Genomic DNA, 288,358 nt, shown 5'->3' with positions numbered 1-288,358 from the left:
AGCTCCTTTACCATTTAACTGGCTAATATTTTTTTTTCAAACACCTCAACATTTCAGCCTGCAGGAAGATTGAACTCCTGCAGCTACAGCGGTGGAGTTAAGGGGGAGACTGGAAGTGAAGCAACAGGTAGACAGGGGCTGGCCAGGCACTGTGAGCCCAGCACCTTCCAGCAGCCGCCAGTGGGTGTTTTTGACAGGTCACATCGATTCAGGGATAGCCCAGCCAGGCGTGGTTGCATCTGCAACATAAGGTACTTAGGGCCGGATTAACAATGGGGCTGACGGAGCTACAGCTCCAGGCCCCCAATCAAAATAGTCCCACCAACAGCTGTGCTCCTGCTGTTAACAGGAAAACTATTTTTCCTGCTACAGCAGCCTGCGGCCTTCCAATGGCCGTCCAAGGCCCCACCCCCAACAGATGCGACCCGCACCACCCTCCTGGCCGTGTCATCATGCGGATCAAACAAGACATACGGCGGAACAGTGGAGGCTTCACTAGCCCTCACTGTGCCGCATATGCAGTGAGTCAGTGATGCGGCGCCTCTTCTGCACCACGTGACATCGTGATGACGCAAAGGTGCCGCCCTGCCACCACCGCCGCACAGCGTGCCCTGAGAAGAAAAACAGCAGCCTGAGACAGCTACATGAAGGCGGCCCTACTACAGGGTGACTGATGCTGACTCATGAGGTGAGGCATCAGTCCTGCTGGCTGCCAGCCTGCCTGCTGTGTGATAAGTTGAGAATAATGCACTGCAGGCTGAGGCACAGATATATATATATATATATATTAGGGGTGTGCACCGGCCACTTTTCGTGTTTTGGTTTTGGATCTGGATCTTTCTTCGTGTTTTGGATCTGGATTGGTTTTGCCAGAACCACCCTTCTGTGTTTTGGGTTCTGGGTTTTGTGTTTTGGATCTGTATTTTTTTGGAAAAAAAGCATAAAAACAGCTAAGATCATAGAATGTGTTGTTTTTTCTGCTCCTATGCTATTATTAACCTCAATAACCTTAATTTCCACTCATTTCCAGTCTATTCTGAACACCTCACATCTCACAATAGTGTTTTTATGTCCAAAAGGTTTCACCGAGGTAGCTGGATGACTATGCTAAGCGAATCGAGTGAACGGCACAAACACGTGGCCCATCTAGGAGTAACACTGCAGTGGCAGACAGGATGGCAGTTTGGAAAACTAGGCCCCAAACAGTACATAATGCAAAGAAAAAAAAGAGGTGCAAGAAGGAATTGTGCTTGGGTATGTTGTATAAACAGGACATGCACACTTTAACAAACCAATCATTTCAGTGCCAGGGTCTGCCACACGACTGTGGCTGAAATGATTGGTTCGTTTGGGCCCCCACAAAACAAGCTGGCAATTAATCTGTCCCTGCACAAACTGGCTCTACGGAGGCAAGATGTCGTCCTCATCCTCCTCATCCACCAATTCCTCACCCTCTTCAGTGTTGTGTACATCCTCATCCTCACAGATTATTAACTCGCCCCCGCTGAAATCCACCACCACAGGTCCCTCTGTATGTTCTGGAGGCTGGTCTCCCTGAAAGAGTTGGTAATTCATTTTTATGAACATCATCTTCTCCACATTTTGTGGAAGCAGCCTCCTACGCCTTTCGCTGACAAGGTTCCCGGCTGCACTAAACACTCTTTCGGAGTACACACTGGAGGGGGGGCAACTCAGGTAAAATAGAGCCAGTTTGTACAGGGGCCTCCAAATTGCCTCTTTTTCCTGCCAGTACAGGTACGGACTGTCTGACATGCCTACTTGGATGCTGTCACCGATGTAATCCTCCACCATTCTGTCAATGGTGACAGTATCATATGCAGTGGCAGTAGACATGTCAGAAATTGTTGCCAGGTCCTTCAGTCCGGACCAGATGTCCAAACTTGGTCCTGCCTGCCCTGCATCACCGCCAGCGGGTTGCTTAGGATACCTAAGTTTTTTCCTGGCAGCCCCAGTTGTGGGAGAAAATGAAGGAGCTGTTGACGTGTCACGTTCCGCTTCAGCTGACAGTGTTTTCACCAGCAGGTCTTTGCACCTCTGCAGACTTGTGTCGGCCGGAAAGAGAGACACCACATAGGCTTTAAACCTAGGATCGAGCACGGTGACCAAAATGTAGTGGTCTGATTTCAACAGATTGACCACCCTGGAATCCTGGCAAAGCGAATGAAGGGCTTCATCCACAAGTCCCACATGCCGAGCGGAATCGCTCCGTCTTAGCTCCTCCTTCACTTTCTCCAGCTGCTTCTGCAAAAACCTGATGAGGGGAATGACCTGACTCAAGCTGGCAGTGTCTGAACTGACTTCACGTGTGGCAAGTTCGAAGGGTTGGAGAACCTTGCACTACACGGAAATCATTCTCCACTGCGCTTGAATCAGGTGCATACCCACTCCTTTGCCTATGTCATAGGTGGATGTATAGGCTTGAAAGGCCTTTTGCTGCTCTTCCATCCTCTGAAGCATATAGAGGGTTGAGTTCCACAGCGACACAACCTCTTGCTTCAGGTGATGGCGGGGCAGGTTCAAGAGTGTTTGCTGGCGCTCCAGTCTACGGCATGCAGGCGCTGAATGGCGAAAGTGGCCAGAAATTTTTCGGGCCACCCAAAGCGTCTCCTGCACGCCCCTGTCGCTTTTCAGAAAATTCTGCACCACCAAGTTTATTGTGTGAGCAAAACATGGGACATGCTGGAATTTGCCCAGATGTAATGCCCGCACAATATTGGTGGCGTTGTCAGATATCACAAATCCCAGGAGAGTCTAAGTGGGGTAAGCCGCAGGGCAATGATTTCCCTCAGTTTCTTTAAGAGGTTGTCGGCGGTGTGCCTCTTACTGAAACCGGTGATACAAAGCGTAGCCTGCCTTGGAACGAGCTGGCGTTTCTGAGATGCTGCTACTGGTGACGCTGCTGTTGTTGCTGCGTAAGGTGATACATCTACCCAGTGGGCTGTCACAGTCATATAGTCCTTAGTCTGCCCTGTTCCACTTGTCCACATGTCCGTGGTTAAGTGGACATTGGGTACAACCGCATTCTTCAGGACACTGAGGACACTTTTTCCGACGTTTCTGTACAGTCTCGGTATCGCCTGCCTAGTGAAGTGGAATCTAGACGGGATTTGGAACCGGGGACACACTACCTCCATCAATTGTCTAAATCCCACTGCACTAATGGCGGATACCGGACGCACGTCTAACACCAACATAGCAGTCAAGGCCTCAGTTATACGTTTTGCTTCAGGATGACTGCTGTCGTACTTCATCCTCCTCGTTAAGGACTGTTGGAGGGTCAATTGTTTAGTAAAAGTAGTGGTGTTCCTACTTCCTCTCCTGGATGATGAACGACTCCCAGCAGCAGCAACAGCAGCAGCGGCAGCAGTAGGCGTAGCAATGCAGGATCCTCCGGAGGAATCCTGTATAGGAGAGTCAGTCATGCCAGAGACATGGCCTGCAGGACTACTTCCGATCCTGACTAAGGAGGAAATTGACGAGGAGGGAGTTGACGGTGTGGTTTGCAGGCGCTTGGATACAACAGGACAACAGGATTTAGGTGTCCCTGGGCTGCTTACGGTCTTAGCCAAAGTTTCTGAACTTGACAGTAACTTTTTATGAATGCACTGCAGGTGCCGTATAAGGGAGGATGTTCCTAGGTGGTTAACGTCCCTACCCCTACTTATTTCACCTTTACATATGGTACATATGGCAAGACAGTTGTTGTCCGGATTTGGATAGAAATATTGCCAGACAAAAAAGGTGGAATGTTTGGTCTTCTGCCCAGGCATGACCGTGATGGGCTTTTTCATCCCACGGACAACAACTGTTTCCCCCGGAGCCTGATTTAAACAAACCACATCACCATCAGAATCCTCCTCGCCAACTTCCTCCTCAGCGCCAGCTACACCATTATCCTCATCCTGTTGTACTTCAACAGTGACATCTTCAATTTGCATATCAGCAAGTGGACTGTGGGTGCTCCTTTCAGCACTTGCAGGGGGCGTGCAAATGGTGGAAAGAGCCACCTATTCCTGTCCAGTGCTGGGAAGGTCAGGCATCGCAACCGCCACCACACTTGGACTCTCCTTGGGGATTTGTGATATCTTCTTAGAACGCACAGTTCTTCGCTGTGCTTTTGCAAGCTTAACTCGTTTGATTTTTTTAGCGGAAGGAGGGCTTCCATCGTCATGTGAAGCTGAACCACTAGTCATGAACATAGGGAAAGACCTTAGCCGTTCCTTGCCACTCCGTGTCATAAATGGCATATTGGCAAGTTTACGTTTCTCTTCAAATGATTTAAATATTTTTTTTAAGGTCATTTTCCTGAACTTTGTCATTTGGGATTGTATGTGCCCTCTACTATGACATTGGGCATCGGCCTTGGCAGACGACGTTGATGACATGTTATCGTCTATGTCATGACTAGTGGCAGCAGCTTCAGCACTAGGAGGAAGTGGTTCTTGATCTTTCCCTATTTTATTTTTATCGGAGAAAGTTTGGTCCTCCATTTATGTTATATTGATTTGATATATACGTGCGGCTAAGGCGCACACAAACACAGAAAATATTTTTTTATTTTTGCTGGAGAGTAGTGCACTTTGTGGGTTACACCACCCTTTAAGAAATGAGCCAGCCGGCTCTTTACTTATGGGACACAGGCACACGCTTGGCACTGCTCCTTTGTTGATGCACGTGCAGCCACAGTGCACACAATTCACAAACACAGAAAATATTTTTTTATTTTGTTTGGAGTGTACTTTGGGGGATATAGCACCCTGTAACGGACAAGCCAGTCAGCCCTTTACTAATGGGACACAGGCGCAAGCTTGGTGCTGCTCCTTTGTTGATGCACGTGCAGCCACAGTGCACACAATTCACAAACACAGAAAATATTTTTTATTTTGTTTGGAGTGCACTTTGGGGGTTACAGCACCCTTTAACGGTCAAGCCAGCCGGCCCTTTACTTATGACACAGGCGAACGCTTGGCACTACTTTGTTGATGCACGTGCGGCTACTGTGCACACAATTCACAAACACAGAAAAAATATATATTTTTATGCACTTGGGGGGAGCACCCCTGATGGACAGAGCACCCCCTGGACAACACTACAGCACCCCTTTAGGACTGGGATACTGCACAGGACTTTGGAGAGGACACAGCCCCTATGGACAACTGACTGCACAACACAGTCCAGCCAGCCCCTATGGACTTTGGAGGAGTGAACACAGCCCCTATGGACAACAGCAGCACAGCGCAGCACAGCGCAGCACAGCACAGCACAGCACAACACTGTACTACACTACACTACAATACACAGCCAGCCAGCCCTAACTCCCACCCTCCCTCTTCACTGTCCACAGCCGAGTGAGAAAATGGCGCCGACGGGGGTACCTTATATAGGGTCCAAAACCCGCAAGACCCGGAAGGTGGGATGATGACGTTTTGCCTCGATTTCAGGCGGGAAAAGTCGAGCCTGACTCGGATCGGCGGGGCTCGGATTTCAGAAATCCGAACCCGCTCACCCCTAATATATATATATATATATATATATATGTGTCTGTTCTGTATATTTTTAATATACACACATAGTTATGACTTACATACAAATATTAATTCATAAATATATTCACAAATATACACACACACAAACACACAATATATGTATACACTTCTGTGTGTGTATATATATGTGTGTGTGTGTGTGTGTGTTCTGTAAATTTTTTATATATACATATATTGTTCTAATTTACATACAAATATTAATTCATAAATATATTCACATATATACACACAATAAATATATATATATATATATATATATATACATACACACAATATAAATATATATATATACTTGTGTATATATTATATATATATATATATATATATAAAATGTGTTTGTATTTATCTATCTATCTATCTATCTATCTATCTATCTATCGTATCTAGGCCCTCATTCAGAGCCGTTCGCTATTTGCGGTAGTTCGTTCAAAAACAAGGGGTGGCTATTCAAATGATCCGTTCGCAAATTGCAGTCTGTTCACGCCTCTAAGTCTGAACGAGCGAGCAAAACATACGCTCGTTTATTTGTTAAAAACGCCCCCTGGCCGCTCGCACCATACGTCATGTCCGCTATTTATTAGATTAATCGAGTACATCGACCAGCGTATGAACTGCTCGCTATTCTTGTGGTTGGTGTTTGCTACCACAAATTTGCGAGCAGTTCTGGCTATAAAATAACCCAGTGACGTGGTCAATGACGCTGCTGTATTAATTATGCACACCCATAATACGCCCGTTTTGACCTTTAAGCACGCCTGCGTTCGGATCTCCACTCCCCATTTTCAAGCACCTTCCCCTGTTACCACCCACATACGCCTCATTCTGTCACTCAAAATAGCAGGCACTCGCTATATAGCGTACAAACGATTTTTGGCCGCACTGACTGGTTCGCGCATGCGTACTAAAAACCGTACGCATGCGCAGATGTGCAAACATCGCTCGGAACGAGCGTACTGCCGCTAACGAGCGGCTCTGAATGAGGGCCCTAATGTAGAAAGAGCCCACACTCACTTGCAAAAATCCAACTTTCTAGGGTGCTACATAAAGGTGCCCATACATCTGCGACGGACCGTCACGATGCAGGGAAGCGATCGGAAATTTCCGATCACCCATCATCGATGTTCAGCGATCCATCGCCGGATCGCTGACATTTGACATGTTAAATGTCGCCGATTTGAGGATCGTGATCATTTTTTGATTGCTATTGTCAGATTGGGAAAATCCAACATGTTGGATTTCTGCGATCCTGCGATGCCGGGTTGCAGCAACGCGGGATCGCACAATCCATCGCTGATGTATTGGGCCCATAAGAAAATCACATACTGTATTCCAGAGCCGTAACTTCAACCATATGCACATAGAATATGAGCACTCTCCTTGTAAAGTTAAAAAAATAGTGGTTCATGTTCATTTATTTACCACCCATAACAGCATATACACTGAAACCAGATTGTGGTATACATCCATAGCACATCAGTGCAATTCAAATAGAAAATACAATAGGTAAGTCAACATTTTGGTCATCGCTGTGACCATTTTTAAGACTACCAGCCATCTTGTACAATCGCTCCCAACAGAATCATACATCATGAAGTATGATTCTGTTGGGAGCGTTTGTACTAGATGATTGTAAGTCACAAAAATGGTCACAGTGAAGACCAAAACGTCGACTTGCCTATTGGGTTTTCTATTTGAAATGCACACATTCTATGTGTGTGTGTGTGTCTGTATGTATATATTTATATATATATACAGTTAGGTGCATAAATATTGGGACATTGACACAATTTTCATATTTTGGCCTCTATTCACCACCACAATGGCTTTGAAATGAAACAAACAAAATGTGCTTTAACTGCAGACTTTCAGATTTAATGTGAGGGTAATTACATCCAAATCAGGTGAACGGTGCAGGAATTACAACGGTTTCTATATGTGCCTCCCACTTTTTAAGGGGCCAAAAGTAATGGGACAAACTAAACAATCCTAAATCTAACTTTCACTTTTTAATACTTTGTTGCAAATCCTTTGCAGGCAATTAAAGCCTGAAGTCTGGAACGCATAGACATCACCAGACGCTGGGTTTCATCCCTGGTGATGGTCTGCCAGGCCTCTACTGCAAATGTCTTCAGTTCCTGCTTGTTCATGGGGCATTTTCCCTTCAGTTTTGTCTTCATCAAGTTGAAATGCATGCTCAATCGGATTCAGGTCAGGGGATTGACTTGGCCATTGCATAACATTCCACTTTTTAGCCTTAAAAAACTCTTTGGTTGCTTTTGCAGTATGCTTCGGGTCATTGTCCATCTGCACTGTGAAGCGCTGTCCAATTAGTTCTGAAGCATCTGACTGAATATGAGCATATAATATTGTCCGAAATACTTCAGAATTCATTCTGCTGCTTTTGTCAGCAATCACATCATCAATAAATACAAGGGAACCAGTTCCATTGACAGCCATACATGCCCACGCCATGATACTACCACCACCATTCTTCACTGATGAGGTATGTTTTGGATCATGAGCAGTTTCTTTCCTTCTCCATACTCTTCTCTTCCCATCACTCTGGTACAAGTTGATCTTTGTCTCATCTGTCCATAGGATGTTGTTCCAGAACTGTAATGGCTTTTTTAGATGTTGTTTGGCAAACTCTAATCTGGTCTTCCTGTTTTTGAGGCTCACCAATGGTTTACATCTTGTGGTGTACCCTCTATATTCACTCTTGTGAAGTATTCTCTTGATTGTTGACTTTGACACATATACACCTACCTCCTGGAGAGTGTTCTTGATTTGGCCAACTGTTGTGAAGGGGTTTTTCTTCACCAGGGAAATAATTCTTCTGTCATCCACCACAGTTGTTTTCCGTGGTCTTTTGGGTCTTTTGGTGTTGCTGAGCTCTCCGGTGCGTTCTTTGGAACATTCTTAAAAAGAAACAGATGATTTTGCCACACCTAATGTTTTTGCTATCTCTCTGATGGGTTTGTTTTGATATATCAGCCTAATGTTGGCTTGTTTCACTGATAGTGACAGCTCTTTGGATCTCATGTTGAGAGTCGACAGCAACTGATTCCAAATGCAAATGTCACACCTAGAATCAACTCCAGACCTTTCACCTGCTTAATTGATAATGAAATAACGAGGGAATAGCCCACACCTGTCCATGAAATAGCTTTTGAGTTGATAGTCCCATTACTTTTGGCCTCTTAAAAAGTGGGAGGCACATATAGAAACCGTTGTAATTCCTACACCGTTCATCTGATTTGGATGTAATTACCCTCAAATTAAATCTGAAAGTCTGTAGATAAAGCACATTTTGTTTGTTTCATTTCAAAGCCATTGTGGTGGTGAATAGAGGCCAAAATATGAAAATTCTGTCAATGTCCCAATATTTATGCACCTGACTGTATATATATATGTATGTATATATATATATATATATATATATATATATATATATACATACACACACACATATATATGTGTGTGTGTGTTTATTCTTTCATGGGTGGTGTGTTTTCTGGTTCACTTTCCAAAAGCTAAGTTTGTGGCTCCATGTTTATATAGCGTTCCCGCTAGGCTGCATTAGCAGGGCACCGCGCCCTGCCAGATTTCAAAATATACGTTCTGGTCCTTTTGGCTGCACCCCACTAAAACAGCCTGCCAGGTGCCATCCTCACCAGTGAGCAGCAGTGTCCCGCAGGTGGGAAAAACAGCGATGCAGTGGTCACCGCTAGTCAATGGATGCTGGGGCCCCATGTGGTCTTATTCTGCCACTGTGTCCATTTCCCATAACATTGTGCCACCATGTCCCACTACAATTAAATTATCCTGGTGGTCCCCACATACCCAGTCTGCCAATTTTCATAACTGTAACAAAATAGAATTAAAGCACTTTATAAATAAAAATAGTTGCATTTTGTTAATAATCCATAGTTTGTGGGGTTTTTTTGCACATATTCAGTGGTCAATAATATAACAGATGGTGTTTGCTTCATATAAGCAAAAAGGGGAAAGATATTGAGGTGGTTGATGGTAGACGTCCATGGTGCTAAGCCACTGCACAGACCACACCCCCTTTATAGACCACACCCACACATCAGTAGTCACACACCCGCCATGCTGGTAACACTTCCTGCGGAAGCACACAATAGGCCCTTCATAAAGGTCAGCTCCAGGCCCATGTGGACCTTAATCTGGTACTGAAGGTACTGGGGAGGGGTTTCTGGGTACCCAGACTCTCCACCACTGGGTGTGCCATGTTCAGAGCATTACTTTGCATAAAAATAGGCCCACTTTGTTAGAACATATTAAAAATCATGTATTTGGCAAAATAGAAGTAATATAAATGAGCTTTCAACATCTCATTTGCAAAGAGTAAAATGGAGCTGGTTAGATGTATTTACAATGATAAATACAGCAGATACTGTAAACTCTTCCCCTAAGTGTGTACTGTTTTCTGAATAACATAATTTCTGATGAAATATGTATTTGTGCGGCATTAGTAATAATTAATTATTTTGGGGAATAGTTAAACCATGTCTGGTAGTGTAGATTATCTTCAAAAAATCAGCTTCATTATGGGCTCCTCATAAATACTGTTATAAAAACAAAAAACAAAATAAACATAGGCCCTCATTCAGACCCGCTCGCAAGATGCGATCGCTTGCTGGCAAAAAAGGGGCCGCATATTTAAATGAAGCACTCGCACTGCGTCGCATAAGGACGCCCACTATCTTTTAGCGAGCTACGGCAAAGTGCGCTCGCAAATGTCTGAAGACGCCCCCTTGCCACTGTCGAAGCCGGATGATTGGCTGAGACCAGATCTTGAATTAATATCTGAAGACACCATGTTTGCATTGTCTTCACAACGCCATCTGGCGTAGTCAGTATAATATCATTGTGTACGGCGCTATTTTGCGTTGTGTACAGCTATGCGAGTGGCCAGGAGGCCGCTCCATTTTAAGGTAGGAGGGCACTGATTCAGAGCGAGTGCTCTGGTCAGAGCGTCCGGCTCTGAATCAGGCCCTTAGTTCAGACAGAAGTAATACCAGTTACTGAATAAAGGTATATATATATATATATATATATATATATATATTAATATATGTATATGACACTGATACACATTTGCACACATACATATATATATATATATACATACACTTAAACAATCGCATGTGTATCCACAATGCGTGCACACATATACACAGTTGCTATTGTAAATATAAACACACACACAGCGGCATGTTTGCGCTGTACACAACCCCTGCACACAGGGCACCTTTTACGCTGCGTGTAGATGCACAACGCATACTTACATATAATCATAACTATACACTCACTCATAAAAGGTTCCTTTACATTAAACGTAATATTAGAGGTTTTAGTAGCATATAATTATGTTGTGAAATGTATGTATATGATATTTAAGGTATACAACATGGTAGACATGGCATGTTTGTACTATACTGACACACTGTTTATTTCCAGATATTTGAGTCTATCAACGAGGGAGTCGCATCTTGCGTTTGATGGTTATGGATCATAGGAAATTATTGGTTAGAATGTATACTCTGTATGTAGTGTCTTAAACCAATTAAAGAAAGACAATGTAATTTCAAGAGACTGTGGAGAATTGGGACATACCCCTAGTGTACTGTCCTATGAACTATAGCGTACTACAAAGACCAAGAGCAAGAACCAATGGAATTAAGTTTGTCTGTCTACATTGTTGTTATCATGATCTGTTAGGGTATATAGCCTGTGTCCCAGTCCCAGTCAGTAGCCATTCTCTTTGGATGACCACAGGCTTCTGGACTGATGACTGTTTGCTGGGACCGGTGCGCATGCGTATGTATTGGGCTGTATCGTATATTCTGTATTTAATTGTCTTTGCGCTAATTGTGCTAGATCAAAGCGTGTACCTTTCTTTTTTTATTGCAATAAGAATTTTTGTGCTTTGGAACCACAATTATTGTCTGGACAGCGATTATTTCTCTCTAGCAATTAAGGGGTATTCATGCCACTCGCAACACACGTCATCTCCGGAAATTAAGGATTAATCAGGACCATCATGAGCCATCGGAGGTGCTCGCAGCCCTTGGGGTTGCCTTAGCCTGCCGCAAGCACAGCGATCAGCGCTGGCTGAATACATGCAGGTGATGTGTACAATGACGCTATCTTATAATTATGCACACCCTTTAAACGCCGTTTTGGCACATCCACTCCCCCGTTTACAAGCACCTTCCCCTGTTACCACCCACAAACGGCACTATCTGTCGCCTTAGCGAGCGGGTCTGAATCAGGTCCATTGTGTACAGTACACTGAATTGCCTTTTTCTGAAAATGAATTTAAATATTTTTTTTTTCTTCACCTAGGAATATCTCATATCTTGTCCTTCATATAATCTACATTCATTGAGAAGAAGGAAAAGAGAGGAAAGACACAGGTTTTCTTATACTGTACATCACCGCAAATTGTGCCACTTTTCAGGTGAATCTGACCTTCAAATCACCGGATGTATGAACCAATGTAGGGTGCAATTTTTTCAAAATAAAAACATGGCCAATGTAAGGGTGATTTGGAGGCTGAGAAGCTGCAGGGACCAGGGCCGGATTAAGGCCCACATGGGCCTGGAGCTGAAAATGTTCAAAGACCTATACTGAGAATAGGAAGAGCTGTGATCGGTGGCGTGTGAGTGTGTTCAGAGTCACCTTAGTGTGTACACCCCCTACACTATGAACACTATCTACAAAGAATTAGAAATATTGCATAATTTTTTTTTTGTGGGGCGGGGGGGACTAGTAAAACTATTTAAATAAATGCAGCTGGTAATCATGCTGTCATGTTGATGGGCCTATTTTTATGTGGAGGCCTGGAGCTATAGCTCCATCCGCCCCATTGTTAATCTGGCCCTGGCAGGGACTGGCGGCCAGTTTAAAACATCACAGGTGGCTTGTCCTATTCCACTGTTTTTTTAAAACAAATAAATAAATGATTTTCTTTAAAGAAAGTGTGTATCAACACAAAGCCTAGGCTGATAGTAGCAAAATCAGGGGGACAATTCCCTCACCCATATTTCAAAAGTCCATGTACTGTAGTCAACCAAAATCCATATTTCATTGTGTTCATCAGCCTCTCTGCACATTGTTTCTTATAATAGGAGACATAAATAACATGTGAGAGCATTTATTATTTTTAGAATTTAGTTTCAAATGGCCACTGGGTGGCAGCACAATGCCTTAAAATTTATCATGATGTTACTGTTCTAAGACCTTAATCCAGTGGTTCCCAAACTGTCTTGCAGAGGTGCCTCAGGTTAGTGGTCCAGCACCAAATCATATTATTTACGGTCAATGTAATGTAAATATGTGGACAAACAGAAGTGCAAACTGTACACCACCACATAACTGACCCTAAGAATGACAGGTCAGCACAATTTACTTCACTTTACTAATTTTTATCTTAATTTATCAATTTTGGCTTAGGGGTGCCGCGGAGACAATGCTGATACTCTAGGGTGCCGTGATTCAAAAAAGTTTGGGAACCACTGCCTTATTCAAAGAAGCAGAGGATATAATATGGGTTTTTCACCTTTGCATCTTGACAGTACGTCACCTGTCCTAAGATGTTTCCACAAAACTAGTCACGCTAGAGGCGGAAAAATCCACTGAGGGGGTAAAGATTCATGTTAAAGGTCAACAAAATGCCACTTTAAAAGCACGCCTTTTATTGAATGCAGATTTTTAGCCATTTCTTGGTGCACCTCTCACAAATCCCCCCCCCCCCCCCCGCGGCAGGAGCGTACTCTTCAGTCCTGTGGGCACCATGCCCCACTCTTAGTTTTGCTCTGCGTTGGCCTCACTTCTGTTCTGACCACTACACATTCTGTAGCAGCCACTGGGTTATGGGTGCACTTTCACCCAAACCCGAGCTGCGGCAGCCACGTACCCGCTCTCCTATTGGTCAGCGCTTGCCAGCTAAGAGATGGCATTCTTGGCTATTGTCAGGGAAATCTGCTGGTCACTGGTGATGTGCCTCCCCCTCTCTTCCCTGCTGCCGGATGACGAGTGGGGCAGGTCAGACGATGAGTGGGGGCGGCACTGACGAAGGAAAGGGCCGGAGGAGTGAGACCGGACTCCCCCTGTACCAAGTGCTTAGGGCCCCATGAAGGCCTAATCCATCCCTGATTGTGAGTTCATTCTCACAGATAGTCACAAGTTGGGGGCAGCTAGAGGGCCGCGAGCTATGGGCACCCACCAGTGATGCCCGTAGCTCTTTGTGGGGTTTTTTGGTGAAGACCGGGGTGACTCTGCTCCTTGACACTGCCAGCATTAACCCTCTGTGGCTGATCCAAGTCTAATTATTCTTGTTCTGACAATTACTATTAGTGTAGTTTTGAATGTATCACATAGGATATATAAAACCACCATAACTATTTTCAAACTTCAATTAATCCTTAGAATACTGATAGTAAAAACAACTAATTCAACCCCCAATATCCCCCCACCATCCTTCCTCTGTATCTGTGTATATAGAGACCCCTATAACCAGGTACTATCACCCCTCCTATCTGTCCTTAAGTGGTTTTAATCAGTACAGGTTCTTGCATTACTGTCTACATATTAGAATGTGCACTCTTATAGGTAATAAGTCCTGGATAAATTGACTTAATGTGTCAGTATTAGTGATGTTAAGTACCCACCTGGACATGGTGGATAGGCACCCATTTGTGGCCAAACGTGCTAACAACCTCATTTATAATCCAGGTTGATTGTAGAGTTTGTATTAATTGTTTGACTATCAGTATTCTTCTTAGTGCTTAGAGTGTGCATTTTCTTTTTCCTGCATGGAACTACACTTCTCAGCATGGCAGCACCTGTAATTATGTTTAAAATAAATTAGGGTGTGCAGTCCAGTCCCCTCCCACTTTGTGTTTAGAAAGTAACTTGAAGGTAAAGACTCCTTCTGCCAGGTACTAGCACTCCTTCCATCAACTCTTCTGTGATTTTAATCACTATAAATTCCTGAATTGTTGTCTACATATTACGCGATTTTACACTATTGTATTGTGGCTGGGGGGCACAATCACAGTGCCCCCGCCAGCGCCATCTGTTAGTTGCGTGCTCACTGCTGCCTCTGTTTACTTCTGGCCAAAAGCCGCAGGGCACCAGGATCCATCGGCTCTCCATGGAGGTGCGACCTCTATCATGCGCCTTCTCGAATGCGTGGCTCACCGTCTTACAATGGCCTCTCCTTCACCCTGCAATTTTCGTGCTCCAGGCACCCTCCACCTTTCCCCCCAGCACTGCCCACTGTCACACTGGCTCTCTACCTCCTCACATGTAAAAAGGGCACTGCAGCCATAGAGCCAGCCTCACGGCCATGCTTCTTATGTGACTACTCCTCTGCCAGCATTATTCTCTACACCTCTATTGATACAGGTAAACATAGCAAGGGAAACTGTATCTTTGTATTAGGCACATGGAATAAACTACTACAGCATATAATATCTCAAAACAAATTAATGGGTGTTCTCAGCAAAATGTTTATTATGCTGTACGTTTAAGCATTAATTTATACTCCTTAATTCACTATGTTTCACAAATACCTTTGATTACAAACACTAGGGGCGGGATGCACTATCATCAATAATGCGGTCAAAGCCCCAAAAATGCAGTTTTTGGGGGTTTGACCGAATTTTTGATATGCATCAAGTTTTGGTAAGCAAAGCTTTCCGTAGCTTGGCCCCAATGGGTAGCGCCATCTAGTAGCCTATGGGCTTCTTTCAGCAAAATGCTGTGAGAGAGATCCAATAAGATCCCTCCTAGCACCCCGGCGGAGCGTGCGTCGTTCTGAGCATGCGCAGAAGCACTTCTGGGTCATGAACCTGAAATTCCCTCTCTCACAAAAGACGGCTCTTGTCTCGGGAGAGATGTCCTTTGAGATTTTCTTCATACATACCTGCGTTATTAACGTCGACATGCATGCAATGAGTTGCGGGATGCATCCCGCCCCATATAAGGGTAACAATGTCTACAGATTTATGTATTTTCACTGTCCAGTGCTAAGAGACGCCCACTGAAAGCATCTCACATCCACCACTCATGCTCAAAAGTGGAAACACAGGAAACATTGAATGCAGATCCGGCGGTTATCAGCACAGTACGGCTTTCATATATTCACTGGCTAACAAATGCTAAAACTACATAAATATCAGCATTGCGTGTGGATCTGAATCAAGCCCTTAGACAGGACAATCCTGGCTTTTTGGGGACTGCACTGCTGTTCAGGATGTGGCAATGCAGGATTTTTTTTTAGGAAAGGGAGGTTTGGGGCAATCTAGAACTACAGAAGTGCTAGACACATTTCTGAGGGACATGATACTGACCCAAATTAAGCAGGACTATGCAACCTTTTTGACAGGACACAACAATGTTTAGAGGTATGCAAGTTCAATATTTTAGAAGGAGTGCACTCCTGCGTTGCCTCACTCCAGCATACTATAGGTGGAACTGAGCCAGCAGTCACTAGGACCAGCCTCTAACATACGCTACTGTGTATGCGTGGCATCTCTCCTCATCTATACTCTCCAGCGTCCATAAGGACAGGATGAAGTACAGAGGCTCCCACCAAAATACATGCCAATAGCAATAACCACAAGTAGGGCAGGACTGGCCATCTGGCAATTCTGGCAAATGCCAGAAGGGCCGATGGCCAGATAGGCCATTCTGGATGTCCGTAGGAACGCCCGACAGCACTACCTCCTGAGCGGCACTGCACTATGTTGCTCAGTCATTGTGGAATGACGTTATGACACAGCTGTGGCAGGGGAAATCTCAGAGGAAGGCCGGTAGCAGGGGAAATCTCAGAGGAAGGCCGGAGTCCAGGCACCTTCTGTGGCCTGGCTGCAAGGCTGCCCGGCAGTACTGTACTCAGATGATGGAGGTTCACACTGGCACCAGAAGCTGAGGACGAGGCGCTATTGGCATGGTCATGAGACCGGCGGCGCGCGTAGGAGGCGGGGCAGCAAGCAGCACTCAGATCGGAAGCAGTCTCCCTAGGGAGAGCTGAGTTGACGGGGTGTGGTCACTACTGTTTTGGCAAAATGTTCTGGAGACATTACTGTTTGGGCATAATGTTATGGGGCATTATTTTTTTGGCATAATGTTATGGGGGCATTACTGTTTGGGCATAAACAATATGTCCACAGAGAGTGCCACAGCCTTTAGGTACACTGTGGGCAGCAATTTTTGGAATCGGTATGTTATACCGCCAGACCTAAGCCCGGCGATCCCAACAGGGTAAGTATTAACCCTATCCCTACCCCTCTCCTCCCCCTAACCCTAACTCTCCCTTAGTGGTGCCTAACCCTAACTCTCCCCCTACTGCCTAAGGCTAACCTCCCCCAGAGGTGCCTAAACCTAACCCCCTCCTCCCCGTACCCTAAATCTAACCCTCCCGGGGGGGGGGGGTGCCTAACCCTAACCTCCCCCCGGGGGTGCCTGACGCTAACTCCCACTTCGAAACCTTTAACCGCTTAACTGGCTAATGTTTTTACAAAAAACACTTCAGAAATTCTCATATTTTTAATGATTGAATCAGGTCAAGATCTATGTATAACTTATCCAACACAATTTTACTAAAAAAAAAAAAAAAAAAAAATTTTTTTAAACACATAAATATCAATTTTTTCACATATCGGTCATTGATATATTGGACCAACAATGAACAGACCATCGCAAGATTGCGATTTTGCAGTTTCCCATCACCTGCTTCTCTGAGCAGCCGCCAGCTGCTGGATTTTCCTGGTGGCTGCTTCTCTCTGCAGCCTTAGGGTGGGGGTCTTGCTCTGCTGCCCAATCATCAGTGATTGGCAGCACAGCAGACACTGGGGGAGAGCTAAAGGAGGCAGAGGGGATGGGAGGTCTCTCTGCCATTGGGGCTGCTGGAAGATATTCTTCTGGCAGCCCCCAGTGCATGTTTCTGTCTGGTTCATTTTTTGCGAATATGGGCCCAATTCTGCAAGGAATGCAGTTGCTTATAAGCATGCAATCGGCCAATTAATTTGCACTGCATACGCATCGCAGTGCGCTTATGTGAACCAGATGCTGCGATTGGGACTGCGATCGCAGAGGCTACGCAGACCCATGGCAGAGTGATTGACAGGAAGTGCCGTTTGTGGGTGGTGACAGGGGGGTGGTCGTGTGAACGCAGGAGTGCCACTGCGTTTCAAAGCCATTGCATGGGTGTATATAAATTAGCCACTGCGATACCAGATGCCTCCTGAGGTCTCATAGTGTGCGCAATTCCTGAGTGAAGTCTGACCTGCATTAACTGTGCATATTGGTCCGATATTACCGATTGTTTTGCTATGTTGGCCAAGTATGAGGATGTGAGTAAGGGGAAGTGGGCGTCTTTATGTCAGGCTGCGATAGCAATGCGAATACAAACATTTACATATCATCACTGATATTAGCAACTGCGTTGCGTGCATATAAGCAGAAAAGCGATCCATAGTGAATCAGGCCCTATGTCAGGTAATGCACAGCCTGGCATGGTTGCAAATGATGCGACCACACCAGGCAAGTAGTTAAAGGTTAAGAAGAATATAGCATTTTTTAATGCACTTGATACAAAAAGGTGAAAAGATGACATGATCTAAATGTAAACCAATGAACTGACACAGTATTCATAATTTTCAGAATTTTGATTGTTGAAGTACAATGTGTTTTTTGAAACATTTACAGTCACTCACTATTATAATATTCAAATCGGGTCATATTGACCCGAACAGTACATTAGTACTAACTACTCATAACTTGGGGAAAAAAAATGTTTTTTTTTTGGATTATAACAACTATTTGGCAAAAAAAATAAAAATCATAAAATATGGAAGTCATAATTACATAAATAACGAACTGATTTTGTTTCGGGTGAAATAGACCCGAACAGAACAGCAGGCTTAAAAGTGAGAAAAAGCTCTAATGTTTTCATAATCAAAAACTGTGCCTACTTAGGTTCAATTATGTTGAGTTGAACACAGTTGGTCCTCCATTCAGCCATGCCGCTTCTGATCGGCAGCCATTGGGATAGGGGTCAACACATGGGTAAAAAAAATTGGGAGAGGAACATATGGGTAAAGGGGACTGAGCCAGAAATGGGGAGGAGACAACATAGATATAGGGAGGAGGCAGAAGAAAGATGGCAAAGGGCAGAGCCACAGATGTGGTGACATAGCCATAGATATGAGGGAAGGGGCAGAGCCACAGATATGGGGAAGTGGTAGAGGCAGGAATGGTAAAGAGCTTAAGAAGGAAAGCGTATACAGTGGGGTCCTAAATTGGGGTCCAGCGCTCCTACAGTGCTGTACCTTCATCATAATCTGGCCCTGCTGCAGGTTGCTATGCTCCCTATGGTGAACTGATCCTGATTCATAGAATCAGACTCAGTTGCAATCATGGGTGCCACAGCCCCCCCCCCTGCCATCTTGCTGAGCCCCAGACAGGTGTACCACCCACGTCCATTATTAACAATAAGGCAGATGGAGCTACAGCTCCAGGCCTCCACATAAAAATATGCCCATCATCAGCATGCCTAGATGGCCAGTCAGCCATAAAGATATTTTTTTCTAGTTTTATGTAGCCCTTGAACATTTTCAGCCCCAGGCCCATGTGGCTCTTAATCCAGCCCTGTATATAACAAATATTGGCCTGTCACTCTTAAGCCGCGTATCCACTTGCAGTACACAGTATAAATGATTGATTGAACGATTATGACATCGTAATCTTTCAATCGCTGAGTAATCGTGCATAAATCAGGCAGTTTAATGTCAGAAAAGACCACTGATGTTCACTCCCGCTGGTTGTTTCCGACATCAATCATCGTCTGAACATGCTGGTCAATCTGCTGATAATGACAGATTGGCCATGTTCAGACATGAGGGTGGGTGCCTGCACTGAACGACATCGTTCGGTGTAGGCACTACAGGGAATGAGAAATGACTGTATGATTATGATGTTGTAATCGTACTGTCGTTCTACTATCTGCAAGTGGATATGCGGCTTAACCCCTTTAGACTTCTCCCTCCTAAATCTAGAACAGACTCTTGATACAATCCTACTGGAGATCTGGTCACACCCAATATATGCCTATACACCTGTTCAATTTTGCAGTACATCTCAGATATACATTTGCTAAAACACTCCCCTTAAAAGATTGTGCCATCATATACACTCTTCAAACTTTTGGCAGCCCAGCTGCCATTCACAGGAATGAATTGGGTGAAAAAAATTGATAACATGTGGATGAATTGGGAGAAAATTCTCCCTGAAATCTAACTTCTTTGCTCTCCATTGATAACATTGAATCAAAGTAAAGAAAATATATATAAAAAGTGGATGGGGGGGGGGGGGGGAAAGAAAACTCGGCCCAAATGTAAAATGACATAGGAGAAAAGAGTAGAGAGGTATAGGGGCCTATTTACTAACACTCCACATACCGTGGAGTTAATGCCACTCCTGCTTCGCCTGCTAGTGCTGTGTAGCAGGATATGGCTGCCGCAGCTGTTACTACAAATAGACCCGCCAAGGAGAGTGACCGCTAAGTCACCCCCCTCTGCGGTAGCAGCTGGGACCCCTTTCCCCTGACAGCCTGTGTGTGACTCACCATCTCCTGGCCAGCAGCTGCAGCAGTGACTTTTTTTATTCTTAAAACTTTATAACAAACTTTCAATGACAACAAGGACTTCCTGCTTCTCCAATGAGGAGAAGCAGATACCGGCAGCTACAGGAGGCGATGTCAGCGTTGGAGAAGACACCAGACGGTAAGTGCCCTCTCCTCTTAGTAATACCTGGGACATTTAGTGCTGCCATAGGTGTCTATGGCAGCGCTAAGTGACCCAGGTGCAGTGCGTTGTTGTAGCCTGCACTGCTGGCAGACATTGGGGGAGGAGCTGGGGACAGAGCCACACGATTGCATCATTGTGGCTCCGCCCCCTCTTTACAATGCCGACAATATTGGCATTGTGAAGCAGGGGGCGGGGCCAGGATGACGCGATTCAGCGCAAATCGTGTCACTGGCCTCCCCCCGCTGCGGGGTTTCTATGAGATAGTGGGGGGGGCAGGCGGCAGCCGGGAGGGGGGTCGGGAGCGGCACCCGATATTCGGGAGGCTCCCGACCAAATCGGGAGGGTAGGCAAGCCTGACCTTAATTGCACATTTGCAAACTGCAGTACAATAGATGGATTTGATGACTTCTTAAAAATCTGCAAATGTTTTTCCCAATTATTTTTTAATTACTTTAAAAGGCAAATATAAAATATACAAACATAGAAATACAAATACCTCCACCATAAGAAACACAAATACTTCCCCCATACACAATGTTATGCATACAGATGAGCTGGGTTTGCAAGGTTAGAAAGAAAAGTGTGTGGGGGGTTCTTACAGTATATAAATATATATTATGCTATAAAAAAATAACCAATCCATTCTAAATATATTACAATGAATGAGTAATACCTATAAATAAGTGCACATTCAAAGGAAGAAGAAAAGACCAAAACCAATAATTTCTCAATTTTATTATTTCCGATCATGTTATATATATGTGTCAGTTAGGGCCTAGAGCTTATGGGCTCTATTTATTAACATTATTTTTACTAAAATAAAGTGAAAAAGGATGTTTTCACATTATTTTAGTGTCACATAAAGTTACCACAGGGCAATTGGAGTAGAATTCGTAAAATTCTACTCCAACCCCTAAGTATCACTTATCTTTAGTAAACAGATCGCATTTCCCATAATTGTAATGGGAAATGTGATCTGACCAAAGTTACTAAAAATAAAATGTGAATAAATATCGGGGAAAGCCCTGTGATAATAACGCCACCTGGAGGTGGTGTTATCCAGGGTCTCCCCGGTTACCGGACTCATGCTCCGCTCTGATGGGGAGAGCAGAGCCTTGAGGCGGCCCCAGTAATCAGCTGTGTGGTCTAAACAGACCACACGCTGATTCACTGTAAAAAAAAGTTAAGAAAGAACAAACTTACCTGACTCCGGGAACCGGAGTTCGGGGGTCCGGTGAGCTGGTCTCCCATGCTGCACTGCAGCCCGGTCCCAGAGCAGTATGGGATGTCAGCTGACCGGAGCCCGGATCATGTAGGTAAGTGTAATTAAGGGAGAGGGGGATCGCGGGGTGGGGAGGGGGGTCCGCAGGGACGGGGCTTGGTGATGGAGGTGTGGCTTAGCGCCAGGGGGGTAGCAGCGACGGCCGGTCAGCGCATGCACGGGGCACTTGTCACTGTATTTGTTTGCAAAAATACCGTGACTAGTGTGCGGAGGGGATTCGCAAGGACAGAGCTTTCTCGCAATTTGTAGTAAATCCCTGTGATATTGCCTGAATTCGCAATGCGAATTCAGTCGGTAATATCACACTTCAATCTGCATTACCAATGCGGATAGTAGTAAATAGAGCCCTATGTAAGCTACAGCCATCTCCAGCTGCTGCCTGCATGCACTGTGAGATCACAATTCAGGTCACAGAAGTATATAAAGGATGTAAAGAATACCAAGCAGCTGGCAGTGACATTTTGTCCTACATAGATACTCTCTGAGTGGAATCAGTATGTTTGACCACCAGACGTGAGCCCGGTAGTTCAAATCCCGACGCCAGCAGCCCGATGGAGGAGATCCCAGCAGTGGAGGTAAGTTTACTATTCCTAACCCCCCCCCCCCTACCGCCCCTTAGTGCCTAACCCTAACCTCTCCCCATTGGTGCCTAAACCTAACCCCCCTCCCTGCACCCTAAAATTACCCTCCCGGAGGGGTGCCTAACCCTATCCTCCCCCTTTAGTGCCTAAACCGAAACCTCCCTTGCTCTGGCCTAACCCAAACCCTCACCGGGGGGATGCCTAAACCTAACCCCCCCCATACCCGGCTACGTGGATACTTACCCTCAGCGTTGGACGATCGGTCCGGCGTCCTGTCGGAATACTGGCGTCGGGATTTTTTTGGGACAAATATACTTTTAGGGATAGTTTATGAACTATGGAGACAATTTTTTTTTATCAAGGGTGTCACCCTCGGAGAAGGTGACACCAAAATGCCGGCTCCTCTGCAGTGACAAGAGCCTGGTGCTGCAGTGTGTCATTCTCCTGCAGCACCTGACCTGACTCCTGTCAAGGAGAGGAGCCGACAGTGCTGGCAGCCCAGTCTCCAGGAGCAGCAAAGCATCTCGGGCGATGCTGGGCTGACCCCGCAGTGAAGTCATCAGGATCCTCCGCAAGGCTGCACCCCTTTATTTTAGGCCACGGTTTTCTTTGCCCCCCCATACACACATTTGACTCATCCGCTGCGTGCGCCCTTGTATAGGTAAGTGTCGCAAGATCAGGACTTGTGGTGGTGATCAAAAAAAAGGCACTTGTTAAAAGTCCCTGACTAGTTTCTTCCCAAATGGGATTTCCTCAGAGGGAAATCCCATTTGGGAAAAAACTAGTCATGGACTCTAACTAGTGCCTTTTTTTTGATCACCACCACAGGTCCTGGTCTTGCGACACTTACCTCTACAAGTGCGCACACAGTGGATGAGACAAAGTCTGCCGTTTGGCTAACTGCACGGAGCAGGGCTGGACAGAGCCTGACCCACAGAGACATCTCTATCTGCCAACACGCTGCTGCGAGACACCACAGGCAGCAGCACAGCAGACACCATCCAAAAGTTTGTCCATTGCGTCATCTGCCGCAGTACTGTGTAGAGATTGCTCCTCGCTTGATTCACAGAACAACACAGACCTGCCAGTCCATCACCGTAAAATAGCGTAGACGGCAGCACAGAGGACGCAATTTGGTGGCTGAGCATTAGTGCGTCACCAACCGCAGTCTAGCACGAAGAAAGTGCATGTTCCTTTGCCACGAGAAGGACGGAGCTGACAGACCGCCCCGCTATAATCTGGCGACTGAGCAATAGTGCGGCATCTACCGCATATCAGCACAAGAAAAGTGCATGTCCTATTGTTACGAGACGGACGGAGTTTGCAGACTGTTACGTTGTCTCTATTATGAGGTATGAATCGCAGACCTGGCTCTGAAACAGATGGAGCATGAGGTGCGTTGGTGAGTGAGGACACATTGCACACATTACACTCACTGTGGGACATTAACTCCATAAACCTGCACTGAAATTGCTAGTGGAAAATTGTTCTAAATTCCTAAAAACACATTTCTGGACAGTGGTCATCAGTGTTCAGCAGGACACAGTCTGAGAATTCTGCTTTAAATTTGTTATATAATCTACCCGGATAAGACAATTTCTTTGAAAGTCACCTTACGTTCTATTGTGGAACTTTTAACAGATTTCAGGCTTGTATGCATGGATCCATAACAATCTCTGCCCATACATTTAGCACCTATAACCATAGCTGCTACATTAGGTGTATATGGTGATCCAGATTTATGTCACTAATTATAATTTATTTCAGTGTTTATTGGCTATTTTTTGATGTTTAGTGTTTTTAGACACATTTTTTGATATGTATATGTACATTTGTTACATTGGCTAATGATGTCTGCTTCATATTATTACATTTGTATTTTTATTCAAGTATCTTTCATGATTTATTATTTAACATTAATATTTTTTATTTCTGGCACAATTTTTGTATTGCATTCTATTTTTCATTTTTACTATTTTATTTTTAATGTAGACTATAGGTGGTACACAGCGCTGTTGTTGACTGTTTTTTTTGTTTCCTTACTCCATTATGCCTTATATTTATTTTTATTGTGGCTTGGTCCTATCTGCCTACCATCCCTATATAGTTATTCCTGTTTTGGGCCTGATACTCTCCCTATCCCCCTCATTCCCCTAATATGTTTATGTATTTGTGTCTATACCTCTGTAATCTTTTCTCCTATGTATTTTTAAATTTTTGGCCAGTTTTTCTTTACCCCTCCACCTTTTATATCTATTTATTTTACTTTGATTTAATGTTATCAATGGAGAGCAAAGGATTTCATAGTCAGAGAGAACTAACTTGGTATTGTCTCCCGATTCATCCCTGTTTTATAAATTTTTCACCCAATGCATCCCTCCATTTCATCCCTGTGAGTGGCAGGTGATCTGCCAAAAATTGGAAGAGTGTATATAGTGACACAATCCTTTTAGCAGATTGTTTTGGCAAACATATATATCTGAGATCTACTGCAAAATTGGACAGGTGTGTAGGCATATATTGGGTGTTATATCTGTAACTAAATCTCCAGTACGATTGTGTCAAGAGTCTGTTCTAGAGTTAAACCCTGGAGGATTGGACAAGTGTGTACCCATCTTAAATCATGTAGCGTCACATTAGATTAATTATTTGCTGTATCCATTGATTCTAAATATAGAAGCTGCAGATAAAACGGAGGGAGGTGTCTAAAAGGTTAAGGGTGACAGGCCAATAGTTGTTATATAGTTCTTACCTCAAGATGTTATTCAGATTTGATTTCGGAAGCTATTGTTGTTTAGAACGTTATTGGAAGATGTAGACAAAAGTCCTTCTTGGTTTTCTTCCAAAGTTGCTTAAAAAAGCAGCAACTACTTAGATAGTATCAATGTAGGACAAAATGTCACCACAAAATGGCTGCCAGCAGCTTGGCATCCTTTACATACTTCTGTGACCTGCATTGTGACATCACAATGCATGCAGGCAGCAGCTGGAGATGGCTGTATATTACATAAGCTCTGGGCCCTACCTGCCACATTTATATAACATGATTAGAATTGAGAAATGGAGAAATGATTGGTTTTGATATTTTTGTTATTCTTTTGAATGTGCACTTATTTGTACTAGGTTACTCTCATTCAGTAGCGTCACATTAGATTAATTATTTGCTTTATCCAATATTTCTAATTATTGAAGCTACAGATAGAACTGAGTGGGGGTGTCTAAAGGGGTAAGTGTGAAAGGTCAATAGTTCTTATATAGGGCTCTATTTACTACAATCCGCATTTGAAATGCAGAAGGTAGTGTGATATTTTCACCTAAATTTGCATTCCGAATTTAGGAAATATCACAGGGATTTATGAAAAATCCCCTGCAGGGACAGAGCTTGCAATAAAGCTCTGTCTCTGCGAATCCCCTTCGTACACTTATCACTGTATTTATTGTGAAAAATACAGTGAATAGGTGTCCGTGCATGCGCCTCCTGTCACCACTGCCGCTGCTGCTCCCTCATCCCCCTTGGCATATGTCCACTGCTTGTAGCCCACCCCAAATGTACCACCTCTGAAATCTCAAACCAACCCCTCCCGCTTCTGCCCGCCGCCTCTGACTCCCCTCCCCTCCTCTACCCTTGTGGCTGCTACTCCTGGTTTGCACTTACCTGTACCTAGGGACGTAGGGAGGGTGGTTCCACCGGAGTGCAAGCTCCAGGCGCCTTAGTTGCCAAAGGCAGGGGCGGATTTAGACTCTTGCTTTGGGGGGACGGTGTTTATATATATATATATATATATATAGCGTTCCCGCTAGGCTGTTTTAGCGGGGCGCGGCGCCCTGCCCTCCTTCTGGATGCGCCCGGCATCTATTCTTCCTTTCTGCAGCGCTTGGGGGCTGCCCGGCGTGTCCGTAAGTGCCGGGCATGCCCCCAAGTAAGACGAAAAGGGGAGCCGTCTTATAGACACGCCCCTTTTTCATGACCACACCCCCTTTTCAGGCACGGGCGCGCCAAAGGCGCACGCACAAGGTTGCCCTCCCTAGCGCCGGCGCCCTGCCTGCCGCCGGAGCTAGGGAGAACACTATATATATATGTATATATATATATATATATCAGTGGCGTAACTACAGCCCCCGCAGACCCAGCGGTGGCTTGGGGGCGCGGGGGCTTGTGGGGCACTGTGGCTGCAGATTCCATGCGGACTAGCTATCCGCATGAAATCTGCAGAAAAAGGCCCTCCAAAAATGTCCGCCGCCTCGGAGGAGACAGATGCCAGAGGTCCTACTGGACCTCTAGCATCTGTTAGTCACCCAGGCACGACGCTAGTGCGGACAGTACATAAGTGCCGTCTGCACTACACTATTAGTATAACAAACACACAGCTGCCGACGCCGGCTGCTGTGTGTTTGTTTTAGCAGCCGATGAGAGTCAAACAGACTCTCATCGGCTGCTGCGCCCACTGCCGGAGCTGGGCATCTTCTGGCTCCCGCAGTGGCTGATGGAAGAGCAGCTCTCCCATCATGCAGAGTGGGCCGGCCCGGGAGGACGCCAGACGGAGGAGCTGATGCCGGAGTGGGGATCAAGGTAAGTGGAGGTCTTTTTTTTTGCGTGTGTCCGGCTGGCTGGGGGGGGGTTAACTACTGGTACATTCTGGGGGAGCGACTACTACTAGGGGGCATTGCTGGGGGGGTTACTACTACTGGTACTGCTGGGGGGGACTACTACTGGGGGCATTGCTGGGGGGGTTACTACTACTAGTACTGCTGGGGGGGACTACTACTGGGGGGCATTGCTGGGGGGGTTACTACTACTGGTACTGCTGGGGGGGACTACTGTGGGCATTGCTGGGGGGGATTACTACTACTGGTACTGCTAGGGGGACTACTGGGGGCATTGCTGGGGGGGTTACTACTACTAGTACTGCTGGGGGGGACTACTGGGGGGCATTGCTGGGGGGTTACTACTACTGGTACTGCTGGGGGGATTACTACTGGGGGCACTGCTGGGTGGGACTACTATTGGGGGAACTGCTGGGTGGGACTGCTACTAGGGGTACTGCTGGGGGGACTACTACTGGGTGCACTGCTGGGGGGGACTGTTCCTGGGGGCATTGCTGGGGGGCTACTACTGGGGGAATTGCTGGGGGGAGGGGACTACTACTGGGGGCATTGCTGGGGGGCTACTACTGGGGGTACTGCACTGGTGGGACTACTACTGGGGGCACTGCACTGGTGGGACTACTACTGGGGGAATTATATAATTGGCACTGCATTGGGGGACCAATACCTGGGGCACTGCATAGGGGGGCCACTACGGGGGCACTGTATAAGACCCCTGACAATGAGCAGGTAATTTAAAAGTAATTAGAAGCCTTACTGTTGGGTATAAAATGGTGTCAGGGGGCAAATATGTAAGTGGCACTTTGGTAATAGGCATTACAGTGTGCGGCATAATGTGTAATGGGCATTATGGTGTGTAGAATAATGTGTAAGGGGCATTACGGTGTGTGGTATAAAGTGTAAGGGGCATTACTACAAGGAGGAAAAATACTGCAAACTGTCTAGGGGGGTGGGGCACATTTTTAACTTTTGCACTGGGAGCCAAATTGCGTATAAATGGGCTTGTAATTATTTTACCAAAATGCAATGAGGGGTGGGGGGGAGGGCGTCAGAAATATTTTTGGCAGGGGGGAGCAAAATTTATAGTTACGCCACTGATATATATATATATAATATATATGTATACATGTGTATATTTTAAATATATATATATACACGAACACGTGTGTATATAATTTATATATATATTGTAACAGGACTGGATTAGGGGTCCCTCTCCTGGGGTAGATGGACTCCCTCTTCACACACACAGGTGCTGGAAAATAGTGCACTAGTGTCTGGGGTCTCGTGCTAACTGGTCGGCGCCAGTCTTTATTGTGCAAAGTAAAAGAAAAACAAAACATAAAATAAACGCTAGCCCGTCTGGGCGCTAACTAGACAAGCGGTTCCCTCTCTACAGAAACAGTGGGGCATATTGCCTCCACCATCAACACCAGCGCATGCACAGAATTTCACAGTTAGTTTTCACCAAGTGTCTCTGAGCCAGCCAGTCTGCTTGCTCCCCCAGGTATGAGACACACAGCTACAACTGAACAGAGCTTATCACCACCAGTTTCAGGTGCAAGCCCTAATGAACCTGCTAACAGGCCAAAACCAAAACCTGGAGTGGGTTGTGGATGGAACCCACCCTCTCCTCACACCCACACCCCCAGGTCCCAAACCGGCTATTCAAAAAGCCGAAACGCAAGCTTGCTTCACTGCAAACTTTCTCCTGGGGGTTTTAAAACACATATGTCAGAAACCTAGGGCAAACGTATCTATCACTGACCACTTTACCAGTGATCCTATCACAATATATATATATATATTATGATAGGATCACTGGTAAAGTGGTCTGTGGCAGATACATTTGTCCCAGATTCCTGTCCTTATGTGTTTAAAATCCCCTGGAGAAAATCTGCAGTGTAGCAGGCTTGAGTTTCGGCTTTTTGAAAAGCCGGTTTGGGACCTGGGGGTTGTGGGTGAGAGGAGAGGGAGGGCTCCACCCACGGCCACTCCAGGTTTTGGTTCTCGCAGCCTGGTAACAGGATTGTTAGTTTTCCACCTGAGAGTGGCCAATATAAGCCTAGTGTGTTTAGGGCTGATTGTCTCACCTGGGAGAGCAGACAGGGAGTTTGCTCAGAGACACTTGGAAAACCTATCTGTGAGTACTGTGCTGTGCTTTGTTGCTGGTGAGGGCATTAGGCCCTGCCAGGTTCTGGTAGTGAGGGAACTACCTGTGAAGTTAGTGCCCCGACAGGGCTAGGATTTACGTTTATGTTTTCTTTGTGTTATTTCTGACATTGTACAATAAAGAATGGCGCCGACCAGCTTGTACTTGCATCCAGACTGGTGTGCTGCTTCCCTGCTGCTGTGTGTGTGTGTGTAAGGAAGGAGTCCTCTACCCAGGAGAGGGACCCCCTAACCTAACTGTGTCACAATATGGTGGAGAATGCGGGCACCCGCACACACTGAAGTTGCAGCAAGAGGAAAACTTTCCGTTTAAAAATTAAAGGGACAGACACCCAATTTGTGAGTGTGGAAATAACACTGTGTCCTTGGAGTCCCATAGAGGAGGCGTCAGCCAATGCTCAGAGAGGCAAGGTTCAGCTTCCAACCTACACCCCAGGACAAAATGGAGGACATTATTAAGGCCTTGCTTCAAGCTACAGCAGCTCAGTAGGAGACAAACAAAATTCAGCAGGAATCTAACAGACTTCAACAGGTCGCCATTGAGGAAACCCGCCAGGCCTTAAGAGAGGTGGTACAGCACCTGGTCGCCCGGCCCAGGGATGTTAATACTGGTCCTCCCACCACCACTCACTCCGTACGAGCCAGTCACTTCCTCCAAAAGATGACTTCGGGCGATGATGTGGAGGCCTATCTCGCCGCATTTGAAAGAACAGCCGAAAGGGAGAGTTGGCCCCAGGAGCAGTGGGCAAGTCTGGTGGCACCTTTTTTGTCTGGGGAGCCACAAAAGGCCTATTTCGACTTATGCCTGGCTGATGCCAAGGACTATAAAAAACTAAAACAGGAGATCCTAACTCGCTTGGGAGTCACCACCTTTGTTCGTGCCTAACGGGTCCACCGCTGGGAGTTCCATATGGACAAGCCTCCACGTTCACAGATGCATGACCTCGTCCATCTGTCCTCAAAATGGCTACAGCCTGAGACGCTGACGGGACCACAGATCGTGGAAAGGGTCGTGATGGACCGGTACCTGCGATCGTTACCTGCGACTCTGCGCAAGTGGGTGAGCCATGCAGACCCTAAGACCGCGGACCAGTTGGTCGAGCTAGTGGAGAGGTACGTGGCAGCTGAGGAGTATGCCCCACCAAGCCCCGATGGTGCACCGGCGAACTCCCACAGACACTGGTAAGACTGTTCCAGGGGAGAAGGGTGCTGGGCGGTGGGATGTACCTAAGACTGAGGGTGTAGAACCTGGAGACAGGCCTGCCAGGCCAGGAAGGTTCTTGCCCCGTAAACGACTAGACATTAAGATGATTCAGTGTTTCCGGTGTGGTGACTTCGGCCATATTTCCGCTAATTGTTCACTTACAACTGAACCTATGCAATGTGATACTGCTCATGTCTACCGCAGGGGGTCTTTCTTTGCACAGACAGCCTGTACGGCTGACCAGCAGGCTGAGACTGATAAGCACATGTGTGTACTCACTGTAGATGGCAACCGAGTAGAGGCACTGTTAGACTCTGGTAGCTTGGTGACACTTATAAAAGCTGAGCTGGTGAACCCCTTGAGGCATAAGGGGAAAACTGTTGATGTGACCTGCATACATGGGGATAATCGATATTATGTTACTGCCGAGGTGAACATCGAGACACCATGTGGCTCTGCTATAGTTTCTGTGGGTTTGGTGCCTGGTCTGATGTACGATGCAATATTGGGGAGAGACTTTGCTCACTTCTGGAAATTGTGGGAAAGCCGTTTTGTTCCAGAAGTGAACAACCCCGGTCCACTTGAGAAGGTTGTCGATATAGTGGAGGAGGAGGTTTCTTCTGAGTCAGAGTTATTCCCTTTTTCTACTATGATTGGCGAACTAGAGAATGCGGAGCGTGACGGTGGCCCGCCAACTGATGTGCCTCCCATTGAGGTGGGAAGTGTTGTTGGGCCAGTTGATCGTCTGCCTGATTTAGAGGTCAGAAGAGAGGTCTTTGCCGTGGAGCAGTTGAAAGACCCTACTTTGGTAAAAGCCAGGGAGAATGTAAAGGTAGTTGATGGTAAACCCGTAGACCCTGATAGTCCTTTGTCCTATCCCCACATGGCAATGTGTCAGGATTTATCCTGCCCTGAGTGTCAGTATCATGCTCCCAGGCCACGTTCTAAGGGTCCACTAGTTCCATTGCCTATTATAGAGGTGCCGATAGTGAGAGAGCACCTGAAACAGGCTCAACAGGCACAGCAGAGGGTATACAACCGCAATGCTCGGTTACGCAGCTTTGCTCCTGGGGACAGAGTGTTAGTGTTGGTTCCCACTGTGAAAAATAAACTTTTGGCTAAATGGCAAGGGCCCTTTGAAATCTTAGAAAGAGTGGGACAGGTCAATTACAAAGTTTACCAGCCGGGGAAAAGAAAGCCGGAACAGATATACCATATAAATCTGTTAAAGCCCTGGAAAGATAGAACGGTACTGTCGGCCGTCCGAGCCCCTCCAGTAAGTCCAGGGCCCTTAGTTCCCGAAGTGACAGTGGCAAAAACCCTGTCGGCAATTCAACAATGAGAGGTCAAGGAGTTTCTGGTTAGAAATAGGGTGCTGTTCTCTGACGTACCTGGGAAAACCTTGGTCGTTAAACATGACATCATCACTGACCCAGGGGTTAAAATTAATCTAAAGCCCTATAGGTTACCAGAAGCACCAAGAGCATCGGTGTCGAAAGAAATTAAAAATATGCTAGAGTTAGGGGTTATTGAAGTATCACATAGTGAATGGTCAAGTCCCATTGTGTTGATTCCAAAGCCCAACGGGAGTGTGCGTTTCTGCAATGACTTCCGAAAGTTGAACAGTGTTTCAAAATTCGATGCCTACACGGTGCCACAGTGGAGAAGGAGGCGTTGGCCATAAAGTGGGCGTTACAAACGTTTAAATTTTCGGTGGAACACAGGCCAGGGGGCCTGTTGTCTAAAGCAGACGCGTTGTCACGCGTTCATTGTTTGGGGGCTTAAGTTGTTCCGCCCCATAGGTCGAAACAAAGGGGGGGGATATGTGATAGGATCACTGGTAAAGTGGTCTGTGGCAGGTACATTTGTCCCAGATTCCTGTCATTATGTGTTTAAAATCCCCAGGAGAAAGTCTGCAGTGTAGCAGGCTTGAGTTTCGGCTTTTTGAAAAGCTGGTTTGGGACCTGGGGGTTGTGGGTGAGAGGAGAGGGAGGGCTCCACCCATGGCCACTCCAGGTTTTGGTTCTCGCAGCCTGGTAACAGGATTGTTAGTTTTCCACCTGAGAGTGGCCAATATAAGCCTAGTGTGTTTAGGGCTGATTGTCTCACCTGGGAGAGCAGACAGGGAGTTTGCTCAGAGACACTTGGAAAACCTATCTGTGAGTACTGTGCTGTGCTTTGTTGCTGGCGAGGGCATTAGGCCCTGCCAGGTTCTGGTAGTGAGGGAACTACCTGTGAAGTTAGTGCCCCGACAGGGCTAGGATTTACGTTTATGTTTTCTTTGTGTTATTTCTGACATTGTACAATAAAGAATGGCGCCGACCAGCTTGTACTTGCATCCAGACTGGTGTGCTGCTTCCCTGCTGCTGTGTGTGTGTGTGTGTGTGTGTGTGTAAGGAAGGAGTCCTCTACCCAGGAGAGGGACCCCCTAACCTAACTGTGTCACAATATATATATATATATATATATATATATATATACATAGTATATGTGCAAACATATAAAAAAAATTATATATACTGTATATATATTTTGTTTGTATATTATTTATGTCATTTTAATTCTTTCTCATTTCATTAACACTTATTGATTTATACTTACACATCTTTTCTTTATACTTCACTATCACCTTTTTCCCTTTTTCGTGTGATGCCCTGGGGATGTCAATGTCCCAATATTTATGGACCTGACTGTATATATATAAATAGCAGTTATATTATAAAGCACACATTCTTTCGGGAGGGGGGGAGCATCATAGCACGCTCGTGCTCCGGGCGCCCTGGCCACATGCTACACCTCTGCCTGTACCAGGGACCAAGCAGTGATCTTCTCTGTCCGGCCGATCAGCTGAAGCTACAGTCAACTGAGATGCAGGAAACTTTACTGCATCTCAGCTGACAGCAGTCATCAGCTGATTGGCCAGTCAGAGGATCACGGATCACCGTCCTGGCACAGATAAGTGTGAATCAGGGGCAAGGGGGGCTGGGACAGCAGCCACTGGGGGTTCAACGGCGGAGGCGTGTGTGTGTGGGGGGGTTAGCACATTCGGGCAGCAGCAGTGGGTGGATTTAGGGGCAGTAAATAGCGGGGGTTACAGTATGTAAGCCATTGTTGGTTTTTTTTGCAGTGCTCAGCTTGTGCTGTAATCTGATCACTGTGGCCGGCTCCCGGCTCTGCTCTGCCTGCGGAGCAGGAGTCGGGGAACTGGGGGTAAAGCCCTGATAACGCCATCTCCAGGTGCCGTTAGTATCACAGAGCTTTCCCACATATTTTTTTACAATTTATTTTTAGTAACTACCAAACAGATTGAATTTCCCAGTACAAGAATGGGAAATGCGATCTGTTTACTAAAATATGTAAATTGAAGGGATTGGAGTAGTTTTTCAAGAAAACTACTCCAATTGCCTTTTAAAAAATGTATGTGATACTGAAAATAATGTGAAAAGGGTGTGAAAACATCCAATTTCACATTATTTTAGTCAAAATAATGTTAATAAACAGGCCCCTTAGTCATTACCTTCACATGTTATTCAGATTTGATTTCTAAAGCCTTGGCTGTTTCGGACCTTATTGGAAGATATAGTCCAAAGTCTTTTTTGGCAGACTACCACCTATATCCCCCTTCGTTTCACACCACTTTTCTTGGGCTTACGCAACCACAAGAATCACACAGGGTTGTAACTAGGGGTGTTTTTGAGCAGTGCCACAGCACAGAGCACAGGGCCCTGTGGGCGGCACAAACTCTGCCCCATGGTCCATGCACTTGACTAGCAGGATACTAATTACCTGGGCCTGGAGTTGTTAGAGGGTCCCCCTCCCTTCTTCCTGTCAGCAGCCTAGCACACGCTGCTGTGTGCTGGGCTGCAGTGTGAGACCAGGAAGACTGCTGCAGCTGAGCAGCAGCAGTAGCAGCAGCAGTCTCCTCTATTCTGCCTGCGAGAGGGAGCGATCACACTGATCACACTCCTCCCTGGATTTGCGCAGGACTGTGGGGCTCACAGTGGCCCCCTTGCTTCGCGGCACTGCAAATAGCAATTTTTATTTGTATTTTATTTTTCTAAGGTGGCGTGGCCACTCTTCCCACAATTAGGCTATGCCCCCAATAGTAATGAGGTCAGCTATCTAGGGCCCTGCCTGTATGCCCCCTCTCTGCCCAGACCCAACCCCTTCTCCCTGGTGGCTCTCCTCCTTTCCCTGCTTGCTCCTTCCTCCTCCCCAATGTACACACACAAGACAAGCAACAAAAGAGCTCCGCCTTCAGCAGCCAGAGCCGTGGCCATCCATCCTTCCTCGACACTCACACCCAGACACCGCTGTCCTACTTTTCATACAGCCTGCTGGAGCCATGAGCTGGTACAAGGACCTGTGGGTAAGTCTGTCCTCATCCTATGCACACCAAAGCTGTACGGGTGCAATGCTCAGAGAGGGGTATGGTATTATGTACCATAGTGGCTGTGCTGGTGACCCGACCAGGTGTACCCCCTCCCAGGAGGTGGCTGGGATAGTGGAGTGCTGTTTGTGTGCCTATGGACATGTGTTGTGTAGTGTGCATTATAGTGTAGTGTGCTGTGTAGTGTATCTGCGCTGGCTTCACCCTTACCTGAGGCATTTGAAGAGCAAGCGGACGCTGGAACCTCCCTCAAAGCCTGTGCCAAGGTGAGGGGACCAAAACTCCCTGCCATATGCCTCTCAGACCCTAGCGCCACGTCTAGAGGACACATATACTGTATTCCTGGGAACAGCTTTCAGTCACTGGCCCCATCTCACCCATGTATTAGAATACTATGTCTCATTTATTTCCTAAACTCATAGAACCATTGTCTCCAGATTGTTTAGTTAACATTTTTATATATATATATATACAGTGTATGTGGGCAGCACAGACGGTGTAATGGTTAGCATTACTGCCTCACAGCACTGAGGTCATGGGCTTGCGTGGGTTTTCTCCGGGTACTCCGGTTTCCTCCCACACTCCAAAAATATACTGGTAGGTTAATTGACTCCCCACAAAATTGACCATAGTGTGTATGTGCGTGAGGATGTGGTAGGGAATATAGATTGTTAGCTCCACTGGGGCAGGGACAGATGTGAATGGTAGGATATTCTCTGTAAAGCGCTGCGGAATATGTGTGCGCTATATAAATAACTGGTTCTAAATATATATATATATGTATATATATATATATCTATATATATATATAGGAAAAGAGACAGCGGCACTAATGGGACCTCCAAAAGAAGTCTCATAACATAGCAGTGTGGTTGATTCGACGTTTCAGTCATTGAAGACTTTTATCAAGAATCATATATATAAACACACACACACTTGGTGAGGAGTTTAGAAGATAAATATTTAACAGAATTTGAATATTTGAATATTTTTTTAGCATTTTATTTGTGCCTGTTTAATAAATAATAATGTATTAAGTCCAGGGCTGCAGAGAGCCTTGCCGGGCCCAGGTACTGGCAAGGGGAGCGTGACCTAATGTAAGGAGGTGTGGCCACGCTTCTTATCAAAAGAACAAAAAAAACCTCATCTGCAGGGTCACCCACAGGGCGATCTGGTTGGGGCACAATTAGTGCCATCTCTCTTCCCCCTCCTATCGGGTACATGAAGAGAAGACTATTACTGCACTCAGCGACAGCAGCAGTCTCCCTCTACTCACTGTGTTGCTGCCGCTGACAGGACTAGGATGGGAGGGGGAGTGGCGGTCCCAGGCCCCGGTAATCAGTACCCTCTCCCCCCCATCTAAGTGCCCTTTATTAATCCACAAAATTAGGAAAAACCAGGATGGAACAGGTAGGAACAGGGAAGTCCACAAATTCAGATTAGAAACACTGGTCGGGTGCAGGAACCCAGTTGCACAGCCCACTGTGGTCCCCAGCACAATGTGTTTTAAATTCTGCTATAGCATACCTTTAAGGGGGGCAAGGCATGCATGCCCCCAAGTGATGAAAGTGGGGGCGTGCCATGAAATCTTGCCCCTTTTAAACAAGACCACACCCCTTTTTTTTACCCAATCATCTTCGGTGCACTCTTAATGTCTTGGTTTGTAAAAATAAGGGGGGGAGGGGAGCAAAAATTTTCTTTCTGGCACAAGACACCAAAATGTCTAATTACGGCTCTGGAACCACAGACATGTGGAAGTGTAAAAATAACTCTGGTCTTCACATTTCTTCTTTGTACTCTAATCTTCACAATCCAGCCACATCTATGATGAAACTCTCTTTTATTTGATCTCTGGTTCCCATCCACAAGAGTGGTACTCCGTCTGTTGGCTTATCTCTGGGCTGATTAGGAATAAAGCTATACAAATCTCCATCTCACACCTCCTGCCAGCCAGTGGCTCCGGGATGCTTGAAGATAATGAGAGCCCACAATGGATTTAAATGCCACAATGGATTTCAGCAAAGGAACCTAATCATTGGAACTATAATTGCAGATCGGATTTGGGGATAAATGAAGGGATTATTGAACAATTGCTGCCTATTGTATGTTTATATCTGTAAAGAGGTTAGGTACAGTAATGAGCTGAGACAGAAATGTTCAACATTTACAGATGTGCCCACATACATTTTATTTCCTTGTGTGGTAAGGTGGGTACACACCTGACAGATATATCTGCAGATGATGGTCGTTCATACACACTGAACGGCCATCATCTGCGGGTCCCGGTGACTAGGGGGCATGTCCCGGCGGGAGGGGCGCGTGTCCCGCCCCCTCCTCGCAGCTGCCGCTCTGTGTGTATGGGCGGTCTGCAGGCCGCTCGTACGCACCTGCCGATGGACAGATATGTCTACAGACATATCTGTCCATCGGCTGTGCAGCACAGCCAATGCAATATGTCGTTGAACGCCGACGTTCACTGACATATCGTGGGTACACACTGCCCGACGGGCAGTGGCTGATCAATTGATCGGTAAATGTATCTGTCAGTGTGTGCCCAGCTTTGAACAGGCCTTCTAGTCGCGCCATGCCGTGGTGTGACTCGGAAGCGCCGAACGTCGTTTCTTGTGACTTTTTACCTTCAAATGCATTTTATTCGCAAAGTGATGCTTCTGCTGATTACAGTGATATGTGACATGCCTACTGTATATTCTGTGTGCTACTGCGGGTTTATAAGCATGCACAATGCTACGTTACAGTGTTACAGCCGCGACTTGTAGCACACGGCAGTGAGATGTATGTGGATTGTGGACACATCTGTATATAACACAAAGTGGAAAATGTAAAAAAATATTTTTAATATTGTTTATTGCATCAACATTAAATATTGGTATCTGTAGCAAGAAATTGTGCACTACTTTATTCATTTCAAATAATTTTTTCATTGACCCAAAACCTGCACCATCTAATTTTAAGCCCAGCCCTGTCCCATTCATTTTCAGGGCATTGGAGGTCTCCGGTACGGGAGGTCCACATTCTTGCTTAAAGCTATTCTACTATATGAAATTCAGTGTGTGCACAATTATTTGCTTTAACTGTTATACTGGAAAAACATACTTGGCCTAAAGCTGGCCATACACCAAAGATTATCTTTCCAACCATCCATCTAAGAATGAAAATTTGGTAATGTATGGCAGTAGCGGATTTACCGCTAGGCAACATAAGCAGCCGCCTAGGGCCCGGCGGGTCCCAGAGGGCCCGCCGGCAGGGCCATATAATGTATGTATAAGTAACTATATATAATACGTTACCGGCCCCGGCGGACTGTCACCACAGTGAACAGCTGCCGGGTGCTGCTTTGGCTCTCTCTCTCCTCTCCCCTGCTCTGTGTGCTGCGTGTGATGTCACACGCACAGAGAGAGAGAGAGAGAGGAGAGGAGCCGAGAAGATGCTCCAAGAAGGAGAAGGGGTGCGCGTCTAGAGAGTGGCCCATATTATATGGTAAGCCTCGCGCTTCAGCAGTCGGGGGAGGCGGGTGCCGGCCACGGGGGGTGGGGATGGGGGGGGGGCAGGTAGCTTCCAGCACTACAGACCAGTCCGGTGGTAGTGGGGGTGCCGGCTGCGCGGGGAGGGGGAGGAGATGCCTGCCACAGGGGGGTTTCTGTGTACCTACAAACCCTCCTCTGATGGACCGATGCCCTGTACACTGCCCGTCGTGGGGGTGGAGCCAATACAACAAGCCCCGCCCCATCTCCTCCCATGAATCGTGGCATTACATCGTGAGGGAGCGGGGCCTAATAGTGCAAGGTGTCCGCCCCCATTAGCACCCTACAGGAGCTTCAAAAATGTATGTACAGTGTATACAGTATGTGTATCTCTATTAGTGTAGATATGTGCTACTGCGTATGTGTTAGTAAGTGTCTACTATGTATGTATTAATATGTGTATGTGTTAGTGTACGTATATATGTACATGTGATAGTGTGTACGTATGTGTATCTTGTGTATGTGTTAGTGTTTTAATTGTTTTAATATACATATATATATATATTATATATATATATATATTTATATTTATTTCATGGTCCGGCACTCTCACTGATATAATAGCTTGACCATCAGGAACACCGAGAGGGGGGGGAGCGGGCTTGCTGAAGGGGCCCAGCGGTGGCCCAGGTCCAGCGTTACCCCCCCTCTCTCTTCACATCAGCTCAGGTAGCATGCTTTGCTGTGTGCTAGGCTGCAGTGGGAGACTGCCCACGGCTGGTGAGCAGCAGCTGTAGCAGTCTCCTATGTCTATGGGGGGGTGAGTGATCACTCAGAACGCCCCCCTCCCCCACACCTCCTGCAGTTAGGCCACGTCTCCCCTCCCCCGGGCCCGGCGCTGCTCTCTGCGCCCCTTTTGACCAGGTGCCCTCAAAATAACATACAGATCCCCAAAGGTGCGGCACCCTCTGATTATATTGCCATTATTTGGTGAGTTATTATTATTCCCTACCCCTAGCACTGCCTTTCCCAACCCCCTCCTTGCCCCCCAGTACTGCCCCAGCTGTAATCTACCATTACCCCCTCCATCCCTCACTATCCCCAGGGGTAGCTACCCCCATAACTCCCTTCCCCTAACCCCCTCCTTGCCCCCCAGTACTGCCCCAGCTGTAATCTACCATTATCCCATCCATCGCTCACTATCCCCAGGGGTAGCTACCCCCATTATTGCCTTCCCCTAACCCCCTCCTTGCCCACCAGTACTGCGCCAGCTGATATCTACTTTTGCCCCCTTCCCTACGATGAGCACTGCCTGCCCCTAGCCCCCTCCTTGCTTCCCTGCACTATAGCAACTGCTGACTGCCCTTACTGTTCTCTATCCCCAGCTCTAACTCAACTTCTCCTTGCCTTTACACCAGTCCGGGCTGCAATTAGTAGAGAGTCGCTTCTAGTGGAAGTTGCTGCTCTGCCTTTTGGGCAGCCCTACACGGCTTCTACGGGCTGCAGGCGATGCAGTCCCTAGAAGCCGGTGTTATGGCCAAGTGCGCATGCGCCTGCCAGTTCCATTGTGCAGGCGCCGGGACCTGGCCGATTGGACCAGCAACAGTGGCAGCCACCCTCATGCAAGAGGGTAGGAGCCATTGCTGCTCCCAACTGTCCTGATTTTGGCAGAATAGTCATGAACTGATAAAGTTTTAAAAAGTTGAATATAAGGGAAAAAAAATGACAAATAATGTCAGGAAACAGTTATGGATTGTCTGAGGAAGGGGGGGGGGGGCCAAATCGGTGTCTTGCTTAGGGCCTCATAAGGTCTAAATCCGCCTCTGATGTATGGTAACAAATTACAATCAACCATTTGCTCCCAAACACTGGAAAACAGATGAAAAAGGTCTTTCAGGCAAATTGGTTATATATGCATTTGATACTGAAAGGTTTACGGACACATGGCGTTTCACTCCACTTTGCATGTAAACATAATTGTGAGATGTGGAGATAGATTCAAGAAGCTCCGTAGATAAGTATCCAAATGGATTTTTAGACTCCAAGGTGTATATTATTTACTAAAGTGAGAGTTTTCAGAAATGGGGATGTTACCCATAGCAACCCATCCAATTCTACTTAACATTTAACTAGCACCTTCTAGAAAATAATAGCTAGAATCTGATTGGTTGATATGGGCAACATCTCCATTTCTAAAAACTCTCCCCAATTAAGGTTGTAGACCACTGGGTTAGATTATTGTGTTTAAAGAATTGATGGAAAACACAGGAGCAAACTAATATCAGATTAGTGGATTGGGTCACATTGAAGAGTATCAGCTGTACACAGAGCTGAAACAAAAGCTGATGTACATGGAATACATTACAGTTCTGTATGTACACAGTAAACCATGCGTATGAGGTTCTACAAATTTAGCAGCATTATTTCTTCATATAGCAGTCATTATTTTACTTACACTCTAACCCTATTTCAGTACTTGTATAAACACAATTATAGAGGTCTTCATCCAAACATATATATTTAATTTGTTACTGTGTAGAGGTCAACATGTTACACTAAAACCTGGTGTTTAGTTCCCAAGTCTGAGTATTCTAGCAATCTCCTGGGGATTCTGTGTTTCTTTTTATTTTTTAAATGAAAAATTATTTTGATATATTTAGTCCTGTGGAACAGTAAATATTGAATCGACTCCCCATTTATACAAATACAATATGAAAGGCATAGTGTACACACCATAATAATTTAGGAATCATCACTTATCTCTACAGCTGTTTGCATTGCAAATATGTAATATGCATCATATTCACATGGTTGTTAGCTTCTAAACAAATGGCACCCCCGTAAACTAGACATGCTTGTTTTCAAAGGTAAACAGTCTGTGTATAACAAAAGAACAAGAGAAATGTCATGCAACTATACATGCTGTGCAAATCTTGAATCTACAGTATAGACAACAGGGAACAATTCTGTGCAATGTGTCATTAACCCACCAAACCCATATTAATAGTACATATCATGTGAGTCACCAGAAACTAGAGATGTGCGCCGTCCCCCGTGTTTTTGGTTTTGGATCTGAATCTACCCTGGTTTTGGATCTGGATTGGTTTTGCCAAAACCTCACCTCTATGTTTTGTTTTCGTGTTTTGGTTTTGGATCTGTTTTTTTTTTTTAAAAATCATAAAAACAGCTAAAATCACATAAAATGGGCCTGTTTTTGTTCCTACAGTATAATTAACCTCAGTAACATTTATTTCCAGTAATTTCCAATCAATGTTGACCACCTCACAATAGTATTTGCTTAATCTAGTTAAGGCCAAAAGGTTGCATACAGCTAGCTGGCTGACTAAGCTAAGTGACACAGTGGGCGGCACTAACATGGCAGTTCAGTTTCTAATTTCCAACACGGATACAGTGTGTTATACAGTGTGGGTTGGATAAACCAATAGTGCACTTACTGTGACAGCAGTGTCGGCAGAGCGGGGTTGCTGACGGTGTCCTCAGTACATGGAATGGCAGTGCTGCGGTACTAGCAGTTTCCTCAGTGAAGGGTACCGGTGATGTCAGCAGTGCGGGGGTGCCAGCGGTGTCTTTAGTGCAGGTTTTCTGGCTGTGTCGGCAGTGCGGGGTTGCAGCTGTGAGTTAGTGCAGGTTTGCTGGCTGTGTCGGCAGTGCAGCTGTGAGTTAGTGCAGGTTTGCTGGCTGTGTCGGCAGTGTGGGGGTGCAGCTGTGAATTAGTGCAGTTTTGCTGGCTGTGTTGGCAGTGCAGGGGTGCCAGCGGTGTCTTTAGTGCAGGTTTGCTGGCTGTGTCGGCAGTGTGGGAGTGCCAGCGGTGTCTTTAGTGCAGGTTTGCTGACTATGTCGGCAGTGCGGGGGTTGCTGGCGGTGTCCTCAGTACATGGAATGGCAGTGCTGGCAGTGTTCTCAGTGAAGGATACCGGCGGTGTCGGCAGAGCGGGGGTGCCAGCGTTGTCTTCATTGCAGGTTTGCTGACTGGGTCGGCAGTGCAGGTGTGTTCTCAATGCAGGGTGTCGGCAGAGTGGTGGTGCAAGCGGTGTCCTCAGTGCAGGTCTGCTGACTGTTTCGACAGTGCATGGGTGCTGGTGGTGTCCTCACTGTGGGAGTGTTGGCAGTGTGGGGGTCGCTGACGGTGTCCTCAGTACGTTGGGCAGCAGTGCAGGAGTGTGGGCAGCAGTGGTGTCGGCAGTGGAGGATGTTTTCAATGGGCTTAACGCTGATTGGCTGAGAGTCGTGACAGACTCCTGAGCTCCAGCTCCCCCCATGGGCACTATGGGAAAGACATCATGACATTTCTCCCATAGCTCCGAGGACCATCTGACCAGACAGCAGCGGACGCAGGAGCGGGGCTTAAGGTAAGTATTGTGTTTATATTTTTAATTTTATTTTTTTGTGTGTAAGGGGCACTACTAATGGGGGCATTACTACTGGGGGCACTACTACAGTGGCCACTACCACTGGGGGTGCTACTAATAGGGGCATTAACACTGCAGGCCCAACTAATGGTGGCATTACTACTGGGGACACTACTACACAGAGCATTACTACTGGGGATACTACTACAGAGGGCATTACTACTGGGGGCACTACTAATGGGGGCATTGCATAGAGCGCACTGCATAAGGGTCACCACTATTGGGGGCACTGCATGAGGGGCAAAACTACAGGGGGCATTGCATAAGGGGTACTACTACTGTGGACATTATGTGTATTAGGGGCACTACTACTGTGGGCATTGTTTATAAGGGGCACTAATGTGGGCATTGTGTAAAAGGGGCACTACTGTGTGTCATAACATGAATAATGGACACTAAAATGTGGTGTAATGTGAATCAGGGGCACCATATGCATAAGATTGTGCTACTGTGTGGCGCAATTTGCATTGGGGAAACTATTGCGTGACCATGCCCCTTTCTTTTGAGACCACACCCCTTTTTTGCGGCACGAGCCTTCGGCGCGTGCAGTCTCTTTATTGAAGAAGCACCGAGGTCGGGGGGGTGAGTTCCACCACGTCACTAGGACCACTGTCAGCACTTATGCCAATTTATACATGCCCATGAAAAGGCATTCAAATGTGCAGACACGCCTGCATTTGCAGACTACCCTCCATCACCACCCCCAAACGCTGACAACCTGTCACTCACTTAGCGATGAATTCCATTGTGCGTCCGTAGTTTCAATTCGATCGCTGTGCACACACAGTGCAGCTAATACGTACTCACAATGGCAAACAATCGCTCGATCTGCGTGCGTAATCGCCATTGCGTCCAGCTCTGAATTAGGCCCATAGTTTTCTGGAGAAGTTATAGATTTGCTTTAAATTTCTTTTTGCAAATCTAGAATTGCGGATTTATACTAATAGTAAAAGCACTAGCATAATTCAAATCAGTTTGAAACACGATTGAATCGGGGTTATTCTAGAGCCTTGAACTTGTGTGTGGTATATTCAGACCATTTAATCTAGTTTGACTCTTAGTTACAGATCATAAAGACATTCAAATCAGGTCTAAGACATTTTATACAGTTTTTATTTGTTATATTTTAACAGTTTTTTGTAATTTAGGCACCTATTTATCAATCTTTTATTTCCCATAAAATTGTAGAAACCTCAGTTTCTGCATAATTTTATGAATTGTTGCTATGTACTAATAGCCTAAACCATCTGCTCTTAGGTGTTCTTAATCATCAGCCCAGGTTCCTACATTTCTGTCTACCTATTAGAATGGGTACTATTACAGGTAAGTCCTAGATAAATTTGACATAATGTGTTAGTATTAGGAATGTTAGGGACCCATCTTATGGGGTTCACCTTGACGTGGTGGATGGGCAAACATTTTTGGCTAAACATGTACAGTACTAAGAACCTCACTTATACTCCATGTTAATTGTAGAGTTTATCAGAATTATTTTGACTATCATTCTTAGTAGCTAGAGTGTACGCCTGCATTCTATGTCCCTTGTAATGTACTACATGTCTCAGCATGGCAACACCTATTATTATGTTTAAAATTAGGGTGTGCAGTCCAAGCCCCCTCCCCCTTTCCATTGACCATTTGTGTGTCAGCCTTTTGACCATGTTGGCCTTTTGACCCTGTCCACCTAAGTCCATATCGACTTTTTGACCCTGTTTACCATCTGGTGTTGACCTATTGACTGTCTATCTAAACACTGTAGATCTTCTATCCGTATACCCTGTGCTGTTGCGCCCGAGTTGTGGAGGAAGTGTGTAGCTACTATAATGAGCCTCAATAGCTTTTAGCTACTATAATGAGCCTCAATAGCCTTTAGCTGAGTTTTCAGGACCAATCTATGCCAGAGCATTCATGTCACCCTACTCCAATTGTGAAGTGAAATTGCTCCTCTTTTTATTGTTGGAAGTGTGATTTGCTTCTGTCCAGTTCCTGTCTATTAAACAACTAAAGGTGAATTACAAACCAGAGCTAGGTGGGACCAGGGCACAGAATTCTAATTAGAAGGTGGAATTATTTATTTTATTTATTATCTGTTATTTATATAGTGCACACATATTCCACAGCTCTTTACAGAGAATATTTGGCCATTCACATCACTCCCTGCCCAGTGGCACTTACAATTTAGATTCCCTACCACACTGTTTTGCAGTCTTATACTTTTGATACAATATTCCACAGCTTGAAAACATATCTAGAAAAAAACGTATCTTTATTGTTACTGCTCTTGTAACATGTTACAATATTTTGTTTATACCCGTTCATACTTAGGGGTATATTTATGAGAGTGCAGGTTTTTAGAAGTGGAGTTGTTGCCCATAGCAACCAGATTCTAGCTATTATCTTCTAGTATTTGCTAGATAAATGTTAGTAGAATCTGATTAGTTGTTATGGGCAACATCTCCACTTCTAAAAATTTGCACTAATAATACCCCTAAGGGTTATACTCCATGAATCAATATTTGTCTATGCACCAATGTCACTGTACTTCTATAATTTCCAGACAGACAGTAGAGAACAAAACTGCACCTTCTCTCCATGGTAATCAAACAAAACTACATTTTCATAAACAAGAAAATGACTTACTAAATAAATATCAATTCTCAAAGCATGTAAATAAGCTCAACTATTGACAGACATAAAATCTCTAGAAAATTACCATTTAGAAAATGGTCAAAATGCAATAATTTGCATATACCAATAGACAACAAATTGCTGCAGTGGACTGAAGAGCACCATTATTTTCTAGCACAACTGAACTAAATTATATAGAGTTCTTTATATGATTCACTTATGATGGCCATCGTGTCCAAGTCTCTGTGATAGCTGATGCAGAATTTTCTTAATCAAAACGTGAAGTTACTTAAGTACTAGATAAATCCCAATTGTCAGGACTCCAAATGAAAACTCTCTTGTGTGTGCATGTCTGAAGGATTCAGTATCACCACAAATATATGAGTAAAGCAAACAAGGTTTATTCAGATACACAGGGTACAGTGCAGAGCCGTAAATAGGCTGGAGAACACAGATAACACAAAGTCAATGACAATCTAGTCTCGTAGACTAGTCCCGGATTAAATAAGTGTAATACTGAAGGTACATCCAGAAACAGGAGCTAGTTGTCAGGATGTCTCTGGTATAGATGCTAGAGCAATACAGGTACAGGATTTCAGATAGCACTGCAGGAACTCGTATCTGGAACCTGATGCAGGGAACTCAGAACTGGAACCTGAAACAGAAAAATCAGAACTGGAACCTGAAACAGAAAAATCAGAACTGGAACCTGATGCAGGGAAACTCAGAAATGGTATTTGACAAGGTACAAAAGACATAGGCCCTCATTCAGACCCACTCGCGAGCGGCTGTCCGCTCGCAAGTGGGTCGATGGTCTGCACTGCGCATGCGCACGATGAAGGGAGCTCCGTCGTGCGCATGCGCGAGACGCGACGAGCGAAGGACTTTCCTTCGCTTGTAATGTCTCATCAAAGGGGGCGTGCTGTCGATGGTGACTGACAGCACGCCCCCTTTGGTGGGTGTGCCGGGGGCGTGCCTGCCAGACGGAGGCGTTCCCAGGGGAACGCCTACCGTCTGAAGCCGGCCCCACTGACATCACTAGTGATGTCAGTGGGAGTGATTTTGGCTCTGATAGAGCCAAAATCACTCCAGGCCTTGCGGTTGAAAAACTCAACCGCAGGATTTTGCTCGCAGTGGCGATGGTCGCGATGGTCAAGACCATCACGACCATCATCCTGCACGCTCGTATATGCTGTGGGTGGTGACACACAGCTATACGAGCGTCCAGGAGGACGCTCCATATTAATGGAGGTGGGCCCTGATTCAGAGCGAGCGCTCTGGTCAGAGCGTCCGGCTCTGAATCAGGGCCATAGTGCAAAAACCAGAGTGAGCAGACTTACAGTATACATCTTAGGTTAACTGGGTCCACAATAAATAAAGAATGCAATAATACTAATGTCCCAGATTGCACTGGAGAATGGTAGTAATATACCGAATAACACTACGGACTGTAGATGTACAGTACAGGAATGTATTAATAGTAATGCCCCAGATTGCACTAGCAAATATATAGTTAATAGGAAAGAAAGTTACAATAATGTCCCAGATATCATTGGGGAATGCAGATGTATAGGAAAATAACTTGAATGCTGAGGTGATGCTGGGCAGGTATGCGGGAGGACAATGGGAGCCGTCTGATGGCAACACAATGAGATCAGGAGTACTAGGAGCAGATCCAGCAAGGTAAGCGAGCCTGACACAGAGAGTCTGAGACCAAAGGGTAAATTTACTAAAGTGAGAGTTTTTAGAAGAGAGTTTTAAAAGTGATGTTGCCCATAGCAACTAATCAGATTCTACTTAACATTTAACTAGCACCTTCTACTAGAAGATAATAGCTAGAATCTGATTGGTTGCTATGGGCAACATCACTTTTAAAACACGCTTCTAAAGACTCTCACTTTAGTAAATTTACCCCCAAGGCTCTGACTCAATAATTCAGGGAAGCACTGTAATGCAGGCTTCAATAAAGAAATCACAGATGCAGCCCACAGCTGCTAAAATCAGGCAATCAACCCTAGCTATAGGATCACAGACAGGCCAAAGGAGTAGGCCAGCTGGAATGTGCTGGAAGGCACCACAGGGAAAAGCAGCACCACTGCTAGGAGAGTGGTTCTGCAACAGATCATGACATCAATGATGTCCAAATGCATACTTGCCAACAATCAGTTCCCTCCTTCCCTCCTGATTGTCGGCTAACATCGGGGGGCGTGCCCGGCCATGACATCACATTTGGGGTGGAGCCGCATGATTGCATCATCGTGGCCACGCCCCCTCTTCACAATGCCGTTATTTTCGTCATTGTGAAACGGGGCGGTGCCACGATGACGCGATTCAGAGTGAATCGCGTCACCGGGCCCCCCCGCTGCGGGGGTTTTGATATTAACTCTGTGGGGGGTAGGGAGTGATGTCGGCTTCCGGGAGGCTTGCCTGCCAAATCGGGAGGGTAGGCAAGCCTGATATATATATATATATATATATATATATATTAGGGGTGAGCGCATCCGGTTTCTGAAATCCGAACCCCCCCGAGTCCCCCGATCCGAAGCCGATCCGAGTCAGGCTCGACTTTTCCCGCCTGACTCGGATCTGAAATCGAGGCAAAACGTCATTATCCCGCCTTCCGGGTCTCGCGGGTTTTGGATCCTATATAAGGTACCCGCGTCGGCGCCATTTTCTCACTCGGCTGTGGACAGTGTAGAGGGAGGGTGGGAGTTAGGGCTGGCTGGGCTGTGTAGTGTAGTGTTGTAGTGTAGTGTAGTGTAGTGCTGTGCTGCGCTGTGCTGCTGTTGTCCATAGGGGCTGTGTCCACTACTTCAAAGTCCATAGGGGCTGGCTGGACTGTGTTGTGCAGTCAGTTGTCCATAGGGGCTGTGTCCACTCCAAAGTCCTGTGCAGTGTCCCAGTCCTAAAGGGGTGCTGTAGTGTTGTCCAGGGGGTGCTCTGTCCGTCAGGGGTGCTCCCCCCAAGTGCTAAAAAAAAATAATATTTTTTCTGTGTTTGTGAATTGTGTGCACTGTGGCTGCACGTGCATCAACAAAGGAGCAGCGCCAAGCGTGCGCCTGTGTCCCATAAGTAAAGGGCCGGCTGGCTTGTTCGTTAAAGGGTGCTGTAACCCCCAAAGTACACTCCAAACAAAATAAAAAAATATTTTCTGTGTTTGTGAATTGTGTGCGCAGTAGCCGCACGTGCATCAACAAAGTAGTGCCAAGCGTGCGCCTGTGTCCCATAAACAAAGGGCCGGCTGGATTGACCGCTAAAGGGTGCTGTAACCCCCAAAGGGCACTCCAAACAAAATAAAAAAATATATTTTTTTGTGTTTGTGAATTGTGTGCGCAGTAGCCGCACATGCATCAACAAAGTAGTGCCAAGCGTGCGCCTGTGTCCCATAAGTAAAAGGCCAGCTGGATTGACCGCTAAAGGGTGCTGTAGCCCCCAAAGGGCAGTCCAAACAAAATAAAAAAAAAATTTCTGTGTTTGTGAATTGTGTGCACTGTGGCTGCACATGCATCAACAAAGGAGCAGCGCCAAGCGTGCGCCTGTGTCCCATAAGTAAAAGGCCGGCTGGCTTGTCCATTAAAGGGTGCTGTAACCCCCAAAGGGCACTCCAAACAAAATAAAAAAATATATTTTTTGTTTGTGAATTGTGTGTGCAGTAGCCGCACGTGCATCAACAAAGTAGTGCCAAGCGTGCGCCTGTGTCCCATAAGTAAAAGGCCAGTTGGCTTGTCCGTTAAAGGGTGCTGTAACCCCCAAAGGGCAGTCCAAACAAAATTAAAAAAAATTTTCTGTGTTTGTGAATTGTGTGCACTGTGGCTGCTCGTGCATCAACAAAGGAGCAGCGCCAAGCGTGCGCCTGTGTCCCATAAGTAAAGGGCCGGCTAGCTCATTTCTTAAAGGGTGGTGTAACCCACAAAGTGCACTAGTCTCCAACAAAAATAAAAAAATATTTTCTGTGTTTGTGTGCGCCTTAGCCGCACGTATATATCAATATAACATAAATGGAGGACCAAACTTTCTCCGATAAAAATAAAATAGGGAAAGATCAAGAACCACTTCCTCCTAGTGCTGAAGCTGCTGCCACTAGTCATGACATAGACGATAACATGCCATCAACGTCGTCTGCCAAGGCCGATGCCCAATGTCATAGTAGAGGGCACATACAATCCCAAATGACAAAGTTCAGGAAAATGACCTTGAAAAAAACATTTAAATCATCTGAAATCATGCCAATATGCCATTTACGACACGGAGTGGCAAGGAATGGCTAAGGTCTTTCCCTAAGTTCATGACTAGTGGTTCAGCTTCACATGACGATGGAAGCCCTCCTCCCACTAAAAAAATCAAACGAGTTAAGCTGGCAAAAGCACAGCGAAGAACTGTGCGTTCTAAGAAGATATCACAAATCCCCAAGGAGAGTCCAAGTGTGGTGGTGGTTGCGATGCCTGACCTTCCCAGCACTGGACGGGAAGAGGTGGCTCTTTCCACCATTTGCACACCCCCTGCAAGTGCTGAAAGGAGCACCCACAGTCCACTTGCTGATATGCAAATTGAAGATGTCACTGTTGAAGTACAACAGGATGAGGATACTGGTGTAGCTGGCGCTGAGGAGGAAGTTGGCGAGGAGGATTCTGATGGTGATGTGGTTTGTTTAAATCAGGCTCTGGGGGAGTCAGTTGTTGTCCGTGGGATGAAAAAGCCCATCACGGTCATGCCTGGGCAGAAGACCAAACATTCCACCTCTTTGGTCTGGCAATATTTCTATCCAAATCCGGACAACAACTGTCTTGCCATATGTAAAGGTGGAATAAGTAGGGGTAGGGACGTTAACCACCTAGGAACATCCTCCCTTATACGGCACCTGCAGCACGTTCTTAAAAAGTTACTGTCAAGTTCAGAAACTTTGGCTAAGACCGTAAGCAGTCCAGGGACACCTAAATCCCGTTGTCCTGTTGTATCCAAGCGCCTGCAAACCACACCATCAACTCCCTCCTCGTCAATTTCCTCGTTAGTCAGGATCGGAAGTAGTCCTGCAGGCCATGTCACTGGCATGACTGACTCTCCTATCCGGGATTCCTCCGGAAGATCCTGCATTGCTACGCCTCCTGCTGCCGCTGCTGCTGTTGCTGCTGCAGGAGACGCTTTGGGTGGCCCGAAAAATTTCTGGCCACTTTCGCCATTCAGCGACTGCCTGCCGAAGACTGGAGCGCCAGTAAACACTCTTGAACCTGCCCCACCATCACCTGAAGCAAGAGGTTGTGACGCGGTGGAACTCAACCCTCTATATGCTTCAGAGGATGGAGGAGCAGCAAAAGGCCATTCAAGCCTATACATCCACCTATGACATAGGCAAAGGAGGGGGTATGCACCTGACTCAAGCGCAGTGGAGAATGATTTTCGTGTTGTGCAAGGTTCTCCAGCCCTTCGAACTTGCCACACGTGAAGTCAGTTCAGACACTGCCAGCTTGAGTCAGGTCATTCCCCTCATCAGGCTTTTGCAGAAGCAGCTGGAGAAAGTGAAGGAGGAGCTAAGACGGAGCAATTCCGCTCGGCATGTGGGACTTGTGGATGAAGCCCTTCATTCGCTTTGCCCGGATTCCAGGGTGGTCAATCTGTTGAAATCAGACCACTACATTTTGGCCACCGTGCTCGATCCTAGGTTTAAAGCCTATGTGGTGTCTCTCTTTCCGGCCGACACAAGCCTGCAGAGGTGCAAAGACCTGCTGGTGAACACACTGTCAGCTGAAGCGGAACGTGACACGTCAACAGCTCCTTCTTCATTTTCTCCTGCAACTGGGGCTGCCAGGAAAAAACTTAGGTATCCTAAGCAACCCGCTGGCAGTGATGCAGGGCAGGCAGGACCAAGTTTGGACATCTGGTCCGGACTGAAGGTCCTGGCAACAATTTCTGACATGTCTACTGTCACTACATATGATACTGTCGCCATTGACAGAATGGTGGAGGATTACATCGGTGACAGCATCCAAGTAGGCATGTCAGACAGTCCATACCTGTACTGGCAGGAAAAAGAGGCAATTTGGAGGCCCCTGTACAAACTGGCTCTATTTTACCTGAGTTCCCCCCCCCCCCAGTGTGTACTCCGAAAGAGTGTTTAGTGCAGCCGGGAACCTTGTCAGAGAAAGGCGTAGGAGGTTGCTTCCACAAAATGTGGAGAAGATGATGTTCATAAAAATTAATTATCAACTCCAGAACGTACAGAGGGACCTCTGGTGGTTTATTCCAGTGGGGACGAGTTAATACTATGTGAGGATGAGGATGTACACAACACTGAAGAGGGTGAGGAATCGGTGGATGAGGAGGATGAGGACGATATCTTGCCTCCGTAGAGCCAGTTTGTGCAGGGACAGATTAATTGCCAGCTTGTTTTGTGGGGGCCCAAATGAACCAATCATTTCAGCCACAGTTGTGTGGCAGACCCTGGCGCTGAAATGATTGCTTTGTTAAAGTGTGCATGTCCTGTTTATACAACATTTATACAACATAAGGGTGGGTGGGAGGGCCCAAGGACAATTCCATCTTGCACCTCTTTTTTTTCTTTGCATTATGTACAGTTTGGGGCCTAGTTTTTCAAACTGCCATCCTGTCTGCCACTGCAGTATCACTCCTAGATGGGTCACATGTTTGTGCCGCCCACTCGTGTCGCTTAGCATAGTCATCCAGCTACCTCGGTGCAACCTTTTGGACTTAAAAACACTATTGTGAGGTGTGAGGTGTTCAGAATAGACTGGAAATTAGTGGAAATTAAGGTTATTGAGGTTAATAATAGCATAGGAGCAGAAAAACCAACACATTCTGTGATTTTAGCTGTTTTTATGCTTTTTTAAAAAAAAATACAGATCCAAAACACGAAACCCAGAACCCAAAACACGGAAGGGTGGTTTTGGCAAAATCAATCCAGATCCAAAACACGAAGAAAGATCCAGATCCAAAACCAAAACACAAACCACGAAAGGTGGCCGGTGCACACCCCTAATTTTTTTTTTTTTTGCCTGTGTACTGTATATAAATACAAATATTTAACCTTATTTATTTAGTGATATCATTTATAAAAATTTTCAGTGTGAAAATTTTATCTTTTAGGCCTTTACAGTATATGGTGTTAATTTATATGTCTAGTTTTAAAACTGCCTACAGTACATTAAAAAAATAAATAAATAAATAAATAAATAAATTTAAATCTGCAAAAATATACAGTACCTACTATGTTTAACCATTTCCACCCCAACACTTGAACTGATTATTGTAATTATGAGGACTGTATGAGCTCACTAGTGCATCTGTCAGTTATAGTTTTATCAGTTGCTCACAGGAATTCCTCCCAGGGGTATTCTGATGGAATATTATTTTTCTGTCATTTTTCTGTAATTATTTTTGGTTATTCAAAGAATTGTCATAATTACATGCTTTTCATTCATTCAGTAACAACTACAGTATATTTTTAACACCTACTGCAGAGGTGTTGTTCCTAATTAAGAGGTGCAGTTATATTTATTGTATTTTTACAATTGTGAGGATAAGCCTATTAGTGTTTCATATGTTTATTTTATGTAAATTTTTTAGTTTTAGTTTTCTGTGTATGTGATTGATTCATGTCTCATTTATATGAGAAAATTTGAATTTATGAAATACATAACATTATAATTATCTAGATTGTGGTATGCTCTTTATTAGAGACTTGTGGGTTCTGTTGTCATGACTCACTCATAGGGATGAATTTACTAAGCTGGAATGAAATCAATGCTGCATAATCAACCGTTAAATGCATATTCATCATTTACTAAATGCTAAAATCATCCGACTTTGCTCCATTCGATGACTAAAACTTGGTCAAGAACACCTGATAATCGGACGATAACATGTTTTCGATCAAATAGACCATTGATTCAACTCGGCAGCCTTTTGCCATAACATCAATAGGACCTCAACATTTACTAAGGATTCGTATTTATTATAACGGCCGATAAATAGTGCAAATCGGCTGCAAAAGACACCTAAATGATTCAAAATAGGCTAACATGTGCCCCATGCTAGGCAGGGCTGGCAACAATGATGTCTCTGAGGGTGTGTGTGTATGTTCCTTACCGACTGCAGCCACAACGATGAATGACAGGACACAGCCAACAGCAGCTACTTTCTCAGCCCCTGCAAGGGCCAGCTGCCGGCTCTCCATCCTGCCAGTTTCCAGAGGAGATTGGAGCATACTAAGGATGGGAGACATAGAAAATCCCCGGCATCAATGTCAAATCCCGGGGCGTGTCACGCTGGGACTGGAAGGTTACACTGGCGGCACTATAGCCCCATTTCAACCTTGGGGCCCCACTAAACCTTGAGGCTCGGGACAGGAGTACCCTTTGTACCCCCGTCGCCGGGCCTGATGCTATGTGCCAGAGTAACAACTGACATACACATGACACAATATGGTGTAACTGGCTCCCTGCCCATTACACACCAATGAGACACTTCCACCAGATGACTCTTTTCCGTTACATACAGCCAGTTGACACCCATATATGCCCATTTCACGGATGGAGAAAAAATCCCAAATACATCCCAGTGACACACAAAACTGTGTATATTTGTTGTGGTTTGCTAAAGCTTGGTAGATACATTCGGGCCTGTGTGCTATTCAGAATAAGACCCACATTTGGTTGTGCTAATAAAACTATATAAAAGTATAATGTAGCATAGTTGAGACCAGTGTTTCCCAAACTCATTCCTCAGGAATCACGAACAGTGCATGGTTATCCATGTTTCCTAGTTGGTACCAGGGGCGTAACTAGAACTTTGTGGGCCCCATGGCACAGTCTACAGTAGGGAGCAATGATTAGAGCAGAGCTGCCTGGCACACTGCAGGGCACCAAGCCCTTGCCACCCCCCTGCATACACGTGCAGGAAATGCCCAGGACAAACAGCACCAGACTCTGCCCAAAGTAGGCACAGGAAGGTGCCAATAGTCACTGCAGCCACTTACCTGGGTGAATCAGGCCATGGAGAACATACTGCTTCATGTGCAGACTACAAAGGGTGTAGTGTGGCCAGGGAGAGAGAAACGACAGGATCATGCCTGCTGCTGCTGGCTGCTACAGTATTACATGTCTCTGCAAACTGCAGCTCAGCCTCAGCGGCTCCATGAGCTGAACATTCAAGCAGCCCACACCCCCAGCTTGGTCTGTCTTGTGCAGGAGCTGTGTGCCCTTAGTCCAGTTCTAGGCTGGCAGCTGGCTGCACACAGGAATAATGTTCTGGACACTGCAACCCACCCCCACCACGGACTTTGTACACCATCCCCGCTACTTGCATTTTGCTGTGCTGGCTTACCTGCAGCCACACTCTCCCTGGTCTCATTAGCTGCCTAGCCAGATCCTTACACATAGCCTCTTGGGATTTGTAGTTTATCTTTAACTGCTCAGAGTCTGAGCAGTAAATGTTAAACTACAAATTCCAGGTGCCACCCTTATTCCTTCTATGCCTCGGACACGTGCATGACTACTAGGTGCTGGTGGAGTGGAGGGCCCTGGAGGCAGCCCGGGCCCCATAGTAACCACACCCATGGTTACACCACTGGTTGGTGCACAGGTGTATTCATTACTGCCAGACACATTTTAAAAGATCCACATTTGGAGCTAATGATTTCACCTGTGATTCTGTGAGGAGACCTGGAAACCATGAACTGTTAGTGCTCCCTAATGCTGTGCATACACTGCCAGATAAAATGTCTGTCAGACCGACAGACATTTTATCTGGCCGGCTGCCAGCCGCAGATGTCCGCGGCATACACTGTGAGAGAAATCTCACAGTGTATAGCCCGACATCCGCGCTCCGCCCCCGGGGGAGGAGACATTTCCCTGTTCCTTCCGTAGGCAGGAACACAGGAAATGTCTGTCTGTCGGCTGCGCTGGGCATACACTGCCCGATGCGGCCGACAGTTTCCCGGGAAATATCGCATCGGACGGGCATGCTGGACAATCCAGCATGCCCAACCGAGCATTATTTAACCCTCGGTCGCCCCCCCACGCTACAATTATCGCGGCGATCCGCCGATATCGGGCGGATCGTCCCGATAATTGCAGCGTGTATGACCAGCATAAGGAATGAGTTTATGAAACACTGGTTTAGATTAAAGCTGGGTACACAAAGATAGTGTATGCTGATCAGATAAACACTCTAGTTGCAGGAGAGTTTGAAGCCATTTATCGGCTAACGCTCCTGCATATACACTATCCAATTATGCCAATCGGCCAATCACCGGCTTGGTCTGGTAATTGGATAGTGTGTACCTGGCTTTACAGAATACTATTTTTTATCATTGGCCTACAGTTTGCTCTGATGTGTTATATCTATGAACATGTGACCAGCATGTTTTAATGCAAATCCTGAGTGCTGTTGTTATCTCCTCTGGATTTGAAAGAACCCTGATACAAACAGCAGTCGGAATATAAATAATGTCACACAGGTGTATTGCACATGATATCGGGAACAAATATCACACAGTATTGCTTTCATTTCTGAGGAATTGTTGAGAGTGTTTGTACTGGAGAAACGCTTGATGTTTCAGTCACATTTGCACCGTAATCTGGTTGTCTGCTTGCGTCTACCAGTACCTGGGGCTGGTATCGGTACGCGTATCCATATGCTCTCAGGTGGTAGGTAAAATATTCCAATGTGTGCATGAGTTCAGCATTAACATAGTGATAGGATATGGCTAGGTCTGAGCAGCACTGGGGACCCTGAAAAGTAAAATATCAAGGTGTTAATAGAGTGGAATTATCAAAAAATATTCAACATGATGGTAAATCTTTCAACTGTGACCTGTTGGTGCTTGATAATCCAAATTTCTGATGTTTTTAACAGGATTTCGCTTATTAACACTTCTCTCAATTTAACAAGAGGTTAACACCTCTGAGATTTCTCTTTTGGTAATCTATATTGTATCCCTTACCACTGTCCCTAGAGAGCTCTTTGGTGATGGTGGCAACAAAATTTCATTGGCAAATGCACTGCTGAACTTTTATGCTCACACTAATCAGGTGTCTGTATATGAAGTATATTATTGATTACTATGCTTGATTGGCAAATGCACTACTGAATTTCTATGCTCACACTAATCAAGATTGGGGCATGAGTATTTGACAAAAATTGCTATATGAACACCCATATGCTTGAAAATTCGCAGCACTGTTTATAATATATATGGTGGAAAATGAAAATGTTGTAACAGTGAAGTATATCCTACAGTATATCCTATTACATCCTGTGAAAATATAGGAGTATCTTTGCAATATTGAGAGCGCTCTCCTTGGTGCGAAATATCTTATATGTGCTACTTATTTCAGATATGTTATTGGATGTTGTTGAGACTGTATAAACACCGGCAAGTCAATATTAGCAAACTGTAATAGCTGCCAACCAGTCTATGCTAAATATTTTGTATGTTGACACAATTAAATTATTTCCTGTTATTGCAAATATGTAATTTAGTATAATGACAAACGCATTGTTTCAGAATAATTAAAGCATTGTTTCAGAGCTCATAAGATATTAATGAGGACTTACACACATATTGGGGCTGATTGTGAGATGCATGGATCTCTGTGCAAGGACACAAATGGCGAGTTCTCACATAGAGTGCAGGAGCAAATGCAAATTGCGCAACTTGGTCGGATCTGTCTCTCCATGATATAGGGCATTTTGGGTTGAGAACTGTGTGGTGACAATGCGATAAAACAAAGCCACCCTGACTTGTGTGAGTGTTATGGGAGTATCATGGACTCAGTATAAGAAGCTTGGCGTGACTGAGTCATGCATATAGGGAAGGGACGCCCCCTGTTTCTGGCAGATCTCCTGCACCTAGCATGCGGAAGGTAAAAGTGCCGATTATAATGATGACTGTTGTTGAAGCCAACGTAACATCATCAATGGGCTGCACTGGTTTCCTCTTGCAAATACACGGACCCTAGCAGTAGCTGAACAGATACACACATTATGGCATACGGTAAAATACATCAGGCTCCCGCTGCTGTTCAAATCTACAGCCACTTTGTGACGTGTGACTCAGAATCAGCCCCATTATGGGCCTTTGAAGTGGATGCTTACAATATAGGGTAACATGAGATGTGTCTATATAATATACTCCAATCTTTTACATTCTGTGCCATAACCTGTTCAATGATCAACAAAAAAAAGTGAGAATGTAACTACCCCATAATAGTGATGACCTACTCACCTCTTTGATAGGATAAAAGCAGTAGTGATTATAAGAAGAGCCCACAGGGAAGTGACCAGTCATATGATACTCGGGTGTAAATGGGTGGAAGGTCTCTCTTTTTTCACAGTCCCTGGTATCGGCAGGTATTACCCCCATCTTTTCCATACACCGACCCAGTTCCATATCTTCCACAGCTGATGTGTGAGTGCAAACCCCTTTCTGAAATCCTTCTACAAAGCGTTGCAAGGATTCCTTGTTCAGTACATAACCGGCTCCTCCACTCATGTAGCCTTGGTTGACAAAAGGTCTGAAGCGTTTGCCAAAATAGATCGGCTGGTATGGTGTGTAGTTAGAAAGCATCCACCTTAAATTGTCCACCACAACATAGGTGTCATCATCTGCCTTTAGGAACCATTCAGCCTCATGAAAATGATGTTTGTATATATACTGGAATGCTCGGATAGTCTTCCAGTAGAGCTGTTCTCTGCCTTCTGTGGTATTTAAACCAATAGTTGGGAAGCTGTCACTGGATATGGAACTCATGAATAAAATCTTATTGCAGTGACGAGTCCAAGAGTTCTTCACATGAATAGTTCTAGACGCCAAGTAAACTGGGGTCGTCATGACCCAGCATAACACTCTTACTTTGCGGGACAGCTCCTCACTCACACTGTTTTCTGCAACATTCAAAATTCATAAATTATTATGCAATCATTATAGAAACATTAGGTTTTTCCCCACATTTTAAACTAGGATCAATCAACACTTTCATTCATTCTAATTTAGAGGCTTTCACATCTCCTATGGAATCACTGACCAGGAGGCTTGGTTGCAGTGGACGACTGTACCTGGCTACAATGGGTGTGCCAGAAATGGAAGCAAGCATCATGTGAGCAGCTCATGAGTCACGTGACGCCTTCTTTGGCCTGCTACAGTCAAAACGCAAGAAATATTGTAATCAATCACCATTAAAGATAAAGAAAATCTAAACTGTTGCATTGTATTTTTGTTGATGAAGCTGATTATTGCAATATCATAGATTAAGGTATATATAGGGGAGAGATAGGCGACCCTGCACAGGAGAAAAGTAATACTGTTGAATATGAAACAATAGCTAGTGTATGCGTTAATTAATTTATTTCCTGCGTGTTGGTGGTACTCCCCTTTTTTTCTCTACACTATTATTCATTTGGTAACTGTATATGAACATAATCATTATTTTCGATTGGCAAATACACTGCTGAACTTTTATGCTTACACTAATCATGTGCCTGTATATGAAGTATATTATTGATTACTATGCTTGATTGGCAAATGCATGCAATACTTAATTTGTGTGCTCACACTAATCAACACTGGGGCATGAGTATTTGACAAAAATTGCAATATGAAAACCCATATGCTTGAAAATCTGCAGCACTGTTAATACTGTAATATATTGTGGAAAATGAAAATGTTGTAACAGTGAAGTAAATCCTATATCCTATTACATCCAGTGGATATTGAAAATATAAGAGTATCTATGCAAATCTCGGAAATCCTGAACGTCGAAAGGTAAGGCTAAACTAACCTATTCTACCCCCTAACCCTAACCCTCCTTAGGGGTGCCTAACCCTAACCTCCCCCCCAAGTGCCTAACTCTAATCCCCCCTCTAAGTGCCTAAACCTAACCCCCCTTCCCCGCTGCCTAAACCTAAGTCCCCTGTGCGGATGCCTAACCCTAACCTCCCCCCAGGGGTGCTTAACTCCCCTTCCCCTAGCCTGACCATAACCTCCAGGGGGGGTGCCTATCCCTAAGTCCCCCCCGCGCGCGGCTGTCCGCACCCAGTGCCCGGCATCCCTTCAATTGGGATGCCGGGCGCCGGTCTCCCGGCATAGGTAAAATGACAGGCATTGAGATTTCGATGCCTGTTATTTAACCCTTGCCGGGATTTAGCAGTCGGGAAGCCGGCGGTCGGCATTGCGTCCGCCGGCTTCCCGACTGTTTCCCGAAATGAACGCTAATGCAACATTATTACATCAGGCAAAATATTTCTTATACTGAACACTTGTGCTAAATTGCTTGTGTTTATACAGACTCATCAACATCCAATAACATATCTGAAATAAGTAGCACATATAACATATTTTGTACCAAGGGGAGGACATACCCAAGTCAATTTAAGGGACATACCCTCTAGTGGTTTCTCCGTAATATTGAAATTTTTAATATAGTTCTAATAAAAGTTAAAATTGGAATAACTTAAATTCATATGTAGTGTGTCCCCAAAAAGTTTTTTACTTTTTCTACGCTCTCTTGCGGGGACCCACCTGTAAGCAATATTATAGATACATACTATTTGTTGTTCCCCTCTGGGAGATCCCGGTGTGATAAGTTCAGGGTCCCAACTTGGGGAGTGTGTGGAAGGGAGGGGGCATGGCGACTAGATTTGCATCATCTCCATCCTGTCCCCCAATGCTCCAATATGTGACATCAGTTAATGATGGAGGTGGGGCTTAAACGCAATTCACCGAAAATCAGGTTATTATGTCCCTGTCCCACACACTTCATTGGGGTACTTAGCAGAATTCAGGTGGGTCGACTATTCTTCCGGGTGTCTGGGAGAACTAGCTAAATTTCTGGAGTGTCCCAGACACTGTGGGTGATTGGGTTAGTGTGAGCAATATAAGAAAAGGAAAAATTTGCAAAACTACATGTAATAGGGAGATGTCCAGTCTTCAATATACTATAATACCAATACCTTATTATTTATGCAGCCAGATTAATGGTGGAGAGTCCTTGATGTCTTCTACATGAAAGATCCAATGTTACACAGGTACAATTTAGAAAGCGTGCAGGAGAAAAGAGAATAAAAAACATATGGTATCTTAATGTATGTATTAGCCTGCGAGATGCATGCACAGGCGCCATTACTGAGAGTTAGCCCATATTTTTTAAGTGCAAGTGATCAGTGTGATCGCTTCCCGCCACAGGCATAGGAGAGGAGACTGCTGCCCCTGGTTTCCCACTGCAGCCCAGCACACAGCAGCATGTGCTGAGCTGCTTACAGGTAAGAGGGAGGGGGGGGGGGGGATAGCGGCGGTGGACTCAGGTCCCCAACTCCGGGCCCAGGTAATTAGTACCCACTCCCCCCTCTCGCCACCCTTAACTGCAATCCATACAGCACTCCCATATATCTGCCCCATATCTGTTAACTAAGTATTCACTTTCAAGTTTAAATAGCTACTCAGGGGTTGCAAGTAAAAAAGCTGCATTAAAACTTATTGAAAGTTAACACATATGCTTGTATTGCTAATTTAGTAGCAAAAAAATTGTGCCTGCCTGTGTTAACTTATAAAACGGGTAAACACTGCTAATTGGATATGCCCCTTAATTTCCATTGAATTTTTGACTTTTGGAGGTTGTCTACACGCTAGTCTGCACTAGCAGAAAATATTATATATGGATGAATAGGCATTGTGTGATTATTCACTTTAAATCTTAGGAGCAAAGAGCATATGAAACTGCAAACCCAACTCTTATGTATAGTAGGCACCTAGGACCTCATTCAGAGTCGGTCGTTGCGGCCGCACGGTCGTACGCAACCGATGTTTGCTATACTGCGTATGTGTAAAGTTCGCAATGCGCGTGCGCAAACTAGCCGCTACGATCAGAAATTTCTCTCTCCTTGAACACAGCCAGGTCGGTAGTTTGAGTGACAGAATGAGGCGTTTGTGTGTGGTAACAGGGGAAGGTGCTTGAAAACGGGGGAGCGGAGATTCGAACGCAGGCATGCCTAATTATGCAAAGAGTGTTTTATGGGAGTGCATATGGTTTATGGGAGTGCATAATTAAAAAAGTAGCATCATGGCACATGTGACATGGGAGGTTTTTACACGGACATGATCGTAGAGCTTAAGAGAGGGTATGGTCAACCTTAAGCTCTACGACCAGTTTCGATGGTTCCCGATGGTCTCGATTAATCCTTATATGCCCGGAGATGACGTGCAATGCGTACGAGAAGGGGGCGTATTTTTTTTAATTCCGACCGCTTCCTCCCCTTGGTCGGCCAGCTACCGATCCAAACTTAGGGACGCAACTTGCGAGGGAATCATTTTAATATCCGGCCCCTTTTCCCGTACGACCGTGCGGCCGCTTCGACCGACTCTGAATGAGGTCCCTAATTCAAACAATTTAAATAAACTAACATCCTAGAGAGCCGATGGGCACGCGACACAAGATGCCAGAATGTGCTCCCAGAGTAGGGGAGAGCTGTCCCTATAAAGCAGTGGTCAGGGAACAGGGGTAAATTACCCCACATGGGGTAAAAATGAAAATTCTGGGGGTCATGGACGGACAGCCGGGCATGCATATGAATCATTCTATAATATAGAATGATTCATATACATGCCCGGCTGTACCGCAGGGAGGCTCTAAGCCGGACGCCTGCTGAGATGTTATTACCAGTGTCACCCGGCCCCTTCCCTGCAGCGCCACGTTAGCTGGAGGCTGGAGTTCTCTTCTGAATTCCAGCATCCGCCTCTCTCCATGCGCATTATGGGAGAGACGTCATGACGTCTCTCCCATAGTTCCAAGGAGCTGCCAGGCGTACAGGACGGCGGCGAATGCAGGAGTGGGGATTAAGGTAAGTGAGTTTTTTGGGGGTTTCTTGTACAAGCGGTACTACAGGGGCATTATATGGGGGCACTACTACAGGGGTATTATATGGGGGCACTACTATATGATTTCCTTTCAAATCAAGGGGGTAACGTCGGCATATCTAAATATATTTTGGTGTAAAAGGTAAAAAGTTCCCTGACCCCTGCTATAGAGGACCAACTATAAACAATGTGGGGGAGATGCTGAAGCGGCATGTGCGGTCGGCGGGAAGGAACCCCGCATGTGAACGCGGAAGTTATAAGGAGGACTAGCGGGGGCCGTTGGTGTGTTCAGCTTAAACCAGTGTAGCGGAGCTCCTGTGTTAAGCGTCCCGTACCTCAGGGACAGCGGTGAAAGATTTTACTTTCCGGAGCACACTGAGAGTACTGTGAGGAGCCACCGCTACTGTGAGTAGTGTGCCGGAAGTGGTTTAAGTGAAGGAGTCCCTTGCCCTGTGTCTCTCCTACCTCGGGGGAGTGGGGATTCCGACTGCACTGCAGTGGTGAGGGGGCGCAGTCTTGTGCTCTGGAAAGATGGGACAGAGGCAAAGAAGTGGAGCTTCCTACCTGTAACATCCCTGCGATTGGAGCCGTCAGGGCAAAATGAGGGAGTGTAATCAGGCGGAGCTTCCTCTGGTGACTGTCCTCCACGTCACGCAATCAGCAGTATCGGTAGAACTCAGAGGTGAGAAGTATAGTGTCGAGCTGGGGCAGACTGGAGAAGACCAGGGTCAGCCTTCCTGCCAGATCTCCTACGCCGAGTACGATAGTCCAGAAATAGACATCGGGGTATTACTCTGCTAGAGACCGGTAAGGCAGATATACACCCCTCAGTGACTAGGACTAACAGAGGATTTGGTGAGGAAAACAGCAGTTATAGGGCTCTGCATTCACTACTGATAACATCGCTACAGCCTAGAATGTCAGCTACCAAGAGCCACAGTGGTAGGAGAGACTGGCATTGAGCAGAGGGACTGGTTAAATCAGTGGCGTAACTCCCGAAGACAATGGAGTCATTTGCTGCCTGGCGCCAGCCCTGAAGGGGGCACCTGGCTCCATTGTCCCCCGGCCGCTCCGGGCACTGCATGGAGAAGGTGCACCGCTGATTGGTGCTCCACCTCCATTGGCGTAACTACGGGAAGTGCAGGGGGTGCACCTTCATATGCCGGGCGCCCGCTGAATGTGTTACCAGCGGGCGACTGGCTCCTCCTGATAACATCGCTACAGCCTAGATTCTCAGCTACCGAGAGCCACAGTGGTAAGAGAGACTGGCATTGGGCAGAGGGACTGGTTAAATCAGTGGCGGAACTCCCGGAGACAATGGAGTCATTTGCCGATAAAAGCTAGCTCATTTGGAGGAGCCAGAATAGACAGAGAGGAGCTGCCTATAAATAACCTCTACTAGGAGATACCAAAGTCGCCCTTTATACCTCTATAATATCTTACAGCTGTCAGGGCAAGGGAGGGAGAAATAAATACAGCAACAGGGATGAAAGAGGAGTAAGTGGAAACACTTAATGAGCTTTCAGTTGCTAAGTTTAACAACAGTTGAGTACATGAAGGAGAAATAAAAACTAGAGAAATAAAATATTGTCACTTCATCGAAAGCACACTCTAATCTATTTGGCAGTACTGCTAGGATTTTAATAACAGCGTCTACCATATTTAACCCGGGCATCGTCTATAACTTTTGCGCAAACTCATACCACCACTTACATGCAGTGAAAGGGTTGTAACTATTTTTTTGTGCACAAACTAGCAGGGAATAATTGATTTTTATGGTATTGATGGACTCTTATAGTTACTTTGTTGCTTGTATCTATGCCTTTAATCCATTTCCCCACAGTTTGAAGAAGGGTCACTGCCCACTGTTCCTGAGTTCCAGCTTAATAAAATTGACCTAAGGATCCAAGTGTATCTCTTACTCATATTGTATGTGCATAGCATCATATTGAGAATTGTTGAATTGTATTTGTTCTTTTATGGAAACTATGGAACTTTGTAAGATTGTTATTTGTGAATAAACCTATACTATCATTCAATGTAAAGTGGTGAATATCTTTGCCTGTATCCAGCTTACAACCTTGGTGAAGCATCAAAGAAGATCCTGAAGAGCATTGCCTGGTAAGAGACTATAATATTGCACCACATGCAGAACTGTCCGTATAGTGGGTGTTACATTAATACAGTAGGATACTGAGAAAATCATTCTTATTGATGATTAATAACAGGTACATTAAAACTATATATTAAAACGAGATCAGAACGGCGCTGTCTTATAGCAGCTGGTTCAATTGGAGGATGTCATAAAAACATCTAATTTGACGGCAGATAAGAACCAATTGGCCCATCTAGTCTGCCCCATTTCACCCTCCCAATATGCAAAATAATTGTAGAAATAGAAAATGAACAGCGCTAATATGTCTGAAAAAATTATTACATCATATGAGAAGTAAATAACATATTGTTCTAAAGTAACTAAGTGATAAATACATGTAATAATAACAGTTTAAAACATAGAATGAAACCTAAGACTCTTATACTGCTTGGTTAAGAAATTTAAAAAATGCTATTGCTGCATTTTATAAATTTTAAAAAGCAAATATACATTGGTGGGGTAATAAATGATAAGTCCCAGAAATGATTGGCCTCAATGATGTGATCCGGTTTAATATCCAGCTAGTAATGATTTACCAGACTTGCTTCTTATGAAGATCACGTCCCGATGGCATGCAGGAATAATGCGGCAATGGTGTGTGAAAAGGCTGAACAGAGAGAACTGGAAGGTGGATGTCGCTGGCCCAGGAGGTCATCAAATGAGGTCCAAATAAAGGCAGTAAACAGTGTCCTTGGGGAGCTAGACGTGTTTCCCTGTGGAATAGCCCACAGCTTCCTCATACCCTTATGTAAATTGAAATGATTAGCAGCTGTAGCTTATTTAGAACATAATCAACCAAGCTGTAGAAATACATGTAACTCAGATTTTGAAGGTGTTTGAGACTACCTCATGGTATTTACACAGACAGTTATCTTGATACAGAAATTCTTATGTATAGTATTACCTTTTGATCAATTGTAAACCTGGATGTTCCTATATATAGTATGTGTGCTCAGGGGACATGCTCTGTACATCATCCTGATATTGACCACGTATTCTCTCGTCATTGATTCTACTGCAACGCTGCCTTTCTCTTTTTCTTCCTCCACCTCCCCTCCTATTTTCTAATATTTGTATTTTTTGCTGTTATCTTTGTGTTTTGATCCAGATATCCATATGTATTGCTTTACTTTTCTTTGGCTATTATAATATTGTTCATGGGCTATTTTTGTAGTGTTATACAATTGTTATTCAAACTGGGACTATAGTTCTACTTCCCTCATGTATGTTTAGCGGCTGAATCTACACACCAGTTTGCTTTTTCCATGTTACCTTTATATAACTATTGCACATTGTGATTTACTGTTATTGATATCTGCCTGTAACATTTTCTAATTTTTTATGTCACTTGATTTTTGAAAATCCAAAATAAACAGATCTTTAAAATAAAAAAAGAAATACATGTAAATCATTTCATAAATACATTTACTAGACATATAAACATTTGTATTGTTCCAGTAATATTAATAATGTGAACAGAAAGGAAAATTTGATCGTATAGAAGTATACCCGATTGAGCTGTTACGTGTTCTAAACACGGACCACGTGATCAGGTGAAGATCAATAGGATCAATGATATCGCTGTATTTAGCTGTAATAGCGGGTCGGGCTGTACTAGCGGGTCACGTGTTGTAGAAAAGGACCGCGTAATCGGGTCAAGCTGTACTAGCTGGTCACGTGTTGTAAACCTGGACCATGTAAGCAAATAGGGACCAATAGGATCAGAGACATCGCAGTGTCTCAGACTTAGGGCCGTATTCAATTAGACGCGAAAAGCCGAGATTGGTGAAAAAGTATCGCCGATTGCGACTTTTCGCCTGTCGGAAACTTATCTCCGTATTCAGGGCCTGATTCAGAGCCGCTCGCGAGCGCTGAGCGCTTCCAAGCGGGTCGATGTTGCCCAAGTGCGCATGCGCACGACGGAGGCGGCTCCATCGTGCGCATGCGTGAGACCCCAATAACGATGGCCAAGCCGTTGTTATGGGTCTCGTACCAAAGGGGGCGTGCTGTCGATGTTGATTGACAGCACGCCCCCTTTGGTGGGCGTGGCTGCCCAGACGGAGGCATTCCCATGGGAACGCCTACCGTCTGGGGCCAGCCCCGCTGACATCACTAGTGATGTCAGTGGGAGTGCTTTTGGCTCTGATAGCACTCCAGGGCTTGCGGCAGCGAGACCCTACCGCAGGGTCTTGTCGCAAGCACGATGGTCGCGATGGTCTTGACCATCGCGACCATCATTTTGGCCGCTTGCTATAGCTGTGGGTGGTCACCCACAGCTATGCGAGCGGCCAGGAGGCCTCTCCAAATAGTAAGAGGGCCGGCCCTGATTCAGAGCGAGTGCTCTGTCAGAGTGTCCGGCTCTGAATCGGGGCCTCAATCCCAAATACTTTTAGTGTACGCGGAAAGTCAATGCAATGTAATAGGCGAACAGTATTCGCCTCTGAATAGCAGGAGAAAAGAAGTGAAGTTTTTTTATTTTGGGGTGCAAAGGTGGGGAAACATTCAGAACCCTTGGGACAGCCCCCCAAAGGATAACTACGTCAAAAACAACCCTAAAAAAAGTGAGGAACACCTCAAAAAAGTACTCTCATTTTGGAGACAAAAAAGTAGAAAGTGGGGGTACAAGTGTAAAAATATTGAAATAGACATTTTGGGGTCTGCAAGGATGGGCCAGGTGTTTTTAGGATTGCAGGTGTTTGCAACAGGTGCGTTTTTCACATTTTTTAAAAGTACACTTTTGCGACTTTAAAATATGCTAGCACCCATTTTCAAGTACCCCAAATTTGACAGGACTACTTAATTTCACCAAAAAATACTGCTTAATGCCATTCTTAACCACTTGTGCAAAGACGCAAATAAGATGCTATTGACACAACTTTAGTACCCCAAATCGCTTTATTAGGGCTATTCGGGCACATCTGCATTGAGCCCCAATGTTAGTGCATCTTTTTGGGGGGTTCAGGATGATTTCCCAAATTCTGACAGCACTTTCCGCCTGTTTCACATTCGCCGGGCCCCACATTCTCGTCTTTTGGAATTGAACGCGCGAACAGTTGGGGCGAACACGAAAGGTTTTCACGTTGGCGAAAAGTACGCATGCAAAACTAATTGAATACTGCCCTAAGTAGCAGATAATGTAGAACATACAGAGAGTAAAGATGATGTCAACTTCAATTTGATATGTTGGTGGACATCACGTGGTCTTAGTAATAATCAAGCTGGATTGTATCGTAGTATCAGGTCACATGATGTAAACATGCTTTTACCTAGTAAGAGAGTGGGGTAAGTATATCGCACCAGAAAGTGAGTTATACCCTCCTTCGGAGATGGCTGACATCTGTTTGGAATGAGGATTGATGTACATAGATCCCATTGGGATAAATATATAGTAGCAATGTCAATATATGTGGATCCACATTCTATAAAGATTTTTAAACATTAATTATAATGGAGGTGTTGGATGTTAATGAATAATAATACCTTATTCAAGGTCATACATGTCAGTATAAAAGATGTTTAATGAATTACAACAACAGATTATACACATACATCACAATAAATCATTACATATGTTAATAACTAAAAATAAAAACATTTATGCATTAACCTTAATATATATATATATATATATATATATATATATATATATATATATATATATATAAAATATATGTTTATGATTGAAATATCACACATAGAGATATATGGCAGACCCAGGCGAAGGGATATGACAAACTTTAACAGACTTTAAAAAGAAAGAAACCAATCTCTAACCTCTCTAGAGGAGAGAAGAGAGCATAAAAATGACTGACTAAGGATACTTCAATTATTATCAAGGAGGCAGATAATGGTGGTGGGCTAGTTATTCAAAACAGAGCTGATTATTTGAAAGAAGCATCTAATCAATTACACAACTATTTTCTTTTTTCTGACACTTTTTATCTTCAAGTCATGGGGATGGCCATGGGAACAGGTTTGCGCCTGGTTTGGCTGTTACCATTGACAATCTGTTATTTATTTGGGATGGAGATCTTTCCTCTGCTTCACATTTTGTTTCTTCACTTAATCACAATTCCTTTAACCTTTCTTTCACTTCCCAATACCACCCTGACAGAATTGATTTCCTGGATATAATCCTCGAGGCAAAGAATAATACTATTCATTCTTCTAATTATACTAATTCAGTGAGCACCCAATCCTATCTCCATTTTCAAAGTACCCTCCATCACTTTGGAAGGTTAGTATTCCAAAGGGTCAACTAATGAGATTACGCAGGATTTGTTCAACTCTAGACACTTTTTACATGCAAGCAAATGATATGTTATTCAGAGGGGCTATCCAGAATACATTTTACAAAAGGCTCTCCATGAAGTTTCACTCATGGACAGATCCAATCTTCTCATAAATAAAAAAGAGAATTTAGAACAAGAACAGAAAAAACAAATAAACAGGGATATCGCATTAATTTGCAAATACAATTCCTGTCATAAAGAAGTTAGGGATATTATTCATAAGAACTACCATATCCTTCAACACGATAATCTTTTAAGAGACATCTTGCCCCCTAGACCAAAGATAATCTTTAGAAAAAGCAAATCACTAAAATTGATCCTAGCACCTAGTCATCTTAAATCATGTGATGACTCAAAACAAGATAATACAACAAGGAGTGTTGAACAATGGTTACCATATAGACCCCCCGGTTTCCACAACTGTGAGAATACCAGATGAAAAATGTGTTCTTATACTGTATATCTAAGAAAACCATCTCCATAGCTATAAATGGGGATAATGACCTTTTTGTACTATTACTAATTTTTTTAATTGTGACTCTATATTTGTCATCTATTTGATCACCTGTGTATGCGGCCTCCATTATGTGGGCCGCACCACCAGACCCTTAAAAAGACGTTTTATGCAACACCGTCGTAACATCATCAACAAAGTCACCACTTATAGTTTGTCATCACATTATTTAAAGATACACAATTATGTGTGTGTATGTGTGTTATACATAATACCATTGCAATTGAGTTATTATTAATATTAATAATCACATAACTAAAATAACAGAACCCGCAATCTCTGAATATTATAGACCCGCAATCTCTGAATATTATAGGTCTTGAAATTATCTATGCGACCCCAAGGGGTGGAGATAGGTTTAAATACCATTTGCCATCAGGCGGTCTTCTGGATGTTTAAACTGAACTCTTTGCATCCAGAGGGCCTCAATTAGATAATAGAACTGAATTCCTATAACTTTGATGCTCATAGATTTGGGGAGATAGGGTCCCCATCACCTAATCTTGATTAATCAAACAAGTTATATACCACCCATGCCCAATTGCTCACTGTTATACTTACTATCAGATATTTTGTTTATGTCCCTGGTTTGATTAATGTGGACACCTATGTTTGCTATTTGAGTTTCCATAATGTTTTCTCATATTTTGGCTCTGTACTTTGTTCATTAGTACTTTCTCTGAACACTAATTTTGATGTTACTATGTTATAGCCCTTTGACTGGGTCTGCCATATATCTCTATGTGTGTGATACTGTATTTCAAACATAAACATATATTATATATATTATAAGGTTCATGTGTAAATATATTTGTATTATTAGTTATTAACATATGTAATGATTTATTATGATTTATATGTATAATCTGTTGTTATGACTCATTGAACATCTTTTATAGCTATATGTATGACCTTGAATAAGGTATTATTATTCATTAACGTCCAACACCTCCATCGATTATAATTAATGTACTGTATAAAAATCTTAATAGAATGTGGATCCACATATATTGACATTGTTACTATCCCCCAACGGGATCTGTGAACATCAATCCTCATTCCAAACAGAAGTCAGCCATCTCCAAAAGAGGGTATAACTCTCTTTCCGGGGCTATATACTTACCCCACTCTCTTACTAAGTAAAAACAGAAATAACAAATCAGGAGTAACTTACTTATACCCTTGATTAAATGTTTGCAATACCATTTATTATCTTTTTTTGCATCCGATCCTCTGATCAAATCCCAAATGAGTGGAATTATGATATTTATTGCTATATGCTGGCCTACGCGATCTATGTTTACATCATGTGACCTGATGCTACGATACAATCCAGCTTGATGATTACTAAGACCACGTGATGTCCACCAACATATCTAATTGAAGTTGACATCATCTTTACTCCCTGTATGTTCTACATTATCTGCTACTAAGTCTGAGACACTGTGATGTCTCTGATCCTATTGGTCCCTATTTGATCACATTGTCCGCAGTTACAACATGTCACCCACTAGTACAGCCCGACCCGCTATTACAGCTAAATACAGTGATATCATTGATCCTATTGATCTTCACCTGATCACGTGGTACAGCTCAATTGGGTATGCTTCTATACGATCAAATTCTCCTTTCTGTTCACATTAATAATATTACTTGAACAATAAGAATGTTTACAGTATATGTCTAGTAAATGTATTTATGAAATTATTTACATGTATTTCTATACGGCTTGGTTGATTATGTTCTGAGTAAGCTACAGCTGCTAATCATTTCAGTTTACATAAGGGTATAAAAAAAAACCTCCACGGACTCTGGGGATATGCTACTGAGGAAGCTGTGGGCTATTCCACAGGGAAACGCGTCTAGCTCCCCAAGGACACTGTTTACTGCCTTTATTTGGACCTCATTTGATGACCTCCTGGGCCAGCGCCATCCACCTTCCAGTTCTCTCTGTTCAGCTTTTTCACACACCATTGCAGCATTATTCCTGCATGCCATCGGGACGTGATCTTCACAAGAAGCAAGTCTGGTAAATAATTACTAGCTGGATATTAAACCGGATCACATCATTGAGGCCAATAACTGTCTACCACTAAAGTTATTATGTATGTTTTTAAAGAGACTTTTTAACAGACTCTCACCTTACCAATTATCATTTACTGATGGTTTTTATGTATCATCACTGGGACTTATCAATTATTACCCCACCAATGTATGTTTGTTTTTTAATGTTTATGAAATGCAGCAATAAATAGCTTTTTTTAAAATTTCTTAACCAAGCAGTATAAGAGTCATAGGTTTCATTCTATGTTTTAAACTGTTAGGCATTATCAATTGTCTGTATACTGTATTTATTTTTATTACATGTATTTATCACTAAGTTACTTTAGAACAATATGTTATTTACTTCTCATATGGTGTAATAATTTTTTCAGACATATTAGCGCTGTTCATTTTCTAGTTCTACAATTAAAACTATATGAGTTTAAATTATTATATTTGAGAATTACAATCATCACTATATATGAATACAGACGTGGGATAATTTGCTTGCAACGCTAAATTCTGTTATTTTATTTATATGATTATTAATATTAATAATAACTCATTTGCAATGGTATTATGTATAACACACATACACACACATAACTACTTGTTAGTATGATTAGTGCCTTGATGTTGTAGAGAATAAAAAAAACTCCTCCCCTCATTAACCATATAAGTGTTTATAGATTATATATATATATATATATATATATATAATCAGGCTTAATCCACGGCACTCAACCATCTGGGGTGCCCTTGGTATGTGACCACACCAGCTACATAAAAAATATCATACAAACTCGGAACTCACTTGCTTTTCAAACAGCATCTCCTTTCAGTACAGGGAATGTTGGTTCCAAAATATTGCAATCATTTGTTAAGCTGACCACCACTTCACGGTCATTCCCATCTGGCCAGTCTCTACACTGATTCCCAGATAAATGATTTTGATCTGCCACCTTTGGCTCAAGCTTGCATACATTTTAAACATGAATATGGGTCCTGGCTTAAAGAGACAGGACCACACCCAGGGATATCATTTAATAAGCACCTGGAGATAGACAAAAAAATTTGAGTGCTGTGGATTAAGCCTGTCATTTATTTAAATTTTGTGGTCACACTTGCTAGGGCATCCTGTTTTTCAAATGTAAGACAATCTTTTTTTTGTCTATCTCCAGGTGCTTATTAACTGATATCCCTGGGTGTGGTCATGTCTCTTTAAGCCAGGACCCATATTCATGTTTAAAATGTATGCAAGCTTCAGCCAAAGGTACGGAGGAGAGGTTGGAGAAACGCAGGTGTGCCTGTCTGTTTGAACACCGTTTCCTGTGCGTGCATACATTAGCCACTGCGACAGCATATGCAGCTTGAATACTCACTGTACTCATGAGAGTTGCAATTTCTGAGACAGGTCAGATCTGCTGTAATTCTGTGTGAGGGGGAGATGTTACTCGATGTTACTGATGTATATGCAGGACTGCAATGTATTACGGATGTGAGAAAGCTGTAGTGGGCATCTATGCTGGCTGAACAGTTGCAAACATTAGCATATTTACGCAGCAGCACTGCGTGCATAATTGCAGCTGCGATCCAAAATGGATCCATAATGGATCAGTCCCTGTGTCTTTATATACATGATCAGATAAATCCTTATGAGAAGCCAATGCCACAAATAAATTTAGAACTGAAAATGACAATCTCATACATACTATACCTTGTCTAGGAACACGAGCTGTAGTCAATTTTAAGGGAGTTGTAGGGTGCAGTTGCAGAGGTTGGTATAAGTGCAATTCATCATCAACCAAGTAGAGTGTCAGGAAGAAACCCACAATGAAGCCAAAACTGTATTGTAACCATGATATATGGCCCCCAACACATGTCATCGTTCAGTTCTGTAAGACAAATACAAAATAATATATGTAAACAGATCATTTCAGAAGTTCATTATGTTTAGACAGCAAGAATTGTAGGTCAAGTGATCAATGTAACAGGAAAGGGTAATATCATACAACCACTTCTCATACCTGGATCACATTTGTGCTGGACATTGATTCTATTTTTCTTTTAGGGAAGGTCTGTGTGTGTGTGCGCAGTGCCGCAACTAGGGGGGGCTAGAAGGGTACGTGCCCTGGGCGAAGAATATGAGGGCTCACGTACCGCTGAGGGGGACCGTGTGGAAGCAGGTGTGGATTTGAAGCTGCACACCCGCACCTGCAGCCAACCGCATGCAGCACGGAGAGACACAGCACCCTCTGCCGTCATTCATGTGGCCGCTTGTGGCGCCAGTCACAAGACATTTGGAGCTCGCGGACTGGCAGCCAATAAGCAGTGGCTGCTGGTTTGCGAGCTCCAATTGGCTCGCGACCGGTTCCACATTAGAATGACAGCAGCAGGTGCGGTGTCTCTCTCAAGGAAAGTCTGCAGGTGGCAGGCTGCTGGGTGGGCATGTGACTTCAAATCCACATCCGCTGGGACTGCTGTGGGAGGAGGGGAACCAGGTGAGTGGGGGTGGGGGGCAATAATGGTGTAAGGGGCATTACTGTGTGTGGCAGAATGTATTAGGCTCATTGCTGTGTGGCATAATATATAAGGGCCATTACTGTGTGTTGGATAATGTATAAGGGGCATTACTGTGTGGCATAATGTATAAGGGGCAATTCTATGTGTGGCATTATGTATAAGGGGCATTGCTGTGTGTGACATATTGGGTAAGGGGAATTACTGTATGTGGCATAATGGGGGGTCAGACCCTGGTGTGTGTGTGTGATACTTGCCCCTAAACTGAGGGCTTAGCCAGGAGTTAGGTTTATTGTGTTTGCCCAGCCATACTCACAGTTACATGCACTAAATATCCAGGATGGAGCGGAGCATACAGAGGACCAGTCAGTCATGTGAGTGGGTAGTGGTGTAGCTATGTGGCGGTATATGCAGGATATAATAAAATATGTGGAACATGTCTGTGTCTTGCTGTGATGCTCTTACACAGTAAGAAGATGGCACAGTGAATTCGCAGAAGACCAAGTGGCGCCCATTGTGGTAAAGGAAAATGTTTCAGTTGAGGAGCATTCATGGAGACAGTGCAGTAGAACACTCCATATTTCAACACCCACCCTCAATGCAAGCTTTCTCCATGTTACACAAACATTTTAACTTATAGCTTTGTTGAAGCAACCTGGAGAATAAATTTGAGGGGTAAACAAGCAAGAGCATGTCAACATTTCAGGTAAAATCTAGTCAACATTTCTTCAGAAACATGACCAATGACTTTAACGGAATACCCTTGGTAAACACGTTAGCAGGATTCTTCTCACTAGTTACAGTATGTGAACCACAGCAACAGATCCTTTTCCCACCAGCTCACAAATAAAGTGGTCTGATCTCAATGTGTTTGTATCTCTTTTGATGCTTAGTGCTGTACGATAGATCAGTTGCATCTCTATTGTCACACTCAAGGATGATTGTGTCCTTGTTTATAAGACTCATTCTCTCAAAGGGGCTTTAATGTGTAGAGTTTCCTTGCCTATTTTGGATTTCATTTCTTGACTTTGCCTTTTGGATATTTTAGAATTCACAGATGTGATATTTGCAAACTCCTCATAATATTTTTTGGGTGGTTGTGCTGCTGGCAAATATAATAAGACATGCAAATCCACATGCAAATCCAATTCCAGCTTTGTTTTAAGTGGCGCTGTCTCTCGGAATATAACAACTCTTGACTTGATACGCTTTTTAGTCTTTGGATTCCACAGTCTGTATCTTTTACTCACTTGGCAATATCCAAGCATGATACTTTACATGGATTTGAGATCCAGCCCATGTCTTATTTCTTTGGGAATGTGTACAAAGACTCTGAGATTATTGATATGTGGCATTCTTCTAGACCATGCCTCTATTGGTGTCTTGCCTTTTAGGGCAGCTGTGGGAGCATGATTCTACATATAGACTGCCATAGACACTGCTTCTGCCCAAGACCACTTATTTAGGCTGGCATATTTAAACATAGATTGGGCTTTCTCCGCTATTGGATGATTTACACGCTCACACCATATTGGGTTGGGGTGTTGATGTTCAATGCCATGCTTCTTTATAAAGGTTCCCACATCTTTGGTTAGATATTTTCTTCCATTGCCAGACCTCGAGACCTTTAATTTGTAAAAAGTTTGAGTTTCCACTAATTTCTTGCAGTCTGTAATCTTGTTCATCGCTTCATTCTTTCCTTTGATTAAATAAATGTGTGTCATTCTCATGAAATCATTGAGGAATGTTATGATGTATGAATTTTGCTTCCATTGTACCACACACATCTGTATGCTCCAATTTCAGAGGTGCTTCAGCTCTGCTTGCTGATTTCAGGAAAGATCAAATGATTTGCTTGCCTGCTATCAGGGCCGGTGCTAGGCTTCTCTGCATTCTGCGCTGCCCTGTGCTGTATCACAGCGTCCTTTCTCTCCCCCTGAATGTATCCCCGATAATGCCGGTAGGAGGATGGGGGTGGGATTTTATAGCATCAGCCGATAGTGACAGAGTTCAGGAAGAGAGCAGGGCAGCACCCTTTAGGTTATGCTGCTCCAGGCAACAGCCCTGCTAGCATGTGCCTAGAACCACCACTGCCTGATATACAGCTTTCACACATTGGCTTTTCTGTATCAGTCAAGGATATTTATGTAACCATCCCACCAATCTATGTACACTGTCATATCCAAGGTGACCTAACCTTCTGTGTCAGTGTTCCATAGACTGAGCCAAAAGTCATCATCGCAAAACACTCTTCTGTGTCAAGAACATATAGTTGTTGGCAATGGGATGTAGTCAATATACCGACGGCCGGGAAGCCGTCTGACTAAATCCTGGCATCGAAATCCCAACAGACAGCTTCCCGAATGAAGGAGTAACACATTCCCTTCCATAACCTCTGTAGTAAAACATTCCCCTCCCTCACCTCTGTAACACATTACTGATGCTCACCCCTGTAGTAACACATTCTCCTCCCTCACTCATGTTGTAATATGTTCCCTTCCCTCACCCCATAGTAACACATTTGACATTTCCCTCCCTCACCTGTGTAGTAACACATTCCCCTCCCTCATCTGTGTAGTAACACATTCCCCTCCCAAACCTGTGTGGTAACACATTCCCTTTCCTCACTATTGAAATAGGGGAGCCACACCAACTGACAGTGATGTTTGGCAGCACTTGGGTATACAGTTGGTGTTTGAATAGTGAACTGCAGCCTCGATGAGTCAGTTAGTTAGGACACTGCACAGGGGGAGGAAACATTTTAGTCCTTTCAACCCCTTAGGAGTCGAATTTTGAAAAATCCCTGCTTAGTGGATACCTTTATCAAGGATGGCATATGCTCCCCGATTTTCATATTTTTAGGTCCAGGGGTTTGGGCTTTGGTCGAAGAATATATAAACTTTGTTGAAAAGAGACCAGCACATCACCAATTTGTTGCAAATAATAGCTGTGTATTTCACTTTAATAAAGTGCTCATCGAATTTAGCAGCAAATAAAATGCATTATTGATGTAAACAGGCATGATACTTATCAATGTCCAATGTATCCATATGAAACAGAGTTATGGCTCAATGGGCGTTTTGGTGATCACAACCACCTTTCTCTAGGACCCAAATCTTACTGCACATAAGCTCCTAAATGAGGAAAAGATGGTGTCCACTAGAATAATCAGCAAAAATCTTACCTTAAACCTTACCTCACACCTAGGTGCACAAACCAGAGTGTACTTTCTAAATGGCAGGTAGCAAACATCCTCACTGTAGTTTCTTACTGCTATGACTCCGAGCTGGCTGGGTGTGCATCCCCTGTGCATGAGATATGTTCAGTATCCTAGCACAGGGGATGCTGGTGCTTAGAATACCAGCGCGGGAATACTGACATCTGTCAGAATACCGGCACCTCGACGGTAAGTCGTGGGGTTGAGGGGCAGGTTAGGGGTTAGGCACTATGGATAGGGTTACTGTTAGGCACTAGGGGGGAGGGTTAGGTTTAGAGTGCGGAGAGAGGGAGGTTAGGTTTAGGCACTGCGGGGAGGTTAGGTTCAGGCACTGGGGAGGGAGGGTTAGGATTAGGAATGGGGGAAGGTTAGGATACCTAACCCTGTCGGGATGCTGGTGTCGGGTTTTTGTCCACCAGGATCCTGAGCACCAGCATCTCATACTCATCCCACATACACACCTACCAGCAGAGCACTATCCCACAGTACAACCAACCATGACATCACTTCTGCTCCAGCACTACAGGATTCACCCAACCGTAATGTCAGAACGTGCTGGAGAGTCAGAGGAGATCTGTTCTGCATATGTGTAGAATTTCCTCTTCAAAAACACAGTGGGGCGGTACGGTTGCACATTGTCAGCTGAAGCACAGTTGGCTGCATTAGCATCCCAGACGACCACGTCAGTTAAGTGGATAACATACATGACCATGGATAATAAAAAAGCAGCCCCTTAAAAATATTTAACTACTTAACAATGGACCACATATGACCAATGGATTAAACTTAGCCAATATGGACTGCATTTGACCAGTAGAATAAACTTAACCAATATATCCGTTCTTCAAAGGATGGAAAATAATTTTTTTATGATGGAAATATGTTGAAAACGTTTTTAAACATTCAAGACCAAGATCCAGAATAAAGCAGCCCCTTAAGATAATTTTAACCTACTAACAGTGGACTGCATTTGGTCAGTGAATTAAACTTAGCCAATATAGCTGTTCTTCAAATGATGGAGAAAAAAGTCTCAATGGCAGTGTTTTATTACAAAAATGCATGAAAGTTCAATTCTTCATTAAGGCCACACGGACTCAAAGTATTGAAGTTCTAATGAACACATATTGTCTCTGTAATAATTTTTTTGTTGATCCACACCTCTTCTCATCGGTTTGATCTGATCGATAGGCACAAAGCGAAAGTCCTTCATTCTCGCAAAAATGCCTCACAACGGGTGGTGTGCTCTGGTCAATGTTGTTACCAGCTCCTTTTTTCTGGAGGAATGATGCATCGCTATCCATTCCTTAAGATCCTTTTTGTCTTGCCTATATACAACAGTTTGCAAGGGCAGACAATCAAGTAAACAACAAACTTACTCTCGCAGGACATGCAGTGTTTTAAACGATGTATCATGCCTGTTGGATGCACAAAGGAATCGCCCAAAAGAATATGGCGCCAATTAATACACCTGCTGCACTCGATGGAGCCGTTCTTTGATGAAAGACAGTTACCACTGTTTACGCGTGGACTAACATCTGCGTAGACAATCTGGTCCTTGAGATTTCTACTCCGCTTATATGCAAAAAGAGGATTCTCCTGGCATTCAATGCAAATTACTGGGTCAGTCTTTAAGATATGTCAGTGCCTAAGGATTGACTTTCGCATGAAATGTGATGAAATTGTTGTGGGAAATCTTAATAGATTCATACTAATGTCTCTGGATTTAGACTGTAACAATTCCTCTCTCAAGAGAATAAGGCATTTTTGCAAAGCTTCCTCAATCTCATCATTTTTATAACCACAATCAAGAAAACTGTCCCCCATTTTTTTCAGGGCTCCAGGTAAGGCAGCCTTATTTGATGTTATTCTGGCCACTCTTCAAATTTGGGAAAAGGGCAAACCCTTTTTGAGGGGATTGGGGTGGAAGCTATCTGCCTGCAATAGTGTGTTTTTATCTGTTGGCTTTTTAAAAACATTTTCTACAAATGCATTGGTAATGGTAACATCTAAAAAGTTAATTTTAGAACAGCTGCTAGTGCCAGTAATACTAATGGTGCTGGTCAATGAATTAAAGTGTGAGACAAAGTCCTGCAGACTCATCTCATCACCAATCCACAAAAAGAAAATATTGTTGATAAAACATGAATAAAATGCAATCCTTGATGGAAAATCATGCATATACAGGTTGACGTATGATGGGGCCGTATTAGACCCCATCGCTATCCCCTGTAGCTGCAGGATAAAATAGTTTTCAATGGGAAATAATTTGTATGTAAGATAATGTGTATCAACAGCAAGAAATACTCCACTGGAGGACCAACATAGTGAACATTTTCAGAAATAGCTTTTTTGATGGCCTGTCTTCCATCCTTATTATTAATGCTAGTGTACAAACTAATAATATCCAATGTAAAAATTAGACAAGAAGGTGGCAGACAACCAAAACATTTTAGTATTAACAAAAAGTTAGTAGTATCTTTCAGCACTGTTTTGGTACTCAGCACCACAGGCTGTAAAAAAAAGTCAACAAACTGAGAAGAGGTCTGACATAAAGACCCCCAGGAAGAAATAATCGGTCTCCCCGAGGTTTAGTCAGAGACTTGTGCACTTTGGGAAGGATGTATAGTAATGGGGTAATAGGGTAATCCTGCACGAGGAAGATGACAGTATTCTCATCCAACCAACCTTTGATAAAACCAAGATCAATAAAAGCAAACATTTCTCTTTTATATCTCTGATGGTATCAAATACCATTTTTTTGTAACACACAGGATCCATCAATTGTCTGTACACCTTGGCAATATAGTCATCCCTATTCATCACTACAATGCCCCCACCTTTATCGGTAGGGTGAATGATAATAATTTGTTAGCTCTCAAGCCCTTAATAGCTACTTTCTCCTCCTTGGTGGCATTAGAAAAGGATATTTTTGTTTCTTCATATAAGGGACAGTGGGCCTGATTCAGCTTGGATCGCAGTTGCTAATATGAATGCAATCGTTGGTTGTTGCATTCTGCGCAAGTGCATGCATCGCAGTGCATGTGCAGTGCAGGTGCGCTAAATAGCTATTGCGATCGGGACTGCGATTGCAGAGTCTACGCAGACCCATGGCAGAGTGATTGACAGGAAGTGCCATTTGGGGGTGGTAATGGGGGGGGTGTCAGCCAAATGCAGGTGTGCCAGTGCGTTCACATGCCATTGCAAGGGCATGCATAAATTATCCACTGCGATACCATATGCACCCTAAGTTCACATAGCGATGGTGATGGTGCTACTCGACTGTACCGATGGTTTTGCTACAGTATGTTGACAAAGTATATGGATGTGGGCAAGGGGAAGTGGGCATCCTAATGTTAGGCTGCACTTGCAAACATTTACATATTCCACAAAATTATGGGCGCTGTAGCTAAAGGTGAGAAATGGATGTGTGCATATAGAACAGCTCAACCAAAGGAGAGGTGGCTAACCTCAAAATAATGTGGAACAAAAAAACAGGACAATGGGAGCGCAATATATCAAAGAACATTAAACTACTGGTAATAAATTAAGACTCTAAACCATGTGTGGAACAAAACATTGAAAAGGCTATATATCTAATAAAAAGCATGTTTAATAAAGATAATATATTTAAATTGTATTGTGAAACATAACAATATAAAATGTGTAGATGAATCAGATGGGTTATCCACACAATAATGGGGTAGATGTATTATAGTGGCACATTAAGTGCCGCTATAACGCTTCCTGCTTCGCCTCTTTACCGAGGCGAAGCAGGAAGCACTACCGGTGAGATGTGTGAACATCTCACCGGCCGGAGAGGGGGAGCGTTAACTCCCCCCTTCGGCGCTACCCGCTACAGACCACATCGCATCAGCCTAGTGCTGATGCGATGTGTGTCAGGCCCGGCCGGCTCCACTGAGCATGCGCGAGATCTCGCAAGTATCGCGAGATCCCCGCGTGGAGCCTGGAGCCGGCAGCCGCCGCAGCAGGGACAGCGCTGTCCCTGCTGTGGGGATAGGCTAGCGCCAGGCTGTAGCTGTCGATAACGACAGCTACAGCCAGCCGAACGGTCAGACGTTATGACCGTTCGTACATAGCCCAGGCTTTCGGCGCTACTATCTTGTAAATAGCAGCGCCGATAATGACAGGGGCGCTATCAATTACCGCCCAGACCCCCGATCATACATCGGGGAGAAGCGGTACCAGCGCACATAACGTGCGCTGATACCGCTTCTGGGCTTCGTACATCTACCCCCATGTGTCACAATAGACCTCAAAGTAAAAAACTGTTGTAGATAAAATATATAGATTAAAAATTGGAAACAGATAGCAAAAAAACTTCACTACATAATGCAATGAGAAAACCTAATGAACTCCTTTGGTTGTTTGAATAACATACACGTGGTGATATGTCTGAATGTTGATTTAGGAGTTGTAACATTCAGATATAAATAGTCAGAATGAAAGTTATTAAGTATCCAAGTGGATAAACTTCCACAGTGTGGTAAGTATAGGTAGCTGATGACCTGTGAGGCAGGTAATAAATGACAGCTGAGATCAGCGTGATGATAGCCAGATGAAGTGAACGGAGGGCAGTGTCCGGATTGCCGCTCCGAAGATAGTGGCTGCCCGCTCTTCCTGAGACCAAATCCTGTATGGTATAGATGAGGCTCTGGCTGGTGAGCGCTTAGAGTCCGGGCAGTGTCACATGGGCTAGTCGGTATTAACGCGTTTCTCAGCCTTAGTGGGTCTGGCCGTTTCCTCAGAGGAAATGGCCAGACCCACTAAGGCCGAGAAACGTGTTAGTCTACCTTACTGGTAAGAAATTTCTATCACTGCATGCACTTCAGATGCAGTAAACATCCCATCGCCCAGGCGCTATTGCTACAGTGAGCTCACTTCATAGCGGGACCCACCATGGCTGCAGACCGACTAGCCCATGTGACACTGCCCGGACTCTGAGCGCTCACCAGCCAGAGCCTCATCTATACCCCACGGGACTTGGTCTCAGGAAGAGCGGGCAGCCACTATCTTCGGAGCGGCAATCCGGACACTGCCCTCCGTTCACTTCATCTGGCTATCATCACGCCGATCTCAGGTATCATTTATTACCTGCCTCCCAGGTCATCAGCTACCTATACTTACCACACTGTGGAAGTTTATCCACTTGGATATTTAATAGCTTTCATTCTATTTATATCTGAATGTTACAACTCCTAAATCAACATTCAGACATATCACCACGTGTATGTTATTCAAACAACCAAAGGAGTTCATTAGGTTTTCTCATTGCATTATGTAGTGACGTTTTTTTACTATCTGTTTCCAATTTTTAATCTATTTATTTTATCTACAACAATTGTTTACTTTGAGGTCTATTGTGACACATTATTGTGTGGATAACCCATCTGATTCATCTACACATTTTATATTGTTATGTTTCACAATACAATTTAAATATATTATCTTTATTAAACATGCTTTTTATTTGATATAATGGGGTAGATGTATGAAGCCAAGAAACGGTATCAGCGCACGTTATGTGCGCTGATACCGCTTCTCCCCGATGTATGATTGGGGTCTGGGCGGTAAATGACAGGGGCGCTATGCGCCCCTGTCATTATCGGCGCTGCTATCTACAAGATAGCAGCGCTGATAGCCTGGGCTATGTACGAACGGTCAGATCGTCTGACCGTTCGGCCGGCTGTTGATATCGACAGCTACAGTCTGGCGTTAGCCTATTCCCACAGCAGGGACAGCGCTGTCCCTACTGCGGCGGCTACCGGCTCCATGCGGGGATCTCGCGATACTTGCGAGATCCCGCGCATGCTCAGTGGAGCCGGCCGGGACAGAGACACAGCGCATCAGCACTAGGCTGATGCGCTGCTGTCTCTAGCGGGTATCGCCGGAGGGGGGAGTTAACGCTCCCCCTCTCTGGCCGATGAGATGTTTATACATTTCATCGGTAGTGCTTCCTGCTTCGCCTCGGTAAAGAGGCGAAGCGGGAAGCGTTATAGCAGCATGTTACGTGCCGCTATAATGCATCTACCCCATTGTCTTTTTAATGTTTTGTTGCACACATGGTTTAGAGTCTCAATTTATTACCAGTGGTTTAATGTTCTTTATTTGATATATTGCGCTCCCATTGTCCTGTTTTTTTATTTACATATTCCCACTGATATTAGCAACTGCGTTGGGGAGTATAAAGCAGAATAGCGATCCGTAGTGAATCAGGCCAGTGTCCTGTTTAACCAGATGCATAAATGTGTCAATAGAGGGGTTTGTAGAGGGGGGGATCAAAGGGACTCCTAACATGGAATTGCCCCTTTTTCGAAGCACCACCTTGTTGATTGTTACCACTAGACTGTCTGCAAAAAAAAATCCTTTAACTTCAATTGCCTCTGTAATCTATACAGTTCCACTTCGCAGTCAAAAGGCCTTTGTTTGTGCGTCTGCACCTAAGTAAGGCCTGTAGTCAAAACCGCAATTTCAAGTTCAGATAGATTATAATCTGATATAATAAAAACGGTTATTTTTTGTGTCCCCCTGATGTTTTGTCTCTTGGTGCTCTTGCTACAACACTTTCCCCACCTACAACACCTAGATTTTTCTTCTGTCTGGTTTTCACAGGCACACTGTCCCTTAAAGAGACACACTGTAAGATGTTGACTGATCTGAGTTTGACGTATGCGACTCAATGTCAGTGTATGACCTGTCAAATCTTCTCCAAATCCCCTGCCCACCTTTCCAGGGATGTCTCACACCCAAGGCTACACCAGCAAATCCTTATAACCTTCCTTCACCTTTTTATATTTATTCTTTTTAAAGGACAAAAGCTCTGACCAAAAATTTGAAATGTTGCTCTCTAATTTAGACAGCCACTCAGTGGAAGTGTCCGCCTTTAAAACATCAATACCAGATAACTCACATGTGGCTATTTCCCTTTCCAAATCCACAATCTCAGTGTTTACCTGTTGAATGCCCAGCACCTTTAGATCGAAACTGCATTGATTTAGAATGTGGCACCATTGCGTACAGAAATCTTTGTTATTTCTAGCAATTGCCGATTGATTTCTTATCCTAATCCCCCTTGGGATAAGTCTGATATTGGGAGAGGGTTAATCCATGTAAGTGTTACAAGTCGCCAGTAGTAGCGGTCAGTAATCTACTTCTGTGCATGGCAGTCAGTTATGTGGGCAAGGGAGGATGTGGTACCCATGGAGGGGTCATGTAGGCAGTGCAGTGTTTGGTATGGAGGGATCAGGGGAATAGTACAAACAGCAGAGAGGTAGTGTTTGGTATGGAAGGGTCAAGGGAATAGTGCAGATAGGTAGTGGTGAGTATGGAGGGGTCAGGGTGGTAGTGCAGAGAGATAATGTTTGGTAAGGAGGGGTCATGAGGGTAGTGCAGATAGGTAGTGCTTGGTAAGGAGGGGTCAGGGAGGTAGTGCAGATAGGTAGTGGTGAGTATGCAGGGGTCAGGGAGGTAGTGTAAGCATTGAGGAGTCAGGGGTCTATTTAATAAGCCTTGGATGTAGATAAAGTGAATGGAGATAAAGTTCCAACCAACCAGCTCCTAACTGTCATTTTTCAAACACAGCCTGTGACATTTCAGGTAGAAGCTGATTGGCTGTTACATTATCGTTCACTTTATCACCATTCAAGGCTTATTAAAAAGACCCCTCAGAGAGGTAGTGGTGAGCCACCTAGTAACCTTTGCAATGCTGGTCAGATGTGGGTAAATGAGACCACTACACATTTACTAACATTATGCCACACTGTAGTGCCCCCCGCATTATGCCACAGTGTAGTGCCACACATTATGCCACACTGTAGTGCCCACACATTATGCCCACTGTTGTGCCCACACATTATGCCACACAGTAATGCCCCCCACTTTATGCCACACTGTAGTGCATCCACATTATACCACACTGTAGTGCTTTCACATTATACCACACTGTAGTGCCCACACATTATGCCATACTATAGTGCCCCCCACATTATGCCACACTGTGGTGCCCATACAGTGTACTCACCAGAAGCCACAGCATCCTTAGGCAGCCGCTGAGCAGCAATCACAGCAGCAGTCACAGCCTCACAATGAGTCACACTAATGAGGCTGCGCTGCTGCTGGGCCAGAGGAGCATGTGATGGGCTCCTCCAATCAGAGCTCAGCACATGCTACTCTGAAACCTCTGCACTGCCTACTGGGATTTATTACCCAGTAGTGCAGTGCTGACTGCAGTGTGCCCCAGTCCTCTACGTGTAGCTGCTGGCCAGGTCAGTCACAGCCTTGATGACTGCCCAGCAAGCAGCAGCACTGCAGCCTGCTATAAGAATAGCATGCGTAGGCCATGCCCTCCAGCGAAAGAGGTTACAAATCACTGGGGCCCACCGGGGATTTCACCGAATCCCCAGAGGCACAGTCCAAGCCAGATTAGCACTTAACAAGCCTCATAGAAAGTGCAACATATGCATTACTATACAGTGCCAGAGATGACAGCAAGCAGTTAGATGCACAGCTCCGTTACATCCCTTATTCTGCATTTTATGGCCTTTGGTAATAATGTTTTATATGCCACAGCTATTGTGGTCATGATTCGAGCTATTGGGGGGAGGCGGATGTTCTCAGCAACTAGGAACCCCTCTATGTTTGCCTATGCCAGGGGTGACCAGACTTGGTTCTCAAGGCAGGGGTAGAACTATGGGAGACAATGGAGGTGCCTGCCTCCGTGCGCCAGCACTGAAGAGGCACCTCCTCCATTGCCCACAATACATTCACCCCACTTAAGGCTATTTTATATTAGTGTTTTTGTGCATATGTAATAAATAGATAGATAGATAGATAGATAGATATGCACCATATTTATTTTCCCTTTTTTTAGGTGGGGCACCAAATTATAACTTGCCTCCGGGCATCTGGGATGAATTTACGCCACTTTCTCAAGGATCCCTAATAGTTCATGCTTTCCAGACCACCTGTGGATCTTTTAAAATGTGTCAGTTACAGTATTAATGAATATGCCTGTGCACCAGCGAGGAGATCTGGAAAACATGTACTGATTGCAATTGCAAAGCTGCACGCAGGCAGCTTTGCAATTGTGATCCTTGCAATAATGCAAATGCAGCAGGAGGTATATGACACCCACTGCTGCATTTGCGATCCTAGCTCTGCAACGGAGGTCACAGGCTGGGATTACCATCGCGACCATTGGTGGTCAATAGTCACGATGGTAGAGGGCGCCGGGCGGCCGGACAGCTGAGTGAGCCTCAGCTTACTCAGGCTGGCCGGCTTGCAAGCCCAGAAGACTGTGGGCCTGATTCAGAGCCGGACGCTCTGACCAGAGCGCTCGCTCTGAATCAGGGCCCTCATAGCTAATATTGGAGCGGCCACAAAGATGGTCGCGATGGTCAAGACCATCGCGACCATCGGGCTTTGGACAAGACCCTTGTGGTAGGGTATCGCTGCCGCAAGCCCGGAGTGCTTTTGGCTCTATCAGAGCCAAAAACACTCTCACTGACATCACTAGTGATGTCAGTGGGGCCGGACCCAGACGGTAGGTGTTCCCATGGGAACGCCTCCGTCTGGGCAGCCATGCCCCCGGCACGCCCACCAAAGGGGGCGTGCTGTCACTCACCATCGACAGCACGCCCCCTTTGGTGCGAAACCCCGAGCGACGGCTTCCCCGTCGCTCGCCGGGTCTCACGCATGTGCACGACGTAGCAGTCTCCGTCATGCGCATGCGCATTTGGGTAACATCGACCCACTTGCGAGCGTACAGCGCTCGCGAGCGGGTCTGAATGAGACCCTGTGTACGTCCATCCACGCAGTTCCTGGGCTGGCCACTCCCGGAAAACAGAACAGACACGCCTCATTTCCGGGAACGCCAGCCGCCCCCACCCTGCCCTTAAATGCCTCTGCCTGTCATTCAGGCAGAGGCACTCAAGGGCTTGAGTGCGTTTGAGCAGGACCCATTCTGCACACAGAATGGGTCCTGCACACGCGCAGATTCCCGATAATCGGGAATCTGTGTTCAGCTTGCACTGCTGAATTGGGCTCTGAGTTTGGCTACCCCTGCCATTGACAATATTGCCTCCAACCTAACAAGTGCCTTGGGCTAAAAAAAACCTTATTAAAATATGTTCAGAGCATACAGTATTATATCTACCAGTACCCAAGATAATATTCATAACAATTAGACAAAATATCTCATACTCGCAAAAACTATTTGAAGCTTGTGCTATACTGTTCTAGCTACATATCTCATCTATTTGACTTTAGGTGATTTCTTATCTACAGCATAATTAGTCATGACTAATGTCAATGTATTCCATAATGGAACTTTATATAATATGCTACAACTCTGTCCCTACCAAACAGCAGTCATCAATAGACTTATGAATTATGCCCTACATAAATACAATCACCCTCAAGATACTGCTGAACTGTGTACAACTATGAATTGCCAGTTAGCTCTCAGAGAGTGCTCTGAATGAAATATGCACAATCTATTAGCAAAACTGACATATAGCTAAATATCAGGGGTATATTTACTAAAGGTCCATTTTAATAGTTTCAAATTGATCTAAATCAATCAACATCGATGTGTTCTTGGGGCTAAATCACACATTTACTAACAGACAATTTTTTGATTAGTTTTTTAAGTGTTAATAAATGTGTTATTTAGCCCCATAAACACATTATTGATGTAGATCGATTTGAAATTGATTCAAATTGATTGAAATCAACCATTAGTAAATTTACACTTCAATGTCCCTATACCTAGGGGTAAATTTACTAATGATCAAAGTTATGTTTTAGGTGCTAAATCACATATTTACTAACAGACAATTAAAAAAAAAAATTTAAGTGTTAGTAAATGTGTGATTAAGCCCCTGAAACAAAACATCAATGTTGATACATTTTTTAATTGATTACAATCGTTTAAAATTGACCTCTAGTAAACTTACCCCCTAGTGTAGCCAGACTATATAAAACTTGATTACTTAAAGAAAGTTTTTTTAATCATTATGAAAAACATTTTGCTCCATACATTATAAAGCAGATAGTGTATCTGAGCGATAAATAATAAAATGGCTTTGTACTTACACTCCTTATTGACAGGTGCATAGGGAAATTCTCATGCTAGAACTAGAAAACATGTACTTCAATAATTTCCCTTTGTAATTCTCCTGTTTGCCACTGATTGGCTTCAGATTGTAGGGACAATTCTCCAATCCTCCAATCATCTTTGTCAGGGACAATGATTGCTAATAAATAATTAATTGAGGAACACACACCCAGTACTTAGATGTCTGTGGGCTGTGCCTCACCCATGTGCTGATTTATATTTCTGAAAATATAAGGTAAAAGGAGTGATGCTTCTATGCACTTCTACCAAGTCAATATACATTTATTGTTATTTAACACCACATAAATTATATGCAATCCGCAGGATTCATATTATTGAGAAAAACTTGGGGTATCCATTCAATGCAAACTTTGATTAGCTCATTAAAAGCAGCATTATTTATTTGTTTGCTACATGCAGCAATATAGGGCTGTATTCAATTAGAAGCGAAAAGTCAGTTTCCGCGATACTTTTTCGCCGATGACGTCATTTTTCGTCGGTTTCAAATTATCCCCGTATTCAATTTGTCCAACTTTTCACCAGTGCAAAAAGTTTGCGCCTTGTAACCAGAGGAAACGTTTCACCAATGGATACAAAAGTGCAGAATCTGGGTTTTGGGGTGCAAAATTGCGACAACCCCCCTAAATCCTTTTTTACACCCCCCATTGACACTAACTGCATCAAAAAACACAAACCCCCCCCACAAAAGACACCCCAAAAAGCACTTTGAAAAAATAGGCTACAAAAATAAAAGTGGGGGTACAAAATAAAAAGCTAGCGAATTAGCCTTTGGGGGGGTCTGGAAGTATGGAGGAGGTTTTTTTTGGATTGCAGGTGCTTGCTGAAGGTGCGTTTTTGGCGCTTTTGCTTGACTTTGGCAACTTTTTTTCACCAAAAAATAGTGGCAAAATGCTATTCTACACCACTTGCTGAAAGACGCTAAATTGCGCTTATTGAGACCATTTAAAAACACCAAATACCTTCTGCAGGGCTAATCGGGGGTACCCATAGTGAACCCCCATGTCAGAGCATCTTTTGGGAGGTGTCAGGCTGATTTCCCCAAAAATGACAAAATTTTCGCCTGTTTGCGTTTCGCCGGGTCCCATTTTCACCGATTTGCAATTGAATACGGGGATAAGCAGAGATGCACGCAATAAGTTTTCGCCGGCAAAACCTCCGATGACGGTGAAAAGTCTGGCCTCGGACTTTTCGTTACTATTGCTAAATTTATACTAACTTTGTAATGGTAGGTCTGAATTCTACCAAAACAAATGGCTGAAGCAAATTTGTTTCAACAGGGAAAACTGGGACTTTAGTGAGAAAACCAGTACGCGTGATAATTTTTGACAGACAAACATTTGCTCTATGGACGGTATTCAATTGTTATAGCGCGCCCGATCTCCTGTCTAAAGTGACGGGAGATCGTGGCGCGCTATTCAATTGTTGCTGTTTGTCGCGCTGATCGAGCCCAAAGTGGTCAGGTTTAGCTGCGGAAAATGGCTACCCCCGACCAAAGTGCTGGACGCGATCACGAAAAGTGCTGTTTGGGCGCCCAAACAGGTCACTTTTCGCCCATTTCATCTTGCACCTCCCTGGGGTGGGGGGAGGGGGAAGTAGAAAGGGATTTTCTGTAATGTGTCATCAGTACCTTTATGGTGAAGAATCATTGTATAGTGAAAATGATTAGCATTGTTATTAGAAAACATCTTCATATAGGTAACATATTAGTTACTGTAAAATGATTAGCACTGTTATTAGAAAACATCTTCATATAGGTAACATATTAGTGTAGTTTTTATATTGCCACAAAGTTAAAGCTGTTAATGAAAGGCAACTTTGTTCAAGGAACACATCATTTAAATTTAATCAAGATGTTAACATTGGTCTAGATATTTCTTGGAATCTGTTCATTTTATTATATGTTATTTAATTTTGTTCTATTTTATTTTATTTTAGAAAGGAGAGGATAGAAAAGGGAAAAGTCTAGACTTAGTCTAGTTAAAAGTTATTATCCCTCTATAGAACCACATTCAGTTCTACAGATTAGTTCAGACCATTCGGATGTAGTGAATCTAATTTGAACATCCAAAAGATTTCTTGAGTGCATAATCGCTTGAACCTATATCCCCCTCTCTAGTCATCGGAATATGTTCTAATCCAACTAGTTTCAAACAACTCGGATCTCCTTTATGATGTTCACTATAGTGTCTGGATACACTGTGAGTAAAGCCGCACATCCACTAGCAGATATTAATGAGCGATTGCACGATTACAACATCGTAATCATGCAATAGCTCATTAATCAGGCATGAAAATGTAAAAAACGACCAGTGATGCACGCTCCCGCTGGTCGTTTCCGACATCAATCGTCGCCTGAACATGCTGGTCAATCTACCGATAAGGACAGATTGACCATGTTCAGGGATGAGGGAGGGTGCCTACACTGAACAACATTTCGTTCAGTGTAGGCGCTGCAGGGGAAGAGGAACGACTGTACGATTACGATGTTGTAATCGTACTGTCGTTCCAGTATTTGCTAGTGGATACGCACCTTAAGGTTTTTATTAAGGATGTTTCTACGGTGTTCCATAAATCTAGTCTTTATCAAGCGGGTGGTTCTCCCGATATATCATAGGTTGCACCCGCAGATAAGGAGATAGATGGTAAGATAGATTAATTCTATGATAACGCATAATATGAGTTGCGCTATAAAAATAAACAAAAATGATAATAATTTTTTGAAATGTGTCCACAAAATTGAATTGTGTGAGGTTTTCTCCCTGCTTTTATAGCGATCTGTGATTTGGAATAACGGTACGCACAGTGGAGGAATACACTCTATCTATATTATTGAGGTGACATAATAACCAAATATTGCTACACAATGGGTCTGTTTCTGAGTTGGACACTTCTGCGCCCCTTTCCCAGATGGCCTCAGAGGGATGTCGTTAATAGACCGGCAGACTACATGCCACCGGTCTATATCCCGACAACTAAAGCCCGACGGGGGACTTAAGATAACTGTCGAACTACTGACGGTAACTTAATCGCGATGCCAGGATACAGAAGAACAGGGCCGTAGCTAGGGTAGTGCGGCCAGTGCCACCGCACAGGGCACCACAGGTCAGGGGGCACTGTTTAGGCCTGTCCAATTTCTATTTATTATCATTCTCACTTGTAGTTTCCTCTTATTTCATCCCCAGCATCTCGTGGCCTCCCCTATCTCTTCCCTGGCCCTTCCCCATGAGGCCATTCCCCTTTTTTGAGTGCATTATGTCCCTTTGAAAAATGAGGGGGCGTCAATGCTTTTTCTGGCACAGTGCACCAAAAAGTCTAGTTACAGCTCTGCAGAAGAATGCCGGACCATTCGAGGGTGGGGGGGTTAGGTTTAGGGACTCCCAGGGGGACTTAGGGTTGGACACCCCCCGGGGAGGGTTAGGGTTAGGCTAGGGAGTGGGGGGGGGTTAGGTGCCACTGTGGGGAGATTAGGGTTAGGCACCCCTCTGGGAGGGTTAGGGTGCGGGAAGGGAGGGTTAGGCTTAGGCTTCCCCGGGGGGGGAACTTATGGTTAGGCACCACTCTGGGAGTCTTAGGGATAGGCACTACTAAAGGAGGGTTAGGATACTTACCAGTCCTAGTCGGGATCTTGTCTTGTCAGGCTTCTGTAGTCGGGATTTGAACCGGCGGCTAAACCGCCTGTATTTAATACCCATTCCGCCTCAGCAGCCTGCGTACTAGCTTATGTGAGTATCCTCCCGTACATGCAGAATATCTGTGCCACTGCATACGGACGCCTACTCCATCCAATGATTTCCATCTGTAACCAACATCATTCGATTCTGGACTTGTCCAAACGTCATGTTGGGTGCAAGAGATTCATCTATACAGGTGTCCCTCCTCGGCCCGCACGCTACGATCGAGCACAAAAGTCGACCTTTGCGTCCATGAGACTCCTACAACTCTCCTACGAGATTAAACAGTTCCGTGCATTCGCCAAGTCACCACCCAGAAACACCCATCTCATTGATAGTGTGGTCTGTTAAAGAATGAATCAACCAGGGGCGGATTGGGACGGAAAACCAGCCCGGGAAATTTATGGAAGCAGCCCTAATGGGGGTGTGGCTGTTGAGGATGTGGGGGTCCATCGAGGGGGCGGAAAAATGACAGTTTGGAGCTGATTGGCTGGGACTTATCTTTCTCCATTTTATATCTCTACAAGGATTAGTGAGTAGACCCCTAAGACTTTATACACCACCATCAGTTGCAGCATTGGAACTTTCAACAGTCCTATGCTAGGCGCAGATCATCCATCTAAGTATGGCCGCCAATGTGAGCAATTCGGCATCTCTATAGCCAACCCCCTGTAACCGCCTAGAAACACCCAACACATTTCTAATACACTACTCTGTGCATGCATCTCTACCTGCACTGCCACTCACTGCCACTCAGACACATGTGCAGATCAAAAACAATGCACAAGGAAAAAATAAAACACTTTGCCCCCACACAGAAAAAACCCCCACATTGAACCCTGACAGGAAAAAAAAAAAAACATCCCCCACAGGAAAAAAATAAAACACATTGGCCCCCACAGTAAAATAATAAAAACATATTGACCCCCACAGTAAAAAACATACACACGACGACACCCGGTAGAAAAAAAAAACACATAGCCTCCACGGAAAAGAATAAAACACATTGGCCCCAACATGAAAACAATTTAAAAATAAAAATACATTAGCCTCAACAAGAACAAAATTGGCCCCTACAGAAAACAAACATTGGCCCCCAGAGGTAAAAATACAAACATATTGTCCTCCACAAGAACGAAAATAGGGTGCGCAGTGTACGCCCTCACCAGAGACTAGCACCAGGCGCACAAACGTCATAAACTCTGCCACTGCTGGGGTTGGGATGGGAGTAGTAGTAGTGGGAAGCAGGATGGGAGTAGTAATAGTAGTGGGACACGTGGGGCAGGATGGGAGTGGTAGCAGTTGGAAGCAGGGGGTTGAATGGGAGTAGTAGTAGTAATGGCAGAGCAGCTGCAGGCTTGGAGTAGTAGTGTGGGGCAGACTGGGAGTAGCAGTTCAGAACTGTGTGGGATAGGAGTAATAGTGGAAAGCAGGTGGCAGGATGGGAGTGATGGTGTGTAGCAGGGAGCAGGATGGGAGTGGTGGTGTGGGGCATGGGGCAGGATGGGAGTGGTGGTGTGGAGCAGGGGGCAGGATGGGAGTAGTAGCAGTGGGAAGCAGGGGGTTGAATGGAAGTAGTAGTAGTAATGGCAGAGCAGGTGCAGGCTTGGAGTAGTAAAGTGGGACAAGCTGGGAGTAGTAGTGTGGGTCAGGCTGGGAGTAGTAGTTCAGAACAGGGTGTGGGATAGGAGTAATAGTGGAAAGCAGGGGGCAGGATGGGAGTGGTGGTGTGGAGCAGGGGGCAGGACAGGAGTGGTGGTGTGGAGCAGGGGACAGGATGGGAGTGGTGGTGTGTAGCAGGGAGCAGGATTGGAGTGGTGGTGTGTAGCAGGGAGCAGGATTGGAGTGGTGTGTAGCAGGGAACAGGATTGGAGTGGTGGTGTGTAGCAGGGAGCAGGATGGGAGTGGTGGTGTGTAGCAGGGGGCAGGATGGGAGTGGTGGTGTGGAGCAGGGGGCAGGATGGGAGTGGTGGTGTGGAGCAAGGGGCAGAATGTGAGTGGTGGTGTGGAGTAGGGGGCAGGACGGAAGTGGTGGTGTGGAGCAGGGGGCAGAACGGGAGTGGTGGTGTGGAGCAGGGGGCAGAATGGGAGTGGTGGTGTGGAGCAGGAGGCAGGATGGGAGTGGTTGTGTGGAGAAGGGGGCAGGATGGGAGTAGTAGTGTGGGGCAGGGGGCAGGATGGGAGTGGTAGTGTGGAGCAGGAGGCAGGATGGGAGTAGTAGTCTGGGGTAAGGGGCAGGATGGGAGTGGTAGTGTGGTGCAGGGGGCAGGATGGGAGTGGTAGTGTGGGGCAGGGGGTAGGATGGGAATAGTAGCAGTGGGAAGCAGGGGGTTGAATGGGAGTAGTAGTAATGGCAGAGCAGGTGCAGGCTTGGAGTAGTAGTGTGGGGCAGGCTGAGAGTAGTAGTTCAGAACAGGGTGTGGGATAGGAGTAATAATGGAAAGCAGGGGGCAGGACGGGAGTGGTGGTGTGGAGCAGGGGGCAGGACGGGAGTGGTGGTGTGGAGCAGGGGGCAGGACGGGAATGGTGGTGTGGAGCAGGGGGCAGGACGGGAGTGGTGGTGTGGGGCAGGACGGGAGTGGTGGTATGGAGCAGGGGGCAGGACGGGAGTGGTGGTGTGGAGCAGGGGGCAGAATGGGAGTGGTGGTGTGGAGCAGGAGGCAGGATGGGAGTGGTTGTGTGGAGAAGGGGGCAGGATGGGAGTGGTAGTGTGGAGCAGGAGGCAGGATGGGAGTGGTAGTGTGGGGTAAGGGGCAGGATGGGAGTGGTAGTGTGGGGCAGGGGGCAGGATGGGAGTGGTAGTGTGGGGCAGGGGGCAGGATGGGAATAGTAGCAGGGGGAAGCAGGGGGTTGAATGGGAGTAGTAGTAATGGCAGAGCAGGTGCAGGCTTGGGGTAGTAGTGTGGGGCAGGCTGAGAGTAGTAGTTCAGAACAGGGTGTGGGATAGGAGTAATAGTGGAAAGCAGGGGGCAGGACGGGAGTGGTGGTGTGGAGCAGGGGGCAGGACGGGAGTGGTTGTGTGGAGCAGGGGGCAGGACGGGAATGGTGGTGTGGAGCAGGGGGCAGGACGGGAGTGGTGGTGTGGGGCAGGACGGGAGTGGTGGTATGGAGCAGGGGGCAGGACGGGAGTAGTGGTGTGGAGCAGGGGGCAGAATGGGAGTGGTGGTGTGGAGCAGGGGGCAGAATGGGAGTGGTGGTGTGGAGCAGGAGGCAGGATGGGAGTGGTTGTGTGGAGAAGGGGGCAGGATGGGAGTAGTATTGTGGGGCAGGGGGCAGGATGGGAGTGGTAGTGTGGAGCTGGAGGCAGGATGGGAGTAGTAGTGTGGGGTAAGGGGCAGGATGGGAGTGGTAGTGTGGGGCAGGGGGCAGGATGGGAGTGGTAGTGTGGGGCAGGGGGCAGGATGGGAATAGTAGCAGTGGGAAGCAGGGGGTTGAATGGGAGTAGTAGTAATGGCAGAGCAGGTGCAGGCTTGGAGTAGTAGTAGTGTGGGGCAGGCTGAGAGTAGTAGTTCAGAACAGGGTGTGGGATAGGAGTAATAGTGGAAAGCAGGGGGCAGGACGGGAGTGGTGGTGTGGAGCAGGGAGCAGGATTGGAGTGGTGGTGTGTAGCAGGGAGCTGGATTGGAGTGGTGGTGTGTGGCAGTGAGCAGGATGGGAGTGGTGGTGTGGAGCAGGGGACAGGATGGGAGTGGTGGTGTGTAGCAGGGAGGAGAATGGGAGTGGTGGTGTGGAGCAGGAGGCAGGATGGGAGTGGTGGTGTGCAACAGGGAGCAGGATGTGAGTGGTGGTGTGTAGCAGGGACAGGATGGGAGTGGTGGTGTGTAGCAGTGAGCAGGATGGGATTGGTGGTGTGGAGCAGGGGGCAGGACGGGAGTGGTGGTGTGGAGCAGGGGGCAGGACGGGAGTGGTGGTGTGGAGCAGGGGGCAGGACGGTAGTGGTGGTGTGGGGCAGGGAGCAGGACGGGAGTGGTGGTGTGGAGCAGGGAGCAGGACGGGAGTGGTGGTGTGTAGTAGGGGGCAGGATGGGAGTGGTAGTGTGGGGTAAGGGGCAGGATGGGAGTGGTAGTGTGGGGCAGGGGGCAGGATGGGAGTGGTAGTGTGGGGCAGGATGGGAGTGGTAGTGTGGGGCAGGGGGTAGGATGGGAATGAAAGAACCTGAACAAGAATCACCTCCAGTCCAGGGTCACCTCAGCTCACCGCCGTCGTTCTCTCTCCGCGCTGACAGCCAGAGTGTGTTGGGAAAGCCGCTGCCATCTGTGTCCCAGGCCGCTTCTCTCAGTCCCAGGAACAGCTGCACTCACCCCGCCCTCTGCAGCCCCAGGGAACAGGATTAGATGGCCCAAAGAAAAAGAGAGGCCTGACGGCAGGCAACGGAGGCTGAGGGAGGGGACACTGCACATAGTGGTGCTTTTGGTTTGCACCTGTGCCTGTGTAGGAGTCTGGAGGTGGGCTGCGGAGTGGCTGGAGGGTCCCGGGCTCCGCAAAGGCTTATCGGGGGAGCTGCTGCGGCTGAGCATGCGCAGCAGCTCCCCCGTCGGGCATTTTTTATTAACCTAGTCAGTGTCACGCAGCTTCTGCACTTGCGCAGAAGCTGTGCACAGTGCAGCAGCTACCTGATCACGGCAGCGGGACGGCCGGGGTAGAGGAGACCTCGGGAGGGGGGACAAACTGTCAAAGGGTGGGCCGTGCTGCTGCGCAGTTCAGCTGCCAGATCGAGCTCCGATCGCGGCAGCGCTACAGGGGAGGGCCGGGTGGGGGGGGGTCAAGTAATTGAAGGATGTGGTGTGGGCTAGGCAGCCACCAGCCACCATAGGGACCGGCCCAGCGGGATCTGGCCTGGCATCCCTGTGGCTCAATCCACCCCTGGGATCAACCCATGCACAATGGGGTACCCCATCCTTGTGCTTAAGTCTAGTTTGGCGCACACTCGCAGTTGCCAATTTCTTTCTTTGATGTGTACACAGTATGCCGAAATCCATGACATTCATCTGCCTCTCACAATGTGCATACATCTGCCAACTTCCTGTGACCCACCCTTCTCATCTTAGGGCCTGATTAGCTACGGATCGCAATACTGCGTACACACGCAGTTCAACTGCAATAATAAGCCAAACCACTGCGATTGCAATGCAAACTCAGCACCACAGAAGGAATACCACTTTACCATAAGCACATCTGTAATACTTAGCAGAATAGCAAAACCGTCAGTACAATTGAGTACCATCGGACCCATACGCACACTTGCACAAATCCTGACCTTGCTCAGGAATTGCTAACAGCCACGCACGCTATGAGACCTCACACTGCGCAATAACTATTTTGCACACGAGCACTGCAATGCATACACATGCCCAGTACGCAGCAAAAGGCCGATTCCATTGTCTTGGTGCCACTTCATAACCTTCTGCTAACTTTAATTGGTAGTCTATAGGAGATGTATCAAACCTTCTACAGAGGACAAAGTTGCAGATAACAACTAATCATTGTCTAGCTATCATTTGCAGAAGTGTCCTCTTGCTTCTTTGCCACTCACGCTGCAAATGTGCAATTGCATCGCGCCATGCGATTAGCCACAGCTGTGTGCGCCACGATACGCCATGCGTCAAGCTGCATTCGCAGTGCACCATGCAATCCTGTGGCGTCACGGGTGCAAACACAGCATGCGTACCCGTTCGTGGGTGCACGACTTGTCGCACAAGCGTCAAAGATGCAAGAGGACATATCTGTATCTAGTAGAATCTAGAAAATGATAGCTAGAAGCTGATCTGTTGCTATTGGCAACTTAGGCCTATTTAGAAGGTTTGATACATCTTCCCCTCAATCTCTTGGTTTTAAAACAAGCTGAGAAATAATTGGAAAATATTAGCATATTTGCATCCAAAAGGCAGTCAGGAGGTTCATTATCTGGGAAGAAACGTTTTAATCTTTAACCAGTGATTGTATGAAAATCAGAAAATAAAAATCCCATGAGTGCTGTGCTGGTAATGCTCACCTGAATCCTGAATGTGGTACAAATAGTGGTGTCTTTCTAATGGTGACTACCAAACATAGGACCTGATTCAGCAAGGTTCGCAGTTGTTAATACGCATGCAATTGGCCGATTGTTGCGTTCTGTGCATGCTTATGCATCACAGTGTGCGTGCGCGATCTGACCGCTGCTATGGGGACTTTGATCGCAATGGCTACGCATACTCATCACAGAGTGATTGACAGGAAGTTCTGTTTGTGGGTGGTAAGGGGGTGGTGGTCAGCCGAACGCGGCGTGCCAGTGCATTCTCACACCTTTGCAGGGGTGTGCATAAATTATCCACTGCAATCCCATACGCAGTGTGAATTCTCATAGCGTGTGTGGTTGTTTGCAAATTCTGAGTAAGGTCAGGGCTTGTGCAAGGGTGCGTGAGGCTGCGATGGTACTCGATTGGACCGATGGTTTCTCTACTCTGCTAAACATTACGGATGTGCGTAAGGTAAAGTGGGCATCCTTATGTTGCGCTGAGTTTGCATTGCGATCACAATGGATTAGCATAGTATCGCAGTTGAACTGCATGCATACACAATATTGCAATCTGTAGTGAATCAGGCCCATAGTTCCTACTCACCCAAAATGTCCAGTTTTTTGACAGCTCTCCCAGACTCCCGATAGAGTAGGCCAGCCTCCCGGATCCACGCACTTCAATAGTGGGGTGTGATAATACAATGTGTGCATAATATCTGTCTTTATAATATTGTCTTTCGCCTGAGCACTTGGGGCCTGATTCAGAAGGGCATGCTATTACAGCCGCGACGGTGTCTTTTTTCACAACGGGACAATCTTTATGCTAATGCCGCAGGTGATTGTCTTTGTACTGAGACGTCCACCAGCTGCGGCGCTAATTTGCCTCTGTGCGTATTAATAAGATGTACCATCGGAGATTGCATCTATCCTATGGCAGGTGCAATTTCTCCATATGAACATGGTCGCTGAAGTCAGTGCTGCTGCGTCTTTAGACACAGTCACTGACCGTGACATGTCCACGTCTGGCTAGCCACCCCCTGTTAAATTGCATCTCTCTGCGTTTCTAGGTGGTAAGCATAGGGATACATGTGCAAACTGAAAGCAATGTCTGCTTGCGTGCGGTATTGAAATTGCGTGAACCTCTGAATCAGGCCCTTGATGTTCTCAGGTAAAATTCTATCATCATGTCTCAGAGTGACAATGACTGTCTGTAAGACAGCAGTTTCCAGAGTTGGTAAGTGTACATACAGACAGTCAGACACACAGCTTCATTCCTTTTGTAAGGGAGCACAGAATGCAAAGATCTCTGTGCAGCGTGTGTCAACTATACACTGTACTCATTTATAGAACACCTGCTGGACCTTGACTGCTGCCTATTCTATTTTGAACAATCAGGTGCTTTGATAACATGCATGGAAAGTGATGTCCTTCCTAAAAGAGTTCTCTATTTTAGTTCACACGGTTTTCTACTTAGATCTGGAGTCAGAGAACTGTGGGCCTGATTAAGCAAAGATCGCTATTGCAATCGCGGTAGCAATCACACACAGAGTTTTGCTGTGAAAATATGCTAATAATTGCAATCGCAAAGCACTCGCACTGACAACATGTAGTGCCCATTTCCCCTCTCACACATCCTTTCCTGCACGCAGTCTGATCTCAAGCTGCGTATGCCATGATTGCCATCGCAGTGCCTAATTTATGCATGCCCCTTCAATGGCATTCAAACAAACTGGCATGCCTGCGCCTCTTTGACCACCCCCCCGTCACCACCCCCCAAACAGTACTTCCTGTCAATCACTCTGCAATGGGTCTGTGTAGTCACCGCGATCGCAGTCCCGATCGCAGTGGGGCATTTGCGTATGTGCCTTGTGATGCTTGCATAGTATGCAACAATTGACCGCCTGCGTACGCTTTAGCAGTTGCGATCTTTGCTGAATCAGGCCCTGTGTGCATACTGTAGAATCAGTCCCTGTGTGCATACTGTATACCTTAAGGCTGTTGCTGAATCTGTTCTCACCATGCAGTATTGCTAATGTAGCCTGCCCAAGGCATTGCTATTGTTTATTTACTTGGGAAGTTTTATATATATAGGCCTAAACACAGCCACTGTTACCAGCACACAGAGGACCTCATTCAGAGCCGCTCGCAAAATGCAAGCGCTCGCTCTGAATGAGGGTGGCAGCTTCTCTGTAAAGCGCCGGCCTCCTGGCCGCTCGCTAAGCTGTGGGTGACCACCCACAGTTTAGCGAGCGGCCAGGTTGATGGTCGCGATGGTCAAGACCATCGCGACCATCGGGGCTTGCGACGAGACCCTTGTGGTTGGGTCTCATCTGCCGCAAGCCCCAGTTAGCTTTCGGCTCTAATAGAGCCAGAAGCTCACCACTGACAACACGAGTGAGGTCATTGGGGCCACCCACAAATGGCAGACGTTCCTTCGGGAATGCCTCCATTTGGCCAGCCACCCCCCCACCCCGCCTACAAAACGGTGCGAGCTGTCAATCACCATCAACAGCCGCCCCTTTTGTAGTGAGCCCCGGAGTGAGAGAATTTCTCTCTCGCTCCGGGGCTTGCACACGCGCAGTGCGGCCGCTGCGCGTGCGCAGGCCCTCAACATCGACCCACTTGCGAGCGGGTCTGAATGAGGCCCAGAGTACCTTTGCCGGTGAGTTCAGCTGCCGGCGCAGGGTACATATACAGATCTCCTCACCGCTGATATTTGCTGTATATACACTACAAGCAACACTCTTTCTATACCTTCAGTCAGTGAACTACACCGCCAGCTCCCGGCTTGTGCACGGCTGTTCTGATGGACAAATCCTGCTGCAGGTGCAGCTTCTAAACAACAACAAAAACTACTGCACCGGTTTATCTCGATAAACCCCTTTTAATATCTGATTCTTAAATTCTATAAAGGGTGTTCTACCTTCTTCCACTTAACAGAACTGGATGAGAAAAAAAGAAAGAAAGGCAGTATTGCGATGCACAGATCGAGAAGAAATTAATTTTCAAATTAACCTTTATTAGGTATTCATTAAAAATTATATCCCTTTCATAAAATAAACTGGCAAAATATTAAACAAACTATTGAAATTTTTTTTTCAAAAATATTTAATGAGTAAGATGCACTTACCCGTATTTAAATGGACTTCCTACAGATGTCAATTAGTGACAAGATTATTAAACAGATTTTTTACTCTGTATTTATATCATATTGTTACTTATTGATGATAATAAACAGGGATTCTCCTCCCCAAAAAAGCAACCTTATTGAGCTAATGTTGCACTAAATTGTTACAACTTATTGTTGCTTATTAACAGATAAATAAATATCCTGATCAAAATAACAAGGGTTTTTTTTACCCTCAAGTTGCTTATATACAGAGCTTCTGAAATCAGAATTGTGTAAATAAATACATAGGGTCCATTTGAAATGGCTTTTGGCTATGTTAATGTATTTAAATAGGACAGGTAGTAAGTGTCTCTAGGTAGTTGCTATAATATAATTCAGCTGTAGTGTACAGTAATCTCACATTCACTTTATTTGCGGGTTAAATCCTTCTTATTCTCAGAATCAGTTAATGTGATCTGAGATTAGAGGTAATTTTCTACAATAACTGCCCGTTCACACTAACAGGTTATGCGGCTGCCTTCATCACATAAATCCTCACTGACAGGCTGGTTAGATATTGCAGCCACTGCAGTGAGGTTTCACATAATACACAGACATCAGTATCTGCCCTCCGGCGCTTGCTTTATCACTGCCAGGCTGATGAGATACTACAGCCGTTACAATCACTGGCAGAGTTTGGCATCGGAGGTAAGCAGGTGAGCTCTTAGAGCAGAGTTCCGATGCGCATTTCACCTATCGCTTAAGGAGCATACACACTAGACGATATGCTCCCTTAGCGGTATCGTCTAGTGTGTCCCTGGCAGGGTGTGCTCAATGTCGTTCATGACATTGAGCACACCCGCTGAACGATATCATTAACGATATCGTTCAGCGCCGGGCCCTCTCCCCCATTCCCCAACCTGCAGCAACCTGACAATATCGTCAGGTTGGCCTGCATATTTGCCCGATGAACGATAAAGATGAACGACCTGTGGGAACACGCATCGTTCGTCGTTATCGTTCATCATTTAGGTAAAAAAATGGACGATAAAGTGAACGACTGAATGATAACGATATCGTTATCGTTCAGTCGTCCACTTTTTTTTTTTAACTTCTTTATTTAGAAAGCTTGCAAAAACAAATATGGAAGACATAAACATAAGCCTTACAAATGAGCTATTTTTTATATAAAGTTATTGGCAATAAACCAAAACACATAAGGGGATTGCTAAAAGGGGTGGGGGAGAAAAGGCGTAGGTGGGGGGGACGTGGGAAACAGGACTACCAAGAGAAATAAGATATCGTTAAGAATACCAGATATTGGACAGAAAACATTAGAAGAAGAAAGTGCCGCTCGAAGAACAAGAAAAGTATTCAGCTAGTTAGAGGAGTTTGCAACTTAGAGGTCAGAGCAGAGGGAGCAGAGCCATCCAATGTGCATGAATCATATATGGGTAGTAAGTGTGGAGATCAAAGGTGGAGCAGTGCCATCATATAAGAGCCATGGAGCCCACACTTGAGAGAACATATGACCTCTATCATGAAGATAGTAGGTGATATTTTCCATCTCTGCTATACGCCTGATTTGCAACTTTAGGGCAGAGACAGATGGTGGAAGAGGGTTTTTCCAGTTGCCAGCAATCAAACTCCTGGCAGCAACTAAAATATGGGATAACAATTTAACAGAGCGCTTATTAAAATCAGGAGGGGGGAAACTTAAAAGGAATGTCCATGGGTCCTTCGCAATTGGGTTCTCAAATATATTATTCAGAAGAGTATGGACCAAGGTCCAAAAGGGTTGGAGGATTGGGCAGGTCCACCAAATATGGGATAGGGTACCCCAAAGGCCACAGTTTCTCCAACAGAGGGGTGAAGCAGAGGGATACATATGGGAGAGCCGTACTGGGGTATAATACCAGTGCTAGTATAATTTATAAGAAGTTTCTTTAAGGTGAGTAGAGATAGAGGTTTTAGCAATTGCCAGTCTCATGTTGTCCCAAGCCTCCTCGTCAGGTGGGGGGCCAAGGTCTACTTCCCAGGAGGATTCATGGGGATTATTAGTGGAGAGAACCGCATAGACCAGGATATTGTAAATTTGAGAGATCATTCCCTTAGACATGGGGCAATGTTCACAGAGCCGTTCAAAGGGGGTGAGGTCGCAAAGAAGCAGGGCTTGTGGTAGGGAACCTAAAAAGTGCCGTATTTGGAAATATTCATGGGATTTAAGGGTTGGGCTGGACATTGGAATTGTAGGTCTGAGAAGGAGAGCCAAAGCCCCTGTGAACTAAAATCAGCAGGGAATTTAAAGGACGCCTGTATCCACGACTTCATGCGGGCCACATGCAAACCTGGGGGAAAATTGCGGTTATGCCATATGGGTGTAAGAGAAGATATAGGGGTAGTGATAGCAAATTTAGTATAAAGCCCATATCCGTAAAAGGAATTTAATTGTTGGTGGAAGTTTGGAGGAGGGAGGACGATGTTTCTTCTCTAGGTCCCACAGAGAGGATAGGTCTGGGGAGTTGATATAATTGGATTCAATATCAAGCCAGGAGGTCGCTCCATGGGAGGAGTAGGAGGAAACAATTTGAGAAAAATGTGAGGCTAGATAGTAGAGCTTAAAATCAGGGAGTCCTCTACCCCCCTTAGAAATAGATTTTTTTAGAATAGTCGAAGATAACCGAGGGGGTTTGCCATTCCAAATAAACCGGTTAATACATTTCTGAATATTGTGAAGGAGAGTAAGGGGAACTGCCACCGGGAGGGTTTGGAATAGGTTGAGCCATTTAGGGAGAACATTCATCTTGACTGCAATGATCCTGCCCAGCCATAAGAGTATAAGTCGTTTCCAGGAGGCCAGATCCGCTTGAAGCTTTATAAAAAGCTGTGGAAAGTTTCCTGATATAATAATTCGTAACGGGATGTCAGGAAGATCCCAAGATATTTGATTTTCCTATGTTGCCATTTAAAATTGTAGGAGAATTTAATGGCCTCAGCATCTCGATGAGGAATATGAAGGAGCATGGCCTCCGATTTAGAATAATTAATCTTATACCCAGAGAGTATACTATAGCGGTTTAGTAGGTGATAAAGGTTGGGTAAAGAAATCTGAGCTTGAGTGAGCATGAGCAAAATATAATCAGCAAAAAGGGCGACCTTGGAAGAGGTATTCCCAACCTGCACTCCATGGATATTAGGGTTCAGTCGGGATTAGGGATACCAGAGGTTCTATCACCAGAGCAAAGATCAAAGGGGACAAAGGACCTCATTCAGAGTCGGTCGAAACGGCCGCACGGTGGTACGCAGCCGATGTTCGCTAAACTGCGCATGCGTAAAGTTCGCAATGCGCGTTCGCAAACTAGCCGCTACGATCAGAAATTTCTCTCTCCTTGAACACAGCCAGGTCGGTAGTTTGAGTGACAGATTGAGGCGTTTGTGGGTGGTAACAGGGGAAGGTGCTTGAAAACGGGGGAGTGGAGATCCGAACGCAGGCGTGCCTAATTATGCGAACGGCGTTTAATGGGAGTGCATAATTAACAAAGTAGTGTCATGGCACACGTGACATGGGAGGTTTGTACACTGACATGATCATAGAGCTTAAGAGAGGGTATGGTCAACCTTAAGCTCTACGACCAGTTCCGATGCTTCCCGATGGTCTCGATTAATCCTTATATGCCCGGAGATGACGTGTAATGCGTACGGGAAAGGGGCATTTTTTTTGTCTTACGGCCGCATCCTCCCCTTGGTCGGCCAGCTAACGATGGAGACTGTAATGGAAGGGTTAGAGTAAAGGGCCATGACACCACTCAGGAAGTCTCCCGATATCCCAAATGATCATAGGGTTTGGGATATAAAGTTCCAGGAGATCCTATTAAATGCTTTTTCAGTATCGAGAGAAAGAATTACAGCCGGGGATCTCCTAGAGTTCACAATATGAATTAGGTCTATGGTTCTACGGGTATTATCTCGAGCTTGACGTTCTGGCACAAAGCCCACCTGATTACAGTTGACCAAGGAGGGAAGGACTTGGTTGAGTCTGTTAGCTAAAATTTTGGCATAGATTTTAACATCTATGCCATGAGAAGGGAGATAGGTCTATAACTAGCACAATTGAGCGGGTCCTTACCCTCCTTAGGTATCACAACGATCCCAGCCTCAAGCATATCCGTAGGGAAGGAGCCCCCATGTAGAAGATCATTAAAAAGGGAATGCAGGTGGGGAACTAAATGCCCCATAATTTTTTTATAATATGCAGCCGTAAAGCTGTCAGGCCCAGGGGATTTGCCAGATTTTTGCTGCTTAATTGCAATTTGATTTACTCCTCCGAGATCTCCCTACTCAAACATTCCATTGTCTCTTGAGACAACTGAGGAAGGTTAGCAGTGGAAAGAAATTCTTGGATAGCCAACTCAGTAGCTGGGACAGAAGTAGGGGGGGAGGTAGATTTTAGGTTGTATAAATTACTATAAAAGCTCTGGAATTCAGAACGGATAGCTGTAGGGTCATGAAGAAGGTGATTTGTGGAATTTTTAATCATAAGGATATTTTTATAGGTTCGTGCCACATGGGAGTCTAGATGCCAAAATCTTGTCGGCTTTACCAAATTTTTGGTAGAAGGTTTTTGGTAGAAGCTTTTTTTTTTTATCTTTATTTTTGAAGCAATAAATGATACAACAAAAAATAACAATCATAATATCAAAATACATATGACATTAAGATGACAATGATACACATATTTCAAGAACATCCAGATACTGCAATAAAATAATCATTCATATCAAATAACCATATAATATAAATATTGAAAAACAAGTTAGTCATACAGATAATGGTAATCTTATCGTTAGGGATGTATATAGTAGACATAACAAATAAATAACATCATCATCTCAAAATTTAATCAAATTAAACAAACACAAAAAAAAATGGCTGAAAAATTAGAGAATAATAGGTGGATCCCTCAAAATAGCTTTATGAACCAACCAGAGTGTGGAGGGAGAAGTCAAACAAAAGAAGTGTGGTGGTTGCTCAGATCAGCTTAATGACTTAGCACAAGTGCTTGTAAAGGGCGGGGTTTACACTGAACACAGAAAAAAAGGATTTGCCCTCCAGCACACTGTAGCAAGATCAACAAAGAATACTTAAATCCTACATAATAATAGAGATTCAAAGGTATTAGTTACATACATCTGCAAATATATGAATAAGCGCCTGGCCAATCGTCAAGGCTCTCTATTATTATGTAGGATTTAAGTATTTTTTGTTGATCTTGCTACAGTGTGCTGGAGGGCAAATCCTTTATTTCTGTGGAGGGAGAAGTGCCTGGGAGGTTGTTTAATTGAAAATAATCTGTAAGAAGGGTAGGTGAGACAGGTGACCGCATCGCGAGAATGAAGATTAGTATAATTAAAATGCCAGGTCATTGGGTGAGAATGTTCAGTAATGTAGGAGTGGTCAGCTGAAACAGGGCATGGTCAGACCAAATCAAGGGATAGATATGAACATCCGTAAGTTGGAGGGCTAGGTCATGGCTGAGCAGGATCATATCTATATGGGAATAGGAGTTGTGCACAGAAGAGAGAAAGGTATAGTCTTGAGTAAGGGGCTCTAGTACCCGCCAGGAGTCATAAAGGAGTTGGGACTTCATGAGACCAATGAGTGCTTTAGAGTTACGGAGGTCCGCCCTATCGAGTCTGTGGCCCTCTGGGTAGATCTGTCTAAAGAAGGGTTTAGAACTGCATTGAAATCACCGGATACAATAAGGGAGCCCTGTAGTTTACTAGAGAGGAGGGTATCTAGTCTAGTGAAGAAGGCAGGCTGGGCTTAGTTAGGGGCATATATGTTAACAATAGTACATTTATATAACTAATAGACCATACATATGTTCACATTAGAATAATATATTATATTTCACATTAACAATATTTCACTTACTTTTTATTAAATCTATATTAATAACTAGATATTGATACACATTAATTTTGGGTTCACCTAGATGGATAATTTATCAATATGGATTTTCTAGTTACACATGACAGTCTGAGTATAGGCATTAGATACAGTATGATCATGTAGATAATAATGTATAGTAGACACCTATGAGCAAGCATTCATTCTATTGATATTTTGATTATCATTTAAATAAAGATCATGTTAACTTATGTTGATAAATAGATGTCAACCATAGACATATGATGACATAATACATATTAGCACTTAGGTACCTCTATCTTCTCCTTCCAATGCCTCCCCTGCGTTTTTACCATAACTTTGCAATGGGAATTCCGATAACCAATAGAAACGCTGACAGGCACATCCTATTGGTTCAAAGTAATGTCAATCATGGGCTCAAATAGTAACTCCGAGGATAGCATCCGATTGGCCCAAATTAATGCCAATCTCGGGCTTCAATGGTGATTGGAGAGATTTCAGGATATAATCTGTAGTAACCTGGTGGTCGGGTTGCTCCTTTGATAAAGCTGACAATGTGAAACGCGCGTTGGATAACACAGGCATGCGATGCATAGCGTGACCTGTGCTTCTTCATTACTGTGTCTCCAGTCAATATGTGTTTGTTTATGTGGAATATGCTGTTTAATGTGGTGAAGTAAAATACACTGTGTGGTCTGATGGATGCCCCAATATATCAGAGCCCACCTAATAGATATAACAAGGCAACCAGCAGCTGGGAGTTTTGATAGAAGCTGCTGAATACTGCAGTGTGCCAGGAAGTAGCTGTATGCAAATACACTGTGGGAGATGAGAGCTCAGTAAACAGAGCGCAGTGAATACGTAATTAGGCAGCCAGAACAGGCAGGGATACATTGTTGCCAACTAGGTTATATTACACTGCTGGAACACTCACAGGAAAGTGAGTTTATTGGAGGGCACAGCAGATATAAGTGAAATACCCCTCGTTATATTAAGCAGGTAAAAGGTCTGGAGTTGATTCTAGGTGTGACATTTGCATTTGGAATCAGTTGCTGTCGACTCTCAATATGAGATCCAAAGAGCTGTCACTATCAGTGAAGCAAGCCATCATTAGGCTGAAAAATCAAAACAAACCCATCAGAGAGATAGCAAAAACATTAGGTGTGGCCAAATCAACTGTTTGGAACATTCTTAAAAAGAAAAAACGCACCGGAGAGCTCAGCAACACCGAAAGACCCGGAAGACCACGGAAAACAACTGTGGTGGATGACAGAAGAGTGTGGTGAAGTGTGTGGTGAAGTTAATACACTATGAGGGGTATTCAATATGAAACGTAAACTTCGGCGTCTATGCATGTAGAAGTTTTTGCCGTACATCGGAGCTTTTGCCGGTGAAAAAGTATTGCGCGTGGCCCCGCTTATACCCGTATTCAATATGAAATCGTCGAAAACGGCACCCGGCGAAAGTGAAATCAGCAAAAACTTTGCAGATTTTTGGGGAAATGACCCTAACACCCCCAAAAAGATGGTCTGACATGGGGGATCACTCTGGATACCCTCGATTAGCCCTGCTGAAGGGCCTGATTCAGAGCCGCTCGTAAGCGACCGCTCGTTCGTTCCGAGCGATGTTCGCACATCTGCGCATGCGTATGGGTTTTAGTACGCATGCGCGAACCAGTCAGTGCGGTCAGAAATCGTGTGCTCGCAATATAGCGAATGCCTGCTAATTTGAGTGACAGGATGAGGCGTTTGTGGGTGGTAACAGGGGAAGGTGTTTGAAAACGGGGAGTGGAGATCCGAACGCAGGCGTGCCAAACGGTCAAAACTGGCGTTTTAAGGGTGTGCATAATTAACAAAGCAGCGTCATTGACCACGTCACTTGGTTGTCTTTTAGCCTAAACTGCTCGCATGATTGCGGTAGGAAAATGCTACCACAAGAATAACGAGCAGTTCAGACGCCGTTCGATGTACTCGATTAATCTAATAAATAGCGGAGATGACGTATAGTGCGAGCGGCCAGGGGGCGTTTTTTTCAAAACAGAGGCCGCGTCAACAGACCGCAAAGAGCGAGCACTTAATTTAAATATCCGGCCCCTTTTTCAGAATGTCCGTCCGCAAATAGTGTCCGGCTCTGAATCAGACCCACAGTTACATCACACTGCTGGAACACTCACTGATAAGTGAGCTTACTGGATGGCACAGCAGATATACAGTAATTGCTATAGTCCTAAATATGAGGAAGAGATAGTTGGTCTAGCAGGATCAGTACCACACAATGTTCAAACTCACCCATGATTTATGAATGTGATCAACAGTCCATTAGCCCATAATATGATATTTACAAGATAGGAGTTAATATATTGAGCGCTGTTTGGCGCCATAATTTTCTCAAGCATTCATATGAGATGCTATGTGAGCATTAATACAGCAGCCTTCAAAGTGGGATCTGATCTATTATTAACCAACTAGGATATTGGTTGGGAGATACCCAGAGAAGAAGGGTTACTACTGAATTTATTAAATATTGATACATAGAAGGATCACTACACAATATTGAGGAGGACACATATTTTAATCTTAATTTAGTATAGTTTTTAATTTATACATTTCGCTCATTTATTTTAAAGGACAAAGTAAAAGGTATATTTTATAATTTTTGTATGGTCACTAGAGGTCACAGAGTCTGATACGATTAATCCGAGAGTGCCCCACTACAGGAATACTTTGCTTCTCTTGCTCTTTCACAGTGCACCAAAATGTCTAGTTACAGCTCTGTGGATGAGGATTGCTATGTGTGAGGGGTGATGGGTGTTGCTGGCTCATGCTGTGATCTGTGCTGCTCGGTGATGGGTGCTGTGCTGGGAGAGGTGTGCTGGGTCAGAGGTGGAACTAGCGGTGGTTCTAGGGGGCACCAGCCAAAATCTTGCCTAAGGCATCAAATTGGTGACGGTTGGCTCTACTACCCTGAACCACAAGATCCATTCTGGACATGGATGCTCAGAAACAGCTGTTGGTGCTGTGTTTTATCAGCTCAAAGGCATGAAGCACATTTTACATCCATATTGCTTATGTCTCTAACAGTCTTACAGTTTCTCAACGAATTTACTCTATCGGTGACAGGGAAATTCTTACCATCACCCTGGCATATTAAAGGAATTGAGGCAAAGGTTCTCAGCACCCAGTGACTGTATTCACAGATCACTGGAATTTGGAGTATCTAAGTTCCCCTAAAGCTGGGTACACACTGACAGATACATTGGCCGATCAATTGATCAGCCAATGTATCTGCTGCCCGTCGGGCAGTGTGTACCCACGATATGTCGGAGATATGTACTGTAGGCACTATTCCAGAGCATGTAAGCAAAATGGGATTCTGGGGGAGCAGTCAAAGAACCTAGCACTGCCCTGGACATATATGTACATATTGGTCTCCTTCTGCACTGGATAGCAGTATTAATAATTAACCCTACAGACAGTGCTTAAAGTGGCCCTGGAGAAGTGGTGGAACTCACTGCCCCCCCCTCGGTGCTTTTTCAATAAAGGGACATCTTGCCGAAAAAGTGGCGTGGTCTCAAAAGAAAGGGGGCAGGGCCACACAATAGTATTTTCCATTTCAAATTACGCCACACAGTAGCACAATCTTGATTCACATTACACAACATAGTAGTGTCCCTTATTCATATATTGGTGCATACACACGGTCAGATCTGTCAGATGAACGATGAATGATTTGAACGATTTTAGACAGTATTAAAATGAATTAAATCATCCAAATCTGACTGCATACACATCAGATGTCAGATATCGTTATCTGACATGCAGGAACTTGCATTGTTCATCGTTGCAGGCTCACATGTCAGATTTTCTTCCAGATATGAATGATTGAATGATTTTGACCATGTGTATTCACTATCTGACCGTGTGTATGCACCATATGTCCTACCTGCACTCCTGCAGCAGGAGCAAACTCTGGAGCTTCTCTCGGATAGCGTGGTGACCAGTGCTGCTCGTCTCCAGCCTCCGCTGCCAGCATCCCGAGTAGTGTGTGGCCAGGGTGCAGGAGCATGTGCGTGCTTTGGTGCCCCACCACCCTAAGTGTGCCAGGGAGGAGGCGTGTCCAGCATGCAGAGTTAAATTTAAAGGGATATAACAATAAACATTAGGGGCAGCATCGAACTGGGACATAGTGGGTTAGATATATTTCAACCCACTAAGTAATTCCACTAATAAAATCCAATTTTGTGTGTACTTAATAAAAAACATCTTACCTATATGGTGGTTTCTCTGCAATGGGGATCCTCTAAACAAATTGATCCTCCCTGGGCAGACAGTATCTTCAGTCGGTACTCATTCTTCAGTCTTCATGTAGGAAATCACATAGTCCGGAAGATGCCTGTTTGTGTAGGAATGTAACCAATGTTATCATCATACAAAAGAGCTTCAACCAGACTCATGCCCCCTGTGTCTCTCCAGCTTCCTGCCAAGAGTTTTCAGCCTCCTGCCCCTTCCCTCCATCCTCCTGCCCAATGTCACACCAGTCCCTGTCACTTCAGCCCCCATTCACACCAGGGTTGTGTATAAATCACCTTCAGTACCTGGACATGATGTGGAGTGAGGGCGGAATTGCGATTCAATGCCATTAAAAAGCTGTCACTTTAGAAAATTGTACCCTAGCAGGCTTGCTTCTCTTGCCATGCTTTAGGCATGGCAGCTCGCTCTGCTTTGCTCGCCAGAGGTTACTATTCCTGATCGATGTCCAGATGGATAGTAACTGATGACATCTGGGTACATTTACTGAAGGGGATCTATCCCAAATCGTCACACCAGCCCCGTCACACTAGCCCTTTTCCTTTTCAGTCCCCTGTCACTCCAGCCAACCCCTTCCCCTGCCCCCTCCAACTTACCTTCTTCTCTTCAGCCTGCATGCTCCTCATAGTATAATTGTTGTGCATAGTACTATATATACATATATTTTGCAACAATAAGGTTGCGTAGGTCTTGAGAGAGCTCTTTGCTTTTACCCATCATGAGATGTTTCTTCTGTGACACCTTGGTAATGAGACACCTTTTTATAGGCCATCAGTTGGGATTGAACCAGCTTATATTAATTTGCACTGACAAGGGGCAGGATTGCTTTGTAATTACTGATAGTGTCTGGCTTTCCATGCCTTTTTGCACCACCCTTTCTTCATGTGTTCAATACTTTATCCCTGTGTCATTTCACATACTACACATACCTTAATTTATGAACATCTATGGTTTGATTTCTTTGCATGTGAGGATTGCATAGGTTGTTGCTGACATTTGGTGAACGTTTCATTACAATTGCCCCATTACAAATATATTTACTGAGAAAAATGTTGATGTGTTCAATACTTATTTTACCCACTGTGTACATACTATATATATATATATATATGTATATATATATATATATGTATATATATTAGGGGTGAGCGGGTTCGGATTTCTGAAATCCGAACCCCCCGAGCCCCCCCGATCCGAGGCCGATCCGAGTCAGGCTCGACTTTTCCCACCGGACTCTGATCTGAAATCGAGGCAAAACGTCATCATCCCGCCTTCCGGGTCTCGCGGGTTTTGGATCCTATATAAGATACCCGCGTCGGCGCCATGTTCTCACTCGGCTGTGGACAGTGAAGAGGGAGGGTGGGAGTTAGGGCTGGCTGGGCTGTGTAGTGTAGTGTAGTGTAGTGCAGAGTAGTGTTGTGCTGTGCTGTGCTGCGCTGTGCTGCTGTTGTCCATAGGGGCTGTGTCCACTACTTCAAAGACCATAGGGGCTGGCTGTGTTGTGCTGTACTGCTGTTAATAGGGGCTGTGTCCACTACTTCAAAGTCCATAGGGGCTGGCTGGACTGTGTTGTGCAGTCAGTTCTCCATAGGGGCTGTGTCCACTCCAAAGTCCTGTGCAGTGTCCCAGTCCTAAAGGGGTGCTGTAGTGTTGTCCAGGGGGTGCTCTGTCCATCTGGGGTGCTCCCCCCAAGTGCTAAAAAAAAATTATTTTTTCTGTGTTTGTGAATTGTGTGCGCAGTAGCCACACGTGCATCAACATAGTAGTGCCAAGCATGCGCCTGTGTCATAAGTAAAGGGCCGGCTGGCTTGACCGTTAAAGGGTGCTGTAACCCCCAAAGTACACTACAAACCAACTAACAAAATATTTTTTCTGTGTTTGTGAATTGTGTGCGCAGTAGCCGCACGTGCATCAACAAAGTAGTGCCAAGCGTGCGCCTGTGTCATAAGTAAAGGGCCGGCTGGCTTGACCGTTAAAGGGTGCTGTAACCCCCAAAGTACACTCCAAACCAAAAAAAAAAATGTTTTCTGTGTTTGTGAATTGTGTGCGCAGTAGCCGCACGTGCATCAACAAAGTAGTGCCAAGCGTGCGCCTGTGTCATAAGTAAAGGGCCGACTGGCTTGACCGTTAAAGGGTGCTGTAACCCCCAAAGTACACTACAAACCAACTAACAAAATATTTTTTCTGTGTTTGTGAATTGTGTGCGCAGTAGCCGCACGTGCATCAACAAAGTAGTGCCAAGCGTGCGCCTGTGTCATAAGTAAAGGGCCGGCTGGCTTGACCGTTAAAGGGTGCTATAACCCCCAAAGTACACTCCAAACCAAAAAAAAAAATATTTTCTGTGTTTGTGAATTGTGTGCGCAGTAGCCGCACGTGCATCAACAAAGTAGTGCCAAGCGTGCGCCTGTGTCATAAGTAAAGGGCCGGCTGGCTTGACCGTTAAAGGGTGCTGTAACCCCCAAAGTACACTCCAGTCCAAACCAAATAAAAAAATTTTTCTGTGTTTGTGAATTGTGTGCGCAGTAGCCGCACATGCATCAACAAAGTAGTGCCAAGCGTGCGCCTGTGTCATAAGTAAAGGGCCTGCTGGCTTGACCGTTAAAGGGTGCTGTAACCCCCAAAGTACACTCCAAACCAAATAACAAAATATTTTCTGTGTTTGTGAATTGTGTGCGCAGTAGCCGCACGTGCATCAACAAAGTAGTGCCAAGCGTGCGCCTGTGTCCCATAAGTAAAGAGCCGGCTGGCTCATTTCTTAAAGGGTGGTGTAACCCACAAAGTGCACTACTCTCCAGCAAAAATAAAAAATATATTTTCTGTGTTTGTGTGCGCTTTAGCCGCACGTATATATCAATATATAACATAAATGGTTACCAAACTTTCTCTGATAAAAATAAAATAGGGAAAGATCAAGAACCACTTCCTCCTAGTGCTGTTGCTACTGCTGGGAGTTGTTCATCATCCCAGAGAGGAAGTAGGAACACCACTACTTTTACTAAACAATTGACCCTCCAACAGTCCCTAGCGATGAGGATGAAGTACGACAGCAGTCATCCTGAAGCAAAACGTATAACTGAGGCCTTGACTGCTATGTTGGTGTTAGATGTGGGTCCGGTATCCTCCATTAGTGCAGTGGGATATAGACAATTGATAGAGGTAGTGTGTCCCCGGTTCCAAATCCCGTCTAGATTCCACCTGCATCCTCAAAGCAGCAGCGACAAGCGTGCGTCTGTCTGTTAAAGGGTGGTGTAACCCTCAAAGTGCGCTCCACAAACAATTAAAAAATTCTTATTTTTTTTTCTGTCTTTGTGAAATGTGTGGGCTGTAGCCGCACCTGCATCCTTAAAGCAGCAGCGACAAGCGTGCGTCTGTCTGTTAAAGGGTGGTGTAACCCTCAAAGTGCGCTCCACAAACAATAAAAATATATATTTTTTTTCTGTCTTTGTGAATTGTGTGGGCTGTAGCCACACTTGCATCCTCAAAGCAGGAGCAGCAAGCGTGCATCTGTCTGTTAAAGGATTACATCGGTGACAACATCCAAGTAGGCATGTCAGACAGTCCTTACCTGTACTGGCAGGAAAAAGAAGCAATTTGGAGGTCCCTGTACAAACTGGCTCTCTTTTACCTGAGTTGCCCCCCCTCCAGTGTGTACTCCGAAAGAGTGTTTAGTGCAGCCGGGAACCTTGTCAGCGAAAGGCGTAGGAGGTTGCTTCCACAAAATGTGGAGAAGATGATGTTCATAAAATGAATTATCAACTCTTCCAGGGAGACCAGCCTCCTGAACGTACAGAGGGACCTGTAGTTGTGGATTCCAGCGGGGACGAGTTAATACTCTGTGAGGATGAGGATGTACACAACACTGAAGAGGGTGAGGAATCGGTGGATGAGGAGGATGAGGACGACATCTTGCCTCCGTAGAGCCAGTTTGTGCAGGGACAGATTAATTGCCAGCTTGTTTTGTGGGGGCCCAAACGAACCAATCATTTCAGCCACAGTCATGTGGCAGACCCTGGCGCTGAAATGATTGGTTTGTTAAAGTGTGCATGTCCTATTTATACAACATAAGGGTGGGTGGGAGGGCCCAAGGACAATTCCATCTTGCACCTCTTTTTTTTCTTTGCAGTATGTACTGTTTGGGGCCTAGTTTTTCAAACTGCCATCCTGTCTGCCACTGCAGTGTCACTCCTAGATGGGCCATGTGTTTGTGCCGCCCACTCGTGTCGCTTAGCATAGTCATCCAGCTACCTCGGTGCAACCTTTTGGACATAAAAACACTATTGTGAGGTGTGAGGTGTTCAGAATAGACTGGAAATGAGTGGAAATTAAGGTTATTGAGGTTAATAATAGCATAGGAGCAGAAAAACCCACACATTCTGTGATTTTAGCTGTTTTTATGCTTTTTTTAAAAAAAATACAGATCCAAAACACAAAACCCAGAACCCAAAACACGGAAGGGTGGTTTTGGCAAAACCAATCCAGATCCAAAACACGAAGAAAGATCCAGATCCAAAACCAAAACACGAAAAGTGGCCGGTGCACACCGTTAATATATATATACAGTATATATACAATTTAGTGATCGGCACTCCATATATAAAATCCAGCCACCTGGATGTTTTTTCCCCCCAAGACCCCAACCTGATGCAGGGACTCCATAGACAGTTCATCAAAACAGGCAGCACTCCATCAAGGCCTTGATGAAAGATGCTATAAAGCATCTGAAACGTTGCATGCAATGAGCAAGCTTGTGCCTGATTATTGAATCCGTGGAGTGCTGCCTGTTTTGATGAACTATATATGTATATATATATATATATATATATATATATATATATATATATATATAGATATATATATAGCAGGCAGCTACCTACCAAATATGTATATATAATATTAATATGTAATATTAATAGCAGGCAGGCACAGCTGGACACCCAGTATGCACCTCTTTTCTTTTCTTCTTTTCTTCTTTTGCATCCCAGCTCCTCTCTCCATATGTGTGACACTGACATCATACGCTAGTGCATGTGATGTCCTGACATCACACACACGAACACTGCACCCGGCAGGCTAAACAACACAGCAGAACATGGACCCGGCAGGCTGTCAGCTGTGTGACAGCTGCTACTGAAGTCCGACTTCAACCAGCGTGGCGCCCTCTGGTGACTTTGGCACCCGGAGCTAGTGCTCTGGCGAAACCGCCCTCCCTACGCCCCTGCCAGCAGAAGCTGCTGCACCACTACTGGGAGAGCTGTTGCTGGCAGTGGAGGAGGCTGGAGATGAGCATAACTGTCCCTGGACAGCAGCAGGGCTGCCAACAGAAATCTTTTGGTCTGATACACTGAATTTTCTTTGGGTCCCTCCTTCACTCCCTACTTGGTATAGGTCAGTCGGCTTGAGTATTTTCTTACCTATATGGTGGTTTCTCTGAGCAGGCAATCATACAACAGAGGTAGTAAGTTTTTTTTTTTTAATTGGTGTCTTAATGAAGATTATTGTGCCCCAGCCTTTTCGGGATCCAGTCTAAAGATCTACAGTAAAAAGGTAGACAATATCTATATAGACACCATATGTTAGACAGTCAATGGGTTGACATGTACAAATAGTCGACAGGGCCAAAAGGTCGACATGAAAATGGTCGACACATTATTTTTTCGGTTTTGTTAGGGTTAGGCACTTACCGGAGGGTTAGGCACTTACCTCAATGGTTAGGCATTTACCCCAATGGTTAGGCACATACCCCGATCGTTAGGGTTAGGCACCAGGAGGGAGGGTTAGGCACTTACCGGAGGGTTGTGGTTAGGCACTAGAAGGGATGGTTAGGGTCAGGCTCCTACTACAACGCTTAGGGTTAGGCACCAGGAGGAAGGGTTAGGCACCAAGGGGAGGGTTAGGGTGAAGGTTAGGGTTAGAAAAACAAAAAAATGTGTCGCCAAATTTTGTGTAGACCATTTTCATGTCAACCTTTTGACCATGTCGACCATTTGTACCTGTTGACCTTCTTACATGTTGACCTATAGTGAGTCGACATTTTGTCCCTGTCGACTTTTTGTCCCTGTCAACCTATTGACTGTCTAACGTCTTTTGTCTATCTAGACTTTGTCTACCTTTTTACTGTAGATATTTCGATCCACATCCACCTTTTCCTTCTAAACTTGAAAGTTGTTGAAAATTTCCAGCCTCTTCTCCACTGTGTCGCTCCAACAGTCTCTTCCCACCCCATCTTTGATTAGTCCCAGCACCCCCCCCTTGTGCTTATCCACAGCCTCAGTCTGACCCCTCCCGCACTCCAGTGTCTTTTCACACCCCAACTCACCTCCCTTTGTCTCTCCATAGCTATACAAAATAAAGAGATAGAAAATGTGCAACAGCTCCACAGTTCTCGACGAGTGACAAGATATGGATAACAACAAAGAATTCAATTTGTCTCAGGCCCCTCCAAAATTTTCTTATAAGTTAATTGGTACTATCACTCAAGATACCAAATGCAGTTACTGTGAAATTTAAATGACCTTATTCAAAGAGAAAAGTTCATCCCATCTTTCATTTCTCTCAAGGGACTGCCCCTTCAACCACTGTTCCCCAATTCTACCAGTTAATGATCTTGGTCATGAGGAATACATAATTGAACTTATTCTGTAATCCAAACTCAAATAAAAAAAACTTTACCTTTCGATAAAATGGAAAGGTTTTAAAATGGAAGTCAATTCCTGGGAATCTCTTGAACATGTTCCTGCATTTGATTTGGTCCGGCAAACAAACCTGGAGTGCATAGGAGTTGCCTAGGAAGAGGGGACGTAGTGTCAGCATCTGCTCTCCGCAAGATCATGATTGATTAATAAGATGCCTGCATAAGAAATATTGATACTGTATGTAAACAATTAAGTAACATTATATCCACATATTAGCCAACCTCATAAAGAAACACAGTATCGAGAGGGGGAGGGAGCGGGTACTAATTGCCAAAGCCCACACTCTTCAGGGGCCCAGGTCATCCTTGCGCCACCCCACTTTACTTGTCAGCGGCGGCACTCTGTGTTTCCCCAACCCAGCATATGCTGCTGTGTGCTAGGCTGCGGTGGGACAAGGGAGGCTGCTGGCAGCAGACTCCTCTGGCTGTGCAGGGGAAAATTCATCACATTGATTATATCCCACTCTCTTAGATTTGCCCCTGGCTAAGGGGCACATGGTGCCCCACTGTGGAGCACTCTGTTCGACCTCCAACATGCATGCGCAGTGGGAGCTGGGGCACACATTGGGCCTGATTCAGAGCCGCCCGCTAGCGCTGTGCATTCGCAAACGGCCCGATGGTCTGCGTATGCGCACGCCTGTTACTGCGCATGCGCCAACTACACAGTGCATTCAAAACCCTCTTGCTCGCCCAGCAAAGCCTGCCCAGTGTAGAATGACAGGAGAGGCCGTTTGTGGGTGGTAACAGGGGCAGTCCAGTAATAACGGGGGGTTGGAGATGCGAATGCAGGCATGCCTAGGTGTTTCAACGCCATTTCAGAGGCGTGCATAATTAACAGGCAGCGTCATAGTGCATGTCACTTGCCATTTTTTTTACACTGATTTCCTTGCAAAGCTTGCGGTAGGGTAAAGCAACCGCAAGCACTGCGTTTGCATCCAATGGTGCTTGATGTACCAATGTTTTAATTAGGGGTGAGCGGGTTCGGATTTCTGAAATCCGAATCCCCCCGAGCACCCCCGATCCGAGTCAGGCTAGACTTTTCCCGCCTGACTCGGATCTGAAATTGAGGCAAAACGTCATCATCCCGCCTTCCGGGTCTCGCGGGGTTTGGATTCTATATAATTTACCCGCGTCGGCGCCATTTTCTCACTCGGCTGTGGACAGTGAAGAGGGAGGGTGGGAGTTAGGGCTGGCTGGGCTGTATAGTGTAGTGCAGTGTAGTGTTGTGCTGTGCTGCCCTGCTGTTGTCCATAGGGGCTGTGTCCACCCCTCCAAAGTCCATAGGGGCTGGCTGGACTGTGTTGTGCAGTCAGTTGTCCATAGGGGCTGTGTCCACTCCAAAGTCATGTGCCGTGTCCCAGTCCTAAAGGGGTGCTGTATTGTTGTCCAGGGGGTGCTCTGTCCATCAGGGGTGCTCCCCCCAAGTGCAAAAAAAATAATATTTTTTCTGTGTTTGTGAATTGTGTGCACTGTGGCTGCACGTGCATCAACAAAGGAGCAGCGCCAAGCGTGCGCCTGTGTCCCATTGGTAAAGGGCTGGCTGGCTTGTCCGTTAAAGGGTGCTGTAACCCCCAAAGTACACTCCAAACAAAAAAAATATATATTTTCTGTGTTTGTGAATTGTGTGCACTGTGGCTGCATGTGCATCAACAAAGGAGCAGCGCCAAGCGTGCGCCTGTGTCTCATTAGTAAAGGGCCGGCTGGCTTGTCCGTTAAAGGGTGGTGTAACCCCCAAAGTACACTTCAAACAAAATAAAAAAATATTTTCTGTGTTTGTGAATTATAGTTGGATATGTTTCGGGATGCACAGCTGCGCTACACTAACATAAGGAGAGCAGCCTATGAGAATGTTCTAGGTCTACCCCAGACCTTAGTGTTAAAGCATATGAATTGTGGTGTGAATGTAGTCACTAGGCGCTACCTTTGAAACTGATAGACAAGTCTTGAAAATAAATCACTTAAAATTACATATATACCACTCCTATGTGGTTATAATTAGCATGTCAATGAACCGACCAGTGTCATAGATATCAAAACATGCACATTTTATTATAATAAAGACAATGGTAAAATAAATGAATAAAACTTTGCCAGGGTGGCTGCTTTACCAGATAATCAGTTTAAACGGGCATTGGTGTTAGTATTTTGAAGACCGGTGGTCCGGATCACCTTAGTCCTCTGCCACTGCTTTAGCCGTCCTGGTCCACAGTCCTCTTTTTCCTCCTGGTTGCCAATGCGTTTCGGGGCTCCCTTGTCCCTTTTTCAAGGCATGGAGGCTCCATTCTAAAATGTGGCTTTAAATAGCCTGATTGTTTGTCACTTCCTGTTCCTGTCTGGCCAGAAACAGGAAGTTGTGGTCCGTCAAGTTTCTACATCCTCTTTGTGAAAAAACTCATATGGTGGCTAAACGTATTAAAGTCCCAATGAGGTATATCCTCTGCTAACTCAATCCATCCTCTCAGAAGAAACCAACGATGTTGTTATAGCATGGCCCGTCCGTGACCGGAAGTGACGTCACTTTGTAGTTCTACTTTCACTGGAAGTGATGTCATTCTGTAGTTTTAGAAAAAAAAATATATATAATTTTTTTTTCCTTTTCCCTTTTCCCTCCTTTCTCTTTTTTCTTTCCTTTCCCTTTCCCCTTTTTCCCTTCTTTCCTCTCTCTCTTTCCACGGTTTCTTTTTATTCCCAGGACTTCTCTATGATGATAACTTCTGAAATAAATAATATAAACACAAAAAATCTTCCAATGAGTAGTAAATTTCTAAATGGGTTATAAAGGACTGTACTAAGTGCATTACTGAGAATATTTAAAAGTAATCATAAAATGCACTACAGATGATATTTAAAATTATTAATGGAGAGAAAAATTATTGCACATCGAATTGCTTTTCAGAAGAAAAGATGTATATTTCCCATAAATAGATAAATTGTATATTTCACATAAAAAGATAAAATATACATAAATTAATAGATACAATAAAAACTTGGAAACAGTGTACTAGAACAATTAAAAGGGTATTGGACCTGTATTTTATAAAAAAAAAAAAAATGAAAAAGATTCTTGGGGGACCTTTTTACAGGAACCACTTAAATTCAAAATCTTGGTTTAGACCATTAGGAGACAGGGTTTTTAGTCTGTATATCAACTTCATTTCTTCCATTGCTGAATTTCTTTCTACATTCCTATCTCTCCAACTTGGTCTAATATGTTTATTCCCCACAAATCTTTTTATATGTTCAGTGGAACATTGATGTGTTGTTCTAAAATGTTCCGACAAATGGTGGGTCTGTAAACCTTTTTTAATGTTCCTCAAATGTTCAGCAATTCGTGTTTTCAAGGATCTTGTTGTTCTTCCAATGTATGCCAGACCACAGTCACATTCCACTAAATACACCACGTTAGTGGTGTGGAAAGTAATGAAATCTCTTATTTTAAAATCAACAACTTTAATCCTAATTGTAGTGTATTTTGAATTCTCCATTTTTACTTGTCTACATCCTGGACAGATTCCACACCTATGAAAACCTTTGGTGCGGATGGGATTTTTTGATGCCTGTGGAAGTGTGCTTTGTACTAAGTGGTCTTTCAGGTTCCTTGCTTTTTTATAGATTAATTTTGGTTTAGATGGAATAATGTCTTTTAAAACCGGATCTTTACATAATAGATGCCAGTGCTTCTTGATGACGTTTTCAATTTTCTTATGGTGTGAATCATACTTGGTTATAAAAGCCCACTCAGAAACATTTTTGCTTTTTTCTACTTCAGATATGTTCTTAAGTGTTTCAATGAGTAGATTCCTCTCCTTCACTTTGGTTTCTTCCATTACGTTAGTAAGTTGTGTGGTATCATAACCCTTGGACAGGAAATTTTTCTTCATTTTTTCCATTTGTTCATCACATACTGAGTCTTCACTACAATTCCTTCTGACTCTTATTAGTTGACTCTTTGGTATCCCCTTAAGCCAATGTTGGTGATGTTCACTATCTCTTGGAATGTATGTATTCACATCTGTTGGTTTGTTGTATATTTTTGTTTGTATTTTATTGTCCTTAATATATATTGTCAAGTCAAGGAAATTAACCTGCTCCCTGCTGTTTTCAAATGAAAAATTAATATTAATTCGAATTTAGACTGGTTAAAAAGGTTCTCAAATCTTCTTCTGACCCTTTCCAGATCAATAAAACATCATCTATGAAACAAAGCTAGATGTAAAGGTGTTCCACTAGAGCTACGCCATTATGGATGTTACGGGCTTCCCAGTACCCCATGAATAAATTGGCGTAGCTCGGTGCAAACTTTGTTCCCATTGCTGTTCCGGTTTTCTGAATATAATACTCTCCTTCAAAGACAAAATAGTTGTTGTTTAGGATAAATCGTATAGCTTCTATGATGAATGATTTTCTGGTTGTTGAATAGTCAGTCTTTTCCAGGTACCATGCTACTGCCTCTATTCCTTTTTCATGTTCTATGCATGTGTACAGGGATGTTACATCTCCGGTTGCTAAAATTATCTCTGAGCCCCAGTTAATATTTTGTAATTTTAATAATGTGTCACCAGTGTCTTTCAGATACGAGAAGTTTGTTTTCACAATTGGTTGTAATAGTGTGTCAATTACAGCTGATAAATTTGATGTAAGACTGTTAGTTCCAGAAATTATGGGTCTTCCAGGGGGATTTACGGGATCCTTGTGTACTTTGGGTAAGACATAGATTGATGGTACCATAGTGTTATCCACTATCATATAATCAAATTCTTCTTTCGTAATGCCACCAGCTTCTAGATGGACATTGATTAATTTACCAAAATTGTTCTTAATTCTTATCGTGGGGTCTGATTTTAGTTTTTGATAAGTCTTTGAATCTGAGAGTTGGCGGTATACTTCTTTTTTGTAGTCTTCTTTATTTAATACAGCAATCCCCCCCCTTGTTGAAGGGTTTTATCACAATATCCTGGTCCTGACTTAGACTCTTGATAGCATCTCTTTCCTTTCTGGTGAGATTATGCTTAATCTTATTGTTCTTCTTTCCCCCAGCTTTCTGGATATCTTCTAATTCTCCTAAAACCAGTTTATTGAATGTGTCGATATAATTACCTTTTACGTGTGTTGGGTAAAACTGTGATTTCTTCTTCAATTTCCCTTGAGGCAGGTCTGAGGTTGATGGTTCTGTATCTCCTTCAGAATTTTCCTGCTGTTTCATCTTAAAAAGTTTTATTCATTTATTTTACCATTGTCTTTATTATAATAAAATGTGCATGTTTTGATATCTATGACACTGGTCGGTTCATTGACATGCTAATTATAACCACATAGGAGTGGTATATATGTAATTTTAAGTTATTTATTTTCAAGACTTGTCCATCAGTTTCAAAGGTAGCGACTAGTGACTACATTCACACCACAATTCATATGCTTTACCACTAAGGTCTGGGGTAGACCTAGAACGTTCTCATATGCTGCTCTCCTTATGTTAGTGCAGCGCAGCTGTGCATCCCGAAACATATCCAACTATTTGTCACTTTCTATAACCCAAATGGGAGTTATAATAAAAAAATATTTTCTGTGTTTGTGAATTGTGTGCACTGTGGCTGCATGTGCATCAACAAAGGAGCAGCGCCAAGCGTGCTCCTGTGTCCCATAAGTTTAGGGCCGGCTGGCTCATTTCTTAAAGGGTGGTGTAACCCACAAAGTGCACTAGTCTCCAACAAAAATAAAAAATTATTTTCTGTGTTTGTGTGCGCCTTAGCCGCACGTATATATCAATATAACATAAATGGAGGACCAAACTTTCTCCGAAAAAAAATAAAATAGTGAAATATCAAGAACCACTTCCTCCTAGTGCTGTTGCTGGGAGTTGTTCATCATCCCAGAGAGGAAGTAGGAACACCACTACTTTTACTAAACAATTGACCCTCCAACAGTCCTTAGCGAGGAGGATGAAGTACGACAGCAGTCATCCTGAAGCAAAACGTATAACTGAGGCCTTGACTGCTATGTTGGTCGCCCAGTGGCTTACCCCACTTAGACTCTCCTGGGGATTTGTGATATCTGACAACGCCACCAATATTGTGCGCGCATTACATCTGGGCAGAACTCATATGGTGGCTAAACGTATTAAAGTCCCAATGAGGTATATCCTCTGCTAACTCAATCCATCCTCTCAGAAGAAACCAACGATGTTGTTATAGCATGGCCCGTCCGTGACCGGAAGTGACGTCACTTTGTAGTTCTACTTTCACTGGAAGTGATGTCATTCTGTAGTTTTAGAAAAAAATATATATATAATTTTTTTTTCCTTTTCCCTTTTCCCTCCTTTCTCTTTTTTCTTTCCTTTCCCTTTCCCCTTTTTCCCTTCTTTCCTCTCTCTCTTTCCACGGTTTCTTTTTATTCCCAGGACTTCTCTATGATGATAACTTCTGAAATAAATAATATAAACACAAAAAATCTTCCAATGAGTAGTAAATTTCTAAATGGGTTATAAAGGACTGTACTAAGTGCATTACTGAGAATATTTAAAAGTAATCATAAAATGCACTACAGATGATATTTAAAATTATTAATGGAGAGAAAAATTATTGCACATCGAATTGCTTTTCAGAAGAAAAGATGTATATTTCCCATAAATAGATAAATTGTATATTTCACATAAAAAGATAAAATATACATAAATTAATAGATACAATAAAAACTTGGAAACAGTGTACTAGAACAATTAAAAGGGTATTGGACCTGTATTTTATAAAAAAAAAAAAAAAAAATGAAAAAGATTCTTGGGGGACCTTTTTACAGGAACCACTTAAATTCAAAATCTTGGTTTAGACCATTAGGAGACAGGGTTTTTAGTCTGTATATCAACTTCATTTCTTCCATTGCTGAATTTCTTTCTACATTCCTATCTCTCCAACTTGGTCTAATATGTTTATTCCCCACAAATCTTTTTATATGTTCAGGGGAACATTGATGTGTTGTTCTAAAATGTTCCGACAAATGGTGGGTCTGTAAACCTTTTTTAATGTTCCTCAAATGTTCAGCAATTCGTGTTTTCAAGGATCTTGTTGTTCTTCCAATGTATGCCAGACCACAGTCACATTCCACTAAATACACCACGTTAGTGGTGTGGAAAGTAATGAAATCTCTTATTTTAAAATCAACAACTTTAATCCTAATTGTAGTGTATTTTGAATTCTCCATTTTTACTTGTCTACATCCTGGACAGATTCCACACCTATGAAAACCTTTGGTGCGGATGGGATTTTTTGATGCCTGTGGAAGTGTGCTTTGTACTAAGTGGTCTTTCAGGTTCCTTGCTTTTTTATAGATTAATTTTGGTTTAGATGGAATAATGTCTTTTAAAACCGGATCTTTACATAATAGATGCCAGTGCTTCTTGATGACGTTTTCAATTTTCTTATGGTGTGAATCATACTTGGTTATAAAAGCCCACTCAGAAACATTTTTGCTTTTTTCTACTTCAGATATGTTCTTAAGTGTTTCAATGAGTAGATTCCTCTCCTTCACTTTGGTTTCTTCCATTACGTTAGTAAGTTGTGTGGTATCATAACCCTTGGACAGGAAATTTTTCTTCATTTTTTCCATTTGTTCATCACATACTGAGTCTTCACTACAATTCCTTCTGACTCTTATTAGTTGACTCTTTGGTATCCCCTTAAGCCAATGTTGGTGATGTTCACTATCTCTTGGAATGTATGTATTCACATCTGTTGGTTTGTTGTATATTTTTGTTTGTATTTTATTGTCCTTAATATATATTGTCAAGTCAAGGAAATTAACCTGCTCCCTGCTGTTTTCAAATGAAAAATTAATATTAATTTAATTCGAATTTAGACTGGTTAAAAAGGTTCTCAAATCTTCTTCTGACCCTTTCCAGATCAATAAAACATCATCTATGAAACAAAGCTAGATGTAAAGGTGTTCCACTAGAGCTACGCCATTATGGATGTTACGGGCTTCCCAGTACCCCATGAATAAATTGGCGTAGCTCGGTGCAAACTTTGTTCCCATTGCTGTTCCAGTTTTCTGAATATAATACTCTCCTTCAAAGACAAAATAGTTGTTGTTTAGGATAAATCGTATAGCTTCTATGATGAATGATTTTCTGGTTGTTGAATAGTCAGTCTTTTCCAGGTACCATGCTACTGCCTCTATTCCTTTTTCATGTTCTATGCATGTGTACAGGGATGTTACATCTCCGGTTGCTAAAATTATCTCTGAGCCCCAGTTAATATTTTGTAATTTTAATAATGTGTCACCAGTGTCTTTCAGATACGAGAAGTTTGTTTTCACAATTGGTTGTAATAGTGTGTCAATTACAGCTGATAAATTTGATGTAAGACTGTTAGTTCCAGAAATTATGGGTCTTCCAGGGGGATTTACGGGATCCTTGTGTACTTTGGGTAAGACATAGATTGATGGTACCATAGTGTTATCCACTATCATATAATCAAATTCTTCTTTCGTAATGCCACCAGCTTCTAGATGGACATTGATTAATTTACCAAAATTGTTCTTAATTCTTATCGTGGGGTCTGATTTTAGTTTTTGATAAGTCTTTGAATCTGAGAGTTGGCGGTATACATCTTTTTTGTAGTCTTCTTTATTTAATACAGCAATCCCCCCCCTTGTTGAAGGGTTTTATCACAATATCCTGGTCCTGACTTAGACTCTTGATAGCATCTCTTTCCTTTCTGGTGAGATTATGCTTAATCTTATTGTTCTTCTTTCCCCCAGCTTTCTGGATATCTTCTAATTCTCCTAAAACCAGTTTATTGAATGTGTCGATATAATTACCTTTTACGTGTGTTGGGTAAAACTGTGATTTCTTCTTCAATTTCCCTTGAGGCAGGTCTGAGGTTGATGGTTCTGTATCTCCTTCAGAATTTTCCTGCTGTTTCATCTTAAAAAGTTTTATTCATTTATTTTACCATTGTCTTTATTATAATAAAATGTGCATGTTTTGATATCTATGACACTGGTCGGTTCATTGACATGCTAATTATAACCACATAGGAGTGGTATATATGTAATTTTAAGTTATTTATTTTCAAGACTTGTCCATCAGTTTCAAAGGTAGCGACTAGTGACTACATTCACACCACAATTCATATGCTTTACCACTAAGGTCTGGGGTAGACCTAGAACGTTCTCATATGCTGCTCTCCTTATGTTAGTGCAGCGCAGCTGTGCATCCCGAAACATATCCAACTATTTGTCACTTTCTATAACCCAAATGGGAGTTATAATAAAAAAATATTTTCTGTGTTTGTGAATTGTGTGCACTGTGGCTGCACGTGCATCAACAAAGGAGCAGCGGCAAGCGTGCGCCTGTGTCCCATAAGTTTAGGGCCGGCTGGCTCATTTCTTAAAGGGTGGTGTAACCCACAAAGTGCACTAGTCTCCAACAAAAATAAAAAATTATTTTCTGTGTTTGTGTGCGCCTTAGCCGCACGTATATATCAATATAACATAAATGGAGGACCAAACTTTCTCCGAAAAAAAATAAAATAGTGAAATATCAAGAACCACTTCCTCCTAGTGCTGTTGCTGGGAGTTGTTCATCATCCCAGAGAGGAAGTAGGAACACCACTACTTTTACTAAACAATTGACCCTCCAACAGTCCTTAGCGAGGAGGATGAAGTACAACAGCAGTCATCCTGAAGCAAAACGTATAACTGAGGCCTTGACTGCTATGTTGGTCGCCCAGTGGCTTACCCCACTTAGACTCTCCTGGGGATTTGTGATATCTGACAACGCCACCAATATTGTGCGCGCATTACATCTGGGCAAATTCCAGCACGTCCCATGTTTTGCTCACACAATAAACTTGGTGGTGCAGAATTTTCTGAAAAGCGACAGGGGCGTGCAGGAGACGCTTTGATTGGCCCGAAAAATTTCTGGCCACTTTTGCCATTCAGCGACTGCGTGCGCCTGTGTCATAAGTAAAGGGATGGCTGGCTTGTCCGTTAAAGGGTGGTGTAACCCCCAAAGTGCGCTCCACAAAAAATAAAAAAATCTTTTTTTTCTGTCTTTGTGAAATGTATGCGCAGTAGCCGCACCTGCATCCTCAAAGCAGCAGCGACAAGTGTGCGTCTGTCTGTTAAAGGGTGGTGTAACCCCCAAAGTGCGCTCCACAAAAAATAAAAAAATCTTTTTTTTCTGTCTTTGTGAAATGTATGCACAGTAGCCGTACCTGCATCCTCAAAGCAGCAGCGACAAGCATGCGTCTGTCTGTTAAAGGGTGGTGTAACCCTCATAGTGTGCTCCACAAACAATAAAAAATTCTTATTTTTTTTCTGTCTTCGTGAATTGTGTGGGCTGTAGCCGCACCTGCATCCTCAAAGCAGCAGCGACAAGCGTGCGTCTGTCTGTTAAAGGATTACATCGGTGACAGCATCCAAGTAGGCACGTCAGACAGTCCGTACCTGTACTGGCAGGAAAAAGAGGCAATTTGGAGGCCCCTGTACAAACTGGCTCTATTTTACCTGAGTTGCCCCCCCTCCAGTGTGTACTCCAAAAGAGTGTTTAGTGCAGCCGGGAACCTTGTCAGCGAAAGGCGTAGGAGGGTGCTTCCACAAAATGTGGAGATGTTCATAAAAATGAATTATCAACTCTTCCAGGGAGACCAGCCTCCAGAACGTACAGAGGGACCTGTGGTGGTGGATTCCAGGGAGGACGAATTAATACTCTGTGAGGATGAGGATGTACACAACACTGAAGAGGATGAGGAATCGGTGAATGAGGAGGATGAGGACGACATCTTGCCTCCATAGAGCTAGTTTGTGCAAGGACAGATTATTTGCCAGCTTGTTTTGTGGGGGCCCAAACGAACCAATCATTTCAGCCACAGTTGTGTGGCAGACCCTGGCGCTGAAATGATTGCTTTGTTAAAGTGTGCATGTCCTGTTTATACAACATAAGGGTGGATGGGAGGGCCCAAGGACAATTCCATCTTGCACCTCTTTTTTTTCTTTGCATTATTACTGTTTGCGGCCTAGTTTTTCAAACTGCCATCCTGTCTGCCACTGCAGTGTCATTCCTAGATGGACCACGTGTTTGTGCCGCCCACTCGTGTCGCTTAGCATAGTCATCCAGCTACCTCGGTGCAACCTTTTGGATATAAAAACACTATTGTGAGGTGTTCAGAATAGACTGGAAATGAGTGGAAATTAAGGTTTTTGAGGTTAATAATAGCATAGGAGCAGAAAAATCAACACATTCTGTGATTTTAGCTGTTTTTATGTTTTTAAAAAAAATACAGATCCAAAACACAAAACCCAGACCAATCCAGATCCAAAACACGAAGAAAGATCCAGATCCAAAACCAAAACACGAAAAGTGGCCGGTGCACACCCCTAGTTTTAATACACTTCCTGGAGATGACGTGTGCTGGTGGGCGGCTCTAAGTATGCGATTGGGCATGCGCTCACACACAATGGGCGCTCGCTAAGACATGGTGGGTGTGCTTATGCCTTGGCCAGCGATCGCTTCCTGTGGCGCCAATTTGAAAAATTTGCATACGCATCTAGCGAGCGTACGCAGATAGCGATCGGCTCTGAATCAGGCCCATTGTCCCTTAAAGGACTCCCACTGGGAGACAGTACCTTAGCTTGTGAGCACAGAGGACCTGCAGGGAAGAAGGTAAGTTGAAATTACAATATGAGAGTGTGATGGAGCATGGGGGTTTGAATTGAAAGGGGAATAGGACTTTATCAAGGGAAATGTCTTGTATTTCAAACAGTACATACTTTTATACCCCCTTTCAATTCAAGCTCAATTTGTGGATGTAAATTGAATCTATTTTCGGTTCCACCAGAAGTGTGGTTTCAGTCAGTTGGGCAAAACCAGTCTATAAATAGCACAAGCACTAGAGTGTATATTTTACCTCTATTAGGGGTATTCAATATGGGAGCGAAAACTCAGTTTTTGCGTTAATATCGCACTTATGACGTCATTATCGCAGGTTTTAGTTTTACACTGTATTAAATTTCAAAGACTTTTCGCAGGTTCGAAAAGTCTTTGAAAAAAAACGGGGATAACTTTTCACCACTGAATAGGTGGCGAAAAAAAGTGCAGAATTGGGTTTTAGGGGTGCAGGTTTAAAAAAAATAGCCTGCACCCTTCAGAATGACCCCTTGAAACGATCTGTGTATAAAAAAAAAAAATCGGGACACCCCAAAAAAAGCACTTTGAATTTGGGGGCCAAAAAAAAAAATGTTGGGGAACAAAGTTAAAAAATAGCGAACTTGACTCTGGGGGGGTCCCCAAGTATGCCCCAGGTGTTTTTTTCATTGCAGCTCCTTGCGGCAGGTGGGTTTTTCACGATTTTTTCAAGTCTCTTTAGCAACTTTAAAATATGCTGACCCCCATTTTCAAGTACCCCAAATTTGCTGGGCAGTTATTTCCCCCCCCCAAAAAAATCTAAATGCTCTTCTGCACCACTTTCTTCAAAGTCGCATTTATGCACTTGCCGCGGCTATTAGAAACCCCGACTTCCTTCAGGACTTAAAATTGGGGGTACCCATAATGATCCCCCATCTTTAGGGGGGTCCCTAGAATATTTCCCAAAAATTCCCGTTTTTGTTATCCTGTAAAAATAATCTGTAAAAATTTACAAAAAAAATTACTTAAGGTCCCCCCTCCAAAAGCCAAACCAGCTCCAGGCTTGCAGCCAGTGGTGGTTTCTAAAAATATGGGGAACAAAAAGTGTAGGGTTCCACCGTATTTTAGAAACCAACCCAAGGCTCAAGGGACTAGTGCTGGTTTTAAATATAGGGGGCAAAAACGACGTGGGGTACCCCCTATATTTTAGACTAGCACAGACCCAACCGACCGGGGTGTAATGCCACAGCCCGGAGACCCAATCACCGGGGCTCCAGGTCCAAAGCATTACACCCCAAGTCTGTCAGTGCAAGCTGGTGATCTCGGGGGAGTCGGTTACCCCCCAAAAAAGGGTCCCCCCTCTCCCGAGCACCACAGGCTTACGCTGAAGCCTGGGGCTCATCCCCATACCCCTGGAGCGGTGGGTATGGGGGTAATAGGGGGGCCAAATAATGTAACACTATTGTAATTTACAGTGGAACTACAAGTGCCAGCATGCCTGCCATTTTGCACTTGTGGAACTACAAGTGCCAGCAGACATGCGGCACCTGTAATTTCACTGTAAAATAAATAGTTAAAAAAAGACAAAACACACACACTGTGCCCAGTATAAGTTTATTACACACACCTACCGATTCACACATACTTACGTATACCAGATGTTGGGTCCCTTTGTCAAGTAGAAATCCATGGTACCTGACCCTGCAAGAAAGATTTCATACTCACCTACATCCAGTGCTGGTCTCCGCAGTAATCCATGGGTGTTTTAAAACAAAAAAACGAGTTACCCGATCCACGGAACACAGCTATCTGTATGTGAGTCAGCCCACGTGGGAACTGTCAGTTGCCGGAGCCAATCAGCGGGCGCTCTACAGTGAGCTCTGCCGCTGATTGGCTGACGGGACTGCAATGCCCCGTGAAGTGCCGATAGCAGGCATTCGGGAGCTATCTGTATGTGTGTTGCCACACATACAGATAGCTGTGTTCCGTGGATCGGCTAAATGCATTTTTTTTCTTGAAAAATCCCATGGATTACTGCGGAGACCAGCGCTGGATGTAGGTGAGTATGAAATCTTCCTTACAGGGCCAAGTTTTAAGGATCTCTACTGGAGAAGGGGACAGAAACTTCTGGTATAGGTAAGTATGTGTGAATGGGTAGGTGTATGTAATAAACTTATACTGGGCACGGTGTGTGTGTTTTGTCTTTTTTTAACTATTTTACAGTGAAATTACAGGTGCCGCATGTCTACTGGCACTTGTAGTTCCACAAGTGCAAAATGGCGGTGGAACCCTACACTTTTTGTTCCCCATATTTTTAGAAACCACCACTGGCTGCAAGCCTGGGGCTGGTTTGGCTTTTGGAGGGGGGACCTTAAGTAATTTTTTTTCTACATTTTTACAGATTTTTTTTACAGGTTAACAAAAATGGGAATTTTCGGGAAATATTCTAGGGACCCCCCTAATGATGTTTAGACATGGGGAATCACTATGGGTACCCCCATTTTTAACTACTGAAGGAAGTCGGGGTTTCTAATAGCTGCGGCAGGAAATAACACCTGGCAAAGCTATTTAAAAACCCGACTTTCTTTTGCAGGCAAAAACAAGCTTATCCATAGTGATCCCCCATGTCTGGACATCTTTAGGGGGGTCCCAGGCATATTTCCCGAAAATTCCCGTTTTTTTCCTTAAATGGGGTCAAGGGTCATTTTTTTAAAAAAAAAACAGGGATAATTTTTCAAATCACTATAGCAAGTGAAAAAAAATGCAGAATAAGGGTTTGGGGGTGTAGGCTTATAAAAAATAGCCTGTAGTTTTGGGAATGTCCTCTTAAAAGGAAATGTTTAAAAAAAAATGTCCCCAAAAAAATCGGGACACCATTAAAAAAAAATAAAAAAAATGTTTGGGGTAAAAAAAAAAAAAAAAAGGTAAAAAAATTACCAAACTAACGAAATTATTTCTGGTGGGGTCCCTAAGTATGGGGCAGGTGTTTTATTCATTGCGCAAAGTAGCGGCAGGTGCATTTTTGCAGAATTTTTTAAAATTACCTTTAGGGACTTAAAAATATGCTAGTACCCATTTTCATGTACCCCAAATTTGATGGGACCAGTTAAAAAAACGAAAAAGAACACCTAAGTGCTCTTCTGCATCACATCTTCAATGTCGGGAAAAAAAACACCTGCGCAGCTATTTAAATTCCCCGACTTTCTTCTGCAGGCAAAAACGGGGGTACCCATAGTGATCCCCGAGGTCTGGACATCTTTAGTGGGCTCCTACAATTATTTCCAGAAAATTCCAGTTTTTTTCGCCGATCCAAGTATCGCCGGGTCCCAATTTCGACGATTTGAAATTGAATACGGGGATAAGCGGGAGCGCGCCCGATACTTATTCGCTGGCAAAACCTCCGATGTGCGGCGAAAACCTCGCTGGCGAGGTTAACGTTTCATATTGAATACCCCTCTCTATAGTGACATTATACACTGTGCTTCTGCCTGAATGCCAGAAACCAACACAGTGCACTTCTGGCTGAACCAGAAATGATCCGGAAGAGGATCCAGTCACATGTTAATTTTTCAAATTAACCTGAATTGAAAGTGGTATAAAAGTGTGTACTCTGTGAATTACAAGACATATCCAAAGGACGAAAAGTGTTAGGACACTGCATTTTTCACTGGATAACTATCCCTAATAGTATTCACCACTTCATAGGTGGAACTTGTGTGTGGTGCAAAAATATGCTCCACCCCCACTCCAGGTTCACAATATGCCACATGGCAGTGGGCGACAGGGAGAGGTAGAGGGTGACAGGGAGAGAGAGGGTGATGGGAGAGGATGACAGGGAGAGGCAGAGGGTGAAGGGGAGAAAGAGACAAGCAGTGGGTGACAGGGAGAAGCAGTGGGTGACAGTGAGAGGATGACAGGGCGCTACCGTTAGGCAACTATAGGCAGCTGCCTAAGTGTGCCGGTCCCTGGAGGGCGCTGCTGAATCTACCAAACAAAAAAGAAGGATGCCTCTGAAAGAGACATCCTTCTCTTATGGTGCGTACACACTAGACGACATGCTCCCTGAGCGATATCGTCTAGTGTGTCCCCGGCAGGGTGTGCTCAATCTCGTTCATGACATTGAGCACACCCGCTGAACGATATCATTAACGATATCGTTCAGCGCCGGGCTCTCTCCCCCATTCCATAACATGCAGCAACCTGACGACATCGTCAGGTTGGCCTGCATATTAATGGTGAGTACACACTGGGCGATATTACTGAGCGACTGCACGATTACGACATCGTAATCGTGCAATCGCTCAGTAATCGTGCACTTATATGTCGGAAACGACCAGCGATGAGCACTCCCGCTGGTCGCTTCCGACATTGTCAATCGCCTGAACATGCAGCACAATCTGACGATGTCGTCAGGTTGCTGCAGTTGGGGAATGGGGGAGAGAGCCCGGCGCTGAACGATATCGTTAATGATATCGTTCAGTGGCTGTGCTCAATGTCATGAACGACATTGAGCACAGCCTGCCGGGGACACGCTACACGATATCGCTCAGGGAGCATATCGTGTAGTGTGTACGTACCTTAACCCGATGAATGATGATGACGAACGACCCGCGGGAACGTGCGTCGTCGTTATCGTTCATTGTTTCTGTGTTAAAAATGGCCGATAAAGTGGACGACTGAACGATATCGTTATCGTTCAGTCATCCACTTTAATCGCCCAGTGTGTTCGCACCATTACATTGCATTGGTGGCGGCTGCTGGTCTGATCAGCCGCTGCCGCCGATATCTGTCCTGACAGCACCACTGTCTCTCTGTCATGGTCCCCGGGCTGTCAGCATCATAGGCCCAGATGCTGTGTGCTTAGGAGACCCGAGGAGAGGGAAGGGGTGGCCATCGCACTGCCTGTATGTTCCCTGTCAGTGACTGCAGAGAGTGCAGTGCAGGGTCGTGTCGTAGAGAAGGGTGGAGGGGAAGGATAGAGGTTTGGAGGGTCATATCAGAAGAACCTTCCTGGCTGTCATGTATCTGAATTCAGTGACATGGCACATGCAGGCAGTGTGGTGGCCACCCCTTCCCTCTCCTCTGGTCTTCTCCTAACCTGGGAGTTCTGAACCGAGCCTGTCAATCACGAATGGAGCTCCGCCCCTCCAGACTAGACGAGGAGCTGCAGTCAGATTACTTGGTGAGGAGAATTTATGTGTATCTATGCTGTGTGAATCTATGTATGTGTGCTTGTGTGTATGTATACATGCATGTGTATGTGTGCTATGTGTATCTATGTATGTGTGTATGTATGCATGTGTGCTGTGTGATTGTGTATGTATATATATATATATATATATATATATATATATATATATAGGTGTATGTATGTATGTATGTGTGTGTATATACTGTAGGTGTGTGTATATGTATGTGTATACAGCTGTGTGTCTATGTATGTATGTATGTGTGTGTATATAGGTGTGTGTGTGTATGCATGCATGTGTGTGTATATATATAGGAGTGTGTCTGTGTGTATATAGGTGTATGTATGTATGTGTGTGTATATGTGCTGTGTGTATATGTATGTATGTCTGTCTGTGTATATAGGTGTGTGTCTGTGTATGTGTGTGTGAAGGAAATGAGTACTGACAGGGTGAATGAATGCTTTAATGGGTGCTGAGATGTGTGTGACATGATAGCTTAGTGGGTGGATGGAGTTAAGTTATTAGGTGCTCAGTGGGGGTGGTAATGAGTGAATAGGTTGATGGGTGCTGTATGGGGAGATCTTTATGTGCGCTGATAGAGGGGATGAAAGTGTTGCTGGATGCTGGAAGGATGGAATGATGAGGAATAGGTTAATGGATTCTCAGTGGGGATTGGTGGGTTTATGAGGGAAGGCTTAATAGGGGGTTAATATATTCATGGATTCTTGGGGGAATGTAATGGTTGATAAAAGAGTTAATGGGCGCTAACAGGATGGGTGAATTGGTTGCTGGGGGTAAATGGGGGTTGTGAATGGGCAAATTAGTATACAACACTGTTTAATAGATTTACAGACAGGATATGTAGGTTCATGCCAGGTTGGTTCAACAGGGCACTGCCTATCTTGCAGATGCAAAAATGCACCCTGGCTCCTTTTGTAATGCCACGCTGAGCTCCAAACCAGAGTGCTTTGGATTGGAGGAAGGTAGTGCCGCGCTGCCTTCTATACTGAGACATCTCTGTTTTCTGCCTCCATGGCTATTTTGGCGTCTACGTTCCACAGCCAGCACCAATTTACAGCCTCTGTCTGCCTCTGCATCAACCTGGCCAGAGGTATAAAGATGTATTAACGTGTCATGGTATGATTATTGGATTGGAGACACTGATCTGCATTGTGGCAAAATTAAGTATTGCGGCACTCATATGTGGCATATATATGTACTGTGGCGTTTGTGTGTGGCATAATTAAATTTTGGGCACTTATGTGTGGCATTTTGTGAATGTAGCACTGATGTCTGACATAGGCATGTATTAAGGACACAGCTATGTGGCATATTATGTTTTGGGGGCACTAATGTATAGCATATTACTATCCAGAGTGTATACACAAATGTTGTCCCCAAAGTATGGTTTAAAAGCGTGTGAGTGAGGTTTTATCTAGATTGCTGGGGGGAGCACCGGCCCTGACAGGGGGAAGGAAACAGGAAGAGGTTGAGGGTGACTGAGAGTGGGTGACAGTGAGAGGGTGACAGGCAGGATGACAGTGAGAAGCAGTGGGTAATAGGGAGAGGATGACAGGGAGAGGCAGTGGGTGACAGGCAGACGAAGGGTAGAGGTAGAGGGTATGTGAATGGAATTGGTATGGAATCCCGGCTGCCGCATGGCCGGCAGTTCGAATCCCGGCAGCGGCAGCCCGACAGATCAGCAGAGCCCGGCAGCGGAAGCCCGACAGCGCTGGAAATCCCAATCGTCCCTAAGGTAAGTATAAACTAACCTAACCCTCCTAGGGGTGCCTAACCCTAACCTCCCCCCCAAGTGCCTAACCCTAAACCCCCCTCTAAGTGCCTAACCCTAACTCCCCCCCTTCCCTGCTGCCTAAACCTAAGTTCCCTGGGGGGGTGCCTAACCCTAACCTCCCCCCAGGGGGAGCCTAACCCCCCCTTCCCCTAGCCCTAAGTCCCCCCCGGATGCCCTACACCTAACCCTCCCCCCCCCCGCGTCTGTCCACTTACGGCGCCTGGCGTCGGGTAAATGACAGACGTCTAGATATAGACGCCGGTCAATTATCCCACGACGGGTTAAAGCAGCCGGGAAGCCGGCTGTCGGTATTAAGGCAGCCGGTTTCCCAACTGCATACCATGTGAAGTATATGTAGGAGGGACAAAAGTCCAGGAATGATGATGTTCGTCCATGCAAGATGACGTTTTGCCTCTTTCTGAGTTCCGTTTTTTTGGAGGGAAAAATCCGAGCTCAACGTGCAAACTCGAACCTATCCGAGCCTGCACATCCCTAATTTGTATATGTATCTGAGTGTCTGTATGTACCAATGTATATGGGTATCTGGTAACTGTATATGGTTATATGAGCGTCTATGTGTGCATGTTTGTACCTGTGTATTTGTATATGTATATTGGTGTCTGTATGTACCAATGTATATGTCTATCTAGTAACCATATATGGATATATGAGCGTCTATGTGTGCATGTTAGTACCTATGTATTTGTATATGTATATGAGTGTCTGTATGTACCAATGTATATGTCTATCTGGTAACTGTATATTGATATATGAGCGTCTATTTGTTCATGTTTGTACCTCTATAAATGGGTATATGAGTGCATGTATGTACCTATGTATATATGTGTATCTGTATATGGATATTTGGGTGTCTGTGTGTGCATGTATGTGCCTATGTATATGTGTATACAGATATATGAATGTGTGTATGTTGTAAGTATGTACAAATGTGTATCTATATGGCTGTCTGATATTCGTATACAGCTATCCATATACAGTTACCATATAGATGTATACATTGGTACATACAGACACTCATATACATATACAAATACACAGGTACAAACATGCACACATAGAGGCTCATATATCCATATACAGTTACCAGATAGATATATATATATAAAACCAAAAACCTGGCACTCACATATAGAGGGTAAAGTCATAATTGCTAGGGTACCTTTCTAAAGTATATGCAACACTCAATGCAGATAGGAAAAAAGGACGGCACTCCATAGACCGATTTTATATATCTCTATATATATATATCTAGCTGTGCACGCTGCTTTTGAGGATGTGTTTCCTAGGATGTACGGCTTTGACTGTATGCCGTTTTTCTCCTGTCTCAGAAACATTGCGAACATGACTGCTGTTCTCCATTAGCCATTACAATTGGTCTTGAGAATGGTTCTGATTAAGAACCAAAAAGTCGACCTAATCAAAGGCTGGATTTAACACATGTCAGACCTGATTAAAGGCTGGATTTAACCCATGTCAATTGACGTACAATCAATTTCTTATTATAAAAATTAAATTTGATTGGAGAGTGCCTCCTTCCAAGAAATTGGATGCCTATTGGAATCTGCATAAGGTTCTTGGTGAGCACCCCATGGTAAACAGGACGGAGATGAGGAGAGAGAGAGAGAGAACTCCCTTTTTTATTAAAAGTTTTTATTAAAACTGCCCACGCACAAATTTCCCCAGAGGAGCTATATACAATCAACTGCTCTTGGTGAAATCTTCCCCTCTTCCTTACATCCTCTTTAGTCTCCCCCTTTCTCCATTTATACTCCCTCTCCTCCTGTCTGTCTGTTTAATCCCTCTTGCACAGTCCTACCAATCCTTTCCTTTCCCTCTAATGCTAATCAATACTGGGGCAGGGACTGCTGTGTCTGATTGTATAGCTCTGCATTATATGATGTGAATTAGTGTATGGCCACACATCTAAAGATTATCTGTCCAACCAGCCAACTAGTTGATTGGTTGGAATGAAAATCTGGTAAGGAATACAATCAGCAATTTGCTCCCAAACGCTGGAAAATGGACCAAAACTGTTGTTTGAACAAATAGTTTAGATGAAACATTTAACAAACTTGTCTGAACGACCATTTTCATCTATTTTATGGCATTTAGGAGCAAATTGCTGATCATCAGTTACTCCCATACATTACCAGATTTTCATTCCAACCAATCAACAAGTTGGCTGGTTGGCTGTAAGTTGGTCTAGTGTGTGGCCAGTTTTAGACTGTACTGGGGCAGGGACTGCTGTGTCTGATTGTATAGCTCTGCGTTATATGATGGGAATTTTGGCTGTCCAAGTTGTGGCCCAGTATCGGAGTGGAGTGTTCCAGGCTTATTTGTTTTGCTTCTACGTGTCTGGTAATGATTCTCTGACTTACATTAGATAGAGTGGGTCAGCATGAAAGGCTGACACTGCACGATCTGTTGGGTCTGTTATGTCTTATTTATTATTCTGGCATCCAAGGAGGCAGGATCAGAACAACTGCGTGACCATCGGACACCTGAGTAACCCTCAGATTACTCACGGTGTTTAGCAAAATTACGCTGCCGGGGCCAGTAAAGCTGTATCCAAGGATGCAGGCATTTGGCTTTGGCACGCCCAGAAAACGGGGCCGACAACCCCCCAGCAGCAGGGCAATCATGATACGGTGTTTGGGACACAGTGAGCAATCTTGCAGAAGGAGACCTGCACATGCACAGATCTCTAATCCCGCCTACTTTGTTGTTGGCTCCGCCTACAGTTGATTTGGTACCGCCTACATGAGGCCACTTCCACAGATTTTTCCAGGGCCACTTTTAATCCCCAATCCGCCCCTGGGTGCAGGAAAGGCAAGGCTGGCTGGACTAGGGGTGGCACTAGCAGGTCAGTGAAGGCAGGCTGGCTGGACTGTGGGGGATACAGGAGAGGCTGGCTGGACTGGGAGAGGGCCAGAGGAGGTTAGAAGGAAGATCCTTTCCCCGGAGGGTGTGGGTTGATGCTTCTGATCGGGAAGGAGGGGTCCGTGCTGGACCATGGCAGAGACTGGATGTGCTACTGTCATCGCTGATCAGGACCCCTGAAGTGATTGCCGCCCACTGACTGCTGCAAATGCGGCTGTTGCTCCTGGATCACCTAGCCGCCAGAACTGCTGGGAAAAGTGCCCTGTGGTCACGGACCCGGAACGGCATTGAAATACCGGCTACTGACAGCAGATGCCCGACAGGATGAAGATCCCGACTGGTTCAGGTAAGTACGCTAACCCTCCCCTGCACCCCCCCCAACCCTCCCTTAGTGGTGCCTAACCCTAACCTCCCCCTCTAGTGCCTAACCCTAACCTGCCCCCGGGGGTGCCTAATCATAACTCCCTCTTACCACTCCCTAAACCTAACCCTCTTTGGGGGGTGCCTAACCCTAATCTCTCCCTGGGGGCTGCCTAACCCTCCCTCCTAGGGGTGCCTAACCCTAATCTCCCCCTCCAAACCTAACCCTAACCCCACTAGACTCCCTAATCCTAACCCTCCCCGCCTCGGCTAATGCTAAGGGCGCCCCGAACTTACCTTCAATTGGGCTGGCGTCCTCGGCATTCCGGCGGCGAGGTTAAGATAGGCGTCAAAATAGTTTTTTGATGCCTATCTTGAATCCCTTGACGGAATTCCGATGTCGGGATTGAGACCGGCATCCCCACGAACCTTGCTGGAAAGACCCACCGCTGGGAGGACCTGAATTGAAGCCGAACTGCCGAAGAAGGTGCTTTGTGGGGAAGTCTGCTGCTGACTGCCGATGAAGAAGAGGTCAGTGCCGAGGAGGAGGACCCCAACGGTAAACCGAAGAATGCCTTCAGCATTGCCCTACCAACAGGACCCCAGTGTGGGATGTGACCTCCTGGAATAACCAATAAATGTGTAGTGTGAGTTCTTAACATTAATTGTACACACTTTAACAATAACTAAAGGGACACCACCTTTAATAGTCACATATAAACACATTTATTTGTTACTCCTGGAATAACCAACAGAAGGAGGTCAAAGATGATCAGAGGGACCTGGAAGAAGCCTTGCCCAGTGAAGCCTCAAGGGGTGACGTGGCTGGGTGAACCAATTCGTGATACGGAGGCTGTGCAGGATTAGCCAAGTACAGCCCAAGGATCTGGAGAGGTCCCCTAGGAAGAGAAGCCGTTCCTAAGTGACTGGATTTCTATTAAAGAGAGACACGCAAGTCATCACCAGGGAGCATTTGCTGGCGATGGTGTGAGCCAGGGTCGGTGACAGTATGCAGTAAAGGGACCCAGTCTCTGCCGAGAGCCACCCGGGGACCCTCTCGCTCCGGGCCTGGTACCGGAGTCCCGGCAGTCCCCCCCCTGATGGTGGCCCTGCTTGGGCCGACCCTGATTCATCCTACCCTGAGTTAACTTCAGTGAAAACTGCCATTCCTGAGGCTTGTCATGTGATGTACCAATCCTTTGAGAATGCTTTAGCTTTGATCCAGGGGGGTGGTCTGGTTTTCTCTCGACTATTTAATCAATTTTTGTTGTTGTTGTCTTTCTTTAGTTAATTAAGTTTTAGCTGCTAATATGTAGAGGCAAGTACTGTACTATTGGATGTTCTGATGGCAACTGCCAACTCTGGGCCTGATTCAGTAAGGATCACATCTGCAATTGCAATAGCAATTACGTACGCAGCCTCACTGCGAAGATATGCTATTCCTCTGTGATCGCTATGCCGTCGCAGCACAACATAAGGGCGCCCACCTTACCTTACACACATCCGTAATACTTAGCAAGACTGCAAAACCATCGGTAACCTAGAGTACCATCGCAGCCTCATGCACACTTACACAAGGTCTGACCTTACTCAGGAATTGCTAACCTCATCGCACGCAATGCAAGCCCAAGCTGCGTATGACATTGCAGTGCCTAATTTATGCACGCCCCTGCAATTGCATTCAAACGCACTGGCATGCCTGCATTTCATTTCGCCGACCATCCCCGTCACCACCCACAAATGGCACTTCCTGTTAATCACTCTGCGATGGGTCTGCAAAGTCTCTGCGATCGCAGTCCCGAACTGTGTGCATAATTGCAGTTGCGATCCTTGCTGAATCAGGCCCTCTATTCTTTTATAAATCCAATCTCAAGACAAAGTTTAATTTTAAGCAAACAGTATAAATGCAATGAACTTGACTGCATAACACCACTGGGTGGCACTGTGAACTCATGTTACAAAGTAACATGGAATATTAAAAGTTACAGCTAAGATAACACACTGGACCTGATTCAGACCCGGTCGCTAAGTTGCGCTCGCTTGCTCTGAGCGATTTTCACACGTCTGCGCATGTGTATAATTCGCAGTGCACGTGCCCAAGCCAGATCTATTTTTGGCTGCTCGTAAGCCACTATCAGGTCGCTACTTTGAGTGACAGATAGTGCCATTTGTGGGTGGTAACTGGGGAAGGTGCTTGTAAACGGGGGGTGGTGTTGCAGACGCAGGCGTGTCAGGCCACCAAAATGCCATTTAAAGGACGTGCATAATTAGCAAAGTAGCGGCATTGGTCACGTCACCTGCATGTATTTCAGGCCGCCCTGATTGCTGTGCTTGCGGCGGGTTAAGGCAACCTCAAGGGCTGTGAGCAGCTCCAATGGCCCGCGATGGTCCCAATTAATCCTACAGTTCCCGGATAACGTTTCTTTGCGAGTGGCAAGGGGGCGTCTATATACACTTGCAAGCGCATTTTGCCGTAGCTCGCTAAAACATAGTGTGCAGCCTTACGCGATGCACTGCGAGCACTTCATTTAAATTACCGGCCCCTTTTTGCCAGCGAGCGGCCGCAACTTGCGAGCGGGTCTGAATCAGGTACCCTGTTTCTTAATTACCTCTAGCATGCCATTATGGTTAGTCCATCTCAATAAAATGTTTCCTCATGACTTTAAGAAGTTTATTTTTAATCTGTTTCTTAAATGAAAATTAAAAATGAATCAAAGATCCACTGAGACAGTAGTAAGACTTAGTGATGTGCTTGTAATTGTAAAATGCATTGGAATATGCTGGGGCTATATAACTAAAGGTTAATAAATAAATGTCAATAATGCTCTCAACATCAAAGGGTCCTTAAAAATTATTTTAAAATGATAATAACTATGATTCTTTACATCCAGTCTAGAGATGAGCGGGTTCGGATCTAAGAGATCCGAACCTACCCGAACTAAGGGAATCCGAGTCGGATCCAAGCGGGCTGGGATGTTCCCGCCTACTCAGATCTCTCAAATCGTGGCAAAACTATAGAGACGAAATCTCGCGGCTCGCGAGCTTTCGTCACTATATATAAGGGACGCGGCGAGGCGCCATTTCACTCCGGCTGTGGAGACTGAACAGGGAGGGTGGGTAGTGTAGGAATGGGGAGAGGTGCTGTGCTGTTCTGTCTGCTGTGTCCTGTTCTTTCTGCTGTGTCCTGGGCTGGTGATGCTGATCCATTCTGGGCTGGTGTTGTGTTGTGCTGTCTGCTGTGTCCATCTGGGCTGTTGCTGCTGATCCATCAAGGCTGGTGCTGTCTGCTCTGCTGTCTGCTGTGTCCATCTGGGCCCAAGTTCTGGACCCAAATAAAGTGTATTTTTTTTGTGTAATATATATTTGTCTGTGTGCGTTAGGCTTAATCGCACAAAATACAGCAAGTCAGCAACGCAAGCTAGTGCTGCCCGACTCCAGTCGTCATCAATCTGTGCTCTGCGCCCAAAGTTCTGGAGCAGAAAAAAATAAATAAAACTTGTCTTATTTTTCTAATAATTGGCTGTGCGTGTTAGGCTTAGCGCACAAGATCTAGCAAGTCGGCAACGCAAGCTAGTGCTGCCCGACTCCTGTCGTCATCAATCTGTGCTCTGGGCCCAAGTTCTGAACCCAAAAAAAAAACACACAAAAAATGGTGTCTTTTGTCTATTTATTTTCTGCGTGTCTGTGCGTGTTGGGCTTAGCCACATAAGATACAGCAACGCAACCTAGTGCTGCCTGACTCCAGTCGTCATCAATCTGTGCTCTGGGCACAATTTCTGGACCCGAAAAAAAAAATAGTGTCTTTTGTATATTTTTTTTCTGTGTGCGCACGACTGCACGTGTGTGAATTTTGTAACCGCACCTTGGCTACACTATTGGTGCTTGTGACACTGCTTCAAGACCGCAGAATATATGGAGGGCTGTCACATGACAGGAGAGCAAGGCCAAGAACCACATGTTGTAGCTGCCGCCAGCAGTCATTATGATAATGCAAGGCCATCAACTTCCTTGTCCTCTATGAAGGCCCATGCCTTCAATCCTCAAGGGTATCCCAACCATCATCTTTGCACAGTCCTCAACTGTATTAATAATTATATCAATCAGTTTTAAGCCAGAAAGCAGGATGCAACCTTTTGGCCCTTTAACTAGATGAAAAAAAAATCAATATTGTGAGCTGTGAGGTAAACAAAATTGACTGGAAACGAGTGGAAATAAATGTTATCGAGTTTATTAATACTGTAGGAACAAATAAATGCACATTTTATGTGATTTTAGCTGTTTTTTTTATTTTTTTAAGAAAAAATCCAGATCCAAAACACAAAAACAAACACGAGGTGAGGTTTTGGCAAAACCAATCCAGATCCAAAACCAAGGGAGATCCAAAACCAAAACACAGGGGTCGGCGCACATCTCTAATCCAGACCAACGTTCTGCAAATAGTTCTGGGAAACATTCAGTATTATGATTAAACCTTAATAATCAACCTTATAACTCTAAATGAAATAAAGAGGCAGACAACCACTGCTTGGTTTAAAGGTCACAGCTTTTATTGATTATGACGTAATTAGAATCTCTCAAAGGTGGCAAAGAGTGCGCTACGAGATTAGCTCTAGCCAAACTAAATATATCACCAGATAAGGGATGACTATAACGCCCCTCCTGAGGATGCAACCGCACTGCTAAGGAATCACCTCCTCTTTCCTGAACACAGTCTGAGCGCCTCCGCAGAAAGGTGCCCAGATCCTCCCACAGGAGCAGGAAATCTGACCTAATTTTGATGGGGTAAGTGCCCCACAGCGTCCTATTGTGCCACATGTGGCCGCTGAGCTGCAGCACCCTCCCGTCACAGCCAGGTTTTTAAAAAAAAAACAGAGCCTGCCACCAAAACAACAAATAACTAATCAAAGAATGAAAAAAGGTCTTTTAGGAACAGTCCTAGCCCTTCATTGACAAATGAACCCCATCAGATCTATAAAACTGCTGCAATTCCAGAACAATCAAAGGATGCCTAACCACTAAACCACCAAAACTCCTAGAAAACCGGGATACTGCTATATTAACCTTTTTCTTAGCCTTCTCCAAACCAAACAGCACGATCTCAGACCATACCAACCGCACAGCTGGCCATCTGTCCCGTAAACAACATCCGCTCTTATCTTAAGTATGAGATCAATGCCCTTCACGTGACCAACACCGTTACCTCCTAGGTGAATAACAATCCATTCCGGCTTGCCCCACTTCTGTTCTGATAAAAAAAATCAAATCCAGCAACAATGCCTAATGAAGTCCCCTGACACCAATACACCTAACTATATGACCTCCCAACAGCAAAGAGGCCCTTCTGGCCAACAGATGTCTCTCCGCACAATAAAAATAAGAGTGTTCCTAAAACCACACCTCTCTGATTGAAAAATCTTGAGCTAAACAAAACAGGACCCTACAGTCAGAATCGTCACCCAAAACCAAAAATATTTTAAAATAACGGGGAAAAGACCTAGCAATGTTTAAGTAAAATATAAGGAACAACGAACCCAAGTGAAGGAGAAAATAAAAAAAAACTCTTGTGGACCTTGGATATATAAGCCAATTGTAATTTAAAATTCTCTTCACATTCCCTATTTTTGAATGCTAATCATTTAAAAACCGGTAAGTAAACAAAGTTTTCTTGTTACGCAAGGACTTTACACGTATAACTTATCGCAACGCGCATATGCCCTGTAAGGTCCTGAATTCCATCTCCCAACTCGTATGGCTGACGGAGGCAACCCACTAGCCAAGTTGATGCGCCTATTCTGAAAGAATGTGTGCCATAGTCCTCTCGCTTTAGACCCAAATAAACCACACAATGCTGTAAAGTGGCAGGAAACGGACATTTTGTGAGTGGGAATAAATCCTCATGAACCAACCATTGCTCCCCTCCCCTGGGATGCAAAACAGAATAATCCAGAGCAAGCTGGAGAGGGCAGATATGCGCTGTTAGCATGGGCTTTTAATTTACACCGCTGTTCAGTCTTAGGCATATTTTTTTAAGATACATAATTCTATCTTTAATCATTACATTTTTAAACAATAAACCTGATTTAACTGAACTTTTGGTAGCTGCTTCCAGCTTATCAAAAGATAAGCTTCATAATTAGATGATGTTACAAAGTTAACAACTGCAAAAAGATTCTCCAACATCCCCAAATAAACTGGCTTTCTGGAGTCCGTGCTCTTATAGACTCCTTGGCCCAATCCTTAAGCTCCCTAGCGAGTACAAATGATTTTGTAGGATCATGAAGGTGCACATTTCGAAAAAAAATTAAATACCTGCCAATATGCCAGGGCGCCTTGTTACTTACCCGTGCTCCGGGTGTCTCTCCCTCTCCCGGGTCACCAGCCACACTCCTGGAATTCTGCTCCTGTACAACATACTGAGATGGCACCTTCAGTTGCTAGGAGAACCCTGCTCTGCGATGTGATACTGGATGATGTTTCCTCCTCACCTGCAGATTCCATTAATTGTTTGCCTTGTATGCATTGTTCAGCACCTTTCTTAGGCCTGCCGGTTCATAGCTGGCTTGCCGGCTATAATGTGTCTGTATGTGTCCTTCTGGTTCCTGCCAGTCGTGTTCATGCTCTTTTGTGCCTGTTCTGCCATTGCCTCATGGACTTGTCTGATACTCTCATTCCTCCATCTAGAGTTCTCATAAACTGCTATCTATGGAGTTCTCCAGGTCGTGCTGTGCTTGCAGCCTCGGCGCTCATTTGGCCATCAGAACACCATGGCTGTTATAGCTGTACCTCGGTCCGCAAGGCCGCATCACAGCCTGTTAACACTTTGGCTCTAATAGCCACGTCCCAGCTGTAATAGCCATACCCTGGCCTGCAAGTCCGTACCACAGCCTGTTTACACCTCGGCTCTCAAAGCCGCATCTTGGCTGTCATAGTCGCAACCTCGGCCCTCAAGGCCGCACCTTGGCCCTCAAGGCCGCATCTCAACCTAAACATTCATTGGCTTTCCAGCCACACCTTGGTCCTTAAGACCATACCTCTGCCCTCAAGGTATCTCAGTCTGCATATCTACCGGCTGATTGGCTGCACCTCGGCTCCCAAGACCGCATCTTAGCCTGTCTACACCTCGGCTCTCTAGCCACATCTCAGCTGTCCTAGCCACATCCCACAACATATATTCCAACTGACTTTCCAGCCACATCTCGGCTCTCATTGCCACATCTCATCTTCAAGCTCTACCTTGAAGACTGCATTGAAGATACCTCAACTTGTTCCTTCCATTACCATTCGCATAACATCCTGTGGCCTTAGGATAACTGTGTAAGCCCCTAATATCCTGAGTTTTAAGACCAGGGGACTGCCTAAGTACTGGTAAACGTGTTGTGTTCTAAGGGAACAGTGGATGGTTGCTATTGGCAGAAGACCTCACCAGAGTGGTTCTAGGGGTCTTACACAGTGATTCCTAAGAGAAAGTAACATTATAGCCAGCCAACAGTCGCATCTTACACAGTGATTCTAAGAGAAAGTAACATTATAGCCAGCCAACAGTCGCAGCTGATATGGATCCGAGCATGAATCCTGTGCAGATTCTAGCCACACAGATCCAACGCCTACCTAGAAGGTTCAGGAACTGTCCTTACAGGTTGAGGAAGTTTCCTTGTCCTCGGCACAAGCCTCAGTCAAAGAACCTAAAATAAATCTCCCGGATCATTTTTCTGGGTATCACAAGGAATTCCTGAATTTCAGAAAGAGTTGCAAACTGTACTTCATACTATGACCCCTGTTGTTTGGTACCGAAGCCCAGCATGTAGGAGTAGTCATCTCCTTGCTCCAGGGTGACTCCCAGACCTGGGCCTTTGGTTTGCCTTTGACTCACTGTGCCCTGCAATCGGTGGACAAATTTCTTAAAACCTTGGGACTCCTCTATGATGACACTGATAAAGCAGCTTTGGCTGCTGCGAATCTGCGATCCCTATGGGAGGGGGCGGAAAGCGGCAGAGGATTATTGTACTTAGTTCCGCAAATGGGCAATTGATAGTGGATGGAATGACTGAGCTCAAAGCAGCCAATTTCATCTCGGACTGTCGGTACAGGTTAAAAACATATTGGTCCAACATTCGGTGCCGAAGACCTTAGATGATCTTATGCATCTCGCCATTTGCATTGATTGCCGCCTCAGGGAACATAGACTGAAGGACCTTCTGACTTTGTTCTCTCAGACAGCAGCCTGGGAGTCCTCAGCAGCTCAAGGAGAACCCATGCAGACTGGAGCTTTCCATTTGTCCACGGAAGAGAAGCTCCGGAGGCAGTCCCTGGGTCTCTGTCTCTACTTTGGAGGTAAAGGACAGACTGCCAACTCCTGCCCATATAAGTCAGGAAAAGCCAAGGTCTAAATCTACAGGGAGAACTACACCTAGGCCTTACATCCATTTCTCCTAAAAATTCTTTCCTTGTACCTGCCCTTATCCAGGTGATAGGAAAGGAAATAGCAGTTACCGCATTTTTGGATAGTGGTGTGGCGAGAAATTTTATGGACTTTTCCTTTTTTGAAACACAAAGAATTCCATCTGAAGTCCTTATGCCCCTGATCTCCATCTATGGGCATGATGGTAGTCCACTATCTCATAGTGCTATAAGCTTCCAAACCTCATCCATCCATGTCACAGTGGTAGCTCTACATACTGAGTCCATCTCCTTTTTCCTGCTGCATTGTCCCTTGGCTCTGATTGTCCTCGGTTTGCCATGGCTCAGAAACCACAACCTCATTCTAGACTGGAACTCAGGTGAGATGGGGGTCTGACTGTATATCCATTTGTCTCTGTCTTCCAGTCCGGACAGTACAACCTATCCCATCATCTGCTCCTTTGGAATTACCTGTCTCTTATAACGTCTTTATTGATGTATTTTCCAAGAAAAAGGTGAATACTCTTCCCCGCATAGACCATATGTCTGTGCCATTAATTTAATACTTGGAGCAAAATTACCCACAGGCAGACTGTATGCTCTTTCTATTCCGAAGAATAAAGCTATGGAGGAATACATTCAAGACAGTCTAGCTAAAGGCTTTATTCGATGGTTCACTTCGACCTTGTATTGACTATCAGGGACTCAACAAGGTTACGGTCAAAAACGCTTATCCTCTGCCATTAATCTCAGTACTTTTTGACCAACGACGTGAAGCGACCATCTTTTCTAAAATTGACCTGAAAGATCATATAATTTAATCAGAATCAAAAGGGGTGATGAATGGAAGACAGTGTTCAACACTCATTCAGGATGCTACGAATATTTGGTTATGGCATTTGGGCTTTCAAATGTCCCAGCTGTCTTCCAGGATCTGATTATCGATGTCCTCCGCGAGTTTCTTGGCATATTTACTGTAGTCTAGCTGGACGACATACTGATCTATTCCCAGTCACTGGATCAACACCGTCATCATATCTGACTGGTACTACAGAAACTTTGTGAGAACCATCTATACGCAAAACTCAAAAAATGTGAATTCGAAGTTAATGAAGTCTCTTTTCTTGGTTACATCATCTCCTTTTGTGGATTTTCTATGGATCCTGGCAAGGTGAAAGCAGTTCTGGATTGGGTCCAACCTACTACTTTAAAAGCAATCCAATGCTTCCTTGGTTGAATTTGCAAACTATTATCGGGCCCTTGATGCTCTGCAGCCAATGAGACAGGGGAGAAGGCAAATCGGATGCCTGGAGTTGTTTTGGTCCCAAAGAGTAACAGACCCGTATAGAAGTGAGGTGAGCTCATTGAAACTATATTGCAGGGTTGGCCAACCAGTCAGAGTCAAAGAGCCCAAAAATATCTTTGGGTATGTCAAAGAGCCGAGATCATGCTCGCGCCGAAGGCGCACATGCAAAAAGGGGTGTGGCCTTGTGCCAGCTAGGCCACGTCCCTGGTACGATTTTTGTAGGAGTATTTAAAAGCACATGCACGCAATCACCATGGAGGTAACTATTAAAGGGAAAGAAAAAGCCAGAACAATATAAAAAAACATTGAAAAAAACAGATCCACATAAAATACACTGAAACAAGCCAAAACCACGTAAAATACAATGAAAAAGCCACATCTACAAATAATACACTGAAAAAGACAAATCCACATAAAATACAGTGAAGAAGCCACTTCCACAAAATATACATTGGAAAAAAAAAAAGAGATTCACATAATACAATCCAGCCCCTCCATGTGTAACTCCAGCGGCCCCTGATGTGTCACAATAGCAGCCTCTCCATGTGTCACTCCAGCAGTCAGTATCAGTCAGGGGAGCCAGCAGGAGAGCCGCATCAGAACAATGGAAGAGCCCATGTGGCTCAAGAGCCACAGGTTGGCCACCGCTGCTGTGCATCATTTCTGCACACTGCAATACACTAGCGCCCGGAACAATGCTCCCACGGGAAATACTGAAGTTATTAAGCAAGTGGAACAGTTATACTAAAGACTTAAAAGAAAACTCCTTCGAGTCCACCCCAATTAACAATTCTCCACTGTGAGACAGAGTTGTACATTGTGTGCAATAAGACAAAGGACTACAGGAAGCTTAACTTAACTGTGCACCAACGTAAGAATTGGCCACTTCACTACCCACAGGATGAAAGAGACTGAGCTATATTATTGAACTTTAGTTATTGAGGATATTGGGCCGGGAATAGGACTTGGTAGAGGACTAGTTAACTTGTTTAGGGTATTAATATTTAGACCGATAAGTTGTTGTTAAATGCATGTTTACAAAACTGTTTACCTGTTACCATTTATTTTTGAGCATTACTCAGTTAGTTGGAATCTCCTAAAAGCTTATTGAAGTATTCCTGTAGTGTTGCTATATTAGTTTCAATTGAAGGTTCGCTTACACCAATACGCATGTACAAATCCTGTTATGTTAAAGCTATGTCCTGGCTGACGTGTGCTCAAGTATTTCTCATGAACATTGTTTGCATTTTCTATTTGCTGTGATTGTTGTTTACCGCTAAACTATTTGTACCTGTCCTGTAAAATAAAAATAACAAAACTAGAATTCCCGGGTACTGTGTCTATAGCTGATTTAGTTGCTTAAGTTGAATTGCCTCTCTAATTTAGCTTTAAGACCAAGGGGACAAACACGAAGTAGGATTCAGAAGTAAGTGAGTGACGTTCATACGGGGGTTTTCTCCCACCATTACACGAAATACGGAATATTCCGAAATACAGAATTTTTTTGGCATGACTGAGATAATGAAACCTTTGAATATTGATGGTTCAATGTACACAAACTTTGTCTAAGGCACAAATTATTAAAAATATTGTATAAAATTACCTTCAGGCTGTGTGTATAAGGTGTATATAAAACATAAATGCATTCTGTGTGTATATTTGGGTCCTATCACAATATTTCAGTTTGGTAGGCAATTATTCCAAAATACGGAATATTCTGTTATCAAAAATACCCCTGGTCCCAAGCATTTTGGATATGGGAGACTCAACCTGTACTAATATAACCATATGTGATGATGTTGATAACTGATCAGAAGCACTATGTACAGTAGGCTGATTGCATTTTTAAATCTCCAGCTGATAAGTTATTTCATATCAAATCATGGTCATCTATTTGCCACATTTACACATACTTACCAACTCTCCCTGATTGTCAGGGAGACTTCCTAAAATAGTAGCAATCTCCCTGACTCCCTGAAGAGTCTAGCAAGCTCCCTGAGTGCACCTTACCCCCATTATGAAGCTGTTATGTATTAAAATAAACAGAAATATTTACATTCAAATTAGATCATTAGTATAATTTCCCTGCATTGGTTATAAGGCACAATGATCCCTATGGCTACATGCATTGTCTAAAAAGTATCAGTGTGTTTTTATCAACAAATAGATCTTACTAACTGCTTTGAGGCTCATATACATTTGGATGTAAGTCAATTTTATGGCACGCCTCTCAGATGTAGCAGTACATGTCCACTTTATTGCTGCAATCATAGGTGTTGCTTTCACAATCTCCCTGAAAAGCTTTTTCAAAAGTAGGCAAGTATGCATTTACATTTAGACTACTGCAGAAAAGAAGATCCCCGTGTATTTTTTAAATGGTCCAATAATTGATATGGAGATGTACAGTATATATTTAATTACAGATTTTAGAAGAAGATGCAACTTTCACAGTTATCGATAACTGTCAGGAGATTTTCTCTCATGTATATGACACTTTATTACATTACGTTTGCCTGGCATAGATATTACTGTTTTTGAGCTGTATATATCTTGAGTGATTATTTGTAGTGATCCTCAAGAACATATAAAACATTGTAATGAATTTGCGTAAAGATATAATTCTAGTCATATTTTAAACCCCCTTGTCACACAGATACTGTAGACATGACTATGATTAAACAAGCACCCGAGATGTTTGTTTTCAAAGAGAGTAAAAATGTTTGTGTGTGTGTATATTGTACATATATATATGCACTGTGTTTTGTCACTTCGTGTGACTATACACATGGACATATATATATATATATATATATATATTGTGATAGAAGCACTGATAAAGTGGTCAATGGCAGGTACCTTTGTCCTAGGTTTTTGGCCCATGTGTTCTAAAAACCCCACAGGAGAAGTCTGTTTTGTAAACAGACCAGAGTATCGGCTTTTGGAAAAGCCGGTTTGGGTCCTGGGGGTGTGGATGTGAGGAGAGGGAGGGCTCCATCCACAAGCCACTCCAGGTTTTGGGCCTTTCAGCCTGGTAGCAGGCTCATTAGAGCTTACACCTGGAACTGGCTGATTTAAGCTGTGTTCAGTTGTAGCTGAGTCTCATACCTGGGAGAGCAGGTATGAGACACTCAGAGAGTAGGTTACCTTGCTCTGAGACACTCTTGGCTGTAAACCAGAAGGTACTGTTTACAGGGATTTTGTTTAGTGTTCTGATAGTGAGGGAACTTGCTGTCTAGTTAGAACCCAGACAGGTTAGGATTTTGTTTGTTTTGTTTTATTTATGTACCTGGCACAATAAAGACTGGCTCCGACCAGCTTGTACGAGAACCCCAGAATTGTGTCCTGTTTCTCTGGCTGGCATGTGTAAAGAGGTAGTCCGTCTACCCCAGAAGGGGGACCCCTATCCTGACTGTGCCACAAAAAAAAAAAAAATATATATATATATATCCTGGAAAAGGCAGCACTCTCATCAAACTTTATCTCTGAAGATAATGCTGGGGTGTCCACCACACCAATGGAGACCTGACCGGCGCTCCACTGGTTATACAAACAAAAGAAAGAGGGGCACTCACCAGGCTCGTAAAAAAGTTAGTCTAGTTTTAATTCAAACGATATATCTTGCTCAACGTTTCGGTCACAACATGTGACCTTCCTCAGGAGAAGCAGCAACAGATAGCAAAGCACAGCAACAATAGTAAAAGATACAGAAGTATAACTTACCTGGACACAACTGCCTCTTAAATAGTGGTGTTAATTACAAAATGTAAAAACACCTCCCATCAGTCAGGATGCGTCAAAACGTCACTTCTGGTGACGGACGCTATCAAGTGTAAATAACCCAGATTAACCATCAATTAGCAAAGCTGCAAAAAACTTAATATTGGGTATAAAAGAAGATCCTCTATCATCAGAACAAATGCTGTTAGAGAGATGCAGCGGCTCCCTAGTCAGTGGCAACGCGATCAACCATATAGTCCAAATCCGGTCCACGGAGCAATGTGTATGCTCCGTCTTGAACGCTGCCATAACAACCTGTAAACACAGGCTAAAAACCCACTGAGCCAATCACAACAGGGGAGGCGGTATCAGTAGTCATAGCAACAGTGAAAGCAGCCAATCTAGTAGCGGTCAAAGCTATTCACTCCTTGGTAAACAAAATTAAATTGTAAAGCGATCAGCATACCCAATACTACTAAGTGAATGCAGGAAATCAAATAATGAATGAAAACTAAATACAGTACCGCCCATGTTAACATGACTACCGGGCGGCACTGGAAAAAAAGCTAGTATACACTCGAATATAGCCCTTCGTTAATGAGTGTTGTCATGACAACCTTTAAGCAGGGGCGCTAAGCCAATCATAGGGCAGACACCAATTATGGTAAAAATAAATAATACCATGGAAAAGTACCAACAAAGCAGCACTTGTGTCCTGGAAACAAAGGCCCTGATTCAGAGCCGTTCGTTAACAGCAGTACGCTCGTTGCATTCCGATGTTGAGTAACCGCGCATGCGTCGGTGTAACACTGCGCATGTGCGTACGGCATATTGCGAGCTTTTTTTGTCTCGTTCGTCAAATAGCGTACAGGAAGTGACATGTCAAATGTGATTGACAGAACAGGGCGTTTTTGGGCATTGCCGGGGGTGGAGATGGAAAAACGCAGGCGTGGCGAGGCGTTTTTGGGGCGTACATACATTATCAGATGTGAACGTCAAATGTGTTCGTACCAACTCATACGTCACTGGATGATCCTCTTTCCCTTCAAAATGCTCGCACAGCTTAGGGTCTGGATTACTCGACCACATTGGCGATGGCCTCCTCCGTCCCGGCACTCCACGATGTAGCATCGATTAATCACGGCTTGTCAGAAAATCAATTAGTGTTGGATTGAAAACCGGCTTGGTATGTGTTTTGAAATCAGTTTTTTGGGTTAGCACAAAACCGTACGCAGGTGGAAATCATAGCTGCTAATGTCAGGATTACACAATCAATTTGCATACATTTGTGGGGGTTTATTTTTGGGTTAACTTTTGGGTTTTGGCCTATTGTAACAATAATGTCATCATGTTTTTGTTTTTTGGGCCATTTTGCTTTTGCCTGGTGAATTTGCATCCTTATGTAAATTTTAAAACGTTCCTTAAAGAGCCCTTTTTTTTCTCATGTTAAATGTTGGTGTTGCACGTTTTTGCCTTGTGGGCCAGGATTAAATGTAAACCATTTTTACAATAATGTCAAATACAAAGTCGTACATTTTTGTCAAATTTATTGCTATACAAAAACAATTTCATGCACATATTTTACACAAACATTTTTTGCAGTGTTCATTCCAAAAAATTTAATAATTGTACAAACATAAAAGTGTTTGGAAACGTAAAGCTAAAAATTAAAAACAATTCACAAGAAAGGAGAGGGAAGTTTTGGCCAGAAAGGAATATGGGGCAAGCACAGAAGGAGTGTGGGAAAAGTAGCCAGTGCTGTCAACGTTTTTTCCCTCGTTTGGCTGGGGGAGGGAGGGCGCCAGACCGGGTCCGGGATGTCATCGGGCTGGCCCGTCCAGAGGCAGATGTTGTGGCCTCTGGACTAGGCACAGGGCTAGGCACATTTGGAGGATTGGCTGATGTTGTGCCAGAGGTGGAGGATCCTGATGTTCCGGCAGGAAGGGAGGTCGGCTCCACCATGTGCTGGCGATCGAGCTGCTCCAGGGCATTGGCGATGCGGATGTTGGCCCTGGTATTTTCTGCCAGGGCCTGACCAATGGTCACGTTGGCCGCAGCATTTTGCTCCAGGGCCTCAGCCACCCGTACCAGACTGGCGTCCATCCTCTGCAGAATCTCCGTATGTAAATCCGATTTAAAATTGAGTTCTGTGAGGAGGGACACTGCCTGCGAGGGGGATTGCCCTGGACTGGCTTCTGCAGGGTCCTCAGCCGGATGTACTGGTTCCTCCCCTGCAGAGCCAGCAGAAATTCTGCGGCCAAGGCTCCCCTCTGGAGCAGACTCATCCGCCTGTGTCTCTGTTGGAAAAATGAGAAAAGACTCACATTAGAATCTACATATTGGCACAATAACATTTCAGAGTTGGTGACATCACAATATTTACCTTGGACAACATGAGGAGCCGCAAAGTCTGGCATGTCCGTATCCATGTTGGACACGCCAAACACCTCCACAGCCTGCACACACCCCTGTGCCAGCTCTTCTAAATCATTCAACTCCAATGACACAGGGGTGGGACCCCCACCTGTCCCCCTTGCATGCCTAGCCCTGTCCGCAAGTTTTTGCTTCAGGCGATATTTGAAGTCGGCCCATCTGTGGGTGAAATTGGAACCATTATCCTTTTGTTTTAAATGGGTTTTGGTTTTAGGGGGGGTCAAGTGTTTACTTACCGCCATTTGACATCCCGGGCTAGACGGACATAATCACCCACCCTATTGACAGCAACGGCTACCTCCTCCCACATTCTCCACTTCTGGCTTGCACTCATATTCCTGTCTGCCTGTGGCAGGATGTCCACACACTTCTGAACCAAAACCTCCATCTCCTTTCTTGTGAATTGTGGCTGCCTTTTCTTTTTGCCAGCTTTGGCCGGAATACTGGGCCCAGCAGCCTCTTCCATGTCATCCTCCTCACCTATTTGTTTAAATGTTGAGAATTGTAAACTTCACAACTTGCACTATATTATGTGTCAAATTAATCATTGTTTCCAAATGCCTGAAATACTTACCGCCAGACTGTTGCCCATTGTTTCCCTGGTCTGTAGCCATGTCTTAGCTCAAAACAAGAAATACACCAGAATTTTTGGTTTGGCTAGTGACGTATTTATACATGCGTCATTATTTTTCGGCCGCATCATTGATTGTGCGTTCCTATGATCCCTCCTTAATTTGTGCGGGAAACTAAACACTATTTATGGCTTGGGGCGTCTCGAGTCGAGGTGGCGTTTGTTGATTGTTGGAGGTTACGTTGGTCGGAGTTGATTGTTGGCGGGTTTTGGAGTTGTTGTTGGTGGGAGTAGTTATTATTTGCTAAATTTTGATTTAGTTTTTCCGTTCGCATTTTTTCTTTTTTTTGGCGTTTCTTTATTTGGTAAGTTTTTGGCAGTCTAACTTTTGTTCAGTTTGTGTCTCCTTCTTTTCCTGTTTTTTTTAACGTTATTTTTTCGTAATTTCATCTTTGTTAGGTTTTTTTTTGGCTCTGCCCCAAAGACCTTTTGATCCGGAAACTTATATATTATCTATTGGTAAGTTCATTTTTTCACTTGGTTAGTAAATGTTCATGTTTGGATTTACGCAACTTTGTTGGACCTTACATTTGTAACCTTTGTTTTTCTTAGTCAGAAATGTTTCGAAAATGTTGTGTTTTTCTAGCTGCGTATTTTTGAACTTGTATTTGCGAACTAATTAGCGCATTTTTAACTGTTTCTATTGTGACTGGTATTTGCGAACTAATTAGCGCATTTTTAACTGTTTCTATTGTGACTGGTATTTGCGAACTAATTAGCGCATTTTTAACTGTTTCTATTGTGACTGGTATTTGCGAACTAATTTGCGCATTTTTAACTGTTTCTATTGTGACTGGTATTTGCAAAATAATTAGCGCATTTTTATCTGTTTCTATTGTGACTGGTATTTGCGAAATAATTAGCGCATTTTTAACTGCTTATTCAGACCCATAAAATTGTTTGTGTTTTCCCTTTAGCATTTGTTGCTTACATTTGGCCCCAATTTGACGTAGTCTGCGCAATGTCGTTTTGCTCTTTGGGCAAATGTGTGTTTCTCCCCTTTTATGTTTTGTCTTGCACCAAATTTTGAAACATAAATGCCCAGCATAAATTGTTTTATTTTTATATTGTGATTCTTTCCAGTTTGCACGTATCATGACAATACCCCGGCATGTAAGCATCAATGGATGGTATCATCAAGCTAAGATAAATTCGTATTTTTTGGGGGATTAAAAAGCCTTACATTCAAATCTTGCCATTTCAGGTTGATCTGGGTCGGATTGTTCTGGCCATGTTCCCGGAAGCCGACCAACCTCAATCTCGTCCCAGGCGTAGGCATCGTAGGTGTGCAAGGCCCCAGATATTTCGAACACGTGTCACCCTTTTTGGAATGCCCGATGATGAGGTTTTAAGATGCTACCGTCTTCCTCCCAAAATCATCATAGACACTCTCTCATTAATAGAGAGTGATCTTGAGCGGCAAAATTGACAGTCCTACAGCAATACCACCACTTACGCAATTTATGGCGGTGTTACATTTCTGTGCCTCAGGATCGTTTCAAACAACGGTGGGAATAGTGGCGGGCATCTCACAATCCTCCTTTTCCCGGATCCTGAGGGCAGTGATGGAGGCACTTTTCAAGCACCTCCATCATTTTATTCAAATGCCTTTGGATATGGGTGCCCTTAGTGTGGCCAAGGCCAATTTTTACCAAATAGCTGGCTTCCCACACATCATAGGGGTTGTGGATGGTACTCACATACCACTTCAGCCTCCAGCACGGCTGGAGGCCATATTTCGCAACCGGAAACACTATCACTCCCTGAATGTAATGGTGGTATGTGATGCCTCCCTCCAGATCCTGTCCCTGAATGCAAAATTACCAGGAAGTGCCTGCCCAAAACCACAACTGCCACTTAGTATCCTCTTCATACACACTGTGATGCCTCTTGTTCCTCAAACAGAAAGATAGGGAAAACAAGAGAGTCGCAATAGTGTGATAAAGTTTTTTGTCTCAGTGACAATTAAAAATATAAAAACGGTTATGAGGCTGCATACCAGACATCCAGGTGTATAAAAACACCATCAAGCATATATTGTAGAAATAACTGGGTACCTCCTGGGTTCAAGAATCCACCCCTGCCTTAGTCTGGATCTGCTCCTCAAACATCCACCAACGCGTTTCAGCTTAAAGAAAGCCTTTTGTCAAGGTGTAATGGGCTAGACCATATGCTCCTGCTTATATCCCCCCTCCTGAAATTTCATTGGTCCACATAGTCCATGTATGGTTAATAAGGATAGTTCTTAGTACTTAGATAAAACCAATCATACTTTTTACTGAATACATAGTTTAAAGATTACCTTTAGTATATTCCCATCTGTCTGTTGTTCTGAAATAAAAGACCAGATATGAATTTTCGCGTGCGTTCCACTGCGATGTGCTCGTGGAACGCATAAACTTCCGGGTACTTCCACAGGAAGTTGTAATATCATTCTGCACACTGAAGGTCCTCTGTGTTTAAAGGCAGTGCATTCCACCGTGCTGTCTGCATGGAATGCCCGCCCTTGTACTAACCCCTGCCGGAAGTTCTTACTTGATTCTGCCGGCTAGGGGTGTGATGCTCTGCCGTATCACCCGACTGGAGCGTACATATTTCCGGCTCTCCCTGCCGGAAGTCCTTGTTCCAGACGGAATTTGTTTAAAAGTACAGCGTTCCACTGCGATAGTCGCGTGGAACGCATAGACTTCCGGTAATCACCATCGGAAGTTAATTACATATTCGTGGTGATCTGAGGTCAGTTCATATAGAAGACTCATTAAAATAAAAGAAAGTGTTATTGCTAGTAAAAAACATCTGACATAAAATATAAACCTAAAAGAACCTAGTACCACTCCCCCTAAAAAATATGACGTAAAACCTTAAGTAAAAGACTATTTAAAAGTTATGGTAAAAGACCTTTATAAAAACCACTTAAGCTCGAAATCCATATTCATCCCTTTAGGTTGAAGGGTCCCCATTTCGTAGATAATTTTCATTTCTGTTTGTGGTAAATTGTTATCTATCTCCTTTTTTCTCCAATGTTTCTCTTCCAATTTTATACCCAACACTCTATGGACCCCATTAATAGAGCTGTTGTGGTGTTCTTTAAAATGGTGAGATACTGAATGTTTCTCGAACCCTTTTTTATGTTCCTCACGTGCTCTGACCATCTTTCTTTTAAGGAACGAGTTGTTCGTCCTATGTCCACATGTACATTCAAATAGATAAATACAATTTGTACTATTACATGTGATAAATTGTGTAATATCATATTTGACTCCTGTATGTCTAGACCTATATTGTTCTAATTTATTAGGTTGTGTTAAATGATTTTTGCACATCTGACACCTTCCACATCGATAGAAGCCTTTCGATTTTATCCTATTGGTCCTTTTTAACGGGACTGCACTTTTTACCAATTTATTTCTTAGGTTATTTGCTCTTCTATATATAAAATAGGGTTTGTCCGGAATCAGTAATTTTAAAATAGGGTCTTTTTGTAAAAGATACCAATACTTCCTTATCAGTTTTTCCACTAATTTGTATTGTCCATTAAAAGTGGTAATAAACGGTACTCTTAATTTGTTTTCATCCATATTTTTAGTTTTAGGTAATAGCAATATTTCTCTGTCGACTTCTTCCATTTCCTTAACCGGTATTTCTAATTCTTTCGTAGAATAACCTTTGGCTTCAAATTTCTTTTGCAGGACTTCTACTTGTTCAGAGAAAACTTCTCTCTCAGTACAATTTCGTCTAACTCGCCTTATTTGCCATTTTTGTATATTTTTTAGCCAAACTGGGTGGTGATTACTCTTCATATTAATATATGCATTGCTATCTGTAGGTTTACTGTAATATTTGGTGTGTATATGGTTCTCCTTGATATATATATATATATATATATATATAATAAAATCTAATAACACAATTCCTGTTTTGCTGTGATTAAATAAAAGCTGAATATTAAAATCATTCTGATTGAGTTTATCGCAGAAGTTTTTTAATTCTTCTCCCCCTTTCCAAATAAAAATATCGTCTATAAATCTGTACCATAATTTAATATTCTCTCTATGTTCATTATTTGCCCATATATGTTTTTCTTCCCATAGGCCCATGAACAGGTTGGCGTACGAGGATGCAAAACAAATCCCCATAGCGGTCCCTGTTTTTTGTTCGTAAAAAGTGCCTTTGTGCCAAAAAAATTGTTATTTAAAATAAAATAAATACTGTCCAGAATAAAATCGATTTTCCGCTTGCTAATATCACTTTGATCTAAAAAGAATTTGGTGGCTTCAATCCCCTTCGTATGTTTAATAATAGAGTAGAGACTACTTACATCTGCTGTTACTAGAATGTAGTTGTCTTGCCACTCTATATCCTTGATTTTAGTAAGGATGTCCGTGGTGTCTTTAATATGTGATTTAAATTTAATAACTTCGGATTGTAAATGATAATCTGTAAAGTGTGACAAATTAGAGGTTACTGACTCTGTGCCGGCCACTATGGGTCTTTCTGGGGGATCATCTAAACTTTTATGAATTTTTGGTAGTACGTAAAAGACTGGAAAGGCGGGATTGTCCTTGACAATATATTTGGTTTCATTTTCCGTAATAGTATTGTCTTCTTTATATCTATTTAATAGTTTTACCAGATCCTTCTCAATTCTCTCACTTGGATTTGTTTTTAGGGGTTTGTATGTGGTTCTGTCGTTTAATTGTCGTAAAATTTATTTTTCATATTTATTAGTATCCATTATAACAATGCCCCCCCCTTTATCTGCTGGTTTAATTGTAATCTCATTACTTTCAAGGTTCTTAATTGCTTCCCTTTCTTTTCTGTTCATATTACTTTTGATTTTATGCCATGTAGCTTCAATCTCATCCAGTTCTTCAAAGACAGCTTTTTGAAAGCTCTCAATAAAACATCCTCGATTGTATGTAGGATTGAAAATAGATTTTGGTTTAAATCTTTCTAATTTATTGCTTTCAATTCCTATCTGGCTATGTCAGATGTTTTTTACTAGGAATAACACTTTCTGTTGTTTTAATGAGTCTTCTATATGAACTGTATGATATTTATTTATCCTATGTATTATTTATTTCATTTTGAATGCACTTTAATATTTTGTAATTGTGGTTCCCCATATGGTCGAACTATTGTTCTATACCAGACCAGATAGTAGATACTGGATGTCAAGTATACCGTCAAATCACATGACAGGTATTGACTATAGTATATATGGGTCCAATCTGGATCCATATATTTACTATATATTATTATTTTATGACAGGGTCCAAGATACATGCGTTCCAGGGTAATTATGCCTATGGAACGCTGGAGACCTCAGACCACCATGAATATGTAATTAACTTCCGACTGTGATTACCGTAAGTCTGCGTTCCACGCGACTATCACAGTGGAACGCTGTACCTTTAAACAAATTCTGGCTGGAACAAGGACTTCCGGCAGGGAGAGCTGGAAATATGTACGCTCCAGTCGGGTGATACGGCAGAGCATCACACCCCTAGCTGGCAGAATCAAGTAAGAAATTCCGGCAGGGGTTAGTACAAGGGCGTGCGTTCCACGCAGACAGCGCGGTGGAACGCACTGCCTTTAAACACAGAGGACCTTCGGTGTGCAGAATGATATTACAACTTCAGGTGGAAGTACCCGGAAGTTTATGCGTTCCACGAGCACATCGCAGTGGAACGCATGCGAAAATTCATATCTGGTCTTTTATTTCAGAACAACAGACAGATGGGGATATACAGAAGGTAATCTTTAAACTATGTATTCAGTAAAATGTATGATTGGTTTTATCCAAGTACTAAGAACTATCCTTATTAACCATACATGGACTATATGGACCAATGAAATTTCAGGAGGGGGGATATAAGCAGGAGCATATGGTCTAGCCCATTACACCTTGATAAAGGCTTTCTTTAAGCTGAAACGCGTTGGTGGATGTTTGAGGAGGAGCAGATCCAGACTAAGGCACAGTGGGTGGATTGTTGAACCCAGGAGGTACCCAGTTATTTCTACAACATATGCTTGATGGTGTTTTTATACACCTGGATGTCTGGTACGCAGCCTCATAACCATTTTTATATTTTGAATTGTCACTGAAATACAAAACTTTATCACACTATTGCGACTCTCTTGTTTCCCCTATCTTTCTGTTTGAGGAACAAGAGACATCACAGTGTGTATGAAGAGGATAATAAGTGGCAGTTATGGTTTTGGGCAGACCAGTGTACTTTAGGAAGAAGACTTTTACCTACACCAGTTTATTGTGAAGAAACTTGCTTAATCGGCTCTACGGACCATTGTTGGTGACATTAGAGTCAATTTATTATTTATAGCATTTATCTGGAAGGAACTAATTCATGAACATTGAATTGTGGGGTGACTTTGGGTCAATTGAACAGGCCATTAACAGAACAGACTGTTAATAGAGAATAAAGTTACCTGTTTAGGGTTTTGCACAAGGTTTACCTATCTGTTCAATTTTGTCTATTTGTGGGTGTCGTTGTGGGTGTACACCTTTTACCTTTGCAGCATTTACCTCATATTCGTGAAGCACTCGGATTATTAATATTTTTTCCATTATGCACTTATTTAGAACTGCCACCCACCTCCTGCAAAAGTCAGGGTTTAGGAGGATGGGTTGTGGACCCAAATTACCTGTGGTTTTGGATGATATGGTCATTGAGGAGGTGGATTCCTTTAAATTTCTGGGAGTTCATACCTCAAAGGATCTGACCTGGTCTTTGAATTCTACATCTGTGGTAATAAAGGCACAGCAACGAATTTTTGCTGAGATTGAGGGCAGCTTGTCTGAGTACAGAGACGCTTCTAAGTTTTTATTGTTGTATAACAGAGTGTGTCCTGACTTATGGGATTATTGTATAGTTTGGGAATTGGGAATTGTACTGCTGTGGATTGGGTGCTCTTGAGCTGGTGGTCTAGACTGCAAGCAAAATAATAGGTGTAAAACTACCCCAAATTCAAGTTCTCTATGAGAGTAGAGTATTAAAGGAGACTAGAGGGATCTTAGCTGATCCTAGTCATCCCAACTATATGGTTTTTGAAAGATTACCATCAAATGTATGCATTAGGAGTGTGCGCACAAGTACAAAGAGGTTATATAATAGCTTCTTTCCGGTAGCTGTTCATCTATTGAACTGTCAAAATGTACTGACCTGAGTATTATGGAAATGTTTTACTGGTTTGGTTTATATGCTGAAGTGTTTGTAATTGACATTTCGTTGACAATCTAACATGTTTTCTTGTTGATGACAGTAAAGTGTATTGTATTGTATTTAGCCTCCCAATTGTAGGAGTATTCCTAACCCTAAAACCCCTAGAGATCAGTTTTCTTCTAAAACAGTCTGAGAGGGAGGTGCCATGTAGCAGATAGTCTGTTTCTTTCTTTCTTAATTTAAGTAACTGGTGGTATAGGTCTTCAATTCGTATGTCAGAGTCATCCTCTATGAGGTCCGCAGAAAAAAATACTATTGGCTTGTGCTTTTGTGAATCATAGTGTTTCCCCTACTGGTAGGTTTAACCCCACAAAGTCCATAGCTGAGGAGCTTGATGGTTGTGATGGATCCATAATAGTTGCACACCGATAATATGCTGTAGACAACTTCCATGTGATGGTTGGATTGGAAGGTAACTAATATGTATTGAGCGGTGCCGTAACCATTTAGAAACCTGGGCAGGTTTCATACAAATACACACTCCTGGTTTGGCACTCAATGCTCTTCCCCGCTGTATTGGCCTGCGTGCTCACACACAATAACAATATAATGTACAGGTGTATAGTCAGTTACACAAAGGGACACTCCAGGGTTTAGTTCAAAAAGTAAATTTACTTGGAATACAATTCAACATCTCGAGGCTCGTATAGCCCGGTGGTCAGGAATACACACATACAAACAGATAGAAAATAGCTTACACTACCATTCAAATGTTTGGGGTCACCCAGACAATTTCGTGTTTTACATGAAAACTGACTTTTACTTATCAAATGAGTTGCAAAATGAATAGAACATATAGTGAAGACATTGGTTAGAAATAATGATTTTTATTTTAAATAATAATTCTGTCCTTCAAACTTTGCTTTCGTCAAAGAATGCTCCTTTTGCAGCAATTACAGCATTGCAGACCTTTGGCATTCTAGCTGTTAATGTAATGTAATGTAGTGCCCCTTGTATTGGTGCCCCCTAAAGTAGTGCCCCCTGTGTTTGTGCCCCTTAAGCAGTGTCCCCTGTGTTTGTGCCACTTATGCAGTGCCCCCAGTAGTTTTGCCCTTATGCAGAGCCCCATGTAGTTTTGTCCCTTATGCAGTGCCCCCCTGTAGTTGTGCCCCTTATGCAGTGCCCTCTGTATTTGTTCCCCTTGTGCAGTGCCCCTGTATTTGTTTCCCTTATGCAGTGCCGCTATATTTTTGCCCCTTATGCAGTGCCCCCTGTATTTGTGCCCATTATGCATTATGCACCCTGTATTTGTGCCCCTCATGCAGTTCCTCTTATGCAGTGCCCCTTGTATTTGTGCCCCCTAAAGTAGTGCCCCCTCTGTTTGTGCCACTTAAGCAGTGTCCCCTGTATTTGTGCCCTTTAAGCAGTACCTACTGTATTTTGCCCCCTAAAGTAGTGCCCCTTAAGCAGTGCCCCCTGTATTTGTGCCCCCTAAAATAGTGCCCCTTCCCAGTTCAAGTGGGGGGAGCCGCATCCTAAAACCAAAAGAGCCGTATGTGGCTCAAGAGTCTCAGGTTGGCCACCCCTGACCTAGGGTATGATTATTGGTGGAAGATCCTCCCATTGGCTGTAGAGGTCTTACACAACCATACGAGAACTGTAACACAAACTCAAGGAAAGACTGGGAAGAATGGATATCAGCAATAGATAAAGAACTGGCATCTGTCACAAGCCGCCATCACAGCTTGTTACCATCATCCTCCGACTACAGGGTCTGACAACCTCCCCAGTCACCAGGCAACTTGGACCCTGAACTGGGATGGCGCCCACAGTTGCTGGGAGACCAAGATGTCGGACATCTCCGGGTGCTGCTGGGTCTGCCGTGACGTGCAGTGTCCCAGCTGTAAGCTATCAATCTGTGCACCCACAGCTCATTGGTACTGGATCTTTAATTAGTCTGTTTGTACTGGCGACACGTGTGTGAATACTGGTTCCTGTCAGTCTGTCGGTGTCTGCTGGTATCCTGCCATTTTGTGTCTTGGACTGTCCTGTCTGTGTTCATGACCGTTTTTGTGGTTTTGTATCCGGTCTCAGTCAGAGGCCTTGCCGCATCTGCAGCATTCACCTCTCGGTGATGACTACCTCAACTGTTTTACAACCATCTATGCCTTGCACTCACGTTTCTTTCGTCTGCAGCACTGCCTGTGGCCTAGCTACCTTCCCCACCTTGGTGGCAACTCGGCACCCGTGCTGCACCTAGGCCCCCAAGGCCACTACTCAGCACCAGTGCCATGCCTCAAGCCCTCAAAGTTGCACCGTGGCTCTCAAGGCTACACTTTGGCAGCAGTGCCACACCTTTGCTCTCAAGGTCGCACAGTTGCCAACAAAGTTGAACATTGGCCCTCAAGGCTGCACCTCAGCACCAGTGCTGTACCTCGGCCCTCAAGGAAGCACCATGGCACTACTGCCATGACATGGCCCTCAAGGTTGCACTGCTGCAAACAAAGTTGCACCTCTGCACTCAAGGCTGCACCTAGGCATCAGTGCCATACTTTGGCCCTCAAGGCCGCAACTTAGCAGAGTAGCGAAACCATTGGTACAATAGAGTACCATCGGTCCCATACACACCCAAGCCCTGACCTTACTCAGAAATTGCTAACAGCCATACACGCTATGAGACCACAGGCTGCGTAGCCTGTCGCAGTGGATAATTTATGCACACCCCTAAAACGGCATGCAAACGCACTGGCAAGCCTGCTTTCGGCCGACCACCACCTGTTACCACCCACAAACAGCACTTCCTTTCAATCACTCTGCGATGGGTCTGGGTAGCCGCTGCGATCACAATCCCAATTGCAGTGGCTAGTTTGCGCCTGAATACTGCGATGCCTATTCATGCGCAGTACTCAACAATTGGCCGATTGCGTATGTATTAGCAATTACAATCCAAGCTGAATCAGGCCTTAAATCACTGCAAGACAGTCAATAACAAGTGGGTCTTGTAAAAGCTAAATACAGGCAAAACTATTGCCTGTTACAAAGCCCGCCTTGTCGCTAAAGGCAGGGCTGGCCCGGGTCTAATTTTAGTAAGCATATATAGATTTTTTTTAAAACTGTCAATAATATCAGGACACCATAATCTGCTTCCACTACAGTAAAGTAATACATAATACATCCTGCTGCCCAGGATTACATGGCTGCTGACATTCCTCCTCCCTTCTGGTGCCTCATTCACACCTGGGAGGAAATTTACTAGGAATCATGTTGGGCTGCCATTACAATAGGAGTTTATCACCAAAACCATTTTCTGCAGCACATCTCAAGTTTGCTAAGAAGCTGTGCTGACAAGTCATTCAATGGTGATAATGGTCATGTTGTGTGTGCGAGTTCACTCGTATTGGCCCTGAATCGCACATGAATTCTGAAATCCATGCAGTGTGTTGAGCAAAAGCATACACAGATCAGTGATATCTGTGTATGCTTCTGCTTTTAAACAAGCCAAAACAGTCAAATTAAAGTGGCAACCCCCCTCCAGAGCATAACCAGCCCCGGGCTCTTTGAGATTTTGCTGGTTTAAAAAATAGAGAAAAAAACTGTAGGGGTCCCCTATATTTAGTGAACCAGCACCGGGCTCTTGGACCAATTGCTGGTTCTATAAATATGAGGTAAAAAGGGTGTAGGGGTATAGCGGCCTCCCGTATTTTTAGAACCAGTACTGGGCTCCACCAGCATGGGGTAATTATGCAGCCGGGGGACACATTTCACAGAGTAGCCTGGCCATAGCATTCTCCCACCGAACTAGTCAGCCCAGACCGGGGATTCCTGTGAAGGTTAGTATGTAGTGTGAGATGCAAGGGACAAGGTAAGTATGTAGTGTGAGTGTGGGTAAGTGTGAATGAATGAGTATAATAAAATACGTAAACATTCGATGTGTGTATGTCATTATTTTAATATTTCTTTTACTGGGGGACTAGTGTTACCAGCGGGCCCTTAATGCTCTGCATGCTGGTACTTGTGAACCAAAGGGGGAGGCTTGCTGGGACATATAGCACCCCTGTGAAAGACAATGGGCTTGATTCAGCAGCAATCACAAGTGCAACTATGTATACAGACCGAGCGATTGTTTGCCATTGTGTATGCATATAAGACGCACTGTGATCACACTGTGATTACGTATGACCAGAGGAATCCATTGCAGAGTGAGTGACAGGCTGTGAGTGTTTGGGGTGGTCGTAAAAATGCAGACGTGCCTGTCCGTTTAACCGCCGTTGTTTGGGCGTGCATAAAGCCATAGATTAGTCACTGCAATTGCATACGCAGCTTGAGAGCGAAGAGACTTGCAGTGTCTGCGGCAGGTTAGACCTGCAGTAAATGCTGTGTGAGTGGTGGTTGATGTGCGATGATGGTACCGATGTTTACGTAGAAGAGTGACAGTGGACGGATGTGAGAAAGCAGCAGTGGGCGTCTTTATGGCAAGCATCAGCATATTTTCGCAGCTGCATTCTGTGCAACTTTGCAGCTCGCAGTAGCGATTGCTGTTGAATCAGGCCCATCTATTATTTAACCTTATCAACCCCACATCCACCGGCCAGGGATTTGGGAGATGAGAGACCCTGGAGAGGGGACCTCTTTATTGGGTGGGTCCCCGGCCCGGGCTGACTAGTGTGGGCCAAGGGACCTCGTGAAGCATGTCTCCCAGCTGTAGCATTACAGCCCCACTAGTAAGAGTCCAGACCGGTGCAGGTTGATGGAAATACAAGGCGGACCTTACACATTTTTTCCCCCATATTTCCAAAACCAAGACTGGCTCAGGAGCCCGATGCTGGTTGTTGAAAATAGGGGGGACCCCCAAGCCATTTTCCCCCATATTTTCACAACCAGGACCAGCTCACACAGCCCGTTGCTGTTTGTGCTTTTGGGGGGGACCCCACATCAGTTTTTTTTAAAGTACACTTTTGTTACAAAAGCCTGCATGGATCTCACTGTTTTTTTTGTCTTCTTTTCATTTTGTGCATTGATATGCAAATACGAATCTTAATAAATTATTATTATTTATTAGAGATGAATGGGTCCGGTTCTCTGAGAACCCAACCCACCCTAACATAGGGGATCCGAGTCCGACTCGGGTTTTCCCTCCTAACTTCGAATCCAAACTGAGGCAAAACGTCATCATCCTGCTGTCGAATTCTCACGGGTTTTGGATTCTATAAAGGTCCCGGTGATCTGCGCCATTTTCACTCTGGCTGTGGATAGTGTACAGAGAACAGACGTGCTCTGTGCTGATCTGTCTGTTCAAAGATGCAGTGTTGTCGGGCTGGGGCTGCGGTGTAACTATTGTCCTGTCAATCAAGGGGCTGGGGCAGCTGCAGTAAATAAATTACTGCTGCTGTGTTGTCCTAAAGGGGCTGGGGCTATAGTACATAAAGGAAGGGTGTACTGCTGTGTAACTGTTGTCCTGTCAATCAAGGGGCTGCATTACATAAAGGGCTGCTGCTGTGTTGTCCATAAAGGGCCTGGGGCTGCAGTACATAAAGGGGTGCTGCTGTGTTGTCCTGTCCATCAAGGGGCTAGGGCTGCAGTAAATAAAAGGGTGCTGTGTCGTCCAGGGGTGCTCTGTCATTCCAGGGGTGCTCCTTCCCAGTGTAAAAAAAAATAAATAGTTAATTCAAACTAATAATGATCAATTCACAAAAAATAAAAGATTTTTTCTGTGTGTGTGATAGCTAAGCTATTATTATTCGGTGACACTGCGGGCCAGACTGCAGTTTATCATCCACGTAAGGTGACTCTGCAGGTGGTCCATCAGCACTCTGCAGGGTTGTTTTTTTGTCCATAAAGGGGTGCTGTGTTGTTCATCAAGGGGCTGCTACCTTGTCCAGGGGTGCTCTTCCCCAATGTAAAAATAATTAATGTTCAGTGACACTGCCAGCCAGACCGCAGTTTATCATCCACGTATTTGTGACTCTGCAGGTGGTCCGTCCGCACTCCACAGGGGTGCTTTGTTGTCCATGTAAAGGGGTGCTGTGTTGTTCATCAAGGGGCTGCTGCCTCGTTCAGGGGTGCTCTTCCCAAGTGTAAAAAAAATAATGGTTCGGTGACACTTCCGGCCAGACCGCAGTTTATCATCCACGTATTGTGACACTATAAGTCATAGCGCAGTGTGTTAATCTTATTCATAAAAAATCTTGAGCACTGTAAGTGGTAGCGCAGTGTTTTACTCAAAAAAAATCTTGTGGCACTGTAACTAGTTGTGCAGTGTGTTATTATTTTCTTATTTATAAAAAATCTTGTGACACTGTAAGTGGTAGCGCAGTGTTTTACTCAAAAAAAAATCTTGTGGCACTGTAAGTAGTTGTGCAGTGTGTTATTATTTTCTTATTTATAAAAAATCTTGTGACACTGTAACTGGTAGCACAGTGTGTTATTCATTTCTTATTCATAAAAATATTGTGACACTGTATGTGGTAGTGCAGTGTGTTATTCTTTTTTTATTCATCAAAAATATTGTGACATTGTAGGTCATTGATACCGCAGTGTAATATTTAAAATTGGTACAAATTGACATGTGTGCTGTACCCCACTTCATATGTGTTTGTTGATATGGAGAACGATCAGTTGAGAGGAGAGCAGGAACCACATACTAGGTTTGGAGCTGCTGCCAGTGCCACCAGTCATGACGATACTAGTCTGTCTACGTCATCTACTAAAGCCGATGCCCAAGGGCATACAGGGCTTAAGTCAGGGCATCTAAAATCAAAGAACCAATCTTTTACATTGGTAAAGAAAAAAACATCAAAGGGAAAGTTAGCTACAGAAAGACAAAAAATTGGCATTATGACTTTCACCACACGGTGTGGCAAGGAAAGGCTAAGGCCTTGGCCTTTATTTATGACTTGTGGTTATGCCTCTTATGATGATGATAGCCCTTCTACCTGTAGACATTTAATAAAAAAAGGAAAATAGTTAAGGTACAGGAACAAACTGTGCGCTCAGAAATGTCACAAATCCCTGAGGAGAGTCTAAGTGTGTCGGCGGGTGCCATGTGTGAGCCTGACGTTTACAAAACTGTATTCAAGGTGGAGCCTCCTTCCACCACTTGTGCATCCTCTGCAAAATGTGGGGATGAGCAGCACAAGTCACCATGCTGACATAGAAATTGAGGATGCTTCTGTGGAAGTGCACCAGGATGAGGAGGATGAGAGGCTACTCTGTGTATAACCAGTTTTACTAAGAGGCATACTACTGACAACCTCTTAGAAAAACTCAGGGAAGTCATTGCAAAATGGCTTACCCCGCTTGGACTCTCCTCAGGATTTGTGATTTCTGACAATGCCACCAATATTGTGAGAGCATTACAGCTGGGTGAATTCCAACATGTCCCATGTTTTGCTCACACAATTAACTTGGTGGTGAAAAATTTAAAAAAATGACAGTGCCATGCAAGAGATGCTCTCTGTGGCCCGCAAAATTTCTGGGCATTTTCGCCATTCAGCAGATGCATGTAGAAGTTTGCAGCACCTGCAAGAAATGTTGAATTTCCCCTGTCACCAGTTGAAGCAAGAGGTAGTTACAAGGTGGAACTCCACCCTTTATATGCTTGAGCGGATGGAGGAACAGCAAAAAGCCGTCCAAAGCTACACGAAGTATGACATAGGAAGAGGAGGGGGAATGTACCTTAATCAAGCTCAGTGGAAAATACTTTCCTTGTTGGGCAGAGTGCTGAAACCCTTTGAAGTAGTCACCTGTGAAGTGAGTATAGACGCTGCCAGCTTGAGTCAGTTCATTCCCCTCATTAGACTGTTGGAAAAGCAGCTTAAGAAACTGAAGAAGGATAATGAAATGAAGTGATTCCACTAAGCATGTCAGACTTGTAGATCAAGTCCTTTATGTGCTTCTCCAGGATCCAAGGTTTGTCAGGATCTTCCAATCGGAGCAATATATTTTGGTGACCATGCTCGATCCTAGGTTTAAGTCTTTCTCCCAATGGACACAAATCTGCTGTTCTTTTGTGCTGCTGCTCTGATGTTTACTTTTTTTATAGTTTCATAATGTATTTATTTCAACTAAAATCACAAATAGGTATACTTGCAAAATACTCTTACGCAATTGTTCAACCTTGATTTGTAGATGCCAACCAGGTGGGCTTCATTTTCCTTGATCATAACAGTCATGTTTGGTCAGATGCAACTCAAACACCAGAAGGAAAGGCTATTTTGTGATGGTATCTGGAAATGTTCTCTCTCCTCCCCTCCCAGCTTTCCCATCCATAATCCCAGAAGCACAATGATAACAGATGCTTAGTATCAGATTTTAAAAACCCCTCTGCCCTCTTCCTGTTCATAGTTTCCATTTTGTGTGCTGCCACAGACAGCATCTCCTGCATGCCCCTTTCATTAAAAAAAAAATAAATACTGGACCATCACAAGAACTCAACTGGGGCAAGGACTGATGTGAATGAGTCAAATATTCTTTGAAAATGACTCCCCATCTACCTCCCTCATAAATTTGCTTTGGAATCAAAAAATGAAATTAAATTTACTATGAATCAACCCTTCCTTTCCCTGCCTTCAACTACATACATACTCCATCTCCCTCAGGCTTCTTGATTAATGAAAACATATGTTTCCTTATGTGCCATAAAGTTGAACTGCCACGTGTTTGTGCCGTCTACTGCTGCCACTTATCTTAGTCAGCCAGCTAGTTTGGTGCAAATTAAGGGCCTAAACTGGATGAAACCAATATTGTAGCTGTGAGGTGGTCAAAATTGACTGGAAACAAATGGAAATTAATATTATTGAGGTTAATAATACTGTAGAAACAAAAACAGGCCCAAGTTATGTGATTTTAGCTTGATGATTTTCTAGAAAAAAAAACAGATCCAAAACCAAAACACGCAAGGGCGGTTTTGCCAAAACCAAATTCAGATCCAAAACATGAAGGAGATACAGATCCAAAAACAAAACACTGGGGTCAGCGTACATTCCTATTATTTATTATTATTCATGATTTGCTGAATGTCAATTTTGTTATTCCAAGGATGTTTGGTCCATCGGTAAGATGCTGTGATTTGGTTTGCAAATTAGATTTTGACATGCAATATCTATGCAAATTGGCCTTTAGTAAATTTCCAACTTGCTAAATCAGGGGTGTATCACTGAAAAACAGCAAATCGACTAATCTTGACCCTTAGCAAATTTACCCCCTGGAGTTTTGCCATGTCCAGCAAATTGTAACTATGGAGCAAAGGACAGAGAGCAAGAAGACAGCCAAATGAGGCGGTGGGTGACTAGAGGAAGGAAAGAGATGGATCAATGCTACAGCACTGATGTGGCTGGTCCATTGGAAGGACTAGCCAATTTGATGGCAGTCCTGTAGCTGTATGCTGTGCCAAGAGACAGACAGAACCTGTTTGGGATCTTAGACCACCCACCACTGTTGGCAGTGACCTGATTGGCCCTAGGCATATGCACACACACAGACATATACTGCACACTAAATGCACACTGCACACACAACAGCTACAAATACATTGCATCTGTCACTCACCTGGTTCAGTAGCCATAGGCTCAGTAGTAGAGTCCTGAGGAAGTTCATTCCGTGGCTCAACTGGAACCACACCCCAAGAGCCATCATCTTCTGACCTTCAAGTCCAGTGCACTGCTAATTGTGGCCAGGTGGCTGATAGCAGGGTGCGTGTGTTTCTAGCAGTGCACTCTGCTGGCTGGTGTTTTATGCACCAGTGTTGTCTGCCTAAAGGAGTCTGCCTAAGGGATGGGCCAGCACTGGCTAAAAGAATTTACACAAAAAACTGAGAGTGACTACAGGGAAATCATCTCGGCTGTTGCTAGGTACAGTACATTACATTTTATTACTGCCATATTTGCCATGCATGATTTACTGCTATACCAATTAGACTTTGACTCAGTTTTCTTAAATGTAAAATTAGTTGAGGAAATTTATATGGAACCTCCTGGGCATTACAATGAGGATGATCCAAGAAAGAAAATTCTGCCTGTTGAAAAAAGTATTGTATGGTCTCAGTGGTTGTTGTTGGTATATTAAGCTAGATGCTGTACTTTGTGCATTCAGAGACTGATCTCTGTCTTTACCACAAGATAATAGAGCAAACATTGTTCATTATAGATGTATATGTAGATGATCTGTTGATAGCAGGTCAGGAGCAGTGGCAGATCCAGCGGGCGCAATTGGGGAGATTGCCATCCCTACTACACTGCTGCCTCCAATGCGAATGTGATGGGACGCACACACGCACTGTCCCGGCAGTCTGACTCCTGTTCCCTACTCACTACACTCAGTATTTATGACAGCTAATATTTTACTTGTGTAACTGTAACCCCCGCTGAGCCCACCCGCTGTAGCAAAACACAGGCAGGCTGCCCTGGGGGGCAGGAGGACACGTGAACCACCATAGCAACTGGGAGTCATGGAGTGTGATAGCAGCCTCTAGCCTGCCATGATCACATCTTCATTGTGCTGTTGTGTTTTTTCCTGGTGTCTGGCCCCTCCCACGAGACTAGCCACCAATCAGCTGCATTCTTTTTCAGGCCTGCCCTTCCCCCTCTGTCTCCTGTCCGACGTATATTTCTTCCTCTTTGTCCTATTGCTGGTGACTCACATGTTGCTCTCTCCACCATGGCACTGATAGTAGCAGCCCTGCCAGCCACTGATAGTTGGGTATGTCTCTTCTCCGGCAAACCTTTTGCCACTAAGCCAACTATTCTTTATATATATATATATATATATATATATATATATATATATATAGTCATGTAGTTCCGCACTCGCGTCTTATCCAGAATTCACCCACTGGGGTGCTCCTCTTGGACATAAATCCAAATATTCATAGAAAATCTGAGCTACACATAGAGAAGAGCAGTTACAAGTGCACTCACCAGACTTGAAAAAGTGAATTTTCTCATTTATTTTTCATCTACAGTAAGAAAGTTCAATCCAGGTTGCAAGTAAATAAATGCCAACGTTTCAGTCTAAACAAAGACCATTATCAAGGTTTGCAATCCATTTTCATCCTAATGCAGTATTGGCTGACACAGAGTCACAGCCTCCTCTCATCACCACCTACATATATAATTAAAGTATATTGTATTTTATATAAGTGCCTTTTATATAGGGGCTTATTATTGACAAATATTCGGGGGGTACCTACAAATATTAAGTACCACCCAGATGTATGAGGGAATACCACAGCAGATATTGGATATGGCCGTCTGCTTTGTAAAGATTGTGGCATGCAGTTGCCTCTCTCGTTATTATGCCCATTAGTGATGGTCATGCCTGTACCAGCCACATCAATCTTAGCAACCAATATGCTTTCTATGGGGGCTTCTTAATTGAGTCGGGACTGGAGAGGGCAGGATTCAGGACTGGAGGGGAGGCGTTGGGACTAAACCGTAAACTGCCACCCCTAAAAGAAAAGTCTAGATCCACCACTGGTCAGGAGAAATATATAGCCAATGTCAAGCATCTGTCAGAACAAAAATTAAAGTTAAAAGACTTAGGGCCTGCACAACACCTGTTAGGTTTAAGAATCTTACAAAACTTGAGTGCAGGAACTATCAACATTGATCAACAGGAATATATCGAGGCAATACTTACTAAGTATGCAATGACAGATGCAAAACCAGTCAGTACTACATACGTACCTACAGTACTCTCCTGGAAGTTGTGGGAGACTCCCAAAAAGTGGGTGGATCTCCCACATTTTGCCCACTTCCTAGTGAAGTGGACAGAATGGGGGGGGATAATATTGGGAATTAAGGCTCCATATGGAGGGAGAGGGGCTAAAATGACAGAAATCACACCATTTGCCCCATCCACTTCCCTTTTGTGGCATTTTGCTGCAACAGCAGCGGGACCTAATGATTATGAGCCCTACCCTGCCATATATAAATGCTTTGGCTGAACATTCATTGGCTGTACAGACTGTTGCAATACTGCATGGAGTGCAGTACTTGCTCCTGTTAGTGAGACCTGTATTTCCATTGCCATAGCCATTATTTTTACTGCTGCTTACTCTGTGCTTACTGCTGTTAACCCTGTACATACCATCTGTTACTAAATAAACCATCCAGCCTGGTTTAGAACATCTGTGTGAACTAACTTCCATTTCACATTCCGCTAACCAAACAGGTTCCACCAATAGATTATACCAATACAGTACAGGTATGTCCCACAGCTGCATAATAAAGTGACAGATGTCTATTTAAATGTCCTAGTACACTAATGCATAGGGGGCCTATTCATCATCGGAGGAATTATGGCCTCTGATGATTTAGTATTGAACTCGCTGCGAGGGATACTTAAGTATCCAATTTGCAGCAGGGGATAGATTACACCGGAGCAATTCATCATTGCTCTGGTGAGGGGACAGCTGCATCGTAAATCAGCTGTCCCCTTGGTTAGTATCGCAGCTACAGAAGTAGCTGCGTTACTTACCTCCTCCCTGGCTTACCGCATGCGCACAGACGCCGGGGAGGTAGTGAGGATCTTTGTAACCCTCTTTGAATCCCCGGAACTCCTTCCCATAGGATCCGAGAACAAGCACCATCTGAAGATAGCACTTGTTCCTGTGAGCAAAGCCCGAAAACTTTTAGTTTTCAGAGTTTGATGAATATCAGGGGGTCCTATCAGACCCCTGATGATGAATGGCCCGGTAACTAAAATATGTGGATACTAGCTTTTCCGCATGGTTACCGTGCCATTTATCGTTTGACGAATAGGCCCCTAAGGGAAATTTTGAAAAATGGGCCTTAATGAAAGAGAATGTTAGAACTGGTCAAGCAAGTTGGGTTTGGTTTGTTACCTGTTAGATCTAAATTTGATCTAAAAGTGAATTTAAAATTACAGCTGTAGGGTAAAAGGCATTAGAAAGGAATGCAAGTCACACACTGAACAGGCTTGTCAGACGAGTTTGACATTTGTCTAAGTCAAATGTTTAATATGTTTTTGTTGTATAATTTTGAGAATTTCCCACAATTGCTTATACATTTTGTGACTTTCTTTAGATTCGAGTAAGTATTTCGAGAACATTTATTGGGAAAATCCTTGTTGGTACAATATTCAGTATGTGAAAAATTAAATATCTTTTTTTTTATTTTGTGTCATTAGAACCTGATACACCACTTCGTGTATTATGTAACTCCTGGAATGTAGAGATGGAGCACGTTTCTTCTAGACAAGCTGCACCATATTGTGTAAAGGTGCTCATCCACTAGCAGACATGAAAACGACTGTACATTGTAATCGTGCAGTCGTTTGTCAGTCTGTGATGAGCCTGCACTGAACAAGCAGTCGTTCAGTGCAGGCTCATCAATCATCTGCAAACATGCTCAACCTCACGTTATCGTCAGGTTGACCAGCATGTTTGCACAACATAGATATCTAAATGACCAGCGGGCATGTGCAGCGCTGGTCATTTTAGACATTTTTGCAAATGATTTGCAAATGATTGAACGATCGTCTAGTGGATGGGCACCTTTAGTGCACAGGATTTTGCTGCAGTCATTTTCTCCACTCAGTTATATTTTCAATGATAGTTGGGAATAGATGTAGTTCCTATTTGCTGTAATTGAACATTAACATCATGGTAGAGCTTATTACCCCTTCATGCTAGGGACCTGGAAGTGACGTGAGTGAGGGCGGAAGTGCAGTTCACGCCCATTTAGGCCACCTAAAGAAGAAAGTTGTCCCCTCGCTACACGGTTATATTCTCCCTCTATCCCCCCTTGGATGGTAGAGAATGACGCTGGACACTGACTGATGACATCAGGGTCCTCTACGTGAAGGGGATTTAGACATTACCTTAACATCATGGCGCCTCCTGACAGGTTTCATAACAATGTGCATCAGGAAATGTGTTCTCTATTGCCAGTCACATTATGTTCCTTTATATTTTACTTGAGAGAGGGAAAAGAAGAAAATAAATCTGACCCTTTTTATTAAACAGCAAAAATTACAAACCTATGGTACTATTGTGAATTAAGGGCCTGATTCAGACCCTCTCACAAGTGCATAGCGCTCACAAGCGGGTCGATGGTGTGCCACTGCACGTGCGTGAGCCCCGGAGCGAGCGCAAAAAGCACTCCAGCGCTCGCATCCAAAAGGGGCGGCTGTTGATGTTGATCGACAGCTCACCCCATTTGGAAGGCGGGGAGGGGGGGTGGCTGGGCAAACGGAGGCATTCCCATGCGAACGCCTGCTGTTTGTGGGCGGCTTCACTGACATCACCAGTGATGTCAGTGGGAGAGCTTCCGGCCGGAAGCTCTCTGGGGCTTGCGGAAACGAGACCTTACCGCAAGGGTCTCGTCGCAAGCCCGATGGTGGTAATCACCTGGCCGCTCGCAATAGCTGTGGGTGGTCACCCACAGCTAAGCAAGCGGCCAGGAGGCCGCAAAAAAAGAAAAAAACGCCCTAATTCAGAGCGAGCGCTCTTTCAGAGCGTCCGTCTCTGAATCAGGCCCTAAGTGCAATAGCAGTAAAAAAACAAATAATCTTTTTTCAGACCTTTGCTTACATGATGCAGATTTTCATATCAGATCATGTAGCATTGTCATGAAGAATAAATGCAGTTAATCTGCTTTTCTATTCATAAATGGAAAGTTTCACAATGCTGATATGATTCTACTCCCTAGATGCTGATCAACGTGTTTCAAGTCAAACCCGTGGGCAGTACCAGATAAAGGTTCACAAGGGCCTGGAGCTGGAATTTATGAAAGGCCTATTGTGTGTCGTGGCAGGGGGTGTAACCAATATCGGGGTGTGTGACTGGTGATATGGTGATGTGGTCTGTACAGTGAGTGTGGGGTGTGGCTAGCACTGTGAAGAGCATAGCTAGCACTTATATCAATAGTTGAATGTGACAGTCTGTCAGTGAACAAAGGAAGCATCCCTTGTTGACGTGACCCTAGTATGAGAAATCTTGATTTTTTTGCACTAAGCCTCCTCTCTATATGTTTTGTATTGTGCTACCCCTCATCTGTTTATTCTGTACTTTGCCTTTCACCCCTTTCATCTGTACGTCCAGCATTGTGCTTTCATCCCTCCGCCATCTGTATGTCCTATGACTCCTACATGTAGCTGGGATCGGTATGAATGACCGCCGGACCTATGTCCGGAAGACCGGCAGCAGTGAAGATCCTGATAGCTAAGTAAACTAACTATACCTAACTCTCTTCCCCCCCCTAACCCTCCCTTAGGGGTGCCTAACCCTTACCTCCACCCCTAGTGCCTAACCCTAACCCACCATCCCCTAGCCGAACCTTAACCCTCCCGGGGGTTGCCTAAGCCATACATGCTGACAATCATCTCCCTCCTTCCGGGAGGCTCCCGGCCAAATCGGGAGGGTAGGCAAGCCTGGCCTAACCCTAACCTCCCCCCAGGGGTGCCTAACCCTAACCCCCCCTTCCCCTAGCCTAACTCTAACCCTCCCGGGGGGGTGCCTAACCCTAAGCCCCCCCGGGAGCCCCTATCCTAACCCTCCCCCCTTACCTTTGTTCGGTATGCTGGGCGTCGGGCTCCCGGCATAGGGATAATGATAGGTGTTGGGATTTTGACGCCTATCATTAGCCCCCTGTCGGGATTGCACAGTCGGGAAGCCGGCAGTTGGCATTTCGACTGTCAGGTTCCTGACTGCATACCCATTGTGATGTCTGTCCCCCCATCTGTATGTCATGCATTGTGCTGTCTGTCCTCCCATATGTATGTACTGCATTGTGCTGTCTGTCTCCCATATGTATGTACTGCACTGTGCTGTCAGAGGAGTTGCGTGTAGCCAGGGCGCCCGGAGCACGTGCGTGCTATGGCGCCCCCCCTCCCCCAAGTGTTCCTGGGAGGAGGCAGGTCCATATCGGATTAAAGTACAGAGAAGTAAAAATAAAGATATGGGGCAGCCCCCTGTAGCAGTGCCTATATGCAATGCCCCCCCATATGCAGTGCCTCTTGTAGTGGTGCCCATATGCAGTGCCTCTTGTAGTGGTGCAAATATGCATTGCCCCCTGTAGTGGTGCCAATATGCAGTGCCCCCTGTAGTGGTGCCCATATGCAGTGCCCCCAGTAGTTGTGCCCCTATAGTTCTTCCCCTTAAAGTAGTGCCCCCCATAGCAGTGCCCATATGCCACCTCCATAGTATAGAATCTATTATGCCTCCTCCCATCCCATAATATAGAACACCTCCCCCTAGTATAAAATATAATGTGCCCTGCTCCCCGCTAGGTACTGTAACTTACCTGGCCTCTGCTTGTCATGTTCCTTGGGCAGCAGCCTCAGCTTCTCCTTACACATTCCAGCAGCGGCGGGTCCGTCTCACTCTTCTCCACTGCAGCCCAGTCCAGGCTCCCCCCGAGAGCCATATTTATACCTCATGGGACCCTAGGCAAGATACTGGTTTGGGGCCCCACTTCCTAAAACAATCCCGTTGATATATTACAGTAGGTGTCGCTGGAGCAAGATACACACATCATATTATATACACGCATCATCATTTATATATATATATATATAATGATGTATCTTGCTTCAGCGACACCTACTGTAATATATGCACAGTTACTACAGTGTTACTAGATCACTATGGACCAGGGCCGCCATCAGGGAGGGACTGCCAGGACTGGAGTACCGGGCCCGGGCAGAGAGTGTTGTGTTCATTTATTCACTCCAAGTTTTTTTTTGTGTGTGATATATTTTATATATATATTGTGATGACTTGGGGTATTTAGCTCGGCAGAGGGTGGATGGGTGCAGTGTTTAGGTGCTTATTGAGGGTCCACACATGGCTTTCAAGTAAACAAATGATGCTCTTACTTCCAGCTTGTGAATTCAGGATACAGAAAATAACAAACAGAAAATAACAAAACAACCTAGCCCCTGTTTAGGGCATCTAGCTCACTTCTTGAGCCCTCTCTAGTGTGACGCAGCTAGTCTGCCAACAAAGTCCCTGCCTGCTTCTTGCAGGCCTATTGCCGGCTCCAGCCTGGCTTGGCTTGGCTGCCACAGCTACACAAATACAATCCTGGTGGCCTTCCCTGTATCACACAGATATAAGCCCTGGCTTTCTCAGCCCGCAGCTTTGCTGCTTCAATGTCCCACAGTCAGAGAGTTTTGAAGTCCCCCCTTGCCTCCCGCAAGGTCCAGACACCGGCCTCCTGGCCCCCAATGGCTCGCTCAGCTTCACTGGGCTCTCTGCCTGTTACAGTCCCAACTATTATTATCCTTTATTAATATGGCGCCACAAGGGTTCCGCAGCGCCTTACATAGTACATAAACATAGTGCACAAACATAGTACATAGACAGTTGAGCAGAACAAGAAAACAGTGTCATACAGTTTAAGACAATGCAATACAAGTACATGGTATATAAACACTGCTGCAACAGAAGCAGGATGGCAAAAGTCACGGGTTAGGTGCTTTTGAGTATAGAGCAGATAATATAAGTAAAGAAAGGATAAGCACAAGAGGAAAGAGGGCCCTGCTCGTGAGAGCTTACATTCTAGAGGGGATGGGCAAACAGACAGGGGTGACACGGATAGGGTAGACAGTGAACATGGGACAGAGGGTTAGGATGACAGATGGGTGGATTCCTATTTTACAGTATGTGTGGAAGTAATTTGAATTAAGATTTATGCCACTGACATTCTACTTTAAGAGGCAGTTTTTGTAGGTGTCTGTGGAAAGCCATGGCTGTTATATCAGTTTACGTGAAGTCTGACGGGTAGCTGAAGCCACTTCATGAAGGGCTATTTAGAGAGTTTGGTTAACGTATAAACCAGCAGTCTCAGGTAAATGTAGAAATTGGTAAAAGTAGTTATTGTAAAGAGATGTTCAGATGTAAAATAATAAGTTGTGATCAAGTGTGAATTCTATAAGGCACATTTATTGATTTGGAGGGTGATGGGAGACATGTGAGGTTTGCAGGATATTTATTCCATAGTAAATCCGCTGTCCGTGTGTGGGGCCTGGATTTGGTGATATGTCACCAGATAATAAAAGCAGAAGAATGGAGAAGTAGATATAGTTGTAGGTGTGTAAAAAAATTTTTATAGTGACACAATGAGGCTGTAATAGTCAATTTTTGATGAAAAGAAATCTCATTAGTTTTTAGAGGAGGTGAGTGACTCAATAGGGCGGCAGTGTGCCCAGAGAGGGGAGATGCAGGGAGAGTTAGGGATGTTATATCCTTAGAGAAAATACAAAGGAGGGAGTTGAAAAAAAGAAATGTGTAGTACATGGTGAGTTTTAGGTTTGTTTTTTTTAGACAAATTTTAAAGTAATCGATATCTTAATCTGAATTACCTTAGATGTTGGTCAATGTTTGTTCAACTGTTTGATTAACTGTTATGTAATCACACTTTGTGCATTTAACACATGGTGTTTTTAACCCCAGCTGCAAACAGCCCCAGCTCCCCCTAGACTGAATATAAGGAGTGGTATCCCTTGATTAAGACAGGCTACAACTGACTCAATTGGCTTGCTGATCAAAGGAGATAACTTGCTCTGAGTTGGAGCAAAAACCAGGCCAGATATATACCATAAACTATGCTTCACTGACCAATACAGACTATACAGGAAGAGAAAAAAAATCTATGCAAGTGATACAGTCACATACATTTGAATCCACACACGATTGCAAGCATGAGGTTCTATGCAGAATATCGGTGCAATAAGCAAGATGAGACAGTCACATACATTTGAATCCACACACGATTGCAAGCATGAGGTTCTATGCAGAATATCGGTGCAATAAGCAAGATGAGACAGTCACATACATTTGAATCCACACACGATTGCAAGCATGAGGTTCTATGCAGAATATCGGTGCAATAAGCAAGATGAGACAGTCACATACATTTGAATCCACACACGATTGCAAGCATGAGGTTCTATGCAGAATATCGGTGCAATAAGCAAGATGAGACAGTCACATACCTGAGGGATGAAATGAAATAAACAGATGATTAGTCCATATTCATGCAGGATAAATGTTTGATTAACTGTTATGTAATCACACTTTGTGCATTTAACACTTGGTGTTTTTAGCCCCAGCTGCCCCTAGACTGTCTCCACCAGCCTGACTGCTCGGCCTTCTCATTAGCTCACACCTGAGCTCTCTCCACAAGGCAGTCACAGGTGTATATCACCACTCAGTATTTCAAGCCTGTGTGGGAGGATCTCTCCAATCCCACACAGAATCTGCTGCTCACCAACGCCATCTCTGGTGATACTGCCACAATATATATATATATATATATATATATATATATATACATGAAATAAAGGTGGCACTCAGAGGCTTCAGTATGAAGTGAAACAAGTACCCACTGCGGAGTAACTTTAATGTGACAACATCACAGCATCAACATTTCGGGGATCGTGTCCCCTTTCTCAAGACAACAGAAAGGGGACACGATCCCCGAAACGTTGATGCTGTGATGTTGTCACATTAAAGTTACTCCGCAGTGGGTACTTGTTTCACTTCATACTGAAGCCTCTGAGTGCCGCCTTTATTTCGTATACGTATGCATTTGGGGAACCTTTCCCCCCTTGGAAGGCACCGGAGCCATTTACAGCTGAGAGGACTGGTGAGTGCCGGGTCACAGTTGGATATATATATATATATATATATTTATATATATATGTAGAATATATGCACACAGTATGTATATATATACATATATATATATAAAATATATATATACATCCTGCCAAGTTATTGCTTATATTTACACATATATATATATTTATATATATATTAATTTGTGCACCAGGCTGGACTGCATACATAAAAAAAAAAGATCTTGATAAAGGAGTTAGGTCTCGGAAACGTTGACCTCAAGCCGATTTTCATTTTCGCCTGCTTCACTTATGCCCATATTAAATTACATATACTTTTCGCAGGTGCGAAAAATCTTTGTAAAAAAATGGGGATAACTTTTCACCACTGTTTAGGTGGCGAAAAAAAGTACAGAATTGGGGGATTGGGGTGCAGAATTAAAAAAAAAAAATAGCCTGCAGCCTTGGTAATGCCCCCTAAATATAATCTGTGTCAAAAAAAATTTCAAATTCCTTAGGACACGCCAAAAAATGTACTTTAATTTTAGGGGTGAAAAATATGTTGGGGAACAAACTTAAAAACTAGCGAAATAGCCTCAGGGGGTGTCCCCAAGTATGCGGCAGGTGTTTTCTAGAATGCTGGTGGTAGCGGCAGGTGCATTTTTGAAGAATTTTTAAAAATCACTTTAGGGACTTAAAAATATGTTTGCACCCATTTTCATCTACCCCAAATTTGATGGGACTAGTTATTTTTCCCCAAAAAATAATCTAAGTGCTATTCTTCACCCCTTCTTCTAAAGCCGCATTTATGCACCTGCCGCGGCTATTAAAAACCCTGACTACCTTCAGCAGCTCAAAACAGGGGTACCCATAGTGATCCGCCATGTCTGGGCATCTTTAGTGGGGTGCTTGGATGATTTACCGAAAATTCCCTGCACTTTTCCATACTCACCTTTCCGCTGGGTCCTGTTTTCGCCGGATCCATATTGAATACTGGGATAAAGCGGGCACGCGCCAGATACTTTATTCCAGGAAAAACGGCGATGATGGCGAAAATTCCGACCTCTGACTTTTTGCCATAAATATATATATTATACATATAATATACAAATCCAATGGAATAGACAGGCACTCAGAGGCATGATATAAGATGCAAAAAATCAGTGTATTAGAACATCGTTTCAGGGCACCAGTCTTTTCGTCAGGTCACACTTGACTATGAACTGGCCGAGTGCCGGCAGTTTAGGGACAAATTATATATTTGGATACCATTCTATAATAAATATATATGTAGCCAACTGCGTAAACACATATATATGTATGAAAGGAGTGTGTGTATATATTTATGTATATATATATATATATATATACACACACAGTGTGATAGGAGAGACGGAAGGAAAGGGGGATGACTGTACAGAGGAAGACAGGAGGAAAGGGGGGAAAAATAGGGTGAGACGGGAAAAGAGTGGGATAAACAGAGGGAGACGGGAGGGAAGAGTTGAGGGAGAAGAGAGAAGGTTGGGAAACACAAAAGAAAAACTTCTACACAATAGGTAGTGACTCAGCAAATATATGTATATATATATATATATATATATATATATATATATATACACACAGTATATTTATTTATGGAAGGAGCCACCTTTTCCCATCCAGTGTTGGGAAGGTCAGGCATCGCGACACCCAACACACTTGGACTCTCCTTGGGGATTTGTGATATTTTCTTAGAACGCACAGTTCTTTACTGTGCTTTTGCCAGCTTAACGCTTTTCATTTTTCTAGTGGGAGGATGAGGGCTTCCATTGTCATGTGAAGCTGAACCACTAGTGAGGAACATAGGCCAGGGCTTTAGCCGTTCCTTGCCACACCGTGTCGTAAATGGCATATTGGCAAGTTTACATTTCTCCTCAGACAATTTAAATTTATTTTTTTGGGTCATTTTACAGAACTTTGGCTTTTTGGAATTTACATGCCCTCTACTATGACATTGGGCATCGGTCTTGGAAAACAACGTTGATGGCATTTTATCGTCTATGTCATGACTAGTGGCAGCAGCTTCAGCACTAGGAGGAAGTGGTTCTTGATCTTTCCCTATTTTATCCTCCAAATTTTTGTCCTCCATTATTTTTATGGAGTGCATTATTTTTATGGAGTGAATAACCCCTGTAAAAGTTATTTAGATGAATTAAATAACCCCTTTTTATTTGGAGACTGGAGTGAATACACAGCACACCACACAGGGCAGCCCCTCTAAAAATTATTTGGACTGAATATACAGCACAGTACAGCACCACTGGACTGATACAGCAGATCAGGTCACCCCCAGACTGATACAGCAGCACAGCACCACTGGACTGGACTATTTGTTCACCATATATTTCACCTTCATGGACTTCCTTCAGAAATCGTCTCAGACCGGGGAGTCCAATTCATGGCAAAATTCTGGAAAGCCCTCTGCTCTACTCTGCAAGTGAAACTTAACTTTTCCATGGCCTATCACCCTCAAAGTAATGGTTCCACTGAGAGGGTGAACCAGGACCTCGAGACCTTCATGATAAGCTTTATGTCCTCATCCAAGGACAACTGGTCCCAGTCCCTTCCCTGGGCTGAATTTGCGCACAACGCATCATACCACTCTTCTCCTTACAAAAATCCTTTCTACATTGTGTATGGTCTTCATCCTAGAGTCCCTGAGTTACAAAGTTTACCCGCCTTTGATGTACCAGCTGTGGGTACTACTGTACGGAACTTTGCTTCAGTTTGGGCTCAAGTGCGGGCTGCTCTTGTTAAAACCTCCCTGTGGTACAAGGATCAGGCTGATAGGAAGCAAAGAAAAGTTCATCAGATGCGGGTCGGGGATCAAGTATGGCTTTCTACCCGCAATCTTCGCCTCAGTGTAGCGTCTATGAAGTTCGCTTTATTGGACCATACTCCATTACAGAGATAATCAATCCAGTCTCCTATCGTCTTCAGCTCCCATCTTTTTAAAAAATTCCTAACTCTTTTCATGTATCTCTGCTCAAGCCATTAGTTCTCAATAAATTCCTCAGTGTTCTCCCTGTTCCCCCAGGATATAAACTGAAAAGGGGGTGGAATTTGAGGGGTCTCAGATTTTGGATTCTCATATCCATCATGGTCATTTGCAATACCTGCTTGAATGGAGAGGCTATGGTCCGAAAGAGCGTTGTTGGACCAGAGCTGAGGATGTCCACGCTCCCAAACTCATCAGCAAATTCCACTTGGCTCATCCCGAAAAGCATAGAAGGTGTCCGGAGGCCACCCGTAAGGAGGAGGGTACTGTCAAGACCCAGGTTTTGCAGCGTGGAGGTTTGTGGTTTTGTGGTACTTACCGGTGAGGGCGCTGTGGCGCGGTCCTGCTGGCAGGGGAGCTGGCATATTGAAACTCATTGTGTGTACACAGAGATCTGCCAGCTTTGGGCCATCCTGGCAAGGCTAAGTCTAGTGGTGTCTCCGCGTCACGGCTGTCTGGGTGCCACCATGTTGTCTTTGGCCATGTGACATAGCAGGCCAATCGTCTGTGGGTCACCTGCTCTCTGGCCTATCACGTTCTGTTACTGGGTACTTAAGGGTGTTCGGAGCACCCTGTAGTTGCGAGTGCAATGTGTTCACAGAGTCAGCTGTGAGAGAGAGTTCCTGCGCTCCTGAACCTTAGTCTTGTGCTTTGGCGCTTGCCCTAGCTCCTTGTCAACACATTTTTCTTTTATAACACATTTTAACCCTTCACTGTTTGTTTATTATACATGTACTTCACCTTTTTATTTTCATTTCTTTATATGCAGCAGTGGCTGCTCTTAACTATCTCTTTTACACTTCACTTTTCCTATTATGGTGGTGCCCTGGGATGGCTCAGCTGGGCTAGTTTGGGGGTGTCCTGCACTCTGGATTTGAACCCTAGTATGTTAGGGACCTACGCGACAGAGGTTACCTGGATATGGTGGGTAGGCCCATAACCTTGGCCATGATTATGCTAAAAACCTCTATTGATTGCAAAATTTGATTGCAAATGTATTTATATATAATTAGTAATTTGGAGTTGTGCACCTGTGATCTGTTTGTTTCTGTGCTTAAATATTAGTAAGTAAGAAAACATAGCTATCTGTGTCAATCAGAGTTTATTCTTTTCAATTAGATATAACATTAAAATTTGACTGATTCTCTCGGTCTGTCCATTGGACTGTGGATGGTATGCAGATGAGAAGATGAGTTTAACTTGCAGACCTTGGCAAAGTGAACATCAGAATTTGCCCATGAATTGAACACCTCTGTCCAATACGATATCCTCAGGACTTCAATGCAATCAGAAAATCACTTTGATAAACTTTTGTGCAAGCACTGGAGCAGAGGGTAGACCATAAAGAGGAATAGAATATGCCATTTTGGAAAACCTGTCAACAATGACCCAAATGGTAGTGAAGCCATTGGAGTTGGGTAAATCAGTGATAAAATTCATAGAAATGTGAGTCCATGGTCTATGTGGTACTGGCAGAGGTAGAAGTTTATCGGCTGATCCCAGTCTAGAGCTCTTGTATTAAGCACAGATGGCACAAGCAGATACAAATTGCTGAACATCTTGAAGAAGCGTGTGCCACAAATAACTTCTGAAAATAAAGTATAGGCTTTACATACCTCAGCATAAACTACAACACAGGTGCGCTGATAACCAGGAGATAACCCCTTGAAAAAAAGGAGCTGCTCACACAAGCACCTGCTGAAAAACACAACAATGAACAGGTGTAGTGGAGCGCTGGTTTAGTCAAGTGACCACACTAATTAATATGAAGCAATTTATTGCAAATGGATAAAAAACAATAAATACAGATATCACATATCTACATATGAACACGGATATAGTTGCGTGGAAAAGCAGGAGAGGAATGAATGTAATAAAATCGTGGGACCACTCGTTGGTCCAATCTTCTGTTAGTGTCCACAAATACACTCTGCGCAAATCCACTTGTGTTGAAATATTACTATGTAAGCAAGATAGTCATAAGAGCAATAGTACCATAAAGGGAAAGTCCACAAGGGGTCTACTTCTTTGGACACGGATACTTTGTTTCATTCTCTCTTTAAAGCCTGCCAACGCTCAGGAAGAGTCAGTGGAGAGAGCGTATGCAATACATCTTTGCTGGAAAGGACACCAACACGTATGGAGCCTCTAGTCTGTTCATCCAGACAGAGTTTTGCCTTCAGCCGCATGGAAGCTTAATAGCAGCCTCCGTTGCCTCACAAGGAATCAGCTAACCCAGCGTGGTACGCCTGGTCCCCATCTGGAATGGATCCCGGTGCACTACCAAGTATCAGTCTGACATTACACAGTTAGCGTGAATACTGGCTATTCAATATACAGGTGACTACGACACTCCGATTTATGTGGACTTTTCCTTTATGGTACTATTTCTCTTATGACTATCTTGCTGACATAGTAATATATCAACACAAGTAGATTTGCACAGAGGCCCTGATTCAGACCCGCTCGCTGCCGGAGGCAGCTCGCAGGGTTTGATGGACGTGTTTTTTTTTCTCTGGCCGCTTGCTAAGCTATGGGAGACCTCCCTGAACTTGTACGAGCGGGCAGGAGGCCGTCGCGATTATTGCGCCCATCGGCCTTGCGACGAGACCCTGTGGTAGGGTCTGGGCTACCGCAAGGCTGAGTGGACTTCCTGCTCTAATAGTGCAGGAAGTCCACTACTGACATAACTAGTGATGTCAGTAGGGCCTCCCACAAACGCCAGGCGTTCCTAAGGGAATGCCTGCGTTTGTGCAGCCACCCCCCCTCCCCGTCTACAAAACGGGGCGATCTGTCACTCACCATCGACAGTCCCCCGTCTTGTAGCGAGCCATACAGCGACTGAAGTTCAGTCGCTTGGCGGGACTCATGCACACCGGGCACGGCGCATGCGCATGGAGGAAACATCGAGCCGCTTGCGAGCTCTGTGCACTCGCGAGCGGCTCTGAATCAGGCCCCTAGTGTATTTGTGGACACTAACAGAAGATTGGACTGAGTGGTCCCACGATTTTATTACATTCATTCTTGTTTTTCCACGCAACTATATCCGTGTTCATATGTAGATATGGGATATATGTATTTATTGTTTTTATCCATTTGCAATAAATTGCTTCATATTAATTAGTATGGTCACTTGATTAAACCAGCACTCCAGTACACCTGTTCATTGTACCTCAGCATGTCCAGCAAATTTTTAACAATGAGCCCACTGTGACAAATTTTTACGCAGGTCTTAAGCCAGCAAAGTTTTACCTAGAGGATGAGTATCTTCTGCTTTGCTAACTGCGATACACATAGAAGATGGGCTGCGGATCTGTAAGCATGGAAGCCTCTTCATCCATCGTAGACCATGACAGAGCATCAGCCTTACATCTTTTATTACCTGGGCGAAAGATAATTCGTAAGTCAAAACGAGAGAAGAATAATGCCCATCTAGCGTGCCGAGGTTCATACATTATGCAGTTTTCAAATACAACAGGTTGGTTATGATTAGAAAGAACAGTCACTAGGTACCAAGCCCCTTCTACGAGATGTCGCCATTTTTCCAAAGCCAATTTTATGGCAAGCAGTTCTTGGTCATCGATTGCATAGTTTCGTTCAGAAGGAAGAAACTTGCGAGAAAAAAATCCACAAGGATGCCACAGGTCGGAGGAGGATTTTTGTGAATGAACTGCCACCACTCCAATAGAAGATGCGTCTAACTCCAGTAGAAATGGATTATTAGTCTCAGGCTGTTTCAGGATAGGGGCTGAAATAAAGACTTATTTCAACTGCTCTAATGCTAATTGGGCTTCATCAGGCCATTTAGCAGGTTTGGTCCCTTTTTTGGTTAATGATGTGGTGGCTGCAACTACCTTGGATGAACTTCCCGTAGTAGTAAGCGAACCCCTAGAAACGTACTGACCGTAAGGTGGATGGCTGTGACCAATTCAGAATGTCTTGCACTTTTTCAGGAATGGAATGGACATGGTTTCAAAGGTGCATTTCTCCATCTTGCTATTTTGAATAGTGCTAGTGCATTACTTATCCAAATGGCATCACAAGGTACTCATAATGACCATCTCTGGTATTGAATTCATCACCTTGCCGGATACGTATCAAATTGTATGCTCCATGGAGAACCAGTTGAGTAAAAATCGTGGCTCATTTGACTCGGTCAAATAACTCTGTTATGAGAGATAATGGATACCTGTTTTTTACTATCTCACAGTCCTGCATATATTTTTTTTTTTTACAAAAAAGAACCCTGCTCCAACTGGAGATGAAGAGGGACAGATAAATCCATATTCCAAGTTCTCTTTGATGTATTCAGACATTGCTTGGGTCTGAGAAACAGATAACGGATAAACCCAACCACGAGGAGGAATCTTCCCAGGAATTAGATCAATTGGGCAGCCCCACGATCTGTGAGGTGGTAAAGTCTCTGCCGCTTGCTTACTAAAGACATCGATTAATTGTCTGTAGGGAATAGGCAATCCAGAGACTTCCCCTTTAGAGGTAGAATGATGTGGTATAACAGTCTGAAGACAAGACTTGGTACAGTTGGGACCCTAGGATATGTGAGGATGACCAGTCAATGTGTGGGTTATTATACTGTAACCAGGGGTATCCAATAACAATTGGACTGGTAGATTCAGGAATCACTAAAAAGGATATAGTCTCTGAATGTAATACTCCAACGAGAACTGTCACAGGAACAGTATGGTATTTGATATGACCTCCAGGAATCCAGCTGCCATCCTCAGCCATCAGAGAAAAAGTAACAGATAATTCTTGTAAAGGTATGGAAAGTTCTTTGACACATTTGGTGAATATAAAATGTTCCACAGCTCCAGAATCCTGCAAGGCTTTGATGAAACGAGAACCTTATTAGTATTTCACTTGCACTGATATAGCACTCGCTTTATTGTTTGGTGAGCGAAGAGACACTTCTGGATTAATTTCTTCATCATTATCTAGGAGAAAGCGTTTCCTGACTTACGGGGCAATTCTTTAAAGAATGATCAGAGGCTGCACAATAAATGCATAATTTCTCTTTAATTCGTCGTTCATGTTCTTTAGTGGAAAGGCGAGCTTTGCCAAGCTGCGTGGACTTGTCTACTTAAGGTGGCATCGACCTTATTTGAGAAAAGGATTGAACATTAGGATGCTCTGCTTTATTCTTCATCAACTGTCTCTGTCTGAACTGAATAGCCACATGATTGCATATGGTAATTAAATCATCCAGGTTGGTGGGTAATTCCTGGATGCAAGTTCATCCTTAACTTGAACAGACAGTCCTTGCCAGAAAACTGCTACTGGAGCCTCATTATTCCATGATAGTTCAGAGGATAATGTCCTGAAATGAATAACATATTGCCCCACTGATTGATGACCCTGTCTCAGACTCAAGATGTCAGATGCTGCTGAAGAAGATCTGCCTGGTTCATTGAATATCTTGTGGAATGTGGATAAATATACTGTACTTGGATGTCTGATAGGATAGGATTTGGCTTCTCCCACAATGACGAAGCCCATGATAAAGCTTGACCTGTCAGAAGGAAAATAATATATATGCAGTCTTAGACCTTCCAGTTTGGAAATTTGTAACTTGTAATTCAAAATGAATACTGCATTGGATGAGAAACCCTCGACAATTTTTAGGGTTACCATCATACTTATCAGCAGTGGGTAACTTGAGATTGGACGTTGTCCTGAGATCTTCAGCTGAAGAAGCCTGAAAAGTTTTTATCTGAGCAGATAACTCCTTTAGATACAGCACTGTATCCTGTTGGTTCACCCGATCAGTCAAATCAGACATGATATCTGCCTTTACAGTATATTTTCCTTCACGATCCATTGGGCCTGAACAAACTGTCACGGTCTGGGCATTACATAGATCCAGCTTGGGACCCTTAGGGATGACTGGCGTGCATAGGAAACAAGGTGGCTTGATGTTACAGTACTTTAACTCATGGGTATGAAAAAGAGCATAGGTACACTAGTGACAGTGAAGGAACCACAGACTTGTGATATGAATGGATACTGGACTGGAACCGGAGTGAACAGAGCAGGTCCACTGGGCAACCCCTTGTCTAGTGACCTTTGAAGGCCAGTAAGACCAGGAATATACTCCATGGACAAGGGTAACCCACAGAACTCAGAACAGTATAGTACTGGTACATAGGAACTCAGAACTCAAGTCAGGAATCGGAGTCTTATGTAGTCAGAGTACAACTTGTGGAAGCTGTTTCTCTGGTGCTCTGACGCAAACCTGGAGGAGGAGCTCAGAAAGTGAGAGTCAGGATACAGATGTGCCCATCTTGTTTGTTGCTCCATACGCTATGAAGCGCGCCACGCATGGCACGCCACACACCACGCCATGAGTCGCCCCATACAGAAAGTTTAGTAATGTAGCATAGAATAACGCTGGAAAATAGTCATAACGTGTAATACAACTTTTTGCCCACCATGTGTCACTTTTCCTAAACTACATAGCGCATGCGTCTGATTTGCAATGCATGTTCTGTATCACCGCGCGATAATTGGCTGACAGAAGCGGTGATTCGGTACACTATACAATATTATAGCGTTTTCCACATGGAATCAGGAATGTATAATAAAGCGGTAGAAGAATGTCTAATAAAGTTTGAAATCATTAAGCTCTGTATTACACACTGACTGTGCAGTTGAAATTGCACACTTGCGCCAATGTAAGTACTGTCGGCACTGTCCCAGACTTATGGTCACACGGTCAGATTTTTCTTCAGATCTGAATGATAACGATTTAAAAAATTGTTCAATAGTTCATATCTGAAGGAAAATCTGACATATCTGACATATCTGTTAGATGAACGATTTGAACGATGCGCATTCCCGATGGTCAGATAACGATATCTGACATCTGTTTGCAGTCAGACTTGGACAATTCCATTCATTTTAATGCAGTCAAAAATCATTCAAATCTTTGGTAAAATCGTTCATCTGACAAATCTGACCGTGTGTATGCTCCATAAGACATTGTAGTGATTTCATTACTTTACAAACTACAGTACTGTAGTAATGGGTGAAGCATGTAGCCTAGCGGTCTAATGCCTAGTCTCGCTGCTTCTCCCATCTTCTTGTCCGTCCCGTGGGTTTGAGACCTTGAAAATATAGTTTATTTTTTAGTATTTTTTAAATCTTCACTTACAATAATCAGTATTCAATACAGTACATGTGGAGCGCATGCCCAGTGCTTCGTGAGTCAAACACAGCGAAAGTGGGATTTTTGATACATACTGTACCTTAGAGCGCAAACATGCGTCAATGTCGGTGCTGTCCCAGACTTGGACACTATAGTGATTTCTCATGACCAGCAACTGGTAGTGGGCTCTGTTTGTATTACAAACTGACTGTGCATTTAAAACGCATGCCCAGTGGAGCCAAGCCATACTTCAGAAACTGCTACAGTAGTGGGCTCTGTTTGAGAGGGAAGACTCTGTATTAGAAACTGACTGTGCATTTAAAGTGCAAACTTGCATCATTGTCGATGCTGTTCCAGCTTTGGACTCTATAATGATTTCTCATGACCAGTAACTAGTAGTGGGCTCTGTTTGAGAGAGAGGTCTCTGCATTACAAAACTGACTGTGTGTTTAAAGTGCAAACTTGCATCAATGTCAGCATGGTTGGCACTGTGGTGGCTGTCAGCCAGCTCAGAAGGGGTACAAATGGAATCTCTGGTGCATGCCCAGTGGAGGGGTTGCAAATGGATCTCTGGCGCATGCCCAGTGGAGGGGTTACAATGACAATGGAATCTACTACAGTACTGTACAGTACATTACTGCATTTTTTTTCAGTACTGTAAGTCTTTAGTCAACAACTGTATTACACTAAAGGTGCGTACACACAGGACGATGTGCGCCCTGAACAAACATCGTCCCATGTGTCCCGGCAGGGGTGTGCTCAGTGTCATTAATGACACTGAGCAGACACACTGAACTAAATAAAATGCAGTCAGTTTGTAATACAGAGACTTCTCTCTCAAACAGATCCCACTACCAGTTACTGGTCATGAGAAATCACTATAGAGTCCAAGCCTGGAACAGCATCGACAATGATGCAAGTTTGCACTTTAAACGCACAGTCAGTTTGTAATACAGAGACTTCCCTCTTAAACAGAACTCACTACCAGTTACTGAACTCTTAAAATCACTATAGCTCGGCTCCACTGTGCATGTGCCAGAGATCCCATTGCAACCCCTCCACTGGGCACGTGCCAGAGATCCCATTTGTAACCCTTCGGAGCTGGCTGACAGCCACCACAGAGCCAACCGTGTTGACATTGACACAAGTTTGCGGTTCAAATGCACAGTCAGTTTGTAATGCAGAGACCTCTCTCTCAAACAGAACCCACTACCATTACTGAACTCTTAAAATCACTATAGTGTCCAAGTCTAGGACAGCATCTAAACTGATGCTATTTTGCACTTTAAACGCAGTCAGTTTGTAATACAGAGACTTCTCTCTCAAACAGATCCCACTACTGTAGCAGTTTCTGAAGTCACGACCATCGGGCTTGCGACGAGACCCTTGTAGTAGGGTCTCATCTGCCACAGGCCCTGGAGTGCTTTTGGCTCTATCAGAGCCAAAGCACTCCCACTGACATCACAAGTGATGTCAGTGGGGCCGGCCCCAGATGGTAGGCGTTCCCATTGGAACGCCTCTGTCTGGCCAGCCACGCCCACCAAAGGGGGCGTGCTGTCACTCACCATCAACAGCACGCCCCCTTTGTAGTGAGACCCATAGCAATGGCTTGCCCGTTGCTATCCGGGTCTCGCAAATGCCCACGACGGAGCCAGGTCCGTCGTCCGCATGCGCACTGGCCCAACATCGACCCGCTTGCAAGCACTCAGCGCTCGTGAGTGGGTCTGAATCAGGCCCTCAGTTCTTCAGATCACATCTGACTGGATTATTGGAAGATAGAGTATTGGTTATGCTGGCTGCTCCAAATTTGTCAGACAGTGCGGGGAAGTACAGTAAAACATCGGGCTCCCAGCGTGTGATGCATATATCTGACTTCGTCAGCAACATTTTCTGTCAGCAAGCGGGACACATACCGACTCACAGATCTGTTACACTGCCAGCCAGAGCTATCTGCATATGACAGCACAAGAGTTTCTATACAGTCTAACCGTGGCAGCTCAGCAATAGGAGTACCACCATTGACTACACAGGAACTTCACACTGTCAATACAGCCAACTGCATATGGCAAGACAACAGTCCCTGCACAGTCAAACAGCCTAACAACAGTCCCAAGACCCTGACTACTCAGAGACCTGCTACAGTGTCAGCTCAGTTATCTGCACATTACAATACAGCAGCCTCTACACAGTCAAGCATCTCTATTCCATCATCATGTCACAGAAAATAACATCTTCATACAAAACAAGGTCCCAAGTCTCTAGTTCCTCCAAATCTTTATCTATCAGCAATGCAGCCATAATGGCACGCGCAAAAGCGGAAGCTGCAAAAGTGCGGGCCACCTTGTCTGAATAAGAGATGCAATTGAAAATAGTAAAATTATGTCTGAAAGCAGAAAGAGATATGGAGAGGTCATGTCTGGATGCAGAAAGAGATATGGAGAGGTCATGTCTGGATGCAGAAAGAGTTATGGAGAAACAACGCCTAGAAGCAATTAGTGAAAAGCTCACTGCAGAGAAGGAGGCAGCAGCTGCTATCGCTGAAGCACAATTCTTAGAGTCTGTAGAACTTCTTAATATAAGGAGGATCAATGTGCTTGACGCAGAGCTTGGATTGCAGAATTCATTGCAACGCACATCAGAATATGTAAATCAAGCATCCAAACTGGACAGCAAACCTCAATCAGTACAAAGCATGCATTCAGATTTCATCAGTGAAACAAGCCAAACACACTATGCAGCGCCCCGACTAGTCAACAGTGAACTGCAAACTTGCAAACAAGAGAATTCTAGACACAGGGAACCCATGAGGGACAACCTTCCCCCACACCAGGTGTCTGAATCTGCAAACTACAACAAAGGCACAACTACCCGCACACAAAAGTGGTATGATACAAGCCAACAGGAACCATACAATCCTAACAGGTATGACCACGCACCATTTACACACCATGTTAATGCACAAACAGCATCTCCTAGAACCAATCAAGACACATTAGACTTTGCCAAGTTTCTTGCTCGCCGTGAGTTGGTCACAAACGGACTCTCAAAGTTCAATGATCACCCTGAGAGCTTCAGAGCCTGGAAATCCTCTTTCCAAAATGTAATTAGAGGGTTAGGCCTTTCATATAGCGAAGAGATAGACCTTTTAATTAAATGGCTTGGGAATGAATCCGCTGAACATGCTAGAAGGTTAAGAGTGATCAATATTAACCACCCTGAGAATGGCCTAATATGATCTGGGATAGACTTAATGAGTGCTAAGGCTCACCAGAGATAATAGACAGTGCACTATTCAAAAGAATTGATGATTTCCCTAGGTTACCTAACAAAAGCTTCGAGTAGCCAAGTGTGAGGGAGACTTACCAGGACTTGCCTTCCTCGACACAGCCAGAGGCATTAACCCTATAGTGCAAAAGCTACCTTACAAATCTGCAGGAGCAATGGCTCACCCATGGTTCCAAATATAAGCAGCGGCACAACGTACCATTTCCACCATTCTCTGTTTTTGTGGACTTCGTACACCAACTAGCTAAGACCAGGAATGATCCTAGTTTTGTCTTTACCCTGACTAGCTCAACCCCTATTCTACCTAACCCCCGAAAAATGTCAGTCGCAGTTCACAAGACTAATGTACATTATACAGATTCTTCCCACAGGTCTATATATTCTACTTGTCAAGAGAACAAAGATAATAATCCTGCCAAGCAGTGTCCCCTGCATAACAAACCGCATCCTCTCCTGAAATGCAGAGCCTTCAGAGAAAAGTCCCTGGAGAACCGCAAAGCATTACTAAGAGAAAATTGCATCTGCTACAAGTGCTGCTCTTCTACAACCCACCTTGCCAAGGATTGTAAGGTTAGTGTTAACTGCATAGAATGTCACAACACAGCTCTACACCCTGGACCTTCTGCATTGACTTTACAACACAGTTATGGTGACACAGAGTATGGCGGGGAGCTCAGTGTGGAGCAAAGAGACACTACTGCAGTCATACCAGAGATAATTTCACAATATACTGAAGTCTGCAAAGACACTATTAGTGGCAGATTTTGCTCCAAAATCTGTTTAGTCAGAGTCTACCTTAACGGCCAACCAGAGAAAGCCGTCAAACTTTATGCAATCCTAGATGATCAAAGTAAAAAGTCTCTAGCCAGATCAACCTTCTTTGAGACCTTTAACATCAAAGGACCCAGCACTCCATACTCCTTAAGGACTTTTTGCAGGGAGTTTCGAGACAATGGGGAGAAGAGCAATCGGCTATCAAGTCGAGTCCTTAGACAGAAAGACATGCCTTCCCTTACCCACTGTCATTGAATACAATGAAATCCCTGATAATAGGTCTGAAATCCCTACACCAGACGCAGCTATCCATCATGCACATTTGAAACCTATAGCACATCTGATACCAGAACTGGACCCACTAGCCCAGATAATTCTACTCATTAGACCTAGGATGGGTCATAATATGAGAAGTATGTCTTGGAAAAGTGCTTACCTGTACTTTAGAAAACAGACCCCCGTCTCTATTTCAACCATGTCACAATCACTTCCTCATAAAGGAACTGCCAACTGCACTGTCATAGACTCTCCTAGTGTCAACCACTTCTGTGACAGCTACCAAGAACATTTGGGGTGCACAGTCTTCCAAAGAATAAAAAGGGATGATCAAGTCGCAATGTCCATAGAGGACAATCTATTCCTGGAAATAATGAAAAATGGACTAGTCAAGATGATGCCAACAGCTGGGTTGTACCTCTACCCTTTAAAACACACAGACGGCGCCTACCTAACAACAGAGAACAAGAATTTAAATGCTTCTCTTCACTAAAATGCAACTTCCACAGGAAGCCAGAAATGAAAGATCACTTTTTCTCTTTCATGGACAAAATATTTGAGAACGGTCATGAGATAGCTCCCATTCTTAAAGACACAGATGGATGCTGGTACTTACCAATGTTTGGAGTATACCACCCAAAGAAACCAGGTCAGATCAGAGTTGTGTTTCATTCCAGTGCCAAGTTCGAAGGCATCTCCTTAAATGATGTTCTCCTGACAGGACCAGACCTTAACAACAAACTCCTTGGAGTCTATTGCCTTCACAGCTGACATTCAACAAATGTTTCATTGCTTCCTCGTGAGGGAAAGTGACAGGAATTTCCTAAGATTCCTTTGGTTCAGAGACAACAACCCCTCTAAAGATATTGTAGAGTACCTCATGAGGGTACACATCTTTGGTAACAGGCCTCCCCCTGCAGTTGCCATCTACAGACTAAGACGTTCAGCTCAAGAGGGTGAGCTAGAGTATGGTTCTGATGTTAGACAACTTGTGGAAAAAGATTTCTATGTAGATGACTGTATAAAATCTATGATAACGGATGAGACAGCAATCAGCCTCCTCAAGAGAGCTCAGGAAATGCTTACCTGCTCTAATCTCAGGCTTCACAAAATAGCTTCCAACAGCAAAAGTGATGGAAGCCTTCCCTTCTCAAGATCATACCAGTGATTTAAGGAACTGATTCTCCACCAGCTCAACGTAGCCTTGGACTCTTATGGGACTTAAAATCCGACTCCTTTACCTTCCAAGTGAACAGTGAGGAAAGACCCTACACCCGCACAGGTGTCTTGTCTGTTATAAACAGCTTGTATGACCCCTTAGGATTTGCTGCTCCTGTCACTATCCAAGGTAAAGCCTTGCTCAGAGACCTAACCTGCGAGTCATCCGACTTGGACGCGCCACTGTCTCCTCAGAAAAGAGATTTGTGGAAGGAGTGGAAAAGTTCTCTGTCCACCTTAACCAACCTTTATATTACACATTCATATACTCCTGTTTCTTCTGCAGAAGTACAAAACCAGAGACTATGTGTATTTTTTGATGCTTCAATCCAAGCAATTTCCGCTGTTGCATATCTTAAAACTGTGGATATTAGAGGCCAGTGTCATATTGGGTTTGTCATGGGCAAAGCGAAGTTAGCACCACTTCCAGAGCATACCATACCCAGGCTAGAACTTTGTGCTGCAGTGCTAGCTGTGACAATGATCCATACCACGATTTCACATTGTCAACTTGAGCCACACAGATTCCAAAGATTCTCAACTTGGAAATCACTTCTTAGAGCAATTACCTGCCTAACTCATATAGCCCGTTCATTTAAACGTGCCAAATTTCTAAGAGTGACTGAATGTATAGGTTGGCATCACTGCCAAAATATTTACGCAACCAAAGAACTACAAATTCACTCAAACATCAACACTAAAGGTATAGAGAGATACCTCAGTGAGCAAAGTTGTACATGGACTTTCAATCCGCCTCATTCTCATATGGGAGGTACATGGGACAGGATGATTGGCATCATACACAGAATCCTTGATTCCATATTCCTGCAAGTAGATACTGCAAGACTTACTCACGAGAGTTTAACAACTTTCATGGCTGAAGTCTCAGCTATCGTCAATGCTAGACCTTTAACTTCAGTTTCTAATGACCCAGAAGATCCGCTTCTACTTAATGTACTCCTGCTACTCTTCTTACTCAGAAGACCGGGACTATCTATGCTCTTTCTGGAGAGTTCACCAACAAAGACTTATGCAAATGACAATGGAGGCAAGTTCAAAGCCTAGCAAACACCTTTTGGGACAGGTGAAAAAGACAATATATCTCTACCCTGCAGCCAAGGAACAAGTTGCAAGTTGCCAAACCCAACCTAAAACCTGGTGACATTGTGCTTGTCAGAGATTGTCAGTCACAACGTAATGAGTGGCCTCTGAGTATTGTCACCAAGACGTTCCCGAGCAAGGACGGAAAAGTTTGTAAGTTCGAGATTAAGATCTGCAAGCAAGTAGAGACTAAGTTGTTTCTCAGACCAGTGTCTGAACTGTTTTTACTGTTACCTACTTAGAGTTTAAATTTGTGGTATCAACGATACCAGACGGGGAGTGTCATGCCTTCAGCATAGGGTTTGTTATGTTGCACTAATTCACATTAGCAGCACCACCTAGTGGTCAGGACAGCAGCAGTTTAAATCTGATCTATTTTGTCCTTAACATTCCATAGCAGTCTAGCAATGCATTCTGGGCTAAAGGAGCTGTAAGCAGCCATTTTCCTTTTCACATGGTCCCAGTCATCATTGCATATGCTCAACCTGGTACAGCATCCGATGGTGAGTTCTAAGCTTCAACTGTGCCATAGATTTGCTTAGTCAGTTATGTTATGCATGTTAGCTATACTATGTGACACTACAGCCTATACTTTGCATACTGTATGTTTCATGTTGTTTGCATATCCCATGTTATGTGTATGTTTGCCTTGCATTCCCATGTACATATAGTAATCGCTTTTTATTGTTTCTTTATAGTTTTACCACATCACTTGTCATATCATCACTTATCATCTCATTACTTATCATTTCCACGCAAGTTCCTCTATCGAATAATAAACAAATTTCTTCAGATCACATCTGACTGCATTATTGGAAGATAGAGTATTGGTTATGCTGGCTGCTCCAAATTTGTCAGACACTTTGGGCCTGATTCAGACCCGGTCGCAAGCGCTGAGCGCTCGCAACCGGGTCGATGGTGGCCCAGAGCACATGCGCACGAAGGAGCCGGCTCCGTCGTGCGCATGCGCGAGACCCGGATACCGACGGGCAATCCATCACTCTGGGTCTCATACCAAAGGGGGCGTGCTGTCGATGTTGAGCCGGGGGGGTGGCTGCCCAGATGGAGGCGTTCCCATGAGAAAGCCTACCGTCTGGGGGCAGCCCCATTGATATCACAAGTGATGTGATGTCAGTGGGAGAGCTTTCTGCTCTCCCACTCTCAGTGGGAGAGCTTTCGGCTCTGTCTGAGCCGAAAGCTCTCTGGGGCTTGCGGCCACGAAACCCTACCACAAGGTCTCTTCGCAAGCCCGATGGTCGCGATGGTCTTGACCATCGCGACCATCATCATGGCCGCTCGCTATAGCTGTGGGTGGTCACCCACAGCTATGCGAGCGGCCAGGAGGCCGTTCTAAAAAAAAAAAAAGACCAGCCCTGATTCAGAGGGAGCACTCTGTCAGAGCGTCCGACTCTGAATCAGGGCCTTAGTGCGGGGCAGTACACTTATATTCAATTTAAAAACAATACACAATCACTAGAATAACCAACATGTTACACAAAAGGTTTTCTTTTATTTTTCTGGATCTCTTTCTCAAGGTCTGAGTAAAGGATTCCCTCAAAGGTAAGTTTAGTGGTAAACTTAACAATATAACTTTGCTTTATGGCAACAGTATAATCAGCAAGTTTTTACTTATGATATTTGTTGTAAACATTCAGTGTTTAATCCACAAACTACTTACTACAATAACAATTTATTTCCTTAATAACTAAGAAGGTCTATATCTGGATATCTTCCCGATCACAACTTGAACTCTGGACCTGATTCAGACCCGCTCGCTAGATGCGATCGCTCACCCACAGTGTATACAAATTTGGCTAAGTGACTGCATGGCAGGCGCTCGCTCGGAAAGGCATAAGCACATCCACTTTGTATTGGCGAGCGATCACTGTGTCTATAGACCCCCATTAGCTTATGTAGACACACCCACTAGCGCACATCATCTCCAGGAAGTGTATTACAACATTGGTACATCGAGGACCAGCGGAAGCGATTACAGCGCTTGTGGTTGCCTTACCCTACCGCAAGCACTGCGAGGACTTCAGTGTAAAAAAAGGCATGTAACGTGTACTATGATGCTGGCTGTTAATTGTGCACGCCTCTGAAATGGCGTTGAAAGACTCTGGCACGCCTGCATTTGCACCTCCACTCCCCGTTATTAGAGTCCTGCCCCTGTTACCACCCACATACGGCCTCTCCTGTCACTCATTACACTGGCCTGTCTTTGCTTATTGAGTGAGCGGATTCCGATCGCTCCGTGCAGTTCACGCACGCGCAGAGGGAAGTGTGCGTAAGCGAACAGGTCTGAATGAGCTCCTCTATGTTAAATATACTATGCTAGTATTTCTGTAACCTCCGGATAGTTACTTTTACCTTATTTAAACTACTGGGACTTAAATTAGCCCATTAACTTAATGTGTGAATGATGTCCCAATTTAAGGTGCATACACATGTAACGATTTTTTGAACGATTTAAACGATTCGTTATCATTAAAATTTTTAAAAAAATCGTTAAGTTTATGAGTTATAACGAACGATAATCACAAATGCGCACTCTCGTTTGTAGTTATCATTCATCGTCCATTTCAGTCTGTCCAACATGACGATTTTCATTAAGGGAAGAAACATTTTTCGTTCATCGTTCAAAAAATCGTTCATTACACTTCAAAAAATCATTCACTTTTTCAAGGGAAAATCTGACAGAAAATCGTTGGTTACAAAATCGTTACATGTGTATGCACCTTTAGTATTCAACACCCAACATCTAACCTTCCCTCCCCCGATTCTGGTGATCTTCACCAGTGTCAGTACACTCTGGGCCTGATTCAGACTCGGTCGCAAGCGCTGAGTGCTCGCAACCGGGTCGATGGTGGCCCAGAGCACATGCGCATGACGGAGTCGGCTCCGTCGTGCGCATGCGCGAGACCCGGATAGTGATGGGCAATCCGTCGCTCTGGGTCTCGCACCAAAGGGGGGCATGCTGTCGATGTTGAGTGACAGCACGCCCCCTTTGGAGGGCGGGCCAGGGGGGGTGGCTGCCCAGATGGAGGCATTCCCATGAGAAAGCCTACCATTTGGGGGCTGCCCCACTGACATCACTGTTTGAGCCGAAAGCTCTCTGGGGCTTGCGGTCATGAGACCCTGCCACAAGGGTTTCGTCGCAAGCCCGATGGTCGCGATGGTCTTGACCATCGCGACCATCATCCTGGCCGCTCGCATTAGCTGTGGCCGCTCCATTAAAAAAAAAAGACGCCCTGATTCAGAGCGAGCGCTCTGTCAGAGCGTCCAGCTCTAAATCAGAGCCTAAGTCCAGTCTCACACGTATTACCTGGGAACAGAATCCTTCACCTTTCCTCTATGAGCATAACTTAGAACAGAAAACAGTCACATAAACATTACAACAATTGTTATAGGGTATGTTTATGGTGGTGCACACACATACTGTAGTACTGACGTCCACTGCATATATTACGTCAAAGAATGATCCTGTTCTATGATGCCAATGGTACATTGCTGTCTTCTACAGTTTTAAATAGCTGCCCTTGTTATACTGCTTCTTTGTAAATATATATATGCATATATATGAAATTGGAGTCTCCTGGTTCCACCTTTCATGAACTTACCTTTCTTTTATGCTTAGATAAGCCACTCTCTTTTTTTATCCTCATTTAAATGGTTTTACTTTCTATGAACTATCTTTATGTTTTATACTATGGGTATGTTTTTTAATGGATGTTTAATGTACACTGCCCTATGTTTTTAGGGTCAGGTCTGTGTTCTAAATAAAACCCCTTTTTTTTATACTTTCACAGCTAGTTTGTATATTTTGGTAACACTATTGATATGAATTATTTTGCACTTTGAACCACATTTATTTATTTATTTACATATGTATGGATTGCATTTTTCATTGCATTGTGCACCTATAGCACACTAAAGGTGCCCACACACATAGCGATCTGCACACGATCCCACAATGTGTGCGATTTCCCCTGAACTCTTCCCAGGCAGCTCCCCAGCAATCCTACTCATGATTTGGAGTAAAAAATGTCCAATCTGACTTAAGATCTATCGTGCATCCAGTGCATTGTGTCCCAGATTGGCAAATCTGCCCTACAGCACGGCAGATATGAAGATGCGATGTACAACGAGCGGGGATGCGCATTGGCATCGTGATCGTGAGTGGACACTCACGATTTGGCCATATTTTACACGATTTGTCTTCACGATTCGTCGAAATCGGCCAAATCGGGTAAAATATCGCTGTGTGTGTGGGTAGCTTCTTTATTTATTCTATAGATTTTATTTATTTATTTCAGCTGCTATGCACTTTAACAGAATGCTATACACTGGGTTTTACATAATTATATTAATTAGCACATTGAGCGCTCTACTGTATATCAGTTTTGATATTCACATATATATGAAATTGTTAATATTTTATATCACTTTCCGAATTGATAACTTCCAGGGCTAGTGGTTGCTCCTCAAATGTAGATGACATGTTCATAGGTTTGGATGATGTATACAGATTACACAGCAGAAGTAAGTGGCTAACTTACTGTCAGAACTTAGTAGGTATAGTTAATGCAGGCTGGGTTCATTGTGTGGAGATTACTTCAGCCAATACTTTATAAATAAATCTTATCTAGATATCTGCCAAATAGTCAAGATTTTAGAGTAGCTGTTATTTGACCTCTTACAAAGTGGAGTTTTACTGGTATTTATACAGTGTATGGAACAGTCATTGTCTATGGTGATATCTCTCTATTTTCTAGCAGAACTTTAGTCACTGTATTGGTGCTGTTAGGCTACCTCTCTATAGTGCTGTGCCCCTGTCAGCACTGGTAGGCTGGTATTGGGCTACCTCTCTATAGTACTGTGCACCTATCAGCACTGGTAGGCTGGTATTGGGCTACCTCTCTATAGTGCTGTGCCCCTGTCAGCACTGGTAGGCTGGTATTGGGCTACCTCTCTATAGTGCTGTGCCCCTGTCAGCACTGGTAGGCTGGTGTCCTGTCTCCCTTAAATGTGGCTGCAGGCCTCACACTGCAGGTGCATCCTTTATGTTCCACTATAACAGTACCTCAGACTTCTGCCTACACTCTGGCAGCAATTTCAGCATATTCCTCGCATTCTCCTCCTGGGGGTCACCAGCCCTCTCCCTCACATATATCTGTGACATCTGCAGGTGTCACCAGCGCTGGAGCCTGTCCCCTCACTCTATAACCTCAGGAACTGCTCTCCTTTTCCCCTCATCATATGTAGGGGAGCCAGCAGGTCTCTCCCTGTCCAGTTAATTTACTAACACCAATTGTCCTCCTGCTTGCCCCACAGCTGTATTTAGTCCCTTCTCAGTTGCCATGGCAACCTCCCTTCAAATCAACCAATACTGGTTGCATTTACATTAACCCCTTCATTGCTGACATAAGTACAAATGACAATGGGGGTTACATTTTCCCTACACAAATACTGCATATTCATAGATCCTATTATGCACCAGCCATTTTAAGATACATGACATTATAGATATACTACATAAAATGCAGGTAACCACCACTCAGATGAACTGGGGGTTACACTTGCATGCACTGTCCCAGAGGTATGTTGGAATGAAGACTGCGGCTGAACTTGCTGGCTCAGGGTCTGATTCAGAGCCGGACGCTATTTGCGCTCGCTCGTTCAGAAAAAAGGGGTGGCTATTTAAATTAACCGTTCACTCTTTGCGGTCTGTTGACGCCTCTAGGTCTGAACGAGCGAACAAAACATGCAGACTTTTTTTGTAAAAAACGCCCCCTGGCCGCTCGCATCATATGTCATGTCCGCTATTTATTAGATTAATCGAGTACATCGAACGGCGTATGAACTGCTCGCTATTCTTGTGGCTGGTTTTTCCTACCGCACTCTTGCGAGCAGTTCTGGCTAAAGGACAACCAAGTGACGTGGTCAATGATGCTGCTTTATTAATTATGCACACCCTTAAAACGCCCATTTTGACCTTTAGGCGCGCCTGCGTTCGGATCTCCACTCCCCGTTTTCAAGCACCTTCCCCTGTTACCACTCACATACGCCTCCCTCTGTCACTCAAATTAGCAGGCATTCGCTATATTGCGAGCACACGATTTCTGGACGCACTGACTGGTTCGCGCATGCGTACTAAAACCCATGCGCAGATGTGCGAACATCGCTCGGAATGAACGAGCAGCCACTTACGAGCGGCTCTGAATGAGACCCTCTGCACTGAAGAGTAACAAGTTGGTATGCAGCGTGGATGCTGATACTGTAGATGATGGTATACATCGGCAGTTGGAAAGTGGTATACTTGCTGGCTGAGACGAAGTGGTTAGAGCAGCTCTGTATGCAGCGGGGACACTGCAGCAAAGACAGGTAATGGAACACAGCGCCAGATGAAAAGCTGTATACTTACTCAGTGGCAAACGCAGGATTTCTAGAGGGGGGTTTCCAAATACTTGATTTTAGAGCGAGTGTGGCCAGTCCATGAAGAAGGCAGAATTAGTACTTATCCAGCTTTAATATGCGTCATACAATGTGTATTATGTGTCATAACTCCAGCATATAAAGGATCACAGGAAGTCATTTGATGCGGCTGTAAGCCATCCTGCCTGAGCTGAATGTTTTTATTTTAGATGTGAGCACCATTACAGAGCATTGGAGCAAGTCCGGGAGCCTGGAGGAGCAGCAGAAGAACCTAGCACTTCCCTGGACATATATGTACATATTGGGCTCTATAGCAGTGCATCCCTAACAGTGCAAGTTTTCCAGATCTCCTAGTTGGTGCACAGGTTATTTATTACTGGCTGATACATGTTAGAAGATTCACAGGTGGTGCTAATTATTTCATTTGTGATACTGAGAAGCACATGTAGCACTAGTAAAATTCTATTATATTACTATTTCTTCTGTGGTCATGGTATGTGCTGGGGAGGGGGGTTAATATTAAAGGTATTAACTTGGAATCTTCTAAATATGTGTAGCTAACATTAGCAAATTCCTCCTTAAACTGGGTCTCGAACCAGGGACCTCTAAAGATCTCAATAGCTGCTTGAGTATGCTGAGCCACAGTAGCTCAGCTTTTGAAAAGATGTCTTTTGATACATCTATGACTCTTTATAGAGCGAGTTCCTTTGGTGCAAAAGATTTAAGAATTTAATAGATGAAGTATGATGCCAATGTTTAGAGATTTTTATATATATTGTTTATTAATGTGGATGTACTGTCCTGCTTATATAAATGTGATAATGTTTTTTTGTTTAATTTGAGATCCTTTATAACAAAAATGGACAATGCTTCTAAAGTGTTAAATTACCTGATTGCAGGTGTATACACTTAACTAAATATACAGATTGGACACAAGTCCTTTAGATACCCATGAGGAATACCTCAATGTTTACACTTACCTTCTGAGGAAACCGCTACCCCTTATAGCGGAGAAACGCGTTAAGAAACGGGGACACTTTGCCAAGGAACGGGGATACTTTGCCTGAAAACAGCTGTCCATAAATGGAATTCCACTGCATTGACAGGTTACTCTGAGCTTAAACAACCTTCCAGCATCCAGCTACGGTATATACTGTCTCCTGTGGAGTGTGCCTTGTCCACACCATCAGCCTGCCATGTGGAACAGCGCTGGCCACATAAGCAGAGTCTTCACTGCTCCTGGTAACAGTAATCAGTGCTCCACAGATTGGTGGCAGTTGTCCCAGGAGAAATCTCACTGCTCCAAACACCGGCAGTGGTAAGCTATGCAAATGGGGAGACTGTGATCGCTCTCCTAAGAGACTTATGCTCTTAAATTCACCTGTCTATACTGACTGCTTTTTGGATCAATTTAAAAACAAGATCCAGTAGAGAAGTGCATTTCTAATCTAATCTGTGTTATAATTAGGGGTGTGCACCGGCCACTTTTCGTGTTTTGGTTTTGGATCTGGATCTTTCTTCATGTTTTGGATCTGGATTGGTTTTGCCAAAACCACCCTTCCGTGTTTTGGGTTCTGGGTTTTGTGTTTTGGATCTGTATTTTTTTTTAAAAAAGCATAAAAACAGCTAAAATCACAGAATTTGTAGGTTTTTCTGCTCCTATGCTATTATTAACCTCAATAACCTTAATTTCCACTCATTTCCAGTCTATTCTGAACACCTCACACCTCACAATAGTGTTTTTATGTCCAAAAGGTTGCACCGAGGTAGCTGGATGACTATGCTAAGCGACACGAGTGGGCGGCACAAACACGTGACCCATCTAGGCGTGAAACTGCAGTGGCAGACAGGATGGCAGTTTGAAAAACTAGGCCCCAAACAGTACATAATGCAAAGAAAAAAAAGAGGTGCAAGATGGAATTGTCCTTGGGCCCTCCCACCCACCCTTATGTTGTATAAACAGGACATGCACACTTTAACAAACCAATCATTTCAGCGCCAGGGTCTGCCACACAACTGTGGCTGAAATGATTGGTTCGTTTGGGCCCCCACAAAACAAGCTGGCAATTAATCTGTCCCTGCACAAACTGGCTCTACGGAGGCAAGATGTCATCCTCATCCTCCTCATCCACCGATTCCTCACCCTCTTCAGTGTGTACATCCTCATCCTCACAGAGTATTAATTCGTCCCCGCTGGAACCACAGGTCCCTCTGTACGTTCTGGAGGCTGGTCTCCCTGGAAGAGTTGATAATTCATTTTATGAACATCATCTCCACATTTTGTGGAAGCAACCTCCTACGCCTTTCGCTGACAAGGTTCCCGGCTGCACTAAACACTCTTTCGGAGTACACACTGGAGGGGGGGCAACTCAGGTAAAATAGAGCCAGTTTGTACAGGGACCTCCAAATTGCTTCTTTTTCCTGCCAGTACAGGTACGGACTGTCTGACATGCCTACTTGGATGCTGTCACCGATGTAATCCTTTAACAGACAGACGCACGCTTGTCGCTGCTGCTTTGAGGATGCAAGTGCGGCTACAGCCCACACAATTCACAAAGACAGAAAAAAAAAAGAATATTTTTATTGTTTGTGGAGCGTACTTTGAGGGTTACACCACCCTTTAACAGACAGACGCACGCTTGTCGCTGCTGCTTTGAGGATGCAAGTGCGGCTACAGCCCACACAATTCACAAAGACAGAAAAAAGAAGAAGAATATTTTTATTGTTTGTGTAGCACACTTTGAGGGTTACACCACCCTTTAACAGACAGACGCACGCTTGTTGCTGCTGCTTTAAGGATGCAGGTGCGGCTACAGCCCACACATTTCACAAAGACCGAAAAAAAAAGAACAATATTTTAATTGTTTGTGTAGCACACTTTGAGGGTGTCACCTCCCTTTAACAGACAGACGCATGCTTGTCGCTGCTGCTTTGAGGATGCAAGTGCGGCTACATCGCACACAAGTCACAAACACATTAAAAAAATAGTTTTTTATTTTTTGGAGCACTTTGAGAGTTACACCACCCTTTAACAGACAGACGCACGCTTGTCGCTGCTGCTTTGAGGATGCAAGTGCGGCTACAGCCCACACAATTCACAAAGACAGAAAAAAAAAGAACAATATTTTTATTGCTTGTGTAGCACACTTTGAGGGTGTCACCACCCTTTAACAGACAGACGCACGCTTGTCGCTGCTGCTTTGAGGATGCAGGTGGAATCTAGACGGGATTTGGAACCGGGGACACACTACCTCCATCAATTGTCTAAATCTCACTGCACTAATGGCGGATACCAGACGCACGTCTAACACCAACATAGCAGTCAAGGCCTCAGTTATACGTTTTGCTTCAGGGTGACTGCTGTCGTACTTCATCCTCATCGCTAGGTACTGTTGGAGGGGCAATTGTTTAGTAAAAGTAGTGATGTTCCTACTTCCTCTCTGGGATGATGAACAACTCCCAGCAGCAGCAATAGCACTAGGAGGAAGTGGTTCTTGATGTTTCCCTATTTTATTTTTATCGGAGAAAGTTTGGTCCTCCATTTATGTTATATTGATATATACGTGCGGCTAAAGCGCACACAAACACAGAAAATATTTTTTTATTTTTGCTGGAGAGTAGTGCACTTTGTGGGTTACACCACCCTTTAAGAAATGAGCCTGCCAGCTCTTTACTTATGGGACATAGGCGCACGCTTGGCGCTGCTCCTTTGTTGATGCACGTGCAGCCACAGTGCACACAAGTCACAAACACAGAAAATATATATTTTTTTGGTTTGGAGTGTACTTTGGGGGTTACAGCACCCTTTAACGGTCAAGCCAGCTGGCCCTTTACTTATGACACAGGCGCACGCTTGGCACTACTTTGTTGATGCACATGCGGCTACTGCGCACACAATTCACAAACACAGAAAATAATTTTTTTTTTGGTTTGGACTGGAGTGTACTTTCGGGGGTTACAGCACCCTTTAACGGTCAAGCCAGCCGGCCCTTTACTTATGACACAGGCGCACGCTTGGCACTACTTTGTTGATGCACGTGTGGCTACTGCGCACACAATTCACAAACACAGAAAATAATTTTTTTTTTGGTTTGGACTGGAGTGTACTTTCGGGGGTTACAGCACCCTTAACGGTCAAGCCAGCCGGCCCTTTACTTATGACACAGGCGCACGCTTGGCACTACTTTGTTGATGCACGTGCGGCTACTGCGCACACAATTCACAAACAGAAAATAATTTTTTTTTTGGTTTGGACTGGAGTGTACTTTCGGGGGTTACAGCACCCTTAACGGTCAAGCCAGCCGGCCCTTTACTTATGACACAGGCGCACGCTTGGCACTACTTTGTTGATGCACGTGCGGCTACTGCGCACACAATTCACAAACACAGAAAATAATTTTTTTTTTGGTTTGGACTGGAGTGTACTTTCGGGGGTTACAGCACCCTTAACGGTCAAGCCAGCCGGCCCTTTACTTATGACACAGGCGCACGCTTGGCACTACTTTGTTGATGCACGTGCGGCTACTGCGCACACAATTCACAAACACAGAAAATAATTTTTTTTTTGGTTTGGACTGGAGTGTACTTTCGGGGGTTACAGCACCCTTAACGGTCAAGCCAGCCGGCCCTTTACTTATGACACAGGCGCACGCTTGGCACTACTTTGTTGATGCACGTGCGGCTACTGCGCACACAATTCACAAACACAGAAAATAATTTTTTTTTGGTTTGGACTGGAGTGTACTTTGGGGGTTACAGCACCCTTTAACGGTCAAGCCAGCCGGCCCTTTACTTATGACACAGGCGCACGCTTGGCACTACTTTGTTGATGCACGTGCGGCTACTGCGCACACAATTCACAAACACAGAAAATAATTTTTTTTTTGGTTTGGACTGGAGTGTACTTTCGGGGGTTACAGCACCCTTAACGGTCAAGCCAGCCGGCCCTTTACTTATGACACAGGCGCACGCTTGTCACTACTTTGTTGATGCATGTGCGGCTACTGCGCACACAATTCACAAACACAGAAAATATATTATTTTTTTAGCACTTGGGGGGAGCACCCCTGATGGACAGAGCACCCCCTGGACAACACTACAGCACCCCTTTAGGACTGGGACACTGCACAGGACTTTGGAGTGGACACAGCCCCTATGGAGAACAGACTGCACAACACAGTCCAGCCAGCCCCTATGGACTTTGAAGTAGTGGACACAGCCCCTATTAACAACAGCAGCACAGCACAACACAGCCAGCCCCTATGGACTTTGAAGTAGTGGACAACAGCAGCACTACACTACACTACACAGCCCTAACTCCCACCCTCCCTCTTCACTGTCCACAGCCGAGTGAGAAAATGGCGCCGACGCGGGTACCTTATATAGGATCCAAAACCCGCGAGACTCGGAAGGCGGGATGATGACGTTTTGCCTCGATTTCAGATCCGAGTCAGGCGGGAAAAGTCGAGCCTGACTCGGATCGGACTCGGATCGGGGGGGCTCGGGGGGGGTTCGGATTTCAGAAATCCGAACCCGCTCACCCCTAGTTATAATTGATTTTTCTCTGGAGAGAGAAATCATATTCTAAAAACAACTGAACGCTAAAAAAACTTTTCTTCTCTAAGGGCATCAGCAAGCTGTTTCCTAATTGAGGTTAAATCAGACAAAGCTACTTCTTAATCCATATAGGTTTTTTCCTTGTAACTATTATTGGAAGTATAACAATCTTTTTACTGTGCAAATTGTTTAATTAATCAAGTTTTATTAATGTTTATTGACATGTTTTATATATTAAAAACTAGGTGATACATTTCTATCTTTATGCGCTCCTTATTGTTGAATAACAAGTCTATGTATGTACCTTTAGAGTATTACAGATATACTCTGTAGGAGCAGCAAAAGGTTTTGACTGGATATCAAGTGTGGATTATTAATAAGTTTTTAATATTTTAATATATGCGCCTGAATTTTGTCTGTATATACTGCTTTTATACCTACATTCCGTGTCTAAACCGGAGGTTGGAACAGGGTTCCAAGCCGTATCAGATCCGGAATTTAGCTGGCGCCAACCCAGGAAATTCCAGAGTCTGCGCTGTTCACACCGGAGCTGGGTCTGCAGTGACCCTGCTCTTCCGATGTGGAAGTGGATGCTTGGAGATTACGTCATCTCCAAGCGCTACTGAAGCCGGCCAATCGTGACCCGGATCACGCCGTGTACACTGCAGGGTTTCACGGGTTATTCCATTGTTAAACCCTGCAAGTTACCTGGGTTGGAGTCACTCGACCCTGAAATCCAACCCTGCCCCCTTTTACACCAAGGAGCTACCCGGGTTAACCCTGCAATTACCCGGGTTTTAGCTCTGGTGTAAAAGGGTTTCAATGATAAGTGTCACAATTAGTACATATTTGAAGGCTATTCCTTTCTGTGAAAACGTATAACTGAGGGGAAAATAGCGACGGTTGCTAGGTTTGATGTTCTGCACATCAAACCTAGCGATATTGCTAACAACCTGTGGTATGTTAATGAAAGACAGAACAGTGATCGTTCCATCATTCATTAACTTGTTCAAATATGTATGGGCAATCCCCATTCAAGGGCATTCGTTCAGCCACAGCAGTCTACTACAGTATGCCTGTGGGGGGAGCGATCAAGCTGATTGCGCCCCCCCACTGGTTATGCGCCGGGCTTAGGGGGCTCACTACGTTACCCTCGACAGCGCGGAGCACCGCTTTGCGGCGCTGCAAAACTTTTCTTATTTTTTTACTTTAAGGGGCGTGGCCACCATGATTAAACCACGCCCCCTTTTACCCGAACCCGGCACGGCTCTTGGCGGGCCTGGGAATGGTGATACTGCAGGACCGACTTATAACCTAAAATAGAATAAAATTTGCGTGTACACAAATTCTAGATAACAAGTATAATATATTAATACAGTATGAATAAAAAGGAAAATATAATATCTCTGAAATGCTCTGATACATCACCCCACTAATCTGAAAGTGTATGCACTTTCATGTTTTAAGAGTTCTGTTGTGATATCACGACTCCTTATTCCTAGATGTGCTCTTTCTAAGTCAAAGTCCTTATATGTGTTGCAGTGTTGGAAATATATGTGTCTTGCCACTGTAATTAGCTGTTTGGGGGGTATTCAGTTGGGAGCAAGGTTTTCACCACAAAAAAACCTTGTGGACCTCGCACTCAAATTTTGGATTACCGTGAGTATGCGCGCTCCCGATTAAAAAATGCATGCAGGGTTTTCTGCTTAGAAAACCCCACGAGGCAAAAAAAAAAAGTACTTACCAGTCTGGTGGTTTCCACGGCTGGGAGACAATAGGGCTGCTGGGAGATATAGTTCTCCTTGCTGCTGCCTCCGGGGGCGTTACACACACCCAGGGGTCACAAACTCATACTTACACAAACTCACACATACTACACACACACTCACACATACTTACACTAGAGATGAGCGGTTTGGATTCCTTCCCTCGCATTGCCAAACACTCCAGCACTGAAAACACTAGCCGCCACCCCCAACACCCCTGCACCGAGAACAACGCCAGCACCCTTTGTCACAGTAAGTGCACCATTGGTGTATCCAACCTTCACTGTACCCGACCCGCACTGTATTTGACCTGCACTGTAACCTGCACTGTATCCGACCTGCACTGTAACCCGCACTGTATTGGACCCGCGCTGTATCTGACCCGCACTGTATCCAACCCACACTGTATCCTGCACTGTATGTGACCCACACTGTATCCAACCCACACTGTAACCTGCTCTGTATCAAACCTGCACTGTAACCTGCACTGAACTCGACCCGCACTGTATCTGACCCATGCTGTATCTGACCCACACTGTATCCAACCCACACTGTATCCAACCCACACTATATCCCACAGTGTATTGTCAAAGACAAATACCAAAACTGAATGAAGTACAACAATGAACAACTTCCTGTAAGTTTAAATATTTTATATTACCATATACCAGGCTTGCCTACCCTCCCAATTTGGCCGGGAGCCTCCCGATTTTCGGGTGCCGCTCCCGGCCCCCGGAAAGGCAGGCAAGCCTCCCGGAAGCCTCCGACCCTCCCGTCCTCCCCCCCTGAAAAGATTAGAAACCCCCGCAGTGGGGGAGCCGGTGACGCGATTCGTGCTGAATTGCGGCCCCGCCCCCTGCTTCACACTGCTGAAAATAACGGCATTGTGAAGAGGGGCGGAGCCACGATGACGCGATCGTGCGGCTCCGCGCCCGGCTCCACCCCCAATGTACCACCAACTGGCTGCCCCGCCCCTGGCTCCGCCCCAATGACCGCCCCCGCTGTTAGCCGACAATCAGCTCCCTCCCGGGAGGCTTGAGCTGATTGTCGGCAAGTATGCCGTATATTTAAATACTGCTTTTCAATATCACGCATTATTATATATTAGTGATTATATTCTTTACGAACGTTGCACAATTTCCAATATAACAGTGTGTAATTATAGCACTGCAATTCTATGTATGAAAATATATTTGATTTTGTAAGTGATCGCAGATTTGTGATCACTTATTTTATTCAACATTGCTTGTAGTTACAGATAGATGCATAGGCTTTCCATAAGAACCTGTATTTAACTAAACTGTTACCTGCCACTTTCCCATTCTGAGTGGTGAGCGCCTGAGGACATGAGCACACATGGATACAACAATGATGACAAGCAAGAGGTTACCACGATTCGGGAAGACAGTTGAAAGCTTGACCAGTTGCATTGTTTTTACCTGTAATCTATTGTGTAGTGACCTTTCAGAGTATCAAAAAAGGGTAGAAGACGCATCACAAAAAAGATAAGAACAATTTGTTCTATATCTTAAACCATCTTTATTGATACACCGAATTCCTGCTTTATGGGTTGAGAAGGTGCAGAGAAGAATTCAGGAAAAAAGGGTCATATAAATTGCTTAGTCTGCATAGATATTTGCTGTGTTTTAAAATAGCTTTCTACCTCATAGTTACATGGCCATAAGCTTTAAACATTTTTAGCAAAAATTGGATTGCTCAGTGTTAAAAAAAATCACCATTTACTGTTCCTGTGCTAGTTTACTGAAAAGGTTAATTAGCAAATGAAAACCTCTGAGACAGTCACACTGATAAATAGAATCTGTAGCCATCTCAGAGATTTACTCATATTTTTATTTTTGTTTCTCTCTCTTAGTCAGTACATGAAAAGGAATTGTGTAGACAAAATTGTATGCTTGATGTGTGTGTATGGCATTCAAACTAGGTATGAGCGGGTCCGGTTCTCCGGGAACCGGGCCCACCCAAATTTCCGGGATCCGGGGCGATCCAAGACACTGCTCAGATCTCCCTGCCTGCCCCGGATCCCTCTTCGAGGCAAAACCTTGCGATCCTGCTGCCAGATCGCGAGGTTTTGCATCGAGTGGACTTAACACCTTTTGGCTGAGAGCCATCTGTCATGGCTCTCAGCCAATCAGTGTTAAGCTCATTGAATATGGGCACAGGAAGCAGGAAGATGCTGCCCATCCCACTTGCCTAACATTGCCGGCACCCCCGCTGCTGACTCCGCTGGCACCCCCTGCTGCAAACCTCCACTGGCAGCATCCTCCGCTGCCGACACCCCCGTTGGCACCCTGCATTGAAGACACCACTGCCAACACCATCAGGACCCCCACATTGAAGACACCGCTGGCACCCCCGCTCTGCTGACACCGCTGGCACCCTGCACTGAGGACACTGCCAACACCCCTGCACTGCTGCCCCACGTACTGAGGACACCGTCAGTGACCCCACACTGCCGGCACTCCCACACTGAGGACACCACCGGCACTGCTGACACACGTGCACTGAGGATACCGCTGGCACACCCGCTTTGTCAACACCCTGCACTGAGGACACTGCCAGCACCCCCGCACTCCCAATGTACTGAGAACACTTTCAGCAACCCCACACTGCCAACACTGCCGGAACTCCCACACTGAGGACACCACTGGCACCCATGCACTGCTGACACTGTCAGCACACGTGCACTGAGGACACCGCTGGCACCCCCGCTTTGACGACACCCCCGGCACCCTGCACTAAGGACACTGTCAGCACCCCCGCACTACTGCCCCACGTATTGAGGAAGCTGTCAGCGACCCCACACTGCTGCCACTCCCACACCGAGAGCATCCCTGCACAGTCAACACTGTCAGCACTCCTGCACCGATGGCACCCCCGCTCTTCCGACACTGCCGGCACTATGCACTATGCACTCAGGACACTGCCAGAACCCACACTCTGCCAACACAGCCACACTTGCTGTTTGTTAACTACTAGAGCAATGATATTCCACACACGATTCTAGGAAATGTCTGTTGAAAGTACTTGTGAGTTGGTTCGATTGGTTATTGCTAATACATTACTAATTTCCAAAACATTTTTAAACAGAAATAACTGCCGTGTATTTGTGCCGTTGCTCTGTTGCTTAGTTTAGCCAGCCAGCCTTTGGCCTATGTTGGTGAACAATATCGTGAGCTGTGAGGTGGTTAGAATTGAGTGGAAATGACTGGAAATTAATGTTATTGAGGTTAATATCTCTATGAACAAATAAAAGGCACAAATTATTTGATTTTAGCTTTTTTTAAAATTTTGGGAAAAAATCCCAAACCAAAACCAGTCACGGCATTTTGGAAAAACTAAAACTGTATGATGAATTAGAATCACAACCAAAACCAGCAAAAATGGTCCGGCGCACATCTCTAACTTGCACATATACCGGCAGAAGACCTGATCCTGACGCTGGAGGAAGAATTCACTGCTTTATAAGGTGAGTAAATAGTGACTAATTAAGCTAATTGGAAATGAATTTAGTGTGCATATAGGACCACCTGATATTCAGCAAACTCCGAAAACTGAAAGTTTGCAAAGTTTGCCTGCGAGAACAAGTGCCATCTTCAGATGCCGCTTGTTCTCGTAGCCACACTCCTTCCTATGGGAACCAGTTTCGGGGATGCGAATAGGGATCCGAGCGGATCCCTCCGCCACCTCCCAACTGCCCTCCCAGCGGCTGTGCGCATGCGTGAACTCAGGTCATGCAGCGGCTTTGCGCATGCGTGAACTCAGGTCATGCATGCATTGAAGCAGCAACGAGGGAGAGGTAATTAACGCAGCTAATTCTGTAGCTGCGCTACTAATCATGGGGACAGCTGCTTTTCGTAGCCGCTGTCCCCACACCGGAGCAATGATAAATTGCTCCGGTGTTAAGTATCCCCCGCAGCGAGGTGCATGCTTAATCATCGGGTGCTATACGGCCCCCAATGATGAATATGGCAGTGAGTCTTTTCTCAGGATATACTGTACAGTATTTACAGGCTATACTTGCCCATACAAGGATAAGCCTGTCTTGAGAGGTTTTTTGGCAAGAATGTTCATGTAATGGCTGCGTACTAATTCAGATTTTAGATGTCCTTCAGCTCATACTGTAGATACCTTGTATTTAAGGAATTTACTGACATCAGAGTCTAAGATGTGCCAGTGTTTTTGAATCGTATCTTTGATAATTCTCTTTGCAGAAGCTTTCTATGAATCTCAACTAATTTTTGTCTTCTTTTTCTCTTCCTATTTTTTTCTTTTTGGTGATTAAAGATGAAAATACCTCTTTTGATCGATTCCAAAGATTTTTTTTTTTAGCTTTTCTGATGACTCTTCCTATAACCTAATTCTTTCAGATGAGTAGTGAGTTCTATACTCTTGGCCTTGTATGTTCTCATCCGAACAATTCCTTTTCAAATGCAGGACTTCTCCCTTAGAGATGTTTTTGTAGGGTAAGGGGAAAGTGGGAGCTTGAATGGTGCAGGATACTGTTCACTGTGATTTGTTTTTCAAAAACAGATGTGCCAAGTATGTTACTGTCAAATCTAAAAATGAGTAGATCTAGAAAAGAGATTTGGGGCGAGATGTAATAGAGATCGAGTCTGCCGGAGTTGCAGGATGCAGACTGATCTCGATCGTTTTTTTAAAGTTGCAGTCATTTACAAGGCAAATCCAGTTCGGCTTTGCCTTGTAAATTATTGCAACTTTAAAAAAGCGATCAAAATCAGTTTGCATCCCTCACCTCCGGCAGACTCGATCTCTTTTACATCCCGCCCTTGGTGTTTGTTGATCATGTGGGTAAGTTTTAGGTTGAATTAATTCTTGTTGTGAGTCTCTACAAACAGATTGATGATTCTTGATTGCCATCCCATATTATGAATCTGTATCTCAACCATGTGACAATGTTTTTGGTGTGGATTTCATTCTTCTTGTTAAACACATATGCCCTCTCCTACCACCCTAAGAAGAGATTTGCATATGTGGGAGCACAACATTGCTATTCTGCATGTTTGAATATAGTATTATACGAAGTGCAACAACTCAAGTAAGAATTTGTGAAAATCCCAAAAATCTTCCATTGCCAAGAAATACCTAATGGCATTGATGCCTTGCTGGTGTCCAATACTTGTATATCATGAATCCACATCTACACTGACTAGATATTGGTTGTCTTCCAATGTTACATCATGGATATTGTGTAACACACCAGCTGTGTCTTGAATGTATGATGGTAGTTTGACTGCATGGTGTCTAAGATGTACATCTACAAGGGTGCTGACCTTCTCTAAGAGTCCACCAATCCCTGATACTGTAGTTTTTCCTGGTGGTTCAAGTAGGTTTTTGTGGACCTTTGGTAGGTCAGCATCTTGGGATTGGTTACCTTGAAGAATTTGTATATGTTTTACTAGCTGGAATACCCGACATTGCCTGGGTTGAAGACTGGATCCTAAAGTACACCTGCAGCCTTTATTTGTTTAAATTGTCCTCGCCTATAACTCCATTCCATTGATCCTGAAAGGGACCCTTGATTACAGCTGGCGCACTGGTAGGCAGTCATGTAGAGACAGTGTGGCTAGTTCCGAGGCAATCAGAGCTTGTGGACCGGCAGCCAATCAGCAGTGGTGGCTCCTGATTGGCTGCTGGTCTGCAAGCGCTGACTGGTTCGTGACCGACATCAGATTCAAATTGCACCGGCACTGTCTGTCCATGTCGGCTGCTGCCTGCTGTAATTAGCTGGCAGCCCGACCCCAAATCGACACCTGCTGGCTGCTAATGGCACATAGGGGGAGGCAAGAGGCTGCTGGATGGGGGCATATTGTTTAAGGGGCACTGCTATTTTGTGGAATAATGTGTTATATGGGGCACTACTTTTAATGGGGTAGAAGGTTACTTTGGGCACAAATTATGTGACATAATTTGTAAAAGGCATTACTGTGTGGTATAATGTGTAAAAAGCATTACTGTGTAGTATAAGGGGCATTACTGTGTGGCATAATGTATAAGGGGCACTACTACTGCATGGCATAATGTGTATAAGGGGTACTACTGTGTGGCATAACCTGAATGGGCTCTGTGTGGCATAATATGAATGGGCTCTGTGTGGGGTGGATGTATGTGGTTTTTTTACCTCGAGAGGGGGGAGGGTTAAGATCTTGCTATGTGGCCCACAAAGTTCTAGTTATGCCCTTATAGGCATACACAGAGGCTCTGGATTTAATATGAACTTGCATGAGTCATCAAGTTTGGTCTGACTGATGTTAAAAGAATACTTTTGTAGCTTTCTCACAGGTTTTTGGCAGGCTGCCAATTTCCACTGAAGCCAGTCACAGAACATGTGTAATTTAAGAGTGTCCCCATTTTTAAGGATTGTCTGACACTGTGTGGCCTTGACAGTGTCAGACAACCTAATCCTGGTCAAACTACACCACCCTGCCAAATTTGGTGGAGCTAGGTTCAAAACACTGGGCGTGCATAAAGAACAGACAGACACACTTTCTCACTTATTATATAGATTAATTAGTCCATCTTTTAGTCCCCTGCCGATGATTCTTGAGTCACTTATGACAAAACTGTCTGATGGTTTCAATACTACATCGTCCCAGGTTTCTCTCTTCCTTTTACTAATATTATCAGTACCATAGATGTTCTTCTGTGAATACATTTTATCGAAATCTCTGGATCTAGATTCTGGAAGATCTTAACCTCTGGGCATACTGACTCATGAGGAAAGAAGTTAGACCATTTCTTGCAGAAGTCTTTTCATATATGTTGTTGATCTAATAGAATCTTAATGACAAATATATTGAGGGCTTCAAGTTTTTCATTGGAGAGTCCCATATTTTCCAGAGACTGGGAGGAGTTGTCAAGAGGTAAGGTTATTTCTGTAGTAGATGAATTCACCCGTGCATCTCCTATGGAATTCATTTTAACTTTGTTTGGCCAGAACAAGTTTTCTCCAAACAAATCTCAAAGTTTTCTCCCATTGAAATCCATTGAAAGGTTTGATGGGTGAGAAAGAGAGTCACTTTGGGAGTATCCAATATTGGTCCTCTGTGAGGATACAGTGAGAAAGATTAATAATGTATAGATTAGATTGATCATTCATTATCTTTTGTAGGTTATCAGGGAGATGGGGAGTCCCACCTTTGGTAATTATTTCCTCTTTTTAAAGCTTCTCCTTGTCCTCCTCTTGGTGGTCTACCTCTTGCGTTCCAACGACTCTAAAAAAGAAATGTTATTGTTTCTATAGCTAGGTGTCCTGTAGTCTAAAACAAAAAAAACTGCAGTCTTCTCTAATTGAATTTAAATATTATATTTTGTATTTCAAGAAGTGTGTGTTTAGATAAGTGACACAGAGTATATTACTGTTCTGTGTGCATTGGTGTCCCCCATCATCTGCACCCCAAAACAATTCTCACAAAGACTTGTTCCTCCAAGTATGTGACAACAATTGCCATTGTTGTTTGTGTAAAAAAAGCATGTACATTATTTCCAAAAAGTTTGCATAGTGTGTTATACTTCCAGTATATGCAACAGTGTGTGTGGTGATATCACCCATCATCTGCACCGCAAAACAATTCTCACCTGTTCCTCCAAGTGCATGAAAACAATTGTGTTGTTTGTGTATAAAAAACAAAGACATTAGTGCAAAAAAATTGCAGAGACTGTTTTCCTTCCAGTTTAAGTGACAGTGGGCTCTATTTATTAACATTATTTTTACTAAAATAAAGTTAAAAAGGGTGTTTTCACACCCTTCCATATTATTTTAGTTTTACCTACAGTTACTATAGGGCAATTGGAGTAGAATTCGTAAAATTCTACTCCAAGCCCTAAGTATCACTTATTTTTAGTAATCAGGTCGCATTTCCCATAATTGTAATGGGAAATGTGATCTGGACAAAGTTACTAAAAATAAATTGTGAAAAAATACCGGGGAAGCCATGTGATAATAACGCCACCTGGAGGTGGCATTATCCAGGATCTCCCCTGGTTGCCGGACTCCTGCTCAGCTCTGACGGGGAGAGCAGAGCAAGGAGCCAGTCCCAGTGATCAGCTGTGTGGTCTAAACAGACCACATGCTGATTCACTGTAAAAAAAAGTAAAAAAAACTCAAACTTACCTGACTCCAGGGACCAGTGATCGGGGCTCCGGTGATGTCCTCTCTCCGATCAGCTGGTCTCCCATGCTGCACTGCAGCCCGGTCATCACTTGACAGGGTCTCAGTGCAGTATGGGATGTCAGCTGACCAGAGGACAGGGAGGACATCACCGAAGCCTGGATCATGCAGGTAAGTGTAATTAAGGGAGACGGGGGTCCGCGATTGTGGGGTGCGGGGCTTGGTGACTGGGGGGTAGCAGCAGGGGCAGGGCGGCGCATGCGCGGGGCACTTGTCACAGTATTTTTTTTCGAAAATACCATAACTATTGTGCTGAGGGGATTCACAGGGACAGAGCTTTCTCGCAAGCTCTGTCCCTGCAAGGGAGTTGTAGTAAATCCCTGTGATATTGCCTGAATTCGCAATGCAAATTCACTCGGTAATATCACACTACAATCTGCATTACCAATGCGGATTGTAGTAATTAGAGCCCAGTGTTTGGTGCCCTTTCCCCCCCAATCATCTGCATCCTACATCATTGCTCAAGTGTAAAAAAAAAAACAGTATCTCCTTGTTTGTTGTATCTTTACTGGGTGTGGTAGCTTTACTCCTGTCTTGGGGGTAAATTTACTAAGAATCGAGTTTGGGTGAGTTTGCAAACTCACGTGAGTTTAGGCATGTTTTTCATCTCGCAAATTTACTAAAGACAAACTCGAGTGAGTTTGGAAGTGAGTACTGTCTTTTCACTGTTAAAACTCATGTGAGATTGCAAACTCGAAAAAACTCACCATCGGCCAAATTAGGAAGTACTTTACATGCAAAAGATGCAATTCACAAATTTACTAAGACTCTAGTTTTCAATCTCGTGCGAGATTGTAGCAAACTCACTGTGAAATTGAAGTTTCAAATAGACTCCTGAGCTGTGAGTTTGGCAGAAACATAAACAGATCAGAGTGATTTGTGTATGTTTCTGCCTGTATACCTAATGTAAAGTGTTTTTCTTAAATAAAAATGACATAGGGTCCCCCCCTAAAGTTTTATTACATTCATACATACTCACTTGCTGCCAGATGCTCACGTCACCTTCTCAACGTAAAGTATCCTATGGAAGTACCTGAAAAAAAGATTCAATACTCACCTTTTGTCCCTCGATGTTCTCAGCAGAAATCCAATAAGGGCCAAGGACACACTGTAACAACACGCTTAAGCATGTTGTTACAATACGCGAATGACAGTTCATGGAAATGAGTTGTCATTAGTACCGGGCTGCGAGCCAATCGGCGGAGGCTTAACATTAGTGGCCGCTTGTTGGCTGGGACCCACGTGGACTCCTTATTTGAAGTCCACGTGGGTCCCAGCCAACGAGCGGCCTCTAATGTTAAGCCACCACTGATTACCATAAGATACTTTACGTTGAGAAGGGGACATGAACATCTGGCAGCAGGTGAGTATGTGTGAGTATGTATGTATGTAATAAAACTTTATTTTCACGGTGTGTGTGTCTTGTGTTTTTTATTACACATTTCTTTACAGGTGAACTACACATACCAGCAGGCACTTAATGCCCCGCATGCTGGTACTTGTGGTTCTCCAAGTACCAGTATGCTGGGGAGGCTTGCTGGGACCTGTAGCTAATTTTTATACACTATGGGCCTGATTCAGAGCCGGACGCTATTAGCGCTCGCTCGTACAGAAAAAGGGGGTGGCTATTCAAATGAACCGTTCGCTCCTTGCGGTCTGTTGACGCCTCCATGTCTGAATGAGCAAACAGAACATGCGGACGTTTATTTGAAAAATACGCCCCCTGGCCGCTCGCATCATACGTCATGTCTGCTATTTATTAGATTAATCGAGTACATCGAACAGCGTATGAACTGCTCGCTATTCTTGGGGTTGGTTTTTCCTACCACTATATTGCGAGCAGTTCTGACAATAAAACAACCAAGTGACGTGGTCAATGACGCTGCTGTTTTAATTATGCACACCCATAAAACGCCCGCTTTGACCTTTAAGCACACCTGCGTTCTGATCTCCACTCCCCCGTTTTCAAGCACCTTCCCCTGTTACCACCCACATACACCTCCTCCTGTCACTCAAAATAGCAGGCATTCGCTATATAGCGAACAAACGATTTTCGGCTGCACTGACTGGTTCGCGCATGCGTATTAAAAACCGTACGCATGCGCAGATGGGTGAACATCGCTCGGAACGAGCATACTGCTGCTTACGAGCGGCTCTGAATCAGGCCCTATATACACTATCAACCCACCACCCACCGTCCAGGGGTGGCGTGGACATCCCTGGGCTATCAGCCTAGACCAGGGGTACCCTGGAGAGGGGGACCCCTTTATTGGGAGGGTCCCCAACTCCCCAGGGATCCCTGGCCTGCACTGAATAGCGGTCAGGACTGATGCGGCTGGGGGCCCCGGTGAAAAGGCTCCCCCGCTAGAAAGGGTCCGGTGCTGGTTTTAATTATAGGAGTACCCCTACGCATTTTTCCCCCCTATAATTAAAACCAGGACTGGCCCTGAAGCCTGGTGCTGGTACCTAAATTACGGTGGAACACTACTCATTTTGTTCCCTGCAATTTTAGGTACCAGGACAGGCTGGCAAGTCCGGGGCTGGTTAAGCTTTAGGGGGGGGGACCCTATGTCATTTTTTTATATTATTTAACCCATTTTTTACAGGTCTTAACACACAAGCAGCCAGCACATATCTCACTGATATGTGCAGTCTGCTAGCTTGGGAGAGATTTGCAGAGAGAAAACACTGCAATCTCGGGTGAGTAATCTCATCTAAACTCGCAACTAGGGGAAGAAATCTCGATCTGCTTCACCATCCACCATCAGCTAACCTCACTTCTTAGTAAATTTGCGAGTTGTAAAAGGGAAAACTCAGTTTTGGTGAAGCACAGTGAGTTTAAAAAAAAAAAAAAAACTCGACCAAACTCAATTCTTAGTATATTTACCCTTTGGTGTCAAAAATAAAACCAATCACAGATCAGTTGATAGAAGACCAGGAGCAGCAACTCAGTACTAGTGCTGCTGCCAGTCATAGTACTTCAATATCTACTAAAGATGGTCAATTAAGGTGGTCCAATTAAGCTTCATTTTTTAAATATTTTTCTTTTAGTATAAAATTTAGCAGTCATTTTGATACATGAAATCGATAACGAAAACACACAAGACAAAACATTATTTTTCTTATTAATCCTTATTGTGAAATATTTCCTTAAAAGAAATACTCATTATACACTTGCCTGGCACGGTCGTATCAGATATGACCATACCAGACTGGCTTTCCCTGACATGGTTGTATCTGATACGACCAGTCAGAAATGCCCATTGGGCGGCTTGCTGGAAGTTACTTCCAGCAGGTGCCCATCTCAGAGGGACCTGCTGGTCCCTCTGCATCTGCGGCTCCCCCTCCTTTGTGTCCTGATCACTGCTGGCCACAGTGATCGGCACCGGCGGCACCCCCCTCCCGGCGCACTTCCATAGCAGCAGCAGCCACGGCTCATGTAGCCACTGCTGCTGCTGTAACCTGATCACTGTGGCCAGCAGTGATCAGGCAGCCGGTTCCACTCACTTCAGTAAGAAGCAGCAGCTACGGCTCTGGTAGCCACTGCTGCTATGTATCCAGGCTGCCAGCGTGTGTAAAAGAAGCAGAAGCCGCTGCTCTGGTAGCCGGACTCTGGTAGCCGCCACTGCTGCAGTTTCTGAGGCCAAGCCGACAGCAGGACACCCTCCCGCTGCGGTTCCGAAACAACAGTGATCAGTGTGATCACTGTGTGTAGAAGAAGCAGCAGCAGCGGCTCTGGTAGCCGCTGCTGCTATGTATCCGGGCACCCTAGCGGTGCCCCCGCCCACTCCTGCCGGCCTCAGCTCTGCCTCCCCATGTGTCCCGATCACTGCTGGCCACAGTGATCAGGCAATATAAATGTTACCATACAGCATGAGTATAAGTATATACATATATATATATATAAGTATATGCATATGTGTGTATATGTATATATATATATATATATATATATATATATATATATGCATATGTGTATATATATATATATATATATATATATGCACACATATATATACGTATATATATATATATATATATATACATACACACCACTCCAGGTAAGGAAGGGCACTCAGAGAATTTCAATGCGTAAAAAGGTAGATATATTAGGCAACATTTCGGGGTGCAGCCCCCTTTGTCAAGCCATCACCATCAAAGGGGGTTGCACCCTGAAACATTGCCTAATACATCTACCTTTTTTACGCATTGAAAGTGTCTGAGTGCCCTTCCTTACCTGGAGTGATGTTGTTAGTTTGAAGAGAGCACCAGTGCCTGCTGTAACCTTATAGGAGTGCCGGCTGATAACCTGGGAATATATATATATATATATATATATTGTGACACAGTTAGGTTAGGGGGTCCCTCTCCTGGGTAGAGGACTCCTTCCTTTCACACACAGCAGCTGGGAAACAGTACGCCAGACTGGATGCAAGTACAAGTTGGTCGGCGCCAGTCTTTATTGTACAATGTCAGAAACAAACATAAAGAAAACATAAACATAAATCCAAGCCCTGTCGGGGCGCTAACTTCACAGGTAGTTCCCTCACTACCAGAACCTGGCAGGGCCTAATGCCTTCACCAGCAACAAGGGCACAGCACAACACTTAGAGTTAGGTTTTCAAGTGTCTCTGAGCAAACTCCCTGTCTGCTCTCCCAGGTGAGACAATCAGCCCTCAACACACTAGGCTTATATTGGCCACTCTCAGGTGGAAACCCTAACAAGCCTGTTACCAGGCTAAGAGAACCAAAACCTGGAGTGGCCGTGGGTGGAGCCCTCTCTCTCCTCTCACCCACAACCCCCAGGTCCCAAACAGGCTTTTCAAAAAGCTGAGACTCAAGCCTGCTACACTGCAGACTTTCTCCTGGGGGTTTAGAACACATAAGACATGAATCTGGGACAAATGTACCTGCCACAGACCACTTTACCAGTGATCCTATCACATATCCCCCCCCTTTGTTTCGACCTGTGGGGCGGAACAACTGAAGCCCCCAAACAATGAATGCGTGACAACGCGTCTGCATTGGCCAGCTGGCTTCCTGGCCTGTGTTCCACTGCAAACTTAAAAGTTTGTAACGCCAAGAACCATCTCGTAATTCTCGCATTACTGTCCTTATTTTCGGACATCCACTTCAAAGGGGCATGGTCAGTGATCAATTTCAACTTTCTTCCAACCAAGTAGTACCTGAGAGCCTCTAACGCCCACTTTATGGCCAACGCCTCCTTCTCCACTGTGGCATAGTTTCTCTCATGTACATTCAACTTTCTGCTTAGATAGAAAATAGGGTGTTCCTCACCCTCCTTGTTCTGGGACAGGACCGTTCCTATACCTACTTCTGATGCATCGGTTTGTACTATGAATTCCCTGTCAAAATTAGGAGTCATCAGGACTGGTTGGGAACACAACGCTACTTTCAACTCCTGAAAAGCTTTCTCCGCCTCAGGACTCCATTCTACCATGACTTTTTGTTTGCCTTTGGTCAGGTCAGTCAGTGGGACTGCCATGGTGGCAAAGTTGGGTATAAACCTCCTGTAGTACCCCGTAATTCCCAAGAAGGCTCTCACCTGCTTCTTATTCAGAGGCCGTGGCCAGTTTTGTATGGCATCAACTTTATTGAGCTGAGGCTTTATCAGGCCTCTGCCAATGGTGTATCCCAGATATTTTACTTCCTCCATGCCTAGACAACACTTTTTTGGGTTGGCTGTCAAACCTGCCTTATAGATGGAGTCCAAAACTGCTTGTACCCTGGGTAAGTGAGACTGCCATTCAGGACTATGAATGACCACGTCATCCAGATAAGCAGCCACATACCGTCTATGGGGCCTTAGAATCCTGTCCATCATTCTTTGGAAGGTAGCAGGTGCCCCATGTAGCCCGAAGGGCAACATCTTGTACTGAAACAAGCCCTCTGGCGCTGAAAAAGCTGTCTTTTGTTTGGCGCTCTCGGTTAACGGTACTTGCCAATACCCTTTGGTTAGGTCTAGAGTGGTTAAATACCTTGCCGTCCCTAGTCTCTCAATCAATTCATCCACTCTTGGCATCGGGTAGGCATCGAATTTTGAAACACTGTTCAACTTTCGGAAGTCATTGCAGAAACGCACACTCCCGTCGGGCTTTGGAATCAACACAATGGGACTTGACCATTCACTATGTGATTCTTCAATAACCCCTAACTCTAGCATATTTTTAATTTCTTTCGACACCGATTCTCTTTGTGCTTCTGGCAACCTATAGGGCTTTAGATTAACTTTAACCCCTGGGTCAGTGATGATGTCATGTTTAATGACCGAGGTTTTCCCAGGTACGTCAGAGAACAGCACCCTATTTCTGATCAGAAACTCCTTGACCTCTTGTTGTTGAATTGCCGACAGGGTTTTTGCCACTGTCACTTCGGGAACTAAGGGCCCTGGATTTACTGGAGGGGCTCGGACGGCCGACAGTGCCGTTCTATCTTTCCAGGGCTTTAACAGATTTATATGGTATATCTGTTCCGGCTCTCTTTTCCCCGGCTGGTAAACTTTGTAATTGACCTGCCCCACTCTCTAAGATTTCAAAGGGCCCTTGCCATTTAGCCAAAAGTTTATTTTCTACAGTGGGAACCAATACTAACACTCTGTCCCCTGGAGCAAAGCTGCGTAACTGAGCATTGCGGTTGTATACCCTCTGCTGTGCCTGTTGAGCCTGTTCCAGGTGCTCTCTCACTATCGGCACTACCGCAGCAATTCTCTCCTGCATTTGAGAAACATACTCAATCACGGTTTTGTAAGGACTAGACTGCCCCTCCCATGTCTCTTTGGCAATGTCTAGTAACCCCCTTGGGTGTCTCCCATACAACAAGTCGAAGGGTGAAAACCCGGTGGAGGACTGGGGAACTTCTCTTATGGCCAACAATCAATACGGCAATAAGTAATCCCAATCCCTACCATCCTTGTCGACCACTTTCCTAAGCATGTGTTTTAACGTCTTGTTAAACCTCTCGACCAGCCCATCGGTTTGGGGGTGATAAACCGAAGTTCTTAACTGTTCAATTTTGAACAGGCGACATAACTCTTTCATGACTTTTGACATAAACGGTGTACCCTGGTCAGTTAGTATCTCCTTAGGTATACCCAGCCTGCTAAAGACATGAACTAGCTCTCTGGCAATGGTCTTGGTTGATGTATTGCGCAACGGGATCGCTTCCGGGTACCTGGTAGCGTAATCCATTATGACCAGAATTTACTGGTGTCCCCTGGCAGACTTCATTAAGGGTCCAACCAAATCCATCACTATTCTTTCAAACGGCACCTCTATAATAGGCAAAGGAACTAGTGGACCCTTAAAATGTGGCCTGGGAGCATGATACTGACACTCAGGGCAGGATGCTCAAAAGTCAGACACCTCTTTATGAAGCCCGGGCCAGAAAAACCTCTGCATTATTCGCTCAGTGGTTTTCTCTACCCCTAGATGGCCTGCCGTTATAAGACCATGGGCCAGATCCAACACTGTTCTTCTGTAGGCTTTGGGAACTATTAGTTGTTCCACAATATCTTCCCCCTTCTTAGTCACCTGATATAACGAATCCTGACACATTGCCATGTGGGGATAGGACAAAGGACTATCAGGGTCTACGGATTTACCATCAACTACTTTTACATTCTCCCTGGCTTTTACCAAAGTAGGGTCATTCAACTGCTCCACGGCAAAAACCTCTCTTCTGACCTCTAAATCAGGCAGACGATCACCTGGCCCAACAACACTTCCCACCTCAATGGGAGGCACATCAGTTGGTGGACCACCGTCACGTTCCACATTCTCTAGTTCGCCAACCATAGTAGAAAAAGGGAATAACTCTGACTCAGAAGAAACTCCCTCCTCCACTACATCGACAACCTTCTCAAATGGATCGGGGTTGTTCACCTCTGGAACAAAATGGGCTTTCCCACAACTTCCAGAAGTGAGCAAAGTCTCTCCCCAATATTGCATCGTACACCAGACCATGCACCAAACCCACAGAAACTATAGCAGAGCCACATGGTGTCTCGATGTTCACCTCGGCCGTAACATAATATCGAGTATCTCCATGTATGCAGGTCACACCAACAGTTTTCCCTGTATGCCTCAAGGGGTTCACCAGCTCAGCTTTTATAAGTGTCACCAAGCTACCAGAGTCTAACAGTGCCTCTACTCGGTTGCCATCTACAGTGAGTACACACATGTGCTTATCAGTCTCAGCCTGCCGGTCAGCCGTACAGGCTGTCTGTGCAAAGAAAGACCCCCTGCGGTAGACATGAGCAGTATCACATTGCATAGGTTCAGTTGTAAGTGAACAATTAGCGGCAATATGGCCGAAGCCACCACATCGGAAACACTGAGTCATATTAATGTCTAGTCGTTTACGGGGCAAGAACCTTCCTGGCCTGGCAGGCCTGTCTCCAGGTTCTACACCCTCAGTCTTAGGTACATTCCACCGCCCAGCACCCTTCTCCCCTGGAACAGTCTTACCAGTGTCTGTGGGAGTTCGCCGGTGCGCCATTGGGGCTCGGTGGGGCATACTCATCAGCTCCTCAGCCGCCACGTACCTCTCCACCAGCTCGACCAACTGGTCCGCGGACTTAGGGTCTGCATGGCTCACCCACTTGCGCAGAGTCGCAGGTAACGATCGCAAGTACCGGTCCATCACGACCCTTTCCACGATCTGTGGTCCCGTCAGCGTCTCGGGCTGTAGCCATTTTGAGGACAGATGGACGAGGTCATGCATCTGCGAACGTGGAGGCTTGTCCATATGGAACTCCCAGCGGTGGACCCGTTGGGCACGAACAAAGGTGGTGACTCCCAAGCGAGTTAGGATCTCCTGTTTTAGTTTTTTATAGTCCTTGGCATCAGCCAGGCATAAGTCGAAATAGGCCTTTTGTGGCTCCCCAGACAAAAAAGGGGCCACCAGACTTGCCCACTGCTCCTTGGGCCAACTCTCCCTTTCGGCCGTTCTTTCAAATGCGGCGAGATAGGCCTCCACATCATCGCCCAAACTCATCTTTTGGAGGAAGTGGCTGGCTCGTACGGAGTGAGTGGTGGTGGGAGGACCAGTAGCAACATCTCTGGGCCAGGCGACCAGGTGCTGTACCACCTCTTTTATGGCCTGGCTGTTTTTCGCTAAGGCCTGGCGGGTTTCCTCGATGGCGACCTGTTTTTGCCTCTGGGCTGTCTCCAAGGCCAACAGTTGCACCCTGGTGGATTCCTGCTGAGCCCAGGTAGATTCCTGCTGAAGTTTGTTCGTCTCCTGCTGAGCTCTGGTAGATTCCTGCTGAGCTGCTGTAGCTTGGAGCAAGGCCTTAATCATGTCCTCCATTTTGTCCTGGGGTGTAGGTTGGAAGCTGAACCTTGCCTCTCTGAGCATTGGCTGACGCCTCCTCTATGGGACTCCAAGGACACAGTGTTATTTCCACACTCACAAATTGGCTGTCTGTCCCTTTAATTTTTAAATAGAAAGTTTTCCTCTTGCTGCAACTTCAGTGTGTGTGGTTGCCCGCATTCTCCACCATATTGTGACACAGTTAGGTTAGGGGGTCCCTCTCCTGGGTAGAGGACTGCTTCCTTTCACACACAGCAGCTGGGAAACAGTACACCAGACTGGATGCAAGTACAAGCTGGTCGGCGCCAGTCTTTATTGTACAATATCAGAAACAAACATAAAGAAAACATAAACATAACTCCTAGCCCTGTCGGGGCACTAACTTCACAGGTAGTTCCCTCACTACCAGAACCTGGCAGGGCCTAATGCCCTCACCAGCAACAAGGGCACAGCACAACACTTACAGTTAGGTTTTCAAGTGTCTCTGAGCAAACTCCCTGTCTGCTCTCCCAGGTGAGACAATCAGCCCTCAACACACTAGGCTTATATTGGCCACTCTCAGGTGGAAACCCTAACAAGCCTGTTACCAGGCTAAGAGAACCAAAACCTGGAGTGGCCGTGGGTGGAGCCCTCTCTCTCCTCTCACCCTCAACCCCCAGGTCCCAAACCGGCTTTTCAAAAAGCCGAGACTCAAGCCTGCTACACTGCAGACTTTCTCCTGGGGGTTTAGAACACATAAGACATGAATCTGGGACAAATGTACCTGCCACAGACCACTTTACCAGTGATCCTATCACAATATATATACACACATATATGTAGATATACATATATATATATATATATATATACACACACACACATATATATGTATACACATGCATACATACATACATACAGGTTGAGTTTTCCATATCCGAAACACTCGGGACCAGAAGCATTTCTGATATGGGATATTTTTCAGTATTTACTATATGTGGGGGTCCGGCTTGCGTTGCGGGGGCTCAGCAGCATCCATGGCAGGGTGCGGGGGTCCAGTGGCGTCCATGGAGGGGTGCAAAGGGGTCCAGCAGGGGTGTGGGACCATCGATGGTTTGCAAACCGATGTTAAGGAAACATCGATGGCTGTGGCCTCAAACAATCAATGGTTTCTATAGATAGTTGAACCCATCGGCCAAAATTTTTATTTTTAAGGTATACAGTGTTTTAAGAAAAAAAAAATTAACAAAATTGTGTTGGATACGTTTTAAAAAGATATTCTTGACCTAATTCAGTCATATAAAAACCCGACAATTTCTGAGCGGTTTTTGGGAAAAAAAATTGTCCGTTAAGTGGTTAAACAAAATGCCTACAGTTGGCAAGTTTTCAGTGCTCAAATGCATTCACAGATAGTGAATCGATGAATGAATGTATCAATCAATCAATCAATACTTTACTTGGCTTCCACTAAACAGTACTCTACCTCCATTTATCTGTGCTGGCCTCAGGCCTCTGATCTAGTTCTTGATTAATGAAAACATTCTATAGCATCGTATAGTTTATATTAAACTGCCATCCTGTCTGCCACTGCAGTGCCTCTATGTTTCCTAGATGTGCTATATTCCTTTTTAAACTGCTATGTGTTTGTGCCTCTGCTCTGTAGCTTATACCCCTTTTACACCAGAACAAAAACCTGGGTTATTGCTGGGTCTACCCGAGTCGCAGCTCAGTGTAAATGGGTCCCTGAAAAATAACCCAGGTTAAGTGACCCTGCAATCCAACCCAGGTAGCACTAGGGTCGGACCCAGGATGGACCTGGGTAATGGTGCAGTGTAAACGGCGCAACCCGGGTTATCTGACCTGGGTCATGCCTAAACTGAGCTGATTGGTGGTTGTGGAGTAGTCACCTCCCACTGTTTATGACCTCACAAGTATAGCAGGGCAGACCCAGGTTCAGTGTGAACAGGGCTGACCTGAGAATAACCCAGATCGATGGTGCTGTGTAAACGGTGTCTGATCTGGGTTAGAACCATGTCTGTAAACCCGGGCGGACCCAGGTTATTGGTGGAAAAGAGGTATTTGTTTAGCGAGCCAGCCTTCTGCAGCCTTTAGCCAATATGGATGAAAACATTATTGTGAGCTGAGAGGTGGTCAAAATTGACTGGAAATGAGTGATATTGATGTTATTAATACTGTCAAAAGAAAAACAGGCCCAAACATTTTTTAAATCCAGATCCAAAACCAAAACACTTGAAGGTGGTTTTGGCAACCAAAACCTTCGAGGGGGGTCTTGGCAAAACTAAAACACGGGGGTTCGCTCACATCTCTATCCATACACAGGCAAATATTAGACAGCAGACAATTAATCAACTTACTGTATATGTTATTGGGGTGTGGGAAGAACTTACACTACCTGGAAGAAATCCACACAAACACAGGGGGGACATACAAACTCCACACAGACAAAGCCCTTGTTGGAAACAGAATACAAACATAATTGGCATTGGGATTTGAGGTGCTATGAGTGTACTAGCCTTGGGCGACCAGAACATGTGATCAGGCCCTACTCAAATCTAAATCATTCTGCACCTTTTAAATCTGTCCCACCTGCAGTGCAGCTTGGTTTTACCAAGGTGCAGAGTTACTTTCCCTTTTTCTGCTTTGATCCAAACTCAGAATTAGCCTGACAGTGTGCCATGTCCCATGCAGTAAATGTACCAGGTCCTCTAAGTACTGAGGTGGATCTAGTCGCAAGCACACTATCTCCCTCTGGCACTAGGCGTGTATACAGTGACAGCTTGGAATGCAGGGCTGCATTTGGATCTAATCTTGTCACCTCACAGGAGACCTCTAATGACATCTAGGATTGTGTTAGTGCTCTATACCAGAGAACACTGAGCGTAGCTACACAGCGTGCATCTGTGAGAACATCTTCGTCAGTCACTGACCTCTGGACACTTTTTGTGAGTATACACAGGACAAAATGTTGTTAGCAGTGTGCTGTGTAAAATGTCATCATATACTTACACATTGTTGTTTATTGGTGGATAAAGTAGAGCATTGTACAGTGTATTCTCATATGTCTGAATCTTGTCCTATACTCTTGTTCTTTTCTTGTGCTTTTTCTGCAGCACTTTCCATATCTGTCACCCTCACCTGTAGCTGTAACTATGAGGTGTAATCAGTGTGACTATCTCTGCCTCTCAAGTTACTCGTTGTGACTGACATTAGCACTTTGCTCATTTACTACAAAGTTAATTATTAAGAGGGTGAACCATTGGAATTGTGTATATTTCATATGTAACTGAATGCATAGGGTAACTACAATTATCAGGGCCGTAGCTAGGGTAGTGTGGCCGGTGCCATCGCACATGGCACCACAGCTCAGGGGGCGCTGTTTGGGGATGTCAAATGTCTGTTTATTATATACAGGCAAAGCTTGTAAAATAGTTTTACTCTATGCAGTTATGTCATTTATATAATCATTTGCTGCTTGTATTATTTCCAGAGATAATTTAAACAACAACTTTATCAGAAGCAATGGACATACAGTAGGACTGCCATTGTGATACATATTAATCTCTTAACCAAAGCAAAATACACTGCAGGGTGTCTCATAGCCTACAGAATTTGTGATTTTAAGGGGCAAATTTACTAAGAATCGAGATAGGTCAAGTTTTTTTATTTTTAATCTCGATTTGCATCGCCTAAGCTCGGGCTTGTTTTTTTTTTTGGTTTTGGAAATTTACTAAGAAGCGAGTTTAGCTGAAAGTGAGATTTCCGATGGTGAAGCAAATCGAGATTTCTCTCCCGAGTTACAAGTGAAGATGAGATTACTGACTCGAGATTGCAGTGTTTTCTCACTGCAAATCTCGCCCGAGCTAGCAGCCTGCACATATCAGTGAGATATGTGCTGGCTACTTGTGTTCTACCTGTAAAAAACGGGTAGGTTTGTTAAAAAATAAGAAATGCGGTCCCCCCCAAAAACACTAACCAGCCCCGGACTTGTCAGCCTGTCCTGGTACCTAAAATTACGGAGAACAAAAGGAATAGGGTTCGTTTGTAAATTAGGTACCAGCACCAGGCTGCAGGAACAGGGCTGATTTTAAATATAGGGGCAAAAAATTGCATAGGGGTACCCCTATATTTAAAACCAGCCCTGGACCCTTACTATGAGGGCCTGATGCCACAGCCAGGGGAGCCCTTTCACCGGGACCCCAGCCGCAGCATCAGTCCTGACCGCTAGTCAGCCCAGGCCAGGGATCCCTACGGAGTTGAGTACCCCTCCAATCAAGGGGTACCCCTCTCCAGGGCACCCCTGGCCTAGGCTGATAGCCCTGTGCTATCCCCGCCACCCCTGGGCGGTGGGTGGCAGGTTGATAGTGTCGGTGTTGTGTAAAATTACAAAAATCAACATTGTCTTTCCAGTCGAGCTACAGGTGCCAGCAAGCCTCCCCCGCATGCTGGTACTTGGAGAACCACAAGTACCAGCATGCGGGGCATTAAGGGCCTGCTGGCACCTGTAGTTCACTGGGAAAGAAATGAGTAAAAAAAACACTGCACACACCGTGAACATCTGGCAGCAGGTAAGTCAGTGAATGTATGTTTGTGTGTAATAAAACTTTAATTTCATGGTGTGTGTAGTGTTTTTTTACTCAGGGGTGCCTTGGAGAGGGCTACTCCTTGATTAGAGGGGTACTCAACTCCCTGGCCTGGGCTGACTAGCGGTCAGGACTGATGCTGCGGCTGGGGGGCCCGGTGAAAGGGCTATCCTGGCTGTGGCATCAGCCCCCCGCTAGTAAGGGTCCAGGGCTGGTTTTAAATATATTTAAAACCAGCCCTGTCCCTGCTGCCTGGTGCTGGTACCTAATTTACGGGGTAACCCTATTCATTTTGGTCCCCATAATTTTAGGTACCAGGACAAGCTGGCAAGTGCGGGGCTGGTTAGTGTTTTTTGGGGGGGGACCTCACGTAATTTTTTCCAAAAATGAAAAAATAAATAAATATTTAGGCATGTTTCTGCATAACTCGCTGATCAGAAGGTGAGTGTTTAAAACGGCAATTTGAAAGGCATCTCTCCCGAGATTGTAATCTCGATTCTTGGTAAATTTGAGAGATGTATATCTGACAGTAAAAAACTGACCGATTTTTGCCGATGGCGAGTAAAGGCGAGATTTACATCTCGTGAGAGAAAAAATAGTGAGAAAACCAAACTCACTAAAAAACCCACCCGAGTTTGCACTTAGTAAATTTGCGAGATGAAAAACATGCCTAAAAACACACGAGATTGTCATCTCGACCACACTCGAATCTTAGTAAATTTACCCCTAAGACTTAAGAAGCATATGAGCTTCTGTAAGGGTGTAGCTCATTGATTGCTTTGGAGCAAACTTCAGTCACTTTTTATTTAACTATTAATATTTTTTTATTTTCTCCTTTCTGATTTGCATTGGATCGCTAAAAGCAGATATTTCAACCGATTATTAATTCTCATATTTTGTTTCCAATATTACTAGTGTATTCTATATAATTTGTGATATCTGAGGCTTAGATGTGAGATCATTTGTGGCTTGGACAGAGAAAAGTGATGAAAGTATGCGACTTTACTTGAAAAGCAGGATCTGTAACTGGTGGCTTACTTTCAGTGTAAGGCTGGTCACACACCTAAAGATTAACTTTCTAACAATCTAACTAATTGGCTGGTTGGAAAGATAATCTAGTAATGTATGGGAGCAAATGACAATCGGCTTTTCGCTTCAAAGTGCTAGAAAACGTTCACACAAGTTGGTTGAATCAAACGGTTTTCATCAAATTGTCTAAATGACTGTTTTTGTCCGTTTTATCAGTGTTTAGGAGCAAATTGGTATCTATTGCTCTTATACATGACCAGCTATTTCTTCCAAGTAGCCTCAAGGTGGCTCGAAGGACTCAAAAGTGTGATATGGTCTGGAGTAGTATGTCTGTGACCAGGCACGCCGGGCTCAGGTGAAGGGGGCGTGTCCTAATCACGGGAAGTGCGGCCACGCCCCCTTAGGAGAAAAGTGTTTTCGCTGCGCCGCTGGGGAGGGGGGTGCTGTGAGCCCCTCAGCACAGTGCATAGCCAATGTCATCTCTCTCCCCACAGGCATAGGAGACTGCTGCAGTCTCCCAGTGCAGCCCAGCACACAGCAGCATGTGCTGGGCTGCTGTGATTTAAGAGGGAGGGGGGGCGGCTCCGGGCCCCTCCAGTAAGCCCGGGTAATTAGTACCCGCTCCCCCCCTTTTTCGGCGCCCCTGTCTGTGACACAACAGCCAATGCCAAACAGTTCCTTACTCCCTACAAGGGAGAGCTAGAACATATAATGGATCTGTTCAATAAAGTATCATAGCTCTAAACAACATCATGGATCACAAAACTTTTACCGGTACTCATCTGATTGGTGTGAGCTGCAGAGTGCAATAGGAAAATTACCAGAGAGTGTAATGACATAACAATGGAATACATCAGATTGTTATCATGGATAAATTAAAATAAAAGTTTTCACTTGAGCAGTTAATAAAAGTGACGTAAATGTATTAAAATAAAAAATAATAATAAAAAATTGTTAAAAAAAACACAGTAACTATCACAGATAGGCAAATAATTGATAGAACTAAAAATAAAACAAAATCAAAATGAAAAAGCCTTACTGGAATGTTGTGACGCATTTCACAGCACGTATCCGCTTATTTAGGTGCTGTAAAGAAGATTGCCAAAAAGTTTGATCTTCATAGATTTCCTAGATGTAGACACTGGCATCTCCATTGGCAGTGAGTGTAATCTTCATCAGAATGAGCATGGCGCATTGGTATTGCGCATCTGCACAAAACGCACCAATTAGAATGAATCAGGAATGATATATTACAATATGTAGATGTAAAATTAGTAGATTCTAACAGTTGTGCATTATATGATATAGAACCATTATAGTTTGGGTTATGTGTTAGCTGCATAAAAGGGAAAAAAAAGAGTTGCTGGTTACTGACAGTAGGGAAAACCACAGAATTACTGCTGGCATAATCAGTGATGATAACAACAGGGTGACAGAGTAAAGGTGCCCATCCACTAGGCGTTTTTAATTGAGCGATTGAACGATAACGATATCGTTATCATTCAATCATTCATAAATCGTTTAAAAATCGTTGGCAAATCATTCAGAAAAATGTTTAAAATGATCTGCGATGCGTGCGCCCTTTGGTCGTTTAGACATCTATCATTGGGCAAACATGCTGGACAACCTGACAATAATGTCGGGTTCAGCGTGTTTGCAGATGATCGATTGTGCCTACACTGAATGACTGCTCGTTCAGTGTAGGCACATCACAGGCAGAGAAACTACAGCACCATTACAATGTTGGAATCATGCTCTCGTTTTTCCGTCTGCTAGTGGAAGGGCAACTTAAGTCTACACTGTCTCATATGGCTCCTGCACAGATCTAAACAATTGTTAGCGGGAAGGCTGAAAATGCGCCCAAAACTCTGAAAATGAAGTTTACAGAGTTTTAGCCACATTCTCATACTGTATGTAGCCAGTTCCTATGGGCTTCTTATCACATTTCCTTCTGAGTCCTTCCAGTGTTCCCTGCAGCGCACTAATCATATGCGTATGTACAGAATGGACTCCTGGGTCATGAACCTAGAAGTCCTTCTGTTGCAAAAGATACCTCTTATCAGGAGACCTGTCCTTTGTGGTTTTTATCGCATTTCTAGGTACATACTGGCGTTATTAACGCTGGTATGTTCCCTATAAGTGGCGGGATATATCACATCCATGATGCAATGCTTATTACAGCCCTGCGAGTGGAAAGGAATCAGCATACAGTATTGTTTTTCTGGAGGTAGAATGAGAATTAAATTGTTGTGTATTCAGCAATTGTTCTCCCCACGGGCTGGCGGTGGCACAGAGGTGATTCAGTGTCAGATAACTGCTGCAAGGGGTATAAAAGAAGGAGTGGCAAAGTAACCACGTTTTGTAGATGCACCTAGTAATATAGTTACAATAATACTTCACTTTTATTTGTAATGTTAAAATTTTTGTTCTGTTACTCTGTTATTTTTAAAAACAGCTAAATATTTAACAAATTGGAAAAATAAGGACAATCATTCATATATACTGTAACAATAAGAATAGCAAGTGGGGATTCGTTACTTGTACGTTTTGTGTTTAGGAAATCTGAAATCAATATAAACAAAGACACATAAAAACATATGTCAGTAGTTATTTCACGTGCATGCTCTATACTTGCATTACAAAATCGACAAGCATGCTGTAAACAAATAAATCACATTCAAGCATACTTACCTACTCTCCTGGAAGATCTGGGAGATTCACGATTTTTTGGGTAGGATCTCTCTAATCCCGTATACTTCCTAGTGAGTTGGGTAGGATGGGGAGATAATATTGGGCATCAGTCTGTTCTGGTGAGATCAATATGACGCGATTGTAGAAGAATCCCATAATTTTAGCCTCCTCCCTCCTCCATGTGGTCCCGAGATTTGTGCCATTTTGCCATGACAGGCGGGGCCTATTGATGTGAAGAGCCCAGACCACCCCTCGGAGTGGTCAAGTGCATCTCCTCTCCGGGCTTCTCCTGGACAAGATAAATAAAAAGTCATCAAGTATGCATTCAAGGTAACTTACCAATAGCACCATGAAGTGGTAGATGGCTCATTGAGATGTAGTCAGCATCCAGACAGAATCCCGATACTCACAATACTGGTGGCGGGATCCTGATGGGTGAGAACGCCGACAACTTCTAACGATAAGTATGAGGTTTAGGGTTAGGCTATAGGAGGGTGGGGTTAGGGTTAGGCTGCGTGAGGGGAGGGTTAGAGTTAGGCTGTGGGAGGGGTGGGTTGGGGCTAGTATTAGGATAAGGGTTAGCCTGAAAATACTTACCAAAATGCGTCGCCATTTTCACTGTCGGGATCCCACTGCCGGCATTCTGACCGGCGGTATTCTAACTGTCAGGATGCCGTACCCAACCCGACTCATCATGTACAAGCAAATGTGTGCAACTAAGACTTCTGAATTTTATTTAGAAACAGAAAGATAGTTTTCATAGTGGTTTACAGCTGTGTCCTTGGGGATTCTTTTGTGTTTTGTGTAAATAGCCCCTCTCTTCCTAGCACCTGCTTCATATAGTCATTTTAGCAAATTCCATTTTGTGTAAGAGAGGCATAAATGGGCTTAGTAGCTGGCATGAAATGCTGGTTCTTTTTGTGCCATTTTGGAGGCTCACAGTTTAAAAATACATGAATGTATGATACAATAAGGGATGCTCGTTGTTTAAAGTTAGCTCCACTCTTAGCAGAAGTGCCAAAATGTGGCAAATGTCTTTTTATATATTTGCAAATATATGTAATTAAGACTTTTTTCATTTTCAAATAGAATTATCGCTTTTTAACTGGTCTACAGTAATGTGCTACATGGAACAAAATATTAGATGAATATGTTATATATATGTGCACCATATGTGCCTACCTTTGAGTAGTATTTCAGGGAGATTGTGAAAACAACACCTATGCACGCAGTGCTGAAGAAGACAAGTATGTCACACAATTGATTTCTGTCCAGCTAAAAATTAACCCCAAAGCAGTTACATAGTTCGGCTCTGGATTAAGATTGCATGGGGCCCTAGGCAAGACACTCGCTTGGCACATTTCCAGGCAGCTGCATGCATTAGCATATTTTCCCACAGCATCTGCGTACGGGATCGCCGCTGCGATTGCATTAGCATCCACATCTGAATTAGGCCCTCAGACAGCTAACACATGGAGCTATTTGCACCTGCATAGGAAACCTTGTAAAATATTTCTCCTGCACTTGCTCATGAATATCACTAATCAGGCGATATTCTAAAACGGTTGTAATCAGTCCTTTATTGTCTCCTCTACAGAGACACAGCTAGGAATCTGTATGATATACTGACAGGCGGGATTCTGGCAGTCAGAATTGTTGGTACAGTATGCTAACCCTCCACCTCTCCCTACCCCAGTGTCGGACTGGGTAATGAAGGGTGCACGGGGGGAATGCAGTGGTAGGGGCCCTTGTTTAAGGGGAGTCGCCAGCCACCAGAGGCACTTAGTTAACCAATAGGCAAATCTTGTTGTAGTTTGTATAGAAATGAACCAAGCACCCATGTTGATCAGTGGTACTACTCCACCAGGTCACTGATCATCTACTCCACCAGGTCACTGATAAATGTATGATTTGAGATCTGGAACCAGAGACAGACATAGTAGAGCGTGGGCTCTCAGGCAGTGGGGCCCACCGGGGATTTCCCCTGTACCCCTGTGGGCCTGTCCAACCCTGCCCTACCCTAACCCTTCCTCCCTGGTGCATAACCCTATCCCTACCCCCTTAATGCCTGAACCTAACCTCCCCCTCCCCGCACCCTAAACCTAACCCTCCCTCCTTAGTGCCTAACCCTTCCCCTAGTGCCAACCCCGTTACTTACCTTCGGCATCCCGGCAGTCAGGATGCCGGTGCCAGGATTCTGACCGGCGTCGGTATTCTGGCGCCGGTTATGTAAGCGTCGGCATCCCGACCTCCGGGATGCCGAACGCATACCCACAGCTAAACATTTCAGTGCCATGGACAAGAGGGAACACTGGTACCCCCTTCCCATCCCCTCTCCATCTTGGTGGGTGTATATTTTCTTATTCCAAGGGGGCAGGTAACAGCTAGAGTAATCATGGCCATTTTACTGTTGGGGCATGCCTAGTCCTTTATAATTCTAAACTTCTGCTCTTCTGCTCTCTCCTGCATGGTTTTGCAGCTTTGTGTACCGGGTGTTGCCATTGGTGTCCAAAGTTGCTTGGTTTGATCAATCCTGGAATGCTGGGGCCCTGTTTGGAAGAGAGATAGGTACAGCACCCCCTCTCATAGCATCGGGATCCTGGTTCCAGAATCCTGACCGCCGGCATCCCGAAGGTAAGTTTCGGGGGAAAGATGAGGGTTAGCAGTTAGGGTTTGGCACCAGGGGGGGAGGGTGGGTTAGGTTTAGGGTGCAGGGAGGGGAAGGTTAGGTTTAGGCATTAGGGGGTGAGGCTAGGTTCAGGCACCGGGGAGGGAGGGTTAGGGAAGGGGTACAGGTTAGCGTTAGGAGTACTTACCTACGGGTGTCGGGATTCTGACTGTCGGGATGCTGCTATCGGTATTCTAACTGGCGGCATCCTGACTGCCGGAACCCCATACCTACCCCAGAGAGAGAGAGAGATACTATATTATGGTCTAATTATAAAAGCTGCAAAAAGCTGTAGAAAATGTTGCATTATAGGGTGCGTTACTGCGCTTCCCTCCATAGTGCTTCACACCTGAAGTATTTGGCCATGCCTAACCAAGATGACAGCCATAAATTAGTCTGCACATGCGTGGCGCCATCTTGGCTCTTCACTGTATTGGAGCACCATGGTGTTACATGGCGGTGTACCACTTAGTTCCATGGGTGATCATACATATCCTGCTGCCATCTCCTACATACATGACTGGCTGGTCTGCTGTATGCTCCACTCCATCTCCGCTACAATATGTGTATCTGTGAGCACGGCTGTACTATTACTGCACTATAAATAAACCAAAGCAACTGGTTAAGTCTTTCCGGCTGGTGTACTCCAATAGTTCTTCCTGCTGGTGTCTACTATTCACCATCTTGTGTACATTACAGAATAGTACACATATAAACAGACAGCAATCATTTCATATATCCATACTTAGTAATCTGTAAACTGCAGAGAAATCCAATTTTCTCTGATATTTTTCCATAAGTTTCTTATATTCTTGCAGCCCCCATAGCTGATTTCTCCCATAGGGCATTGCTTTCTCAGAACCATTCTGGTCATGTGCAGGATATGAACTGGGCTACTAAGATATGTTACTTTCTTTTTCCATTTGTGAAGGACAACAACAAAAGTATGCTGCATACGTGTGGCTTTCATAGTATCTGTCCCGGTATGTCTATTTAAATATGTAGATGTTCAGTATATCACATACTGTATCTTACCAAATAGACCCCATAATCTTGTCAGATTCTTAGTAGGGGTGAGCGGGTTCGGATTTCTGAAATCCGAACCCCCCCGAGCCCCCCCGATCCGAGTCAGGCTCGACTTTTCCCGCCTGACTCGGATCTGAAATCGAGGCAAAACGTCATCATCCCGCCTTCCGAGTCTCGCGGGTTTTGGATCCTATATAAGGTACCCGCGTCGGTGCCATTTTCTCACTCGGCTGTGGACAGTGAAGAGGGAGGGTGGGAGTTAGGGCTGTGTAATGTAGTGTAGTGTAGTGTAGTGCTGCTGTTGTCCACTACTTCAAAGTCCATAGGGGCTGGCTGTGTTGTGCTGTGCTGCTGTTGTTAATAGGGGCTGTGTCCACTACTTCAAAGTCCATAGGGGCTGGCTGGACTGTGTTGTGCAGTCAGTTCTCCATAGGGGCTGTGTCCACTCCAGAGTCCTGTGCAGTGTCCCAGTCCTAAAGGGGTGCTGTAGTGTTGTCCAGGGGGTGCTCTGTCCATCAGGGGTGTTCCCCCCAAGTGCTAAAAAAATAAAATATTTTCTGTGTTTGTGAATTGTGTGCGCAGTAGCCGCACGTGCATCAACAAAGTAGTGCCAAGCGTGCGCCTGTGTCATAAGTAAAGGGCCGGCTGGCTTGACCGTTAAAGGGTGCTGTAACCCCCAAAGTACACTCCAGTCCAAACCAAAAAAAAAATTATTTTCTGTGTTTGTGAATTGTGTGCGCAGTAGCCGCACGTGCATCAACAAAGTAGTGCCAAGCGTGCGCCTGTGTCATAAGTAAAGGGCCGGCTGGCTTGACCGTTAAAGGGTGCTGTAACCCCCGAAAGTACACTCCAGTCCAAACCAAAAAAAAATTATTTTCTGTGTTTGTGAATTGTGTGCGCAGTAGCCGCGCGTGCATCAACAAAGTAGTGCCAAGTGTGCGCCTGTGTCATAAGTAAAGAGCCGGCTGGCTTGACCGTTAAAGGGTGCTGTAACCCCCAAAGTACTCTCCAGTCCAAACCAAAAAAAAATTATTTTCTGTGTTTGTGAATTGTGTGCGCAGTAGCCGCACGTGCATCAACAAAGTAGTGCCAAGCGTGCGCCTGTGTCATAAGTAAAGGGCCGGCTGGCTTGACCGTTAAAGGGTGCTGTAACCCCCAAAGTACACTCCAGTCCAAACAAAAAAAAAATATATTTTCTGTGTTTGCGAATTGTGTGCGCAGTAGCCGCACGTGCATCAACAAAGTAGTGCCAGGCGTGCGCCTGTGTCATAAGTAAAGGGCCGGCTGGCTTGACCGTTAAAGGATGCTGTAACCCCCGAAAGTACACTCCAGTCCAAACCAAAAAAAAAAATATTTTCTGTGTTTGTGAATTGTGTGCGCCGTAGCCGCACGTGCATCAACAAAGTAGTGACAAGCGTGCGCCTGTGTCATAAGTAAAGGGCCGGCTGGCTTGACCGTTAAAGGGTGCTGTAACCCCCAAAGTACACTCCAGTCCAAACCAAAAAAAAAATTATTTTCTGTGTTTGTGAATTGTGTGCGCAGTAGCCGCACGTGCATCAACAAAGTAGTGCCAAGCGTGCGCCTGTCATAAGTAAAGGGCCGGCTGGCTTGACCGTTAAAGGGTGCTGTAACCCCCAAAGTACACTCCAGTCCAAACCAAAAAAAAAATTATTTTCTGTGTTTGTGAATTGTGTGCGCAGTAGCCGCACGTGCATCAACAAAGTAGTGCCAAGCGTGCGCCTGTGTCATAAGTAAAGGGCCGGCTGGCTTGACCGTTAAAGGGTGCTGTAACCCCCGAAAGTACACTCCAGTCCAAACCAAAAAAAAATTATTTTCTGTGTTTGTGAATTGTGTGCGCAGTAGCCGCACGTGCATCAACAAAGTAGTGCCAAGTGTGCGCCTGTGTCATAAGTAAAGAGCCGGCTGGCTTGACCGTTAAAGGGTGCTGTAACCCCCAAAGTACTCTCCAGTCCAAACCAAAAAAAAATTATTTTCTGTGTTTGTGAATTGTGTGCGCAGTAGCCGCACGTGCATCAACAAAGTAGTGCCAAGCGTGCGCCTGTGTCATAAGTAAAGGGCCGGCTGGCTTGACCGTTAAAGGGTGCTGTAACCCCCAAAGTACACTCCAGTCCAAACAAAAAAAAAATATATTTTCTGTGTTTGCGAATTGTGTGCGCAGTAGCCGCACGTGCATCAACAAAGTAGTGCCAGGCGTGCGCCTGTGTCATAAGTAAAGGGCCGGCTGGCTTGACCGTTAAAGGATGCTGTAACCCCCGAAAGTACACTCCAGTCCAAACCAAAAAAAAAAATATTTTCTGTGTTTGTGAATTGTGTGCGCCGTAGCCGCACGTGCATCAACAAAGTAGTGACAAGCGTGCGCCTGTGTCATAAGTAAAGGGCCGGCTGGCTTGACCGTTAAAGGGTGCTGTAACCCCCAAAGTACACTCCAGTCCAAACCAAAAAAAAAATTATTTTCTGTGTTTGTGAATTGTGTGCGCAGTAGCCGCACGTGCATCAACAAAGTAGTGCCAAGCGTGCGCCTGTCATAAGTAAAGGGCCGGCTGGCTTGACCGTTAAAGGGTGCTGTAACCCCCAAAGTACACTCCAGTCCAAACCAAAAAAAAAATTATTTTCTGTGTTTGTGAATTGTGTGCGCAGTAGCCGCACGTGCATCAACAAAGTAGTGCCAAGCGTGCGCCTGTGTCATAAGTAAAGGGCCGGCTGGCTTGACCGTTAAAGGGTGCTGTAACCCCCGAAAGTACACTCCAGTCCAAACCAAAAAAAAATTATTTTCTGTGTTTGTGAATTGTGTGCGCAGTAGCCGCACGTGCATCAACAAAGTAGTGCCAAGCGTGCGCCTGTGTCATAAGTAAAGAGCCGGCTGGCTTGACCGTTAAAGGGTGCTGTAACCCCCAAAGTACTCTCCAGTCCAAACCAAAAAAAAAATTATTTTCTGTGTTTGTGAATTGTGTGCGCAGTAGCCGCACGTGCATCAACAAAGTAGTGCCAAGCATGCGCCTGTGTCATAAGTAAAGGGCCGGCTGGCTTGACCGTTAAAGGGTGCTGTAACCCCCAAAGTACACTCCAGTCCAAACCAAAAAAAAAAATATTTTCTGTGTTTGCGAATTGTGTGCGCAGTAGCCGCACGTGCATCAACAAAGTAGTGCCAAGCGTGCGCCTGTGTCATAAGTAAAGGGCCGGCTGGCTTGACCGTTAAAGGGTGCTGTAACGCCCGAAAGTACACTCCAGTCCAAACCAAAAAAAAATTATTTTCTGTGTTTGTGAATTGTGTGCGCAGTAGCCGCACGTGCATCAACAAAGTAGTGCCAAGCGTGCGCCTGTGTCATAAGTAAAGGGCCAGCTGGCTTGACCGTTAAGGGTGCTGTAACCCCCGAAAGTACACTCCAGTCCAAACCAAAAAAAAAATTATTTTCTGTGTTTGTGAATTGTGTGCGCAGTAGCCGCACGTGCATCAACAAAGTAGTGCCAAGCGTGCGCCTGTGTCATAAGTAAAGGGCCGGCTGGCTTGACCGTTAAAGGGTGCTGTATCCCCCAAAGTACACTCCAGTCCAAACCAAAAAAAAATTATTTTCTGTGTTTGTGAATTGTGTGCGCAGTAGCCGCACGTGCATCAACAAAGTAGTGCCAAGCGTGCGCCTGTGTCATAAGTAAAGGGCCGGCTGGCTTGACCGTTAAAGGGTGCTGTAACCCCCGAAAGTACACTCCAGTCCAAACCAAAAAAAAATTATTTTCTGTGTTTGTGAATTGTGTGCGCAGTAGCCGCACGTGCATCAACAAAGTAGTGCCAAGTGTGCGCCTGTGTCATAAGTAAAGAGCCGGCTGGCTTGACCGTTAAAGGGTGCTGTAACCCCCAAAGTACTCTCCAGTCCAAACCAAAAAAAAATTATTTTCTGTGTTTGTGAATTGTGTGCGCAGTAGCCGCACGTGCATCAACAAAGTAGTGCCAAGCGTGCGCCTGTGTCATAAGTAAAGGGCCGGCTGGCTTGACCGTTAAAGGGTGCTGTAACCCCCAAAGTACACTCCAGTCCAAACAAAAAAAAAATATATTTTCTGTGTTTGCGAATTGTGTGCGCAGTAGCCGCACGTGCATCAACAAAGTAGTGCCAGGCGTGCGCCTGTGTCATAAGTAAAGGGCCGGCTGGCTTGACCGTTAAAGGATGCTGTAACCCCCGAAAGTACACTCCAGTCCAAACCAAAAAAAAAAATATTTTCTGTGTTTGTGAATTGTGTGCGCCGTAGCCGCACGTGCATCAACAAAGTAGTGACAAGCGTGCGCCTGTGTCATAAGTAAAGGGCCGGCTGGCTTGACCGTTAAAGGGTGCTGTAACCCCCAAAGTACACTCCAGTCCAAACCAAAAAAAAAATTATTTTCTGTGTTTGTGAATTGTGTGCGCAGTAGCCGCACGTGCATCAACAAAGTAGTGCCAAGCGTGCGCCTGTCATAAATAAAGGGCCGGCTGGCTTGACCGTTAAAGGGTGCTGTAACCCCCAAAGTACACTCCAGTCCAAACCAAAAAAAAAATTATTTTCTGTGTTTGTGAATTGTGTGCGCAGTAGCCGCACGTGCATCAACAAAGTAGTGCCAAGCGTGCGCCTGTGTCATAAGTAAAGGGCCGGCTGGCTTGACCGTTAAAGGGTGCTGTAACCCCCGAAAGTACACTCCAGTCCAAACCAAAAAAAAATTATTTTCTGTGTTTGTGAATTGTGTGCGCAGTAGCCGCACGTGCATCAACAAAGTAGTGCCAAGTGTGCGCCTGTGTCATAAGTAAAGAGCCGGCTGGCTTGACCGTTAAAGGGTGCTGTAACCCCCAAAGTACTCTCCAGTCCAAACCAAAAAAAAATTATTTTCTGTGTTTGTGAATTGTGTGCGCAGTAGCCGCACGTGCATCAACAAAGTAGTGCCAAGCGTGCGCCTGTGTCATAAGTAAAGGGCCGGCTGGCTTGACCGTTAAAGGGTGCTGTAACCCCCAAAGTACACTCCAGTCCAAACAAAAAAAAAATATATTTTCTGTGTTTGCGAATTGTGTGCGCAGTAGCCGCACGTGCATCAACAAAGTAGTGCCAGGCGTGCGCCTGTGTCATAAGTAAAGGGCCGGCTGGCTTGACCGTTAAAGGATGCTGTAACCCCCGAAAGTACACTCCAGTCCAAACCAAAAAAAAAAATATTTTCTGTGTTTGTGAATTGTGTGCGCCGTAGCCGCACGTGCATCAACAAAGTAGTGACAAGCGTGCGCCTGTGTCATAAGTAAAGGGCCGGCTGGCTTGACCGTTAAAGGGTGCTGTAACCCCCAAAGTACACTCCAGTCCAAACCAAAAAAAAAATTATTTTCTGTGTTTGTGAATTGTGTGCGCAGTAGCCGCACGTGCATCAACAAAGTAGTGCCAAGCGTGCGCCTGTCATAAGTAAAGGGCCGGCTGGCTTGACCGTTAAAGGGTGCTGTAACCCCCAAAGTACACTCCAGTCCAAACCAAAAAAAAAATTATTTTCTGTGTTTGTGAATTGTGTGCGCAGTAGCCGCACGTGCATCAACAAAGTAGTGCCAAGCGTGCGCCTGTGTCATAAGTAAAGGGCCGGCTGGCTTGACCGTTAAAGGGTGCTGTAACCCCCGAAAGTACACTCCAGTCCAAACCAAAAAAAAATTATTTTCTGTGTTTGTGAATTGTGTGCGCAGTAGCCGCACGTGCATCAACAAAGTAGTGCCAAGCGTGCGCCTGTGTCATAAGTAAAGAGCCGGCTGGCTTGACCGTTAAAGGGTGCTGTAACCCCCAAAGTACTCTCCAGTCCAAACCAAAAAAAAAATTATTTTCTGTGTTTGTGAATTGTGTGCGCAGTAGCCGCACGTGCATCAACAAAGTAGTGCCAAGCATGCGCCTGTGTCATAAGTAAAGGGCCGGCTGGCTTGACCGTTAAAGGGTGCTGTAACCCCCAAAGTACACTCCAGTCCAAACCAAAAAAAAAAATATTTTCTGTGTTTGCGAATTGTGTGCGCAGTAGCCGCACGTGCATCAACAAAGTAGTGCCAAGCGTGCGCCTGTGTCATAAGTAAAGGGCCGGCTGGCTTGACCGTTAAAGGGTGCTGTAACGCCCGAAAGTACACTCCAGTCCAAACCAAAAAAAAATTATTTTCTGTGTTTGTGAATTGTGTGCGCAGTAGCCGCACGTGCATCAACAAAGTAGTGCCAAGCGTGCGCCTGTGTCATAAGTAAAGGGCCAGCTGGCTTGACCGTTAAGGGTGCTGTAACCCCCGAAAGTACACTCCAGTCCAAACCAAAAAAAAAATTATTTTCTGTGTTTGTGAATTGTGTGCGCAGTAGCCGCACGTGCATCAACAAAGTAGTGCCAAGCGTGCGCCTGTGTCATAAGTAAAGGGCCGGCTGGCTTGACCGTTAAAGGGTGCTGTATCCCCCAAAGTACACTCCAGTCCAAACCAAAAAAAAATTATTTTCTGTGTTTGTGAATTGTGTGCGCAGTAGCCGCACGTGCATCAACAAAGTAGTGCCAAGCGTGCGCCTGTGTCATAAGTAAAGGGCCGGCTGGCTTGACCGTTAAAGGGTGCTGTAACCCCCGAAAGTACACTCCAGTCCAAACCAAAAAAAAATTATTTTCTGTGTTTGTGAATTGTGTGCGCAGTAGCCGCACGTGCATCAACAAAGTAGTGCCAAGTGTGCGCCTGTGTCATAAGTAAAGAGCCGGCTGGCTTGACCGTTAAAGGGTGCTGTAACCCCCAAAGTACTCTCCAGTCCAAACCAAAAAAAAATTATTTTCTGTGTTTGTGAATTGTGTGCGCAGTAGCCGCACGTGCATCAACAAAGTAGTGCCAAGCGTGCGCCTGTGTCATAAGTAAAGGGCCGGCTGGCTTGACCGTTAAAGGGTGCTGTAACCCCCAAAGTACACTCCAGTCCAAACAAAAAAAAAATATATTTTCTGTGTTTGCGAATTGTGTGCGCAGTAGCCGCACGTGCATCAACAAAGTAGTGCCAGGCGTGCGCCTGTGTCATAAGTAAAGGGCCGGCTGGCTTGACCGTTAAAGGATGCTGTAACCCCCGAAAGTACACTCCAGTCCAAACCAAAAAAAAAAATATTTTCTGTGTTTGTGAATTGTGTGCGCCGTAGCCGCACGTGCATCAACAAAGTAGTGACAAGCGTGCGCCTGTGTCATAAGTAAAGGGCCGGCTGGCTTGACCGTTAAAGGGTGCTGTAACCCCCAAAGTACACTCCAGTCCAAACCAAAAAAAAAATTATTTTCTGTGTTTGTGAATTGTGTGCGCAGTAGCCGCACGTGCATCAACAAAGTAGTGCCAAGCGTGCGCCTGTCATAAGTAAAGGGCCGGCTGGCTTGACCGTTAAAGGGTGCTGTAACCCCCAAAGTACACTCCAGTCCAAACCAAAAAAAAAATTATTTTCTGTGTTTGTGAATTGTGTGCGCAGTAGCCGCACGTGCATCAACAAAGTAGTGCCAAGCGTGCGCCTGTGTCATAAGTAAAGGGCCGGCTGGCTTGACCGTTAAAGGGTGCTGTAACCCCCGAAAGTACACTCCAGTCCAAACCAAAAAAAAATTATTTTCTGTGTTTGTGAATTGTGTGCGCAGTAGCCGCACGTGCATCAACAAAGTAGTGCCAAGTGTGCGCCTGTGTCATAAGTAAAGAGCCGGCTGGCTTGACCGTTAAAGGGTGCTGTAACCCCCAAAGTACTCTCCAGTCCAAACCAAAAAAAAATTATTTTCTGTGTTTGTGAATTGTGTGCGCAGTAGCCGCACGTGCATCAACAAAGTAGTGCCAAGCGTGCGCCTGTGTCATAAGTAAAGGGCCGGCTGGCTTGACCGTTAAAGGGTGCTGTAACCCCCAAAGTACACTCCAGTCCAAACAAAAAAAAAATATATTTTCTGTGTTTGCGAATTGTGTGCGCAGTAGCCGCACGTGCATCAACAAAGTAGTGCCAGGCGTGCGCCTGTGTCATAAGTAAAGGGCCGGCTGGCTTGACCGTTAAAGGATGCTGTAACCCCCGAAAGTACACTCCAGTCCAAACCAAAAAAAAAAATATTTTCTGTGTTTGTGAATTGTGTGCGCCGTAGCCGCACGTGCATCAACAAAGTAGTGACAAGCGTGCGCCTGTGTCATAAGTAAAGGGCCGGCTGGCTTGACCGTTAAAGGGTGCTGTAACCCCCAAAGTACACTCCAGTCCAAACCAAAAAAAAAATTATTTTCTGTGTTTGTGAATTGTGTGCGCAGTAGCCGCACGTGCATCAACAAAGTAGTGCCAAGCGTGCGCCTGTCATAAGTAAAGGGCCGGCTGGCTTGACCGTTAAAGGGTGCTGTAACCCCCAAAGTACACTCCAGTCCAAACCAAAAAAAAAATTATTTTCTGTGTTTGTGAATTGTGTGCGCAGTAGCCGCACGTGCATCAACAAAGTAGTGCCAAGCGTGCGCCTGTGTCATAAGTAAAGGGCCGGCTGGCTTGACCGTTAAAGGGTGCTGTAACCCCCGAAAGTACACTCCAGTCCAAACCAAAAAAAAATTATTTTCTGTGTTTGTGAATTGTGTGCGCAGTAGCCGCACGTGCATCAACAAAGTAGTGCCAAGCGTGCGCCTGTGTCATAAGTAAAGAGCCGGCTGGCTTGACCGTTAAAGGGTGCTGTAACCCCCAAAGTACTCTCCAGTCCAAACCAAAAAAAAAATTATTTTCTGTGTTTGTGAATTGTGTGCGCAGTAGCCGCACGTGCATCAACAAAGTAGTGCCAAGCATGCGCCTGTGTCATAAGTAAAGGGCCGGCTGGCTTGACCGTTAAAGGGTGCTGTAACCCCCAAAGTACACTCCAGTCCAAACCAAAAAAAAAAATATTTTCTGTGTTTGCGAATTGTGTGCGCAGTAGCCGCACGTGCATCAACAAAGTAGTGCCAAGCGTGCGCCTGTGTCATAAGTAAAGGGCCGGCTGGCTTGACCGTTAAAGGGTGCTGTAACGCCCGAAAGTACACTCCAGTCCAAACCAAAAAAAAATTATTTTCTGTGTTTGTGAATTGTGTGCGCAGTAGCCGCACGTGCATCAACAAAGTAGTGCCAAGCGTGCGCCTGTGTCATAAGTAAAGGGCCAGCTGGCTTGACCGTTAAGGGTGCTGTAACCCCCGAAAGTACACTCCAGTCCAAACCAAAAAAAAAATTATTTTCTGTGTTTGTGAATTGTGTGCGCAGTAGCCGCACGTGCATCAACAAAGTAGTGCCAAGCGTGCGCCTGTGTCATAAGTAAAGGGCCGGCTGGCTTGACCGTTAAAGGGTGCTGTATCCCCCAAAGTACACTCCAGTCCAAACCAAAAAAAAATTATTTTCTGTGTTTGTGAATTGTGTGCGCAGTAGCCGCACGTGCATCAACAAAGTAGTGCCAAGCGTGCGCCTGTGTCATAAGTAAAGGGCCGGCTGGCTTGACCGTTAAAGGGTGCTGTAACCCCCAAAGTACACTCCAGTCCAAACCAAAAAAAAAAATATTTTCTGTGTTTAGCCGCACGTATATATCAAATCAATATAACATAAATGGAGGACCAAACTTTCTCCGATAAAAATAAAATAGAGAAAGATCAAGAACCACTTCCTCCTAGTGCTGAAGCTGCTGCCACTAGTCATGACATAGACGATAACATGCCATCAACGTCGTCTGCCAAGGCCGATGCCCAATGTCATAGTAGAGGGCACATACAATCCCAAATGAAAAAGTTCAGGAAAATGACCTTGAAAAAAACATTTAAATCAGCTGAAGAGAAACTTAAACTTGCCAATATGCCATTTACGACACGGAGTGGCAAGGAACGGCTAAGGTCGATCCCAAGTATGTTCATGACTAGTGGTTCAGCTTCACATGATGATGGAAGCCCTCCTCCCACTAAAAAAATCAAAAGAGTTAAGCTGGCAAAAGCACAGCGAAGAACTGTGCTTTCTAAGAAGATATCACAAATCCCCAAGGAGAGTCCAAGTGTGGTGGTGGTTGCGATGCCTGACCTTCCCAGCACTGGACGGGAAGAGGTGGCTCTTTCCACCATTTGCACGCCCCCTGCAAGTGCTGAAAGGAGCACCCACAGTCCACTTGCTGATATGCAAATTGAAGATGTCACTGTTGAAGTACAACAGGATGAGGATACTGGTGTAGCTGGCGCTGAGGAGGAAGTTGGCGAGGAGGATTCTGATGGTGATGTGGTTTGTTTAAATCAGGCTCCGGGGGAGACAGTTGTTGTCCGTGGGATGAAAAAGCCCATCACGGTCATGCCTGGGCAGAAAACCAAACATTCCACCTCTTTGGTCTGGCAATATTTCTATCCAACAACTGTCTTGCCATATGTACCATATGTAAAGGTGAAATAAGTAGGGGTAGAGACGTCAACCACCTAGGAACATCCTCCCTTATACGGCACCTGCAGCGCGTTCATAAAAAGTTACTGTCAAGTTCAGAAACTTTGGCTAAGACCGTAAGCAGCCCAGGGACACCTAAATCCCGTTGTCCTGTTGTATCCAAGCGCCTGCAAACCACACCGTCAGCTCCCTCCTCGTCAATTTTCTCCTTAGTCAGGATCGGAAGTAGTCCTGCAGGCCATGTCACTGGCATGACTGACTCTCCTATCCGGGATTCCTCCGGAGGATCCTGCATTGCTACGCCTACTGCTGCCGCTGCTGCTGTTGCTGCTGCTGGGAGTCGTTCATCATCCCTGAGAGGAAGTAGGAACACCACTACTTTTACTAAACAATTGACCCTCCAACAGTCCTTAGCGAGGAGGATGAAGTACGACAGCAGTCATCCTGAAGCAAAACGTATAACTGAGGCCTTGACTGCTATGTTGGTGTTAGACGTGCGTCCGGTATCCGCCATTAGTGCAGTGGGATTTAGACAATTGATGGAGGTAGTGTGTCCCCGGTTCCAAATCCCGTCTAGATTCCACTTCACTAGGCAGGCGATACCGAGACTGTACAGAAACATCAGAAAAAGTGTCCTCAGTGTCCTGAAAAATGCCGTTGCACACAATGTCCACTTAACCACGGACATGTGGACAAGTGGAACAGGGCAGACTAAGGACTATATGACTGTGACAGCCCACTGGGTAGATGTATCACCTTACGCAGCAACAGCAGCAGCGTCACCAGTAGCAGCATCTCAGAAACGCCAGCTCGTTACAAGGCAGGCTACGCTGTGTATCACCGGTTTCAGTAAGAGGCACACCGCCGACAACCTCTTAGAGAAACTGAGGGAAATCATCGCCCAGTGGCTTACCCCACTTAGACTCTCCTGGGGATTTGTGATATCTGACAACGCCACCAATATTGTGCGGGCATTACATCTGGGCAAATTCCAGCACGTCCCATGTTTTGCTCACACAATAAACTTGGTGGTGCAGAATTTTCTGAAAAGCGACAAGGGCGTGCAGGAGACGCTTTGGGTGGCCCGAAAAATTTCTGGCCACTTTCGCCATTCAGCGACTGCGTGCCGAAGACTGGAGCGCCAGCAAACACTCTTGAACCTGCCCCGCCATCACCTGAAGCAAGAGGTTGTGATGCGGTGGAACTCAACCCTCTATATGCTTCAGAGGATGGAGGAGCAGCAAAAGGCCATACAAGCCTATACATCCACCTATGACATAGGCAAAGGAGGGGGTATGCACCTGACTCAAGCGCAGTGGAGAATGATTTCCGTGTTGTGCAAGGTTCTCCAGCCCTTCGAACTTGCCACACGTGAAGTCAGTTCAGACACTGCCAGCTTGAGTCAGGTCATTCCCCTCATCAGGCTTTTGCAGAAGCAGCTGGAGAAAGTGAAGGAGGAGCTAAGACGGAGCGATTCCGCTCGGCATGTGGGACTTGTGGATGAAGCCCTTCATTCGCTTTGCCAGGATTCCAGGGTGGTCAATCTGTTGAAATCAGACCACTACATTTTGGCCACCGTGCTCGATCCTAGGTTTAAAGCCTATGTGGTGTCTCTCTTTCCGGCCGACACAAGCCTGCAGAGGTGCAAAGACCTGCTGGTGAACACACTGTCAGCTGAAGCGGAACGTGACATGTCAACGGCTCCTTCTTCATTTTCTCCCGCAACTGGGGCTGCCAGGAAAAAACTTAGGTATCCTAAGCAACCCGCTGGCGGTGATGCAGGGCAGGCAGGACCAAGTTTGGACATCTGGTCCGGACTGAAGGACCTGGCAACAATTTCTGACATGTCTACTGTCACTGCATATGATACTGTCACCATTGACAGAATGGTGGAGAATTACATCGGTGACAGCATCCAAGTAGGCATGTCAGACAGTCCATACCTGTACTGGCAGGAAAAAGAGGCAATTTGGAGGCCCCTGTACAAACTGGCTCTATTTTACCTGAGTTGCCCCCCCTCCAGTGTGTACTCCGAAAGAGTGTTTAGTGCAGCCGGGAACCTTGTCAGCGAAAGGCGTAGGAGGTTGCTTCCACAGAATGTGGAGAAGATGATGTTCATCAAAATGAATTATCAGCTCTTCCAGGAAGACCAGCCTCCAGAACGTACAGAGGGACCTGTGGTGGTGGATTCAAGTGGGGACGAGTTAATACTTTGTGAGGATGAGGATGTACACACTGAAGAGGGTGAGGAATCGGTGGATGAGGAGGATGAGGATGACATCTTGCCTCCGTAGAGCCAGTTTGTGCAGGGACACAGTAATTGCCAGCTTGTTTTGTGGGGGCCCAAACGAACCAATCATTTCAGCCACAGTTGTGTGGCAGACCCTGGCGCTGAAATGATTGGTTTGTTAAAGTGTGCATGTCCTGTTTATACAACATAAGGGTGGGTGGGAGGGCCCAAGGACAATTCCATCTTGCACCTCTTTTTTTTCTTTGCATTATGTACAGTTTGGGGCCTAGTTTTTCTAACTGCCATCCTGTCTGCCACTGCAGTGTCACTCCTAGATGGGTCACGTGTTTGTGCCGCCCACTCGTGTCGCTTAGCATAGTCATCCAGCTACCTCGGTGCAACCTTTTGGACATAAAAACACTATTGTGAGGTGTGAGGTGTTCAGAATAGACTGGAAATGAGTGGAAATTAAGTTTATTGAGGTTAATAATAGCATAGGAGCAGAAAAACCTACAAATTCTGTGATTTTAGCTGTTTTTATGCTTTTTTTCAAAAAAATACAGATCCAAAACACAAAACCCAGAACCCAAAACACGGAAGGGTGGTTTTGGCAAAACCAATCCAGATCCAAAACACGAAGAAAGATCCAGATCCAAAACCAAAACACAAAACACGAAAAGTGGCCGGTGCACACCCCTAATTCTTAGGGGTATATTTACTAAAGGTCGATTTTGTATTTCATGGTCTAAATCACACATTTACTAACAGATGATTTTTGACATAACTTTTTTAAACAATGTCAAAAATCATTTGAAGGTAAATGTGTGATTTAGGGGTATCTTTACTGAAAGGTCGATTTTAGTTGATTTTTGTTCGATGTTGGGTCGATTTTTGGTTGATTTTTTTGTTTCAGGGTCGAAATCATACATTCACCTAGAGATGATTTTTTGACATTGTTTATAAAAAGATGTCAAAAATCATGTGTTAGAAAATGTGTGATTTAGACCCTGAAACACAAAATCATCCAAAAATGGACCCAACATCGACTAATAATCGACCAAAATCAACATTTAGTAAATAAACCCCTTATGCTGGGCATACACTATACAATTATCTGTCAGATAACTGTCCTATCTTGCTGGCTGGAATTAAAACCTGGTAATGTATTGGAGTAAATGACAATCGACCATTTGCTCACAATCACTGGAAAACAGACAAAAATGGTCATTCAAACAAATTGGTTAAAACACACAAATGTAACCAATTTGAACAATTGTTTTTTGTCCATTTTCCAGTCTTTAAGACCATATGATTAACTGTCATTTGCTCCCATACATTACCAGATTTTCATTCCAAAGAGCCAGATTGGACAGATATCTGACAGATAATTGTATAGTGTATGCCCAGCTTTACTCTCATCCGATTCAGAATTGTGGATGAGGAACTCGTGACCACAAGACACCTACAGTTCCATAGGAATTCTGTGTGCCTTTGAAAAGCATTCATGTATTGCCTGTTGCTCTTGTGCCTGTGGTCAACAAAGAGGTTTCTTGTCTTAAAAATGAGAGTAAAAAGAGATAAGTTCAATATGTTTAAATCCCTGCACATTTCTGTAGTTTTGGGAAACCCATACTGTAGGTCTTTATATAACATAGCTATCAACTAAGAACACATATCTGACAAGCAGTGATAACAACCGCTGACATTTGCAGTCAGTGAGCTCAGAAGAGGACACTTCATTGATCCCAAAGAATTTGATTGCAGTGATCATTAGTAAATGTTGCGGGCAGCCTCCAAACAAATGCAGCCTCACTGTAAACACTCCAGACTTCAGACACAAATGCACGTGGGTATGGGTTAATGTGAACCATGTCTCCCTTTAGTTTAACCAATTAATGTATGTCATAGTTACTGATGTGCATTGAGTTTCATGTTTTTCTTTACAGCAATGGCATACTTTCCCAGCAAAACTCCGTTGATAACATTCATGTTTGGCATCATAGTGGGCTTTTTAACCATATTTCTCCTGGTGAGAATGATCAAAGACAGTTCCGATATGAAGCCACCTTTAGCAATTCGCTCATGGAAATATATGGACCACCTATATATGCTAAAAGAGATCCCTCATACTCACATCACAGGTAAATTGATAAGCTCATCAATAACTAATCAAATGGATTTATTATGTTTTAAATAAATGTAAGAATGTTAAGTACTGTAGCCTATACCAACATTTCAAGTGGCCTAAGAGAGTCTCCTAAGATTTGAGTAAACATATATAAATGTGATTGCATTTCTGAAACATTCAAATGGGCATGGCCAGCTTTCAGGTGCACATTCATGTAAATCAGAGCTACTATACAAAGATGTAAAACCTGCCATAATACACAGGACATATGGGTGAGGTGGAAACTTCACTACCAAAGGTGACTGGATAGCTCCTATCAACTTTCTCTATTGCTTGATTGTTATTTAAACCATAGTACATATGGTACAATAATTTGTGGTGATAATCCCATGTCTGCACCACATGCTGTACCAACTACTCACTGAAAAAGGCAACTGTTATCTAATAAATATCTATAATGTAATCGTGAATGACTTTTCGTCATGAGCGGTGAGAGACATATAGGCCAAAACTCCCAGTGTGACCTTTTTCCATTTAGCTTCAAATGGACTGGACCAATAAACCCTTTAATAATATAAGAAAAGCATCCAATCCATTACTAAATTGTGAATTTGCTGTCACCAAGTCATGTCATAGATAATCTACTAGTTTGGCAATCCTTACATTAGGTAATTGCTACCTCTTTTCATGGTGAAACCTTCCTATTTCTATATACAATTGATTACCAGCCCCAGGTGTAATAAATTGATTAGTTAAATCTTGTATTGACATAAAAAATATTTACATATTAATTAAGTCACCTAGCAGGTGCCCTTTATAGTTTAACTCTTCCCGTCCCTTTATTAATGAGGTTTCCCACCTTTTTATCCTCTCCAGTTCTCTTCTTACAAGAATGTGCCCAAAATTTTACCTCATATTCAAATTAATACAATTTTTTTTATCACGTGTATTTATCCCACTTTTTCAGCATCCCAGGTTTTGCCTTACAGCTGCTGACTGGCATTGTGCTGCTCCAGCACGTTCTGCCATACAGTAGTCCTAAAACCTTTTCCATTTAATTTTTTAGAAATTGTTTACAAAGTCTTAAATAATAAGATTGTAAAAGAGCCCTAATAGACATCCCTATTATTTTACCACTAATAACTTTTGAATATGACACACTTTTAACTTTTTTTTTTTTGCTATCCTTCAACTAGTCTTCTGTCTAGGAACATACTTTTGGGTATATGTAACAGCCGTTGTAAAGCGGCACAATTTTCAGCTGTCTCTTAAAGCGCCAATAACGTAAAAAGCAAAACCAGATTTGATTTGCCTTTTAAATTTTGACCACATTAAATCTATAGCCAAGATTGCCAAAAGTACAACCTATTACTGTTTGATTATATGTGTATATATATATATATATATATATATATATATATAATAACAATTACACTACTATGATCCAGATTTGACATTTACCTCCTAATACAGTGAACAATATTTGTTGGGCACGACTGGTCCTTCATGAAACCATGCTGACACTGCGTTGTCAATTTTTTTACAATTTCTTTTTTTTTTCAGAATTATGGCCCTCACATTCCTCCAGCACACTTCTGTAAACTAGTAAAAAAGCTATAATTCTATATATGAATAAAACATAAAAACCTTAGTTACACATATATAATATTATGGAGGAGTTTACAGGCTGTGTTTGAAAAATGGCAGTTAGAAGCTGATTGGCAGGTACTTTATCTCTCTCCACTGTATCACTCTCCAAGGCTTAGTACATCTCCCCCTATATATGATAATCTAGTAGCCACTTTATGGCGCTTTTGCTGAGAGAGGTTCTAACTGTAAACAATAATATTGTATCATACATTCATGTGTTTTTAAATTGACCCCTAACTTATCAAGAGGTACCCCAAGAGCCTCCACTTTGGCACTACAAGGACCGGCACTCCGTCAGCTACTAATCCTACATGTTCCTCCAATACAATGATACACACAATGGAAGTTGCTCGAATTAATTAATAAGCTAAAGCAGGTCCTTGATAGGGAGAGGTTACCTATAAAAGCAATACACAAAAGAACTAGGTAGTACCCTAACCCCTGACCATACTTGCCTACTGTCCCAGGACTTGCGATTTTTCGGATAACACACACACCATCGGAAGAGTAGGCATTCCTAGTGAAGTGAGCTGAATGGGGAGGAATTTCCCAGGGATAGGCTGGTCCATGAGTAGGGGGCGGGGACTACTGACGCAATTCTATGAGAATCGCGTCATTTGGCCCGGCTGCCTAGTCAAATATGCGGGATTCCTGGTATTTTACCATGAGGGGCGGGGCTTAATGACACGGATAGTCTGGCCCTGTCCCCATCAGCGCCCACCTGCATCTCTTCTCTTCGGGCAACTCCCGGAGAGATAAACTAAAAATCAGTAAGTACACCACTAACTTTCCCTAACCCTCCCCCCGCAGCCTAACCCTCCCCCCCGTAACCTAAGCTTAACCCCTAAACTTAACCCTCATCCTAACCATAATACTTACCGTCGGGATGCCGGCTGCCAGGATTCTGCTGCCAGGATTTCGACTGCTGTCATGATTCCGGCACCAGTATTCTGAGTGCCAGAATCCCGACCGCCGGGATGCAAACTACATCCTGTGTACATACATGGTAAGCTACGTGCTTGTACTGTAGATCTTTTACTGGCTTACAGCAGTGTGCTGTTGAAGTCTTTGTGTATTTATTTTCTAGATATCCCCTTTCTTTTCAAGACAGTGCTTCTTCAACTAATACATTGATTTGACCAACTCGATTTGTGTATCATCTGGAAGAATCCCATTAACCTCATATACCATACACAGACTACTTACAGTAGTCTGGATGGCATAGGTATAAATGTGTTCTTATCAAATAAATTAGTTATTTCAGTTGTTGCTTTGGTAATATGGAGACAGGCTCTAGTTAATTTTATTTACTTTTGTAATGACACACTTCAGCTGTTCAGCTTTTATTGACTACCAAGGTGATCCATGTCTCTGATTATTTTATACTTGGGTCTTATACTGTAGGTAACAACACAGTGAGTGATGAGCTAGAGCACAAAGTCAGAATACTTTGCTGGATCATGACTGCACCTCAAAACTTGGACACAAAAGCTATTCATGTAAAGTATTCCTGGACTCGTCATTGCAATGTGGTCCTATTCGTGAGCTCCACCGCCAATGACAGCTTCCCAATAATTGCTTTGGATACCACGGAAGGGCGGGATCAGCTTTACTGGAAGACTATTAAAGCCTTTCAGTATGTGCATAAGAACTACCTAGACCAAGCTGACTGGTTTTTTAAAGCAGATGATGACACGTATGTTGTAGTGGATAATTTACGTTGGATGCTCTCTAATTATACACCTGACCAGCCTGTTTACTTTGGGAAACGCTTCAAACCATATGCCAAGCAGGGCTACATGAGTGGTGGAGCTGGTTATGTACTTAGCAAGGAAGCTGTGAGCCGCTTTGTGGAAGGATTCCGCACTGGAGTTTGCCAACATACCACATCTGTGGAGGATTTAGCACTGGGTCAGTGTATGGAAAAAATGGGGGTTATAGCTGGAGACTCCAGGGACACTGAAAAAAGGGAAACGTTCCATCCATTTACACCTGAATACCATATGACAGAACCTTTTCCTAAGAGCTTTTGGTATTGGAGTTACTGTATGTATCCCATTGTGGAGGTAAGTGCACACAAGTTTTGTTGCTGGAACCTGAGGAATAAAATACCTAGCAATGAGGTTGTCTCCCACCTGTTGTTTCTTCTGTATTATCCCACATATGCCTTCATAGGAAATCATTTATGATATTCAAAATATCTGAAGTCTAGTGCAAAGTAGCTTTGAACTAGAGATGTGCGCCGGCCCCCTTGTTTTAGTTTTGTATCTGTATTGCCCTCACGGATTTTGGTTTTGGATCTGTATTTGTTTTTTAAATGATACATACTGCTAAATAATTTGGGCCTGTTTTAGTTCCTACAGTATTATTGACCTCAATAACATTAAATTCAAGTCAATTTTGACCACCTCACAGCTCACAATATTGTTTTAATTTAGTTTAGGCCCAGTTTAGCTGAATCGAGCTAGCTAGCCGACTAAACTAAGAGACAGCGGTGGGCGGCACAAACAAGTGTAAGTTCAACTTCCAACATGGCACATCTAGGAAAGAGAACAGCACTGCAGTGACTGACAGGATAGCAGTTTAATAAACTATATGACTCCATAGAAAGAACCCAAGAATGTTTTCATTAATCAAGAGCTAGATCATAGGCCCGATGGAGATGGAGTATGTATGTTGTTGAAGCCAGGGAAAGGAAGGATGGGTGAATTTGTAGTAAATTTAAGCAAATTTATAAGGAGGAGGGGCTAATGAGCATTAATTGAATTCTAGGTTAATTGAACGCTCGTTAGCCCAATTATACTAATGACTCTATACTATTGGCTACTTAGTGTATTATAAGGAAGAAACCCATTACAGACCACCACTGCTTTGAGGAAACGGCGTATTGCTGAGAAACGCATCAGCGACACACCCCTCTGTGATGTCCGCTTACCTCCCACAACGTGCGGCAGCACCAGTCTTTACTGTTGTCTTGCACAGGCCACCGATCACCGCGTGGTCCATCTGGGATTATCGCGCCCACCCAACATTCGTCTCAACGCTAGTGGACACCCCATCTAGCCGGACCTGCATGTCTTTCACGCTCCCCACTTGGGAGATTCCAGATACGACAGCCTGGAAAGATTGCCCCCAACGACCAGGTCCAGGCTACAGCAGTCTCTAAAATTAAGGTATCTTACCGAGACGAGTCATACCACGGACCAATTGAGTGACTACTCACCCCTCCAAATTCATTTATTTTTGAGTACACTTGATTTACTGAGAGGATTTTCCTCCATCGTGTCACAGTGCAAGCAGATAATTTTTAACACTTTTACCATGTTCAGTCCTTTGGAATTTACCCTGATATACCACAAGTGGATGTACTTTTGAAATCTTTCATTGTATGAGACTATATGATACATTGTATCCACCTTCACCTATTGATCTTCATTTGAATTTACCTTGGTTACAATACTCCATTTGTATTGCATATTCTTACTGCTTTCATAGGATCTGTTCCCTGGTTCTTGTGGCTGTGTGGCCAACTGCTCATTTTCTGACCTCACATGTAACTATAAAAAATGTTTGTTTGTTGTCTATGCAAAGACATTCAGCAATGCCCCAAATTGCACATAATGCAAAGAAAAGAGGTGCACCACCCACCATTATGTAGTAGATTAAACAGGACATGCACAGTTTAACAACTTAACAACAAGGACTGGCACTTGTGGCTGAAGTGATTGGTTTGTTTGGGCCCCCACAAACCAAGCTACCAATAGGCAGCTGGCAATGATCTCTTCGTACAAACTGGCTCAACAAAGGCAAGATATCGCCATTATCATCCTCACGCTCATCATCAGTGTGTACATCATCTTCTTCACAAATGTTAATTTGTCCCTGCTGGAATCCACCATTACATGTGCCTCTGGACTTTGACATAATTGACGGTATATGTCCTCCTTGTGGATTTTATAGTTCATTTTGATGACCATCATCTTTTCCACATTTTGAACGCAGCTTTGGATAATCTGTGGGAACATTGGCCAGCTAAGTGACCCATGGGGTCACGCAAGCTGGCCGCCGTAGATGAGAGAACGAGGCCTGGAAATCTCCGTCAGTTCAATTTTTTCCGCAAATGACAACTGTGAGTCACACTGCTTATATCGCAGTGGGGTATGGACTACTATGTAGTCACAGTGCAGCAACACTGTGTGACTACTATAATAATTCCTGCACTATAAAAACAATAAACAGTGATTTGCTATCTGCCTGTACTGTAAATCTAGTTCTGCCAATATTAACACTACGGTCAGTGTTTAACACTAAGGGGACTGGACACAGCACAGCAGCAGCCACTGGAGGTGGAGAGGATGGACACAGCAGCCACTGGACATAGGGAGTGGATGGATACAGCAACAGCCTCTGGGCACAGGGACAGGAGTGGACACAGCACAGCAGCAGCCATTGTAGGTGGAGAGGATGGACACAGCAGACACTGGACACAGGGAGTGGATGAACACAGCAGCAGCCACTGGACACAGGGACTGGAGTGGACACAGTACAGCAGCAGCCACTGGACACAGGGACTGGAGTGGACACAGGGCCTGATTCAGACCCGCTCATGAGCGCTGAGCGCTCAGCGCTCGCAAGAGGGTCGATGGTGCCCTAGTGCGCATGCGCACGATGGAGGCTGCTCCATCGTGCGCATGCGCGAGACCCGGCTAGCGATGGGGAAGCCGTCGCTCCGGGTCTCGCACCAAAGGGGGCGTGCTGTCGATTTTGATTGACAGCACGCCCCCTTTGGTGGGCGTGCTGGGGGCGTGGCTGCCAGACTGAGGCGTTCCCATGGGAACGCCTACCGTCTGGGTCCGGCCCCACTGACATCATTAGTGATGTCAGTGGGAGTGATTTTGGCTCTGATAGAGCCAAAATCACTCCAGGGCTTGCGGTCACCGAGACCCTACCGCAGGGTCTCGTCGCAAGCCCGATGGTTGCGATGGTCTTGACCATCATGACCATCATTTTGGCCGCTCGCATTTGCTGTGGGTGGTCACCCACAGCTATGCGAGCGGCCAGGAGGCCGCTCCAAGTTTAGGTAGGAGGGCCCTGATTCAGAGCGAGCGCTCTAGTCAGAGCGTCCGGCTCTGAATCAGGCCCACAGTACAGCAGCAACCACTGGTGGTGGAGAGGATGAACACAGCACAGCAGCCACTGAACACGTCAGCCTAGACTGGAGTCAGTGTGAAATGGCGCCCGAATCAACGTAGGAGGGACTTATATAGGATCCAAAACACGCGAGTATCCGACTCCAGGATGATGAAATTTTACCTCGATTTGGAATCCGAGCAAGTCGGGAACACCTGAGCCGCAACTTGTGCTCACTCGAATCGAGGAAGTTCAAGTGGGCTCGGAAAACGGAGCCCGCATATCTCTACATTGGACACACCTTGCACCTAGATTTTGACTGAAGTTTCTTAGCAAGAGGGCAGAAATCACAGAGGTGCAAGAGTCTGCCCCAGGTGAAGGGAGAGTGATGATGTTTTAGTACAGTATGAAGTAGGTCCACTGCAATTGCAGAGCAATTCTGAAATACAGAGAGATTTTGGAAATGAGATATAGGAGTGGAGAGGATGTATTGTTAGGGGCATTACTTTCTGTGCGGAGGGGCCCACAGCCATTCTCACAGCACAGCAGACTTCTTTTGGCAATGTGTGATGGCCAGCTTGTGTTTCCAGACCTGCAAGAGGCAGGGAGTAACAGAAAACTCTGACTGTGTTTGTATGAAGCTGTAGCAGCCAAGCTGCAGACCCGGGAGGCCGGATCCATACTTGCAGGAAGCAGGCAGGACCATTAAAGAGACTGTGTGACTTTGTGGAAGTCAGACCAGGGGGCCATGTCTATACCTGTGAGAGACAGGACTACTAGAGTTATGTTTGCAGACTAGCTGCCATAATATGGTTCAAGATGTGAGTTAGTGCCCTTAATGGGGGCTCGGAGTTTGTTATTTTTTTTGTTCTTGAATGATGATAGTAAAGTTCCATTTATTTAAATTAAACCTGAAAAGCTGCACGTGGACCCTTATTATGCACCTAGGCACTGCACCACTACCTCATCTACTGAGCTTAATTACCCCAAGTTATCCCAATCTATCTATCTATCTATCTATCTATTTATGTACATATATACATATGGAGCTGAGGTTCTCGGGCAGCGCTCACTCCAGGGGAAGCAGACATGGGGACCTCCAGGCAGGCTGTAGTGTAGGGAAAATACAGACAGGAGATATATAGATGTATATGGAGATGGGAAGAGAGAGAGTGAGGGGAGCTGGGGGGAAGTCTCAGCCAGCACTCATCCAGGAGGAAGCAAACACTCGGGACTCCCTGACAGGCTAGTCATGGTGTTTCTCATGATCTGGGCTCTCCTTCAGCTTCAGCCACCTCTGGCTTTGCTCATCCAGCACCACCACCTGGACAGCTGGCCATCTCTCAGCAGACAGCGGGCACTCTCTTTCAGCATCACAAACTGCAGGGGAGCTTCGACACCCTGGGCCTGCGTGGCAGCACAGAGTTTAGGTGGACTTTGATGGAGCCACACACGCTGGGGGCTCTGAAGGGCAGGCAGCATAACTAGGGTATTTGGAGCCCAGGGCAAGTTAAAAAATAGAGTCCCCCCTTTACTTAGGTGCATGTGCCTTTGGTGCATGGTCGAAAAAGTGGGCATGGTCACATGCCACAAAGGGCATGGCCACTGGAAAATGGGGACGTGGCAACATACACCACCATTTCTCATCACTCTGGGAAACATTCCTTTCCATTCCATATGCACCTTAATGCCCCAAGTAGTAGTGCCCCTCTTGCAATGTCCACTGTAGTAGTGCCCCTTATGCAATGTCCCCAGTAGCAGTGCCCCCTATATTGTGCTTCTTATGCAGTGCCACCAGTAGTGCCACTTATACAGTGCCCCAGTAGTGCCCCTTATTGAGTGCCCCCAGTAGTACCACTTATACATTACCCCCAGTAATGCCCCTTATACAGTGCTGCTAGTAGGTCCCCCTTTGCAGTGCCCCCAGTAGTGGTCTCCCCTATGCAGTTATCCCAGTAGTGCTCCTTATACAGTGCCCCCAGTAGTGGTCCCCCCTATGCAGTGTCCCCTATACAGTGTCCCCAGCAGTGGTCCCCCCTATGCAGTGCTCCCTGTAGTGCCCCTTATACAATGCCCCCAGTAGTGGTCCCCAGTCAGGCTTCGGACTAGGATCGGCCGTTACTCACAACAGTGCTGACTTCCCATGACTTCAGGTGAGGCGGCGAGTGATGCGCTGAGGATTGTGCCTTAGGTGCACTTGGACATCCATGTGCTGCTCCATGATTTGGTTACTGAGGTTGCCATCATGGGCGCAGCCATGACAGTGTTTATCACCTGACTGACCCTTCGTCCAAAGGTAGAATGGTTGTTGTCAGCTGGCGCTGTCCTCCAATGGACTGCTACCTTGAGGTATATTACTGGGCTCTGGACAACAGGAAGTTGCCTGTACAACATCATTTCTACTAGTGTTTGTTTGCCGTCACTTCATTCCAATTTCCCTTGCTATTCTGCTCTCGAGTCATTTCTAGTTACTGTCCTGTGCCAGCGGTGCGTCTGGATACCTTGACCGCGTACTCTGTACATCCTCCGAGTACAACCACAGTGTCACCCTCCTGTGCCAGCGGTGCATCTGGATACCTTACCCGCATACTCTGTACATCCTCCGAGTATAACTACAGTGTCACGCTCCTGTGCCAGCGGTGCATCTGATACCTTGCCCGCGTACTCAGTACAACATCAGAGTACAACTACAGTGTCACTCTCTTGTGCCAGCATCTTGTGCCAGCAGTGTGTCTGATACTTTGCCAGCGTACTAAGTACAACATCCGAGTACAACTAGAGTGTCACTCTCCTGTGCCAGTGGTGCATCTGACACCTTGCCCACACACTCAGTACAAAATCCAAGTATAGAATCCTTGTTAGTGCTTCTATCAGAAGTACACTCTCCTGGGCCTCATCTGTGTTATCTCCCTCCATTTCCTACCTGTATCGGATACCCGCTTGGAGGGGTCACTGGTGAACACCTCCCAGCAGGTTAGCCTCCACGCCTTTGGTCAGGTCTCGCCAACATCCGATACTTGTGAATGAGGAGGACATACATCCAGGCCTCTCACCTCCGATTCATTCCACAACCCAGGACCTCAGCTTTCAGCTCCTCAGTAGGAGATCCTCCTGAGTCAGTCATGACATCCCCCTTATACAGTGACCCCAGTAGTGGTCCCCCCTATACAGTGCCCCTTATACAGTGCACCCAGTAGTGGTCCCACTTATACAGTGCCCCAGTAGTAGTCCTCCCTGTGCAGTGCCCAGGGGCAAAAGCAGGAATTTTAAAGGGGGGTTTCCAAACAGTTGATTTAAAAAAAAAAAAAAAAAAGCATATATATATATATATATATATATATATATATATATATAGTAATCCCAGCAGCACATAATCAGAGATAGTGGCTAACTCGGACTCCAAGCAGGGTTTTACAGAAGATAAACAACAAAGCAATTAAATTCCCCATTAATTCCTTCCTCTGTCACACACGGCAGCAGCACACACCCTGTGTCGCACACGGCAGCAGCACACACCCTGTGTCACACACGGTAGCAGCACACACCCTGTCACACACAGCAGCACACACCCTGTCACACACAGCAGCACACACCCTGTTACACATAGCTGCAGCACACACCCTGTCACACATAGCAGCAGCACACACACCCTGTCAGCACACACCCTGTCACACACTGCAGCAGCAGCATGCAGTCACACACTGCAGTAGCACACACCCTGTCACACGCAGTAGCAGCACACCCTGTCACACACAGCAGCACACACACCCTGTTATACACCTCTCTGTGCAAATGACTTACTTCCTGCATCCAAGGAGTTAATCATCACAAGTCAGCCAGTCCTGGTTCCCAAAATTACGGGGAACAAAATGTATAGGGTTCCACCGTAATTTAAGAACCAGCACCTGGCTGCAGGGCCAGTGCTGGTTTTAAATATAGGGGAAAAAAATTTCGTAGGGGTCCCCTATATTTAAAACCAGCACCAGACCCAATCCAACCAGGGTGTAATGCTACAGCCAGGTGATCCTATTACCGAGTCTCCAGGGCCAAAGCATTCTCGCCCCAAGCCGGTCAGGCCAAGCCGGGGATCTCAGGGGAGGTGAGGACCCCCGAAATCAAAAGGGTCACCGAACATGTGTAAGTATATAATAACAACACAGTGCTGCACTTATCTTGTGTGTGTAGTGAGTCCGTTTTATTGGTAGGAAAAAAACAACTTAATGAATCGATATGAGTGTTGATAATATCCAGACCAGGATTGAACTAAATAGTATTTTACTCCCCCGGCGAGAGGAACCCACAGGTAGTCTCCGTAGCAGTAGAGGGATCCGGCAATCGGCTCTCACAAGCCCTGAACCGATGTATCCCTACCCCAGATGTCAGCTGCACCTCCATGAACACTAGACACTGGGGGATGTCTAAGACAAGGCGGACCCGAGTTGTCTGACATCCGGAAAGAAGGCTAGGTCCAGAGCCCCTGAATGTACTTATTCCACAAACCCTCGTTACCAGTGTGTCATCTGGCCCCTTGCAGTACTGCCAAGTGCACCAACTTAATCTTTTTTAATAGCGGGACGCTGCTGAGACTACTTGTACTCTTTATTTGGTTTAGGATTAAGTCAATCTACCATCCACAATCAATCAAGTGACATTTACCCTTATATGGTTTTTATTCAATTCAATCATATTGAACTAGCGAACCTGGATTAAGGTATTGTCTCCTATTTAAGGGTAAAAGACAATACAAGACTGTCCACACTCGGATTATTTTTGAGCGACACTTGGTCAGACGGTTTAATCACCAGCATTTCACAACACCAGTAGTTAATTGGAAGATTTTCTTTTCTTTTCTTATATACATATGTTTCATGTTTGTTTATTATTGCATGTTATGAGCATACATCGCTAATGTCTGTACAACCTGTGTGCCTACCATTTTATGTGATAGAACTAAAATACTGTTTAGTTCAGTTCTGGTCTGGATATTATCAACACTCATATCGATTCATTAAGTTGCTTTTTTCCTACCATTAAGATGAACTCACTACAGTCACAAGATAAGCGCAGCTCTGTGTTGTTATTATTTGCCTTTTGATTAGGTTGGTCTCCTGTAAATGCAGCTGTTACCTAAAACATTGTATATTTCCCATGTGATCCACAGTGCGTGAATATCATATTTTTGAGATGTGTTAGTATATGCTGTTACATATACTTACACCTCGCTAGCCAATCAGCGGCCGCTCATTGGCTGGGACCCACATGGAGCCAGCCAATGACCGGCCGCTACAATTAAAGTGGCCACTGATTGGCTACTGGCCCGAGAGAAATAACAGAAGATTTTGCTCATCTGTCATTTTGCTAGGTGTAAGTATATGTAACGGCATATACTTATACATGTTCGGCAAAGTCGGTTTGTTGTTTTGCCAAGACCCTGGATGCTACGGAGAGCAGCACCAGGATGTAGGCGAGTATAGGATCTTTTTTGCAGGTCATTCCACATGGATTTCTACATTGGACAAGTGGACCGACCAGCTGGTAGAGGTAAGTATGTGTGATTGAGGTATGTATGTAATAAACTTGTACTATATACGGTGTATGTGTTGTGTCTTTTTTAACTATTTATTTTACAGTGGGGTACAAGTGCCAAAGGGCAGGAATGCTGGTTCCTGTAGTTCCACTCTAAAATACAATAGTTTACTTCTATTTTACAGTTTACACAGCCCAGTGGTGCAGGGAAGAGCACCGGGCTTCAGACCTAGTCTGGGGTTTCCGGAGAGGGGAGACCCCTTTTTTCAGGAGTCCCCAATTCCTCTGAGATCCCCGGCTTGGCCTGAGCGGCTTGGGGTGAGAATGCTTTGGCCCTGGAGACCCGGTTACACCATGGTTGGTTTGGGTCCGGTGCTGGTTTTAAATATAAGGGGACCCCTATGCAATTTTTTCCTCCCTATATTTAAAACCAGCACTGGCCCTGTAGCCAGGTGCTGGTTCTTAAATTACGGTGGAACCCTACACGTTTTGTTCCCCATAATGTTAGGAACCAGTCCGGGGCTGGTTAGCCTTTTGGGGGGATCCCAACGTCAATTTAAAAAAAAAAATTAACCCTTAACATAAATAAAAACAAACAAGCAACCTGCACATATTTCACTGATATGTGCAGGCTGCTTGATCGGGAGAGAAAGTCGGGCAGGGAACTCGTGGCTTCAACACGGAAAGGATCGATCAAATACACTATCAAACAAAATGATCCTGTCAAAAACGGGACCTTGGTAAATTCCCAATTTATTAAGTGAAAAAAACGGCAGCTTTTGATCGATCCTATCCGAAAGGAAAAACAGGACAAATCAGGACCAACACGAATCTAAGTTATTTTACCCCTTACTCTGCAACTAACTACAAACTATTGATCTACTGTACATTATTAAACATTTCTAAATATTTTATTAGACATCTCCATGCAATATTTTTTAATAGAATTATATGTTGGAAATATGTGTGTACAGGCTTGTAGGTGTAGCAGAGTTTCTGTACACACCAGCAGATTCCCTGAATCTATGTACGGCCCAGTTGCTTATCCAGTGTGGTGGTTTAAATAATAAAGCAGGTACAGCCATACTCTCACTATTACATACACCGGTAGCAGGGGTGTAACTAGACCAAGGGGGGCCACATAGCAAAATTTCCATAGGACCCGCCCTGCGGCTCACCTCTTGAGCACCATGGTCAACTTCTCCTACAGCAGTGTGCTGCGCAGGGCAAATACATGTGCTCTCCCAGTCAGCTCCGCTTCCATCTCTCCTCTCTGTCTGACTGATGCTGGGAGGAGGTGTGGCTGCGCTGAGCCTGCTGGGACATCCCAGGATCATGGCCACGCCTTATCCCAGCATCAGTCAGTGAATAGCAGATTTCATGTTATATAGCAGATTTGAAAGGGGATCGCGGTACTGCATAAACTCCATCTTACTCCCTGGAGGAGTAAGATGGAGTCTCTGTAGTAGCACGATCCCCTTTCAACATACTATTTGTGAGGATACCGGGTGTCCTGGGTATCCTGGGGTTCAGGGATCACACAGTGGAGCAGGTTATAATGAAGGAATGATGAACTTTATTCATGGAGACACAGAAATTCAGCAAACAGTAAGCAGGGTTATATCATTACAGTCCACTCAGAGTTCAGCAAAGTCTTTTCCAGCTGCTGTATATCTCTTCTCTACCTGGCCAGCAATATCAGATGTAGCAGGGCACACAGAGCTGCTATATATCTAAAGACACTGAGAGGGGACAACACCCCAACCTTCAGAGTCACACTGTACTCACACACTATCCCACAATTCCTCTTGCTGCACCACCCTACTTCCCTCTCTCTCACTCATTGGTGGGCTCAGGTGTCAGTCTTTGCAGAGAGGAAGGAGGAGGGCTTTGTAACAGGAACACACCTTTGCTGTCTGCTGCTGGCAAACTTCCTGTATGAGACATGCAGACTGAGGGCTTCAATTTAAGAACACAGAACTGGGTCATAACTCTTTTCAACATGCAGGCAAGTCCTAGAAGTCCTTTTCCCTTGTCTCCTCACATACCTCCCCCTTCTTAAATCGAGGAGACAGACATGGTCCCAATGTTGGAGTCCTGACTGTCGACTCGGCCCGAGGGTCTGCGAAGCTTGATATTTGTTTCCTCACATCTGGATAGCCCGTCAGCATTGTGATGTTCTCGTCCCTTTTTGTGAGAAATGGAAAAGTTGAAACTTTGTAACGCCAGACTCCACCTCAACAACCTCCCATTTTCCCCCGAGGTTCTGTTTAGCCAATACAACGGGTTATGGTCAGTGACAACAGTAAATTCTTTCCCATAAAGATATGGTTGTAGCTTCTTTAAGGCCCAGACTATGGCTAGACATTCTTTTTCAATAGTGGCGTAGGCTATCTCTCGGTCAGCTAGTTTACGGGATAGATACACAATTGGATGTTCCCTACCATCTGCTCCCACTTGACTCAACACTGCCCCAAGTCCACACCCTGATGCGTCTGTCTGCACAATAAACTTTCTGTTGTAGTCAGGGGCAGCCAACACTGGGGCTCGAGTCAGCAAGTCTTTTAAGGTGTTGAAAGCTTGCTCACATTCAACAGTCCATTCAATATTCTGAGCATATCTCTTTTTGGTCAAGTCTGTCAGAGCCTTGGCCACGGTGCTGTAATGTGGTATAAATTTCCTGTAATAGCCAGCGACTCCAAGGAATGCCCGCACTTGTTTTTGGTTGACAGGTTGGGGCCAATTGGAAATAGCCTCCACCTTTGCCGGATCAGGTCTGATAGCACCTCCTCCGACCCGATGTCCTAGGTACTGAACCTCAGCCATCCCCATTTGACACTTATCTGGGCGTATGGTGAGTCCAGCCTGTCTAATCCTCTTCAGCACTTCTGTCACCTGAATTAAATGCTCCTCCCAGGTATGGCTGAAGATGGCAATGTCATCTAAGTAGGCTTGGGAAAAGTCTTGACACCCCTCCAAGAGGTCATTAACCATTCGCTGGAATGTGGCAGGGGCGTTCTTCATCCCGAAAGGCATTGTAGTCCACTCAAAGAGTCCTTCCGGTGTGATGAAGGCAGAACGCTCCTGGGCCTCTTTGGTAAGTGGGATTTGCCAGTAGCCTTTGCTCAAATCCAATGTTGAGACAAACTCAGCCCCTCCAATCCGATCCAGTAGCTCATCAACACGGGGCATAGGGTAAGCATCAGTGGTGGTGACTTCATTCAATTTGCGATAGTCCACACAAAACCGTGTGGTCCCATCTTTCTTGGGAACCAACACAACCCCAGCAGCCCATGGGCTTTTAGATGGCACTATGACCCCCAAAGCTAGCATCTCCTCGATCTCAGCCTTTACCTGCCTCATAACACCTGGAGTCATCCGGTAAGCGACTTGTCGGATGGGCCTAGCACTCCCAGTGTCCACATGGTGGGCGGTCAGATGAGTTCGACCAGGTAGACAAGAAAACTGGGCCTGTTCAGCCTCTAAGATCCTCCACATCTCTTGCTGCTGGGCTGCATTCAACTGTTGTCCCACCTGGACTGATTCCACTCCTTTCTTCTCTTTAGCAGCTCCCAAAAGGTCAAGCAATGGATCAGTTTCTGGTGCCTCCATCGGAGGACAACATACCGCCATTGTTACTACTTGACGATCACGATAGGCCTTAATTCGATTTATATGGAAGGTGCGTAGGTACTTCCCTCCCTTATCCAGGGCAATCACGTAATTGACCGGCCCGGTGCGCCTTACCACGGTATACGGTCCTTCCCACGTAGCCTGCAGTTTGTTTCTTCGCACTGGGATAAGCACCATTACTTTTTGCCCTGGATGCAACTCTCGGTCTTGAGCATGGGCGTCATACCATTCCTTTTGTCTCTCTTGTGATTCCCTGAGATGCTCTTGGGTTAACTGTAGCAATCTTCTCATGCGGTTCCGCATATTCTCTACATATTGTAAAATGGGCTGCTGGTGTTCTTGGAAAGTTCCCTCCCAGCTCTCTTTGACCAGGTCTAGAGGCCCCCGCACTTTCCGGCCGTACAAAAGTTCAAATGGGGAATATCCAGTAGACGCCTGTGGGACTTCCCGATAAGCGAAGAGAAGCTGTTGAAGGGCTCTCTCCCAGTCCCTCCCCTCGGACAGCACGTAAGCTTGTAGAAGTCTTTTTAGCGTTCCATTGAAACGTTCACAGAGTCCGTTGGTCTGTGGATGGTAAGAGGTGGTCCGAAGAGGTCGAACCCCCCACTTTTCCCACAGGGTTTGCATTAGTTCACCTTGGAATTGGGGCCCTTGATCTGTGATGACTTCCTGTGGGTATCCAAGCCGACTGAATATGTCTGTTAATGCTTGCGCAACGTGTTCTGTGTCAATAGATGATAGGGCCACAGCCTCAGGATAGCGTGTAGCAAAGTCCACCAGTGTTAGGATGTACTTCTTTCCCGTATGACTGGGAATAGCTAATGGTCCAATTAGGTCTATGGCAACACGGGCAAAGGGCTCCCCTATAATAGGTAATGGGTGCAGAGGAGCTTTTCGCTGGGTCTTCCCGAGCCTCTGGCAGGTATTGCAGGTGTCTCGATACTGCTTAACGTCTCTAGAGATTCGTGGCCAGAAGAAATTCCGCAACAATCGTGCCAGTGTTTTACGGGTGCCAAAATGCCCGGCCGCTGGAATGTCATGAGCAAGGGCTAGTAATTGTGCTCTGTACGGTGTAGGTACCACCAACTGTTTAGTAGGCATTACTGTTTCCTGTCCAGACTGAAGAACGACCACTTGGTACAGCAATTCCTCTTCCCAAACTATCTTGCTCCCATCAGCTGTTTCCAACCCCAGGTCGGCTGCACTCCTTAATTTACTTAGGGAAGGGTCTGTCCGTTGGGCCTGTCGAAACTCGCTCCGGTCCACCTCCCCCAAGTCTAACTCTGATTCCAGTTTCTTGTCCAGTACTTCACTCACCATTGTGGTCGGGGTAGGTTGGTTCTGTTCTGAATCTGTCACCTGGGTCACTGCTCTTTGGGTTTGGCTCCGGGTCACCACTTGAACGAAGTGTGTCACCAGTCCCTGTCCCAGATCATTCCCGAGGATGACCTTGGCTGGTAGCCCCTTGAGTACTCCGACCTCCACGATTCCTTGATCAGCTCCCCAGTCGAGATGTATCTTGGCGACGGGGATATCGGTCTGTTGTCCCCCGGCGGTGGCAATTCGTACATACTGTCCAGGAATCACCCGGGAGGTGGGAATCAGGTCTGGCTCAATCAATGTGAGTGAGGCCCCAGAATCTCGTAGGCCCTGTACCCGCTGGTCCTCTACCAACACAGGCTGTAAGTGCCCCTGCATATTCTGAGGAGTTGCCTGCTCCTCCCCCAGAACCAGGTCTACAATATACACCCCATCCATCATCTCGGTCGCATCTGAATGGATGACCTCCTCGCAATAATCCTCCATGGGGTAACATACCACAGAGACTGGGGCCGGTCTAGCCCCAGGGAATGGCCCTCGCGTGCGTGGACAGTCCCTCAACAAGTGTCCTGGTTGATTGCAGCGGTAGCACTTCCGAGGTTCTGGGTTAGCCACTTTGAATCTGGGTGGTTGATAAGAAATGTTTTTGATAGGGCCTCCTTTACTACTATCATTTATGCGTGGTTCTCTGTCAGGGAGCTTCTCCGCTCGTGGGGTTCTTGTACCACCTGTTGCACTGAAGACTCTCCATTGGGGACGGTTAGCTATATATTCATCAGCCCATTCTGCAGCTTGTTCAGGCGTGCTGGGCTTCCGGTCTGCGACCCACTCCCGTATCTCTGGTGCCATCTTAATCATTAGTTGTTCTACCACAATTAGGTTGATGATCTGCTCCACGGTAGAGGCCTGTCTACCCTCGAGCCATTTTCCACAAGCTTGCCGTAGCTGACTGGCAAACTCTTGGTAGGAAGCAGTCCCACTTTTGCTCAGTGTCCTGAATTTGAGACGATAAGATTCTGCAGTGATCTGAAACTTAGCCAGCAATGCCTTCTTTATGCAGGTGTAGATTCCACATTCCTGGGAAGTTAGAGCCCTGTAGGCTTCCAAAGCCCTACCGGTGAGACTTGGCCCCAAGTACTTGGGCCATTCAGCTGGCTCTATCCCGTGCACTCCCATGAGATTCTCAAAGATCTGCAGGTGAGTGTCAATGTCAGTTTCATTCTCTCGAAATGTGGGAACATCCTTAAATCCCAAGCACCGGTTCTCTTGTTCAGCCCCTCTGGGCGACAGCACAGTTCCGCTGCTAGTAGGGATTTGTACCCCTAATATTGCTTGGATCACTCCAGCTCTCTCTTGTGTAGTTGCACTTTCACCTAGCGCCCCCAGCCAGCTCTGTAGTAGGGCGGGAGTAGCGGTGGTTGACTCGGGTAACCGACTGGAAGTGCTTCCACTGCCTGTCGGTCCTTCTTCATCATCACTCAGGTGGTCGGGATCCTCTGGGTGTGCACGATCCCACTCCAACAACCGTAGTACCAGAATCTCCCGGGTGTCAGTCCCATTATAAGCAATTCCCTTCATCCTGCAAAATCCTTGCAGGTGCGGTTTCCGGGCTGTCCGGTAAAACTTCTCCTGCTCTCTCATGACGTTTTCAATTTGGCCGCCGGTTGCAACTGCTGACTGACTCTCCATGCTGATATTCTCTGGTATTAGCGTGGCTTCTACTCACTCCCCTGGAATTACTGCAGGAACTGTGTGACGTCCCACCGCTGCCGCCAAATGTGAGGATACCGGGTGTCCTGGGTATCCTGGGGTTCAGGGATCACACAGTGGAGCAGGTTATAATGAAGGAATGATGAACTTTATTCATGGAGACACAGAAATTCAGCAAACAGTAAGCAGGGTTATATCATTACAGTCCACTCAGAGTTCAGCAAAGTCTTTTCCAGCTGCTGTATATCTCTTCTCTACCTGGCCAGCAATATCAGATGTAGCAGGGCACACAGAGCTGCTATATATCTAAAGACACTGAGAGGGGACAACACCCCAACCTTCAGAGTCACACTGTACTCACACACTATCCCACAATTCCTCTTGCTGCACCACCCTACTTCCCTCTCTCTCACTCATTGGTGGGCTCAGGTGTCAGTCTTTGCAGAGAGGAAGGAGGAGGGCTTTGTAACAGGAACACACCTTTGCTGTCTGCTGCTGGCAAACTTCCTGTATGAGACATGCAGACTGAGGGCTTCAATTTAAGAACACAGAACTGGGTCATAACTCTTTTCAACATGCAGGCAAGTCCTAGAAGTCCTTTTCCCTTGTCTCCTCACACTATTCTAGTGCTATACACTAGAATAGTGCTATTTTTCAGCAGGAACTCAGGGCCTGATTCAGAGCCGCTCGTAAGCGTCCGCTCGTTCCCTCCGAGCGATGTTCGCACATCTGCGCATGCGTATGGGTTGTAATGCGCATGCGCCAACCAGTCATTGCGGTCGGAAACCGAGTGCTCGTAAAATAGCGAGTGCCTGCTAATTTGAGTGACAGGATGAGGCGTTTTTGGGTGGTAACAGGGGAAGGTGCTTGAAAACGGGGAGTGGAGATCCGAACGCAGGCGTGCCAAACGGTCAAAACGGGCGTTTTAAGGGTATGCATAATTAACAAAGCAGCGTCATCGGCCACGTCACTTGGTTGTCTCTTAGCCTGAACTGTTCGCATGATTGCGGTAGGAAAATCCAACCACAAGCACTGCGAGCAGGTCAGACGCCTTTCGATGTACTCGATTAATCAAATAAATAGCGGAGATGACGTAGGATGCGAGCGGCCAGGGGGTGTCTTTACAAAATAGCGAGCGCATGTTTCGTTTGCTCGCTCAGACATAGAGGCGTCAACAGACCGCAAAGAGCGAACGCTCAATTTAAATAGCCGGCCCCTTTTTCTGAACGAGCGAGCGCAAATAGCGTCCAGCTCTGAATCAGGCCCTCAGTTCCTGAACCTCTCATTAACTATGACATAATGTCCTAGACCAAAATTTTATTTTGCATAAAAAAAGTTTTATTTTAAAGTCCCTTTTGAGTGCCTTCTTTTCTAAATAATATCTATGTGTCTGTGTATATATATATATATATATATATATATATATATTTGTTATTCTATAGATCCACATCCAATAGCTCCACCCACAGTTCCTGAATCTCTTTTTCCAGAAAAATAGCCCTGCTCTAGAAAAAAAACCATTTTCCCCCTCATTTACAACTTCATCTCTAATATCAGTTATGATAGTTGTATGAAATATTAGTAGTAGCTCTTTTATATATGCTTGATTTATTTTAGAATTTATTTTTCTTTAAATTAATGTTTGTTTGTTTTTTACAACCTGAATTATGGAAATTTATTTTCTATATATTATCCTTCTGCAGGGTCCCCAGTGCTGCTCAGACCTGGCTATATCCTTTCATTATGTTGATCCAGATCTCATGCACACTCTAGAATACTTTGTCTACCACCTGAGGGCATATGGATACCAGTACCGTTACCAGCCCCCATTGCCAGAAGCTGCAGACAGGCTGCCAGTACATTTTGAGACTACGACAATTTAAGTAAAAATTTCAAATTCAAATAAAACTATCTCCTAATGGATTGGATGTGTCTCCTATGTAAGGATCAACTTGAAAGGAAATTCCATTCTTCACTGCTCTGAAAAGTATTGTCATGCATGTTTATAACTATATACAGTATGAGCTAAGTACTGTAGGATGTGAACACAATACTTTCAGTAAAATTATTACTGCAAGTTTTGTAGCTGTAATTATAAAGAAATCACAGACTCAACTGGTAGATTCAGTTCTCTGCAATGGCAGCGCAGTGCCTCCCGGAATTGGTTGACCAAAAGCCCCTCATGACTAGTGACTAGTTTTCCCTCATACACTATAGAGGCGAGTAGGAAAATTAGCAACGTGTAGCTACAGTAATGCACAGCTATGTGCATAGCCAAACATCATGGCATCACATCGCCAAAGAACTTAATCAACCCCCCATAAAATGATAGAAAATTTTACTTATTTTTATGATTTGCATTTAAACATTTAAGGGGCTGATTCAGAGTTTCATGCAAGTTTATCTTATGGACAGATCTTATGATTTTTCTCACTACACATGCGTCTAAGCCAAGCATATATTCTGAGAGCATGTAAGTGGAAATGCAAGTGGATTCGTAGGGCAGTTGCAGCTGCCGAGATGAGTGCAAGTCTGCATACAGGTGAAGATCTGCATATATTTCCCTGCATGCAATGCAGCCGCAACTGAGTCAGCACCTAAGAGAGACTGGAATAAAATGGTTATCTAGCTTTGAGATATATGCATTGAGTTTTATGTCAACAAGAATGAAACTGGACAACTTCTAAAGCTAAAGGCCCGTACATATGGAACGATATAACTGATGATCCGACGCATTGGAACGATAAAACAGCAGCTATATATCGTTCTGTGTATATGCACAATATCATGCATTGTGTGCTCCCGTGGGGTCTGTCGCTTCACCTTATCTTTCTGCATGTTCAAAAGATCTGGCAAATCATCTGACGATCCCATGCAGCGCTATGGGGTCGGGACAGCATATCGGGTGGTCGGGCACTGGATCGCCCCGTTTGTGTAGGGACCACCTGATATGTCAGCTCTCGCATCGTTGGTCACATCGGTGGGTACACATCGTGCCATGTGTACCTCGCTTAACATACAAGTTAAAAAATAGAAAATCAATGTAATGTGACTAGAGATGTGCGCAGACCCCCGAGTTTTGATTTTACCAAAATCACCCTCAAAAGGTTTTGCCAAAACCACCCTAAAATATTTTGGTTTTGGATCTGTATCTGTATTTCTAAAATCAAGTTATTTGAGCCTATTTTTGTTCCTACAGTATTATTAACCTTTAATAGCATTAATTTGCAGCCAATTTTGACCACCTCACAGTTTTCACCCATATTAACCAAAGGCTGCAGCGAGCTGACTGGCTAAACACGCATGAATTCATGTATACTGACATAAAATAAATATATAAAATGTAATCTACGTTTAATTAAAGAGCAGTTCATATATGTACACTGAAATATATATGTAAATTCAATAGGCAGCACTCTTCTAAAACAGGATTTTAAACAGACAAATTCACTCCAACAATTGTGTTGCTTATCAACGTTTCAGATGAGTTTACTTCAGCTTTCTTCAGGTATCCTGATGAAAGATGAAGCAAAGTCATCTGAATCCTTGGAGTGCCGCCTATTGAATCTCTATCACAAGGAAGTTGTTTCCCCAGGAGGGCACCAAGGTAATTACTAACATATACGCAGAGTGCCGGTCAAAAGGAGTGTATATATATATATATATATATATATTTATTTATATATATATATATATATATAGACCACTGCGGCACTCCTGGTGACTTGAAAAAATCCACTTTAAAACGGCATGTGATAGCAACGTTTCAGTGCTCTTTAATTCAGCACTTTTATCAAGCTTATAATCAAACATAACAGCAATCCTACCTTAAGTAGTCTTCACCATGTGCAGAAAAAACGCCATATGCCGGAAGCGGGACTCAGCACCCGTCCAGCCGGCGCATGCGATTACGTCATCCAATGACGCGTCATCACCGTGCTCCCCATCACCATGGACACAAAGAATGCACTAAACAAACATATCAAAAAAGCGATCTAAATAGAAATATACAGAATTACAGACCTAACATCTTGAATAATCATTCCATACCACTAAACAGATTTGTAAACAGTATTATCCATTACATTATATTATACCAAAAAGAAGCCTTCTATTACAGATAGACTTAACCTATCAATAATCTATATGGAAGCCATATATAATTAAATCCCTATACCTTAAGAGAAAAATTGCATGTTATACATAGAATCTACAAAAAATTTGCTAAGCCCAGTTGTTCATTAAGGCCCTTGGGAACAAGGGTACCAAGTCGATGTATCCACCGGGTCTAGCATTGGAGTAGTTTTAGGGATCTGTTACCTCCTCTCATTAATGGCGCAACCTGATCAATCATTCTATATCTGAGGGAAGTAAGGGGATGATGTGCTACACTAAAGTGGCGAGCAACCGATTGGTCACTATTGCCGCTGAGGATAGCTGCTCTAATTGCTGACCTGTGGACTGCCATAAATTCTTTAAACATACGTTCGGTTTTAGCGATGTATGACAGTCCACAGGGACAAATCAATTGGTATACAACGAATTTTGAACTACATGTCAGGTGTTTCCGAATATATAGAGTGCGCCCAGAATGAGAGTGTTGAAAGGTATCCCCAGCGATCATATATTGGCAGGTGGTACAAGTGCATTTTATGCAACCTTTTTTGCACTGAGACTTTGTTTAAAGCTGCACTAAGAAGTCACCCAACGTCAACTAATTACAGGGCTTGACTGATAAACATATAAATGTACAAATGCCGCAATATCTGCAATACATGTGAGGAGTCAGCCTGAATAAATAAGTCATCATACCGCAGTATAAATCTCCTGGTGGTATCAACCTCAGTTTTATAGCTAATACTGGAAATGTTTGTAGTCAGCAGTAAATTTCCTTACCTACTGCGTATGTCCCCACAATAACTCTGTTCATTAAGTAAAGTGGCCACAGTATAGAACAATAAGAGAAGGAGAGCCAGGATAGATGACAAGATGACAAGAAGGAACTGCATCCTAATAATCATCTGACTAGGATACATGTAATTTAGTGATAACGTCTGTCAGCTGCAAGTGTAAGGACAGGAAAATAAAGAGACAGGAGACAATAAACTTGTTCTTCAACTCCAATAAGCTTTATTTCAGTCTGCCATACCGCTAGGATTTTAATAACTGTCTACAGTAATTATCCCGGGCACTGTTTGCAAACACTAAAAAAAAACACCGGACTCTCTTGCATGCAGAGGTGACACAACATAATAGAGAGTTATAGTTTACCTATTATTGATATTGCCTATTGACATTTTATTGTTAGCATGTCTATTGTTTAACCCTTCTCTCAACAGCCTAATCCGGGATTCCTGAATTCCAGTTCTAATAAAATTTACAGATCACAGTGTCATTTTCTTACTCGAACAGTGTGTAGTAAATTGCATTGTGAATTGTTAAAAACTTGGATTGCTGGTGTAGAAATTGCTAATGTGTTAACTGCTATTTGTGAAATAAATTCACCTTGGTATTGAACATTCTTGCCTGTATCTCTGATAACCATTCGGAAAACTATAAGAGAATTCAGATGCAGAGTTGTTTAGTAAGAGAATAGCACATAATATCACACTTAGGGCCTGATTCAGCAGTGCATGCTGCTGCATTGCTGAACACAGATTCCCGATGTCTGCTGCCATTTGTGGGCGATGAGGGTGCGGCAATGCCTCCGTTTCCCGAAACAAAGGCGTGTCGCTGCCTTTGCAGGGGAGGGAAGAAGCCAGGATCTGCGTCAGCTGACGGAGATTTCCTGGCCTTTTCCTCTAAACTGCAGTGGCCAGCTGTGGGACCCCATGGGATGTTACGCAGATTATCCAATGCTGCATTGGACAACACAGCTCATATAAGTAATGCACAGGAGGCGTGATGCCTCCTGCTGTATTACCATATCTGCAAGGGTGGCAATTGTAAAGCTGCCTGCATGCAGAATCAGGCCCTTAGAACTGTCCATATAGTGAGTGTTACACATGCGCAAAAGACCAAATGGCGGACATCTTGGTAAGGTACTGATGCTTCCCTAAAGGAGCATTATGGAGACTGTGCGGTAGTACACACCCTTCCTTGATGTTCACTAAGTGTAATATTTGCAATTTCCTCATAGTATCTCCTTGTTGGTTTTCCACTGTTTAATCTCACAGAAGTTCATGTCTGTGGTTGGATGTCCACACTGATAGCCTCTGGTTCACGTATGTCTCCAGCTGCTGGTATATCTAATAACACATACTTGTTCAGCAAACCAAATTCTGTCTTTTCTCAAAGTGGTGCTGTCTTTTGGAATATAATATCTCTTGCCTGTACAAGCTTTCTAGTATTTGGATTCTAGAGTCTATGGGGTAAATTTACTAAGAATCACACCTGGTAGAGAATGAACTCACTGGCCATTGCTGGGACACACGGCTTTACTAAGAATTGTATTTCACTGAATCTTGTTTTCAATGGTCTATGTCAGTGATTCCCATCCTCGGCCCTCAAAGCACACTAACAGTCCTGGTTTTAGTGATATCCATGATTGTGCATGGATGGTTAAATCGAAATAACTGAGGTACTATTTAAGTCACTTGTCCTCAAGTATGGCTATCCCTAAAACCTGGATTGTTAGTGTGCCTTAAGAACAATGGTTGGGAAACCCTGGTCTATGCAATCATATTTGATTGTGTGTGACTTCAGTCGTATTGGGCTGAAAACAAAAGAAGTGACTGTGACAGAGTGTTCTGCTGAAGCACTGTACAGATCAGTGCTTCTGTGTGTTTTTTGGTGAAAGGGTTAAAAATTTAGAAAAAATCAGTGTGGAGTCCCCCCCCAAAAGCATAACCGGCCCTGATCCGCTAAGCAAGTTCTAGTACAGGAAAACTGGGGAAAAAATGGCATAGGGTTCCCCCTATTTTCCAGCCGGGGTGGTGATGCCATAGCTGGGAGACACAGCGTAGGGTCCCCTGCCAAAGCATTCTCCAGCCCCAAACTGGCCAGCCCAGGGCTGACAATCCTCAGAAAGTGGGAACCCAAAAAAAGAAAAAGATCAACCAGCCCTGGTGGTGGTGGGTGTGGGGACAATGGGTTAAAGATAGAATTAAGAATGTTCTTTACTGTGGAACTATAGGTCCCAGCAAGCCTGCCCTGCGGCACTTGTAGAAAGATGTTAGAGAATACTTAATTAATCACCATTTAAGCCTAGTGTACAGTGGCGTAACTATAAATTTTGCCCCCCCTACCAAAAAGTTACTGGCGCGCCTCCCCTCGTCTCCCTACCCCACCCCCTCCTCACCCCACCCCCTCCTCCTCCTTCCCCCCAAAATGGCAGTTTGGTAAAAATAAAAATGAAAAAAACATTTCTTGTGAAGAAAAAAAAACCATCCTTTCGTTTTTGACAACTATCTGAACTTATTTCTCCGTGCCTTGGCTTCAGCAAAGTCATCAATAACTTTATCCATGTTAAGTTTTCTAGCTGCCTCACATTCTATGCTTAAAAGTGGAAGTCCTTGCAGCTGCTCCTAAGACATGTTGCTTCCAAGGTAATTCTTGATTAATTTGAGCTTTGAGAATGAACTCTCGCATGAAGCCACTGTGACTAGTATGGTCAAGAACAATAGTAAAGCTGTGCAAATGTTACAAAAGCTGCTTGCAATAGTATAGTTTTCCACGATCAGCATATATGCAAAATCAGCTATGTTGTTTAACTTCTGAATGTCCACCTTTAGTGCAGTTCTCAAGGTTAGCATCTCTTCCGCAAATGAGCTTGACAAAAATTTTGGATACAATTCTACAATCTTGTTTGCTGATCTTACAACTTCTTCATCTATCGCCTTTAACAAGTTGTCAAGTAGTTTTGAGAGTATTCTTGACCACCATACAATATAGAGCATTCTTGTGCCTGATATACAATACAGGGAGAACTCTTGTCACCACCTTACTGTGCAGAAAGTATTCTTGCAACTGTCAGAATGTAAATCCCTATGCTGCTGAAATTATTGGAACACTGGTAGTTGTGACAGGGGGGTGGGGGGTTGTCTCATGTATTTAAAAAATTAGACATCCTCTTATCCCACCTTCCCACTGAACTAGGGATGTGCAGGCTCGGATAGGTTCGAGTTTGCACGTGGAGTTCGGATTTTTCCCTCCAAAAAAACGGAACTCAGAAAGAGGCAAAACGTCATCTTACATGGACGAACATCATCATTCTTGGACTTTTATTTTTTATATTTATTTTTTTATTTTTATTTTTATTTAAATGTATATTTTTATATTTTTATTCTAACTAAATTAATTTTTTTATGTATATATTTTTATTGTTATGCATATTGGTATTGATATCTTTTTTAAACTATTACTGTGTCAAGAGCACGATTTTTTTCAGAGCAAGTGACAGATAGTTGCAGTTAATACACAAATAGAATGCTGCTATTCTTACAACTGGATACTCGGCAAACATCTCTAGCAATTAGCTTATAAATACAATGTTGCCATCTTTATTATTGGCTGTTTTACATATATAGAACGGAGTCTGATGTGACAGTTAAATACGCAAGTACAATTGAAGTGAGGAGAACACTTCTACTATCAACTGAAGAAACACTATTATGAGAGTGCGCATGCGCTACAATAAGTTTGGAGACAACACCTGTGATCCGCTTAATTGAAGATGGTATTTATAGCGACTGCCGGGTCTATGTGTTACACTGTCTGAGGAAACCGCTGATGGGCGTATAGGCGGAGAAACGCATTACATGAGTGCCTGCTGTGGAGAGGCATAGAGTACATGGGCTGCTGTTGCCCTGACCGTGGGTCCCTGCTGATTTGACCATTATACTGGTAAAATACTACTGCCGGCTTGCTGACCATGCAGCACTTGGTCTGAATAAAAGGGACACATTCAGGGCAGAAAAACTGAGCGGTACATATACCAAACACACATGCATGTGATTAACTTTCTCCCGTCTGACAACCCACGCTGCATATCCACAGCCTCTAATTACTAATATTCGTTTTGGATCCATCCATAGCTCTAACTGGGATTGTTATACACTTACGAGCTACGATCCATCTATACCTTGCTTCAGAGAATTTTCTCTTTTGGGAACATTTTTTAGCAGGAACTATTCCAGATACAAATGTATACAGTTTTTTGAAGGACATGTATCTCTCTTGCTAAGTGATCCTAGTATCCTAATCGATTCAACATTGCTACATCTGTGTTTATCAAACAGCAATTGCTCTGTGGTTTAATACATTTATGTAGTTCTATGTGCAGCACCATACGAGGAGTGGTGCATGCTGTTTTATCATTATTGTGTAAAATTTCATATTAATTTCATTATTCATTATTTTTCATTTTTTAGGGTTCATTTTATTGTTTATTTTGTATTTTTTATTTTTATTTTTCAATTTTATGTATCATCTTTAATTTTAATTTTAATATTTTTCATCTGTTGTATTCTCATTTAATTTATACGTTCTGAATAACATCATTTATGTATTTCCATATGTGTTTTTTTCCCTTGGAGTGTACTCCTATTGCCCCTTATTAAATGCCTTTTTTAATTGTACCCTGATTAGCGCCCACTATTTCTTTTCACATTGCTCACTACTTTTTCATCAAACTTAATTTTATTACACGGTATTGAACCCCGGCAGTTATAGCGGCTTTGATAAGTATTATAAGGCCAATAAAGACGCGTTTAAAAGAACGGAAATTAAAAAATGGATGCAAAAACAAGACGCGTATACGTTACATAAACCTATAAAAGGAACATGATCTGCGTATCCGATATAAATGGCAATGCGATTTGGTATCGCTGATAGACCTTGCGAAGTACAACAATGGTTTTAAGTATATATTAACAGTTATCGATATATTCAGTAAGAGCCTGGGCCGTAAGCCTAACGTCTAAGAGCACAGCAACCGTCGCTAGTTCTTTTGAAAAAATATTTCAGCAGGGCTGCATGCCAAAGAAGCTGCAAACCGACCGTGGTAAAGAGTTTCTAAACAAGATCCTAAAAAGACTGTTTGAAAAATACGATATACATCATTTTACAGCCAACAACGACGTAAAGGCGGCAGTTATAGAAACATTCAACAGGACTTTCAAAACACGGATGTGGCGCTATTTCACAGTGCAGAATACCTACAGATATATAGATGTTTTACAGGACTTCATATACACCTATAATAACACGTATCATAGAACGATTAAGTGTACGCCGTGTGATGTGAACGCCTCTAATGCTTTGAGCATTTTTAAGACGACGTACGGCGAATACTTTGAAGCTAATAAAATACCGCCTCGATTAGCCGTCGGTGAGCACGTACGCATCTCCAAATATAAGGATATATTTCAGAAAGGCTATGAACAGAATTATTCTGTGGAAATATTCGTCATACAGGCTGTGAACACTAAAGGACTTAGGCCACTTTATACATTGGCGGATCTGTACGGCGAAGTTATAACTGGCAGTTTTTACCCCGAAGAACTTCAAAGCATTCCAAAAACTATAACAGAACTTACAAGGTGGAAAAGATTTTAAAAAATAAGATGGTCGGCGGTCGGAAATACACGTTGGTCAAGTGGCGCGGTTACCCCGCAAAATTTAACAGCTGGGTCACAGCATCTGAGATAAAAGATATATAAAGCGCATCTCTAAACAGGGTGAGAAATGGATGACAAGTCGTTCTACATAACATTGCCCAGTAATGCGTCGGCGGACACATTCCCGCAAAATCAGATTTCTAACTATACAACAAAATTTGCAAAGCCGATACACTTAATCGGCGAATGGGAAGTTGCTCTTACAGAGATACAATACCCGCACACGTGGAATACAATCGATATACGCGATTGTGTGTTGAAAATAACAAGGTGGGATGGACCGAACACGGATGTCACAAGGGTGTGCATTAAACCCGGTTTTTATGAAACAATCGAGGTGCTGGTCGAAGCATTCAACGCTGAAATTGAGCATCATAAGCTGGATGGAGGATTAAAATTATGGTACGATCACCTCGAACGCGCCGTATCCTTCGACATTAAGCCAATGTACCAGATCACAGCCGGTGTTAAGCTGACAAGAATACTGGGTTTACAACCTAAAATTAGGTTTTTAAAGCCATGCGCCGACATCAACGGGGGGCAATATACGTTGTACGTGTACACAGACATTATCGAACACCAGAGGGTCGGTGATAGTTATGTACCATTGCTACAGACTGTTGAAATTAAGGGGCGTAACAACGAAATGTCACAATTCGATGCGAGAAGCCAGATTAGGTACCTTTGTGCAAAGCGCATTTTGACACGATTACCGTAGAGATAAAGAACAACCAGAATGAGAACATAGCATTCAAGTTTGGGAAAGCGATCGTAAAACTACACTTTAGACGTCGCAAAAATGATTTTTATTAACCGGGCAGAATGATGATCCGGCGCTGTATGCGCAATATTATAAAGCGCAAGCCGGTAATGGATTACCCGGTTTTCACGGCAGTGCTTACATGTACAGATGCGGTTTAGGCAGTATTTTTCGATGCCTTTTCAGAAAGCGGTGCCTCTTTTCCGGAGAGGTCTAGAGTTAGCTAAACCGCACGTGAAGACTGCAGCACACAATATCGCAAAAGACGTTATTGGACATGCCACAACGGTGGTGGTGAATAAAATACATGAGGCGAACCAAACCAATCAAGATGGTTCAGGAGTAATATATACAAGAAAAGGCGTGTATAAAAGAAAACGGAAG

At 44.5% G+C, this 288,358-nt stretch overlaps 2 protein-coding genes across 5 annotated transcripts; one reads left to right on the top strand and one right to left on the bottom strand.

The window, feature by feature from the left end:
• Positions 1-45,685: 45,685 nt before the first annotated feature.
• On the bottom strand, positions 45,686-111,203 carry LOC148534645 (glycoprotein-N-acetylgalactosamine 3-beta-galactosyltransferase 1-like). 4 transcript variants are annotated; one of them, XM_088465923.1, is made up of 5 exons: positions 110,921-111,203; positions 72,773-72,950; positions 57,429-58,087; positions 55,807-55,932; positions 45,686-45,842 (listed from the first exon to the last, which is right to left on the bottom strand). In XM_088465923.1, the coding sequence occupies exons 2-5, from the start codon at positions 72,939-72,941 to the stop codon at positions 45,783-45,785; spliced, it is 1,014 nt and encodes a 337-aa protein (XP_088322049.1). In that variant the 5' UTR covers positions 72,942-72,950; positions 110,921-111,203; the 3' UTR covers positions 45,686-45,782. The 4 variants fall into 4 exon arrangements, with proteins under 4 accessions (XP_088322049.1, XP_088322046.1, XP_088322048.1 ...); XM_088465920.1 differs by lacking the exon at positions 45,686-45,842 and having other exon boundaries at positions 55,682-55,932; XM_088465922.1 differs by lacking the exons at positions 45,686-45,842; positions 110,921-111,203 and adding an exon at positions 87,905-87,937 and having other exon boundaries at positions 55,682-55,932.
• LOC148534644 (glycoprotein-N-acetylgalactosamine 3-beta-galactosyltransferase 1-like) lies at positions 81,654-282,112 on the top strand. Its single transcript, XM_088465924.1, has 5 exons — positions 81,654-81,890; positions 241,700-241,854; positions 257,445-257,639; positions 260,681-261,342; positions 278,299-282,112. The coding sequence occupies exons 3-5, from the start codon at positions 257,447-257,449 to the stop codon at positions 278,476-278,478; spliced, it is 1,035 nt and encodes a 344-aa protein (XP_088322050.1). The 5' UTR covers positions 81,654-81,890; positions 241,700-241,854; positions 257,445-257,446; the 3' UTR covers positions 278,479-282,112.
• The last annotated feature ends 6,246 nt before the right edge of the window (positions 282,113-288,358 follow it).

The sequence above is a fragment of the Taudactylus pleione genome, unplaced genomic scaffold (assembly GCF_031769625.1).
Source record: "Taudactylus pleione unplaced genomic scaffold, aTauple2 ptg000065l, whole genome shotgun sequence".
NCBI classification, from domain to species: domain Eukaryota; kingdom Metazoa; phylum Chordata; class Amphibia; order Anura; family Myobatrachidae; genus Taudactylus; species Taudactylus pleione.
The sequence above is the reverse complement of the archived record's forward strand: the minus strand, read 5'-3'. Positions and strand labels throughout refer to the sequence as shown.

Bases quoted from the DNA above. Each gene is read 5' to 3' on its own strand.
- LOC148534645 (XM_088465920.1), bottom strand. From the start codon at position 72,941: ATGACATGTGTTGGGGGCCATATATCATGGTTACAATACAGTTTTGGC. The intron at 58,088-72,772 runs GTATAGTATGTA...TGAATGTTGCAG, and splicing joins AGCTCGTGTTCCTAGACAAG to AAAACAGTGTGAGTGAGGAG. The intron at 55,933-57,428 runs GTGAGTAGGTCA...TTTACTTTTCAG, and splicing joins GCTTTTATCCTATCAAAGAG to GGTCCCCAGTGCTGCTCAGA.
- LOC148534644 (XM_088465924.1), top strand. From the start codon at position 257,447: ATGGCATACTTTCCCAGCAAAACTCCGTTGATAACATTCATGTTTGGC. The intron at 257,640-260,680 runs GTAAATTGATAA...CTTATACTGTAG, and splicing joins CCCTCATACTCACATCACAG to GTAACAACACAGTGAGTGAT. The intron at 261,343-278,298 runs GTAAGTGCACAC...ATCCTTCTGCAG, and splicing joins GTATGTATCCCATTGTGGAG to GGTCCCCAGTGCTGCTCAGA.